Source organism: Podarcis cretensis (genome assembly GCF_951804945.1).
Source record: "Podarcis cretensis genome assembly, chromosome: 3".
Lineage (NCBI taxonomy): Eukaryota > Metazoa > Chordata > Lepidosauria > Squamata > Lacertidae > Podarcis > Podarcis cretensis.
The window spans coordinates 120246247-120527868 of record NC_137172.1 but is presented as its reverse complement, the minus strand read 5'-3'; the positions used below and the strand labels follow the sequence as shown (position 1 = coordinate 120527868).

At 43.7% G+C, this 281622-nt stretch overlaps 3 protein-coding genes and 2 long non-coding RNA genes across 11 annotated transcripts; 2 read left to right on the top strand and 3 right to left on the bottom strand.

Moving 5' to 3' along the window:
- Window positions 1-3354: 3354 nt before the first annotated feature.
- Window positions 3355-44461, top strand: AFTPH (aftiphilin). 3 transcript variants are annotated; one of them, XM_079969769.1, is made up of 10 exons: window positions 3357-3667; window positions 16046-17774; window positions 24301-24449; window positions 24998-25124; window positions 25637-25693; window positions 26507-26629; window positions 30304-30364; window positions 31733-31819; window positions 34796-34919; window positions 43301-44461. In XM_079969769.1, exons 2-10 carry the CDS (start codon window positions 16077-16079, stop codon window positions 43443-43445), a joined length of 2571 nt encoding a protein of 856 aa, XP_079825895.1. In that variant the 5' UTR covers window positions 3357-3667; window positions 16046-16076; the 3' UTR covers window positions 43446-44461. The 3 variants fall into 3 exon arrangements, with proteins under 3 accessions (XP_079825897.1, XP_079825895.1, XP_079825896.1); XM_079969770.1 differs by lacking the exon at window positions 31733-31819 and having other exon boundaries at window positions 3358-3667; XM_079969771.1 differs by lacking the exons at window positions 30304-30364; window positions 31733-31819; window positions 43301-44461 and having other exon boundaries at window positions 3355-3667; window positions 34796-34902.
- A 43725-nt stretch (window positions 44462-88186) lies between these two features.
- Window positions 88187-271807, bottom strand: LOC307212685. Of its 2 annotated transcripts, none has more exons than XR_013837097.1 (2): window positions 271644-271807; window positions 88187-90076 (listed from the first exon to the last, which is right to left on the bottom strand). It is a non-coding gene; the product is annotated as an uncharacterized lncRNA (long non-coding RNA). The 2 variants fall into 2 exon arrangements; XR_013837098.1 differs by lacking the exon at window positions 271644-271807 and adding an exon at window positions 211082-211097 and having other exon boundaries at window positions 88626-90076.
- SERTAD2 (SERTA domain containing 2) lies at window positions 88626-224106 on the bottom strand. Of its 4 annotated transcripts, none has more exons than XM_079970070.1 (2): window positions 224005-224106; window positions 88626-95635 (listed from the first exon to the last, which is right to left on the bottom strand). In XM_079970070.1, the coding sequence occupies exon 2, from the start codon at window positions 95629-95631 to the stop codon at window positions 94672-94674; it is 960 nt and encodes a 319-aa protein (XP_079826196.1). In that variant the 5' UTR covers window positions 95632-95635; window positions 224005-224106; the 3' UTR covers window positions 88626-94671. The 4 variants fall into 4 exon arrangements, with proteins under 4 accessions (XP_079826196.1, XP_079826195.1, XP_079826194.1 ...); XM_079970069.1 differs by lacking the exon at window positions 224005-224106 and adding an exon at window positions 125235-125378; XM_079970068.1 differs by lacking the exon at window positions 224005-224106 and adding an exon at window positions 124758-124813.
- Window positions 199571-199801, top strand: LOC307212734. Its single transcript, XR_013837155.1, has 2 exons — window positions 199571-199698; window positions 199740-199801. It is a non-coding gene; the product is annotated as an uncharacterized lncRNA (long non-coding RNA).
- On the bottom strand, window positions 253392-257977 carry LOC307213412 (histone H3-like centromeric protein A; the record flags this gene model as incomplete). Its single annotated transcript, XM_079971279.1, has 2 exons — window positions 253392-255051; window positions 257651-257977. The coding sequence occupies 2 exons, from the start codon at window positions 257975-257977 to the stop codon at window positions 254917-254919; spliced, it is 462 nt and encodes a 153-aa protein (XP_079827405.1). The 3' UTR covers window positions 253392-254916.
- Window positions 271808-281622: the final 9815 nt, after the last annotated feature.

The following is a 281622-nucleotide window of genomic DNA, read 5'->3' as shown; positions in this document are numbered from 1 at the left end:
TAGTGTTTGCAGTTAGGAGGAGGAGGATATCCCACCTATCCTAACCCGTTCCCTATATAGGGCTGCCTTCAAATGTCTTCAAAATGGTGTATAGTTACTTATCTCCTTGGCTCAGGGGTCAGATAATACAGTCAGAATAACTGTAATACTATACAAATTATAATAATAAGGAGATTTCCTGCCCACTCTTCACCATAAGATTCCATGGTTTAGTAGGAACAATGTTAAAATACAGTATAAAACCAGATAAAACTAAATGAGTAATAGTGCAATGCTATGCATGTATAAGGGATGCAGATGGCGCTGTGGTTTAAACCACTGTGCCGCTTGAACTTGCCAATCAGAAGGTCGGCGGTTCGAGGCCCCGCGACCGGGTTAGCTCCCGTTGTTTGGTCCCAGCTCCTGCCAACCTAGCAGTTCGAAAGCACGCAGTGCAAGTAGATAAACAGGTACCGCTCCCGCGGAAAGGTAAACGGCGTTTCCATGCACTGCTCTGGTTTCGGTGTTCCACTGCGCCAGAAGCGGCTTAGTCATGCTGGCCACATGACCCGGAAACTGTCTGCGGACAAACGCCAGCTCTCTCGGCCTGTAAAGCCTGCAACCCCGGAGTCGTTCTTGACTGGACTTAACTGTCAGGGGTACCTTTACCTTTATGCATGTATACACTGAAGAGAACCTCCCTGTGTTCAGCAGGGCTTACTCACTAGTTAGGTTTGCAGTCTGTGGTCTATGACCTGGGAGAATCTTTGCTCAGCCATGAATCTCCCTGGGTGACTTTGGGTCAGTTACCATCTCTCAGCCTAACCTACTTCACAGGCTTGTTGCGAGGATAAAATGGGGAGAACCATATGCACTGCTTTGAGCTCCCTGGAGGAAAAGTTGGTCTAAAAATGTAATAAATAAAATAAAGTGTAACAAAAGTTCTGCTTCTGTATTGATACGGAAGGGGGGGGGGCATGTCTTCTTCACCTTCTTCTTCGCTACAATATATCAATTTATTTCCAATTGTCAATGTCAAAAGGGACTAAAATCTATAAAATTCATAGAAAATCAATGTGCCAGTTTGCTCAATTTCTCTAGGACTCCATCACACCTCCCCTGTCCAGCATAATCCCCCAAGCAAGGTGTTAAGACCCTAATCCTGTCAAATCGCTCTGATCAGCCTTTCCTCCAGGCAATGTCAGGTAGCAGACTATGCATATTTGGGACCATTGTTTTCTCATCCCCAGGAAGTGTTTATCTGCGCATATCTCCAGCTCTGCATATTCCCCCCTCCCTCCTCCATATGTTAATCTGTGTAACCAAACCTCCCTTTAATATATTCATGATGTAATCTGTGTAACCCAACCTCCCTTTAATATATTCATGATGTAATCTGTGTAACCAAACCTCTCTTTAATGTATTCATGATGTGTTTTGCACTGTATTCTGGGACATGGAGGGAGTTTCAAAAACTCATGTCACCCCTTTCTCACTGTTCAATCTTGCCTTGAACCTGTTGCGCAATAAACTTGGATCTTCTGCAGTTTGCTCCTGTCTCCGGCTGAGCTCATTTTCCTCCGCAGGGACCCACGGACTTAGTCCGATGAGCTGGGTGGCAGAGCAGCCTCGCACCCAGATTTTTGCCGTAACAGTATATAATATGTCAAACTTAAAGAACTGAGGCAGTGTAGGGTACCAGTGTAGGGACGCAGGTGGCGCTGTGGGTAAAACCTCAGTGCCTAGGGCTTGCTGATCGCATGGTCGGCGGTTTGAATCCCCATGACGGGGTGAGCTCCCGTTGCTCGGTCCCAACGCCTGCCAACCTAGCAGTTCGAAAGCACCCCTGGGTGCAAGTAAATAGGGACCGCTTACTAGCGGGAAGGTAAACGGCGTTCCGTGTGCTGCTCTGGTGCCGGTTCGCCGGAGCAGCTTCGTCACGCTGGCCACATGACCCGGAAGTGTCTGCGGACAGCGCTGGCTCCCGGCCTCTAGAGTGAGATGAGCGCACAACCCTAGAGTCTGGCAAGACTGGCCCGTACGGGCAGGGGTACCTTTACCTTTACCTTTACCTTAGGGTACCAGCACCCAGCTTAAGTGATTCTCTGCAATGTCATGTTGTGCTTTCCTATTCTTTAAGTATGGGACGCAGGTGGCGCTGTGGGTTAAAGCCTCAGCGCCTAGGACTTGCCAATTGAAAGGTCGGCGGTTCGAATCCCTGCGATGGGGTGAGCTCCCATTGCTCGGTATCCCTGCTCCTGCCAACCTAGCAGTTCAAAAGCACATCAAAGTGCAAGTAGATAAATAGGTACCGCTCGGGCGGGAAGGTAAACGCCGCTTCCGTGCGCTGCTCTGGTTTGCCAGAAGTGGCTTAGTCATGCTGGCCACATGACCCGGAAGCTGTATGCGGGCTCCCTCAGCCAGTAAAGCAAGATGAGCGCCACAACCCCAGAGTCTGCGACTCGACCTAACGGTCAGTGGTCCCTTTACCTTTACCTATCTTCTAGATCGATGGGACGCAGGTGGCGCTGTGGGTTAAAGCCTCAGCGCCTAGGACTTGCTGATCGAAAGGTCGGCGGTTCGAATCCCTGCGGCGGGGTGGGCTCCCGCTGCTCGGTCCCAGCGCCTGCCAACCTAGCAGTTCGAAAGCACCTCCGGGGGCAAGTAGATAAATAGGGACCGCTTACCAGCGGGAAGGTAAACGGCGTTTCCGTGTGCGACTCTGGCTTGCCAGAGCAGCGATGTCACGCTGGCCACGTGACCCGGAAGTGTCTCCGGACAGCGCTGGCCCCTGGCCTCTTAAGTGAGATGGGCGCACAACCCCAGAGTCTGGCAAGACTGGCCCGTACGGGCAGGGGTACCTTTACCTTTACCTTTAAGTATGGCAATCGTAGCAAAAAGAAATACAGTATGACGATCCAAGCAGTATAGCGATCAAAGGAAAGGAGCAAAACTTTTATAAGATGTTGTAAAATACTATGTTAATGTTTAAATGAAAAGAAAGAAAGAGGTAATTTGACTAAGTAAATTTTATGTGAAATTGGTTTTGGAGAACTGCTACCACGGAGTATATGCAAACTCAGCTAGGGGGATTTGAGGAAGTCACTTAACAATGTTAACAAAAGTGGAATCATTACAGCAAGGATAAATGCTTGTTTGTCTGTTTTTGGTGTCTTTTTTGTTATAAATTGGAAAATTAATAAAAAAAAAAAAATTGGGGAGAAAAGCAAAACAACAACAATGGAAAGCCTCCACTGCCCCTGGCGAGACCATAGCGCCCTCTGACCGCCTGACGGCAAAAGCGTTGGACTTTGAACCGTATACCGGAAAGGCGTCGAGAAGAGCGCGTCGGGCGGAGGCCCTAACCGCCGCCGGAAGTGACGCGAGAAAGAGGATGTGGCGGTTCTGACCGTGGCGGTAGCAGCAGCAGCAGCATCCGACGCCGGGCGAAGAACCTGGGGACGTTTCTGTCGCGCTGCATGCCGGGAGACAATGGACTAAGTGGGAGTTGGGCTGGACCAAGGCGCTTCTTGTCGGCGGGGGGGGGGGGGTGTGTGCATCTCTGGAGTGAAGGAGGCGGGGGGAGTTCCAGATGGGCTCGCCCTGATGGCGGGAGGCCCCGAGTAACCCTCCGAGCCCCGCCTGGCCTGGCCATGCCCGGCCCAGCTGCCCCTGCAGGAGGCCTGAGGTAAGAAATGCCGCCGTCTCGGCTCTCGGGTCACTCCGGGGCTCGGCAGCCGGAAAGGTAAGGCGGAGCCTCGCAGCCCGGCGGCGTCCGCCGACCACCCCGCGCTTTTCTGAGGGCCTCTTTCCGCCTCGCTTCTCTGGTCTCTTCTTAACCCCCCCACCCCACCCCCCTACCCCTTATTTACCAGGCAGGCTTCTCCATGGAAACGGGGCCCCTCCCGTCCTACGAGACGCGGGCCCGTGGGTCTCCCGTCAAAATGAAGGGGCCGCTCGCCGTGAAAAGGAGGCGTCTGCCGGGGGGGGGGGAGAACTTTGTAACTTCTCTGTGGGGATCGTGTCCTATTGACCGTGTGGCTTTGGGGAAAACACGGGAGGAGGAGGAGGAGGAGGCGGGGCTGTGTGGGCTAAGAAAGTAGAGGTAAGGTATTTAAAACACTTATTTACACACATACACACACACACACACCCGCTCTTCAAAGTTAAAAATGTGAGAGAAGGTGGTGGGAGAAAGAGGAGGTAAGATAACGAAACACTTTCCTTTCCCCCCCAGTGAGGGACCATTTCTCTCCTCCTCTTCAGAGTCAGGGGAAAGAAACCACAAGGATATTGTTGGCACTCTTGAGACTCCCAGTTCAAATAACTTTCTTTGTGTATTAGCCCCGTTTTATGTTGTGACTTGAAGAACTTCATTTCAGTATGGTGCTGCCTATTGGCTTTTGTGATACTGAGCCCTGAAGAGCATAATGGAATATTATAAAACTGGAATGACTCTGGGTGTTCCAGTTTTCAGGGTAGTATTGTTTTTAAAGTACAACAACTGTTAGGTTTGAATGGCTTTTATATCTTACTCCAGTCCATTAAATGACATTTATATCTTACACCAGTTCATTGTTCCTTAAGATTTTGATTTAAGTTTCTACGTGGGCTAAAACATGACATTTTAATATTTCTCGCCACTGAAAACAAAGGGAAATAGTTTGTGTCTCTTGGTAGAGAACAACACGGCTGTCTAACGATCAAATTTCCTGTGAAGTACACTTTACAATTTTGTTGACAACAATAATTCATTGTTGGGGTTTTGAAAAGCTGGTCTAGGTTCTTCTTTTCTCACCATCTTGAGGTTTTTTTAACATGCTACTTCTATCTATCACACACACACACACACAGAGAGAGAGAGAGAGAGAAACACAAATATTTAGTTACTGTGGCAGAAAGAATTCACATATGAACTTGATGTAAGAGATTAGGCGTTATTTGTACTGTATTGTTTGTTCTAAAACCTTAATTTGTGACCAAAGTTGGAGTATGGGGAATGTAATAAATATTGCCATAGTGTAGGTGTAACAACCAAATTATGACTATTTTAATATGACAAAACTAATCTCTAATTTAGAGGCTTGTGAAAGTGAAATGGATGCTTCCAGGTGAACAATAGAAAAGTTCCAGCATGAATAATGTGTAAGAAGGCTTTAATATTTAAAATAGGTAAGGACACTCCAGAGCACATGGTATGCCATTGGCCTGTGAGGCTGACATAACACTAATGTGACTTTGTCCTAGGTGGCTTGTTTTCTTTAATGTAATGCCTATTGCTATTTGTTTATATAAACAGCTACTTAATAGTGTGTTTAAGACAGTATTCACTGTCGTAATACTGCAGGGTTTTTGTTTAAAAGAGAAAGGAGAAGCTTTTGAACACACACAACCTCTCTTATTAGGATTAATTTCCACAAATGTTTTTATTTTAGAGATTTTTATTTTAAATGCTTTTCAGGGCAAGGCTTCTTTCAAGATAGCTCACAGTCCATATAATAGAATACAGCAGAATAATTTTATCAATATAAGCATTGAAACCACTTTTGAAGAACAACATAGAATAAAAATAGATACAGTGAGAATCAAGATAAATATTCCCCATAATTGTTTCACATTACCTGAGATAGTGCTTACAATTTGTCCTTGGATACTTCTCTGATGGCTCAAGTGGCATTTTTAATTTCTTGTGCTTAAGTAAATATTAAGCATTTGCAGTTAAGCACATGCCCATATGATGTGAAACTCAGTTTTCCAAGAAGAAAGTTTCTACATGGGACCATTTGGCCCTTATGGCTTGGCCCTCCATCCAGACATAGTGGACTGCTGCACTCTGGACTACACTGGTTCTTTATTCAAAAGGTAGTGAACACTGTGCACTGTTTTCAGTTCCCAATGCCAAACAGGCATTGGAAAGGGAACGTTAAGAGAAGGGAGAAAGCCTACAAAATTCCAAGCTATTTCCTTCTCTTTCATGCTATAGGGCAGAGATAGGTTGAATTTAGTTTTTCCATTCCAGCATTCTGATATTACAAAGAGCCCTTCTAGAGCAGGCCAGCAGGTGCATCAGCTATAGCATCCTGCTACCATAGTGCCCAATCGGGTGCCTGTGGGACAAGCAGGATGTGAGCATAAAAGCACTGTCCCAACTTGTGATTCCCATCATCTAGTCCTGAATGGCACACTGCCTCTGACAGTGGAGATAAATCATAGTCATCCTTATAGTATTGATGGCCTTGTTATCCAAAAATGTGTCTAATCACCTTTTAAAGCCATCCAAGTTGGGAGCCATAACATCTTGGTGGAGTGAATTTCGTAGTTTCATTCTGTGATAGTGAGGGGAAGTTCCATTGTACAGCCCTGTGGAGTACTTGTGCCTGTGGAGCAGTTTAGTTGGGTACTAGGCCTGGGCGATATATCGACATCTCGCCCAGGACTGGTGTGAGGGGCAGACCGTAATGACAGCTTCACTCAGCTGTCAACTGTTGAGCAGGTCGCGCACAGTAACAGAAGCATCTGCGGTTGAAAACTGATAGTTTTTATTGAAAGATAGACGGATTATGTACAAAAACAGAATTATTTCACTTTGTTCTACCCACCACCTTGCTGTTCTCTCACTGCAGATTGCTCTCACTTCAGAGTGCAACTGCCTGCTCCAAACTGAGAGCAAATTGCCTTTATCTCAACTCAACTCCAATGTCCTTGAACCTAGACGTAACAATAGGTGTATTAGCCCTGAGCCAAGTACTACCAATTAACTGTTGCTGAAGGTACGGTATATTGCTGGTGAAGCCATCGCAGCTCCTGAGTCCATCTGCCTCCAGTGCCCAGTGCACTGAGGGAAAAACAAGCTGTAGACGGGCTCTGCAGACAGAGGGACTCAGGAGAGGCAGCGGTTTCACCAGTGATGTACTGCTGAATGAAACCGCCATCGCGGTCTGCCCTCATATTGGCAGAGGGAGAAACAAGTTGCATCTGCGAGACACCGATACAGCTTCTTCCTCAGTTTCTTTAAACTGCTTGGCTGAGGAGCATGCTGCTGCCCTTGCCTTAGCCAAGCAGTTTTATGGAGCCCCCAAACCACCACTGGCTCGCACAAGCCAGCGGTGTGTTGGGGGCTTCGTTAAAGTGCCTCCCCCCGGCCCTGCCCCTGCTTATGTGCAAGCGGGAGCAGGAGCATGGCTGCTCAACTGAAGAGGTGTGGGCTCTGTCACTGTTTTCCACTGCTGCTACCCACTCTCCAGTGGAGAAGTTTAAAGTAACTGCAGGTGAGTAGCAGAGTGGTGAGAGCTGAGGCAGTTTTTCCCTGCACCTCCCAGGCTGGAGCCAGTGCAGCTTGTTCAGTATCATGGTTTATCACCAAACTGTGATGTTTGGCTGATGATAAATCACGATGTTGAAAATCTAACGTCGCCCAGCCCTATTGGATACTGCCCGATACTTTTGTATAGGTAGCTGCCCCATATTTTTTTATATGGTACACTGATTTCTATTCCTTGCAAATAAAATGTGCTTTGTACAAAAATATAAGGGTTTTGTTTTTCTCTTTTTTTGAGCTACACTTACAGTCCGATATTTTTCTATATCGCAGGACAGTGTTGCCTATTAGGATCATTTGCTCACATTCATTGGTAGAAGTTTTCTTCTACAGCAGTTACCTGGGGGGAATAGTTATCATAAAAGCAAAATTGGCTATTGATTCCTGCCAGTTGCATATTGCCATGGGCTCTGCCTGGATGGGGTTTGTGTGGCTATAATTCCACAAGATGTTCCACTTTTAAAATGGAGCATTGTTGAACTGAAGCAGACAACCGCTAAAGAAATGTAATATCCTGTGTTCATGTTTCCATTACAAGTGACTGGAGGACAGTGGTAATGATTTCAACACTTCAAGTTTATACAGTGATGGTTTAGATAGAATCTAGTGATACATTATAGATGAGGTAAGCTTATGCTGGCTAGGCTAAGAACAGCATGACTTGTTTCTTTGTATGTGTATATTACTCATAAATCTAAAACTTAGTAAATTGAGAAGTAAATTTTAAGCCTTGATGTCTTTCTAAGAAAACTGTTTTAAGCCATCAACATGAAGTACCGTATTTACTAACATGCGCCTTTTTTGCGAAAATTAGCCATTGGGAGGACCAGGCTCAAATTTCTCGCCTCTCAATCCCTCAGCAAACCTTGCTTCTCCCCCTTCTCTATTCCCCATCCACTCTCTCCCCTGGAGGACTGGTGAGAATTGTTGTTGTTGGAAAAGACCAAAGTGAACTGCCCTGAGACCTCTGGGAATAATAATAATAATAATAATAATAATAATAATAATAATAGGATTTTGTCTCATGGGTAGTGTAAGGATAAGCAGTTCTGTGGACTGTGATTTTGTGTCTGAGTTCCAGCAAAAGTTTGTACACACTAGAATCCCTTCAATCTATTTCTGATGCCAAGATGCTTCTGCTTTAAAGCTGTTTAGGGCACAGAAATTCTACTGTATAGGAAGTAGCTGTAAGAACTCATATGCATACCTGTCTGTGATTGAGGTGTATTTGCATGGATACATTTGATAAGTATTGCCGTTTGACCTTGGTTGATTATGTTTCCACTAGAGAGGTAATGCAAGAGAATAAATTATGTAAAGCTCATCTGAAAACTAGTGAATGAAACTTTGCAAAAGATAACTTTAAGAATATCAGATTTTAGATTAGGTTACTGATAAGACTTGCAATTTTAATATACCTAAACTGAAATAATTAATGGTTAATATTGAGCATACTTCCCTTTTTCTGCACTATCTCACTCTTCAGCTCCTTGTATCCCATCAGTTGCTCTGGAGGGTTGACAGACCTCCATAGCAGATTTAGAGGGGGGGGGGGCTGACAGTGTTTGAAATTAGCCAGGGGTGTTTTACTACTGGCATGAATCCAGTTGTGAAATTGGAGATTTCTGGGTACCCAGTTGGCAATCACAGTTCAAAAACCTCTGCCTTACTCGATAGTTAATACTATTTCCATTTCCACCGTGTGTGTTTCTCCCTGCATACGGGAACAAGTGAATTATTGTAAGAGCAATATATCTCTATATTTCTATAGTCAAGCAATGTAGCTGAGATCATAGAACATAGAATTGTAATGTTGGAAGGGACCCCAAGAGTTATTTAGTCCTGGCAAATAGACATTCTGATTTGGTGACCACAACCTAGATTCAAGGTGCCATTATGTGCCTAGCTTATATACCTGAGTTTTTAATACAGGGGACTGAAGAGGGGAAGCCCCTTGCACTTGCTCTCATGATCTTGATTGTGGTAGTATTTTATACAAAAATACTAGGATGAGCACAGCAAAATACTTCTATTTAAGTTTTTATGAAATATTTGTGAAATACAATGTTTATCTGGTATAGGGAAATAAAGCAAATTAATGTTTAAATCAAGAAGTAATATGTATTGCATATGGAAAGCGACTTTTAAATCAAGGATACCTTTGTGTTATATGCCTTTGAGCTGTTCTGAATGGATTTGCACAGTGAAATTTCCTTGCAGTAGCTATTTCCATTTATTATTGAGTGTGAAGAAATGAGAGCTGTTCAGAAGAAAAACATTTCAATACTTTAGAGAGATAAGGATTGTTTCTGGTATTTATGTGCAGTTTTCATGTGAAATGGCTAAATAAATAAATATGCCTGAGCAACAATTTAGAGGTTGAATAGTCAAGGACAAATTCCATTACCTTTCATTAGGAAGAAAAATGTGAAGCTGTCAGAAACCTGGTTTAGTTCAACCCTTAAACCATAGCAACAGCTGCTTCTCCTATTCTAACTTCCCGCCCTTCCCCTAAGTAGAAACATTTAATATATTGCCTTTAAAAACACTGAAGATGTAGTTGTGCTCAAATTTATGTTTCTATAGTTGTCCGAACAGGTTCTCATTGGGTCGTGATTTCAAGCCCCATGTTGGGCAAAAGATCATTGCCTGGCAGGGGGCTGGACCAGAAGACCCTTGCAGTCTACAAGCCTATGATTCTATGTCTTTGAGAGTGTGAGCGGCTTTCAGAGTGGAAGCTTGCTGCTCATACACTAAGGTTCTGAACCTGGCAGCTCCCAGTACTTTATAAGTAGAAATATAAAAATATAGTAAGCAAATTAAATTTATAACTTGACCTGTTGATTCAAGTGGGTCATATAAGCAGGCTTATATGTGTGCTAGAAGTGTATTCCAATTCTAAACCACATAATTCAAAAATCACTATATGAGGTGTGGAATAGATATAAGAATTTATTAGAATGCAAAACACCATGGTGGCTGTCCCCGTTAGAGGCTACAACTGTAAAAAAGTTAAATATGGGGGAGGGGAACTGGGCCACTTATGGTGATTTGCTGATTGAAAGAGATAATCAGTGGAAATTAAGACCATATGAGGAAATAAAAAAATTGGTAAATGATTGGTTGCATTATCGTCAAATAAATGAAATGTTTAGAGAGGACAAAAAGAAAAATGGATTTGAATATACAATATCCAGGTTTGAATTAGATTTATTGAGTAATAAAGTAAAAGTATTGTCAAAGATGTATACGCTACCGTATTTTTCGCCCTATAAGGCACACTGGCCCATAGGATGCACCTCGTTTTTTGGGGGGGGGAATGAATTACAAAAATTTATTTTCCCCCCCCCCCAGCCGCAGGGCTGGGGCGGGGGAAGCTCAAGCTTCCCCTGACCCCAGCCCCCAGAACAGGCTGCTGCCCCAAGCCTTGCGCGCCTGGCGGGACATCCCGCCGGGCGTGCAAGGCTTGCGGACACCTACCCGAAGCACGGGGCATCCTCCGGAGGACGCCCTGTGCTGGCTGCAGGCTGCCGCCCCAAGCCTCACGCACCCGGCGGGACCTCCCGCCGGGCGCGCAAGGCTTGCGGATAGCTTCCTGAAGAGTGGAGAGCGAGAGGGGTCGGTGCGCACTGACGCCTCTCGCTCTCCAGGCTTCAGCGAAAGCCTGCATTCGCCCCATAGGACACACACACATTTCCCCTTCATTTTTGGAGAGGAAAAGGTGCGTCCTATAGGGCGAAAAATACAGTACTTCTGGATTGGCATGTAAAAGATGAAGAGGTTAAACCTGTTATGATTCATTGGGCAAAAGATATTGGTTATAATATACAGTTAGGAGATTGGGTAAGATTATGGAAAGAGGGAATGAATTTTACGGCCTGAGTTCGCTTAAAGAAAATGTAATGAAAATGATGTACAGATGGTATATAATGCCAGTAAAATTAGCAAAAATGTATAGAACAAATAATATTGGAAATGTAAAGGAAAAAGAAGGTACCTTTTATCATATGTCGTGGGTTTGTAAGAAAGTAAAGGCGTTTTGGGAAATGATATATAATGAACTTTAAAAAATGTTGAAATATACATTTACAAAAAAAGGAAGCCTTTCTATGAGGTATCATAGGAAGAGAAATTTGTAAGCAGGATAAAACATTGTTTTTATATGCAACAACTGCAGCGAGAATACTATTAGTCCAAGGATGGAAGCAAGAAGAATTACCAACCAAAGAAGAGTGGCAGATTAAATTATTAGACTATGCCAAATTGGCAAAATTGACTGGGAGAATTCAGAACCAGCAGGACCAGACTTTCCTGAAAGACTGGAATAAATTTATGTTGTATTTGAAAGACAGCTGTCAACAATTGACATCGTTAGTAGGGTTACAAGAAGTTTTGTAAGGATAAATTATCATTTATTATTAGGATTGGTTTAATTTTTTAAATAAAAGTAGATTTAATAATAATAAAATACAATTAAATTCAGGATTAGAAAATAAGTTTGAAAACCATTCCCGTGGAGGGGGGAGGGAGTCTCAGGCTTATATAGCCAAATATTTATGGTTTTACATAATGTTGTTGTGTTTGAAAAAATGTAAAAACCAATAAAAATTATTATATAAAAAGAAGTGTATTTCAAAATCCAAGAAGTCTTTTATAGTATTGAGATGAGGGTAGGGATGAAGTGGGATGGGAGAAGAATTTCACTTGTGATCATGTTTAGCTCTTGGCTTTTGAAGGCATATGAGTAAACTTGTTTACAAGTAGCTTTCACTTCAAAGTCAGGCACTTTTGTTGTTATGAGTAATTGTAATGCTTATTACATAACTCCTGTAAGGAAAACATTTGAACAAGTAGAAAAAGATGTGGGGTTTACTTAAGCTGTGAGTTTGCTTTAGCTCTATTATATAGATGCATCTTTTGCTGACTTAGTATATGAAATTTTCTGCAGGTTGAATTATTATTGGATGAAATCATTAATAATAAGAAGCTTTGATTAACATTAATATATTTGGGGCTAGAGAGTCAGGTTAACCATGTTTAAATAGCATAACTCAATGAATTCCAAGAGAACTCAAGGGTTGCAAAGCATTTCTGAGGAGAACACAAAATTATAACATTCAGGAGTCCTGGGTCATTGTGACTTGCAGAACTGGGTAGGGTGGTTTGAATTTTAAACAGTTTTTCTTTGTCCTTTGTATACATTTTATTTGTCAAGGGATTGGCTCTAGTATTGAAAGTACCGTATTTTTCGCTCTATAACACGCACCTGACCATAACACGCACATCGTTTTTAGAGGAGGAAAACAAGGGGAAAAACATTCTGAATGAAACAGTGGATGTATCATTTTTGGGCTTCATGCTGTGGCCACAGACATGTGATCTGATGGTGAATTTGGGGTGACCCAATGCAAAAATCCTGAGAATTCCTGTGGATCCATGCTTTGTAACCACGTTTTTGCACCATTGCAGCCCCAAGCAACAGTGGGTGCATGATTTGGGGGGGGGGCAGGCTGTAGCCATGGACATGCTATGTGATCTGATGGTGAATTTGGGGTGACCCATTGCAAAGATCCTGAGGATCCATGTGGATCCATGCTTTTTAACCACGTTTTTGCACCATTGCAGCCCCAGGCAACAGTGGGTGCGTGATTTTGGGGGGGCAGGCTGTAGCCATGGACATGCTATGTGATCTGATGGTGAATTTGGGGTGACCCAATGCAAAGATCCTGAGGATCCATGTGGATCTATGCTTTGTAACCACATTTTAAGTGGGGAGCGAAGGAAAAACAAAGAAGGGACATGAGAGGGGTGTGCAGAGAAGCAGCTGGCTAAGTAAGAATGCAGGAGAGGGATTTAACGGAGGGAGGAAAGAAAGGCAAAAGTTTCCCCCCCACCCAAGCCAGCCATCTCTCTCTCTCTCTCTCTCTCTCTCTCTCCCTCTCTCCCTCTCCCTCTCCCTCTCTCTCCCCCTCCCCCTCTCTCTCCCTCTCCCCCAGCAGTACCGGAGCACAGAGACGACACTTTCCCCTCTTCTTGCCTGGAGGGGAGGAATGCAGGAGAGGGATTTAACGGGAGGGAGGAAAGAAAGGCAAAAGTTTCCCCCCACCCAAGCCAGCCATCTCTCTCTCTCTCTCCCTCCCCCCCTCTCTCTCCCTCCCTCCCTCTCTCTCTCTCTCTCTCTCTCTCTCTCTCTCTCCTCCCCCCTCTCTCTCCCTCTCCCCCAGCAGTACCGGAGCACAGAGAGGACACTTTCCCCTCTTCTTGCCTGGAGGGGAGGAATGCAGGAGAGGGATTTAACGGGAGGGAGGAAAGAAAGGCAAAAGTTTTCCCCCACCCAAGCCAGCCATCTCTCTCTCTCTCCCTCCCTCTCTCTCTCTCTCCCTCCCCCCTCTCTCTCCCTCTCCCCCAGCAGTACCAGAGCACAGAGACGACACTTTCCCCTCTGCTTGCCTGGAGGGGAGGGGCTTTCCCTGCTCTTTGTTCCGTTTGAGCAAACACAGCAACGAAACAGAGGTGGGTGGGCAGTAAGACCCTGAGGCAGAATGCAGGAAAGCAGCCGCTTCCTCTTTTCAAGTTTCCCTTCTAGGAGACTCGCGATTTGATTTTTGCCTGCTTTTTCGGCTCCAGGGACCACACATTCGCTCTATAACACGCACAGACATTTCCCCTTCCTTTTTAGGAGAAAAAATCTGCGTGTTATAGAGGGAAAAATACGGTATATAAAATGCTTTGAAATGAAATGTGGTGCATACTCACTAGAAATCCTTTGTACAGACAACATATTGCACTAATTGTCATAATTGGCAGGAGAAGGGAGAACTCTTGCTCTACATGTTTTCATTATCTGAATGAGGTATACCAATGATTTTTTACTGCTGTTATAGTAACCTTATTAAGTAAGAAGGACACGGGGAATGAGTTGCTTTTGTTTATACAGTGGTACCTCTAGATACGAACGGGGTCCGTTTTGGAGCCCCGTTCATATCTAGAGGTAAACGCGACGGCACGTCTGCACAAGCGGCGAAACCCAGAAGTTACACGCTCCGTATTCAACCCGAGGTATGACTGTATATAGGGCCTAAACGTTTTAGGCTTCATAGTCAAAACTAACACCACAGATCTATTATTGTCAGTGCACACTTCTAAGGAAGGGCTTCAGCTGTGGTATCCTCCAGAAGGTCTGGCTTATTATTAACTTGCAAACACAGTCATTGACAAGAACCTGGGAGAGGAGGATGGAATGTTAGGAAACAGATATGTGTATACTGTAATATAAAAATTAAGTAACTTCTGCTTTAACAGGTTAGGGCAAAACAATATGGCAGCCTTGTTTACTTTCTTACAAAATTCTCATTTTTAACACCATGTACTTCAACATTATTTCTGTACGAGCCATGTGTGCTGCTCCAGCAATAGTAAAAACAATCTGGGCTTCTGTTACATGTATCTTGACTTTTTCCAGCTTCAGCAGGAGCGTGCCTGCCATTATAGGCAAAGCACTACCACCCATGTGTACAAGGAAGGTAGTGGCAATATATTATTTTTGCACAGTAAAGGTTGAACTGAAGCTAATAGTGGATAACACTTTGGAGCTGCTGTAGCTTTAATTTTATCTGTCGTTGCAGGTTGGGCTGAGATACTAGTATACAACAACTTGCAGTACACTTGATTGTTATACCCCTATTGCAGGATGGAGGGCTGTACTGAGAGATAATAGCTTGTAGTAATAGTAGTTGTTTAGTCGTGTCCGACTCTTCGTGACCCCATGGAACAGAGCACGCCAGACACTCCTGTCTTCCACTGCCTCCCGCAGTTTGGGCAAACTCATGTTAGCTTCGAGAACACTGTCCAACCATCTCGTCCTCTGTTGTCCCCTTCTCCTTGTGCCCTCAATCTTTCCCAACATCAGGGTCTTTTCCAGGGAGTCTTCTCTTCTCATGAGGTGGCCAAAGTATCGGAGCCTCAGCTTCAGGATCTGTCCTTCCAGTGAGCACTCAGGGCTAATTTCCTTACGAATGGGTAGGTTTAATCTTCTTGCAGTCCATGGGACTCTCAAGAGTCTCCTCCAGCACCATAATTCAAAAGCATCAATTCTTTGGCGATCAGTAGTAGTCCACTGTAATACTGCTGGTCAGATGGTGAGGCTACCAAAAATACCCCTTATCTCTTGGGTTGCAGCAAAGATCCTAAATTGTCCCCTTAGGCTTCCTCCCAGATCAAAACAAGCACTCGGTTATAGTTGTATGCAGAAGCCGCAAGTGCCATTAACTTGCATGCAGAACGGTTGCAATTTTTAGTCTTCAAACATTTGGCACATGAAGTAAGACCCAAGTGTGTATTTTTGGGTAACTTATGTTTCTCCCCAACCCTCTCAGCCACGGATTCAGCACACCAGGAATATACTGCAACACTTTGACCCACTTGTAGTATCATAAGTATTTGAATACTGTAAATAAAATAACTGAATGAAACCTATTGTAGATAGCTTATCTGTGAATTGATAAATTATGTCCCATGTAGTTAGGGCAAGTCGCATACCAATGGAATTTGTGGTTCAATAAGAAATTTGGGGCAGAGGCATGTTCTTTTAATAGCATCTTCAGACTGGATGTTAAGATGAACAATTAAAGTGAAGTGTTTATTGCATATTGTAAAATACAGTAAATTGCTTCCAGGTTTCTCTTATGTTATAGTTGACAGTATTTTGAACTCAGCATGTTGAAATAATTTCCCCCTTTTTTCTTGTAGGTGCAAAGTAACCTTCATAAAAGACTGAACCATGGAACCAGATATCATCCGAATGTATTCTTCATCACCACCACCACTAGATAATGGAGCAGAGGAGGAGGATGAAGATGAGTTTGGTGATTTTGGTGGGTTTTCCGATGCTGGAAGTACTGGAGCCTTTGACTTTGCATCAGATTACTCCAGTTCAAAGGAAGAACATAAACCTTCATGTAACTCTGATTACTCAGGCAGTGTAGATGGCATTATAGCTTTTACTACTGTTAAAGAGTTCCCTCTTGATAGTAAAAAAGAAAAATGTGAGTGTAGAAGTTTGGGTACTTCACTTGATGATATTTATGCAGAAGAAGTTAAGAGAACTGGAAAATTAGAGTCGTCATACTCTGAAATTATTAGGACTGATATGAAAGTTCCAAGTCAGGACCACCAAGTAGACAGCTGTAATGGTGAGAAACAGCCATGTCCAGAAGTTCTAACAAATGGGTTTGCAGCACTGGACACGGCAAATTCTCAGGAAGCTGAAGATACAGATGGTATCAGTGACTCAAAGGGATTAAAAATAATTAGCACTAATAGCTCTGAATTAAGTTTGGAGTCTATACCCACCACAGCAGAGGATTTTGCAGACTTTGCCACGTTCTCAAATAAACAAACAAGCCTGGTTGATGAAACAGGAAATAAAATATGCACAAATTCTAGTGAAAAAGAAGTGTTTTGTGTACAGGAAAGCAATATTATAAATGGTGAGGGGGAATCTATGAAGAAAGCAACTTCAGATCGAAGCTGTGAATATGGACAGATTTGCATTTCAAAAATTAATTTAGCGAACAATGAAGACTTCAAGGCTAAAGAGGACTGCACATCACTAGAACACAATGCCTTTATTTCTTCCATACACACAACTGTGAATTCAGTAGGCACAACTGAAAGTATTGGAGGAAGAGAGGAGTGTGACACTGGAAATAGTAAAGAACATACCTTTTTAAGGACCAATGATAATGCAGATACATTAAGCCTTAATGTAGGTGGAGTTCAAAGTCTTGGCTCTCATCCTACAGAAGAGAACATATGTGATTCTGAAATAGTTAAGAATGGTGAAAGTGACATTGAGCATGCGTCATGCAGTGGTTTAAATGAAGATGATTTTGGTGACTTTGGCACAGTCAGCAATGGATCCCTTGCTTTTACTCAAGTTTCTGCCAGCCAAGAACACTTTCAAAGCCCTTCTGAAGACATCAGTAAAAGGAGTAATGCATGTGGTGACTTCACAGATAGAAGTGATGTTCATCAGCGATCATCAAAGGGAACTCCTCAATCAAAAGAGATTTCAAGCAAGGATGAATGTTGCACAGATGATGCTGGTTCTAGCATGGCAGTTCAGCCTCTTGCAGAATTGGAAAATGGAAATGACAGTGAGTTTGGAGACTTTGGCTTAGGGGTAAAAAGGTTTCCAGACTCTGATGAGTTTTCAGCCTTCAGTTCTGCTGGTTGTAACCAAGCTACAGAGTGGAATGCTTTTGAGGCTGAGCAGAAAGAGAGCTGCTTGTGGGCTGCTTTTGAAGATGAGCAGGTGGTGGAACCTCATCCCATAAAAGATGTGTGGCCATCAGATAGGACAGGCACAACTTTTGATGATGAAGATTCAGTGACTCATACACCTAACAGTGTTTCTGTAGCATCTTTGCATGGAACCAGTAGTGGGAAGCTGCAGGACTTGCCGACTTCAGCTCGGGTAACTACCACACTTTGCTACTGATGCTTATGGTTTGCTTTTACAATTCGCTTTATTATGTAAAATGCACACACTTCATTTTACCTCTTACTTTTGCATTCCAATACTATGCATGTTTACTTCCAGCAAAATTCCATTTAAGCTTGAGGCCCTTTGAAATTTCCTCAGCATGCACATGCATTGAGCAGGGGGATGTTGCCCGTTTTCCTTTCCAGCTGCAATTCCTCACAGGGCAACAAATGCCTCTTAAGCAGAAAAGCTATTTTCTGCATTAACTCTGGTGAACCCCACAACCTCAGAAGCAGCTCTAGGGGTGGAGCATAAAGTCCAGCAGAAGGAGAGGGGCTGGTGTGGGAAACCTAGCGGGTCCACTTTGAATCATAACTACTATGTTGAGTTGGTTTACTCTACTGTGATTTTCCAAGAACACTTATTTTAGGTATACTTGGGAACACATGTAGCACAGGTGATAAATCTTTGTGGTCCTGTTGTCTGCATTAAATAATTAGAATTTTGGGTGGCAAAGACAGTTTCAGCCCAGTTGGACTTTCTGTGCTGTTGGTGCAGCACACACATACAAAGCTTCTTGCAGTTCCAACTGCTCTGTAACCAGACAATCCTCCTCATTTGATGGAAGAACATTTGATAATTTGTGATTTACTTTTTTGTCATATACAGATATGGATGCTCTTTCATTTTAAAAACCAGCCAAGTTTTGAAAGCATAGCAGATAGAGGTTATGCAGCTTAAAGTTTAATCAAGCGTCTACATGAGAGCCATTCAAGGTAGAAGCAAGCTATAGAACTGAATCTGAAGAGGAAATTGGATTAAGGTTGTGTTAAACTCAAGGGACGTTGTGAATAGGAAACATGCTGGCTACAAGTGCAAAGTTTTCCACAAAACATTAGGGATTTAGGGTCACTTTTCTCTCAGAAACCAGTAGTAGAAGAGGCTTTCTGCTAGCAGGATGCACCATTTTGGATCCAAGCCGTTTTAATGGGAATTTCAATTTTCATGTGTTCTATTAGCGCACCTTTGTACATAATTTATATAGCTGAAAGTCATGTTTCAGAAATGAAAGACTGTTTAAAACTATTTCTGTCACACACACCCCCTCATGGTAGCTGCAGAAATCACTGAGGTCTCCTTGCTCACCAGTTGAGTATTTCTGCTGCTATATGTAGCATGAAGGTTTTGATATATAAAGCCTTAAACAGCTCAATACCTAAAGGAGTTCATCTCCCCATATGAGCTAACCCAGATCCTGCAATCATCATCTGAAGCCCTTCTTGGTGTGTTCCCTCCCCAAGAGTTCCAGAGGGTGACAACATAAAAATGGGCCTTTTCTGTAATGACTCCCTATTTGCAGAATGCTCTCCCCCAAGGAGGCTCACCAACTTCTTCATTACATACCCTTAGGCTCCATGTGAAAACATTACTTTTCACACAGAGCTTTGGCTAATTAAACAATCTTTGGTGTTTAACTGTTGTGGGGGGCCAGGAGTTACTGTTTTGTTTCTTATTATGCTAAGTTTTTTTAATAAAAATACTGTAAACTGCCCTGTGATCCTTGGATGTAGGGTGGTATATAAATTTAATTAATAATAATAAGCAGAAGTTGCTGGCAATGAGTAGAAAGTTTCATCCAGCTGAATATGACTCTGAATGTTGGCAGGGAGCCAACAGATATACAGTGGTACCTCGCAAGACGAATGCCTCGCAAGACGAAAAACGCGCAAGACGAAAGAGCTTTCCGTTTTTTGAGTCGTTCCGCAAGACGAATTTCCCTATGGTCTTGCTTCGCAAGACGAAACGTCTTGCGAGTTCTTGCGAGTTTGTTTCCTTTTTCTTAAAGCCGCTAAGCCGTTAATAGCCGCTAAGCCGCTAATAGCCGTGCTTCGCAAGACGAAGAAACCGCAAGACGAAGAGACTCGCGGAACGGATTAATTTCGTCTTGCGAGGCACCACTGTACATGATATGATTTCAACCAAATCTGTGAATTGGCATTTGAGACCAGATCATATTTCACTACAGCTGGCTGGCCACCTCTTCATATCATTGGTTTTAAATTCCTCCTTGCAAAGGCATCAGAGCAATTTTAAATTAAAACCTCAGTTTTTGATCAATAGTGTTAAAAATACAGTAGGCCTTCTGTTTGGTTATCCTGACAAATAGGTCAATGGATAGTGGATGCAGGAAGTCTGAAATGTTTACCATTCAATTAGATTTAAATTAATCCAAATGATGAATGTAATTTAGTTTTACTTATTAAAACATCTATATGCTGCTTTCAGAAATATCTGAAGTTGTTTACATAAGAAAAATGACAATTGCTAAGCTGACTGGGGTGATGGGGATTATAGTCCAACAACATCTGGGGATCCAAGTTTGAAGACTTCAGTGCAAGAGAGTTACTTACTTTTAGGCAAAAGATAGATAGCTTCTTTATATTTTTTATATTCACTTATATAAATGGAGTTTTATGCTGGAACCATAATTACAGTGGTGCCCCGCAAGACGGAAAACCCACTAGACAAAAGGGTTTTCCGTTTTGGAGGTGCTTCGCGAAACGAATTTCCTATGGGCTTGCTTCGCAAGACGAAAATGTCTTGCGAGTTCCTGCGGGGTTTTTTCCCTCCCCCCCCCTTTTCTAAGCCGCTTATCTGCTTATCCGCTAAGCCGTCAATGGGCTTGCTTCGCAAGACGAAAAAACCGCTAGACGAAGAGACTCGCAGAACGGATTAATTTCGTCTTGCGAGGCACCACTGTATAATGATTGAGTAATGCTAATCTGAGAGAAATGTTTAACTCTGTATCATAATTATCAGCATCTTTGCTGGTAGCTGTTCCCCTGATCAAAAGCAACCCATGCCAGGAAAACAGTATGTTTTTAGCCAGCGTCATTATGACTAACCAGGAAGTAGAAATACAGAAAAATTCTGTGCTATCACAAAATTCTCAGAGCATTTGATGATAAAAAGAGAAGGAACCCATTCCAACCTTGTGATATAGTCGCCAGTTCATTAATTCTTTTGCAAATGGGCCTTGACTGATTTTTTCCCCTCCAGTTCTGCCGAAAGTAATGCCATTTCTAATATAATCAGGTGTTAATTGAGCTTTAAGAGAAGATCCATAACTTCATACATTTTCATACCTCAGCTAAAGTTTTCATACCTCAGCTATGTTAGCATATAGAGTTCATATGTAGCTGCCAAATTAAACTTTAGTTAAATAAATCTTTGCTTAGAACACAACTTTCATTGGCTTCTTTGCTCTTTGGGGCTGGGGGGGGGGCTTCCCCTGACAGCCCCAGAAGCTCTTAATAAGATTTTTTTTTTCTTGATTTCCCCCCCTAAAAACTAGGTGTGCCTTATTGTCCGGTGCGCCTTAGGAGCGAAAAATATGGTAACTGAGTACTGTGGGTATAGTTCTATGCCATTTAGTACTAATCAATAAAAGAAGTCCCATTTATCATTGTCAGTTTATTTTTATACCACATTTTCCTGAAGTAAATCTGTCCTACAAATAGTTCACACAAAAATTAAAGTCTTAATGCAATAATACAATAATAATAATACATAATAAGATATACAGTATCACTGCAACATAACACTACATAATTAATTACCAACAGTTTACAGTTCATTTAACGCACACAAAAATTTAAAAAGTCCTGTATACAGCTTGCCAGTAAGTCAAGTCAAAGTACCCATTAAGCCAGAGGATCCCAACCTTTTTGGTACAGTGGCCCACATGTCCAAATTTACTCAGTATGATGACCCATTGCTTTATTGTCTCCTGAATTTTGGGCTTCCAGAACTCCTCATATCGTAGTCAATTTTAAAATTGCTCCCCATCCTCCTCCTTCCTGTGCCCCACCCCCCTTGAATTTGCAATTAACTTTTTATTTAAGGGGTTTAATTTTAAAAAGTTAATAAAAATTTAAAATACATAAAAAAATTAAGTGTTTATTTTACAGGTGTTGTTTTATACTTGGAGTTTTTAAGAATTAAAACCAAGGTGGTGAGGCATAAGACAAAATTAGAGAGAGCAGTAATTGCTGCTGCTTCCCCCTTGCTGCAAAAATCCAAACCCACCTCATGCTTACTATGGGAGGTCAACTATGTCCTGCTGTTCCTCATTGTAGAGCTCAAACAATATAAATTTTCTATACAGACACCCACACTTCTTTCTGCTACTTTCTAATAACGGGAAGCGTTCCCTTGTACTAGGAAAATATAAAAGGTGGCCACATTATTCTTGCATGCAAATAGAGCACACACATACACTCCCCATGTGCATACATACCCCCCCCCCACACACACCACACAAACCTCTCCTTCTCTGCCTAAGTGCATCTCTTGTCCCCACCACACTCACATACGTACACATCCCTTTCTTTCACATGCACACACGCACCACCAATATGTATCTCACCAACAATTGTGCATACATACTGTTCTCAATCACAAACACACATTGCTTGAGGGAAAAACCCAACCCTGTCAGAAAAGGGGCAGAGAAAGCTCCTGCCACCAGCTGCGCCTGGCTGGCAGCAACAGCATCCTGAGCATGCAGGGAAAGCCTCCCCACTCCTTTCCGCCCCAGCCTTCCTTTAAAAAAGTAAGTGGCTGGCAGGCAGTAGTGGCACGAACAAAGATGACAGTGCTCCTCACTGGAGCATTCTGACAGGGCAAAAGCACTGAAACCTGCAACCAATTTGCACTTGCAACCCACTTGCAGGCCATGACCCTTCAGCAACCTAAAGCTATTCTCTGCGTTTAGACCCTGAACGGTCAGGTTGATCACTCCCCCACCAACATACCACACCAACATACCACAAAGATGCCTTGGTATGGGCTGGCCTTGCTTAACAGCAACGGGTTGCAGGCATGCTTCTCCCCCGAAGGATATGAGTAGATGCATATCTGCTCATCAGTGAGTCATCACAGCCCTCTTTAATGGTTCTGGTCAGCAATTTGGGGGCAGGGGTGACCCAATTTTAATTCTCTTCTTTCAAAGCAATTGATCAGCTGCTGTCAAATCTGAGAGTCCAACTTCATGTGGCTATCCCATATTGTATTGGGACACTGAAGTTACTGAAGGGCTGCTGAGACATGATGCTTTCAAGCAGTGTGAAATGCTGTTTATACACTACTATAGACAGTAGTGTTCAAATAGGAACTGTGATCATCACTGAGAGAACTGATGAAAGTCAGTGTTGACATGGTGACTGTATGGCATCAATGTTCTGAGCAAAATGCAGTGCCTCATAGAGCACGCCAGCTGCTTTATCTCAGGCATACATAGTTGTTCTTTACCCAATAGTTACTGTAGTGTAAAGCATGCAGAACAGTTAACTTGTGATTGCTTTCTGTTATGCTTATTCAATGCACAGTGTGATCATCTATGAAAATTTGTCCTTTGCACAGTGCATGTTTGAAGTTTGCTGCTTTGACACAAAAGCTAGATGGGATTCTTAAAAGCAAAATAAAAATCTTAATGTGGAATCTTTAAAGGGGTAACTTTGTGGCATTGTATTTCCAATTAAGTGGTTAAAGTTCTAAAGATATTGATATGATTTTTCTCTTTGAAACTCAATGCATTTTCATCTTTAACCTCTCCCCACAGACATAACATGATTTCATGAGCAAAGGATGTTTGTATGTCCCCATATCTGACTAAGAGTTGAGGCCAACAACTCTCCTGAAATCAATTTAAGGCAGAAGTAAAAACAAGAAAGAGGCAAAGCACAAAGGCTGCTGAGATTGTTGTTGTTGTTATTTCTATTATTATTATTTCAATACAGCTTTATATTTTATAGAACAAATCTCAAAGCAGTTTACAACACATTAAAACATCAAATACAGCCATCTAGGAAAAAACCAAATCCAAGCTTCATAAACTAATTTTAGTGCAAGTTGATTCTGTGGAAATGGAAAGTGTAGTTAACACTCACAGGCATCCACAGAACCTGAATGGCCAAAGTCATTGAGCGGAAATTTGTGTTTGGCAGGATCCTGTGTGTCTCCTTGTCCTTGACTTTGCAGTTCATACCTGCGCCAGGTTAGAGGACGGTGCCCTTCTCAACTCCGATTTGGGAGTTGGGAAAGGGGGCAGGGAACTTCTCCAAAGTGTGGGAACTTACTTGCACGACTCTCTAGCTTGAAATGTAGAGGGAGAGGTTGCTTTGGTGCTAGGCTGCCACCCCATCAGGAGTGTCTTCACAGCACCAAAATGGAATCTTCATTCTTCATTCCAGAGATGAGTTGCACCTCCAGACTGGAGAAAGAAACGGGGGTTTGTCTTGTTGCCCTCACCAAAGACCAGTAGGGTACTTGTGAGTGGAATTGAGGCCCACTGATTAGTTATTTCCCAAAGCTATATCCATTTATTTGCTTGCTTGCTGTGTTTGATCTGTGCTTAGGAAATAATATCTAAAGTTGTAATTTCATATTCCCCTGACTTTTAAAAGCAGTAATTTGCATAATTTTCAACAAGTTGGTTTTGTCTGTTCTGATGCAGACAAAGCTGCTAAGTCGTCTAGAACGAATATTTGAAGCCTGTTTTCCTCCTGTAACTGTCTCTGAAATGGAAGAAGAGATTGCTCCTTTAAATCTCTTGTTGGAAATGGGTAATAAACCTGGGAGGACAGAGGAGACCTCGTCACAAAGGTATGGACCATTTTTAAATGTGATACATACACAGAAGCATGCAAGCTTTCAGTGATGTTTTCTGAGGGTGTATAGCAGTAATCTTCTAATGGCTGCAAACATCAATGGATTTTTAGTTACTGCTTGCATTTTGTTTTCTTTTAAAAAGCATAGTTCAATGTGGTTAGTTTTTAGTGACTGCTTTTGCTGCCACAGAATAATCTACTTGGTGGGTTTTTGTTGTACTTTAAGTGATGTGCAAATGAGGTAGTTAAATAGGATGTGGCTTATTACTTACAGTTATATTATTTATTAATATGTTGAATTCCAAGTAGACATCATTCTGTTTGCTACAGACATCGTTTTCTAATTATAAGTTAGAAAAATAATTGTTCTGAGAACCTTATACCACTGTTATCTCCCTAGAGGTTTGGTGTTTGGGCTTGTGTTTAATGGTTATAGTGTTATATGCCAGTCATTTAAAGATGCAGATTGAAGTGGTTAAAGCTGCTGAGTTTTAGCATTTCCTCCTCTTCACTGTTTCATTTGATGTATAACTGACTATGTAGGGAACTGCTAGATGTGTGGACAGAGCTTCAGGATATCCACGATGCATATGGATTGAAATATCAGTGGGGTGGCTCCCTCAGCAACAAAAAACTCCTCTGCTCTCTGGGAATCGACACAAGAAACATCGTGAGTTATCCGCAAAGCCAACTAACCAACAATTTCTTCCATTCTATTGGTACACAAAATAAGTGTGCGATATTATTCCTAAGAATGTTGTTGTTTATATTAAAATGTATTTATTCTATCAGTTGCCCAAAATCTGTTACTCTTGTGTGACATACAAAAATGACAAACAATTTCAAATTGTCCGTGTAATTTTATATAGTAGCAGTTATGCTAAAACAATCATTTCTAAATTTGAGAATATGTCTAAAAATCATGACAAGCAACAATTAATACTAAATGCTGCATCAGATAGTCAGGGACTCTTCAGAGGGGGGTGAGTGGGATTCTGGGGGCAGATGAGGAAGGGATAGTCTCATGTCATGAGTAGAACACAGCTCACATGACATTGACTGCAACCCAAAGATACTGCATGAAAATAGCTAACCATTGACCCAAAAATGAGTCTTGAGGCTAACTGGACTTCACAAATAAAATGTTTCAGTCTAATCAGATGGAAATTTCTTTTGTCTTAGCTCTTTACAGGTAACAAGAAGCAACCTGTTATAGTGCCCATGTATGCAGCAGGATTGGTAAGTTTTTTAACTGTTTTAGGCAGTTTCCTTAGAAAGCCTAGAATTATCTAAACTTTCTTGTCAGAAGTAATTGTAGATTTGGTATAATACCTACATCATGTTTTATAGTCCATAAAAAGAATGATAAGTATTTTGGTTGTTACTTAATATTTTAGCAAACTAGATAGATCTTAATTTTGTTAAACTATATTTAGAGGCACTAATATCACACACTTTGACTGTGGCTGGGCAGAAATGGGTAACAAATTCCTTTATGTTCCCTCCCTTATAGTCACTTTCAACCATTTGTCCTTTTTTTTATCTTTTTAAGTTATGTATGGTATAATCATCTTTTAATTATTAGTTTTTATCCCTTATCTGTTTTAAGTCTTATGTGTTCAGTTTATCTGTTTGTTTTATCTTATGCTGGTCTGTGACCAAAATAAAGTTTGTACTGATGCTAACAAATTTATAAAATCATTGTACGGCACCCCAGTGTTTTCTCTTGGTTTGAAGATCAAATAGTTCTGAACTACAATAAAATCAAAATAGTTCTGTAATACAGTAAATTTGGTTAGAAAATCAAAAAGTTCTATACTACAGTATTTTGTCCCTAAAACAAATTAAGAGTGGCTTTTTGTCATTTCTTTAACGTGAATTATAAAAGTAAACTTTAAATAATAATGCTAAGTAGTCAATCAGGGGAATATACAAAAGTGAATCCAGCATTATCATTGGAAGAATAATTGTTTGTTTCTTTGGGGTTTGACTAATTTTTGTTTTTCCTAAAGGGTGGTATTTGAGCAGATTCTGTGATGTCTTAATTTCTAGGGTATGTTAGAGCCTACAAAGGAACCCCTGAAACCAATATCTGCTGCAGAGAAAATAGCTTCCATAGGACAGACTCCACTTGCATCACCAGAGATGAATATATGTACAACTGATCAGTTCCAGGTAAAAAATAATAATGTTTTGTGGCATTGATGCCACCATCAAAGGGCTCTGGGCATATGCCTGTTGAGAGCTCATTAGTTTGGGGTGGGCGGACTGTTGCTTCTCTTGACAACTTGTATAGTGCACCAACGTCCCCACTCCACCCTGCCTTGAGGTCTTGTCCTCATGCCTGAAGAGTCTCATAGCTAGATCTCTGGCTGACTGCCAACAGAGAGGAGGCTCACACCTGCAAAAGGCTGTAGTGAGTTCTTCTGCCTCAACACTTTCTAATAATCTATAGCGAATGAGCTGTCCTGACCATACAATATACCTAAATAACAGCTTCCAGTAGATTAAAATGGTTATTTTCCTATACCTCTTCTTATGAATTTGCCCTTTTCAGTTTTAAGGCTGTTGTGATACTTATAGAAATCACATGCAAAGATTTTAATCCTTTCCCTATTGGTTTTAACCCTCTTGTGCTTTTGAAAGACGTGCCAGAGTTAAAAAAAAATAACACTTTCTATCCTTGAATGTTTTTCCCTCTCGTGCATTTAGATATAGATTATCTTTCCTAGTCCTGTTAAATTCTAGATGATTGGAAAAAGAACAAGTGATTGGAGGAAGTGATCTATAATCTACTTTAATTGAAATTTTGAACATAACCAAAAAGGATAATTGATACCACTTATTTTGTCGGTTTACATCTCTTGTGTTTAAAACCAAAAAAGGGTATCCAAACAGTAGGATGATCAGACTTGCTTCTTTCTATAGGAGTATGCAAACTACTGAGTTTTGCAGAACATGCCTCTAGAGCAGGCCTGCACAGCGTACATGGGTCACTTGCAACCTTCCAAAGGATTTTGTGCAGCTTGTGAAAAATGCTTTGTCCATGCCCGCTTGGCTCTGATGGGGAGCTGAGCACTCATCTTGCCCAGCTTCCCTGTTGCCCAGCCTACCCCTCTCTCATTGCAGGCAGCTCGCTCACTCCCCTTGAGGCGGAGGCGGCTGTGCCTCACGCACCTCACGCTTTCCCATCAAAAGCAACCTTCAAGTCTCAAACAGGACCTAGAAAAGCCCCCTTGCTGCACAACACCTGCCCTCCTCGTGAATCCTTCCTGAACCCCAATGAGGAAGGAAGGAAGGGGGAAAACTTGTAGGGAAGGCTGCTGAGAGAAAAGCCCTAGATATGTGCTAGCCAACAGGAAAACTCCCTACCCAACTGAGGTCATCCCCTGGGAAACGGCAGCAGTGCTCCCCAAAGGGAGCTTCCTTCTGCCTCCAGCTGAGCCCTCCACGGACCCTCCATAAGCACCCTGACAGATCAGCAGGGTGGGGGAGAAACATGGCACCCAAAGGACCCACCACTGGAAGCTGTGAATGCCATGGTGGCCATGCCAAAGAGGAGGCCACTGAGGGGCACTGAGACATTGAGCCACAAAGAAGGAAAACCTGCAGGCCACTAAACCAACCCGCTGGCAGATTCCCACCTCCCCTCCGCAGTTGAGGTTGCCCCCCCTCCAAGAAACAACAAGAAGTCCAAGTAGACAGTAGGGGCACCAAGAACAAAAAGGGAGGGGAGAGGTAGGTAGGTAGGTAGGTAGGTAGGGAGAGAGAGAGAGAGAGAGAGAGAGAGAGAGAGAGAGAGAGAGAGAGAGAGGAGGCAGAGAAAGCAAGAAAAGTACCAACAGTGATGAGAAAAAATACTTTTATTTTGGCCCATACCTACTGCCAAGTTGTGCAGGTCTGCTCTAGAGGTAGTTCTGATAAAATATTGCTATTTTTAATTCCATTCCCATTTGGAACAAATATTACAACAATTTTTTTCCCATGAAACATTAACATATATATATTTTTGAAGTCTGATAACTAGAATTAGATCTACATAACAAATTGCTTGACTCACCCTACCTGATCCAAAGCATTGTGTTGAAATTATGCATGATGTATGTGTTTTCTTGCCAGTTTTGGATTTGTTCAGAATATCTAGCGCTGGCACATAAATTCTCCTAGTTGTCACCAAATGTTTCAGGAGATGTGTAGATCGCTGAACAGATTAGATGAATTGGGTGAATAGACTGTGTGCCTCTCAGCAGAGGGCATCCATAATAGCAAGTTGGGAAATCTCTTCGTGATTTCTGTGTGTGTATTTCAGTGGCTAGCCCTTTGGTAAGTTAGAGCTCTAGTGTTTTATAAAAGTAAGCTTCAGAACAACTTCACATGCAAGTCTTAGAATCTCTCCTATCATAATTGAAAATTTGTGTAGAATGGTCGGTAAATGTCCTCAGCTGCGCTTTTGTCCATTGCATTTGCATTATTTAGATTGTTCTCTATGCTGTAATCATTATGAGCAGCAACAAGAGATGTAATGAAACAATCTGTTGGCACACTTTGATCCGACCTTGCTTTGATGCCTGTTCAAAAAAAGGTGATTCTGCAGTTCACTATGAATGTATAAAAGTAGAGGTAGCAAAAAGTAGAGGGGCAGCAGAAAATAAAGAGAGGCAAGCCTGTTTATGGTAATAACTAGAAGGCTTATTCTTGTAGATAATAATGAAAACTGCAGATAAAAATTATGAAAATTGTCACTTTATTAGGATTCAAAGATACCACTTCAGAAAGAAATTCCAGTAAGAGTTTTTGCCTTTTTTAAAAAAGATTTAAGTATAAACCAGCTTATGGCTCTCCTTTTGCGTAGAGAAATCGGATAAGAAGTACCTTCAGACAGCCCCCCCCCCCATTCTTGCCACAGCTTCCACACTTCAGTCCCTAAACCAATAGATTTAGTATACGTGTCTGTTGATTATATATGCCTGTTGGTTTAGGTTTGCCCATTGATGTGCAACCAAATAATACTTTTAGTTATTAATAACTTAACAATTATTTTAAGATTAAATAATTATTTAAAGAGGATCCCACTGAGCCAGTTTTATCCGTCTGAAGTTGCATATAACAGTTAAGTTGCGTTGTAAGTGACTTTAAGGGTTTTCAAAGCTGCAAAACTGATGATGCTGTTATAGGCAGAGGGGTTTTCAGATGGAACTCACCAGAACTGAGTTCCAGCAGCTCTTTGTATCATGCTGGTAGCTGTATAGAGGCACGGCGCCCAGAGCTGCGTGTAAGAGGCTTCAACTGCACGGTGCTTGTGGCTTTGTGTTGGAGGCCATGTGGTCGCATCAGAGGTAACATCGTAACGCATCCACAGCGCTGCCCCCCCAAAAGTGTTCTTCTCCCCCTAAAAAAAACTCATCAACTTAGGGTTGTCCGTCAAAAAAATGAGGAGTTCCTGCACTTCTTTTTCTAGGAAAAAAAAGCACTGGTTACAGGTGAGGCTGGTTCTGTTTCTGCTGCCCTGATCTTAAGCATTCCTGTCAGTGTTACCTGCCAGAGTGATAGCTCTGCAATGCTGGCATAGTATAATGGCCTGTTTAATTGTATTTTGGCAATATTTGCAACTCCCCATGAAAATTTCCAGACCAGGCAGTCTAGGAACAATCTGTAAACCATAGTTATTCTTAGGTTACATGAAACACTGTTTTTATGACTTCAGTTTAGTTTAGTTATTACCTCTGGCTCATTGTCCTTTGGCTTTTCAATTGTTGCTTTTTTGCTTGCATGCAAAAGAACTTCATGCGACACGTTTTGTTATGCTATGACCTGACTGTAAAATTTGATTTCTGACTTTTCAACTCTAGGAATCTCTACCACCTGTCCAGTTTGACTGGAGTAGCAGTGGCCTTACTAACCCTTTAGATGGTACGTCTCTCCGTAGAGCCTCTAGCACAAGAGCTAGAGTTAAGAAACCTACAAAGTTCAGACAAACATCTCTCTGCTGATTTATTTTATATATATATCTGTGTTTTTGCGTGTGTGTGTGTGTGTATGTACATACACACACACACACACACACACACACAAACACAGATAGATATATACACACATACACACACAATTTCTTAACTTTGGAAATTCAGGCTTTCTTTCTGTTTAGTTATGCACTATTTAAAGCAGTCTGTAGTGTTTAAGAGCAAGGTAATACACCATTTTGCTGAATTGGTGTTGCATACACGCAACCACATTACATGTTCTAAGAATGGAATAGTTAAATAATTTTTGTTTACTTTATAGCTATCGCCTCAACAAACCCTTGCCTGTTTAGACTTTTGTAAAGTTTGAAATGGCATAGTCAAGTGTGTAATTGGGCTTGCTTTCAAGCACAGTTTTTAACATAACCTGTTTGCAAAAGGAACAGTTTTTAAATTTTTAGTTTTAAAATGTGCATATATTTTATCAAAGCTTCAAAATCTAAAGGCCTCTAAATTTAAACTAGGGCTAGTAGATAGTGACATAGTTTCTTAGCCATTTGTTAATAATGCTGTTGAACTTGTCATAATTACTGGCCATACCAGTGACCTAAAAACACTGCTATACGATGTTTAAAGATGTGACCACATTTCGGTCCATATCAGAGTGCTGAAGGAAAGCCTGGATGGACTCTCTTGCTGTTGTCTGGTGTCTTATTACTGCAGTCAATTCATCTTGCTTTCTTTTAACAGTTTCTTTAAAATATGTATATTTGATTTTTCTGTTTCAGTATTAAAGGGGAACAATGTAGTTTGCCACCAAGGAGCTGGATGTAATGAGAACCATTGTTACCAATATTCATATTTTGTTTTGCTAACCTACTGACAATCTGCTACTTTAAGCTATAGATACAATTTGTCAGTCTCTTTAAATTATGTAGAGAACATATATGATTTTGAATTAGATGAATAGTTTGGAATTTTGAAAAATGTTTCCCTTTAATTAATCCCTTTAATCTGGATCTCTGGTTCTGTCCATTTTTCTAAACAATGTTGGCTACTTTTTAAGTTATTAGTGTTGAATTCCTTGCTGCATTTGTACATTAGAATGTACACTGACTTGTTAACATCTTTAGAACCTACAAACTAATATTGTAAGCACTATTATGTGAATTTTTTTTTTATAAAACAAAACTATGTAATGAGTACTAATTATAACTGGCATGTTCAAGTGTGTGTCTTACCCCCTTTTTACACATAAATCCCTCCCTTGGCTTACCTTCTATATGGCTGCCTACCAACACGGTCACTGAATTTCAAGCTAGTGGAGGTTCCACTCTTCTGAACCTTGATTTCTTTGGGCCCGTGGATGACAGTAGCTCTAGCGCCACCACCACCACCATCCCAGGTCAGCAGAGTGCTACACTGCAAATTTAATCTCTTAACATTCTTACTAAAAGCATGAGCCGCATTATGTGACTTTCCTACAAACAAGAAGAATGTCTATGCTCCACTTTTCTCTTAAGATGCCCACCTTCAATAGTTCCCCCTTCTATCATTTGCCTCCAGTAGTTAGTTAATACTATTTGGTTGGTACTCTAGAATGTTAAGCAAAGAATGGATTTTAAGAAATTTTAAGCACTTGAAATGCTTAAAACAATTTTAATTGTGGGCTAAAATCTTGATGTATCCCACTTGAAAATGCAGTTGGAATAAAATCCTAGTATTCCTGAGAATGTTGCTCAGTTGAAAAAAATCTTAAGACTATGATTAATGCACTTGCTTATGGGTCTCATTAATCTTAGTACTTAACATCTTCTGAAGATAACCAGTAGATGGCTGCAATTTCTTCTTGCAGTAATGAAGTTTACAAACAAGAGCTTGCACCTAGCTATTTTATAGATAAGCTTCGCTGTTGTCATTTAAGGCAATATAAATGTATTGTAGTTCTGCATGACACTTAATGCCTTAAATATTTTAATCGTTGAGTTGAAAAAACTGCAAATTTAGAAGAAAAGTCTGATTAGTTACAGCATATCTTTTTACAGAACAGTCTGTTTAAGTTTAATTCTCTTGAAAGATAAAGCTGTTTCTCACTTTACCTTGAATTATTAATCTGTTGGGAAATCAGAATGCAAAGAGATGTGGTTACTAAAGGAGTGGCATCTATTAAATCCTGCAGCTGCAGGATTATTGAACAAAGGTGGGGGAACCTGTGTTCCTTCTGATGTTGTGGTTCTTTCAACTCCTATCACTCCCAGCCTGCATCACCAATGACCAGGGATGATGAGAGTCATCGTTCAACAACATCTGAAGGACCACAAGTTAGTCATTCTGGAACAGAAGATGTGAACACATTTCCCATACCCTTGTACAGTCCTCTGCTTGGAGTTTATGTTTCTTGATAGAGCAGAGTTTTGCCCATGCACTTAAGGGATGGGGAGAACAGGATTCCATTATGATCTGTAGATATTTTTTTCATGGGTGGAAAAACCACGTCCTTGATTTTTTTTGTGTGTGTGAGGGTTCTTATACGTCATTGTCATGATTAATTTTTCACTTCTAGTGTTTATGTTTCAGAACTACTTGATCATATTTTCTGGAAGTCAAAAGTACAGAAACTTCTTGAGTTTTGTATGGTAGTTTGATATAAAACTTCACACACTACTTTTAAATCCATCTATGCATTCCACAGTATTGATGATTATTAGTAGACATTTTTTGGCATCTAGTAAAATACAGTTTGACTACTTCTGATACATTCATTTGAAGTGATTATAAAGAAGGCACCTTATCATTTATTATGGATTTTCATTAGAATATTGTCAACAAATTTGCAGATGTCATCATTGCTTGTAGGTTTTCTGGCTTGTTTCTTGGAAAGTCATTTGCTTCTAGCCTGCAGCTCTCTGTGTGGGTTATGTATGTAATTTTGTGTGGTGTGTGTGTTTTGCCTAAGCTAGGTGCTTGATCTAAACTTGGTTGCCTAAATTTCCTCAATCTCATTAAGGTTTTTATAAATAAACGCATTTTCTTTAAAAATCCTTTTCTTTTGTTAGCTGCCTTTTAATCATTTTGGTGAAAGGCGGTATATATTTTTTAAAATATATGCATTTAAAATATAGGTATATATTCTTTATGGGTATTAGTAGACACTTTTAGATAATATTGATCTATGGCACTAATTTTTTTAAGCACTTTAGTGAAATGATTGCAGTATCAGAACATGTAGTGGTAGTAGTTATAATAATCATATGCTAAGGTAATAAATTTCACCTAATGAGTGTAGTTGACAAGTGGCTTGAAAATACAAAGTGCTGCAACATGTTACAAATCCTTCTTAGATATTGGAAATTTCAGTTGTGATTTTTAAAATCTTAAATACTGACAGCTTTATTCAGTGGCATACCTTAATGGGATTTCAGAAGCTTTGTTTCTTGTAATGTTATTATTTCTGTATGTAACTCTTCAGAAGCCCTGGGCCTGTTGTATTTAAGGGTTCTGTAAACATCTGACAGTATTTCAAATGTATTCTGTATTTTAATTTGAGATTTGAACATGGGACTGTTTCAGTTGAATTGATCGCAAGGTTGAAGTGGATATGAGACGCAAGTGCTGCTCCATCTTTGCCTTAACCGAAGGATTCTCTACTTGATCATTCTACGTAACAGATAGTGTCACCCTTTAACCTTCATATGAATCATTTCTGATGAAAGTTTTGTTGTGGTATATCTTGGAGTCCTCATCAAAATTCTTTTTTAAAAATGGATGTCTTCCCATTTTTGCCATTTTGAACTCCTAGGTGTCTCAGCTTTAAAAAAAAAAAATATTAAACTGAATTCCATCAGTTTGTCCAATTATATTACATATTTCTAGAAGCTTGCTTTGAGATATTTCACTGAATCCTGAAATCCACTCTTTCCATAATTGTGTCCAAATAAAAGGTGAGAAACAAATAAGAAGGTTGAGAAATTGTTTATACTTTAGTGAAGAGGGGAAAAAATTGCATGAGGACTTCAAATACTCTCTACTTGTATGTTCTACAGAGACAGTGGAATGGAAATGGAAGTTAAAGAATCAATGTGTAGCAATTAAATAATGTTCTAAATAATAATGTAAAGCCTTGGAGGATTTTGGTATAAGAAGAAAATGATTATTCAAATTTGCTTTTCGCTCCTGGCTGTTATCTTTTATGCCAGTTTTATCTGCAACTCCAATTCTCTGAGTAGTGCATGATGAAAACTAGCAAGTTGTATCTCAATCACATATTAGACATTTAAGTAGCTCAGATGTTTACAGAAGATGGAAATACAGTATCCTAAATTGCAATTGAACATGTGACACTTGTTTCCATCTATCACTGATTATAATTTTATGCTATAAGGTGTGGATCCAGAACTGTATGAGTTGACAACTTCCAAGCTGGAAACCTCCAACTCCACCAGTAAAGTGACTGATGCATTCGCAAAGCTAATGTCCACAGTAGAGAAAGCAAGCACATCAGCAAGGTAAATCACTGTGATTAGTGACCCTTATTATTGGAAGTTAAAGCTTGTTCAGTAACTGCAGCCTAAATATCACCTAATGCATGAGTTCAGTTCCTTGATAGATCTCCTTAGATCTCTATTGCTGTACTAGTATATATTTTTCACAGATTCTATTCTGCTTCTAATGTCACAATTAAATCCATTGGATTGAAATGAGTTGTCAGAACTGTTGCTTTTAAAGTTTTCAGCCTATCCACAGTGGTATGCAGCCTTCTAGTGGCTCATCTGCACTGCTGAAAGCTCACTTGTAAGCCATAAAGCTGATGTTTCCCATGTTATAAACTGTTAGTGACAGCAGGAACATAGCTTCTAGCTGAAAGCAGAAATTGTCTTCGATGTGAAATGCCTTAACACTTTTGCGTATATATAAACACACTCTCTCTCACACACACACCCCAGCTACTGCATAATCCCTTTTCTTGTGCAATCCCTTCTTTTGTGCATAGCATAATAAGCAGCCATCACTTATTGACTAACTATTTCTAGGAATCTAGAAACAGAATCTGATTTGTTCCTATGTAGGGAATGGGATGAAAGACTGCGAGCAGGGATCCACTAGTCTGTAATCTGAAAGTAGGATAATGGACTGTGCTCGGGCTATGCTTGTGTGCTGCATCACACAAATCACATCTGATTTGTGTGTTACGCCTATTTGTTAAAACATTTATATCCTGCCTTTCCTTTAAAAAGCAAGTGTGTAATATAGAATAAAAGTACAACATGGACTTTTCAGATTGTGAATATGGTAGCACTGCTTCCCTAGGAATGTGTAGCACTCTTGTGAATTGCACATTATGTAGCTCCATGCACAGATACAACATGTGAGATGACTGTGCTGGTTGACAGGTGCTTGGATACTAAAGTAGTGAGTTGTGGCAACTTGCACGTGCTGTGAATACTCATTTTAGCAAAGATTTGAGGTGATGCAAAACATTGGCTTTCATTCAGTCAGCTCACAAATTCAAAAGTAGCAAGTTGTCATGAGCTAAACTGAAAGTATACAGATAACAGCTGTAGCAGGGAATGCATGAGGCTATTGCAGAAGTTAACAAATGGTACGTGTGTAACTCTTATTGCAAGAGCCCTTTACACATGGAACATTAACTCCTGTAATGGCCTCATTTTCAGAACTATTTCTCTGCTGTGTTACATTCAGCTGTTTGCCACTAGGGGGGAGTGCTAAGCCTTGATGAATCTTTGCTCAGGTCATTTTCAACTTGGCTTTTCATCAGTTCTGATATAAGAAAAGTGAAAATGCAGTGTGTCCTCCTGCTGACACTTTATTTTTTGTTTTATTTTTACTTACACTGTAGCCTTCAAAATAGAAAACTAAAGGCTTCAGTCTTTCATGCCAGAACATTCTTTGCCTCCACTGCTTCTGTACAATGTAGATATTACCCCCCCAAAAAAGCTTAACCTCATAATATTTTTGCCAAGTGCATAGGGAGTTGAAGACCTCTTTACTTATGCTGACTCTTCATAGGTTTGTAATGATTTGCCTGACCTGACTTTTTCAGATCTGGTAGAGATGGACAAGGAGAAAGGGGGTAAAATGTGAGTGAAGTACCAAAGGCAGGAGATGGGCAGTGAGAGATCATCTTGGTACAAAGATATAAAATTAGCATGAATGCTGCTCTTCCAAAGTACAAGAATTATTTGTTGTGAACATAAGTGTGATACACTATCCTGTGAATGTGTCCTTTATGTTATATTGCCTAATCTACTCTTAGGCATGAGTTGCACATAACATAGATGTTGCACGTGGTGGCAGCTGAAGGAGACTGTGGTGTTGAATCTTGTTAGACCCTGTCCTTTGCTCATGCCACTGTTAGAGGAAATTTTCCGGGTGGACAGAAACCTTTTATGTACTGTCCTGCTTAGCTTGTCTGTGTGGGTGGAGTTACTATGGAACAGCTGGGACCACGTACAAGTTTCCAGCATTGGACACATCTCAGTTGCTAAATAAATACTCACTTTGAATTAATGTTTATCCTCTAAACCACAAATGCAGCAGGGAGAGAGACAGGGAAAGAAAAACTATTCACAAGGATGTCTATTTAAGCGGGGGGGGGGTACCTAGAGCAGGAAGAGTTGCCATATTTAAAATTCCATCTCAGATTGGAATTGTGATTAAAGCCTCTGTGTTGCTTGTTGAAATGAAGGAATTTTAATACATTGTCTTTTTCACTTGAGAAAAAAAAAATCACGATGGCTTATTTCATTTCAAGAATAAATGTTAGAACAGTACTAATTTTATTAATAGAATACTATGCATTCCAAAATAAGGCCCTTCAATTCTTGGGAGCAGCTTCTTGGGACACATGAGAGGCTACAATAGGGAAGAGGGCATAGAAGTCCCATTCCACTTACAGTGTTTTGGATCTGAGCTAATGTATCCTAATTTACATATATATCAAAGGAAGTTCAGATCTATGACGTAAGTAGAATATGCTTATTAAAGATGACATCAAGACACCAACTCACTCAAATGAGGTTTATTCAGTCCAACCATAGCAGAATGTGACAAAAAACACTGTATTCCTCTTTTTTTTCCTTTTGGACAGTAGGAATTGTGGATGTTCCATACAGCCTGTTTATTCACACTGTTTGGTTCTTACCCTTCACTTTCTAGTGCTATTATTATTTTCTAACCACAAAAAGTCTAGTAGGAAAGATGATGAAAAATCCACTGGAAAGTGCATGATAATAACCCCTAGTTGACAAGGTCATATCTAGCTTCCACATAATTTGAGATTTCAACAGGGACTAGAACCTCCAGACACTTTTTATGTGATTTGGCATTCCTTCATGACACCTACCATCGTTTTCAAGAGCCTGGCAAATCTTGGAACTGTGTTTGATGATCTGATGAAGTTGATCGTCTTTACATGGACTTTCTTATTTTAACTCATGTAAAACCACTCATTCTACATGCCTGTTTCATAGTTTCGTTTGTCACTTTTTAATTTTTGTTGTTATTATGAAATGAAATAATAATATAATCTCTGCATAAATATATCCAGATGAATACTTAGTAAATAGGCAACATTTTATGGATGAATACTTAGTAAATAGGCAACCCCCTCAGATTTTATGTGAACATAATACACTTAAATTCTCAGTAAATAGCTAGTCTGGAAGCTCGTTGTGTTCACTTTTTCCATGTTGTGCCTCTTTACTATGCTGAAACTTTACCAGTCTGTCTGGGCATATTACATACTATGCAGCTATCTGCAAACAAGGCAGCCTGGATCAAAGATGTCTGCCTGCCTTCGTTAAACCTATTAGCGACAGGTTTTTTTTGGCTTCTCTCTTAAAGGATAACTATCTGGAGTCCCAGGGGCTACATTTCAGCCCCCTACATAGTTTCTAATCCCATTTTGCCCAGAAGAAAAGTAACAGAACAAAAAAGACTCATTCCCTGAATATGTGGCACAACTACTTTATTGTGCACAATCAAGGTACAGGAAAAGGGCTCCCAATACCTCACTGTGAACAGTGAAGGTCTGAGCAGAATTCACCCTTCTTGTTTTACATTCCTGTCAGAAAGTTGGATTTTGGTGTTTGACATCCTCATGGGAAGGGTAAGATTTGGGTTTGTTGGTTGTGGTTTTTTAAAGTACTTTAGAAAGACATAGCCTTTCTAAATATAGCAAACATTTTTATATGTGAACTGTTTCAAATTTCTGTGATGTTCCGTTGACACAAGATACAAATTTTACTTTTCACCCAGTAGCCGATGCAAGAACTGCCATAAATGGTCTGGGTCTTACTCTGTGAGTTTTAGTATTGGGCATATGAGTAGCAACTTTTTTGGAAAAGGTCAGCTCTTTACTAACATAGGAGATGCCCACACTGCACTCTTCTGATCATGAATGTGGCAGAGACCTAAGACATATTTTACAACATATGGGAGATGAGTCACATTTAGACGGTGTTCTCAAATTTCCACTAGGAAAGTATATTATCAAACTGGAGATCTAGAGGTAAGGCTCCCAATCAGTGAGTTTTGCTGTAATGCTATTAAATATTTAATTAGTTAGATTTGTTGTTTTACAGATTCAGTTCAGTCTTCTGGTACAGAGTCACTTTGGCCACATTAACTTTAAATCACAGCCATCTAAAAATAAGTATTAAATGGTGCTTTGGAATTAACAGGTTAATCTCTAACTTGCATGAGACCTATAAATGGTCTTTAAGTCATTTGATTAAATAGTTAAACTGAGTCCCTTGTCTGTGTATACAGGATATTTTACTTTCTGTTCTGAAAATGCAATACAATACTGGCACTTGTGAAGTTTGACTTTGAAACAGTATTTTATTAATTAATATTGTCAGTATACTGTCCTGAAAATTACCAATATTTGTACCAATATTGTTGTCAGTCTGTCGTCTGTCTCTCCCCCCCCCCCCCCATTTTCTAAAGACTGGGTTGAAAGAGATCAGCTCTGCCAGTTCTAGCAGATATTATTATAGAAATATGCTTGTATAGCCTTTCAGATTCACCTTCTTTTGTGGAAAAGTGAATTCTAAGCAGCTAATAAAAATAGTTTCTGCTTTAAGTGCAACACCACAGATGCAGTAGCCCATACACAATAAACGAATGTGGCGGAATCTCATCTACAAAGAGCCTACTCACTACTGATGTCTTCCTTCAGACACCTACCCTACGAAACACATGCAGAGAGCAATTTTGCCCAGGAGAGTGGTAGGCTCTGCCTCACTGGGCATCTTCAAGCAGAGACTTGGTTGCTATCTAGTGGGGTTGAACTACCTCTGGATTTCCTACATTATGACTGAAGTTGGATTATGTGGCTTACAAACCCCCTTATTGCCTTTTAGGGCTCTTTATGTTTAGAGAAAAAGTGGGTGGGGAAAACATTGTAGGTTCATAAAACTATGCATGTTGTGAAGAAAGTGGCTAGAGTTTTCTCCCTCATAATAATAGAACTTGGAGTCATCCAGCAAATTTAATTAGCAGTAGACATAGAAAAAGATAATTAAGTTTTGGAATTCACTACCACAGAATGTGGCTATAACCAATAGCTTAGAAGGCATGAAAAGGGAACTAGACAAATGCCTGGCGATATCAATGGCTCTGGGGCATGATACTGTATTCCTTACTCTGTTTTTTCTGCTAAGATGTACAGTAGGAATTGTGAACCCAGAACCCAGTTTCAGAGGGCAGTTTGCTGCTGAAGACCAGTTGTTGCAGAAAAGGTCTACTACCTTCAAGCTATGCTCATAACCATCCAAATGCCTTTGGGAAACCCACTGTGGGAAACATGGAAGTGAGCTAGATGTTCTTATGTTCATAAACTTAGAAGAAGCTGGTGCTACATAAGCACACATGCTAGAATGGAAAGTAGGTTTTATACATGGTTGGTCAAGGGAGTATGAATTAGGCTTATGTGTGTCCCCTTGCATTTGTGTTCTACTGCACATGGTGCATCTCTATTCATAATCCGACACCAAAGGAATCAATTGTATTACTTGTGATACTTTTCATACAAAGGAGAGAGACTGGCTTTACACCCCACAGTGTGAAGTCCTCTCAGAGCAGTGTAATTATATCCTCCTGAGCAAAGAAAGCAGGGTTAGTATCATTGCTTTGGAGCCATAGCCACAGGTTTATGGTGGTTACAATGCACGAGTTTGCAATGCAAAGCTATAATAAATTTGTTTCCTTATGCAGAGGCACTATGTATTTAGGTATCTTGAAGTGTGCATTGATGGCAATCTGCAGAAATGCAATATTTGTTAGTCTTAACCTGCACTACAGAACAAAGATGAACCCTGAAGATGTCACAAAAATAGAATGAGGGAGGAAAGTTTCTTGATTTGTAGTAGATAGAAATGTATAACAGTTGTATAATAGATTCTTTGGTTTGGCACAGAAATCATAAGAAGCCACTCAGTGAAAAAGTCCCCATAGTTTATCTACTTACTGGGTTGTGCATAATGGGAAATGAAATGAAACAGAATACATTTGGCACATTGCCACCCCCTCTCCCCTTTTCCTCACGAAAACTGGAGGAGTGGGGTGTACTACAACTACCAATGTGATCCTGACTCTGCAAATAAGTGTGAATGAATCTTTATTGATTGCATTTCTACTGTACAGTTGTTTACATGTTTGTAACAAGTAGGCGGTATTGCGTATGCTGGTTGTTGTTGAAAACCAGATAATGTATAGATTTTTTTTAAAAAAAGGCACTCAGACACACACAAATACATATTAATGTGTTTTTACTGCTATGTTAGAAATAATCCCAGTCTTAATTGGCTTGCACTCTGCCATCAAAATCTAATAATCTAGAATCTAGTCCTCATCAGAATCTAGTAAAGGGAAGAGGTAAATGCAAACATTATTAGCTGAGTGGTGCAAGCTTTTGTGTAATACTGCAATAAAGCACACTGGCACTTCAGAAACTCTCATAAAGTTATTCACTGCAATCCCCCACATGACCCATCTGTTCAACAACGTCATAAAAGGGGCCCGCATCCCTAAAACCTGGTCCTCCTCCAAGTTAGTCTCTATTCCAAAGCTACTCAAGGACAGCCGTAAGGTAGAACTAGACACTGGAAGGACCTATCAGAAGTGAACATAGACCACTGGTACCAAAATGCATGGGAAACCGCCCTACTTGAGAAGTTAGCCAACCAACTCTAGCACAGGGACAAACAAAGACACCTTCACCCTGGTGCGGCTCCTCTTCTTCACATACACAGCACAACAGGACAATGACCTATCCCTCCCTCTCAACAGCATATAACAACCTGCACACACACACACACACACACACCCCACAGATACAAACAAGCCACACTGCAATCAACTGAACACAGCCGACCAAACTCGGGACCCCCTGACCTCTCACATTATCAATAAAAAGAAATAAATACATAAACAAAGGACCTAGCCATGGGATGCTGATACAAACCCTCTACACTAATAATAGGCAATAGACCAAAAGAACAAGACCCCATCTCTCTTTCCCCCTTTCCCCCAAATGCAAGATGTCTATGACAAAAGTGTCTCTCACTAAATGTAAACGAACTGTGAAAAAGACTAGGAATTGAAAGTGGAGACAATAGATGCACCTTTCCCTCTTTGTCTGTTCATTTTGTAACACAAAAAACTTTAATAAAAACTAATTTTAAAAATGTATTCAGTATATTCCTTAGATATATATTTTGTGGGTAAACCAAGCTAGTGAAAATGCAGTTCTCTCCTGGCGTTGTTTAGGAATGTGTTCCTACAGGTATATAAGCTAGTATTATACTGTAAAGCAAAACTTATTGTGTTGAAACAATTAGAAGAAAAGAGACATTTCTTCAGTATTGCAACTACACGTAAGAGGGTATTACTTGAAGAAAGTACAGGCTAGATTGGTTCATAGACTGTTTCTGTGTAGCCATGTACAAACAGTAAACTTTTACCTGTGGGGCGGGCAGAGCAAAATGAGCAATTATTTGTGTTATCTTGAAATCAACCTTTCTACAGTCACCTGTGCTGACATTTCGCTTCTGTTCTATGCCATGTCCATTTAAGAATTCCTTTGTGAGTTGTGCTGCAAAAAGTCTGCACTTCTAAAATTGTAAACTAAGCACAAGATTCTAATGAAATAGGGATAACTGGTATCACTTTCGTCATTAGAAGTCTGAACTTTAGGGACTTTGGGGTTAGAGTGGACTGCAAGAAACACCAGGTTCTAGTCACAGTAACATGTTCTCTCTGTTTAGTGTTCATGAATTCCATTTCAAAAGTAGAGATTTGGGGGGGGGGGTTGTCTTATGTAAGGTTTTCTGTGAAAATAAGGGTATGCTCACAACCCTGTTCTGCAGTGGTTGAAAGGTATTTCATACTCTTAAGCTCCTGGATATGCTCAGGTACAAATTCTGTATCTTCTATAGGGAAACATGTTGGCTAAGATGACTTCCTCTATTCAGGTATCTTTCCACAGTGATTTTAACAAACATGATATAAGATTCAAGTGTTCAACAGATTTCAGATTCTATTTCCTTTCAGTTATGGATGCAGTAACTTAAGGGTTTTGATTTCATATTTAGTTAATAGGTAGTGGGATTTCATCCTCTAGCAGTTGTGTTAAGGACCTGTTAACATTTCAGAATGAAGCATTGAATTTACATGAAGTTCTGGATGTGAGGAGAGAACCAGTTTTCTCATTGCCAGGGTTGTAATAAGCCCCATATACTAAATAGCCACGTGAGGCAATATTAGAAGTATATGGCACAACTTTCCTTCAGAGAGGTTGCCTTATCTGAAGACCTTTCTCTAGCAATTCTGAGTAACTTTTCTTTTAACTTTTTTTTAATAGAAAGCCCAAAAAGGAAGAACAACTCAGTGAAGAGGCTGCCAAGGTGATTTCTAGCCTTCCTGACTTATCTTTCATGCATGCCAAGGTGTTGATGTTCCCAGCCACATTAACACCTTCAACAAGTTGCCAAGGCAAGGTAGACTAAGGTGAAGTAAATTGGACAATTTCCATTGATTCTTGCCCTAGCCCCCCTTTCTGGGTCCTATGAAGTGATCTTGCTTCAATTAAAAATAATTCAAGTTCAGATGATTTGTTGGTAAGCAGCACTAGAAAGGTATACATACTTATGTATATTTATTTACATATTGGAGTCCTAAATTTATATTAGACAAATGTAAATAACTGGAGAGGATTGAACCTTTTTTGAAGATTTATTCTTTTTTGTTGTGTTGGGGTGTAACCATTTTGTCTTTGTGGAATACACTGGTAGTGTCCTTCTTACAAAACTTTCTAAACAATTTTTAAAAATTGAAATTTCCAACTTTTGCTCTTCATGAAATTTCCCTTTGCCCCCCACCCCACCCAATTTAATAACTTACCCTTGATGAAAATCCTTCTACTGAAAGCTTTAAAGCTTACGGTCTTTCAGTAGTCTTCTTTTAAGCAGGCTGAACCTTCCCTTATTTTTCATCTCAAGTGGCTTTTTTCTTTTTTGCAGGGGTGGGGTGGGGCTAAGTGGTTGATTTTTTTGATTATTTTTTTTTTAGCTTTTTGACTTCTAACAGTGTGGATTTATCATCATTGCCTTTCAAGAGGTTTGCTATCAATTCTCTTTGGTTAAGTGATCACTGCCTAAGCACTTGATTCTCAAGATCTATGTGTTAATCAATTTGGTTTGGGATGGAAGGACCAAAACTGTCTAAATGTCTTACACTGAAGTATACCTGTTACATTTTTTTTGTTGTTGTACCACTATCCCTATATTTTGATTTTGCACAGTGTAAATTTGACATAATCATAGATTGCTATGGTTTAGGCTGTATGTACAGTAAAACTATGGGTTGTAAATGTTTGGGGAAATTCCTATGGAAAAAAGAGAATGCTATGTAGAACAACCTCTAACAAGGTTTATGTGCATGCCTGAGGTCTTTTTGAAATTTCAGTGTATAAATTTCCTCTTAGCTTACACAAAATAAAAAATAAAGTTATATAGTCTGTTAACGTGTGTAGTAATATTGTTTTTCTTCCTACTTTTACAGTACTGCCAAAGGCAGTAGGAATATCGCTTTTTCAGAGAGAAAAAGTCTACTTGCAGAATATTAACTCTGTACCTTAACAAAAAGCACTGGGTTGGGGGTTTTTAAGAGCCAATGCATTTTTTTGTTAACACATGTGGGAATGTGTTCCTTCTGTTGTACCAAAGTTGTCTGGAAAACCAAAGCATTTGGGCCCATGGCTGGAGTTCACAATGGAAGCTCACAAAAGTCTCTTCCTAGTTGGTAGGGCTAGGTCAAAGAGGTTGGTGGTCACTTGTGGGTTGCTCACCCACTTCAAAACTCTTCACATAAGGGGCACACTCATTGTGACATACAGGATAATCTATAACACTTCTGCCTTGTGCAGAGAAAAAGGTAAGGTTCCCTGCTAACTTTTTCTGTCCAGTACCATTACAAATATCCTTTCATAGAAGAGCAGTGCTTTGTAGTTTCTCATTTTGCCTTGCCCCCTGTGGACGCTTCCTAAAAACCCAGACACATAGTGAAGAGTTACAGTTATGCTTCAAGACAGTTCAGGCAAAAACATTCCTTTTTAAACCAGGCCTTTGACTTTTAACAATCTATGGCCTTTTAGAGTGGGTGGTGTGTTTTAATGTATTTTTTTCTCCTTGTATGTATGCATTTTTAAAAAGTTGTTTTGTAAGTTGTTTTGAGTTGTGGTATAAAAAGAGCTACTGATACATTTAATTTATAATTATAACACTTTGTTCTGTCTTAACACCATCCTCTCTTTAGTGTTGATTGCTTTTCAATACGGAATGAAATTTTTGGTTAATATTTTGCATTAACAATGTCTTGTTAAGATATTAACTCTCTTAAATATACAGGCACAGCCTTCTGAATGCCAATACAGTGGTGCCTCGCAAGACGAAATTAATCCGTTCCGCGAGTCTCTTCGTCCAGCGGTTTTTTCGTCTTGCGAAGCAAGCCCATTGACGGCTTAGCGGATTAGCGCTATTAGTGGCTTTTAGCGGTTTATCGGCTTAGCGGATCAGCTGCTAAGCGGCTTAGCGGCTTAGAAAAAGGGGGGAGGAAAAAAAACCTGCAGGAACTCGCAAGACATTTTCGTCTTGCGAAGCAAGCCCATAGGGAAATTCGTTTTGCGAAGCGCCTCCAAAACGGAAAACCCTTTCTTCTAGCGGGTTTTCTGTCTTGCGAGGCGTTCGTCTTGCGGGGCACCACTGTAACAGTAACATCAGATCATCTTATTTTATTTACAGTATTCTTTCTATTGCATCTCTTTCTTGTGTCCCAAATTGTTTTGCCTCTTCATACTCCCACCAATTGTGAAAATAGCTGCCCATATAAGCCACATTTTCTAATACGTTGTGGCCAGTAGGGCAGTGTTAATACAAAACCACTATGCAGGAAACCCCTGCAATGCTGAACTCATGCTTGTAAAAATCCCACTTGCTTTAACAATTTGTAGAATATATTCTCTATAAAGCTGATAATTCATTAGTAGTAATGTGTTCTAGCCTCAAACATCCTTACAACTATTTTTCTTTCTTCCCACTTCTAACAACCTGTGCTGCATGGTAAAAATAAGTGCTTTTGTTTCCATGCCCTAAAATATTTGGTAAAAAAAGAATTCACCCTAATGGTATAGCTGCAGAAAAGAACTATATAGCTATTGTATCAGGACGGTGGTTGAGAGTTAACTCAAGATTCAAGGCTAGTAGGATCAGCTATTGAAGGCTTTCCAGGAGGGGGATGGAGTAGGAATGCCAGCTGCAAGCTGAGAGCTTCTGTCTTCACACAATTGCCCTTAGTGGCAGCTGCCCATTTGTCTTGATGTGCAAGGGCTGGTGCTCCAACAGAAACAGGAAGGAGACGAGGAGAAGGAGGTTGACTGATCACTAATGTTCAAACACAGACCGTTAGCTTCTAGTTAGCTATCCTCTTTATCTTAAGTTCTCACTCCATCCCTGATAGGACAGACTTGTTACAGGCTTTCTGTTTTCATAGAGAATGGTTTATTCTTACGCAGATTCTCTCTCTGTGTTTAATATGTATAACAGAAAGAGTGAAAGTGGTATAGGACAGTGATGGGCAACTCAGTCCAGCCCAATTCCAGAAACACCTTTGCCATACAGCTCAGGTGCTATTTTGCATTCAAACGGGGTCAAGGCTCTTTACTGTAGATGGGAGCTAAGACCTTCAGAAACCTCCACTTACTATGCCCACAAGCACTAATTTTCTTCTGCAGTAGGAAGTGCTAATATTACATCAAGCTCCATGTGATGTTTCCGTTGGTTGGCAAGGAAAAAATACGTATACGAAAAGAAGAATTCCAGAATGCCAAGATCCAAGTTTGGGGCAATTACTCTTTGGTGAGATAACCCCAGCAGAGATTTAAATTTTCAAAATAAGCAGCAAAGCATGCAAATATAGGCTGTTAGACCTTTAAAATATGCCTTTCTATGTTCCTTCAAAAGTTCTCTCTTCCCCCAGCATGGAAAAAGACCACATGTTTGGTAAGTCAGTCAGTAAAACTTGGCTTAGTTACAGTGGTGAAAGTTCCTAAATTATTGGCATAGGTACTCAAGGAAGGCTTGTTAGAGCCATCAGTCTGAACTTGGAGCAACCATCTCAAACCCTTTTACACATTGCACTTCTCTGGTAGACTGAAGGGGAACAATACGCTTGACTAGCTTCATCTCAAAGTGAGGTGTTATGATTTAGTTATGCCTGTGGTGTTAACCCCTTCATGTATTGATTAGACTTAAGCATGTTGGTTATATGAGGCTAGTTATTCCACAGTTTCCCATGTCTATTCCTCCACGGGGGAGAGAGAGACAACTTTGAGGGATAATTTTGAGTTGAATGGAATCATAAAAAGGAAAAGAGTTGAGCAGGTCCTCTCCCTGCCACTCATTCCCTTCACTCCTAACTGCCAAAACTGCTTTGCCAGGGTGGGATAAAATAAGGAGTGGGAAGGAAAGAAATAATCATTTGAACCTCAAGTATACCTTCCTCCCCTTTAGAACACCCCAGCCGCTCACTTGCATTTCACTTTTCCTTGACACGCTCACAGAAGTGATAATGGGAGGACCCTACTAGTCAGTCCTTGTGCCCTGTGCTATCCAAAACTCCTGGGGTTGCGGTGCTCATCTCACTTTACTGGCCGAGGGAGCCGGCGTACAGCTTCTGGGTCATGTGGCCAGCAGGACTAAGCCGCTTCTGGTGAACCAGAGCAGCACACGGAAACGCCGTTTACCTTCCCGCCGGAGCGGTACCTATTTATCTACTTGCACTTTGATTTGCACAGTGCTTTCAAACTGCTAGGTTGGCAGGAGCAGGGACCGAACAACGGGAGCTCACCCCGTCGCGGGGATTCAAACAGCCGACCTTCTGATCGGCAAGCCCTAGGCTCTGTGGTTTAACCCACAGCGCCACCCGCATTCCTATCCAAAAGTAGCTAAGGGGGAAAGTCCTTGCTGCCAGCACTACTAGTAACTTTTAGGGAACAGTGCCACCTAGAGACTGTATCCGAATATATCGATCTAGCCTGCACTTGATTAACTTTAAGGTTGCCAGTGGAGAGTTCATCAGAGCATACAAATGAATATGCCTTTCCTATGTGCAGTTACCATTCAGTGGAACATGCCCTACATTATTTGCCTTCAAAATCTGATGTTTTAAGGTTTCATGCACATGGAACAGTAGTACACCCTTACTTCTTGGAACACTTATTATGCAAGAAAAGGTATGGCTTTACTTCTTTCTTTGTGTATTATATACATTAACAACATGTGAAGTTGTGTTCTGCCTTAATTCACTTTTTAACATCAGAGTTAAATTTTTAATTTTAATTTAATGCTGATTTTTAATTCCAGCATTAGTACCAAGGAACATGGTGCTGCAGAAACAGAATGTCTGCTCAAATGTGGCTGCTGTACGTACAGTCAGTGTAGTGACTCTTTTGAGGGCTTTCTTTTATATACTTTTATCACTATCAGTATATTGACTATTCTCTATAATAATCAAGCACTTTCAAGCACACTGAGCACTTTCCAAGCACCAAGCACATGGCTTGCAAAGCCCCTTGCACAGAGCTTTCCAATTGCCTGACAACCAGCTGACCGCCAGGCTTTTTGGAAGCACAACACATTGACCCATGTCAATCACCAGATGCCATTATTATGTCAGGTAATTGACTGCTTAGTGCTCCTGATCACTTTTGAAAGTTGGCTTGTAAGGGGTGGCTTGACCCGCTAAGCCAAAAATGTTCCCTACCCCATTTACTGTAGTGAATTATGTGTAGCTAGTTCCTTTTCTGCAATCTGCCTCAAGACATGCAAACAAGATTACATAATTCTGCCAATTATATGGATAATGGAAATATTCCTATATCAAAGAAATATGTCTCATTTTTCTGTATTAAGAAATGGAACAATCAGACCGTTTGCTTGGTTGTTGTTGTTTTTTTTAAAAAAAGCAAATAATTTATGCTTGTTGCCACACAGAACAAAAGAGGGGTGGGAGTGTTCTTAACTAGCAACACATCTTCACTGGGAATTTGCAATCTAATTTTTGCAGATTAATAAAATTAGACATGTGGTTCTATTCAGCTTTATTAGATTCTTCTTACTCTTGTTTGTTCTTCACTTCTGCCTCATTTATTTTAATCCTTCGTGGCTTGCCTACAATAATCTTCCTACTCCCAGTTGGTTTGTGCTTCTGTCACTAAAGTTTGGCCACTGGAACCATTCAGGGGTGGTTTGACCCTGTCTGCAGTTATACTGCCCTTAACGGAAATCTCTTTTATACAAAAGGGCTTGGAACTAGTCAAACATTGCTCTTCTGAATGGGTTGCTGCAAGCCTCTAGACAAAGTGTACAGCTCTCAGTCCTCACCCTTCCTCAAATATTACACGATAATATATTTGGATTAGGCTAGAGATGTATGGTCTCTCCTTGGTGGAGAGTGGCTTAGAAGCAAGATGACCTTTTTACTCCAAAACTGGTAAGTAATTGCCAAACCAATTGGGGCAGCTCCTGAAAACAGCCCACAAGAAAGCAAAGCTGCTTTGAAGAAAACGAGGTGGTTCCCTGTGAGGTTGAGCTACTATCGCTTCCCAGCTTTCATGGGGTATCTTTTCAAAACGGCTCCCTAGCAAAGCGACTGAGTAACATTTTCTTAAGGAGCTGCTTTGAAAAAGGCCATAGGTCAGTGGTAGAGCATCTGCTTTGCTTGCAGAAGGTCCTATGTTTTTTAATGCTCCACATCTTTAGGTAGGGCCAGGAAAGAACCCTGCGTGGAATCCTGGGGAGCTGCTTCAAGTCAGTGAATACAACACTTAGCTAGATGGACTAATGGACTGGCTTGTTCTAAGGCAGCTGCCCATGGAAAACTAAGGCTACATCTGTGCCATACCTTTAAACAACCATTATATCACTTTTGAATTATGGTGCTGGAGGAGACTCTTGAGAGTCCCATGGACTGCAAGAAGATCAAACCTCTCCATTCTGAAGGAAATCTGCCCTGAGTGCTCACTGGAAGGACAGATCGTGAAGCTGAGGCTCCAGTACTTTGGCCACCTCATGAGAAGAGATGGAAAAGACCCTGATGTTGGGAAAGATGGAGGGCACAAGGAGAAGGGGACGACAGAGGACGAGATGGTTGGACAGTGTCCTCAAAGCTACGAACATGAGTTTGACCAAACTGGGGGAGGCAGTGGAAGATAGGAGGGCCTGGCGTGCTCTGGTCCAGGGGGTCACGAAGCATCGGACATGAATAAACAACAACAACATATCACTTTTAAGTCATGGCTTTCCTCAAAGAATCATGGGAACTGTAGTTTGTTAAGGGTGGTGAGAGTTGTTAGGGGACCCCTATTTCACTGAGCTACAATTCTTCAAGTGGCTTAACCATCAGCCTTTATTTCCATGGAATTCTGGAAACTGGTTCTGTAAGGGAAATAGAGATCTCCTAACAACTCTCAGCACACTTAACATAACTGCAGGTCACAGGATTCTTTGGCAGAAGCCATGACTGTTGAAGTAGCATGATAGTGCTTTAAATGCACACTGAGGATGTGGCCTCAGGCTGGGGAGCAAGAGTTGACCTTCACTCCATGTGGTAGTCTGCACAGATGCTCTTTTGTCATCCAGCTCCAACTTTAGCTAATTCTTCAGACAAAGTTTTAATTCAGAGTGGAGGAGAATTCAGGGACTTCTAATGCTGATCTCTTGCCTGGGGTTTAGCATTATCAAATGCCTAAAACTGATATCTGAGCCTTAGCTTAGCACCTCTAGATCGGACTAGGAATCCATCTATTCAAGGACTCGGTCTCTAAAGGTGGCCAGTTAGAGGCCTCTGTATATTCACAAAAGGGGCATCATCATCATAAATTATAATTTGTATGCCGCCCATCTGGCTGGGTTTCCCCAGCCACTCTGGGCAGTTTCCAACAAAGACTAAGAATACATCAAAATGTCACACATTGAAAACTTCCCTAAACAGGTTTGCCTTCAGATGTTTTCTAAATGTCAGGTAGTTGTTTTATCTCTTTGACATCTGATGGGAGGGTGTTCCACAGGGCGGGTGCCACTACCGAGAAGGCCCTCTGCTTGGTTCCCTGTAACTTGGCTTCTCGCAATGAGGGAACTGCCAGAAGGCCCTTGGTGCTGGACCTCAGTGTCCGGGCAGAGCGATGGGGGTGGAGACGCTCCTTCAGGTATACTGGGCCAAGGCCGTTTAGGGCTTTAAAGGTCAACACCAACACTGGTGACTATCATATTTGCAAGCATCTGAGTTTAAACTTGGAAGCAGCACCTCCTGCAGCACCCCTAAAGTAACGATCTGTGTCAAGTGCAAGCTGAGCATAAATGGTCCTGGATATTACCAGTGCCTGCATGTAACAAGGTCAGTAATCCAATTTGTAATCTGCATGTACCTTTCCCCCTCTATCCCATACCAAATGTAGTGGGTGCTCCCTATGGAGGATTGTATGGGATGCGGGTGGCACTGAGGTCTAAACCACTGAGCCTTAGGCTTGCCAATCAAAAGGTCGGTGGTTTGAATCCCTGTGACGGGGTGAGCTCTCGTTGCTCGGTCCTTGCTCCTGCCAACCTAGCAGTTCCAAAGCATGCCGGTGCAAGTAGATAAATAGGTACCGCTCCAGCGGGAAGGTAAACGGCGTTTCCGTGCGCTACTCTGGTGTCAGTGCTCTGTTGTGCCAGAAGCGGCTTGGTCATGCTGGCCACATGACCTGGAAAAACTGTCTGTGGACAAACGCCAGCTCCCTCGGCTTGTAAAGCGAGATGAGCGTTACAATCCCAGAGTCGTTCGCTACTGGACTTAACTGTTTACCTTTATGGAGGATCGTATGCTGAATTCATCTCTCGCCTTCCTTTCTGGAAGAATCAAGCATCTTTTTAAAACAATCCCATTCACTCTCCATGGATGGTGAAGGTGAATCGTGCTTGCCTGTTCCACACGCACAGGGAAGGCAAACAGCCTGAGGCGTGAATGAAAGTGGGCTTTAAGTAAATCACCCTGCAACAGTGACTTTAGCTAGGGTTTTCTTTCTTCCCCCTTTTTCAGCTTGTGATCATGTTACAGGACTGGAAATGGTTGTCTCCATTGTGAATAGCTCGTTAACATGGGCAATAAATTATCCCTTTGCTCAGCCTACACTGAAATAGTTTAAAAGAGAGAGACAGACTGATAATCCAGCTGCTGGTCTAAATGTGCCATCTCAGAACTGCTGTTGTGAAGGTGGCAGGTTTAAAGCCACACTGCGGAGTGAAGACTGGAATTCTGACAAACCCAGCCAGCCATTTCTGTCATCAAACACTTTAGCATTTAACTTTCTCTTCTTTCTCCCCTTCCTGCCCAGCAACTTCCTCCAGCAACACTCTCTCTCTTGTATATATCTGGAGTTGTCCCTCTTGGCTGGAAGAAAGAAAGTGATGGGGAGAGGAGACCAAAGCAGCAGGCTGGCAGTGTGAGCCTGTCTATCAGGAAGGCTGGCTATTTTCATACAAGAAGCTCCTCCTTAGACTCTGAAGCCGTAAGCCCAGTGAGTGTAAGAAAGTTCCATGGACCAGGTGAATGTGATCTGGAAGTTCAACAGGAACTTTCAGTTCAATCTTCTGGTACCTAATAAAAAACTTAAAAATTGAATCCCTGCAACTTGTGGAGGGGGCTCATGTGCCATTATGAGGCAAGCCAAGCTTGTACAATTGACACTCTTCTCTATTATTACTTCCTTGGATACTATTGAAATTATGCAATAGATAGGACTCCTTTCCTTTTCATTAAACGCACTGTTACCCAAGGAAAGGGCTTTTATTTACCTGTAGATAGGATCTCAGTTCAGGAAAATGTTAGGCTTACTTTGTCTTGAAAGTAATGGGAATTTTTAGTTGTGACTTACTGGTAAGTCCCACTGAAATCAATGTAAATTAAGCATATCTAACTTTCTTGGACTAAAATCTATCACATTCCAGTTTTAAAGGACAATGCTTGGCTTTATTTGTCTTCACTGTTCCAATTTACAATTGTGTACTGTTATACTGAAGATGCTCATCATAAGATTAACACTCATTATGTAACAAATGTAAGCTAATAATTAGTATATTCTGCACTGAATACTAAAACACTGAGAAAATCAAAATTTTAACATTTTATTTTATACTTAAACATTATAGGAGTCAATTGTTCATGAAGCTTTCCCCCCTTACTCATTAATTAATTTTCTTATTATTGAAATACAGTCAATAGTGTGTGTGTGAAATACTCAGAGTATACTGAGTGTTTCTCTGCCTTTGCTGAGCCTTGCTGGGTGGCGAGTTTTATCTCTCTGCTACATTATCGTGAATCTGGCTGGCTGGAATTACCGGTATTCCACTTCCTTGCAATCGCCATCCTCTGTTAAACAAGTGATGCATCTATCCACCACTGGCCTGCATCATCCAGCTGGCGAAAGATGACAAAGCTCCACTGCTGCCTTCAGTTGTCAGGCTTGCTTGCATCATTAGAAGATCTGGTCTAACAGGTTTGTCTGTTGTGAAATGGAAGAGTAGACTCTAAACCACATAAGTACAGTACAGCTGCCAGCATTCCCCCCCCCCCCCAATTCTGGCAGGACTCCTGTGCCACATTGGCAGGCAGAAACTTAGCAGGGGGAACTTTTTCTATCACTGCATCACATGTGACCTGCTTTATTTCTGTTAGGCATTATTATTATTATTATTATTATTATTATTATTATTATTACAGGAGCCCAACCAAATGGAAGATGACAATTCTAATAGCAACCATAGAGCCCTTCACTCATAAGACACAAACCAGCTTTTAACATGTAACCAATGGGTTCAAAAACTCAGCATTCAAAGACAGGCTGCCCTGGGGGAGCAGAGCACAAGGAATCTAATATATATATGCTTTGTGTCCACATCTAATCTTGTCCCTTTCTTAAATTTATTTATTGGTGTGTGCTTTTCTTATCTGCCAAATCTCAGGACGGTGGAGGGTGTGTGTGCTGTGTCCTGTTGTTTATCTAGTGGTGGTGGCACTTGACCTCCTTCTGATAGGAAATGCTATGCCGGGGGGGGCACAAAAAATTGGGGGTCAAGGAGGGTCAGTTAGTGGGGAGTGAGAAATGTCTCTGTTTTTATCTGAAGGGTATGCATACAATAAATATTAAAAATATTGCTTTATTTTATTTCACATACATACAATTTATAGGCTGCCCTGTAGCCAAAGTCTGGTCGCAGCTCACAGAGAATAAAACAAACAAAATTAGCAATCAAGCAGCAAATTTTGCAGCAGCGCCTTCATTTAAAGCAGAGGTTTAAAGAGAGCTCTCAACTGTTTATTTTTGTTTGTTGGTTTGTTGAAACAAGCCACTGGAATTGAGCTATTGGCTGAAGGGTGAGGCTTCACACAGTTGGCTTTTTGCACAGTTGTCTTTTTCAAGTGGCTGCGTTGACAGCAAGTCAAGAGAGGGAGAAAGCAGGTCCACGGTCTCCGAATGTGGTTGCCAGTTCTGGTTTGGTATTGCTGTGGGATTACTGTCTCGCGTGGTCCAAATAATTCACCAACAAAAAGGAAAGCGGAATTAGATGGGCAAAGAGGGTCCAACAACCCCTGCGCCAGTGGAAAAGATTCTTCGTAAAGTAATGGAAGCAGTTACCTTGATGAATAGGAAAAGGGGAGGTTGCTCGTCTGCTGCTCTGGGAGAAACCCACCCCACTCTTCTCTCCAAAGAGGACACAGGAGTTCAGAATCTACTTCGAATCCCTAGCCAGATGCCACTTTTATTTGCCAGAACCAGCTCCAAACACCTGCATATATCCCACAAAAGACGAAGCTCCAGGACACATAAAGGACTCATAATGATGGAAATCAGCAAGTGTCCAGAGGAGGGAATGTGTCCAGAGGAGGGCAACCAAAATGGTCAAAGGCCTGGAAATGATGCCTTATGAAGAACGGCTAAGGGAGCTGGGCATGTTTAGCCTGGAGAAGAGGAGGTTAAGGGGTGATATTATAGCCATGTTCAAATATATAAAAGGATGTCACATAGAGGAGGGAGAAAGGTTGTTTTCTGCTGCTCCAGAGAAGCGGACACGGAGCAATGGCTCCAAACTACAAGAAAGAAGATTCCACCTAAACATTAGGAAGAACTTCCTGACAGTAAGAGCTGTTTGACAGTGGAATTTGCTGCCAAGGAGTGTGGTGGAGTCTCCTTCTTTGGAGGTCTTTAAGCAGAGGCTTGACAACAATATGTCAGGAGTGCTCTGATGGTGTTTCCTGCTTGGCAGGGGGTTGGACTCGATGGCCCTTGCGGTCTCTTCCAACTCTATGATTCTATGATTCTATGATTCTAAGTGTAAAAAAGCACATTTTATTCAGTGTCAGCAGTGATAATTGAATCTGTACTACTCATCACCACATTCAGCCAAGTTATTCCATGTTCTCTATCAACAGGTATCTTAATCTTTTTATTATTATTCAAATAAAGAGGAATGATCACTCTGGAGCTTTGGATGATCACTTGCCAGCTTTGTTTGCACCTCTAGCATCCTGCTTTCCCTATGATATATTTCACTTGCCTCACAAAGAGGTCATCTCTTGCATGTATGTCATCTGGGGGGTGGAGGGGTAACTGCAAATGTGTATAAAAACAGCTCGAGGGCAAGAGGCAAAGTTGAGTGTTTCTATCCAAATCCAGTGGTGTGGAATCTTGTCATTTATTTGCAAATCAGATTTCAGCTTTGATTCCTCAGCCACTTCCCTATCAAATGCTCCCCCCCTCTTTTTTTTGACTGAGGATGAATATACAAGCTGTGGCAGTAGAAGACTTGAGGACTGAGTAGGCTTTCAGTCTGTTGCCAAATCATTAAATAAATCTTATTACCTTGACCAAGACTTGTAAGAATCCCATTCAGAGACTGCAGGGCTCTTTTAAAAGTGACTCTCACAAAAGTCAGTGATGGTTTAAAAGAGAATTAGACAAAAAAAAAAAATTCAATTTTTTAAATTTTCCAAAAAATGTTTAAGACAAACAAACAGACATACATACATCCTAATTGTAATTAAACCAATCTTAATAATATTATTAGGTGACTTCCTCAAATCCCCCTGGTTGAATTTCATTGTATATCATTTTAACAGTTTTCCAAAATCAATCTTCTCAAAAAATTAACTTGATCACTTAACATCTTTCATTCTTTCTAACCAACTTTAAACATCTTAATTCCTATCCTTACATATTTAAATCCTAAGCCTATCTAATATTTGCAAGCTTTTCCAATTAAGTTATCTTAAATAGTCTTTAAATTTTATCCATTCTTCCTGGTACTCCTCCTCCTTCTGGTCGCGGACTCTGCCAGTCAGGTCGGTCAGCTCCGAAAAATCCATCATCTTCATCTGCCATTCTTCCACTGTTGGTATTTCTTGTGTTTAAAAGAGAATTAGACAGGTTAACAGAGGAGAGAGGTATGGATGACTACTAGCCGGTTGCTGAATACCAGTTCCTACAAACCACAGCTGAGGAAAGTATTATTGTGCGCAGATCCTGCTTGCACGTTTCCTACCTGTAAAGGCATCTGGTTGGCCACTGTGAGGATAAGGATCCCGCCTAGATGGGCTCATTGGTCTGATACAGTAGACGTCTTATGTCCAACAGCAGTACTAGCCTTCTTGGTAAAAATTATTTCAAAATGCTGTGGGGTCCTGTGAGCAATGTCACTGTTGTTCTACCCACACTCATTTCTTTCTTTTTTTATCTCAAAAAAAATCTCAGCTGTACATTCTTCCCTGGTGTGCTATGGTGCTGCCATAAAGCACCTTTAAAGCCCTTCACGGCCTAGGACCCTCGTACCTACGGGACCGCCTCTCCCGGTATGCCCCACGGAGAGCCTCAAGGTCCATATCTAGCAACACCCTAGTGGTCCCAGGCCCTAAGGAAGTTAGATTGGCTTCAACCAGAGCCAGGGCCTTTTCAGCACTGGCTCCGGTCTGGTGGAACGCTCTGCCTCACGAGACCAGGGCCCTGCAGGATCTGATTTCTTTCCGCAGGGGCTGTAAGACAGAGTTGTTCTGCCTGGCCTTTGGCTTGGAGCCAATTTGATTCCCTCCCTCCCTCTTTTTCTTTTCTTTTCTTTTCCTTCTCCTCCTGCGATGAGGCTACATTTTAATATTTTAATGTTCCATTATTTTAATGTTGTATTTTATTTTTGTTTTTAAGTTGTAATCATTCATCTTGTTTTTATTATTGCTTGTAAGCCGCTCTGAGCCCGGCCTTGGCTGGGGAGGGCGGGGTATAAATAAAAAAATTATTGTTATTATTATTATAATAATGGGATAGACATAACCTAGAATGCTTAAGTGTGACTCCTGGTGTGCAAGATGAGCCTTACAAAGTACTGGCTACGTGGCTTGAGTAAGGTGCTTTTCATTGGTAATTTGATGAGTTGCTTCCTTATAGTTGGGTCAGGGCTTGGCAATATGCGGCCCAGGGGCCAGATGTGGCCCACGAAGACCGTTTTACCGGCCCACGAGCTGCCCCTGAACTGAGCTGCCCGCTCAGCAAGTCCCCCACGCGCTGCACTAAACTGGCACGGCACGGAGACTTGCCGAGCGGCACTGGAAATTGTGTCTGCGCATGTGCAGATACCGGAACTCGCATCTGCGCATTCACGCAGAGGTGTGATTTTCGGCGTCTGGGCATGCACAGACGCGATTTCCAGCTCCACAGATATGCGCAGAAGCGATTTCTGGCATCGCGCTGTATCAGTCATGCCCATGGACGATCTCTGTGGGAGTGCTCTGGCCCATAGCCAGTAAACCTTGCCAACCCCTGGGTTAGGTGAACATAATAAGAAGCTTGCTGGATCAGGCCAATGGCCCATCTAGGCCAACATCCTGTTCTCACAGTGGCCAATCAGAGATGCCCATGGGTAGCCAGTGAGCAGGCCCTGAATGCGGCAGCGGTCTCCTCACTTGTGATTGTGAGCAATTGGTGCCGTATTGGCCCGAATATAAGCTGCACCTTTAAAATTCAAAGGGTGAGGGGAGGGGGGGAAAAGACAATACCCAAATATAAGCCCCTCCCTTAAAATTCCGCAGGCACTCACACCCTTCCATTTTACTGTATGTCTTCTTCAGAAGCAATATCATAAAAGCTAATTTTCGTAAGGTCACGAATTTAAGCTGCACTTTAACTTTTCACCATTGGAATTGGGGGGGGGGGGAGTACGGCTTATATTCGGGCCAGTGCGGTATTCAGAGAAGAAAGAAGCAACTTTATTATGGTTTTTAACCATGTTTTGCAAACTTTTTTCAAATACCAGGTTCGCACTTAATGGTGCCATACGTCCGTATTTTCCAGACACGTCCTCTTTTTCAGAGGTAAAATCACCATCTGGGTGGATTTTTAAAATTTTGTAAAATGCCCAGGTTTTGATTTTTGTACCATTTGTTTGTGACACCGGCAGCCGGCAGAGTGAGTGACGTGGCGCAAACTGGGGCGACCGTCACGTGGCTGCTCTAGACCTCGTGTTGTTTCCAGTGGCCATGAGGCCAGAGGTGGCCTTCCCAGGGCCACTCAGCCTCGCATGGTCTGGAGATACAGCTTCTCGTGAGCAGGAGGTCCAAGATAGCAAAGGGAAGAGAGGGGAGGGGAGGGGAGGAGGGGAATGAGCAAGGCGGGCGAAGAAGGGGTTAGTGACAGGGAGAGGCTGCCCCAAATTTTTCTCACAAAATGTTGGAGGGGAGGGCATTTCATTTCATTTTTAACTGCCGTTATTAAATATTTCAATACACTTTTTCTCTTTTACTGCACACACACTATTACTACTGTTTTTCTTCCTCCCCCCTTCCCCCTGGCCCACCTACAAATGTGTCCTGGCAAATGCATCCTCTTTTTTACTCTTCAAAATATGGCAATCCTGTTTAACCGCTAGGGACCCGGGTGGTGCTGTGGGTTAAACCACAGAGCCTAGGACTTGCCGATCAGAAGGTCAGCGGTTCGAATCCCCGTGACGGGGTGAGCTCCCGTTGCTCGGTCCCTGCTCCTGCCAACCTAGCAGTTCAAAAGCACATCAAAGTGCAAGTAGATAAATAGGTACCGCTCGGGCGGGAAGGTAAACGCCGCTTCCATGCGCTGCTCTGGTTTGCCAGAAGTGGCTTAGTCATGCTGGCCACATGACCCGGAAGCTGTATGCGGGCTCCCTCAGCCAGTAAAGCAAGATGAGCGCCACAACCCCAGAGTCTGCGACTCGACCTAACGGTCAGGGGTCCCTTGACCTTTACCTATCTTCTAGATCAAGAGTAGCCAACGTGGTCCCCTCCAGGTGGTCTCCTCCAGACGCCGTGGGCCACAACTCCCATCAACTTGAGGCAGCATGACCAAAGGCCAGGGATGATTGAGTTGTAGTCCAAAATGTCTGGAGAGGAGCATGCTGGGTAGCCCATTAAAAACAACAATAGTAAAGCCACACTTCAGAAGATTCAAAACCCCTGACTTGAATAGGTGCAGAATACAATGTGCAAAAATGGGAGCTTATATTTCACCATCCTGACCAATTTGGCCGTCAAACCTTGACAAATGACAGCAAAAACACATAGACAGCTATGTGTATCCTGGCTCCCTCGGCCAATAAAGCGAGATGAGCGCCGCAACCCCAGAGTTGTCCACGACTGGACTTAATGGTCAGGGATCCCTTTACCTATTTAACCACTGGTCTTCCTTTGGATTTGCAACCACTAGCACGCATTTGCACACAAAGACAAATCTAGGATTTGTAATGAGATTAAAGGACCAGGAAGAGGCAAAGCAGCTGTGAGCTCCTCCTGGTGAGCCATAGTTTGGCTTACCGTGTCCTGTCAACCAACCCAAAGAAAGAGTGTGGAGGAAGTGGCACAAAATTCAACTTCAATAAACTGATGCAATCTTTTCTAGCTGTGTAAGGTTTTTATTGGTTGCCATATGTATGACATCTAAGAACTAGACACATGGCCAATATGAGAAGGTTTTTCAACATCTCCCTCTGAATCCTGCTGCTTGGGGTGTGGGGTGTGAAGATAGCAGGGATAGGAAATGTCTCCATGGTTTCTTTTCTGTGTCTCCTTAAAAATAATAATAATAGCAATGCCATTTATCTCCCTCACCCCATCCAACGATTCTTAAGCCAGCTCAGTGTAATTATAGTAAATGGTACAGTGGTACCTCGGGTTACATACGCTTCAGGCTACAGACTCCGCTAACCCAGAAATAGTGCTTCAGGTTAAGAACTTTGCTTCAGGATGAGAACAAAAATTGTGCTCTGGTGGCGCGGCAGCAGCAGGAGGCCCTTTAGCTAAAGTGGTGCTTCAGGTTAAGAACAGTTTCAGGTTAAGAACAGACCTCCAGAATGAATTAAGTACTTAACCCGAGGTACCACTATATAAGTGAACAACTCATTTCTCTTACTATAAATGTTCACAATAAATATAAATTATTTCCGCATATTGTAAAGATTAGGGCCTGGATGGTATAGTGACTAGGACAGGGGTCAGCAAACTTTTTCAGCAGGGGGCCGGTCCACTGTCCCCTGGACCTTGTGGGGGGCCATACTAGATTTTGGGGAAAAAATAAATGAATGAATTCCTATGCCCCACAAATAACCCAGTGATGCATTTTAAATAAAAGAACACATTCTACTCATGTAAAAACACGCTGATTCCTCGGATTGAGAAGGCGGTTGGGCCGGATCTGGGCCCCGGCCTTAGTTTGCCTACCCATGGACAAATCCCCACTTAGCCTTGGTGCTCCCTGGCTGCTCTTGCTCTCGTTCAGTTTAATTTACGTCACAGAGTTGTTGTGGGGATGACAGGGTGGACAATCTGTGAGCTCCTCAGATGTAGGGCAAGACAAACATGTAGTTAAATAGGCAAGCCAGGCTTTTAGAATCATAGAATCATAGAATAGAATCATAGAATCATAGAGTTGGAAGAGACCACAAGGCCCATCGAGTCCAACCCCCTGCCAAGCAGGAAACACCATCAGAGCACTCCTGACATATGGTCGTCAAGCCTCTGCTTAAAGACCTCCAAAGAAGGAGACTCCACCACACTCCTTGGCAGCAAATTCCACTGTCAAACAGCTCTTACTGTCAGGAAGTTCTTCCTAATGTTTAGGTGGAATCTTCTTTCTTGTAGTTTGGAGCCATTGCTCCGTGTCCGCTTCTCTGGAGCAGCAGAAAACAACCTTTCTCCCTCCTCTATGTGACATCCTTTTATATATTTGAACATGGCTATCATATCACCCCTTAACCTCCTCTTCTCCAGGCTAAACATGCCCAGCTCCCTTAGCCATTCCTCATAAGGCATCATTTCCAGGCCTTTGACCATTTTGGTTGCCCTCCTCTGGACACGTTCCAGTTTGTCAGTGTCCTGCTTGAACTGTGGTGCCCAGAACTGGACACAGTACTCCAGGTGAGGTCTGACCAGAGCAGAATACAGTGGCACTATTACTTCCCTTGATCTAGATGCTATACTCCTATTGATGCAGCCCAGAATTGCATTGGCTTTTTTAGCTGCCGCGTCACACTGTTGGCTCATGTCAAGTTTGTGGTCAACCAAGACTCCTAGATCCTTTTCACATGTACTGCTCTCAAGCCAGGTGTCACCCATCTTGTATTTGTGCCTCTCATTTTTTTTGCCCAAGTGCAATACTTTACATTTCTCCCTGTTAAAATTCAACTTGTTTGTTTTGGCCCAATTCTCTAATCTGTCAAGGTCGTTTTGAAGTGTGATCCTGTCCTCTGGGGTGTTAGCCACCCCTCCCAGTTTGGTGTCATCTGCAAATTTGATCAGGATGCCCTTGAGTCCATCATCCAAGTCGTTGATAAAGATGTTGAATAAGACCGGGCCCAAGACAGAACCCTGTGGCACCCCACTAGTCACTCTTCTCCAGGATGAAGAGGAACCATTGATGAGCACCCTTTGGGTTCGGTCAGTCAGCCAGTTACAAATCTACTGAGTGGACTATGGTAGCATAGTCAAGTCCGCATTTTACCAGCTTCTTTACAAGAATATCATGGGGCACCTTGTCAAATGCCTTGCTGAAATCAAGGTAGGCTACATCCACTGCGTTCCCTTCATCTACCAGGCTTGTAATTCTGTCAAAAAACGAGATCAGGTTAGTCTGACATGACTTATTTTTCAGAAATCCATGCTGACTATTGGTGATCACAGTATTCCTTTCTAGGTGCTCACAGACTGTTTGCTTAATGATCTGCTCCAGAATCTTCCCTGGTATTGATGTCAGACTGACTGGGCGGTAATTATTTGGGTCCTCTCTTTTCCCCTTTTTGAAAATAGGGACAACATTTGCCCTCCTCCAGTCTGCCGGGACTTCGCCTGTTCTCCAGGAATTCTCAAAGATGACTGCCAGTGGTTCTGAGATCACATCTGCCAGTTCTTTTAATACTCTTGGATGCAGTTCATCTGGCCCTGGAGACTTGGATACATCTAAACTAGCCAAGTATTCTTGTACTATCTCCTTAGTTATTCTGGGCTGTGTTTCCTCTGCTGAATCATTTGCTCCAAATTCTTCAGGTCGGGCATTGTTTTCTTTATCGGAGAAGACTGAGGCAAAGAAGGCATTGAGGAGTTCAGCCCTTTCTGTGTCCCCTGTTTGCATTTCACCATCTTCTCCTCTGAGTGACCCCACTGTTTCTTTGTTCTTCCTTTTGCTACAAACATACCCATAAAAGCCTTTTTTGTTGCTTTTAACCTCTCTAGCAAGCCTGAGTTCATTCTGTGCTTTAGCTTTTCAGACTTTGTGTCTACACGTGCTGGCTATTTGTTTGAATTCCTCTTTGGTGGTTTCCCCCCTTTTCCATTTTTTGTACACATGTAATGTAAATGACATTTTCCCAGTATCTGGAATATTGTTAAATGCAAGGAGCCTGGGTGGGTGGGTTGGATTCCCCTCTGTGCTGATTTCTCTTTCCTGCTACCACAGTAACCACCCCAGGAGAGCCATGTCAGCTCATGCCATGAGATAAAGAACACATGCAAACTGCAATAGTTCAAGCAAAGCCTAGCTTTTTAAATTTACTTCAACATGTTATTTACCATATCCATGACATTTTGCAGCCTACAATGGTTTGGTATAACTAGTAAAAACAAAACAAAAAAATCATTTCCAGCAGGGATCTATTCCATGCAGGATAAGTGGCTATAATATTGTTTCCAGGTTTATGTAAGCTACTGAGACAAAAACAAATTGTTGGCTCTTAATTGTGTGTGCCTATTCCAAAAGCAAGGATATTTCCATTTCAACTGCAAAAGAAAGACAAATGCAATCCATTTATAACTAGGGACGCTTCCACTTCCACATGGCCATCCTCCCTCTCTCCTTGCCCCCACACAACAACTAGTGCTCCTAAATAGATACCCCAACACACCTGAGCCAATTTCTTAATAAACTGGTGTTCCTTCCCTGTTTACTTAGAAGTTTAAACACTACGTTAGCAAAAAAACTATTGTTTTACAAGGTCCTATGATTACACACACACAGTCTGTGCTAAGCAGGCAAGCTTCAATGGGTGGCCTTTTGGGTGTTGTTGGACTACATCTCCCATCATCCTTGACCATTGGCCATGCTGGCCGATGCTGATGCGAGTCGGAATCTAGCAACAACGGGAGGGAAATCAGCGCTATTTTTCTTGGAAAAAGGTGCCGAACTCACAATGAATGCCTCCCTTGTTCTCTTATAATGGCAATGGCACTCCCCTGGGAGGTTCCAGTAAGTCCGGCTGAAAAAACCCTCTGAGGGCAATGCACTGGTTACTCTTGGTTAGGAACATAAGAAAAGGAGCCCTGATTTCTCAGACCAAAGGCTCATCTGGTCCAGCATCCTATTCCCCAAAGCAGCCCATTGAATGCTTCTGATCATGGAGGCAATATTAAGCCATTATGACCATACTCTCAGACTGTCCCTATTTTCCAGGGACAGTACCAGATTTACAGAGTCCGTCCCGGTTTCTGATTTGACCTGAGAATGTCCCACTTTTCCTTAGGACACCCCCATTTTCATCTGAGAAATGTTGGAGGGTATTGAGTTATTCAACCCTCAAGCCAAAAAGTTAAGTAACTATGCAACCTTTACAAGACATCTGAAGACAGCCTTGTATAGTTTTAGTATGTTTTTATATATGTTGGAAGCTGGCCAGAGTGACTGGGGCAACCCAATCAGATGGCTGGAGTATTATTATTATTATTATTATTATTAATAATAATAATAATAGAATAGGACATCCCTATTTTCACTGGAGAAATGTTGGAGGGTATGCACGACTCGTAACCATTGATAATTTTATCATATATGAATTGGTCTTTCAAAGCCATCCAAAGTTGGCGGCCAACACTTGATCTTGTGATACGCTTGTGGTGTACAGCTACTTTGAAATATGCTCTAAGCACAGATATTTCCATTCTTATTCCATTATAAATCTGTAATACAGAGTGCAGAAGTAAAACAACTGCTGCTATCACAAACGATGGACAATTTAGCACAGTGAACTTTTCATTATTATGAAGCCGTCCTGGATTTATTGAGGTCAGGTGGTGTTAAACATTGGAGCTGGTCAAGATCTCCCATTGCTAGACCAGTTGGAGAACTATTGATCAGGTTTCATGCACACCATAGTGCTGTGGGTGGGGAGAGGGGATGTGATAGATGCATCTCAGAATTAATACAACAACACTTACAAAAGCCTTAGAAGTTAGATTAGTATTATTATCCCCATTTCACTGAGAGGGAACTGAGGCTGAGAGAGAGAGGACGTAGTCAAAGCTACGGCATGGGCCCATGGCTGACCTAAGGTTCAAAACCAGGATGTCCTGCTGTAGCTTATGCTTTTAACCACTGTCCCAAGAAACTTTGGGGCTGCTGGAGAAAGGCTGGGTTAAAAATCTCAGCAGGATCCTGCCCCACCCACTTTCCTGCCAGCTGAGATCCACACATCCCTTTCTCGGTCCGCATTTTTGCCTTGCCTGGCCACCCGCACTAGACCTCGCCTCCAGGAAGCAGTTGGAGGGGGAACAGCTGCATATGTCAACACACAGCAAGGGCCTAGGATGGGAGAAAAAGAAATAAGCAAGGAGGGCAGCGCCCCAGAGAGGATAAAGGGGCAAGCGGAAGGCCTTCTTGGGATTTGTGGCTTTGAGCAGCTCTGTCCTGAAGAATCTGCAATAAGATATAGAGCGCGTTGCTTTGAGAAGGTTGGAGGAAAGCACCCTTCTGACCCAGACCAGCTGCATTTCAATTATTTTGACAGATTTAAGTTTCTAGGCCTGGAGAAGTGATCAGAAATGTGAAAAGGTGTCTGCTTTGAGTACTGCTGCTGTGAGTGCTGGAAGGAATACCTGCTCCGCGCTGCAATGCCCATTTCCACTTGGCCCAGGGGGCAGAGCCCAGACTCACCCTGGGAGGCCAGAGGGACGGTGCTGGAACAACTCATGGGTTGGGGCAACTGCCTAAAATGTTTTAAACGGTTTTAATTTTGGTTCCTCTGTTTGGTTTTTGTTGGGTTGTGATTGGTTAAATGTTAAGTTGGGGTTGGCGGAAAAGACACTTTCTCCATGTGGAATGCTTGGAGATTACCGGTACTTGGTGTTTGTAGTTGTATGCTGATCTAGAGGCAGAGTTTTATATATATATATATATATATATATATATATATATATATATATATATAAAATATTTATTGGTGTTTCAAAAAGTTACAAGAATAAAAAAGAAAGAAAAAGAAAAACAGAAAATACAAAATACAGAAAAATAAAAAATAAAAACAATTAAAAACAAATCCATCTTTCCATATCTTATCTATCATTTGCTTGTTTCCTTGACCTCCTCACAACTCCCTTTTTTGTATTCTAGTTCATTAGTTGTTTCAACAAATCCTTTCCTTCTTCGTTTTTATCTTACTAATTTATCTTAATATATTGTAACTTTACATTCTGACCTGTTAACAATCCATTTTTACTTAATCCTTTATAACATTACTGCTAAAACCACATACCGGTAGCTTCATTCCAGCATCCTTCTAACATTCCTTAATTTTACAATGTTTCTGTAGATAGACTTTAAATTTCTTCCAGTCTTCTTCTACCGACTCTTCTCCCTGGTCTCGGATTCTGCCAGTCATTTCCGCCAGTTCCATGTAGTCCATCACCTTCATCTGCCATTCTTCCCGGGTGGGTAGATCTTGTGTCTTCCAAGACTTCGCGATGAGTATTCTTGCTGCTGTTGTTGCATACATAAACAAAGTTCTATCCTTCTTTGGCACCAATTGGCCGACCATGCCCAGGAGAAAGGCCTCTGGTTTCTTTAGAGGCAGAGTTTAAAAGGCAAATATTACTGTTTATTTGACAAGGAGAGTTTGGTAAGGAAGGATTCAGGGTCCACAACTATTACAAGTGGGAATTTGGTGCTCTGTGGATGGATAGATCACCACAACTAAATGTGTTTGTGGAGGGTTATTGGTTTATTTTGTTTTTGTTCTGGTTTTTATTTTTATTTTTTGTGTTTTTATCTCGCACTTTTACGCTGTTGATCGCCTTGAGATCTTTGGACAAACAAACAAAAATGGATAAGCAATGGGATAATAGCAAGAAAGAAAGACCTTCTCTCCATGCTAAAACAAGTGCCACCTCAAACAGGTTAGTGCCACTCCCTGGTGGTGATATGGTTTCCCCAGGGGCGTAGGAAAGTGGGGGGGGGTCACCCCCCAGGTGCCATCATGGAGGGGGGTGACAAATTATCAAGGAACAATTATTGCTCGACTAGGGCAGTTCATAAAAAAATATTTTTTTGAAAATGCCTGCTCCACAGGTCTTATCTTACTACACTAGGGATTATATAGCTATCTCTGAAATTTCATGCGTATCAGTTAATATCTTGACCCTCCTCCACGAAAATAGCTGTTGACCGTTTTCCTATGTCGTGAAGGCTGAAATTTCAACAAAGCACATGTTTTTGCTAGACTCTTTTCGGGCACCTGCTAAAAGCATTCTTCTTTAATCAAGCATACCTAGATGCTTAGGAAGTTGAAGTAATTTTAATCTTAATATTTTAGCTTTTGTATGTTTTAAAGTAGGATTGTTAATTTTTCTTGATTTTACTGATGAGGGTGTTTTTTTGTTTTGGTAAACCACTTTGCAGGTTTTTCAAAACAAATTTTATTAAATAAATAAACAATAAATATAAATAAAACAACACAAGCCAAAACACAATCCATCCTGTAGATTTAAGTATCTGTCCATAGTCATCTGCTTGTTATCAGAGGCTCAGAATCCACATTCCTTTGTAAGAAAATATGAAAGAACGTAAAACCATTTTTGCAGGCAAAAAACATAAATCAAAAAATCGGGGGGGGGGGGATACATTTTCCGCACTGAGTACCACCTGACCTTCCTATGCCTCTGGGTTTCCCCCTCATTTTTAAAAAATTATAACAGACTGCAGCACAAGATTAGTACAGTAGTAAAGTTACTAATGTTCATGTCAACAGATAGTGTAGCCATGTGTCCTACTTTGCAAATGACAATCCTCTATTTGAAGGGCTGTCGGAGGCTAGTCTCTTATTTGAAGGAATATTCCAGGGGCGTTCCTAGGGCGCAGGCCCATAAAGACTGGAGCTTAAAGGTAAAGGTAAAGGTACCCCTGCCCGTACGGGCCAGTCTTGCCAGACTCTGGGGTTGTGTGCCCATCTCACTCAAGAGGCCAGGGGCCAGCGCTGTCCGGAGACACTTCCGGGTCACGTGGCCAGCGTGACATCGCTGCTCTGGCCAGAGCCAGAGCCGCACACGGAAACGCCGTTTACCTTCCCGCTGGTAAGCGGTCCCTATTTATCTACTTGCACCCGGGGGTGCTTTCGAACTGCTAGGTTGGCAGGCGCTGGGACCGAACGACGGGAGCGCACCCCGCCGCAGGGATTCGAACCGCCGACCTTTCAATCGGCAAGCCCTAGGCACTGAGGCTTTTACCCACAGCGCCACCTGCGTCCCCTAAAGACTGGAGCTTAGGTCCCCTTTAATTACACCCCTGGACTCCTCTATTTGAAGGCCTGTCCGGCACAAGCCCGCTTTAAAGATAAAGCTAAAGAGCCATAATAAGAGAAATCAACAATCAGTGGTCAGAACAGCAAACTGAGCCAGCACACAGATCACTTCATTGCAGTCTCCCCCACTACGGTGAGAGGTTTTTCTACTTAAATGGCTGCAATTATTTCTATATTCGTCTCTATACAAATAAATTAGCACATACTAATTTATGCAGATCTATTTATTCCCCCGTCCTTGTTGATTTGTAAGCAGCCATCCTATCAGTAAATATGATAACAGAAAGGAAGGCTGGAAAGCCTTGCCCTCCTTAAGATTCCTGACACTCCGTTAAGTGCAAGCTTACAATGGTAATTCCAGGAAGCATTATATTGGAAGTGGATGCATAGGGTATTTAAAGTTTTTAACATGTTCCAATGGGTTTCCACTGATCTCCCACTTATGAGGCTTCCAAGATCTTAAGAAATCAAGCACTTTAGATTTTGCGTAGTTTCATTCCAGTGCGTTGGCTATACAGTATTCCTGGCAGTGGCCCAAAAGCCGCTTCAAGCCAGTCCTTGTGCGAGAAGATGACTGTGTTGTTGGCATATAGAAAGATGGGAACATGGATGGAACTGAGCTTCAGGCAATGGCCATCCACCCTGCGTAAATGGGGTGCAAGGACGTTTAAGAAAAGGACGTTGAATAAATTGGGGCGAAGACGCAACTCTGTTTTACCCTTTTGTTGGCAATGATTTGGGGGGAGGGTTAGCCTGCCTGGTGGGGAGCATCTCACCTGGCAGCACGTGGAGGTGTGTAGTTTTCTGATGAGAAAGAGTAACCTGTCATCTGTGTCCAATTTGGACAGTTTGTTCCAGAGCAGCTTGTTCAGGATTGAGGCAAAGGTTACGTTTAGGTCCAGAAACACAGTATTTTGATGAGGAGCACCAGAGTATTTATTCACTAGGTGGGAAAGTATGACCCAATGATCCAAGGTGTTTTTTCCCTGGCAAAAGCCCACCTGCTCAGGGCCTGGCAATGCAAAATTGGCACATCCATTGGATAAACTTTCCCAGAAGATGTTTAGCATAGAGTTTCCCCTCTATGGAGAGGAGGCTTATTGGTCTGTAGTTGGATGGTAATCTGTGCTTTCCCTTATTGTATATTGTAACGATGATTGCACTCATCCATGCCTCTGGCATAAGTAGGACTGGAAATTGCCCTGCCTGAGAACCTGGAGAGCCTCTTCTACTTGGTCAATACCGCTACCTCAGACAATACTGAGGTAGATGGACCAGTATAAGGCAGCTTCTTTTGTTCTCATGTCCCTGCCCATAGGCCATGCTGGCTAGGACTGGTGCCAGCTAGAATCCAGCAATATTGGGAGAGACAGAGGTAGCTTCCCCTGTGGATTCATTTTTTAAATCTGCAAATACAGTGGAACCTCAGCTTACGTACGGCTCTGTTGTTGTTGTTTAGTCGTTTAGTCGTGTCCGACTCTTCGTGACCCCCTGGACCAGAGCACGCCAGGCACCCCTGTCTTCCACTGCCTCCTGCAGTTTGGTCAAACTCATGCTGGTAGCTTCAAGAACACTGTCTAACCATCTCGTCCTCTTGTCGTCCCCTTCTCCTTGTGCCCTCCATCTTTCCCAACGTACGGCTCTACTTACGTACGATTCCAGTTACGACCTTCAGTAGGTGCTTCGACTTCTGAACTTTCCTCTAGATATGAACAGAGGCCTTGCCAGCAGCCTGGAGCTTGCCTGGCCGGCTGCGGAGCAGCGCTGAGGCCTCTGCTCCCGGGGAGAGGGCCCCCATCCCACCCGCAAAGCTGTGGAAGAGGCGCTGCCTGCAAGAGGCACAGCAGGGCGCACTGCAGCCCCAAACCCTGCCGAGGAACTAACCTGAGGAAGTCCAGAAAAGAACCGGGCCTGGCAAGGAAAAAAAGTGACCCCGGCCAAAGTGAATCAGCTCTTTACTGACCCTTGCCCTACCCCCAGCTTGTAGCCAGGTAAGCCCGCCCACCCTCAGTGCACGTAAGAAAAAGTGCTTTTTTCTTTTTCATCTACAATACTGTCTTATTTTATAGTACAGTACATTGATTATTGCCTTCATTTTATGGATCTATGGTCTCGTTAGACAGTAAAATCCTTGTTAAATTTGCTGCTTTAGGGGGTGTTTTTCATCATCTAAAGGTAAAAGTAAAGGGACCCCTGACCATTAGGTCTAGTCGTGACCAACTCTGGGGTTGCGATGTTCATCTCGCTTTACTGGCTGTGGGAGCCAGTGTACAGCTTCCGGGTCATGCGGCCAGCATGACTAAGCCGCTTCTGGCAAACCAGAGCAGCGCACGGAAATGCCGTTTACCTTCCCACCGGAGCAGTACCTATTTATCTACTTGCACTTTGATGTGCTTTCGAACTGCTAGGTTGGCAGGAGCTGGGACTGAGCGACAGGAGCTCACCCCGTCGTGGGGATTTGAACCGCCGACCTACTGATCGGCAAGTCCTAGCTTCTGTGGCTTAACTCACAGCGCCACCCGCGTCCCTTCTTTCATCATCTAGAACAGATCAATTCACTTTTCCATTACTTTCTATGGAAAAGTGCCCACTACTTATGTACGTTTCTAGCTATGACCAGATCTCTGGAACGGATTATGGTTGTAAGCAGAGGTCCCACTGTGTAACTAACATAGGCCCCATCTGCACTATACATTCAAAGCAGTATCATGCCACTGTAAACAGGCATGGCTTCTCCCAAATAATTGTGGGAACTGATTTGTTAAGGCGGCTGGGAGTTATCAGGAGACTCCATAGTCCTGTCACAGAGCTACAGTTCCTAAAGTTCCCTGGGAAGAGGGATTGGTTGTTAAACTATTCTGGGAACTGCAGCTTTGTTGGGGAAGTAAGGAGTCACCTAAAATCCTCATTTAAACGAACTACAGTTCCTAGGATGCTTCTTAATATGGTACAACACTGCTTCAGATGCATAGTGCAGATGGGGCCCTAATCACTGTGTACACACTATACCCTTAAAGCACATTTGAAGCACATTCTTTCCCTCAAAGAATTCTGGGCACTGCAGTTTGTCAAGGGTTGCTGGGAACTGTAAACCTGTGGGGGTAAATTACATGTGTTTCGCATGTGCTTTGAAGGCGTTGTGCTTTTGGGACTGCAGGACTTTTGCATCTGTTACAACCTATGCCACCCATGTTGCCACAATAGCATACGACCGTTTTCTTCAAATCAGGAGACTTCTATGTTATGCCTGTTTTGAGAGTGAGGAAGCAGGGCCTGGGAGACATCGGGTGGTATCTTGTTTACATGAACCACCATGGGAGTGAATGCCACTGGAATTTTTGCTGCGTTGAGGTAATTCCCGATTATACTTCCTCCTGCCTACAAAGGTCCTTTCACCACATGGTGAAGGATCCTAGATATCTAACCTGCACCAACAGTGTTTTGATTTTGTTTTGTTGTTATGAGGGCTCATGTGGCTGTAGGGTGGGGTGCAAAGGTGAATAAATGAATGGATGAAGAGGAAGCCTGATGCCACTCCTGAAAAGGGAGGATAGAAAATTAGCTACACTTGTCACTTTAAGATTTCGGTATGTCTAGCAATGTAGCCTGAGAGAAGTGTAGAAGCAAGTCATTCCAGCCTTAGCTCATTTCACTCTCCCCTATTAAACACTAGCAAGCCAGATTTTAATTTTGCCCCTTCAAGATAAAAGTTGCAGACCTTCCAGAACTGAACAAGTATGCTAAAGTTCTCAAGGATTTGTATGTAGATTGAACCCATAGGCAATATAACCACTAGGTAAAGGCAAAGGGACCCCTGACCATTAGGTCCAGTTGTGAACGACTCCGGGGTTGCACACTCATCTCGCCTTACTGGCCGAGGGAACTGGCGTTTGTTCATAGACAGCTCCCAGGTCATGTGGCCAGCATGACTAAGCCGCTTCTGGCCAACCAGAGCAGCGCACGGAAACGCCGTTTACCTTCCCGCCGGAGTGGTACCTATTTATCTACTTGCACTTTGACGTGCTTTCGAACTGCCAGGTTGGCAGGGGCTGGGACCGAGCAACAGGAGCTCACCCCGTTGCAGGGATTCAAACTGCTGACCTTCTGATCGGCAAGTCCTAGGCTCTGTGGTTTAACCCACAGCGCCACCTGCGTCCCAATATAATCACTAGTCATGTTCTATTTTTCATCGCAGAAGGAAAGCAAGAAGGATGAAGTCTTGCAAGATCCCTTTTGGTTAACGAGCTTTGGTTATTTTGATCTCTGATGCTGCCCCTGAGCAAATTATTATTATTATTATTATTATTATTATTATTATTAATAATAATAATAATAATAAATTTATTTATACCCTGCCCATCTGGGGAAACCCAGCCACTAAGAGAATTTTTCCTCTAAAGTATGCTGAGATGTATTCCTCTGCTGTGAAATGTTGGTTATTCTGTTCAGGAAAGAGAGGAGTTGTTTTTGGATATTGTCTTGATCATTATTTTTATATAGGAGAAGATCTTGGTGCTTGGGGAATCACACTAACACCCAGATATTTCTTGAGTAAGTAAACAGACCGTAGCTTTTTAAAACATCAGAAAGTCAAATGGCACCTTAAAGACTAACAAGTTCATTATGGTATAAGCTTCATGGACCAGAGTCTACTTCATCAGATGCATGGGATGTTAATTTAATTTGGCAGATATTACATACACATGTGCATAAAGAAAAAAATGTTTGTAGTAAGGTCCAAAGGAAATGAAAGGGAAGAAATACTGATTGAGTTTATTGCCTTAAACAGTAAATGTATATAAAATAACTACGGTGCCCATTCACAACACTCTGTTGATGACAACAATGACATCCTGCATTGGTGAGCTAATTAACACTTGTAATTAGATGAAACCCCAGAACCTCAATTAAAGCCATAAGCAACAGGCCTAATTTGTAGGCTGCTAACAGTGAAATTCTATACTGTACATGTTTCCCTAGAATTAAGTCCCACTGAGTTCCATGTGTCTTGCTCCTAGGTATGTGGATATAGTAATGCAAACTAAGGCTGCAAACCTAACCCATAGCTGCAGTTTGATGGAGTGATACAGCCAGTAGCAAAACTTGGTACTTGAGCTGCCGGGGACAAAAGGTGGGGAGGGGGGCAGGAAGAAATGCCCACGGTAACACCTTCACTGTGCCAAGATTACAGCAGATCCTGAGCCAGCCAAGCCCCAACCCCATTTGGGTGGTCTTTACTATAGGGCTTTCCTGCTCTTGGTAGAGGCTAGTGGAGCACAACAGGGTTGGGAAGAGGGATCCTCCAGCACAACAGATTGGGGAACTGGACTGCACCAATGCAAACCTAAACCCACATACTAGGGGAAAAGTCCCACTGAAGATGGTAGGAACCCTGGATGGTTAAGTCCAATCAAAGGCAACTATGGGGTGCAGCACTCATCTCGTTTCAGGCTGAGGGAGCCGGTGTTTGTCCGCAGACAGCTTTCCGGGTCATGTGGCCAGCAGGACTAAACTGCCTCTGGCGCAACGGAACACCATGATGGAAACCAGAGTGCATGGAAATGCCATTTACCTTCCAATTGTAGTGGTACCTATTTATCTACTTGCACTGGCATGCTTTCAAACTGCTAGGTTGGCAGGAGCTGGGACCGAGCAATGGGTGCTCACCCCGTTGCGCGGATTCGAACCGACGACCTTCTGATCGGCAAGCCCAAGAGACTCAGTGGTTTAGACCACAACGCCACCCACGTCCCCTAAGTACATAAATTTATAAGTAGAGCACAAGATGAGGAATGCAAATTTGTATTTCTACCAGATAAAATGATCAGCTACCCAATATCAGATTTCCTTTTTTTTTTTTATAATAATTTTTATTAATTTTCCACACAAATAATAAAGAACAGTATAAAACAATACAACTTCAAGCTCATCAATTCATACCCTTCTTTCTTTGACTTCCCCATACCTCCCCATCCCTGCATCCTTGTTTAATAATTCTTTAGCAACCCTTAGGTCCATTGTCTTAATTCCCTTTCATAAAAATTTCTTAAGTTTTTTTTGTTTACTGCTGCAATTCTTTACTTCTTACCCCCTGACATCTTAACACTCCTCAATTTTGCAATTATTTTTAAGATATATTTTGAATTTCTTCCAGTCCTCTTCCATTGTCTCTTTCCCCTGGTCCCGGATTCTGCCCGTCATCTCAGCCAGTCCCATAAAGTCAATCACCTTTGTTTGCCATTCTTCCAGAGTAGGTAGTTCTTGCGTCTTCCAATACTTTGCCAGTAGAATTCTTGCTGCTGTAGTGGCATACATAAAGAAAATCCTATCCTTCCTTGACACCACTTGGCCCACCATGCCCAAAAGGAAAGCCTCTGGTTTCTTAGGAAAAGTCCACTTAAGGACCTTCTTAATTTCATTATAGATCATTTCCCAGAAAGCTTTAACCTTTGGGCAGGTCCACCAAAGGTGGTAGAAAGTGCCTTCAGTCTCATTACATTTCCAACACTTATTACTAGGCAAATGATAAATTTTTGCAAGCTTGACTGGGGTCATGTACCACCGGTAGATCATTTTCATAATATTTTCTTTTAAGGCATTGCATGCAGTAAATTTAATACCGGTGGTCCATAACTGTTCCCAGTCAGCAAACATAATATCATGACCGATATCTTGTGCCCATTTAATCATGGCTGATTTCACCATTTCATCCTGTGTATTCCATTTTAACAGCAAGTTATACATTTTTGATAAGTTCTTAGTATTGGGTTCCAACAGTTCTGTTTCTAATTTTGACTTCTCTTTCTGAAATCCTATTTTCCTGTCCTGTTTAAACGTCTCATTTATCTGATGGTAATGCAACCAGTCTCGAACCTTTGGCTTTAATTTCTCATAACTCTGAAGTTTCACCCTTTCGCCATCATATTCTAAAATCTCATGATATTTTGGCCATTTAGAATCCATATTAAGCTTTTTTACTTCCCTAGCTTCCATTGGTGACACCCACCTAGGGGTTTTACTTTCCAACAAATCTTTATATCTAATCCAAACGTTATACAATGCTTTCCTTACAATATGGTTTTTAAAGCTTTTATACACCTTTACCTTGTCGTACCATAAGTATGCATGCCAACCAAAACTATTATCATACCCTTCCAGATCCAAAATGTCAGTGTTCTCAAGAAGTAGCCAGTGTTTCAACCAGCAGAAAGCTGCTGATTCATAATAAAGTCTTAAGTCCGGCAGGGCAAACCCCCCTCTATCCTTTGCGTCAGTTAAAATCTTAAATTTAATTCTGGGCTTTTTGCCCTGCCAGACAAATTTTGATATGTCTTTCTGCCACTTCTTGAAACAGTCCATCTTGTCCACAATCTGCAACGTCTGGAATAAAAACAGCATTCTAGGCAATACATTCATCTTAATAGTAGCAATTCGGCCTAACAAGGAAAGTTTCAACCTTGACCATATTTCCAGATCCTTTTTAACTTCTGACCAACATTTTTCATAATTATCCTTAAATAAGTTCACATTCTTAGATGTTAAGTTTACCCCCAGGTATTTTACCCTTTTTGTTATTTCCAAGCCTGTTTCATTCTGAAAACTCTCTCTTTCTTCCATTGTTAAATTTTTTTCCAACACTTTCATTTTTTGTTTATTCAATTTAAAACCTGCTACTCGACCAAATATTTCAATTAGTTCTAATACTCTTTTAGTACTAGTATCTGGCTGTTGCAAAGTCAATACTAGATCATCTGCAAATGCTCTTAATTTGTAATGTCTAACTCCGACCTGAACTCCTTTAACCAACTGGTCCTTTCTAATCATGTTTAACAAAACCTCCAGGACTGATATAAAAAGCAAAGGGGATATTGGGCATCCCTGCCGTGTACCTTTTTCTATGGGTATTTCTTCTGTTACCACATTGTTTACAATTAACTTGGCCTTTTGTTGAGAATATATTGCACCTATACCGTTTTCAAAACCTTGGCCTACCCCCATCCCTTGGAGATTCTTTTTCATAAAAGTCCAACAGATATTGTCAAAGGCTTTCTCCGCGTCCACAAAAATCAGAACTGCTTTCCTGTTAATGTCAACGTCCAGCAGCTCCAAAATGTCTATAATGTTCCTCACATTGTCTGACATATGTCTACCTGGGAGAAAGCCTGTTTGGTCCTTATGAATCTCTTCTATCAACACTCTTTTCAATCTTTTTGCCAAAATGTCTGCAAAAATTTTGTAATCCACATTGAGTAAAGATATAGGGCGGTAGTTTTTGACCTGGTTCTTCTCAGTCTCTGTTTTCGGTATAAGTGAGATGAAAGCCTCTTTCCACGATTCAGGTGCCTTTTTCCCCTTCAAAATTTCATTGCAAACTTCCTTCAATGGTTGTATCAGCCATTCTTTCAGCATTTTGTAATATTTGGCCGTCAGGCCATCTGGTCCTGGTGATTTTCCCAATTTCATATTTTGGATGGCACCCTCTATTTCTTGTTCTGTTATTTCCTCATTTAAGATCCTTTTACTTTGTTCTGGAATTTTTGGTAGACCGTATTTTCTGATAAATTCTTCTATTTCTTGTTCGTTGATTGGCCCTTGTGCATACAATTTCTTAAAAAAACTTTGAAAACAATTGTTTATCTCATTGGGTTTGTAGATAATTTTTCCATCCATTTCTAGACTTGTTACAGTGTTCATTTTCTGCCTTTTTTTCAGTTGCCATGACAGAAGTTTCCCGCATTTATCCGCTGATTCAAAAGTTCTTTGTCTCATTTGCTTTATCTTCCATTCTATTTGTTGGTTCATAAGCTCCATGTACTGCATCTGATAAAACTTTATTTCTCTCAAAATCTCATGGGACTTTGGTTTGGATCTCAGCTTCTTCTCTCCTTCTTTTATTTTTTCTAAAATTTTTTCCTTCTTCTCATTTTGTTGCTTCCTCTTTATAGAATTTTGTTGAATTAGAAAACCTCGCATCACGGCTTTGCTTGCGTCCCAAATTATTCTTTTTTCCACATCTGTTTTCCTGTTGATCTCAAAGTAATCTTTTAATGTTTTAAGGGCCTTCTTGTGGATCTCTTCATCCTTAAATAGGGTGTCATTCATTCTCCATCTAAAGGATCCAGTTGTTGTTAGTTTCATCTCCATCTTCACCGCATTATGGTCGGAGCACGTTTTTGGACATATTTCTACTTTTTTTGTTCTTGACGCCAGACTGCTAGAAATCCAAATTTGGTCTATTCTTGTCCATGTCATTTTTGCTTCAGAGAAGAAAGTTCCCTCTCTCTCTAGAGGATTCCTTGTTCTCCAAATATCAATCAAGTCCATTGTTTCAGTCATTTCGAAAAAGGTCTTTGGTAGTCTCCCTTCTTTTGAAATCACTTGTCTCTGTGCTTTATCCATATTTGTTGAGACAACTCCATTCATATCTCCCATCATTAGGATTTTATAATCTAAAAAGTCAACTAATGTCTCATGCAACTTCCTAAAGAATTCGGCCTTCCCCTCATTTGGGGCATATACTCCAACAATCAAAATCTTTTCTCCTTGAATTTGTATTTCAATTGCCAGGTATCTTCCTTGTTCGTCTTTAAATATCAATTTTGGAGCCAATTTTTCCTTTGCATAGATCACCACACCTCTTTTCTTTACTTTGTCTGATGAGATAAATTCTTGACCAAGTCTCTTATTTATCAGTAATTTCCTATGTATCCTGGCAATATGGGTTTCTTGCAAACATATTATATCTAATTGTTCTCTCTTCAAAATGTGAAAAACTTGTCGTCTTTTTCGAGGAAGGTTCAAGCCGTTACAATTCCAACTAAGGAGTTGCAGAGACATTTTGTATTTAAGTAGCTGTTCCTCCAACTGCTCCAAGCTTCTGCTCTTCCTCCGATGGTGGTGGTAAAAGTCCAAATGACAGATTTGCTATATCAGGTGGTTCCCCCTCCTCCACAGTTCCTTTCTGCAAATCCTCCAGGTATCTCTCCAGAAATTGTTCTTTGTCCTGAATTGTTTTTATTTTAATCTTTCTTCCTTTAAAGTTAAAGGACAATCCTTGTGGGAACTCCCATCTGAATGGTATGGTGTTTTTCTTCAGCAGGTCTGCTAGGCTTTTATAATATGTTCTCACCTCTAAAATATATTTGGGAATGTCCTTAAAAATCTGTATTTGACAGTTTTGGATCACCAGTGCCTTTTGATAATGCAAGTTCAATATTTTATCTCTTTCTTCTTTTGATCTCAATGTAATTAGACAATCCCTTGGTTTTTTATCCTGCTTTCTGCCCAGTCGAAAGGCTGTTGTTATCTCAAATTCATCATCTTCCTCCCATTCCTCTTGCCAAAAAGCTATAATGTTCTCTGTAAGGAATTGCACAAGGTTGTCCCCTTCCCCTTCAGGAACCAATCTAAGTTTTAGGTTCTTCTCTTTACGCTGAAGTTCCAATAAGGAGAGGGCTGCATCATGCTCATTCACTTTTTTAATAATAGGCCCAAACTTTTCCCTTGTCTCTTCAGCCGTTGTTTTTGCACTTTCTGCAATCTTTCGTGTTTCTGAATTCTCCTGGATTAATCTATTTATAGAATCTGTGTTAGATTTTACACTGGCTGTATTCACATCCAGTCTTGTTGTCAACTCTGTTAATTTTTTAGAATTCTCTGTCGATAGCTTTGTCAGTGCTTCCAGGGATTGATTTATTTTAAGTAGTGCCTGAGTCATAGGATCCATAGAAGCTGATGTTTTTTCCTGTGCAGCTGATACAGTTCCTGATATAGAGCCCCTTTTCTTGTGGGATTGTTTTGCTTTCTGCCTTGTTACTATCTCTTCTGTAGGGGCACTCATATCCTCAAGGTCGTTTTCACAGAGTTGATTTCCAAGTGGAAAATCCCACTGTTACTTTTCCAAGTGCAACAATTTCACTTAAAACCCTCTAGAGGGAGCATTCAATTGTATCCAAGTGGCAAGGAGAAAGAAAAACAAAGAAGCAAGGAAGTATAACAGTAGCCAGTAGTTTCCAATATCCAAACCGTTGCCAAAATACAACAGGGTAGATCTGAGGTCCAGTAACTTTGTTACGAACAAAACCCCACTTTGCAAGGTTTGACAGTCCACATCCCGGTGTCTTATTTGGGCAGCCCGACCTGGGGGGGTTTGGCAATGGAAGGTCTTAATTTTCCAGTAATTTTCCAGCAGGTTAACAATGTCCCAATCCCTTCCCCCCTTCTCCTGCCAATCTGGGGGGAAGTTTAAGTCCGATGTCAGTTTGACAGCTTAAAAAAAATAGAAAGGTTCCCTTCAAATGCAGCTTGGTTTTCGTTGCTTTGTCTCTCATGCAGCTCCGGGAAGGCAGACTTCCTTAATTTATGCCTTTCCCGTTTTCAGCCAAATTTCTAATTTAATGTCCCGTTACTTTTTCAGTCTTACTCACGGGTGCTGTGGTCAAATTCCAATTGCAGGAAGGAATCGGCGCTCTCCGTTCATGGCGACGCGGCTTCACTCCGCTAGCTGGGTGACGACTCTCAGCACCGCGCTTACCCCGATGCCGCTCAGAAGCCTTTAAAAAGGCTCCTTCACAGTGCCGGGGGGCGCAAAAGGTGCCCACCGAATCTCCTTTGTTCACAGGCTCCGCGCCTGTGATTTTAGGGGTCCCCCGCTTGCCGTAGCGGGTAAGACCCGAACTAGCGAAGCAGTCCTGCCTCGGAGCTCGAGGCTCGGACCGCCATTAAACGCTGGCGCCGACCGGAAGTCCCAATATCAGATTTCCAGAGAGAACTCCCACGATGCTTCAAGCCTTTTAGCTAGTTCTGTGTTTCTGTCTCAAAATGACTTACGGTACCTTTTGTTTTCTTTTTATCTCTATTTTGTATGCAAGTTTTTTGTTTGTTTTTTGCAACATTCACATGCCACTTTTGACATAAAAATGCCAAGCTCTATTTCATAATACTAAATCCTGATTCAGCTTTTCAGTAGAAAATCTCATACGTTAAAAAAACCACTATTACAACATCTTGCCAGCCTGCAATATGTGAACAACTTGTTTGCAAGATAAAGTTCTTGTCCATCTGTCTGTCTCTCGAGCATCCTTTCCACCTGTAGGAGCTTGGAAGTTCCACCTGCCCCAAACTCACATTTCCACTTTCAAACTTTACGCACAGATCTCTGTCTCAAGAAACCATCTTTGAATAAAGAAGCATCAACTGGCCATCTTAGGCCATCAAGAAAAATGAGCATTATTTTATCATATCCAGATTCTCATCAGGTATTGCTTTGAGAGCAGACCATGGTAATAGACCTATTGACAAAGAAAGCAGACAGCAAACATTCAACAATACATTATACAGCGGTATATCTCTGTATGCTACCTTTTGTTCTCATGATGAAGTGTTTGTACTAAGTGGCTTATTGGGCAAGTCTCCCACTGAGGAGCAATGAGGGGATTTTGAACCTGCAGGAATAAGTTAGCATTTGGGTTTTGTTACAGCTTTAAATATATACATCCTGTTATATAGCATTACATCTGGAATACCTAGCAGTTGTTATGAATTGTAAATGAAACCTTTTGTCTTGGCACTGGGCTGTCTTTGCTGGATATTGCAAAACGCTGGTGTATTAGCTCATCCCTTTTTGTTAACCTCAGTCATATTTCTATCTCCTTTTAAAATTATGACCATGCCCCCTTATATTGTGACAAACAAGGAATGCATTCATTCTTGTGGACCCTGATCTGAAGAATCTTCCTTTAAAAGCTTAGTGCCAGGGGAAAAATGATAGACAGCTACAGCCACAAGCTCTTTGATCTTTACATAGCTTTTGATACCATCAACCATGGTATCCTTCTGGAATGGCTCTGTTGGTTGGGACTAAGGAGTGTGACATTGCTGTGGTTGCATTTCTCCTTGTAGGACCGCTACCAGAACATGGCACAAACTGGTGCCTGCTTGACTCCTTGACTTTAAGCTGTGGAGTGCTGCAGGCTTCTCTTCTGTTCCCAATGCTGTTTAACATCTATATATCAAGGTATTGGGAGCGGCCCTTCCAGCTTGGAGCACGGTGCCATGCCGTCAGTTTGCTGTTGAAACCCAGCTCTAGTTCCCTTTACCAGCTGAGTCAGATGAAGCTATGCATGTGTTGGACAGATGCTTGGATGCAGTGGAGGACTGGATGAAGGCCAGTGGGCTGAAACTGAATTGTGACAAGGAGGCCCTGTGGGTAGGGAATTCCCAACTCTGAGAATTGGGGAGCTTGCTTGTGCTCTGAAGGAACAGATTGTAGTCTGGTGGTGCTCCTAGACAATGGACCTAGAGCCATTGCTGTTGCTGGAGGTTCAAGTGACATTTGGGGGCAAGGGGTGCCTTTCACCTGCTATACAGCTGATTCACCAGCTTCTGGTAATCCTGAACAGGGAAAGTCTTACTACCGGGATCTACTGTTGACCTCTAGAGTGGACTATTGCAGTGCACTCTCTGTGGGGCTGTCCTAGAAGCTGGTTCAGAACCTACAGCTACTGCAGAACTTGACAACTAGGCTTCTGTCTGAGGTGGCCTACTGCAAACATATAATACCAGTTGGGGGGACCCTGTATTGGCTGCCTATAAGCTTCTGAATCTGCTTCAAAGTTTGTACTGACTGGGATACCTGAAAGTACACCATTTCCTCTATAGAGTTGCCATGTCTTAAGATCTACTGGGGAAGCTCACTTTGTTGTGCCACCTTTAGGCCCTGCCATATTCCAATGTGCGGAAGAGCCTTCTTGGTCGTGGTTCTTTGGTTTTGGAGCTCCCTCCCCTCTGGAAAATGACTGCTGCCTACTCTAAGTTTTAGATGCTTGCTGAAGACCTGCTTGTTCACCCAGGCTTTTAGTGGAATCTGGTGCTTTTATTGGATGCGTAAAAAATATTTATACAAACCGCAAATAACAAGCTTAACTTCAACAAGGCAAGGCAGGATCTCTGCATGGTGTTTCATGGCATGAGTCAAAGCAGAGACCCTTGAAGTGTTTTGTATGCCTTTGTGTGCCTGCAGACCAATGTCTGTGAAAAGCAAAGTATTGTCTCTAAGCCACGATGTGAGAGGGCAGAGCAGTTTTGCAAAATTAAAAGCTCTCATCTCCAGCTTAAGGAAAACACCAAGAACAGGAGAGGGAGGGAGGGTCCCCTCTGCAACCGATAGGTCTAGTTTGCAATTATAAAGAATTACAAAGTCACTAGTGGGGGGTTGGGGTCTCCTGTGGACTTTGGCTGAGGGAAGAGAGGGCAACCTGCTATACTCCCTCTCCACAACCCCAGCAAAGCTCCTGCTGATGAGACCGGGGGTTCCCTTGGCCATTTGCCCTTGGCCCAGGTACCCTTAACCCAAGTTCAGTGCTTGGGAATGAGCTTTCACCATTGCCCATTGTGTGCTGATCAGACCTCCTCTGTTGGCTGGTTTATACAATTCTTGTTCTGTGTAGTCCCAGTTCTAGTGTGAGGGGCTGTTCTAAGAAAGGCCTTGTGCTACTCTCTCCTTGCTAGTAAAGGAGGCACTGCTATCTGTATACTTGGGAGAGTGGGAAAACGGACATGCCACTCAAAGTGCAGGACAGAGCCCTCTTCTATACTTTAAATTTTAGGATTTTCTATTTAAAGACCGGGAAGGGGAACAGGGGAAAGTATGATGTGTATATGTATATGTATATGCAATAAACGTGTTGGCCTTACATCAGGCACTTGCTCCTCACTGCTCTAGTACTCAGTATGTAAGATGTGAATAAACTGGGCCACTCCAACATCTCAATCTCACTGAGACCAGCAGCCAGGGCAATGAAAATACTGGTTGACAATTCTGGTTGACAATACTGAAAATACTGGTTGACAATTCACCATTTCTTTCTGCCTGTTGCCAAACTCATTTTCCTCCCCCCCCCCCTTCCACTGCTCTTGTGTGTCTTCAAGGCTCACAAGATGATAGAGATCTGTGATGGGATCTCTTCTCCTCTCTTTACATTTTGCTAAATCAAATCTGAACGGTGGTGGTGCTGGAGGGATCGCGATCAGGGCGTGTTAACCGTGTCCCCTCGTGCTGCTTTCCTAAGGAAGTTCCTTCTAATGGGGTAAATAATAGCTTGGGGGTATTTTAATTGGGAGAATGGTGTGGAAGGAAGAGCTATATTCCTCTTCTCAACTGCTGTAGTTCTAGTCCAGACATTGCCACTCCTGCACAGGCTGTTTTGCAAAAATTGTAAATGTTGGGAAATCTGATCATGCCTTCTCCATCATCTTGTCTAAATTTGGCCCTACTTTGGCGGCACCTGTGTTTCATTTTCTGCCATTCTTTGAAGTGTCCTGCATTGCTGGTCAAGGGTATTGATTGAAATAAACATAAAATTCTTGTATAGTTATCCTTAAAAATATTTATGTTCTTAGCTGTTACCCATACTCCTAAATATTTAACTTTCTTCTCAGGCATCAGTTCTGTCACTCATTGTAAGTCTTTTTTATACTGCTCTGTTACATTTTTCACCAGTACTTTCGTTTTACTTTTATTTAGGTTTAAAACCCGCTACTTCTCCAAACTTGAGAATTTGTTCCAAAACCCTTGGTATGCTAGCCATAGGGTCTCAAACAGTTACCACAAGGTCAACTGCAAATGCCTTAAGTTTTTATGCTTTGTAATCTACTGTTATCCCTTTTATTTCTTCATCTGATCATATACTTCTAGCCAGGGTCTCTAAAACTAAAATAAACAATAATGGTGACAGGGGACATCCCTGTCTCGTCCCTTTCGTTGTTTTGCATTTTTCTGTTATTACATTATTTACTATCAGCATAGCCTGTTGGTCAGAATAGATTGCCTTCCTCTTCAAATTTCTCTAAGGAATGACTCTCCAAAATTTATCATCTCTATGGTCTTCTTCATAAAAGCCATGAAATGTTGTCAAAGGCCTTCTCTGCGTCTATAACCATCAGTGCTGCTTGCTTATCATTTCTAACCTCCATATATTCTATTATATCAATTATATTCCTTATACAGTGGTGCCCCGCAAGACGAACGCCTCGCAAGACGGAAAACCCGCTAGACGAAAGGGTTTTCCGTTTTGGAGGTGCTTCGCAAAACGAATTTCCCTATGGGCTTGCTTCGCAGGACGAGAATGTCTTGCGAGTTTTTCCGACTTTTTTTTCCCTCCCCCCCTTTTTCTAAGCCGCTAAGCCGCTTATCTGCTTATCCGCTAAGCTGATAAGCCGCTAAAAGCCGCTAAAAGCCACTAATAGTGCTAATCCGCTAAGCCGTCAATGGGCTTGCTTCGCAAGACGAAAAAACCGCTAGACGAAGAGAATCGCGGAACGGATTCTTTTCGTCTTGCGAGGCACCACTGTATTATCCTTCATCTGGCGGCATGGTAAAAAACTGGCCTGGTCCTGATGTGTGCGGGTTCTATAAAAGCAGCTTCACTTTTGTTGTGCATTGACTCTCCAGGATGGACTCATGGTGGTCTGATGGGACTCAAGGCTGCGGACTGCTGAGATACAAGTGTATGGACTGTGGTCAGGGCTCTGGCTGCTGCTAATGGACTCACTCTTGTAGATAACTGTAATAGTTAAGCATCTTAATTTGCCTGACAGTTGAAAGTCTGTCTGAAGCATGGTTGTCCTGTGAATTATCACTACTCCAACTTGGGTCTCTGCATGCTGGAAGCTGTGTGTCTTTACTGATCTGCTGAATGGAAGTGTGCTGGGCCTGATCAATCAAGTAGCTGTCGTTTTTATGGCAATTGGCACATCATAAAAAAATCCAACAGTCCGCTGGTTCCAGGAACTCTTCTCCTTGTGAGATTTTATGGATGCGTTGGGAGTTTGGACCCTGGGTGAGAACCCAAAGGCTAAGAGGGAGGGTGTGTCAGAAGGAAAACGAATTGATATTGATTTATATATATTAGTATCTTTGTACTGATGTAATTTTTTTATATTTTTGTAGTATTTTGTTTGTCTATTTTTGCTTCAGTTTTTTGTACACTGCTTAGAGTCGTCCGTGACTGGACCTAACGGTCAGGGGTCCCTTTACCTTTACTAGAGATATTTTTAATATATTAAGTGGTATAGAAATTAAATAATCAAAATAATATTTTTACAATATTCTTTTAGAGCTAGGAGAGCATTACAGAACAATCAATTGTACATAGCAGGAATTGTGTACAGAAGGACTATATATATAGTTGTTGATTATGTAGAAGGGATGCTGTAGCCAATGGGACCGGCTACTGATCTGCTTTTTGAAGATTGCAGCCTAAGGTTCCATAGGACATAAAGCACAAATCCCCAACTTCTCAATGAACCTATTACTGTACCTGAAGAAGGTGGCAGCAGCTTTGCTTCCTGATACGGCCCTGGAGTGAGCTGCAGACTTAACCTGTCATAACTTGCAAATTGTTCTGTTGACTTGCACTGTTCAAAAATCTTCCTCCTGAAATTATGCATGTCTGAGGCAGACAAGTTTTACCACTGGGTGGGGGAGGGAATGTAGAGAGTTATATTTCTGCCAACTTATGCTTGCAAACCTTAGGTCACAGTGCCTGCAGTCCGGAGGTTTTGAGTGGAAGCAGCAGCAGCAGTAAACCCCCCTCCTAGTTTTGTACATGAATGTTAATGTACAGTGAGTTGAGCATCTGCCTTAGGAACAGATTATCTGAATGCAGACGTTCCCACCGCCCCCCACTGGCTCAGTTGCCTGCTTTCATGGATAAAATACTCTGCATGAGGAAGCCAGCATGCATGACTGAAACTCTGGCTCTAAGTTTTCTTATCTCAGAATCCAAGTCACCAGTTATAAGTTAACTTCAGGAAGTTCACAGAAGGAAAATTTCCAATCCCTCCTTGCAGTCACTGAAGCTTCTTGAAGATCCTATCCAGAAGTGGGGTGTCAGGGGGCCCTGCTGAACAATGTGAAAAGGCATTGGGGGGGGGGGGGTTGATGAGGGAGGGGGAAGTTGCCAAACCCTGTGCAAGACCCACCCTCTTTGGGGCAATTTCCCCCCTTCCTCCAAGAAGCTATGCTTCCTTAGGCTAACTTATATTAGGATCCAAACTACTGTGTTTAAGCATGCCCATGGCCTGCAAAACCATTATTAGGGTGCAGAACATGATTTCTTGAAAATTTCAGGTTTTATTTGGCAGGGGGTAGGGGAAGAGTATAGTTCTCAGGATTGCAAAGGTGACAAGTCTGTCCTGTAATGTAAGTATATGAATGCGGCAGATCCCTAACACACAAATCAGAACACCGTTGATCCTTTTTAAACTGTTAACTACCATTGCAAAAGAATATGTTGCAAATAATGAACAGTAGTTGATAGTGTTATGAGTTGTGGGTGGGAGTTGAGACCCTTCTAACCCCTGGACCCAGCAAATGTTAAAGTATAAGCCAGGCTAGATTTCTGATGAGGTGAGGAGCCATTAAGAGAACAAAGGAAAGGGGGTCTCTGTGCGAAATGGCAAATGTGAGGGGACCCTCCCTCAAATCAGAGATAGTTAGAAGGACAAAGCCAGAGTTTGAAGTAGTTTTGAGGCTATGGTGTGAACTAGAGGAAAAGCAGCAAGCAGAGAGCCACATCAGATCTCTACTTGAATAGCTGTGGCTATGGGAGAAACAAGATCGATTTTTTGGGTGTTTATGCTGTGAACATCTCCATCACAGGCTTAGGTTGTGTATAAGTATAAATAAGCCATATATCCTAAAGACAACACAGTCTCTGCTGTGCCTCATTCCAAAAGGAAACACTAACCCTGGGTAAGTGCCGGGATCCCCTGGAATCTCACACTGCTTGGAGATTGGGGTGGCATGCAACAATATTTAATGAATGTGAACTGTATGTTAGTTTCTGGGACAATCCCCAGAGCGTTGGCATTCAAATAGTTGATTATTAAGGGCCTTGAGAAAGGAAGAAAAGCAAAATCCTAGCAAAATCCTAGAAACTGGGGGAAACCTCCGTTCATCTGCGTTTCACTTTCTCATGTTGCCAGCTGATAACAGGGCTGAATGGCCTTTTGTAGTCTCATTTTACAGGTCTCTTTTAGGGTTTGCTCTGGTAATATGTATGAAAGGTAAAAGGTAAAGGACCCCTGACAGTTAAGTCCAGTTGCAGACGACTCTGGAGTTGTGGCGCTCATCTCGCTTTACAGGCTGAGGGAGCGGGCGTTTGTCCGCAGACAGTTTGTCCAGGTCATGTGGCCAGCATGACTAAGCCGCTTCTGGCGAACCAGAGCAGTGCACAGAAACGCCGTTTACCTTCCTGCCAGAGCAGTACATATTTATCTACTTGCACTTTTGGCGTGCTTTCAAACTGCTAGGTTGGCAGGAGCTGGGACCGAGCAACAGGCGCTCACCCTGCAGCGGAGATTCGGACCGCCGACCTTCCAATCAGCAAGCCCAAGAGGCTCAGTGGTTTAGACCACAGCGCCACCCGCGTCCCCCATAATATGTATGAAGCATCTGTCTTATTGTGGTGTATGTCTAGAAACTGCTTTGAAAATGTTGGTGCACCTTTATAAACACTTACTAGCCTTTTAAGAGGAAGAACTGCAAGTTAACATTTGAATAGGTCTGAGAACTTAAAATACAGAGCCTTAACTAATTACAGTATTGACATTTCACAAGGACTGGAAACAAATTTTGAGAACTTCTTTCTCTGAGCAAGCTTCTTCTACAAAGTCAACCTGGAGAGCTAGGAATTTTTGAATAAAAATGATGCCGAAACGTCAATTGCTCTGTTTTCCTTTGGGCCACATCCATGTCATCTGGGCAGCCCAGAACCTCCACACACACTGCCCAGGCTTGTGCCAGGCAGAGGTCACTTTGGCATTGTTAAGGCAGCAGTTTGACTTCACCCGTGGAGGTGCACTCCATTGTCAGACAGGTGCCAACAGCTATCCTTGGGTACAGTATCAGCTGTAAATCCTATCTAGTCTCTTTAGTCAGCAGTGAAGTTGCCTTGGCGTATTTGTGGCTGTTCTACCCCCCCATCCACAAATCTCATCCACCCCCCCCCTTTGTTCTTGCACACAGTACGGTACTTTCTTTCCCTTTTGGCTCCTACTATATGAAAATACCGAACACTGAACCAAGGACAGCTGTGTTTCTTTTTAAACTGTTTATTGTATAATATAAAACTACAAAAGTAAGACTGCTCATTTCCATGTAATTTGCCCAACTGTTTTTTGTTTTGTTTATTACAGCTCATACCTACAAGTGAATACAGTAATCTGGTTTCAGATGTATATGTCTGCAATATTGCATAGAAAAGGCACAGCTCTAAGGTCTGTGGTTTGGGGGTGGGGACAGGGGGAAGAGAAAATACAGCCTTTTTGGCAAAAACAAGCCCTGTTTAAATAACCATGCACCAAACATGTTAGACTATTTACATATTTTCTCCCCCTCACCCCTGAATCTCTGCCTTCAGACAGTCTAGTATGGATTACACTGTTAAGCATTTATGAAGTGTTTTTTTTATTTAAAAAAAGCTTTTTAAAAAAACAAAACAAAACCCAGAATTTGCATTAGGATTATTTTTAGCATAACATTGAAAAACAAAAGGCTATAAAATGAGCTAAAATTTCCAAAATAAAATTCAGCCATAATATTATAAGCATTGTAATGTTCAAGAAAAGCAAGATACTGTTTGTGTGGGGGTGTTTCTTGTGGGTTTTTGTTAGAGAGAGACACACACAATTACATTCTAGAGCCAATAAATGATTTTTCAGGGGAGGACATTTACATCTGCTCTCTCTCTCTCTTTAACTGTAAACTTTTCAGTCAGGGTTTGTAAGACATCAGGAAAATCGCACATTGTACAATTTATTCTCACACTGGCCACTTTAGAAAAATTGCAATTGTATTATGCATCTCGCTGTAAAAATGAGCAACCAGTCAGGAAGGGCAATGTGTGAGGTAATCTTCACCCACACAGGAGGCTGGGATGGTCAGAAACACCACCACCATAAAGTCCCTGCATACGTAGGGCCCACTGGTTCCAGTGGTGCCCCGGCACATACAGTAAGGCCAGGCACTCACCTCTTCTTCCAGCAGGCAACCCATTCTGCAGAAGGAATAATGGTGGCAGGGAGATAATTCAGAGAGTACTGGCGCACACTTGTGGTTCTTTGGACCTGAAGCCTGGGAGCAAGGGCACAGCAAATCTACAAACTCTATTTGGTTTTGTAATGGTTTAGCATGACTTCTCTCTGAACTGTAGTTTAGTGAGGGTGCATAGAACTGTTATATTCCTGGATTATCTCTCGGCAACAGGAATGCTGGGGAGTTCTTACTCTCAAACTCAGGGTCTGTAGTGTAAGACAGGCGAAAGGTGATGTGCAAAATCTTCTGGCGTTCAGCTATCTTTTTAAAAGGTGGGGAGGGCAGGGAAAAGTTTTGTTTCACACCAGCACAAAATGCACTTCTGAAGATCTGTTACGTTCCTCAGCACTAATTCAACCTGTCTTGAAGCACACTTTTGCAAACCTTTGGAAAGTGTGTCTGGGATTGTTTTTTTATGTTTGCCCTAACAAGATCTAGTGTCTGCACTTGCATTAGCAAATTCCTTTGATGAGCAGCAAAAACAATATGAAGGCAAATGCTCATACTTTACTAGTGATAATATCCTGAAAACAGCTTTTGTTCAAAAAAACGCCTCCATTTTTGCCCACATAGGTTTCCTCCCTCAGTTTCACATACTGAGGCCAGTTGATCTCTGCAAGCCATGCAGCACTCGCAAGACTACCAAAGTCACTACAAGTTGCATTATCTATTCAGGGGGCAAGCCTCCAAACCACTGTATTCCTCTTCCCCCTGCTTAGTTTTGTCCTAGGAGGTTTTCCATGGCAGTGCCGGGACCCAAGGAAACTCAACTTTGTTGGGTCTGATCCACGGCAGGCTTCTTTCAATAGTGCTCTCTACTCATCAGCACCCTGGCTAGTACAGTGGTACCTCGGGTTAAGTACTTAATTCATTCTGGAGGTCCGTTCTTAACCTGAAGCACTTTTCTTAACTTGAAGCACCACTTTAGCTAATGGGGCCTCCTGCTGCTGCCATGCCGCCGGAGGACAATTTCTGTTCTCATCCTGAAGCAAAGTTCTTAACCCGAAGTACTATTTCTGGGTTAGCGGAGTCTGTAACCTGAAGCGTATGTAACCCGAGGTACCACTGTACTGCACATGCGTTTAAAATGTTTAAAGCCTTTAGAAAGTAAATAATGAATCAAAAATGTCTGAACATGCCTTTTTGCAGCAGATTGTACTACATTAGTCCAAAAAGCAGAGGGAAAGGACTGCCAACTTTTAGGTGCAATGTCAAGGCCAAACTCACTCGGCTCTGTTAATAGATTGTGCTGGTACACCCCACCCAGTTAAACTCCCTGGCCAAAGGAAAAATGAAAAAACCGCCTAACACTTCTAAAACGCTTTAAAAATATTTGAGGGGCAATTTAGCAAAGGTATAATCGACTCCTAATTTTAATGGATCATAATTGGAGACGTACATTGTTTCTTCTTGCGTGGTCAGACTGTTTTATCCTAATGACCAGTTCAGCAGTGCACTTTGAAAGCTGGCCTGAAACCTCCTCTCTCGCTATGCTAGTGCCCTGCTCAACAATAAGCTAGGTGCCAGGTCTTTGTGTGCATGTTTACAGTGATCGGCAAGCATACTCAGGTGCCTCAGATGATGCTGCCCTAACACACCTGTCCGACTCAAGTACCAGTGCGAGAATAAATTGCTTAAGGTCTCTAAAGGGGCAAAGCCTCAGAGAAACCAAGGCCATGCTGGGCTGCTGAAAACAGGATCTGGCCCTTTTAAAAAGTAACCAAGAATACAAAACAGCTCAATTTTTATAACTAAGTCTATAAACCATTTTTTTCTTTTGCATAATTCTATCCAACCAGATCTACTCATAGTAGAAAGGGAGGAGTAGAGAAATGGGGGAAGAATCTTGTGAATGACATGTATCCTGAATAGAACCCAGTTATTCTTCAAACCTAACTTTCATTCCCCTCTCGTATGGATTTACATTCCTACCAGAGAATACATTCCTACCATACATTCTGTACATGTTACAATCCAGATGTTGTTAGCTTCACAATAAAATAAATATATTTACAAAAGGAAAAATAAGAAGGAATAAATAACTTATGGAAAACAAAATGGAAAAAATTACTTCAGATTCAAAAAAGCTCTTTTAAATTCTGCTCTCTTCTTGTAACTACATTGCACATGAGTGTAAATAAAAATCCCCTAGTATTCATGCCTTTGGGGGCGGGGGAGAGAAATCGTAGCCTGTTCAAAGTTGGCCCTTCAAGAAATGTGAGTCACACTGGGGAGAAGGCTATCCAGGAGCAGACATTATTTCAGTTCATATATTCAAGGGCTACAACGCATTATAAGAAACACTTGGTCATTTGGACACAAAATACTATAGAGAAGTTGCTTTTCCTGGTCACATATGCCACCCATTTGCTCCAAATTATGTTCTAAGATAGACTTCAGCTACAAAAGTTATAATGGATTCACTGTGCAGGGTATAAGGGCCAGTTTTTGAAAAACAACTTACTGCTTTGCTCTAAAAACGATGTTCCAACATGTGGAACTTGTTTAAATTCTTAGCTAGTCCAAAGAGGAGGACAGTTGTTTCTAAGTTAGTGTAGAATCAGATTTTAACAATGGTGAAAGCACTTATTTTACATTGCTGTTCTTCTTAACGATGCTTACAACTGTATGGATTTTAGCCTGAACTTAATATTGCACCAGCAGAGAGATGTTTGGAGTAAGTTTAACAATTGCTGAGCCGTGCCTGTAATGCATGTGATTACTCTCCAGTTTTCAATATCTGCACCCAAAGCTGTAACTAGTAACTTGGCTGGTAGCCTGGGGCACAGAAGCATCATCTACAGTTCAATCCCAGAGAGAAGGTTCTATAACTGTGAAGTGAACTGGCTCTTTCAACTTCAGAATACTCTGGTGCTGCACAATTCTAGCGCAGATGTGGATAGGTCGATGGGCCAGTAGAGCGTGCCGTGGGCTAGTAAATTTTTTGGAGTTAATGTTAAGGCTAGACTCCACCAATACACAGTTTTGTGTGACCGGCTAATTTATATTTATGGTTTATATACCACCAGCTGTATACATGGATCTAGATGAGTTATTAGACCCTGTCATTAGGAGTTTTGAATGGCTCACCCTCTGCCATACACACCACTGATGATAAGCAAAAGTATTCTCTCAAAACTTCACTTATTTCACACTGAGTGACACTTTTCAAAATATTAAAAACTAATGGCCGAATTGGGATTTAATCGATGCATTTAGCTCAGACAAGCAATTCTCTATTTGCCAAGTTGGTTGGTAAGGGAAGGAGAAGCCGAGTGTGCATGCCACATAATACATTATATGCATTTTAAATAAATAGAGATGGCCTGTTCTAAAGTGCCAGTTTTATAAAGCTGCCTTCTTAAAGGCAGACAAGACACATTTTTTTAAATCCATGACAAGAAGTGAGCAGAACTGACTGAATATGGCCAAATTACATAAAACATAATTTAAAAATTCTTAAATAAATATAAAAGTTATTCCTAAAGAAGCCATATGCATATCAACAATATAGTTTGTAACCTGCACTCAATTAAGTACCATTTAAAATTAATATGCCATAGCAATTTCAGCAACAGGCATGATAGATAACATTGCAAGTTTTCTTTAAAATAAATGTACATCACAAATGAAAACAGAGGGGGTGGGAATTGCAACAGTAGCTGTAATGAGAAGACTGCAGTTGGAAGGGAGACATGCATAGAGAGCTGCAGTTGTCGAGTCAAAATAAAACAGGTAACACAGTCAGTTCAAGAAACCAACCCTAGAGAAGACACCAAGAGTTCGCCATGGGACAGGCTCCAGTTCTGACAGCAGAGGATATTTGAGTGAGTCCACCCATTGCTGATAAGAGATGATTTCACTGCAGTAATACTGAAGTTTCTTTCTTTTTTTCCCAGCACTTGTTAACACAGTGAGTATGTTCTAAGAAAAGGCGAAAGGTAAGACTAATTCAAAGGAATACAGTATATTCGCGTTACACCATTTCCTCCTCCCAAGACCCCAAAACACATTTCCATGGAAGAAAGCGTCGCTGACTTCAATGTAACTTACTTTCAAAGTAAGCATAGCCAGTTTATGCAGCCAAAAAAAAAAGATTTTTTTTTTTAAAAAAGGCTAGACACATTGTTGTAATATGGTTCCATTTAAAAATAACTGCAATTTACTAAGTCATGACATTCTAAGACTAGATGCAAATACAATGGCTGCAATCCAACAGAGAGTTAAGCACACAGAAGGCCATTAATTTGGATCCTAAATTTTTGCTCCATGACCAGCTCACATAATGGGCCTTTCCCAAGCAAATGAGCTTAAGGATGCTTAATTTTCTGTTAAGAATGTGGTTGAAGTCAGGTTTTAGTATTTTAATTTTTTTTAAATGCTTCATTTCATGATTAAAAAAAGACATTCTTGATCGTTTTAGGGTGGGGCAGGGAGGGAGGAAGAGGGAATTTAATCAGAATGAAGTTTCACAGCTATTTCCTGCCAACTGTTTGACATCAGTGTTGGAATAGACATGGCTCTAAGGTTTTTGTTAAAATCACAGTAGTACGCGGTAGGGAGCAAATATTTGTGAAACTTTAAAAGGGAAGAGCCCTTGGCCTTTTCCTTCAAGCATGTGTGTCTGGATTCGGGGAGGCCAACTTTAGAATGATTTGATCCAAATTTCTCTTTGCACCATTATACACATATAAAACACTACAAGTCTGTATAAAACTACAAGCAGTTCTTATACATCAGAAGGTGTATGCAGGAACTGGGTGAGCAAATCCTACCAAAATAGCTATTTCCTTTTTTTGTGTGTGAGTATAAACAGCTTTTTGTTTTTTGATTTTGTTTTTTGATTTTGTTTTTTTAAGAAAAGACCCCAATATCATAAATTGCAGAATCTGTACAAAAATATAAAATAAATTTGGGTAGCAGGTATTTTTCTTTTAAGAGCCATGTAAATGCAACATTTAAAGAGGAATAGTTAATACCTCTAAAAAGGCTGAATTGCTATGTCAACCTAGACAGGGCTAAAATGCCAAAAAGTTACAGCGATTATCTAAATAATATTTTCACCTCTTGCAGTAAAACTTATAGAAAAAATAGACAAATATGCACATGCAATTTACAGCTTTTCCCCAACATAATCCTTGTGCTTAGCTTTTACAATTCATTTTTTTTGTCAAAATATTAATATTGTTTACAATATGCATCCCCCCATATCAGGATTTCAGGTCTCCCTTGAGGAACCACTTTCAAAAATACATTAAAAGTGGTCATACATGGATGAAGGCACTCCAACTCTGCTTGAAGCAAAAACTAGTGTGATCCTTTTTAGAAAAAGACAAGCAAAGATGCATGCAAAGTGGTGTGTGTGTGTGTGTATGTGTGTGTGTGTGTCTGTCTGTCTGTCTGCGTAGATTTGTAAGAAGGGAGAAGGTTGTGAAAATACTACCAAGTGTTTATACTGGAACATTTTTTGTAAAAAGTTGCTATATTTTAAGACCCAACAAGCACCTCCATTATATGATCCAGTTCTGTTAGGTCCATTTTGAAAGGCTGATTGGGGGTTACTGGCTGGGTGCTGTAGGGAGCCAGAGTTTTTAGGAGGTCATCTGCAGAGACAGGAGCCATTTTTGAGGCAGCCCCCGTAGTAGATGTGCAAGGGTCAAAATCATACATAGAAGTATCAATGTCAGCAAAGAGAATATCATCCAAGGTCAAGTCTGTAAGAAAACCTGTAGATGTTGTGATCTCAAAATTGCCAGGTAAAGAGTCCATTAGTTTAGGTTCATTTATTCTGTTCTCCTGGACTCCCTCGGACTTCTGAATGCTGGATTCACTGGAATTCTCTTTAGAGTTATCAGACGCCGTCATTTCTGTTGCTGTAGCTGCTACTGCCTCAGCGGAGGTAGGTGTTGGACAGAGCTCCTCAATTTCATCCAAGGCTGAGGAGAAACTGTCCTTTACTGGTTGGATAGTTGGAGGTGGTAGTTTTATAGGACCATCTTGTAGGATAGCCTGGGAAGTGCAAAAAGTGTCATCCTCAAGCAGAGAGGCAGGGGTGAGGCAAGACTCCAGTGGCGTAGTAGTGCTTGCTGAGTCAGTGGGGTGTACTGGCGGGGAGGCCAGATGGCTAAAGGCAGGCTGAACCTCCCGGAAGTTTTCTCCAAGAGGGTCTGGAGGCTGTGAAGGGGTGATGAACACAGGCCTTAAGCTGCCTTCCTGTTTGAGTTCCTCCTGGATTCGCCTCAACATGTTGTTAATTAAAACTGTCTTTTGCAAGCTTGGCTCTGTTAATGGCCTGTGGTTATAAAGTTTCATAAGGGAAATGTTGAAGATAGTCTGGCGCTGTAAGGTGTAAGACACCTTCGATGGACCATCGGTAGGAGACACCACTTTGCCTTCCAGCCCATCTTCATGCTCATCAAACTTCCGCTTTCCTCCTTTCCCCAACATATATCTGAAAAAAAAGGGGGAAATGATAACTAAGCAAAAAATAAATACATGCAACATCCATATCTTGCTTTAAGAAAAGTCCTCAGAACTGCACAGAAACTGTGGTCTTGGTCTTTTTGTAATTTATTAGCGTGACAATGCACAAGGCATTTGAAATTTTAGAGAAATTGAAGTGCTTTCGCCCTTGAAAGAAAAGAAAAAAGGACCCAGCTCTCTATCAAAGCAGCTTGCCATGCGCACCTGAACTCTGCCAAGTAGCAAAGCAACAGATTCACACACATTATCAAAAGTTACAGTTTCTGCTCAGGCATGCAGAATAGCGCATACTGAGGAGATCAGTTAGTTTCAGAGACGGAGATGTTGGGTATCATATGCTCTCCTCACCCTGCACCCTGCATGGGGCATAGAGAAGAAAGAGAAGCCAAAACTTTCTCTATCTGGCATGCAGAAGCCACTGAGAACCAGGGAATGACACCCCCCATCCCCCGTCTTCACCAGGTTATCCTTGAGGGAGAAACCAGACAGAATTCCTGGTTATTCTAGGCTCTTTTTCTTGCCTTTAATCTAGCACTTGTCTAATTTAACTTACCCCTAAACACAAACCAAATATGAGTTGGAAATCAAAGTTACTCATGGGGTTTTAACATCAGAATAACTGAATGGTGTAGATATGCATGTATGTGTGTGTGTCATAGTAATTAATTTGGAAAGAGAGAAATCCAATCTGCACTGGTTCTGGGACCCTAATGCAAAGGGCCTTACTCTAAAGTAAGGTCTAAGGTACAGATTCAGAGACATTTCTGCTCAGGTTCTCAAGCCAGAGAACAAACATCCTAGAGAGAACCATCTCTCTCTTTCATGCTGCTAACATTTGATGCCATCACAGTAAGCATCCACCTTGAAATATTAAGGAGTTGCACGTAGGGTAAGCCCCATGCTACAGTTTCTTTGCTACTGACAAAGCTTAGGTGAGAAAGAAACCTTAACAAGTAAAGGGCACTGGAAAAAGAGCTGAAGGCCTCAACATTCAAATGCAAATATGTGGTTTAAGTCACATGAGAGGAAGTAAGAGCAGGAAGTGCCTTTTGTATTGTGGCCACATCTCAGAATCAGATGTACAAGGACATTAGGTTCCTCAAGCAGCTTAGGATCGGGGGACAGAACTGTGGCCTGCTCTGCACCCCCTCAGTCAGCTTGGAGCCTCAGGTGCAGAGGAAGATGCTTCCCCATCACCAGTGTTGATAAAAGTCAAGTGCCTGCCTGGTCAACTTATCTAAATAGAATGGGAAGGGGATGCCATCTTATCCTTTGGCTCAGGCAAGGAAATATCCTGGGCCTGCCCTGCAGAATTAAAACAGTCCTTTAGGCTCACTGGTTAAGCCCATTCCCTGAAAGATAAGGAAAATTTTAGCTATCAGGGCTACAGAAAAATGCGGAAGCTGAAACTGGTTTCTGCTAATTCAGTAAGGGACTCCAAACTGATATAAACTGATAATCACAGGGTGGGACGTCCTCACCTAATACAGGTACAGCCTATGGGCGTAGCCAGTTTTTTTTTTTTTTGGGGGGGGGAGGACTTTTGTTGGGGGCAGAACCAACGTGATCAGTCAGTTAGCTAAATATTTCTATTGTTTTACTTGATCGGGGGGCAGCTGCCCCCCCCTTGGCCACGCCCATGGGAAATCTAAATGTTGTCCCATGATATTGTGCAGTCCATTACTAAACCACTGAAATAACATGAAAACTGGCAGAGATGCCACCTGCAACAAGTGTGCGCCAAAAACAAAACATTGTAATGCGCATCATTTAATCCTAATGTAAAAGTTGGATGTGTTGGTTGCAAAAGTAGGAATTTTGTTACTCTGGGATTTGAGATTTCCTGTATTCTTCTGCTAACAGGACACAGACAGAGGATTTAGCTTATAGCCTCTTAAACCCTTATGGTAGCTAACCTGTGGCCCTCCAGGTGATGTTGGACTCAAACTCCCATCAGTCCTAGTCAGTTTGGCCAAGAGTCAGGAATGATGAGGGTGGTAGTCCAGCAACATCTGGAGGGTCAAAGGTCTGCTACCTCTGCCTTAAGGCATCATGACACATTCCCCTGCAGTTAAAAGGGGTGATCTGTAGTCTATTGCCACTTGTTGGCAGTTGTTTGGAGAGCTGAGCTTATGGAGAACTGCTTACACAGATTCAGGCGCCATGCACAGAGCAGATACTAGGCAATTCCTGGTCTTCTGAATCTATTCAGGCAGGGACCCATGTCTGACTGCTTCTGGAGAATACGAGCTTCCAGCTGAAATAAGAAGTTGCTCACCTCTGCTTCATCTAGAATTTGAAGCCTCAGTCCAAAAGGTCTGTTAACATATAATTGTGTGCCAGTCATTCAAGCTTAACAACCTAGAGGCATACAATCAACATCATTTGGGGTCACTTGCCTGCCCACCTAACCGATCCCTGAATTTCTTCTTCATCTAGAACACAGCTGCACACATCATACGTGCAGGAATTTTTTCTTCGGCTCCGACTGTTGAAGCAACTGCAGTGGCAAGAGCCCCCAGGCTGTAAAGCTTATCCCCCCGCAAAAACCCTCCCTCCTCCTCAAGACCTCAGTGAATAAGGTACACCGTCCTTGGAACTGCAGCTGCAAGAGTTCTCTTTGGAGTTATTCCAAAGCAGAAAATACAAGCACGCACAAAGCATTCCCTCCACAGCACACACCCTAATGTAAATTAGGATGGGAATATTTATCAAAACACTACCCTGGTAGGGGGATGTAAAAATGACACGCAAGCGCCAAAGATATTGATAGGGTTGGCTATTGTCCTTCTATCTCTGGAAGGGAATGCCATTGCTAGTTGTAGGTTTGGGCTGCCTCACCAAACAGAGAAACACAAAGCTACTCAGGAAGGAGGAGGTTATAGGTAAAGAACTAAGTGTTTGCTTTGTAACCTTAAGAAATGCAGCTGAGCTAGAGCAAAGAACACCACTGGGCCTAAGGCTGGTCTACATTCATTGGGAAGGACACCTTGTGAGCTCTTCTGATGGTGGCACAGATGTGCCCCAGGAACTTGCTGCTCATCCCCCACCCTTGACAAATCACAATCTGCAAGGAGAGAGAGGAGGATGTCAGGTGGCATAAAGAAGAGGCTTCATTTACAGCTTCCCTGGGATCTTGGCTGTCCAACAGCTAGATCTTCTGCCTTTCACTTACAGCCTGCAGGAATCTGTCCTATAACTCTGGGTCTGCTTTCCACCCCAGTTGTACAATGCCTCAGGGTTACAAGTGGTGGTAGATTACATTTTTTAAAAGCAAACTAAAGCCTACTAAAAGGTAAAGGTAAAAGTAAAGGACCCCTGGACAGTTAAGTCCAGTCAAAGGCGACTATGGGGTGCGGTGCTCATCTCGCTTCAGGCCAAGGGAGCCGGCATTTGTCCACAGACAGCTTTCCAGGTCATGTGGCCAGCATGACTAAACTGCTTCTGGCGCAATGGAACACCGTAACAGAAACACTGTTTACCTTCCCACCAGAGCGGTACCTATTTATCTACTTGCACTGGTGTGCTTTCGAACTGCTAGGTTGGCAGGAGCTGGGACAGAGCAACGGTAGCCCACCCCGTCACACAGATTCGAACTGCTGACCTGATGTCCAGCAATCTCACCTGTGTCCCGCCCCTCTTGTAAGACATAGGCCTCGGGCACCAAACACTGCAACGGAGTGAAGATGAGCTGTCCTTAACAGATAAAAAATGGGTGTGCATTTATTATGCAGAAATGCTCCTCAGCACTGCAACTCCATGATGGCCACACATACTTGTTCTCAAGCACTAGTGGGCAACCTCAAGTCCAGGGGTTGGGTGTGGCCCTCAAGGACTCTCTGTGTGGCCCTTTAGGACTTTCGCTACACTACACTCTCACCAGGCCTCCTCTGTACACCCTGTAGGTGCGTTTACCAGGCTAGAATATGCCCTCTTGAGTCCCTGAATGAATGGGTGGGGGGGGGGAGAGGAGAGATCTTGCTCCCTGCATGCTTTATATTTGCTAATCAATCACACTGAAGCACCCCCACCCTCCTTTCTCAGTGCTCTTCTGACTCTACAATGGAATCCATTTCAGTTAAAAGCAGTTTATTTTCTGTGCCACAAGTGTGCTGTAAATTCTTTGTATCTGTTTTGCCTTGCATTCGACCATGTAAGCTGCAGCTTAAGAATGTATGTGCAGTTCACTGAATCAAGCCACTGAATGAGCTACACTCAAGAATCGTAGCAATCCTAAAGCACCTTTTAAACAGTGCAACAATATCCCTGGAAGATGCCACCATCTTCACAGTTTTCCAATTAGGACACTCCTTTTCAAACAATTTCTTCACTCGCCAACAGCACACTGAATGCCAATAGTTTTTAAGCTGTCAAATAAATACTCTACAGTGAGGGGCAAGTTCTTTTATCAGGCACAGGAAGAAAAGCTGAGAGAGAACCAAGTCTACAATCTGAAGTATACTGAGCAGGAAGTTTAGCCCCACTGAATTCAGAGTACAGTGGTGCCTCGCAAGACGAAATTAATTCGTTCCGCAAGCTTTTTCGTCTTGCGAAGCACCGTTTCCCATAGGAATGCATTGAAAATCAATTAATGCGTTCCTAGGGAGACCGCCTTCAGACCAGATCCGGGGACAGTCTGTCCCCGGACCTCTTCTGAAGGCTGGCGGGGGGAAGAAAAGCCCTTGTCCCCCCCCCCAGCCTTCAGAAGAGTTCCTGCAGGGCTGCCTAGGCTGCGGATAGCAGCCTGCTGCCCGGTGCGAGGGACGCTCTGAAGCAGAGCGCCCCTCGCGTGGGGCAGACATTCACAGCTTGGGGAGCCCTGCGGGGAACTCTTCTGAAGGCTGGAGGCGGGAGAAGGGCTTTTCTTCCCACCGCCAGCATTCACAACAGCCTTCTGAATGTTGGCGGTGGGGAGGAAAACCTTCCTCCCACCGCAAGCCCCGGGAACAGAGGAGAATCGCTGCGCGCCTTCTCCTCTGTTCCCGGACTTCCCACCGCAAGCCTTCAGGACAGGTGCTGCGCTTCCCCGCTGTCCCCGGAGATTTCCCTATGGGCTTTCGTCTTGCAAAGCAAGCCCATAGGGAAATTCGTCTTGCGAAGCCGCTAAAAAATCGGAAAACCCTTTCGTCTTGCGGGTTTTTCGTTTAGCGAGGCATTCGTCTTGCGGGGCACCACTGTAGTCTACTTCAGAGTAGACATATTTTAAGAGCCAGGCTACAAACTTTTCAGGGACGCGGGTGGCGCTGTGGGTAAAACCTCAGCGCCTAGGACTTGCCGATCACATGGTCAGCGGTTCGAATCCCCGTGGCGGAGTGCGCTCCCGCCGTTCGGTCCCAGCACCTGGCCACTTAGCAGTTCGAAAGCACCCCCGGGTGCAAGTAGATAAATAGGGACCGCTTACCAGCGGGAAGGTAAATGGCGTTCCGTGTGCTGCGCTGGCTCGCCAGATGCAGCTTTGTCACGCTGGCCACATGACCCGGAAGTGTCTGCGGACAGCGCTGGCCCCCGGCCTCTAGAGTGAGATGAGCGCACAACTCTAGAGTCTGTCAAGACTGGCCCGTACGGGCAGGGGTACCTTTACCTTTTTACAAACTTTTCAGTTTAGAGAGAACACAAAAAGTCCAGTGTCTCTGGAGTAATTCTTCACAGAGAAAAAAAAGGGGGGGGGGAGAAAAGAATGCTATAGTAACTCCTAAACATTTTGTGAATCTTTGTACTTTTGTCCATTTACTGTATTTATCCCCCCCCCCCCGATTTGAACTATAAAATGGTGATTTTCTTGAGCCAAAATGAGAGTACCCCTAAACATTTTTTTTTTTAAGAAAAACGCACTGAGTAACACTATTAGGAAACCTGCAAGTTTTTAAAAACTTGAAGCTTCTTATCTGCCTTCCAAGAATCGAAGGTGCATGAGGATGCTGCGATTTAGCACTGGTCCCCAAAAGTGAGATTTAGCTCTACCTCCACAAGAACACCAGCATGGAATGTTCTCTCTCCCCAGGGAGACACTGGGCATGCTGAGAGCCATCAAGCATGCATCTGGAGTGCTGCAGTTAATTCTTTTAAATGGTTCTTATTTTTATATGTAAGCCGCCTAGAGTCCCATCAGAGAGAAAGGTGCATTACAAGCAAGCTGTTGTTTTTAAATCACTTTTGGGTTTTTCTTCTTCTTTTCGATCATAACATAAAGAGACAACATCACAAAGTACTGGATCATTAAAACCTGTCAGGCTGTGCCGATCAATGCTGTGCCATTAGAAAAAACACCAGCTCTATAAAGCAAAGAAACCCACTTTGGTTATTGAAGGTGACAATATGGGTAGCAAATACATTGTGCACTACACTCTACTTTCTACGGTTGCTTTGCCTCAAGTGTTTAAAAGAGCTGATTTCTAAGAACAGGACTTAAAGGTTTATTACGCAAAAAGTTAAAATGCCTTCTCTTTTTTCTTAAAAGAATCAAGCAAATTATAGCAGATTCTCTCAGGATTGCTGTGGGGGTTGCGCTAAGCTTTGTAGTGACTCAGCCAAGCCTTTCCTGTACACAGGACTGTTTACTTTCACATATAATTCATTCTTCACTGATTTAAAAGAAACATGCTCAAAATTGAACCTTTCTCACTTACAACAATGCAAAGCCACTGCTATGGGCGAATAATAGATGGCGATGAACACACCTAAGCAGTTCTGCACCCGCTGAAATGTAGGTAGTGGCCATTTTCAACTTCACATACTATAACAGTGGAAGAGCAATGATCTGCCAGCTTGAATCCACTCTGAACTCTGGAGATCTCTCATCCAACACTCATCCTTCCCGGTGTATAAAGCCTCTCCATGATGTTAGCCAAGGCATGCCTGGGTTACACTTACCCAAAATATGCCTTTTCAATAGCTGGAGCTGGCTGAGCTACTTCAGTCACTCCCAAGTTCTTAGGCCAGCCCAGGGGGAACCTTTTCCAACATAATACCCACGATATATCACAAGCTGTTTTTGAGAGCCCATTTACATTTGTTAAAAGCTTGCCTCGTCAAGTTTGTTTTTATGATTCCTTTTGTCATACTGAAGTATAAGTATTTGCACTCTAAGGGGGAGGAAGATCAAAATTAAATAAGAAAGCCAAAGATTCACGAGAGGCAAGGCAGAAATGAACGTTCCTACAATCAGATTGTAGGGGAGGGAGGAGAGAGACAAGAGACCTTCAAGCACTGAGGGGGCTTCTGCTCCTATGCCTGCTTGCTTCTTCCCACATGTGGAGCAAAGGAGCAAAACCATCCCACCTGTTCAAACCATCGCTGATTTTAAACTATAGTTTAACGTGCGCGCGAAGCAAGCCTCTGTTGCTCTTCTGAACAAATATTCAACATTTCACAGCTGTGTTTCAATAAAACAAGAGATATCAGGAGACTGCTTACAAATCTCATTTGACCTATATTATATCACAAATGTGGATCCAACGGGTGTCTATGAAACCACAGGCCCAACAACTGAAGAGACTCAATATGCAAAGAAGTGTTTGTTTATTTATTTATTTATTTATTTAATTTGGCTGATAAAATACAGCATGCTCTGTTCAGCCAGAGACAGTTTAAATAAACCTTGCCACCCCAACCCCACAAAACACAGATACCAAAGTTTCTTTAAGCTCACAATATATGCCAACTGCACCACCACAAAAACACCCCACCACAAGCTCTCTGAGATACTGGAGTCACTAGTGCCAAAAAAGGCTATAAATTTTGGCACAACCATGTCCTACTAGTATTGGATGTAGCACAGGGGGCAGAAAACTTTTTCAGCAGGGGGCCGGTCCAGCGTCCCTCAGTGTCACCAGTCCAGCTGCTGCATTTTGGATTAATTGTAGTTTCCGAGTCACCTTCAAAGGTAGCCCCACGTAGAACGCATTGCAGTAGTCTAAGCAGGAGATAACTAGAGCATGCACCACTCTGGCCAGTCTGCGGGCACGTAGGGTCTCAGCCTGTGTACCAGATGGAGCTGGTAGAAAGCTTCCATGGACACGGAATTGACCTTTGCCTCCATGGACAGCTGTGAGTCCAAAATGTCTCCCAGGCTGTGAACCTGCTCCTTCAGTGGTACGGTTGCCTCAGGACCAGGGAGTCCCCCACACCTACCCACCTGTCCCCCCAAAACAGTACTTCTGTCTTGTCAAGATTCAGCCTTAATCTGTTAGCCGCTACCCATCCTCCAACCGCTTCCAGACACACACACAGGACCTTCACCGCCCACCACATACTGATGAATACCCAGCCCAAACCCCCTGATGATGTCTCCCAGCGGCTTCATGTAGATGTTAAAAAGCATGGGGGAGAGGACGGAACCCTGAGGCACCTCACAAGTGAGGGCCCAGGGGTCTGAACACTCATCCCCCACCACCATTTTCTGGACACGACCTAGGAGGAAGGAGTGGAATCACTGTAGAACAGTGCCATCTCTCATCTCCTCTAGACGGTCCAGAAGGATGTTATGGTTGATGGAGTCAAAGGCCACTGAGAGATCCAGCAGAACTAGGCAACAGCTTTCACCTTTGTCCCTAGCTCACCGAAGATCATCAACCAGCATGACCAAGGCAGTTTCAGTCCCGTGCTAAGGCCTGAATCCCGACTGGAAGGGATCCAAATGGTCCGCATCCTCCAGGCATGCTTGGAGTTGTTCAACAACCACCTGCTCAATCACCTTGCCTAAGAATGGAAGATTTGAGACTGGGTGATAATTGGCCATATTGGCCGGGTCTAAAGTTGTTGTTTTTTTAAGAAGCGGTTTAATGACTGCCTCTTTCAGTGGGTCTGGGAACGCTCCCTCACAGAGAGAAGCATTCACCACCCCACGAAGCCCATCGCCCAGCCCTTCCCGGCTTACTTTTATTAGCCAGGATGGGCAAGGATCAAGGAAAGAGGTGGTTGGTTTCACTCGTCTGTCCACATCCTCGGAGGTAACAGATTGGAACTGATTCAGATTCCTTCCCAAACGGATTATTTCATTTCTATTTTGCATTCACGTGTGCTCTGAATCAGATTTGGGGTGGGGGGAGCCCTGCTGATCAGCACATGTGTGGCCTTATCACTGCAATGTACTAGAGGTCGCTTTGTAGGGCTTTTTCTGAACAAGTCATTCTTGGTCTTTGACTATTTTTGCTCCTTTAGTCTTTCCCTGATTCTTGGGTATTTTTTATTTTTTTGCCACATCATTTGCAGAGACTACAAATGAGAATATTCTGTTCGTCCTTAAAAAGTGTGACAATTCTTCATCCCGAAAATGAACATTTGTTCAACTATATGCTCCTTTTGAACTTGTGGTATCAAAATATCTGGCCCATATAAGTGCTAAAAAGAGAAGTCTCTGGAAGCATTTTATGCAACATGGAATAAATTTTACAGTGGTAAAGGTAAAGGTAAAGGTACCCCTGCCCATACGGGCCAGTCTTGACAGACTCTGGGGTTGTGCGCCCATCTCACTTAAGAGGCCAGGAGCCAGCGCTGTCTGGAGACACTTGGCCAGCGTGACATCGCTGCTCTGGCGAGCCAGAGCCGCACACGGAAACGCCGTTTACCTTCCCGCTGGTAAGCGGTCCCTATTTATCTACTTGCACCCGGAGGTGCTTTCGAACTGCTAGGTTGGCAGGCGCTGGGACCGAGCAGCGGGAGCGCACCCCGCCGCAGGGATTCGAACCGCCGACCTTTCGATCGGCAAGTCCTAGGCGCTGAAGCTTTAACCCACAGCGCCACCTGCGTCCCTACAGTGGTACCTTGGGTTAAGTACTTAATTTGTTCTGGAGGTCTGTTCTTAACCTGAAACTGTTCTTAACCTGAAGCACCACTTTAGCTAATGGGGCCTCCCTCTGCCGCTGTGCCACCGGAGCACGATTTCTGTTCTCATCCTGAAGCAAAGTTCTTAATCCAAGGTATTATTTCTGGGTTAGCGGAGTCTGTAACCTGAAGCGTATGTAACCCGAGGTACCACTGTATTTTGTTTCCCCTGGAGCATGATTATGCTCCTCCACCAACAAAAATGCAAAGTAGGGCTTTAGGTTAACTGCAGTTTGAAAAACTATATGCTCTTTTTCTGACTGTCCCATGGAATGCGCTCACTATTCCTGAGATGAAAGTCACAAACCCATTATTGCCCTGGGATTTACCCTCTTGAAGGCTCCCTCCAGGCTTTTATGTAGCAAACCTATGCAACGTGTATACACTTGTGATCCTCACAATAAATTTGCAAACTGTGGGCAACAAACCTTGGCTTCCACTCGTGGTTCGTTTGGAGAGAAATAAACCACAAGTTCGGACAACTTGACAAGCCCGACCACAGCTTGTTTCCTGGCAGCTTGAAGAAGGGAAGAAGATGAGCAAAGAACCTACAACTTCAGCAGCACAGCTTGTTCACATTAAACCAGTTTATTTTAGGTATGGCTTAATGTGACTTGCAAACCGGGTCACAAAGTGGGGAGCTTTTGCAAATTTGAAGAATTAACCTTTTGCAAATGTAAAGAATCAGAGGCTTAAAGGCTCCGATTGTTATGATTGTTATCCTCAGATAGCTGAACATGAAAAAGCAGCCCTGGAATATGACCTGCTGAGAATGTTTTTGTCTACTACATGTACAGTGGTGTTACACCAGTATTTCCCCCTGTAGTATACTGCACAAAGTGTGGGCTACATACAGACATGCACATACACCTTGAAAAGCCAATTCTGATACTAGAAGAGATGCTTGTGACTCTCTGTAATATCACGTGTGCAAGTTGGACAGAAGCAGATGCCAAAATGAAGGTCAGTTTCTTCCCCTCCTGCACGGTGACATAATATTAATTATGGTTTTTCCACCTTTCAAGGCTCCTCTCCCCATTTCCATAAATGAAGTCTATATTAGCTATGCTTTCCCTTTCCTCTGCAAGGAAACTATTATTTATTAAGAATATATTTTTTTAGAATTGCATCAAAATTGGCTCCTTTTCAGTTCTGGGAAATAACTATGGAGCCAGAGAACAAAGGCTTGTTTAGTAGTGTTCATCGGTTGTCACTGTAAAGATTTCAGGGCTGCCAAAAACCACACATTGGAGAGATCTGCTGCGTTTAAATTTTTAACACGAACCAGTTCTCCAAATTTACTCAGGTGTGGATGGATAGGTGGAGTCAGGCAGAAATTTATCAATCTGAAGCCATAATGCACGCAAACACACAGGGTAAGTTTCTAATCCCCCATCCTCTATGTTGGCAGAAATCCAATTTGTGTATGTTGCTCTCTGAAGCTCTTTTGATGATTGGCCTGTAAGTGTGACACTTACTGGATCTGGAGAACACCCACCCACCCACCGTTACTTACAGATGCAAAATTGCAACAAAAATCCCTCAAAGCTTCTTGGTGGGGAAAAAGCTAGGTACTTTTTAATTTATGTGCCAAAAAACACTTATTTATGAGATACTGCACACCAAATTTAAAGAGATGGAAAATTGACAGACAGCAAATAAATTAACGATAGTTCATCTTAGAATATTCCACAAGGGTCTCAATATCAATCTGACATGTGTTTTGGGCCACCCTGCGGAAACTACGAGGGTGAACTCTAGATCAGGGGTCAGCAAACTTTTTCAGCAGGGAGCTGGTCCACTGGCCCTCAGACCTTGTGGGGGGCTGGACTCTATATATATTAAAAAATGAACAAATTCCTATGCCCCACAAATAACCCACAAATGCATTTTAAATACAGTGGTACCTCGAGTTACATACGCTTCAGGTTACATATGCTTCAGATTACAGATTCCGCTAACCCAGAAATAGTGCTTCAGGTTAAGAACAGTTTCAGGTTAAGTACGGACCTCCGGAACGAATTAAGTACTTAACCCGGGGTACCACTGTAAAAGGACATGTTCTACTCATGTAAAAACACACTGATTCCCGGACCATCCGTGGGCTGGATTGAGAAGGCAATTGGGCCAGATCCGTCCCCTGGGCCTTACGTTTGCCTACCAATCCTCTAGATCTTCTCCTTCCTCCATAATCATGGGAAAGTATTTCAGAGTAGCTACTTCTGCCTTGAATTCCTCAGACATCGCAGGATTTGCATCCTGATTTCAAATGAGGCTATCGACATATACAAAGCTAAGTTTTTACCCTGAAGACAGATATATAAATATATATCTATACCTGTAGTAAGAAACCTTATTTTAGGAAGGGAAAAGTTTGATTCAGTTCAACTTTATCATGTACGATATAGGCTGAGTAACCTATAAATAAATAAAGTTATTGCAAAATGCTTGCACTTGAGAGTAATTTCGGGGGGGGGGGGAGAAAACAACTCTGGAGAGCTCCGAAGTAGTAACGTCTATTGTAATTGGGTGGAAAAGGGGAAGTCTTTCTTCACACAAATAAGCAATGCAATTACATGGCAAGTCAATAGAATAAGGCAGCTAACACGCTCCTGCGATATTTTGAAACTGTAACCCGATACTACTGTTTCCATCCTCCAGCTTGCTTGCACTCCCTTGTTGCATACTGTACTATTTGAGGCCCAGAGGGCAAAGCGAGTGCTTGCTGTTTATTAATGATCAGAGGCTGCAAGACCGGGGGGGGGGGGGGGCATGGGGCGGGGGAATGTGCACCAACACTGCCATTATTACTACTTTCTCCAGACTTTAAGATCACAGACTACTGAAACTTCAGCAGAAAGCAATCCCTTTGCTCCCAAACAAGATTTTACTGTAGTAACACACACACACACACACACACGAAAATAAACAATTCAAGCAGGCCTGCTCGCTAAGGTTTTTGCAGGAAGCATATGTTTCTATTAAATTAGAAACAGTTTCTACCGTTGTCAGTTTGCTAAAGGAAACCTCTCCTCCTGAAGAAGAGGAGCTTGTTTAATGGTTTTGACAAATTGCGCTTACCTGACAGGGCTATGTCAAATAAAGCTAAGGAGCCCTCTACTAAATATATCCTTTCGAATAAATTACTGCCTCATTTACTAATCCTCTGAAAGAGGAACAGGTCTTGTACACTAAAAGACTCAATTGTTCCTGAGAATGTTTATAATATTAAGGAGTAGTACCAAGTCCTCTTGCACAAAGTGTAATCAGACCCACCTCTTTTAGGTTGCTAAGCTATTGGAAACTACACTGGGAAAAATAGACTGTCCTGCAGGATGGGACTTTGAATACTATGGCTGAAATCAAGAGCAAGTCAATCTGAAAATACTAAACAGCTAATGCATAGAATGTTTCCCCATTGAAATCAGGGCAAACTTGTAAAAGTAGAATACTGGCACATAAAGCAATTATTTTTATGGGGGGGGGGAATGAACTGGGGCAGAGTATTGATTACATATCAACCGAATCTCTCATAGAAGCACTATTGGTGTATGTTCTACCTTGCAGAAGCATAACCGAAGTCCTGAAATGGCAGTTGGAACACAAAACTAACAGAAATGCTATGATAGAAAAATGCAAAGTTGAACCTTGTTTACTTAAGTGGTGTTCTTCATGTGTTCAGAATCTGACTGCTGAACATCAAGACTGGACCACTGCATACTGACACCACAGGATTAGAAAAAAAACAGTCGAGCATATGCAATCTTAAGGCTAGATAACTTCAACTACAGTTTTGTTTACTGTGTCGCTAAATGTATGTGTGTATGTGTGTACCCACAAACTAGGCTGCCCACAGATAATCTGCAAAGCTGTTTTTCTAACAAAATGTTGGGAGTAGTGACTAGAGTAGTGGAGAAACATCTCTCTCTCTCTCTCTCTCTCTCTCTCTCTCTCTCTCACACACACACACACACACACACACACACACACGTCTCCATTTGGCAGTTCAATGGAAGCTGCCAATCACAAATCAGATTATACTACATGTGTTTATGCATGACTATGCTGTACATTTCATGGCACAATGGCTTTACTTCTGGAGTAAAGGACTAGAATACAGGTAACGAAGCAACAGTATCTATATCCTTTGACCATATAGATGCACACACAAATGGCACAGGACCTAAACATATACTATGACTAATTTCATGCCATGATGAAGTTTCTAAGATGCGCCAACACTTTCTGTCTTCCTGTTGCTACAGACCATCATTGTAATTTCTGGAATTTGGACTGCTTCAGGGATAGATAATCCAAATTAAGCAACTCCTCTTAAAGACTCAGTAGGTAAAAGTCTTTAACAAATTACTTTTTGTTCCAAAAGCTAGGTAAGGAACCATTCTGACCAGGCAGGTGGTGGTGGTGGGGAGATTGCCTATTTAAAATCAAGACAGCTTAATGGAGAGGCAGATATGAAAAGATCACAAAATACTCTTTTTAATTATGAATAAACTTTGCTGGAAGAGGCAGTTTGATCACAGATTACACGTGAAATAACGTGGAAAACTTTCAAGGCAGGCAGCAACAGCAAAGCCCCCTAACCTATCAGAGATGTTCTTCCTCTTTTAAAATGGTATGCCTGAAAAAAACACAAGATGCTGGGAAATGCTTTAGCCCTTCTCAGCAATTACTAACCAGTGGGCCATTTGGCTGAATGGAACCATCTTCAGCTTGCTGAACAAAATGTCACTATTGACATGTGTTTCTCTGACTGGTGTAGTCTCTGCATCTTTGGGCTCCATTCTCCCTTGCAGATATCCACTTTACATAAAGATTAATGACAGTTTTGACTTCACAGCAGGGAGACAAGAGCCCACCCCCCACATCCCTTTGCGTTGCAATGGGTGATCCCCTCCCCCTTTCCTGGTATTTATAATCACTTGGCTGGAGCCTTTATTTTTCAACCGTGCTGCAAAATCTTTTCCCTAAAGATACCTTGTTTTCCCCCTCACATTGTAGACCCTTAATAAAATACACTGGGGTGTGTGTGTGCGTGAGCGGGCGGGTGTGTGTGTGTGTGGAGGACTAACTTTAGACAGCAAGAAAGCTCTGCTCAATCAGTATATTACAGCTTGGGGGGGGGTAGTTTGATCAATGATGCAACTCAAGCTAATTACTTCTCACCACCAAAAAAGCTGCAGTGACTGATTTACAAGATTTACTTTTAAGCCAAATGCATTAAGGATCAGAGCACCAAACAAGTGTCACACCAAAAAAGGTAAGTTTTAGGTACACTGTATAAACTGCAAGCATTCTGAATGGTTCTGGCAAACGTTATTGCCTAGTCTCTTGCTACTGCACAGATTACAACAAGGAAAGCGTTTCCATGGGGTTCCTTTTTGCAGGAGTTTGTCCTTGTCACTTCAGAAGCAGTTTTCGGCATTTCTTGCCTTCAGCCACAGTCTGCACACAGCAGCGTTATTAGACAAATGTAGCATTAAAAATAAACAAACAAAAGAAAAACAGCTTTGTGAATCTTCAATCATAATAATTTATGTAGCGCTTTTAGAGCGTTTAAAGCACTTCACTCCTTGCAATCCACACAAACACTTTATAAGAGACTATTTCCCCCATACTGCAGATGGGGGATGAGAGCGAAAGAGTGGACCTCAAGGCCACTGAGATGAGTTCATGTCTGAGGCCAAGAAGAGAACCAGGAAATGTCCCATTTTGTAGTTCAAACTCTTAAGGAGAGAGATCACCGACTGGTTTTTTGTTTTTTTTGTCCTCTTTTAATGTTTGGCCAAATGGAAGGGGCCAAATGTACCACAATAGCTTAATAGGACTCCTCCTGACCAGAGAGTATTTCAAATGATAAATAAGTGTTGCAAGTTTGCACAATGAGAATATTAAAGCCAATGTAGAGAACAACTAAGCAAACAGTTAACAGTGAAAAATACTCCTGGCCCAACTGACCCATTCAGTCGTTTTGCAATGGTTTCTGTTTTCCTTCGTACATGCAGGAATGAGGGAGGCAACTACCAGATTGCTTCTGGAGTGGCACAACCACATGCAAACATCAATTTATTCTACCTGTTCTATTCTGAGAAGTTTCTGGGGAGAGAATGGATCTCAGTTAGCTTAGGATTTCAGGCGTTTGGAAGTTTTGTTTTCTGTTCAATGGGAAGAAATCAGACCCCTAATGGCTTAGCAAGTTAAATGCTTATTATTATTATTATTATTATTATTATTATTATCATCATCATTATTTTAAATGAGAAGGAGCAGGGGAGAGAGATGGACACCTGACAGCTGACCTTCTCGGTGGTGGCACCGCCCTGTGGAACACCCTCCTGCCAGATGTCAAGAAAATTATCTCACTTTTAGAAGACATCTGAAACTTTTTCCTGTTTGATGTCTTAAGGTGTTTTTATTTGTTGGAAGCCTCCTAGAGTGGCTGCGGCAACCCAGTCAGATGGGTGGTAGAAGAAGAAGAAGAAGAAGAAGAAGAAGAAGAAGAAGAAGAAGAAGAAGAAGAAGATGATACATGGAAAAGAAGAAGAAGAAGAAGAAGAAGAAGAAGAAGAAGAAGAAGAAGAAGAAGATACATGGAATATGAAACCAATTTTACACTGTGAATAGGGATGGGCGATGTCAGCTTTTCAACATTGCTATGTATCACCAGCCAAACATCACAATCTGATGATACACCGTGAGGCTGAAATGGAGGCAGGAACAAGCTGCATTGGCCCCAGACCTATGAGGCGCTGGGCTGAAATTGCAGCCGCTCCCAGGTGGTTTAACCCTGGCACCTCAGGGGCCAATGCAGCTTGTTCATCTCACTGGGCGATGGGGGACAGAAAGAGTTCCTCCACCCCAGGGCCTGGTGCGAACAAGGTACAGAGGCCGGCCTCCCTCAAAGGTTTGCTCGAGCGGGTGCTCTGCATCTTTACTCCCGAGGTGACCAACCACCCTGGGAGGAAAGACGCAGCCCACCCTCCTGGGTGAAGGCAGCCAGGTGGCAGCCAAGCACGCAGAGCCTAAAAGGCTCCATTCGCAGGCTGCCTCCACCTTCACTTGGGCAGGCTACCTCTTTCTCCTGGGTGGAAAAGGTGCCCCCCCTGTGAAGGGGCGAGGGCTGAGCCCCCCTCCCCGATACCCACCAGTTCTAAGGCGGCACCGGCTGAGACTGCCACACAAGCACTACAATTGTGCAGTGGCTTCTGGCACCATTGCCACAGGCAGACGGGCTACTTCTTCCTCCCGGGAGAAAGAGGTGGCCCGCCAGCCGGCTGGTGAGTCACAGGCAGAGCCCCGCCCCCCAGTCTGGGGGTGGCTTGATCAGCTGAGAAGCAGGCTTTCTTAAACCACCCACTTCTCAGCTGATCATAGGCAGGGTGGGGGCATCAATAAACTGCGCCACTGAGGCGCAGACAGCAGAACAATTTAAAGAAGCCCCCTGGTGGTATGAGGGCCAGAACGCAATGCCTGCCTCACCTGGCTATATAACGCAGGTGAAACAGCAGCCGCTCCTGAGTCCCTCTGGTGGCAAAGGGATATACTACCGCCGGGCGAAGCAGCCATCGTGGTCTCGCCCTCATACTGGTCCTCAGAGATGTATCAATACATTGCCCAGACCTAACTGTGAATCACCCTGAGATCTATGGATGAAGGGCAGTATACACATTTACATAATAACAGTAATGCTGGACAAATGAGGATGAATGCGGGATTTTTCAATGTATTACGGGCTCTTGCGCTGTTTGAACTATAGTGCACTTGCAAGTTTTGTCTGAGAAGAATTTTGAAAACTCCGATAGGGAACTTAGGCTGATTTATTACAATTCCACACCAGCCAAACAACTGAACTCTAGAAAGTACAGGTACCTGAATGTTAAGCCACAGTGGGCTGTAGGGGAAGTGACCTGCATTAGGATGGGGCATTGTGGCAAGGGTTAAAGGTAAAGGTAAAGGTACCCCTGCCCGTACGGGCCAGTCTTGACAGACTCTGGGGTTGTGCGCCCATCTCACTTAAGAGGCCAGGGGCCAGCGCTGTCCGGAGACACTTCCGGGTCACGTGGCCAGCGTGACATCGCTGCTCTGGCGAGCCAGAGCCGCACACAGAAACGCCGTTTACCTTCCCGCCGGTAAGTGGTCCCTATTTATCTACTTGCACCCGGAGGTGCTTTTGAACTGCTAGGTTGGCAGGCGCTGGGACCGAGCAGCGGGAGCGCACCCCGCCGCAGGGATTCGAACCGCCGACCTTTCGATCGGCAAGTCCTAGGCGCTGAGGCTTTAACCCACAGCGCCACCTGCGTCCCTGCAAGGGTTACTTATCACAATAACTGCCAGCAGACAGTTACCATTTTGTGCTTCGTAAAACATGTTCATTTGTCCCATCTTTGCCCCTCAAAGTCAAGGGGGAGACTGAAGCTGTGTACACCTTTAAAGAGCCTTCAAAACACATTCCTTCCCTCAAAGAATCCTGGGACCCATAGTTTATTTTTCCCCAGAATTGCAATTCCCAACAACACCAAACGAACTACAGTGGTACATCAGGTTACATACGCTTCAGGTTACAGACTCTGCTAACCCAGAAATAGTACCTCGGGTTAAGAACTTTGCTTCAGGATGAAAACAGAAATCGTGCTCCAGAGGCGCGGCGGCAGCAGGAGGCCCCATTATCTAAAGTGGTGCTTCAGGTTAAGAACAGTTTCAGGTTAAGAACAGACCTCCAGAACAAATTAAGTTCTTAACCACTGTACAATGACCAGAAGTCTTTGAGGGAAAGAATGTGCTTTGAATGTGCTTTAAAGGTACAGCGTAGGATGTGCGCAGTTTGGCAAAACATTTTCTGCTTCATTTTGCCGTACAAATCACTGTGACAGAAAGATTTAAGTTAGAGCCACTAACCACTTGCCAGAGCGAGGAACTACATACTGTACTGTAAACTGAACAAGTCCCCAGAGGGAGGAGAACTGGAGGCATTTACAAGGGAGAACTGGCAGGTGCAAGGGGTGGGTTGCTTAACCCTTTGCCCTGACCCTCCCCTGCAAATGACCTCCAATTATTTGATCCCATTTTCCCTCAGCCGGACTCTTACACAGAGGGGAAATGGCCTGTGGGGACGGTTGGTCTTCCCACAGCCCCCACAACTACAACACTTAAGTGACCATGTGTTTGGAAACCCTCCCTCATTGCCTCTTCTCCCTAATAATATTTCTATCAGCATGGGCTCTCCTACCAGCGTCAGCCATTTAAACAACCAAGGCCATCCTGTGAGGACAGCAGCCCCTTAAAAAAAGTGGGGTGGAAGATCCAGATGTAGCCTGGGCTGGGGTTGTTCCTTCCTGTGTCAGCAGTGACAGGTTACCTCCCATAGCCACGAAGAGGTAAGGAAAAACAAGACTATGTGCCGCCACCAACCAGTAGCACCCAATTTTGCAAGCAGCCAGTCCCTCCCACCCCATGGAGGGAACCTGGCTGGGGCTGGAATACCATAGGTCAAGCCTACGCCCGCGTTGGCCTTGTCTATGCCTCCCTCCACAGATGTTTTGACTGACTAGCTCAAAAACATTTGCCGCCTCCTCATTCAGTTGAAGAAAACAGGCACAGTTGCATTTGGTAGAACTGTCAGTTATACACATCACTTAAAGCCACTCTCATCATTGGAGCAGCCAACCCCAGCTCTGCTTTGATCCTCTTGGCTTCCAAAGCTGCTTTGCCTGTTGGTTTTCTTTCTGGCCCTGCTCTGTTAACAGCAGCCTGGCGCAAAGAAATTAAGCAGGCCAAGTTCTTCCTAACAGGAAGATGGCACAGTAAGTGAAGGGCTGCTTGCTTCATTTCTTTGTACCAAGCTCCTGCTAATGAAAGGGGGAGTCGCAATTGCACTTGCTAGCCCATAGCTCACAGACCCTTGTTGTTCTCAAGCTGCTTATAGGGTTGCCCACTTTTTGTGCATGGCAGGGCTTCCAACGCCTCCAAATGCTGAAATGTAATGCATGAAACCCTAGTGGCCTTCCAAGGCCCAAGCCTTCACATGTATTTTTGTACTCTACTGCTTGGCTTTTCCTTCAGTGCCACACCTTTGCCAAGCAAACCCCTTCATGCCAAAATCTCTTGTTCCTTAAGGTGCCACAAGACTTTTTGTTGTTTTTGCCACAACAGAGTACTATGGCTTCCCCTGTGGAAGTTGTTTCCTCAGATCTCCTGATTCTCTCTCTTCCTACTGCTAATTGGTTCTGCTTCCTTCAAGTCTACTGGCACCCAGCCAACATCCTTCGCTGCTCAGTCCTCTTATTTATCTCTCCACCCCTCTTCCTGCCAGCAGTGTGCACCTCATGTAGAAGCCTTCTCTATGTACTCCTCACTGGCCCCTCCTTTCCTCCATTCCTTATCTGCTCAGCCTATTGTTTCCTCAAGCCCTTGCCTGCTCTGGGTATGCTTTGATCTGGTTTCCATTTCTGAGTCCAGTGCTAACTCTGCAACCTTCCTCCCAGCTCCCTTTCCTTCAGCTGTCCCACTTCCAGGGTCTCCTCTTAGTAAACCTATTTAGGCAGCCAACATCTCCTGCCTCTACAGCCAGTATGACATTTTAGTTCTAGTCCAAGTGAGCTCTCACTTCACTCACAGAAGACTATCTATGAACACTCCACAATGCTTCCACCTCTTCTCCAGCGTCATACGCGGCTCCCTTACTCCCAACATAACCAAAAATTCCCTTGGCTAAAAAGTCACTGGGGATCCAAGAGAGAGGAGGCCCAGCAGGGAGGAAATACTCTCAGGGACAGAGTCCACAAGCAGCGGACTGGCAAGCTGGGACCTGAGAAAAGGAAAGTGGGAAAGTGAAGAGGCAGAGGAGCAAAGCAGCCGCAGCAATTATGACCAGAAAACTGATGGGCAAGGAAGCTTTGAAGACTTGGGTAATGAAAGCTAAAGCAACCAGCATGTGTGTAAATGACAGGACCAAATTCCATGTGTTGTTTTCAGTTAACAAGCCAACTCTCTGGTTGTAGGCTCCTACCTTTCACAGCCAGGTAAGAGTGATGACCTGAACTTTCCTTAAAAAACAACTAGGCACATGGCTCTAAGGCAGCCTTGGAAGATCTGTGGGCAACAAGCTGTGTCCTTGTGAGCCTCAGTTCCTCATATGCAGAAACTGGTTACCCTCTCACAAAGAATGGGCTTCCCCTCTCCATGCTGTCACATCCCCTGCAGGCCCCACATGTCAATGCTGTCAGGGACTATGTGGTCAACCGAGACATCTACTGAAGGTATGGATGCTCTGCCATGGTTCCAGCTCACAGCAAGAACTTATGCGGCTTCAGCAGGGACTCCCCATTGCAAAAATGCCCCCAAGTGTGGAGAGCACAGCAGGCTGGAAGGGGGCATGGTGGCAGGAGTAGAGCCCCCAGGGACAGTCCCCCTTTCTCAGTCTCTGCACACTTAAGAACATTTCAGCAAAAATGACTGAAGGATGCTAATGTTTAATCCAAGCACTCTGTTGTGTAACTAATTGAATATACATATTTTTATGCCGTGTTTTATTACTTTTGTACACCACTTTGGAATACACACACATGCACAGAGTACGCAAGTGCCTACATTAAATTTTAAATACTGGATTTCATAATTAAGTCTCTGCTTGACAGAAGTCATTTTCTCCCTGATGGGTTATCTGTGGAACACTGTGTAGTTATGAAGACATCATGGTACGGTTTAGGAGGGTGGCTGTGGTGAGAACAAAAGTTGGAAAAATGGCCATCGGGGAAAGAAAAAGTTGCAAAGACATATGCAAATTCTATAGCAAATTCTCTGTTAAGAGGGAAGCAACATGAGTGACTCATCCCCCTCTCCCGCCCCTTTCCTTTTTTTACCAACCATATGAATCAACTCTTAGTTTTACTGCATAGTTAGGAGGAGGAGGAGGAGAAAAACTAGAGCACACCATGGCAGTGTGCATCATGTATATCATATTACATTAACACTTGGGAACAAGAGCCAGCTACTTACGTTTAAAAAACAAAACCAAAGAATACGCTCTGGCTGAAGGGTTATGTGCAACAAATACAGTAAGAGAAGGAAATCAATCAGAAATTATCTGCTCCCCAAGCAGATGGAGAGGAAAGTGGGACGCAGGCCTGATTTCTGATTCACAGAGGAAGAAGAATTATGGCCCTTGGGGGGAGAGGGGTGAACTAAAGAAACTTTCTGACCACTATACAAAGCAGCAAGTCACTTTTCTGTGATAGAAGGCAAAAGAGATTAAACGCAGCAGCACCCTGCAAATAATATTGCAGGCTGTTGAGACAAAGACGAGTATGAATGGCTCATCGCTGCTTCATGCATGTTCTTAGTGTCCTGCAAGGCCTATCTAACCAACACAGCCAGGCTACATGCTTTGGTATAAAACTGGGGTCAGCAACCTTTTTCAGCCGTGAGCCAGTCCATTGTCCCTCAGACCGTGTGGGGGGCTGGACTATATTTTGGAAAAGAAAAAAATGAACGAATTCCTATGCCCCACAAATAACCCAGAGATGCATTTTAAATAAAAGCACACATTCTACTCATGTAAAAACATGCTGATTCCCGGACTGTCCGCGGGCTAGATTGGGAAGGCGATTGGGCCGTATCCGGCCCACAGGCCTTAGGCTGCCTACGCCTGGTATAAAATATTCAGGCTGCCCATGCTCCTCTGGGCAGAAGTTAAGAATGTCCCCACCATTCCAAGGAATGAATGAATGAATGAATGAATGAATGAATAAATAAATAAATATTATTATTATTATTATTATTATTATTATTATTATTATTATTATACCCCACCCATCTGGCTGGGTTTCCTCAGCCACTCTGGGCGGCCTCCAACAGAATATTAAAATACAATAGTCTATTAAACATTAAAAGCTTCCCTAAACAGGGCTGCCTTTAGATGTCTTCTAAAAGTCTGGTAGTCGTTTTTCTCTTTGACATCTGGTGGGAGGGTGTTCCACAGGGCAGGCGCCACCACTGAGAAGGCCCTCTGCCTGGTTCCCTGTAACTTGGCTTCTCGAAGAAAGGGAACCACCAGAAGGCCCTCGGAGCTGGACCTCAGTGTCCGGGCAGAACGATGGAGGTGGAGACGCTCTTTCAGGTATATAAAGTGCACTAAAAAGAAAAGTGCACTATGACAAGTTCTATATATTTTTGTCTGCTTTATCTGAATTTGAGAAAGTTCTATTTAGCTGCAAAAAACCCAACTCTTTTATGAGGAGATGTTAAGGGGGCACTATGCTGACAAATCTGGATTTAAGAACTTCATTTCACAGCTACCTGCACTTTAGTAAGAGGAACCCGCCCTGGGGCATTCAGAAACTAGTCAGACCTGCTGACTGACAAGCTGTACACTCTTCAAACAGGCCTTCCTTCCAATGCCGCCCCCCCCCCAACACATCCACACACATTTCCCTGCTATCATGGGTGTTTCTCTATTGCTGCTCATTTTATAAAGGCAAAAGAAAATACTTTAAATTCAGTGTAACAGCTGAACATCACCACCAGTAAATGTTACACCAGTGTAACATCACCACCAGTAACTGATTCAGAAGTCCAACTAAAGAAAGTAAAACTAATGATCATGTTGCCTTACAAAACTTTTCGAAGCTTTTCAGCACAGTTACCTCACACTACATAAAAAGTCACACCTAACAGATCTATTAGTTCAAAGAAAAATATTGTGCACACATATTAATTAAAACCTTAAATTACAGAGGAAGTAGTTATACAGCAGCTAAATGGAAAACAACATCTTCAAAAATTAAAAGCAGTGGGTTTAGATTAGGTGTGTGGCTTTTTTAACACATATTTTATTAATTTTGTTTAGAGCAATTATATCTAGTCCACTTCTTTTCATATGAATACTGCCCGATGCAAGAAACTTTAGTTATCTCAAAGCATTGCAAACTGCCCAAGCATTCTTCAAAATGTAAAACTTTTGGAATCAGAACTCATACATTTCCCAAACCTCCAGCAATTAGATGTTCTGCAGCACCACTCTACCTGATACCCAATGCAAACTTCCCTGGGTATAATGCCTGTTGAACAGTGTGTCATAACTCCTGGATAATTTGCAAAGGATTGTACCATAAATGAGTGAGACTGCCTGACATTTCCAGCCATGGTTCTTTCTCTGCCTCAGCATTAAGGAACTGAGCCCTTGTTTAATAATCACGACACACACACACACACACACACACACACAAAAATATGTTAGGACCATGGGAGCAGCAATTATCATCTACACCAGTGAATGTCTAAGTTTATCAGTGCAGATTTCAAGTGTTAGAAAAGGTGTAGACAGTAGTCAATTTGCTATCATAACTACTGTGCTCAGCAAGCAACTTCCACACCATCACAGATGCTCAAAGGTTCCTAGCTTCTCCTCTCTGCAGGGCCCACAAGCTAGCTTTCTGAAATCTAGGGACTCTCTGAACTCCTAAAGAATAAAACAGAAAATTCCCCAGCACACTTCTCATGCGCCCTGGACGTGACAGAATAAGGAATAAGAATTGTGTGACCAAAAATCAGCTCTGGTCATGTGTTCCTATACAATGAAATGGGTACAGTGGTACCTCGGGTTACATACACTTCAGGTTACAGACTCCGCTAACCCAGAAATAGTACCTCGGGTTAAGAACTTTGCTTCAGGATGAGAACAGAAATCACGCGGTGGCGGTGCAGCAGCAGCGGGAGGCCCCAATAGCTAAAGTGGTGCTTCAAGTTAAGAACAGTTTCAGGTTAAGAACGGACTTCCGGAATGAATTAAGTACGTAACCAGAGGTACGACTGTACTCAGTTGCTCCTGCGCACAGTGATCTCATCAACTTTTTAAGCTATGGGAAGATGTGCAGCAAAAAGAAAATCTTACCTCATTATGTACTGAAAATGGATCTGGCTGTGGAAGCTGATGACTACTTTATCACATGGTCAGCAATAATAGCTGAGCTCACCAAACAGCCATGCTGATATTCAGTCACATGACCCAACCGTGGGCTTTCTGAAAGGAAGACACCGGCCCCATAACCTTTAACAAAAGGTATTCCAAATCCACACCAGCGTGACACAAACAAGAAATGCACCCTGTAAGGTTCACTACAAAAGACTTGGGAGAGCAACAGGTTGGTGAAGGCTGAGATGGTGACAGATTACCGTATTTTTCGCTCTATAAGATGCACCAGACCACAAGACGCACCTAGTTTTTGGAGCAGGAAAACAAGAAAAAAAATATTCTGAAAGCAGCAATCCCTCTTGCTGTTCTGGCTTCTGGGATAGCTGCGCAGCCTGCATTCGCTCCATAAGACGCACACACATTTCCCCTTACTTTTTAGGAGGGAAAAAGTGAGTCTTATAGAGCAAAAAATACGGTATTTGTTCCTGCAAGAGCTTTGGGTAGGGCAAAAGTTTGTTAGACTTTCTGCCAACTGATGTGGAGCTGGAGTCCTAAGCCATCCATTTCCTGTAGCACCAGAATTTGAAGAGACAACCCAGCCAATATCTGCTCCCCCTCACGTGAGAGCATTCACCAGATGATCTGAACATTTAAGTAAGTTTGAAAGAGAGATCCTTGTCGGTGGTCTCATTTCAACCTCTGTCAACCTGCTTTCAAACCCCTTAATATCTCCTTTCTCCAGCCATGGTGGAAACCAGAGGCTGCTGGGAAGACACACCGAGTTTCAAGCAGAAGCAACTTAAGCAATTTATTGTCCCAGCCAGGAATTGAAATCTGCTAGTGTACCATGAAAACCACACTTGACTGTTAAACGCCTTTGAGGGCATGGGAGTTTGCATGGAATTGATTTGATGGGTCAGTTGTTTACATAGTGCACCAGATCTGCACAAAGCTACATGTGTCCATGCGCAGCATGTGCTGGTTTCCTGCTACCTGCACTGCAGACCAGGGAGAGGCCATGGGTGAGCACACTGTCCACATAAAGTGATGGCAGAACCTCACACTATGTGGAGTGGCTTTCCCTACCTTCATTCTGCATGCCAATGAATCAATGAATTTTTGTTTCCTGGATGATTAGCTTAACAATTAGCAAAAAGAAAAAAGAAAGGGGAAAATGCTGATTTTACAAGTAGGAGAATCAGCTGTGCCTGTGCCCTAAACCTACTGCCAGCCTGCAGCCATTTAAACTGAACCTTGCACTCTTTTCCCCTTTAGTGCATTAAATGATCTTTGGACTCTGTAATCAGAGCCTGCTGTTTCTGGCACAGTTACTTTCCCCCCCTCTCTCCCCCCCCCCTTTTTGGCCAAGAAGCTGTTGCAACTGGAGCCGTCTCCATTTGTGCTATCTTTTTAGACAGAAACTGTATTTCCAAAGAAGGCACTGAAGAGCCCTTATAAGTGGGTCATAGGAAAATTGCCCACATTTTAAATAACAATATAATCTCCCTTCCGATATACAGCATATGAATATACATACATAACGTCAATGTAAAAATTATTCACTAGTAAATATTGCTGATCACATATCAGCACCAACTGTCCAGCTACTTCCAAAATATGCAAGGTATAAAATGAAACTCTGTAGTGTTTTCCCCACCAATGATTCATACCAAGGGTGAAGAAAGCACAGTAGTCATCAGCAAAGTGGTTCAACTGGCTATTGCATAAGACAGGTTGGAGGTGAAACTTCAAACTTTTTAGTCCCGAGTTTGGAGAAGACTGCTTTGAGTATGTACACCAAATTCAGCCAGGATCCTACAAAACAATGACTTCAGTAAATCTGGTTTTTGGTGGGGTTGCCATGTGTCCAGATTTTGCTGGACATGTCCTTTTTTCCAGAGGCAAAATCACCATCTGGGCGGATTTTTAAAATTTTGCAAAATGTCCGGGTTTTATTTTATTTTTGTACCATTTGTCTGTGACACTGGTAGCCAGCGGAGTGAGCTACATGGCGCAGACTAGGCAACCTTTATGGGGACACTCTAGGACTCATGGCATCTCTGGCGGCTGCCAGGCCTGTCCCGGGGGCCTTCCCAGGGCCACTCAGAGGCCGAAGACAGCAAAGGTAAGAGAGGGGAGGGAAGAAGGGGGCGAGCAGGTGGGCATGGAAGGGATCAGTGGCAGGTACAGGGTGAGTGAAGGGGGTGCAGGCTGGTGGGGGGGGGTGCCCCGAATTTTTCTCACAAAATGTTGGAGGGCATGTCATTTTCATTTGCAATTACTATTATTAAATATTTCAACACACCTTTTATTTTTTACTGCACACACACTAATACTACTACTACAGTATTTTTATTCCTTTCCCCTCCACACCCCAGCCCACCCGCAAATGTGTCCCGGCAAATGCGTCCTCTTTTTTGCTCTTAAAAATACAGCAACCCTATTTTATGGGTGGTACATATTATGCAATTTCCATCACTGCTTGCTACAGCTCCGTAATCTGGGAAATATGGGGTGAGCAAAAAGGAATAAAAGGAAACAAAGCGTGTTTTCTTGTGCAGCCCAAACTTATGCATGTATACTCAGAGGTAAGTTCTACTGCTTTCAGTGGAGTTTGCTCTTAAGTATTCACCAGACTTCACATTAAGTTAGCCTTCATCTCAGGTTTGCCTTAAAAAGTCACATCTAAATGCCAATGTATTTGAACAAGTTTCCTCATTTATTTATGGCAACTTCAAAACGAAGAGAAACAGCACTGGACACACTAAACAAATCATATTTGGATTTTTAATGCACATCATACAAATTTTAACAAGACTGCATTTTTTAATTGCTCCTGATGAAGCCAATCTGCGATTTTTCATTATAGAGCTAAATGAAGTAGTATCAGGCACAAAAAAAGAAAAAAAACTCTTGCAGCTGTTAAGATGCTACAATACTTGTTTGTATCCTAGGGAACACTACCACTGTCCAGACTCATGTACCTGTCTAGAACTATTATTATTCAAGTCACTAGTTTCTGATATATCAATCTGTATATACAGCGCAGCACTTTTTATTTATTTACAGAAAAACATTTTTCAAAATTAACTCTACAACAAACTTGACCATATGAAAAGGCTTGACAATCCAAGAAGAGAAGCCTGCACAATTCTCCTATCTGACAGCTACAACAGTCTAGAGTTTGGGAGCAGTGCTGCCCCCCACCCACTTTTATTCTTTTCCTTCAAGACCACCTTGATACAAAGGTACATGTTTCTGCAGATGAACTTTGAAAATCATTTCCCTGTCATCTCAACCAAAGGAAACCAGAAGAAATTAAGACATACATGACCTGGCTCTGGCACTGGGTCTTCACTCAAAGCATTTACGAGAACTTCACAGAAGCCTAGGAGAGCACCTTTAGTGATAAAATTGACAGCATTCGGTTTGATTTTTGAAGAGCAACTGAGTTGCTTATCTTGATTCAGAATCTTGAATGCTAGATGGGAAAATAAAGAACTTCCAGGGAGGGCCCTTGCTAGGTGAACCTGCAGCCACCTGAGCTATCCATTTCATTTTGCGCTGCTAATTTGCAAGAGAAGTCCCTGCCACAAAACATCTTGTATCAAGAAAAACAAGTGTGTATTCCATGAGAAGGGTAGGAAACCAACCAAGATACTAACATGCATTCAGTATTTATGTGCTGTCAATGACTGGAGAAGCTAGAATCTACTAGAAAGTGCAAAACAAATCTTAGGAACAATAATGCTTACTAGTTTCCATGTCAAAGACCAGCTTTGGCAGCTAGCACTGCTTTTAAGATGCAGAATATCTCCATGAAAAGACACCCACATACAGACATCACCATCACAATGTCATGCTGAGACGCCAAAGCATGGAATACCATAATCTAGCTCTTTTAGTAACCTACCAGAACATGTAGGCTTACAACCTGTCTCACTTTAAAGAATTTTAGTTCCACCTACAAAAACCTTCTGCGTTGAGCCTCTTTTCCCCAGTTCAAAGTGTCCTCACCAACACAGAATCACCCTCACTTGGGGTCTGCCAGTTTGTTTCGAAATAAGACCCTCAACTTTCCCAGCTCGAGGTTCTGAAACGCCCACCCTACTTCTTCCTTTCCTCCAGGACCAGAAAGCAAAATTACAGGGTACAGTTTCCAGCGAATGTTGGTCTGCAGCACATACTGAAACTTATCGGAGAGCAAAAGCAAGTTGCACTGTAAACATGGCTCGGAGAAACTCTTAAATGCGCCACTCATACACCGACGAGGAGGGAGAGAACAGGAGAAATTCGGAATAGGCGCGCGCACACGCACACACACACACACACACACACACACCTGCTCAAAGCAACACGGGAACCTCCGATCCGTCTGCACATTTGGACCCTCAACCGTTTCCAAGGAAGAAAAGTAACTCAGCCGACCTCTTTTCCCTGCACATCTCTCTGAAGGCGGGCGGGCGGGGGGGGAGAGAGAGAAAGGTAGTTCTCCGGAAGGTTACAAGGGGGAGCAAACCATGCAACCGAAAGGCAGCGCTTCCTCGGCCCCCTCCTGCCCCTCTCCCCGCCACCCGGGTCCCCTTCTGCCTTCCTTGCCTCACCAACCGACTGGGGAGGGGCTGCAGCCTCCGGCTTCGCCTTCTTCCATCGCCACCTCACCCTCATTTCCCGAGACAACACAGTTTGCTGGCCGAGTTCTCAGCATCTCCTCGATCCAGTGGATCCCCGGGCTGGGCAAAGCGAGACCCCCCCCTTCCTCCTCCTCCTCCTCCTCTCCGGTTCCAATCTTTCCTTCCGAGCCGCGAGTTGCACTTACCACATGCAGTTCCTCCTGAGAGCGGAGAAGCATCAGGGGCTGCTCCGGCGCGCTCCTCCTAATCTTCCCCCAGCTCCATATGTCGCTCTCCTGGCCCGCAGGGGGGGGGGGCTGGGGCTGGCGGGGGGCAGGAGGAGGAGGAGGAGGAGGAGGAGAGGCGTGGGGGCGGGGAGCCAATGCAGCTCGGGAAGGATTTAAGCCTCCGCTTTGCTCGGGCTGCGGCGGTCACGAAGCATTATACAATGGAGGAGGAGGAGGAGGAGGAGGAGAGGCGGGGAGGGAGCAGAGGCGGCGAGGGGGAGGAGAGGCGGCAGGCGCTGCGAGAACAGCAGCAGCCGCAGCCCCGGCCAGGCAGAGCGAGCGAAAGGAGGAGAGCCTCCCCGAGCTCCTTGCCCTTTGGCTCGCTTGGGAAGCCCCGCCTCTGTCCCCGGGCGAGGCGGGCGCGTTCAGCCGCTGGCTGGGCTCTCCATCCCGCGACAGCAGGCCGAGCTGCACCCGCGGCCCCCCTGGCGGGGCCAGCAGGCAGGAGGCGGAGCCGCCCAGCTCCAGGCAGCGCTCGCTTCCCTGCGCCTTTCGTGGCGGGGGCCAGGCGGGGCCGGAGCAGCCGGGCTCACGCCAAAGCTGCCGGAGAGGCCGAGCCGGTGAGCGCCAGGAGGAAGGGCGGCGGCGGCGGCAGCGAGCGTCTCCGTCTCCTCCCCCGAGCCCACCCGGCCTCTCGTCCGAGGGAGGCAGCAGGCGTCCTCGCCGCCGCCGCCGCCGGGCGATCTCAGTGCCGGTGGGTGAGCTGCACTCTGCGTATGCCCAGTGGCCCTGCGCCGGCTTCCTTCCTCGCCTGGGCCAGCTCTGGAAGCAGCCACGGAGGCTGCGAAGGAGCCTACCTGCCTCTAGATCCACTTGTGAATGCTCGGAATGAATGGAGGGGCGCGCACGGTCTCCTACGGAGTCCGGCTGCTCCAGGCGACACAAGGGCTTTCTCTAAGACGAAGCCAGGCCAAGGCCAGTGGTGGGGAGCGGGGGGGGGGGGCTTGTAGCCTGACTCCATCCCACTGGAGATGTGGGGCGGGGGCGAACTTGGAAGCTGAGCTGCCTTCCGCAAGAAAACACAAGACGCGCAAACAGGCGCCTTGCAGCAGCAGAGCCTCTTTCCAAAGGCAAGCAAAGCAAGCGAGCCAGGTGACTTTCGTTTCCGGGGCGAAGAGCGGGGGGTGGGGTGGGGTGGGGTGGGATCCAGACAGCTGGAGAAAGACAAGGAAACCGGCATCGAGGCAGCGGTGTCTACACGCACGTGGCCCGTGACAGCTTCACGTGCACACGTTAAAGTTGCAAGCTTGGTGGCGAGGAAGGGCGCTCGCTCCATTGACAAACGCGCTAACTCACACGCACGCACATACAAAGCAGTTCCTAAATTGGGCGCGCGCGCGCACACACACACACAAACACACACACACCAGCCTGCCTGCTTGCTTGCTTGCTTGCTGAGCAGAGAAAACCACAACTATGCTAAGCACGCGAGCTATTCAATAACTTGAAACTGGTCAACAAGTCAAAAGTGGAGCAAGACTGCGAGTGCGCCTGGAAGCGGCGGCAGCAGGAACTCTGCAGAAGGAACAACAGCTGGGCTCCCCCTGCAAGCCAGGGCAGCGATCAGGGGAAAGGGGGGGGGGGCGCCGGCCTGGCTGCTGCTGCTGCTGGCGAAAGGAGGAGAGGGCCTCCCTCGGGGGCATGTGTGCGAATAGACGGAGGAAGCCTTGTTTTTGCCGCTCAACCCGGGCCGGACCGATCCACTATGTTCTCTCTTTCTCCCCAGCCGTAGGTGAGCGAAGTGGACCCTCCCAGCCATTGCATAACCCGGCAATGCCCGCAGCCGCGTAAAAGGCCGGCGGGGAGCGGCGGCGCTGCTGGCGAAGCGGCTGGCTGGCCTCTCTCGCTTGCCAATCCAGCCAGCCCGCTGCCCTGACAAGGGAAGCTTCCCCGGTTGAACTTCGGCTCGCCTGGGGTAGATCCCAGCACTAAGGAGCCAAACCCAAAGCCAGTCGCCTTCCGCCAGTTACACCTACAGGGAGAAATCATGAGAGGCACCCCCTAAGTACGGTTATACCAATGGCAGAGCGGTGGGGTGCGCTGCGTTTTGGCAACATTTCGTATCTTCCCCCCCCCCCCCCCCTGTCTAGGCAATCCAGGAGATAACGGCTTTATGGGATGGTGTTGAATACAAACAAGTCTGGGGGGGCAGCTTATTTACCCCTTTGGGCAGCAGTTTGGCAAGCTGGTTTAAGCACCCTGGCCCTGTTCATAGCTGCTCATAATTTCTCCCAGTTCCCACCACTCAAAATGCCTATTGGTTATTCCCCCGCCGCCGCCGCCGCCGCCCAAGTACGGTAGAAGGAGTAGGCGGCAGCTGCGTCACGAAATCAGTAGGAAGAAACCGGTGACCGATCTTCCTTCATCTTGGAAGTTTGTTCTTAAACCTGGGAAACTAAATCCAAGAGTTTTTATCTCCCCCCCCCACCAAAAAAAATCTCAAAGCCTTTCTCCTTGCAATTCCGCGCGCGCACGGAAGTTTTAAAGAGGTTTGTAATAGGTAATGTAGTGAGACTTTAGAGTTATATAAGTTGTTTTAAAATAGGATGATAAAAGGCAATTCGTGCACCTTGAAATGTTGGCTGTGACCCTGAAATCATGCCATCATGCTTTGCCTTCGCACAAGGTATAGCTAGACTGTGGTGTGTCCCCCCACAAGAGGCAGAAATGGCCAACCTCAGTTTGCTATGTATTTTTATTTATGGGGGGGGGCAGCTGCCCCCCCGCTTGGCTACTCCCATGTGGCTATAAAAGAGGACTGTGCAAATTCATGGAGGATTAATAACCACGATAGCTATTTGCAGCCTCTGCTGTCAGAAGCAGTTTGCATTTACATTTTGTTTTAGCTTTATATCTCTTTCGATTTTTATATGGTAAGTTTGCTTTGAACTTAAAAGGTAGAGGGACCCCTGACCATTAGGCCCAGTCGTGGCCGACTCTGGGGTTGCGCCACTCATCTCGCTTTATTGGCCAAGGGAGCCAACATACAGCTTCCGGGTCATGTGGCCAGCATGACTAAGCCACTTCTGGCGAACCAGAGAAGCGTACGGAAACGCCGTTTACCTTCCCGCTGGAGCGGTACCTATTTATCTACTTGCACTTTGACGTGCTTTCGAACTGCTAGGTTGGCAGGAGCAGGGACCGAGCAAGGGGAGCTCACCCCGTTGTGGGGATTCAAACCGCCGACCTTCTGATCGGCAAGTCCTAGGCTCTGTGGTTTAACCCACAGCGCCACCCACGTCCCTTGCTTTGAACTTAAAAAAAGGTAAAGGTACCCCTGCCCATACGGGCCAGTCTTGACAGACTCTGGGGTTGTGCGCCCATCTCACTTAAGAGGCCAGGGGCCAGCGCTGTCCGGAGACACTTCCGGGTCACGTGGCCAGCGTGACAAAGCTGCATCTGGCGAGCCAGAGCCGCACACGGAAACACCGTTTACCTTCCCGCTGGTAAGCGGTCCCTATTTATCTACTTGCACCCGGAGGTGCTTTCGAACTGCTAGGTTGGCAGGCGCTGGGACCGAGCAGCAGGAGCGCACCCCGCCGCAGGGATTCGAACCGCCGACCTTTCAATCGGCAAGTCCTAGGCGCTGAGGCTTTAACCCACAGCGCCACCTGCTTTGAACTTACATTTCATTAAACAAAAAAAGTGACTATATGTGTCTAATGACTGATAAATAAATAACACCCATTGCTGGGAACCGCAGGTGGGGGAGATGCTGTTGTGCTCAGGCCCTGTTTTTTTTGCGCTTCCCACTGAGACACTTGGTTGGCCACTAGGATGACTAGGATGCTGGGCCGTTTGGTTGCTGGCCTGCTCCAGCCATGCTCTTCTGCTATGCTGCAGCTGAAATAATTTCATTGGTTGTCAATTAGCTAGCAGACCAAGTTCAAGGTGCTGGTCCCGATGTGTGATGCTAGAGTCTCTATTATATTTTTAGTGCCTAATGAAAACCTTCCTTTTCTAACAAGCCTTTGTATTAGTCTAACAATATTTGTATTAGTCTTGAAACTGTTTTGATACATGTTTTCATTGTTAAAGTCTCCCCTGTTTAATGAAGCTTGAGGATGTTTTATAAGAAGCAATTCATAAATTAAATAAATATCCAAATGCACACATGCCAGCCACATTGGAGAAGTACAAATTAAATAAGATTTCCTCTTGCTGCAATAATCTGCAAACTGATTTTTGATAAATGGTTCAAGAACTGAATAGTTTTGACAAACTGATATGAAAATTAACTAGTAAGCTGGATAATACAAGGCAGAAGAAGCTGGCTTCTCTACCTGCTTTTTTGAAAACAGCTTTTCCTCTTGATTTTTTTTAAAATCTTCAGTTTATTTTTCCATTATAGTGATATAATCAAACATTGAAAGCTCATAAAAACAAGTGCATTTTCATGAATTTGAGTAATTTATTATCAGTGTTGAGAATAAAGATTTGTTTGTTGTTGTTGTTGTTGTTGTTGTTGTTGAATTCAGACTTTATTGGGAGCAGAATTAGGACATTCTGGAGGGAGGCAGCAGATATGAGCATCCCTGGTTGAATTTAAGCAAACATAAAATGAGCTATATGTTCCATATATTATACATGTACTCTCTCACACACATATGCAGACAAGTAAGTCTGCATCACCAAATTTAGAAGCAAAATGACTGCCAGAAATCATCAGGAGAATGTCAGACGTAGCCTGAACTCCCACTTCCATTTTGTTCCATTACAAGCAAGTGCAAGGCCAGTTTCAATGAACTAATTAACACATCAAACATTCTTTACACTTCCATACCCACCCTGTCTCTCATTCCATTTCAAAATACTTACAATTTAAAAAAACCATGAATGAAATACAGGCAATTTCCCATTTACACGGAGGTTGTGTTCTGAGGCACCATGTACATCAGTGGGACATGCTTAAGCCTGCCCTGTTCTGGCCCTACTCCCTTGTGCCCCAAACAGTGCAGGTGTCAGCAGTCGCATGCATGCCGGTCGCATGCAAATGGGGAGTTGCCTATACAGTGCTACCTCGGGATACTCACACCTCTAGTTGCGCATCCTTCAGGATGTGAACGCGGCCAACCCGGAAGTATTTTTCCAGGTTTCGCCGCATGCGCAGAAGCGCTCTACCGCACCTTGTGCATGCGCAAAAGTGGCACCTTCAGTGGTTAATTCCTCAGGATCCAACTGGAGCTCCAGAACAGATGCCACGTACAACCAGAGGTACCACTGTATATCAAATTCTTGTAGGATGTATAGAGTTGTCAAAACAGCTCACCTAGTCTCATTCAAACTGCCTCTCTCCACGAAGAGCCCTCCTCCATTGATGCAGCCATGAGTTTCTAGAAATTGTTATTGTTGTTGTTGTTGTTATTTCATCATCTATGAATGCCTTCCCATACAACATCCCAAAGTGATTGTCAAGGAACTGCCATCGGAGCCAGAGGCGGAGGGAAGGCTCCAGAGGGATGCCGGAGAGGGTCCCAGTAGGGAGAGAGGCAGCCCATCCGCTGGGGAAGGAAATCAGCGTAGCACCAGTGGAGGAGGGGGGCAGATGGGGGAATCGGAGAGAAGGCTCCAGGACTCCTCACCGGAGACCAGCGGGGAGAGCACGGGTCCTCCACTGCCCACACCCTCCCTGCGCAGACTTCCGCGCAGGGAAAGTAGGAGGAGACTGGGCGTCAAAGAACTTCTATGCTGGAAGAAGTTCAAGAAACGCCCACTGACGGATTCTGCCAGCGATTGAGACAGCCACGGATGGGTGGCTGTCCGGACAGAAAGGGTTCACCCAGGTAACCCAGCCAGGTGTGGCGCCAACTTACGCACAAGCAACCCCCTAGAACCATTACAGTGATTTAACAATAAAACATATGTAAATGCAATATAAAGATAGTGGTTGCCAACAGTTCAGGTCAGAGTCCACACCTAAGTGCCAGGGGAGAAGGGGCCATGCATGTATTCCTGGGGTTTGCCAGGGTATGGCTGCTTGTACTAGAGCAGTGTTGCACTGTGGTAAATAACCAGGGCCTCAAGTGTTCTTTAAACAAATAAATAATAATAATGTGGTTTTATTTATTTTATTTTGTACTAGAAGTAAAGTATTTAACATTAACTCTGGAAGTGTTCCAGAGTTGGTTGCCAGATGTGAAATATATTGGCATTATTTTCAGCTCTCCTACCTCATTAGAGGAGGGAGGTGGGCAGAGAGATGAATGGATGGATGCAGGCAGGCAGGTCCTGGCAAGGCAGAAGGAAAAGTCTGAAGTGGAGCTTCAGCCCAGCACATATACCGTATTTTTCGCTCTATAACACGCACCCGACCATAACACGCACATAGTTTTTAGAGGAAAACAAGAAAAAAAATATTCTAAACAAAACAGTGGATGTATGATTTTTGTGGTTCATGCTGTGGCCACAGACATGTGATCTGGCGGTGAGTTTGGGGTAGCCCAATGCAAAAATCCTGAGGATCCATGTGGATCCGTGCTTTGTAACCACGTTTTTGCACCACTGCGGCCCCAGGCAACAGTGGGTGCATGATTTTTTTGGTGCAAGCTGTAGCCATGGACATGCTATGTGATCTGATGCTGAATTTGGTGTGACCCAGTGCAAAAATCCTGAGGATCCATGTGAATCCGTGCTTTGTAACCGCGTTTTAATTTGGGAGGGAAGGAAAAGCATTCAAGGGACAAGGAGCACGCGTGGGGTGGGTGGAGAAGGATACTGCTAATAATGAAGAAGAGGGGTATAAGGGGAGAAGGCTCCTCTCCTCTCCCGCTTTGCTCCTTTAAAGCAAGCAGGCTCTCTGTCCCTCTCTCCTCCCCAGTCAGCAGCTCTTCTCCCACTTTGCTGTTTCAAAGCGAAGGAAGGGGAACCATGGATCCTCTGCTCACGACTGCAGCAGATCCCCCCCCCCCGCTATCCGTACGCATTCGCTCCATAACACGCACAGACATTTCCCCTTACTTTCTAGGAGGAAAAAAGTGAGTGTTATGGAGCAAAAAATACGGTAGTTGAATTTGTGTAAGTTTGATGTGCGTAACATGCGGCATGACTGTATTCTGCTTCAGACCCCAGCAGCGAAAAGCACGCTAGAGCCAGAGGAAGTGGTATGTCAGGGACTGACAGGACTCTGGTGAGTCTGCCCTGGGGGGAGAGGATCTGGAGCCTGACTTGGGAGAGGGGGGCAATGGTCTGTGGGCACCTGTACCAGCCAGCAGGCAAGAACTGGAGGCAGGGGGAGCTTCTGGGCTGGAGGAAGAGGCAGGCCAGGCAAGTGAAGGGCCGGGTGCTTTCCCACCCTTTCCTTGCACTACCGTCTCACAGAATCAGGAGGGAATGTAAGCAGGAAGAAAGGGCTTCCACAGAGGCAGAGTCTCTGTCTTAAGTGTGCATAGCCTGTTAGGGGAAGGTACTGATGGAGGGGGGCTTCTTCCTGGTTGCTGCAACTGCTCCATAGAGTACAGACCTGGGAATAGCTGCCTAGATACTAGATTGGGGTGTGGAGGTCTCCAGAGCCTTAGAAGTGACTGTAAGTGTAAAAATTGGGAAAGATGGAAAGGATTTGCTGAAATAGCTAATCGAACTAGAATACAAAAAAAAGGGAGGTGCGAGGAGGTCAAGGAAACAAGTAAATGAAAGATAAGTTATGGGAAGGTTCGTTGTGTTTTTTAATTGTCTCTATTTTTCTGTTTTTCTGTTTTTTATAATATTTTTTTTCTATTCTCTTATTTCTTTATTGTGATGTGTTGTTAAGTTTTTGTTTAACTTGGAACTATCTCTTTCTCCTTTTGTAACATTTAAAACTTTAATAAATATTATTTTTTTTAAAAAAAAGAAGTGATTGTAAGTGTTATATTTGACAATAAAGAGTTAACTCTGCCTGGTGCATTCCTTTGACATGGTAATGCATATACTGCCCCAGGCTTGCAGGCTGCCCCTTCCAACTCTGAAGTTTTTGGATGTGGAAGGATGAGACAGAGGTCTTTCTCAACTGTACTAACCAAAGTTCCCCATTAGAACAAACCACAGTTCCCTATGTTGGGGCACATACTAGGATTGAACTGTGGTTTGACATGCTACTGTATTAAGTAGCCAAAATTCCCCAAGAGCAGAATGTAACAGGGAACTGCGGTTAGTTCAAAAGTGAAAGCTTTTTTTATCCTCTCTTCACATGTATTAAGGGAGGAAATGTGAGCACAAGTCCTACCTCAAAACCATGGTTTCCTGTTACGTGCGAAACAGGCCAATCTGTATCATATCCCTTAAAACTGTCTTTGTTGTTGGGATAGCCCTCAATATTCCCTTCCAGATAGCACATTTAATTGCTATTCAGGTTGCTACATGGAATGTGCTTACACAAATGTTCCAGGTAAAACTTGGTATTTTTAGTGCTGTTAATTAATCTTGAGCCTTACTGCTTCCCCTCCCCTATGCTGGCACCATTTTATGAAAATGCTTGGTTGGTTAAAAATATAGATCTTTGTGGATGTTTTGCTGCCTTGCTGTACAATTCCACACCTGGGAATTCTCATCCTGCCATGCTCAAACATGCATTTTCTTTAGAAAAGGGACTTGCAGGAAGGCAAGGCAACAGCTAAGCACATTTTTGGCACGATTGTTGTGCAAAAAAAGACCCTGTGGACGCAATCCACTGATGTTTCCTAGCACAGGCCCCACCAAACTGTAGCACTTATAGCTATATAATGTGGAAGTATATGCTGCGTAATGGTTGCGATCCAAATGAAGTTGGCTGGTGCACAGTTGAGTAAGCAGCTCTTTCCCTGAATAACACTGCAAGAGCTCACTTGCTTGTTTATCATGTGTTTAATAAAGGCCTTCACAGACCTAATGCCACAGACAGAACTTTCCAATCGCCCCACGTCCCCTGAAAAACACACAAAACTTTTCAACATACTCATTTAGTCCAGTTCTGAGGCATGACCTGACATGCCAGCCCAATGGATTTAAAATTGGTGGTTGCAAAATCATAATGGAACCATGACTGCCTAAGTGTAAGCTACAGTGACAGTGTGGCATAGTGGTTAGGGTGCTGGGATAAGACCTGGAAGCCCAGGGCTGAAATCCCCACACAGATAAGAAGCTCGCTCGGTGACCTTCAGCCAGTCACTCACTCCTAGTCTAATTTGCCTCACAGGGTTTTTGTAAAGATAAAACATAGAGGAGCCTTGAGCTCCTTGGAGGAAATAATAATTTGTCGTTGTTATGTCTCTACCATACAATAACAACAAATAATTATTACAGTTGTTACAAGCCACAGGGCATGCAATGCAACTAGTCTCATAGTTTTGGTAAGTGTGCGTGCTCTTTCAGACACCCTGGTCAACAGTTGGAAAGCGCTCTCTTTGCTGGCAGCCACTGCAGGGGAAAAAAACCTCTTTCTGCTACTTGGAGACTGAAAATGCTGTAGTATTTGTAGCATAAGAAACCATGGTGTCAGCTGAAAAGAGACTGCCTCCACAATAACAGAATACAGTGGTACCTCGGGTTCCATACGCTTCAGGTTCCATACGCTTCAGGTTACAGACTCTGCTAACCCATAAATAGTGCTTCAGGTTAAGAACTTTGCTTCAGGATAAGAACAGAAATTGTGCTCCAGCGGCGCGGCAGCAGCAGGAGGCCCCATTAGCTAAAGTGGTGCTTCAGGTTAAGAACAGTTTCAGGTTAAGAACGGACCTCCGGAACGAATTAAGTACTTAACCTGAGGTCCCACTGTACATGTATTGATAGCCTCTTTCTTTTTCTATACAACGTATTTATAACTTTTATAGGGTGTTGAGTTTGTTGGTGTTGAAGTGAGCAGGCACTCATTTAAAAGAAAGTGAACACACCCCGCTTGCCTTTATTTATTCGTTTTTGCTAGGTGCTTCTGAGCATTGATGGTGTCAACAGACAAAAAATGGTGTGTCCAATGCAAATCATTTCTCTCCCCGTTAAATTACCAAGTCAAGCTTCTCCTTTCTCAATGAAGCTACAGCAAGGATACATCTGTTTGAAAGGAGCCTTTAGAAGTTGTAATCACGCTGTTCCTCTCTCCACCCCCACCCCAACTAGCAGTTGCTGAGTAGCTAAGGTGGTTCTAAATAAAGAACTGGAGTCAACAACAGGAAATAACTCCCACAGAAAAAAAGAGGCACACACAGAGAGAGAGTGAGAGAGAGCGCAGAATACAAACTCTCACAAACCCTTGCACACAGCTGGTAATGACCTTTTTGTTCTACACATGCTGCATCTAAAACCATTGCTTTTCAGAGCATGCCTTTTCATCAAAACAAGTAAACCTGTCACTGGCAGCAAGGTCTCTCAAGCTCCGCCCACCCAACCCTGCCCATTTGTCCTGCCTCTTCCACCATGTCAGCTGCACACATGACAATGGTCGGGTGTGCTCTCTGAAAATAAGACATGCTTCTTTTTAAACTTGTGCTTTTCTTTCCAACATGTTCTCAAAAGGTGAAGTAGGGGCGGAGGTGGGGCGAGGCAGCGGCATAGCGTTGGTTGCTGGTGCCCGGGGTGGGTGCGCAGGTGTTGGGGATGGCAGCCCTCGTGGCCAATGGAGTGACCCCAACCCCACCGGAGCAAAGTGGGGCCACACTGAGCTGCCTGCTGGCCTGGCTGGCCGACGTGGCCTTGGGGTCACTGAATGCAAAAAGAGGCAGGGTTACCAGCTTCCACAAGAATGCAAGAAGAGCTTGCTGGAGCAGACCAGTAGGGCTGGGCAATATCTGGGTTTCAACATCATGATATACAAATATACAGTGGTGCCTCGCAAGACGAAATTAATCCGTTCCGTGAGGCTCTTCGTATAGCGGTTTTTTCGTCTTGCGAAGCAAGCCGATTGACAGCTTAGCGGATTAGCACTATTAGCGGTTTAGCGGCTTTTAGCGATCAGCTGTAAAGCGGCTTATCAGCGGATCAGCTGATAAGCGGCTTAGCGGCTTAGGAAAAGGGGGGGGAAAGGGGAAAAAACCCGCAGGAACTCGCAAGACATTTTCGTCTTGCGAAGCAAGCCCATAGGGAAATTCGTTTTGCGATGCGCCTCCAAAACGGAAAACCCTTTCGTCTAGCGGGTTTTCCGTCTTGCGAGGCGTTCGTCTTGCGGGGCATCACTGTATCAGGATGTCTGAAACTAGTATGGAGCTATGTGGAGGCATTGGCTGGCTTCACGGTTTCCCCCACATTGTTATTTTTGCATAGCCTGCGTGCGTGCGTGCGCGTGCGCGCACACACACACACACTTCATGATATATTGCCAGGTCAAAAATTATGAAATATGGACTTCAAATTGGTTTGGGACAATATATTGATATGTTGCCCAGCGCCACAGAACAGTGGCCTATTTAGTTCAGCAATTCTGTTCTCACAGTGTCCAATCAAAGCCCACGGACAGTACACGAAGAGCAAGAGCACTCTCCCCTCCTGTGGTTTCTAGCAACTAGAATTCAGAGGCATAGCACCTCCAACAGTGGCGGCAGAACACATCCAACAGGGTGAGTCGTGTCCATCGCTTTAAATTCAAAAGCTATTCTGCCTCCCCCAGCTTGGTGCCATTCCAGATGTTGGATTCCAGTGTCCTTCAGTTTCATCCAACATCGAAAATGGTCTGGGATGATGGAAATTGTAGTGCAGGAACATCTGGAGGTCACTGGGTCAGGTGCCCTCCAGACTGAAACAGAGGAAATCTGGAAACATCCAGCAACATCACCTATAACAATTTTCTAGGGATATTTGGTAGAACCCTCCACAACTCGGCAAGAAAAAAATGCAGTGAGTTTTTGAAGCAGCATAAAATCTCCAGGGTTTTTGTGTTTATGAAAGGGGAAGGATCAAACTCCTGCATATACCTTGGAATAAGAGACAATGAGCTGTCCATGTAACGAAGAGACAATTTACTTATTACAGAATGCTAGTTAGGGTTCTCCAAAGGCAAATCCAGCACTTACGAGAGACTGCAAAGCCTACCACTTTCTCAGAAAATCTTGAGATCTCTTCTGCTGAATGTTCTTTGGGAGCACCTAAAGTCATATTAATAATGCACTTCTAAGTGCCTAATGCTTTTTTACTTTCTGTACCATTTACACTGATGCAGGTCTTTCTCCCCTAGATTTATAGCAAAATGGTTGCCATCTTCACAAAAGATCCATGCTGTTCTGGATCTCCTGGGGAAAGCCAATATTATTTGGCCCCCAGTTTACCTGGTATGTAAAGCAGAACCTTAAGTGCTATTGAGATAGATCCAGTGAGGACAATACTATCAGGAGTAATGAGCTATACTCTCTGGCTAACTGTGAATGATCCACAGGCCTGGAGTTCCATTTCCAAATTTAACTGCAGCCTAATTGTTCTGTGGAGTCAGTAATCAGCCTCTTGACACACCCTACTGAATTGCCCGAAGTTAGCAAGCTGTTTAATACTGCACTGCCACGAAGCTCCTAGTGCAAAAGGGACTGAGCTATTAATGAATGGGAAGTGAACCCTCAGTCTTATGAGGAAGCGCTAGCAAAAGAAAGCTAGTTCACTCTGCAGGTAGGAAATTTCTGCCCATCAGAAATGACTGATGAGCTGTTTACAATGGGATGCAAAAAAACTGAGAAACATACAAAGATAATCATAATCTCTCGAAACACCATAAAGTCTACAGCAGCCCTATGTTTTCAGAGCGGTGTTCATTTACAACAGAACCGCAATCACCATTTGAGCCAACATACCAGAGTAAAAAAATGAACATATTTAAGACTTTTGTCTTCTGGGTTTCTGGGGGTTTTCCTGTTGTTATTCTTTCTCTCACAGCTACAATAAACCTACTATTAAAATTAAAATTATGGACTGGTCATTTCTTCGTCAGAGGGCAAATTTAACAGGGGATCAAATACTCCCCCCCCCCAACTGTATATATTTCACAACATTTGAAAAAATGCACCACCCATGGTGGATTGTTCTAACCAAATCACAGTACTCTTTTGTAGGCACAGATGCATTCTGCCCCAAGATCAAGAAGGGCCGGAATACGCAGGAAAGATGGTCTTAATGCTACCCAATCTGCAGCTGGGAGATGACCTGGAATCTGATAGAAGGGAAGAAGCAGGAGTTTGAGAAGTTGGCTCAGAAGAGGCAGAAAACGAGAGGATCGGATGGGTAGCTAGATGGGTCAAGAAGAGGACTCTTTGGGTTGTTGAAGTTTTTTGGGCTGAGATGGTGATGAAACTTGGGTCAAGAAGATGGTATTTACCGGTAGGTATGCCTTTGCACAAGTCTTTTGATGAGGCCCTCCAGATGTGATGAGCTTCCAGCCCCTATCAACCCTGGCCATCGGTCATGTAATAGGAATTTTATGGTCTTAGATATATGGTAATGTTCATAAGTGTACCAACCAAGCACATACATAGATGAGCACAGGAAGGCCAACCTGGAACCATTTTGATTCCTAAATTGTTCCAATGTTTTCTCTACAAGGTCAAAATGGGAAACCTCCCCATTGTCTCTTTCCTCACAAATCCTGCCTTACGGACACATTTAAGATATGAATAGGGTGTGAGCCTTTGACCTGGCCCAGGAACTAAGTATTTATCATTACAAAAGACTGGCCAGGCTACCCAGGAAATCCAATCAAGTAACCTGCCAGACAGGAGATAAACAACATTTAAATTTCTGTTTAGACCGCCTTTTCTGTGATGTAGGTATGATGTATCTGAGGGGTGGTCTTAGGTTACACCCCTTCTGTGATGTATGTATGATGTTTCTGGGGGTGGTCTTGATCTACAGGGTGGCAATTTCAAAAGTCTTTATAAGGCCTTGCACACCATTTTTCTGGGTCCTCCTCCTTTCCTGCGTGTGAGGGGAGCACCCTGTTGCAACAGATCAATAAAGATCAAGCTTACTAGCTGCTTTGCTTCTCAATATTCTCTGGTTGGCCTCTGTTATTCTCTCCTACCAATAGGGAACCTATGTAAGGACTCTATATGGGCTCTTGGATACCCCATAAGGGAAAAGGGCAATTTTTGTTTACAACAGTCATGCTGGCTGGTGCTGGCAGGACCTAAAGTCCAACAACACCTGGAGACTCCCAGGTTCCCCACCTAGATAAAGCCTACCTCTTTGAAAAATGTAGTTCAGATAAAAGTTATTCTAGCACAGCTGACCACTGCCCTCTTGCCCATTTCTGTCACTTTGCACAGTTGTCAGGTCTAGCTACTAAATGTGGCAAGTGCTGCGTTCAAGCCTGAAGGCATTTTGACAGCTGGACATGTGCCTTGCAGCTTCCAAGAAGGTGTCAGCCCAAGTATCAAGAGTGTGCAAGCAGTGGAAGAATGCCCACTAGGAGGGAAGATGCAGGCAGCTTCCGAGTACAAATAAGAGAAACAGGACATTCATTTAAGGTCTCTTTTATGGTATCTGGGAAGCCCAAATGGCAAGATTTCTCTTAAGTGAGTAAGTAAAACAAATATTCCTCTAGGCTGCCTTGCTTGCCTACTGTAGTCATAACAATGTTTATCTTTATATTTCTCTTTACGTTAGTTCCAAGGCTGTATGATTATTTGTCTGTCCAAGGCTTATTTGTCTGTTTTATAAAGGGATTGGTAAGGAAATAGCTTTATTGTATTATTAGTATTTTGTACTGTGCTTGATTTTTATTCGTTATATAAGGGGTTTAAAATTCTGTTTTGAGAATTATTTATTGTCTTTGAAATCTCTTTAATACACTGCTTGATTTCTTTTGTGTTGTATTTGACCTTCACTTTGCATATTCTCTATATAGTCATACCTCAGAAGCTGAACAGAATCCATTTCGGAAGTCCATTCAACTTCCAAAATGTTCGGAAATCAAGGTGCAGATTCTGATTGGTTTCCGATTGTGCACGCATGCTGAAAACAATAGCAGAAGCCACACCGGACGTTTGGCTTCCAAAAAAAGTTTGAAAACCGGAAGACTCACTTCTGGTTTTCAGTCATTTGGGAACCAGAACGTTCAACTCCCAAGGTGTTCAGGAGCCAAGGTATGACTGTATTCGATTTTTAAATTCTACATTGGACTTTTTGTTTGATACTTGAACACTATTTTGTAAGTGGTTTGATATTCTTCTGGACCTCTGCTTTGTATAATGTTCTGCAATTCTGTTAGATTCTTATTTTCTGTAAATTGCTTTTGAATATAAAGCAATTAAGACATTTTATAATATATTGCAAGCACAAAAGTCGAGGAAACTAAGCATGTTCATTAAGCAAGCATGCTATTGATAGCAAACTACTGAATGCTGCATCAACTGGCAAAGCCTTTCAGTGCAGAGTACCGTATTTTTCGCTCTATAAGACGCACCAGACCACAAGACGCACCTAGTTTTTGGAGGAGGAAAACAAGAAAAAAAATATTCTGAATCTCAGAAGCCAGAACAGCAAGGGGGATCGCTACACAGTGAAAGCAGCAATCCCTATTGCTGTTCTGGCTTCTGGGATAGCTGCGCAGTCTGCATTCACTCCATAAGACGCACACACATTTCCCTTTACTTTTTAGGAGGGAAAATGTGAGTCTTATAGAGCAAAAAATACGGTATTTACCAAATAATCTTCACCAGCCTTTTTGCATGACTGGTCATAAGCAACCAACATACAATTCCTACCCTTCCTTGGGAAGACAAGTTCCTTCACATTCTTAAAATGAAAGTATGAATGTTAATCTGTTTGTTTGTTTGTTTGTTTGTTTGTTTTAAAAAAGGTTAACCATCAGAACCCATTTCCCCACCACATACTTGCAATACATAGTAACTTAAACCCCTGACAAAAATGCATTTGGAAACCAAAGTCTGCTTTGAACCATTCTAGCCAATCTGACTAAACTTGAAACATGCAGGCTTGGGAAATTTGTAAGAGAGAGAAAGTCAGCTTTATTTGGCAAGCAGGGAACTGGCTGCCAGGAGAACATCAAAACAACAATGAAAACAAAATACAAACTCGGGAGTGACACTTGGTAGCTGTTCTAGCAAATCTCTTCGGAAAACTTTGGGTTTACAAACCAAAACACTGCTTCAGTCTTTTGTTGCAGTTGTAAAACATAGATACCTACTGCTATCAGCCGCTGCTGAGAGCTACGGTGTTATCACTGAAAGCAGATTTTTAAAGGTATTAAGCTTTTTTCCTCCTTTCTCAGCAACTAAAAATCTAGGAGGAGGTGGCAGTAAGTTGCTTCTACGTTGCAGGCCTTGATGGCTGTCCTTTCAAAATGTGACACAAAAAAAGAATCAGTCATGTTTATAAGCTTGCAGATTCTTAGCAGAAATTCTGTTAACATTTTTTTAAAATGCTGTGTTCCTGCCCACTTGCGCTGACACACACAAAGCCTTAACAACAGCAGTGATTCACGGTCGGTTCCAGTCATGCTCACAAGTGATGTGGCACATTTTCGGTGCCTCTGGTATTTGCGTAATTGAGCTTCATTTGCTCTGCCCCCAGCCTGCGAGGAGTGCCAAAAAAGCAGCAGTGTCATCTGCCCACAACTCATCCTCCTACCTGCCTGATGGATGATGCACGCAGCACGACACAGGATGAGGAAGGGAGAAAAATAAGGATGACAAAAGCTGCATTTGCTGATCAGAGAAAGCTTCCTGAATCAGAGCGGGGGAATAAGAATGAAAGGCTGATAACTATGGATTAGAGTCTCTATTAGACACACAAACTTGCAACTTGTGTGTTTAACATATGCCATTTTCAACTTTACACAGTTAAAGTCTGGCTGGTGGAAAAACACACAAATTAAATGCACAGAAGGCGGAGAGCTTAAAAGCTCATTTTGTGCTGGGTTTTTCTGGGAGGCTCTTGCAAGATCTCAGATGGCCCTGCAAGATCTCACAAGAACCTCACAAAGCCTAGTAAGTAAGGCAGAACACTTAAAAGCAGTTCCAATGAGTTTTTCGTATCCCCGGAACAAAACCCTCACTCAAGTTGTGAGTTCCCTGTATTGTAGCAAAATTACCTGTTTTGAACAAATTAAATCTGTATGCATATTGTGGCACAACTCGGACTTATTTACTCCATAGTAAGTCCCATGGAATTCAGTAGAACCTACTTCATGATAGGTGTGCATATCATCTTTAAACTTTGTGATTTTGGAAAGAAAATTCAGAGAATCTTTGGAAGTCACTTGCATCAGTTCCACAAATATTTATTGGTGATGTGTTTCACTTCATAGCAGGGCTTTAGGAAGTGACTTGGTCAATAAATCCATCAGGGCAATGGGTGGAGAAGGGTGGATCATGGACTCTCTCTCTCTCTCTCTCTCTCTCTGGTGTGACCTTGTGCATCCCCCAAACATTCACCAGCTCCTCCAGAGAACTCTGTGACCCCACATGCCACCTCCCATTAGGTGCCTAGAAGATGGGAACCAGCATGAGTCTGCTTCTCAGGAAGAGCCCCTTTCCGTGGGAGAATCCCCTAGCCAGAGTCCCCAGGGAAAGGGGAGGAAGGCAAAACGGACTCACGGCATGTCCAGACTTCCAGCATGAAACTTGAATGGCAGAACAAGATGTCAGCATGAACTTCTGGGCACTTGGCTTTTGCCCCGTTCTACCAACCAATGGGCACAGTGGCAATTTTCCTTAACATAAAAAGGTAAAGGTAAAGGACCCCTGACAGTTAAGTCCAGTTGCAAATGACTCTGGGGTTGCGGCGCTCATCTTGCCTTACTGGCCGAAGGAGCCGATGTTTGTCTGCAGACAGTTTTTCTGGGTCATGTGGCCAGCAGGACTAAGCCGCTTCTGGAGAACCAGAGCAGCACATGAAAAAGCTGTTTACCTTCCCACTGGAGCGGTAACTATTTATCTACTTGCACTTTGATGTGATTTCGAACTGCTAGGTTGGCAGGAGCTGGGACTGAGCAACGGGAGCTCACCCCGTCGCGGGGATTCGAACCGTTGACCTTCTGATCAGCAAGCCCTAGCCTCAGTGGTTTAGACCACACCACCACCCGCGTCCTTAACATAGTTACCATTAATACACTTTTCTCTGATAAAAAGCCTAGGGTGTTATATCGATCTGGGGAGGAAAGACTCTCAACTTCTATGCAACATGGTATCCTTTTATTGACTTCATTAACACAATCGAACATGGTTTCACCCTCCATCAACTCATGGAGATACTTTAATTTGATTGCCTTTCTTGGAATGTCTAAAACTATCAGCTGCTATTTTTCTTTCTTTCCTGTACTAAGCTCTGTTTTCCTTGTATGGGTATGTTTTGTTGCTTGAAATTAAAAAATAAATTTTAAATCTTATTTTTTAAAAAGCCTAGGGTGTTAATTTTTATTTATTTATACATTTTCCATAATTTGATACATCCACTAAACAGTTATTATAATTTATCCTACATTCTTGGGCTGCCCACACACTCCTCAATTCTTGTTACCTGCATTTCCTTAATCGCCACCTCTTCTCTGGCTGCTTTTAACTGCAACCTACTAGTTATTATATTTCCTTATATAGTCTCCAAAGTATTCCCACTACTCTCTTGTGTCCGATTCATCCTGATTCCTCAACTTTACAGTCAGCATTGCTAATTCCACATATTCTATTAGTTTATTCTGCCAGTCCTCTTTTGTAGGACTATTTTTATCCTTCCACCTTTGGGCATACATTATTCTGGCCGCTGCTGTTGCATAATGGAAGGGATTAGGTACTTCCTTAGGTATTTCACCCTCTGTTATACTCAGCAAGAATATCTCTGTTTTGGGGGGAAATGACAGTCTTAACATCTTTTTAAATTCTGAATATATCTCCTCCCAATATACTTTGGTTTTCTTACACCCCCACCACATGTGTAAGAAGGTCCCCTCACTCTCTTCACACTTCCAACATAGTTTAGTTCCTTTTTCAGTACATTTTTACAAGTTTACTCGGGGTGAGATACCATCTGTAGATCATTTTTTGTAGGTTCTCTTTTAGAGTACAGCATGCTGAGAAGTTTATCGTTGTTTTCCATAGCCTCTCACAGGATACCATATCTATGTTGGGTCCTAAATCAATTGCCCATTGAATCATGGATGTTTTTGTTGTTTCTTCCTTGGTCTCCTATAAGATTTCGTAAATTTTGGAGACTAATTGTTCTTTATTTCCCATTAGTACTTTTTCAAGTTCTGAGCCTTGCTCAGAAAATCCTCTTCCTTTGTCTTTCTTAAAAATCTCATTTAACTGGTGATATTGGAACCAGTATTTAATCCAATTTTGTATGTCTTTTCTCTTTTTAAATTTTTATTCTCCTTCTTTAAATTCTATGATATCTTTGTAGGTACCCCGTTCTCCCTTTGTATTTGTCCTTTTTATTGATAGTGCTTCCACAGGCGATAGCCAGCATGGCGTTTTCCTTTCTAAAGTGCCCTTATACCTTAACCAAACTGAATAAAGGCTCCTTTTTATTATATGGTTAAAGAACCCTACAGTGTTAATTCTACAGGTACAAAATAGGCAAGTTGAGAGAATGCTAGCATCATATAAGGAGGCCACCTACGCTTGAGAATAGCACTCAGCTTTTATTATTTTTAACATACATGTTTCTAGCCCTCAATGAATGAAGGTAGGCTTGTAAAATGTATGCATGAACAATGCCTGATGAAATCAGTGCTTTTGCTGAAAAGAGACATCAGTAGAAGTCGTAGTTCTGCTTCCAAGCCAGCAGTAGCAGAAATAAAGAAACTGTACACACATTTGTTTAGTTTGCATGCTTTAGAATTTTTTTTGTTGTTGTTATACATTGGGTACGAAGCCTGAATTATGAGGAGCAGAAACACATCCTAAATAAAAGCCACATGCAAATGTTTCAAGTTTGTTCAGATTCAACAATATAGTGCTTCATGTAGTTGCTAAACAGTCCTCTTTATAAATATCTGAAACTTGCTGTCATCCTTTCGGTTCAGTCAAATTTAGGTTTATTTATCTTTTTGAATATTTATAATCTGCACTTTCATAAAATATATCAAGGCAGCTTACAACATGCAAAATACAATAAAGTTAGTCTGAAATATGAACACTACTGTAGAAAAAAGAGTAATTTGGGACGCAAGCAAAGCGGTTATGAGAGGATTTTTGATACAACAGAATACGATTCAAAAGAGAGTTCAAAATGAGAAAAAAGGTAAGATCTTGGAGAAAATAAAGAAAGGAGAGAAGAAATTGAGAGCGAAACCAAAGTCGCAAGATGTAGCCTACCTTTATTTCAAGCAAGGCATTTGACAAGGTGCCCCCTGATATTCTTGTAAAGAAGCTGGTAAAATGCGGTCTTGACTATGCTACCACTCAGTGGATTTGTAACTGGCTGACTGACTGAACCCAAAGGGTGCTCATCAATGGTTCCTCTTCATCCTGGAGAAGAGTGACTAGTGGGGTGCCACAGGGTTCTGTCTTGGGCCCGGTCTTATTCAACATCTTTATCAACGACTTGGATGATGGACTCAAGGGCATCCTGATCAAATTTGCAGATGACACCAAACTGGGAGGGGTGGCTAACACCCCAGAGGACAGGATCACACTTCAAAACGACCTTGACAGATTAGAGAACTGGGCCAAAACAAACAAGATGAATTTTAACAGGGAGAAATGTAAAGTATTGCACTTGGGCAAAAAAAATGAGAGGCACAAATACAAGATGGGTGACACCTGGCTTGAGAGCAGTACTTGTGAAAAGGATCTAGGAGTCTTGGTTGACCACAAACTTGACATGAGCCAACAGTGTGACGCGGCAGCTAAAAAAGCCAATGCAATTCTGGGCTGCATCAATAGAAGTATAGCATCTAGATCAAGGGAATTAATAGTGCCACTGTATTCTGCTCTGGTCAGACCTCACCTGGAGTACTGTGTCCAGTTCTGGGCAGCACAGTTCAAGAAGGACACTGACAAACTGGAACGTGTCCAGAGGAGGACAACCAAAATGGTCAAATGCCTGGAACCGATGCCTTACGAGGAACGGCTAAGGGAGCTGGGCATGTTTAGCCTGGAGAAGAGGAGGTTAAGGGGTGATATGATAGCCATGTTCAAATATATAAAAGGATGTCACATAGAGGAGGGAGAAAGGTTGTTTTCTGCTGCTCCAGAGAAGCGGACACGGAGCAATGGATCCAAACTACAAGAAAGAAGATTCCACCTAAACATTAGGAAGAACTTCCTGACAGTAAGAGCTGTTCGACAGTGGAATTTGCTGCCAAGGAGTGTGGTGGAGTCTCCTTCTTTGGAGGTCTTTAAGCAGAGCTTGACAACCATATGTCAGGAGTGCTCTGATGGTGTTTCCTGCTTGGCAGGGGGTTGGACTCAATGGCCCTTGTGGTCTCTTCCAACTCTATGATTCTATGATTCCTGGTGAAGGCCAACTAACCCTCAGGGGCCTGGGGAACCACCAGAAGTGTCCCATCAGAGGAAGTGAGAATATATAGGGTCATGCTTTGGAACTGACTATGGGACCAAGTTGGGTACAGCTTTGTTAATTAGCACAAAAACTTTGAACCTGGCCCAGTAGCAAGTTTCTCAGCAGCAGAGTAACCTGTTGGCCAGGATCTGTTCCTGTGAGAAGTCTGGCCGCTGCATCGTGCACGAGTTGCAGCTTCCCAACCAGATACAGTGGTACCTCAGGTTAAGTACTTAATTCGTTCTGGAGGTCTGTTCTTAACCTGAAACTGTTCTTAACCTGAAGCACCACTGTGGCTAATGGAGCCTCCCACTGCCGCTGCACAATTTCTGTTCTCATCCTGAAGCAAAATTCTTAACCCGAGGTACTATTTCTGGGTTGGCGGAAACCTGAAGCGTCTGTAACCTGAAGCGTATGTAACCCGAGGTACCATTGGACTGTACAAGGGCACCCTTCACAAAGCTAAAAGTGGCCATCTCCTTCAGCCTTACCCCCACATCCCAAACCTACTCCCAAAATTTACGAAGGCATTACACTAAGTGGCAATTTCTGCATGATGGGTTAGGCCGCAACTCACAAACACATTTCATTGGTAGATCACATTTTCGGATTTGCTGTGTTTCTGTAAGCCAGAGAACCTTTCGTGGCTTTTTCCATGTGGGCGTGCTAGAAATCAGATTGGCATTAACTTCCTTCATGATAAAGGCACACAGTTCTTCAAACTTATGCACCATTGCACCTGTAATTAACCCTCAACACACACACACCCCAACCATAGCTTTTATTCTTCCATGACGGAAAGGCAACTACTTTTTCTTTGTTTTGTTTTCTCTACACTTCCTGCATTGGATAATGGAACCAAAACAGACAGTAGCAAGGACAAGAACAAACTTCCAGGCTAAGAGGTGTTTAATAAGATATACTTCACAAGTAACAATACTAACACACATCTCATAGAACTCAGAATATAGAGCTGGAAGGGACCCGGAGGTCATCTAGTGTTCAACCCCTTGCTGTTTTCAGCCGCAAGGACAAAGGTCTTCCAGCCCCATATTATAGGTTACAGGAGTCTCTTCTCTGCCTGCCATACTTCATACCCATTTATTCTGCATGTTTCTGCCCAGCATTGGATTCTGAAATGGGATGTTGCTCAACCAACTACAACAGTTTCCTAAGAATATTTTATCTCACCGTGCATCTGGCTCTACTTGTTATCAAACAGCTGCAACTGAAACACATTCAGCTACATCCACCAGCTGGACAGGGAGCTGGGGGAGGGAGGGAAGAAATGCAGGGCACATTTTGTTTGGTGCCTGTGCAAATGTAATTAGCAATGTTACATATATGTGCACTATAAAGAACAAAACAAAAAACAAATTAGTCTAAGCCCCTCCCTCAGATAGTTAACTCTGAGTGACCAAAAGGAGAGTGCTGACACCAGATGAGTTTTCCCAAAAGGTAAAATATGGGAAAGGGTTTCACCAGGAAGAGATTGTGAAACAGGTTATGTACGAAGCAGAGGGGGAAACATGGTGGAATCTCATAGCAGAAAAGCAGAGGTATCGTGCTAATGGTTAAATTCTAAGGTAGCAAACCAGAAAAGTCCACATCAAGGTCCCAGTTTGGGCAGAAAGAAGCACACATGCAATCCTCCAATGCAAGCATACTCCTGGGCACCCATGTTTTAATCCCAACTCCTGCAGAACTCAAACCATCTAACCAGCAAACAGTCTTTCTGGAATTGGCAAATGGCAAGATTGTGTGTGTGTGGTGTGTGTGCGTGCAGGGGACAAATACAGGCCACATCTTTCATGTGATCCATTGGGCTGTTAGATCTCTAGATCACTTGGGATTTATTTACTGATTTGTATCAAGGTGGTTATGGTGGGAGATGAAGGATTTCCAACACCGAGGGGAACAGAGCTGAGGAGCTCTGCTCCATCTGGTTGGCATGCAACACGGCTGCTCCAGCTGCTCAGACACAAACCATTCCTTGTGCTGTCACAATTGTGCTGCAGCAGCATAAAATCAACACAATATACACACAAAAAAGCCGACCAAGGGGACCAAGTGAGAGCAGGGAAGGAGAGTTTTAGTGTTAAACACCTAGGTTAAGAGAAGATACAGATGACTCATTTCAAGGTCAAATAGCTCCACAGGGCTGCTTAAAATCACAGGTATTAAAAGGCTGCGTTTAATTCAAGGAAGGAAGGAAGGAAGGAAGGAAGGAAGGAAGGAAGGAAGGAAGGAAGGAAGGAAGGAAGGGAAAAGTTATGAGGCTCATTAAACTTACAGACAAACAGGAGACCCAACCAATTTATAACCCCTTTTTGTAGTGTTCTTCAGGGTGAGTCAACTGAACTAAAAATGCTGCTGGTCCAGTGGAAGTCCAAGGACATCGTCTTAGACTTCAAAAACGAGGACAGCTGATGAGCTAACAAAAAGAAATGAAGAATAACAATGTGCTATACTTCTGTGGCTGCACCTTTGATGCAAGGAGGGGGAGATCACAAATCAATACAGTGGTACCTCGGGTTACAGACGCTTCAGGTTACAGATGCTTCAGGTTACAGACTCCGCTAAACCAGAAATAGTACCTCGGGTTAAGAACTTTGCTTCAGGATGAGAACAGAAATCGTGCTCCAGAAGCACAGCGGCAACAGGAGGCTCCATTAGGTAAAGTGGTACCTCAGGTTAAGAACAATTTCAGGTTAAGAACAGACCTCCAGGACGAATTAAGTCCTTAACCCAAGGTACCACTGTACTCCCCTCATCAAAAACTGCTGCCAGGAAGAAGGGTTCTAGTATAGCACTGCTATGTGCAGGGAAGTTTTAAGGCAGGGAAGCATTTGATCAGGGGATTTCCCCCATCTCTATCTTGTAGTGGCATTGTCTCATGACAGCTGCATCACATGCTTTTCTGGAATAACTTCTGCATCTTCCTGTACATGCCATATTCTTAACCTGGCACCACATTAAAACACACTGGAACAAATGTTCTCTGTTATGCAGAGGCATGGCAATGTAGTGTTTACAAAAAGCAGCCGTAGTGTCAATGTTCTTGCCCAACAAGTGTTCCTAGTTACATGATTCAACACACAGGTCAGACCGCCTTTCAAAGTGAAAGCACCGTTTCAAAGCTAGTTGTGTTACAGAGCTCTTGCCACTAGCCATTAAGAGAGCTCGCACATGGCGGTGGCTTTCTGTGACATGCATTATAATAAAAAGACTGAGCTGAACTCCATTTTAGAGTAACAGACCAAGCTTGGGCAGAGGTCAAAAGCAAGACTACTGTTTGATAAATCTTGTTAACTTTCTGGCATTGAAGAAACACTTCAGATGGAGGAGCATGTTATGGTAAACAGAAAAAGCAGTGTTAGAAACGGGGATAGAAAATGGCTTCTGGGACCTGGGTTGTGGGCGTCAAAACAGAATGTCTAGTCACCATTTTATTTGGGGGGGGGGTGTCAACAACATTTATTATTTATTATTTTGATAAGCATGAATACGCAATTCACATAAGTGACACATTGTTAATATCGCATTTTTAGCAGAAATTGTTAATACATGTTCAATTTGGTGTTGACAATAAAAATGCTGGTATCATACTTCAGTTTTCAAAAAACTGTGTTCTTTATTGTTCAAACTCCTTAACATATTGTATATCCTTAACCTATACTTTGAGGCTTCAAAGCACATACATTTCATTAATCCTTGAGCGTCAGCCAGGCACACACACACACAAAAAAAATGGCACCCAGACCTTTTGAGGAGCTCGCAAATGGAGAACCTTTAGGCACAAAATGTGCCCTGCTAATTTTGAACCCTGCGAAAAAGGGCAGGTAGATTTCTTAGGGGCAAAAGGTACTAGTTATGGCTGCAATCCTAAGCCCAGTTACTAGGAAGTAAGAGCCATTGAATAGGGTAATATTTAGTTCCAAGTACACAGAAACATAAGAAACTACTTTACACTGATTCAGATCATTGGTTTATCTAGTTCAGAATTTCGACACACTGACTGGCAGCAAAATTCCAGGATTTCATCCAGGCTCTTTTCCATCTTGACCTGGCAACGCCAGGGACTGAACCTGTGAGACTTGCGTACCATGGCTCCTGCCCATTAGTATGCTAAGGTTAAGGATTTGTCGTCATGTGGCAATTTCATTTTTCATTTATATGGCTCTTCCAAAGAACTTCACAGCCTTGATCTTGCTCACTCAGTAGTTCTGTGAGGCAGACACTGTGGTTGTTACCATTTTACAGATGGAAAAACCATGCTAATAGAGAAGCGCTCGATGCCACCCAATAAGTCTAGGTGCAGTAATCTAAGATTTCCAAAGGTTTATACTGTATGTCAGTTATATTCTCCCTGGAAACACCTCTTATTTAAAGGGAACCTTGTTGTTTCACTCATGTGACAAGAAGAAGGTGGAGGCTGAGACACATGGATAAATAAAAAGCAAAATATTTTCTACAAGCACATAAACGTAGTCTGCCAAAGCCAGGCAAGCAGTCCGTCCAGCTCAGTTGCGAGCCATGTTGGGGTATTGCAGGGTAACTGGTCTCTTGGAACCAACTCTACAGCTCTGTGACTCTATCTTCCGCAATCTATCTATCTAAAACTTGCCTTTCCAATATGTGTGCACTACAATATGCTTTGAGGTTTTTATTAAAAATATAAAGCGGCATAGAAATTAAAAAATAAAATAAATGAAAATGGTTGCTTGCAACAAATAAGAACCGCGTTTCACAATAAAATCCAATATCACGACAAAATAGGATTGAGACAAGCGGAACAGATAACCACCAGTAAGTCTTTGCCAACTGGCACAAAAAAAGAGGGGTGCCTCCCAGCACTGGGGGGGCAGAGTGCTCCACAATCTGGGTGCAGCCACTGAGCATGCCCTGACTCTTGTGCCAGTCAGACAAGCCTTCACACAGCCCCACAGATGGGACCCAGAGAAGGGCCTCTCCCAGTGGGCAAGCCAGCATGGCAGATGTTTTGAACATGGCAATACTGTGGAACAGGACTTGTTTCTTAGGCATCAGGCCTTTTCATTAAAAAAGCAATAACCCACTAACCGTATTTTTGTTGCATGTCCACAGGAGTTTTAGTCACTTGCTCTACAGCCTATGGATCTAGTTAATTTCTTAGTGAAAACATTAAACAACCGTGTTTTTTTAAATGTTGTTGGGTGGTGGTCTTTGTTTTTTGAGACTAAAAATGAGTATGTTAAATACATTTCAATAGTTATCTTAGGTGTCACTGGGAGTGCTGGGGAGAAGGGCTGGTGGGATATTCTCTTTACCTTTTCTGGAGGCCTTACTACACTTTTATTTGGATTTCCAGAGGGGGAGCCATGTTGGTCCATTGCAGGAGACTTTTCAAGTCACCCTGTGGAGACCTTCCTCACACACAAGAGGCCTGGGCTCTCTGAAGTCCAGAGACTTCAAACTGGGACGTCGAATTGTCCAATAAGCTGACATCATTGTGACATCTGGAGACTGACAGATCAGCAGCTCCATCCACCTGTCAAATTTGGCCTAGGTCTGGCCCATGGAGGTGGGGAAGTTTTTTGTGCTTAGGCCTAAAGCGCACCCCCCCACACACACCTTGTTCCATACATGAACCATCCACCTCAGAATCTAGCAGTGAAAGCCAAGCATTTGAGCACTAATTGGCACACTTTCAAAAACTGATTCTAATTAGCCAGTTCATTCATGAAAAATCTGCTAGTTGATTTCCCCCCACTTCAGTTTGCTGTTTACAAAATGGCTCTCATGTCTAGATGATTAGATCACAACCCACTTGTGTACAAAGTGATGCAAAAGAGATATGTTTAACTTGCTAAATAAAGCCATTGCCTTCTGAATAGAGAATGCAACTTCACTGAAATATTGTAAGAGGGCTAAAAGGTGCCTAACTGAAATCTACAGACCTGGAAGTCCACATATGAAGAATTCTGAAATTAAATATTGGCAGACAATACTCATTCAGCATCCATACTTACTGTGTTTTGAATGTGTCTTACGTGACATAGGATGGACATGAAGCAGTGGCCGTTACTATTTTTACTGACAGGTACTGAAAGCTGCTGAGGAAGGCATAATCTTCTGCCACCATTGCATCTTCAGAAATGTGCAGTGGAATTTAGGCTTCTAATTGCTTTTTTGGCTGATAGGTTTATCTTTCTTTTCAAATGCTCTGCCATTATGTTCTTTAGTTGCTGTATATAAAACTTTGAGATTGTATCTTTAAAGGAAGAAGCACATGTGAGCCTCAGTCTGCGCACTTCTCATCCTCTCTGGCATGGCTGCAAGGAGACCAGAATATTTCACTTCCCATTTTTTGTTAAACACAGTTCAGTGTTAGGTCTGAGCCATAAACTTTACTATGGTTTATTGATTAAAAAAACAGCTTAATCCAAGGTCTGAGACTGGCTGTGTGTGTGTGTAAACTATAGTTAATTCTAGCCACAGTTTGTCCAGGTGGAAAACACTTAACTAAGGTTACTCAAGAACAAAAGTGAGACAATAAACCATAGCATGTCACTGCATAACAGAAACAATAAACCACAACATACCTTTCCATCAAAATACAACCTGCATTGCTAAAGGAAGATCCAAATTTGAACCACACCACTTATTAGATTACCAAAGGCAAGCTACTCTATCTTAGCTTCAACATCTCCCTCCCTCCCCAAGCTCTACAGCAAAGAAACTATATGGTTCTGCTGTAGGTAAAAGGTAAAGGTAAAGGACCTCTGGACAGATAAGTCCAGTCAAAGCTGACTATGGGATGCGGTGCTCATCTCGCTTCCGGCCGAGGGAGCCGGCGTTTGTCTGCAGACAGTTTTCAGGGCCATGTGGCCAGCATGACTAAACTGCTTCTGGTGCAATGGGACACTGTGATGGAAGGCAGAGTGCACAGAAACACTGTTTATCTTCCCATTGCAGTGGTACCTATTTATCTACTTGCACTGGTGTGCTTTCGAACTGCTAGGTTGACAGGAGCTGGGACAGAGCAACAGGAGCTCACCCCATCGCATGGATTCGAACCACCGACCTTCTGATCAAGAGGCTCAGTGGTTTAGACCACAGCAAAATAAATATTAGCATGCTGGCCTAATTTAGAAGGCAGTTTAAAATGATCATATTTGATTGCTTTAAAACTCTATAAATGTTCTAAAACTCTATAAATGCTCATGATTAATTAGCAGATAAGAAGAATACAGACTAAAGAAGCTGGGTACGCAGGGAAGGGGACTAAATGGGAGAAATACACACATAGTTTGCAATTGCCCACCATATTTGAGAAGGATTGAATGCAAGGGTTGGAGGAAACGGTTACTAACCTCAAAGTCCATTCTGCAATGGAATAGCAAGGGAAGCTGTGGGCAATCAACTTCCTTGCAAATTTTCAAGGCTGGACCAGTGATCACAGAAATGCTTTAGGTATGAGCTTCAGGAAAGGCTTTTTAATTAGATATTGCTAGACTGAGATATTTTGACACCTGCCCTTTTGTTGGAACTGGGGAAAACTTAAAAATGCAACTTTAACATATGGGCCTTAGAACGAGAGACGTGCGTACGAAGTCAAAACACTGCGGCCTGCTGCAGTTAAGTGAAGAGCAGAATGGAGAGATGCAGCCAGGAAACTCTCTGCACCTCTGAAAATGAAGTCAAGAACACAAAGCCATGCATTGCCTCTTGTCTCAGACTGCAGTTACCCTCTGCACGCAGCAGGCAAACATTTCAAGGACCTGGGCTACGATTTATTGTTGCTAACAAGAGAGCACCCTTGTGGTCATGCTTTTACAATGGCAAAACAAAGAACCAGCTGGGATCCAGAATTTATTCCCCCTCCTCAGCTGACAAAAGTACAAGAGCTGTTCTTCAAAACACACACAAAGCCAAAGAAGTTTGTTGAATTTAGCTCCTTTATCAACTTTAATTATGTTGATTTGCAGCATCTAAAATGTCTGACTAGGTGTCGCTTAATCTGCTAGACAGACTAAAATCACATAGCCAAAGCTGTTTCTTTTCCACCGTCCTCTCTGCTCCATCCATTTCTGCATTTGAAAGTCTCACTACAGTTCTCCTGCTTGCCAGCTTGCAAGCTGATGAAACACCAGGCCTAGAAACAGCTGCTTGAATCTATGTCAAACTGCATCTGGCACCCATCTATCTTCCAACCAACCAGCTATATTCACTTCTGAAATCATACCAGAGCAGATCACATAGTCCCACCCCTCGCCCCCTTGAGCCACAGAAACATACCAGGCCTTTGTCTTGTCGCTAGACCTATTGAAGCAATTTATTTGCTGATTTGCCTTGTGTTTTGCAGGCAGAGATCTACAACGGAAGGGATGAACTGAAATATATACCTGGCAGGATGTGTAGGGTAAACGGGAATAACCCACTTACAAATAAAAGTCCCACCAAGTTCTCCCAAGCTCTCATTAAATCCAGTTTTTGGCTTAAACAGAATGTTTAGGGGTTTTCCAATGGAGACTTTCTGGTGCCTGCAACTCTCAGGCAAGGAGGGGAGTCTCCTGTACAATTCTCAAATTGTTGTCATGGCCATTAACTATACTGTGGTAGAAAATACCCAGCAGGGCTGCTGAAGGTTTGCTATGTGCTGGCTCCAGAGAGGTATTAACAAAAAGCCCCCAAAGGCCTCACACTAAATAAATAATTTACTATTGTCCAAATATGAAACTTAAAAGATTAAGTCAACGGCATTAAAATCTACACTCTAGGCACACATTTTTATTTAAAATTAAATCCATTTAACATTTAATCCATCACATTAAACAGGCCAGATCCTTCCAAAAGCATTTGGGAAAGCTAAATTCCATCTCCCCTAAAAAAAAAGTGAACAGCAGCACAGTTAGACTCTGTGTTTTGCTACTGTTTTCACACAAGGGCAGTGGTACATGAGTCAGTAGTATAACAAAACCTTTTGGGAAGGAACAGCAGCACATGGATAATGTGCTCATTATCTGGGAACTGGAAGTGCATAGAGGAACCTAGTGTTCCAACTTTCTCAGGGAATTGTGGTTTCTCTGCGTTAAGGCAGAACAAGTCAGCCACAATAAATCCCTCAAATCAGTATTTCCCAGTTTTCTCATCACTGAGGTATACTTTTTTTGCCCGCATTAAAACTGGAGGCACTCTCCATCCAGACAATCCATAAGTTTAAGAGCGTATGCAAGAGTAAGAGGCCAAAAGGAACTCTGGTTCTTGTGTTTTGGTGTAAGCTACTGTTCTGAGCATGCTGCTTCAAGGGAATGCCCCACTCAAGCAGAGACTCAGCAGTTGCCCCCTGGGCCAGTTTTGCCTCCTGCCAACACTATCTAGGCTTGGCTGAAAAGATGCCATTTCTCCCCAAATCACAGACAGTGGCCTTTGTTTGCTAAAGGTGAACAACCCAGCCTTTTGTTTCTCATCAGAGGTCTGTAAGGAAGATGCCAATAGTCTGGGCAGTGAGTGGGCAGATAGATGCTTAGGAGGAACTGGGCTGGGACCACAGTGTGCAAAGGCCAGAAAGCTGATCCAAGCTGATTTTCAGCTAGCCAGCATGCTATTATCAAAGCGAACCATTCACAGTGGGATCAGGTGTTAAACAGGGTTGTGTCATTGCCCCAACTCTATTCATTATTTTCATTGCCCTGATCCTACACTTTGTCAAAGGGAAACTTCCCTCCAGAGTAGAAATCACATATCAAACAGATGGAAACCTCTTTAATCTGAGTAGGCTGAAAGCAAAGAGTAACTTCCGTCATAGAGTATGCTGATGACAACGTAGTCTGTGCTCACTCAGAGGATGACCTCCAAACCATCCTAAATATATTTGCAGAAGCTTACGAAAAGCTTGGCCTATCGCTCAACTTCCAGAAAACCAAAGTGCTGCACCAACAAGCACAAAACAACCCCTCTGCAGTGCCACAAAACCAACTCAATGGTGTAATGTTGGGAAATGTTGATCACTTCTCCTACCTGGACAGTTATCTTTCCACAAGGGCTGACATTGATGCCAAAATCCAGCATCACCTGAGCTCTTCAAGTGCAGCTTTCTCCTGATTGAAGTGCAGAGTGTTTGAGGACTGGGGCATTTGCAGGCCCTACACCTGTGCAAATCTGGTTAAGATATGTCTTCCCATTCTTCTGGATTTCCTTAGAGCAGTATCTATGGATCTCCGTTGGTTCCTTCTTTCTAGAGTGCTTACTAGATATGTCTTAGGTCCAGGCTACATAAATCATGGATCATGTGCTATTATTGTGTCTGGACTGTACCACTTTAGACCGTTGAGAGTCGTGGCGGCATATCTGCCCATCCCACAACCCAACATATAGAAAATTGGCACGTTAGAGAGAGTAGAATTGTTCTCCCCGATATATGACTTTTGTGTGCAAGGAGAAGTTTTATTTGGGAGAGCATATACACGGCTGATATGCCTATTTTCATCATACAAATGCTGGAGGGTATGATGCAGTCATGTGACTGTAAATGCAAGATCACATGACAAGTACAGTGCAGGAACAGTTTTAATACGAAGTCTGCAATAATGTCTGTTATTTCAGAGCATCCTGGCTCCATAGAGGAAATGTTCCTGCTTATGTAAAGCTCTATAGATCCTATAATCTCTGAAGCTCCTACCAACTTCTGTTTCTTCTGAAGTTGATCAGACAATCTCATGCATGACCTGAGCATTCTCCGTACTGTGTCTTTGTTTTGCCATTTTATATTGACGTGTGAATTGTCTGTCTATCTCCTATTTGGACAGGGCTTTTACCCACCTCTTCTCTTGTGGCACAAAGCCCCATGTGCAGTGGAGGGGAGGCATGTGCAAAGAGTATGCCAAACTAGGTGGCATTAAAAGGCAGGAATGGCCTGCCTAATTTGATGTGTAAGGAAAGGGATTTGGAGGAGAGGAGAGGAGCTATGTGCAAACACACAAGCAGGACTTCGTGATGATTTGTGCAGCAGCTCTTTGGGAGGATTAAACAGCAGCAGAGGGGAAAGGTCAGGAGGCCCACGGTAGGGAATGTGAGAGATAACCGAGGCTCAAGCAAGGACTGTCAGCAGAAGGCACAGTGGAGAAAAGAAGGGCACAGAATATCAGGGCTACAACCCAAGATGAGGCAAGACATGCTTGAACTTTCTTTGCCAGTGCTTCCAACTTCTGAACTCTGGGCTCTATTCTCTTACCTGTCCTAGCTCCCAGGTCCTCGGTCTACCCCATGACCATCCCAACTCCAGGTATATTCACATTAGTGGCTTGAAACGCAGTAAGGCCATTTCACGCCACGTGGCCTTCTTGGCTTCCTTGCCCATGCAACCCCCCTAGAAATCCAACTCATTTACTGGTCATGCATTCTGCATGTGAGGTGGCTGTTAGGGTATGTTCAGATTGCTACTTACTCCTCATCCAAGTTTCTAATTAGACTGAAACCAGTTTGAGAGGAAAAAATGCGCCAAACAACAATACAGTGGTAGCTTGGTTTAAGAACAGCTTAGTTTATGAACAACTTGGATTAAGAATGCTGCAAACCCGGAAGTAGGTGTTTTGGTTTGTGAACTTTGCCTTGGAAGCAGAACATGTTTCGCTTCCTGTTGACTGTGTTCCATTTGTAAATTGAGTCCCCATCTGCTATGGGAAAGCATGCCTTGGTTTAAGAATGCTTTGGTTTAAGAACGGACTTCCGGAACAGATTAAATTTAATAAATTCATAAATCAAGGTACCAGTGTACTTGCCAAGAAATGACAGAATCGCTATAATAATAATAATAATAATAATAATAATAATAATAATTTATTATTTATACCCCGCCCATCTGGCTGGGTTTCCCCAGCCACTCTGGGGGCTTCCAGCAAAAGTTTAATTAATCAAATATTAAAAATTTCCCTAAATAGGTCTGCCTTCAGATGTCTTCTAAAAATCAGATAGTTGTTTATTTCTTTGACATCTGATGGGAGGGCGTACCACAGGACGGGTGCCACTACCAGAAGGCCCTCTGCCTGGTTCCCTGTAACTTCGCTTCTCACAATGAGGGAACTGCCAGAAGGCCCTCAGCGCTGGACCTCAGTGTCCGGGCAAAACAATGGGGGTGGAGACGCTCCTTCAGGTATACTGGATTGTATGGATTGTGGCATATAAGAAGCATGGAGAACAACCAAAGACAGAGTGAAAGACAAGCCAAGGAACACACACACACACACACACACACACACACACACACACACACACCATGCAGGCAAAAGTTACAGCACAAACTGCCACGGAAGATGTTTCCTTTTGCTGTGTCTCATCGAAATACTTCAGTGCCCCCGAAAGGGTGTGTTTCAATCTCTCTCTCTCTCTCTCTCTCTGCAATGCACTATTTGGTGCATTTAACTGAACACACTGCTGGAGAATCGAGACAAGCCGTTTTAAAGCCAAACCTGCATGTCCTTACAAAGTACTTAACCAACAATGTGATCCTAATGCATGCTTACTCAGAAGTAAGTCCTACTGTGTACAACTGAGCATATTCCTTGGCAAATGTGCTCAAGACTAGAGCCCAAGTTTCTCTGTCCCGAGGGCAAACATGATGAATGGCGTCCTGTGAAAAATAAAATCTAGCCTGCCTCAGTTCTAATGGCTGCTGAAGTCTGGAGTCAGCCATGCTCTGGCAGGCTTTCCAGGTCTCCTATGAAACTGAAAGGCTGGCATGTATGGAAAATATTATGTTTGCATAGATGGGCTTTTCCAGACTGCTAACTGAAGGAGAGGAACCAAAAAAGATGAAACCCCTTGTTATTAAAAATCCTGGCATAAATAGATGAAGCAATGACTCCAAACTGGCAATAATAATAATTATGAATGTGTATCTTATGTATGTGGGACATGGGTGGCGCTGTGGGTTAAACCACAGAGCCTAGGGCTTGCTAATCAGAAGGTCGGCGGTTCGAATCCCCACGACGGGGCGAGCTCCCGTTGCTCAGTCCCTGCTCCTGCCAACCTAGCAGTTCGAAAGCACATCAAAGCGCAAGTAGATAAATAGGTACCACTCCGGAGGGAAGGTAAACGGCGTTTCCGTGCGCTGCTCTGGTTTCACCAGAAGTGGCTTAGTCATGCTGGCCACATGACCCAGAAGCTGTATGCGGGCTCCCTCAGCCAGTAAAGCAAGATGAGCGCCACAACCCTAGAGTCTGAGACTGGACCTAACGGTTAGGGGTCCCTTGACCTTTACCTATCTTCTAGATCAAGAGTAGCCAACGTGGTCCCCTCCAGGTGGTCCCCTCCAGACGCCGTGGGCCACAACTCCCATCAACCTGAGGCAGCATGACCAAAGGCCAGGGATGATTGAGTTGCAGTCGAAAATGTCTGGAGGGGAGCATGCTGGGCAGCCCATTCTAGATAATTAAAAACAACAATAGTAAAGCCACACTTCAGAAGATTCAAAACCCCTGACTTGAATAGGTGCAGAATACAATGTGCAAAAATGGGAGCTTATATTTCACCATCTTGACCAATCTGGCCGTCAAACCTTAACAAAAGACAGCAAAAACCCATTCACATTCTCTAATGTGGAATTTCTGCTTAAATGCATTTATCCATATTATTTCAAAATCTAGGTTTCTTTGAAAGCATTCAATGTGTTCCTCCTTTTTAATTTCTTTAGATTACCCTGCAGACAAACAGGCAAGGAAAAACAGAGAAGTCTGTCAAGACCTTAATCTAAAAGTGACACACTATATGTTGTTCAGCTGCTATAGAACTACTCTCTCTAATGCAATGTTCACTGTCAAACTGAGAACACCGTCAGAAGCTTATGTTGAGTGTTTACACTCACTAAATTATCCTATCTTAGATTTTGAGGCTGCAAACTGCTGCCCCCCCTTTTAGGTAGCACACTAAATAATAAATACCATTGAACGCTATGATGTTTCAGTGTCATCAATGTAGGACAGAAATCAGAAGGGAGTCATATTTAATTGGCACCATGTGGCCGGTTTCTAGGTATTATGTTTGAATTCGAAATGTGGAAAAATGGAAGACTCATACGCATCATACATGGTTTATAGCATCTTATGTGAAAACAGCCCGTGAGATTTTCCTTCTGTGTAACTTGCCTATATTGTGGGGGATAGCTGGAAGGGAAGATACAGTAGAGCTGCTGTTGAAACAGGTCCTTTGCACACAACATGCAAAGAAAGGAATAAAAAGGTAAAGGTAAAGGACCCCTTACAATTAAGTTCAGTTGCGGACGACTCTGGGGTTGCGGTGCTCATCTTGCTTTACTGGCTGAGGGAGCCGATGTTTGTCCTCAGACAGTTTTTCCAGGTCAAATTGTTATTTAAATGTGGCTGTCCCTCGAGGGACGTTAAAGACATAATTATACTAAATAATTGCGTGGTCAACCTTTTCCAACATTACACCATTAGGTTGGATTTGTGGCACTACAGAGGGGTTGTTTAGTGCTTGTTGGTGCAACACTTCAGATTTTTTGATGTTGACCGATAGGCCAAGCTTTTCATAAACTTCTGCAAAGATATTTAGGATGGTTTGGAGGTCATCCTCTGAGTGTGTGTGTTTCCCTTTGACAATGTGCAGGATCATGGCGATGAAGATAATAAACAGAGTTGGGGGCGATAATACTACATCCCTGTTTAACACCTAATCCCACTGTGAATGGTTCACTTTGAGAGCCATTGTTATCCATGATCTGCTGTCATATTATTGTGGAGGAGCCAAAGGATGTTCACAAATTTATTTGGGCGGCCAATTTTCAGAGTGTCAGACTAGGACTATCTCACCTCTTAACCTACTTCGGGTTGAGGACAAAAGGAGGTGTCCATTGCCCTGAGCTCCTTTCAATGAGAGCCCAATATAAGTGAAATAATAAATGTATCGCAGGACCAACTGTTCACCCAGTGAACTTCATGGCCGGGTGGGACTTTGAACCCTGGTCCCCCAGGTCCTACTCCAACACTTTAACTGCTACACCACACTGGATGAACCTTAACATCCCCTTCCAACAATAACATTCCATCACATTGTGCACCCCTCTCCACCCCAACCTTTATTCATATCCTTAAAAAAAAAGTCTCTGCTTTAAACCCTTAAAAAACAGAACACCTCTCTGCAGACTCTGTGACCCCTTCTCACCAGCAATTGGACAGGAACCAGATCAGTGGCTCTCAGACTTTTTTCTCTGGGCCACACTCTCAGAATAAAGATATGCTTGCACCACACCACAATTTTTATTGATAAGCAATACACTGGAAAACACAACTAAGATTAAACAAAATAAAAAAATTCCTTCCAGTAGCACCTTAAAGACCAACTAAGTTAGTTCTTGGTATGAGCTTTCGTGTGCATGCACACAAAAGCTCATACCAAGAACTAACTTGGTTGGTCTTTAAGGTGCTACTGGAAGGAATTTTTTTATTTTGTTTTGACTATGGCAGACCAACACGGCTACCTATCTGTAACTACAACTAAGATTGTCCTCAGTATCACTTGATTCCCTTGCTTTCATTTTGAAAAGCTATCTACCCATACTCTGCAAATAATTTATATATATATATATATATATACAATACTACACTGAAATGTTTAAATGACCTTGAATCTTCCCACCACCCTTGCCATCCTCTCCTGCCACACACTTTGAGAATCATTGAACCAGATGGCACACCCCGGGCAGAACTTGGATTCGTTACTTTACAGTTGAAAGTAAAATCCAGGTTTGGGGATGGGGTGTGCGTGGAGGCTGCTGAACAAAAATGACTAGAAGGACATCACATAAGCAAAGCAAGAGTGTGAGTAGTCCTCTTCCTCCCTCCCCATACCATATTTCACAATGCAACTGCCACTGAAATCCATGCCTTAAAAACCAAGCCCACAATGTAATAAGATACAGATGTGGAACTCTTGTTTTGTTAAGATCTTGTACTGCTGTGCCTTCTGTCACCCCAGCAGCACATCTCAGAATACACATACTAGCGTCTGTGAAGAACACGGAACTATTCTAGCAATTTAACAGTTGATGGCACAAAGCAGAGATCAGCTTGAATATTCCCACTTTCTGCTGAACAATACAGCCAAAACGATTTCAAGTGCTGCAGGTATTATGCTCCTCTTAGCACTTTCCACCCTCCCTCCACCTCTAGGTTAGAAACAGTATTGGGAAACTAGACAAAAATCCTCACCCACCTTCTTCTTAGGCAGGAAGAACCATATGCACAAATATAGGATGGGGGACACCTGGCTTACTAGCAGTACATGTGAAAAGGATCTAGGGGTTTTGGTGGACCACAAGTTTAACATGAGTCAACAGTGTGATGCAGCAGCAAAAAAAAGCTAATGCTATTCTAGGCTGCATCAACTGAAATAATAGTGTTCAGATCAAGGGAAGTAATAGTATTGCTCTATTCTGCCTTGGTCAGAGCACACCTGGAATACTGTGTCCAATTCTGGGCACCACAGTTTAAGAAGGATGTTGACAAGCTGGAACGTGTGCAGAGGAGGGCAACAAGATGATCAAGGGGCTGGAAACTAAGCCTTATGAGGAGCGCTTGAAGGAGCCGGGTATGTTTAGCCTGGAAAAGAGGAAATTGAGAGGAGGTATGATAGGCATCTTCAAATATCTTAAGGGATATCATATGGAGGAGGGAACATGCTGGTTTTCTCCTGCTCTAGAGGGTAGGACTTGAACCAATGGCTTCAAATTGCAAGAAAGGAGATTCCGACTAAACATTTGGGAAAACTTTCTGACAGTAAGAGGTGTTCAGCAGTGGAACAGACTCCCACGAGAGGTGGTGGATTCTCCTTCCCTGGAGGCTTTTAAGCAGAGATTGGAGGGCCAACTGTCATGGATGCTTTAGCTGAGATTCCTGCACTGCAGGGGGCTGGTCGAGGTCCCTTCCAACTCAAAGATTCTATGATTCTTCAAATATATGACATTGCGCTTCTCCTCCGAATGCCAAGCGGATTGTGTGTGCTTTCTTGTTTGTTTCTAGTACAGTCAAACCTTGGTTGTCAAACATAATCTGTTCCGGAAGTCTGTTTGGCTTCCGAAATATTTGACAACCAAGGTACAGTTTCTGATTGGCTGCAGGAGCTTCCTGCACTCAAGCGGAAGCTGTGTATTTTTTTGCTTGATACACCACCATGTCACACAAAAATTTACATGGTGGGAAAAAACTGCATGCCAGGGTTATGCCCGCCCCCAGATTTTGACACACAAGCAGTAATGGAGTGATCATGAAAACTGTCAAAAGATTACAGTGCACAGAAGTACCGCTCCTCCGCCCCCCGTGAATTTTTGAGGCTGCAAATGGATATTTTCTGGAAACAACATGAAAACTAGTGTTAAACTTCTGCTAGATTCCACTTCTGCTTTACTTCAGGAGATGATTACCATTTTTGCCCTGCTGAAGGTAGGAGGAGTTGGCAGGTAACACGAGGACATACAATGACACGCAAAGAGCCCAAGATAGGAGGGATGTGTGATTGACACAAGGCGAAGTTTGGATAAATAGGGGCTGCTTTCTCAGGGCAACAACATTAGTAATATCTGAAAGGTTAATTGTGTGAATGATAACGGAGCAGGCAACAAATCCCGGGCTAGGCAAATGATACACTTGATCTCCACAAGGATTGGTTCCATGGCAGGCCTGGGTCCTGGGCTAAGGATCTTTACTATGAAGCAAATGGCTGCTTATACATATAATGTCTCCTGTTATCAACTACACCAGAGCATTCCAAACTTTTCATGTTGGTGACACACTTTTTAGACATGCATCATTTTGCAACACAATAATTCAGTTTCACTAGCAAACCAGAGGTTAAACTAACTCCTTTCCAGTGCCAGGAGGCGTGCAAGGAGTGTCCACGTGACACCTACACACAGCAGCCAACAGACTAATGTGTCGCGACACACCGTTGGGAAAGCTCTGCCCTACACCTTCCATTGATAGTTCATTTGCTCTGGCAAATTATGTACCTCATTTGCATGCTTGCAAAGAAAACTTTACTTGCCAAGTGTTGTGGTTGGGCAGCTTTAATAAAGCTATTATAGGCTTTACGTAGTTTGCTGACAGCTGTTTTGCATCATGTAACACACCGCCACAAAACTCTTAGGGCAACATGATTTGGAGGCACCCACCCAAGGGCCCATCTAGACACTGAGAGCCAGTGTGGTGTAGTGGTTAAGAGCGGTAGTCACGTAATCTGGGGAACCGGGTTCGCGTCCCCGCTCCTCCACATGCAGCTGCTGGGTGACCTTGGGCCAGTCACACTTCTCTGAAGTCTCTCAGCCCCACTCACCTCACAGAGTGTTTGTTGTGGGGGAGGAAGGGAAAGGAGATTGTTAGCCGCTTTGAGACTCCTGAAGGGGAGTGAAAGGCGGGATATCAAATCCAAATCCAAACCACAAAATCCAATGCACACCCTTCCTTTAACTAATGATTACACACAGAGAGAAAGAGACAGACAGACAGACAGACAGACACACACACACACACAGAGAGAGAGAGAGAGAGAGAGAGAGAGAGAGAGAGAGAGAGAGAGAGAAGCTAAAAAAGCCAATGCAATTCTGGGCTGCATCAATAGGAGTATAGCATCTAGATCAAGGGAAGTAATAGTGCCACTGTATTCTGCTCTGGTCAGACCTCACCTGGAGTACTGTGTCCAGTTCTGGGCACCACAGTTCAAGAAGGACACTGACAAACTGGAACGTGTCCAGAGGAGGGCAACCAAAATGGTCAAAGGCCTGGAAACGATGCCTTATGAGGAACGGCTAAAGGAGCTGGGCATGTTTAGCCTGGAGAAGAGGAGGTTAAGGGGTGATATGATAGCCATGTTCAAATATATAAAAGGATGTCACATAGAGGGAGAAAGGTTGTTTTCTGCTGCTCCAGAGAAGCGGACACGGAGCAATGGCTCCAAACTACAAGAAAGAAGATTCCACCTAAACATTAGGAAGAACTTCCTGACAGTAAGAGCTGTTCGACAGTGGAATTTGCTGCCAAGGAGTGTGGTGGAGTCTCCTTCTTTGGAGGTCTTTAAGCAGAGGCTTGACAACCATATGTCAGGAGTGCTCTGATGGTGTTTCCTGCTTGGCAGGGGGTTGGACTCGATGGCCCTTGGGGTCTCTTCCAACTCTATGATTCTATGATTCTATGATTCTAGAATGAATCAGTATGATTCTCTTGAGTAGAAAAGTCCTGCTTGTACAGTGGACCCTCAGGTTATGTTACCTTCGAGTCACGTAACTTCCGGGTTGCGAACGCAGTTTCAGCGCACGCGCATGTGCAGATTCACTCTGCGCGCCGCACGCATGCACAGAAGTGCTCTATCATGCTGTGCAAGTGCGCAGAAGCGGTGCCTCATGTTGCAGACTTTTTGGTGTATGTACGGACCCCCAGAACGAATTAAGTTCGTGGCCGGAAGGTCCACTATACAAGGCTTTGCTTTGAGATTCAAGGTAGGATTGCCATACGTCTGGATTTTTCTGGACATTACCGGGATTTCAAAGGTGGGGGAATTTCTGAAAGGCAGCACTTTTTCTTGGATCTTAGGCAAGTAAATCCAAAAAATGCATTTTTTTGGCATTTTTGTAAAAAAGAAGTGGTTTTCCCTTTTTGAAATATGGCAACCCTAATTCAAGGCAGAATGGTAGAATCACCCTAATGAAACACGAAGATGAAAATGAGAATGACAGTTAATTTTTCTCATACATTTTTATCCTGCCCTTCCTTCACAGAAATGAAGGAAGCATACTGTACAATCTTCTTCCCACCATCATTTCTTCCTCACAACAGCCCTGCGACGTAGATTTGATCAAAATATAGTGACTGGCCAAATGTCACCTAGTGAACTACATGGCAGAGTGAGGATTAGAAGCCAGGGCTACATGGCCCATCCAACAGCCTAGCTCAGCCTTTCTCAATCTTGGGTTCCTAGATGTTGCTGGACTACAACTCCCATCATGTCTAGCTAGCAGTGATCTAGGCTAGTGCTCAGGGATGATGGGAGCTGTAGTCCAGCATCTGGGCACACAAGGTTGAGAAAGGCTGAGCTAGACCATTGGATATTCACAGTGGATCAGGATTATATTATGGAAAGCAATCAGCACAGTTGGGCACAGAAGCCAGGATGCACAGTCTCTAAGTAGCATAAACTGAAAGCACACCCAACTCTGCTCTACATGCTGCTCTCGTCCAAGACTCTTAACTCAGGAAACTTTGGAAGATGGCCCTATGCAGAATACTAGGGAAAGACACATTTGTTCAGTTCATGGCAAGCCAGTATTAGATGAGAAACTCACAAATGCCACAGGCGTTTTTAGAACGTGTACACCAGTTTAATACAACAAGCATCAGCCTTCAAGGATTTCCCCTGTGTTCAGTTTAAAGAGCCAGGCTCAACATTTCAGATATAGTTTCATGGAATTATAGAATCGCAGAGTTGGAAGGAACCATGATGGTCATCTAGTCCAGTGTTTCCCAACCTTGGGCCTCCAGCTGTTTTTGAACTACAATTCCCATCATCCCTGACCACTGGTCTTGCTAGCTAGGGATGATGGGAGTTGTAGTCCAAAAACAGCTGGAGGCCCAAGGTTGGGAAACACTGATCTAGTCCAATCTCCTGCTGATTAGAGCACAAATTTCATGCAACAATTGTGGTAACTGGCCAAATTAGTACCAAAACCACAAATGCTTTGCATATTGAAGTTCATCTGGAAAGGGCAAAAAGCTCTCTCTCTTTTTACATTTGTCAAAAGAGTGGGAAATAAGATGTTCACAGATGCACAACAAGAAGAAGAAGACCACCCATTAAGATGAGGTTATCCTAGTCCACTTGTCTTCTAAGGGGACACACTGTTGGCTCCCCTTTACATCCAGCTGCTTCTACAGATGTCAAACAAAGCTCTTTCATTAATATAGTCTGCAGCCAAAAAAGCAAGGAGGGAAGAAATGCCCAAACTGGAGTCTCCAATAGGAAAAATGTAAGAAGAAGAGTTGGCACAAGACCTTTCAGCACTATGCACAGCCATCAAGAAAGCAGAAAAACTTTCCAACTATCAGCTCAGTTGGTTAGAGTGTGGTGCTGATAATGCCAAGGTTGCAAGTTTGATCTCTGTATGGGACAGTTGAATATTCCTCGGGATCCCTTCCAATTCTACAATTCTATCATTCTATGATCACCAAGACCGCACATGAGAAAGAGAGACGGGGGGGATGTCTGAGGAGCTGAGGTCCAATTGACCCCAAACACCTCAGTAACAGTAGGAGTTTCATATGGATCCCCCTGTTTTACTCGCTCTTTCATGAACCAATATCACATAAAGCCCCAAACATCTCAGGACCAAGTTACTTAAAAGACCTCCTGCCCCTGTATAGACCTGTCAGGTCATTTAGATTGCCCCAGGAAATTTTACTCATGCTACCACACCCGACAGAATGCCATAGGGTGGTGACCTGGAAATGGGCATTTTCTGCAGTCACCCCCATTATACTGTGGAAGGCCCTTCCCTCTGCCTTCTACATGAAGCAGCAACCAATCATTGCTCCACACATCATACAAATCTGTATCTTTTCGCCGAGGTTTTCCCTGACCGACGAAAATCAAATTCAGAATTCTCTGGATACCTCTTTTTATATGCTGTTTTACTGTTTTTGCGTTGTGTTTTTGTTTTAATTCTTTACTGCTTTATGTTGTGGGATTTTTTTTTAAAAAAAATGTTAAGTGGTTTATTAATGTAAATAAATAAATAAAACATACTTATTTTGACTGCTGTGGATGCAGAAGGTTCCCCATTGCCACCAATGTGTCCATCCCAACATGTTCAGGCACAGAACTGAATTTAGAAGCCACCACTGCCAGCATCTAAGAAGGGCAATTTCTAATACCTTTGGATTTGTTTTAATACACATTCTAGATTGCCCATTAGTTGTCAAGTCAGTCATCCTGTCAGTTATTACCTGGGCTAGACAGTCCAGAGTTTTGCAGGTGCCAACTGTGTAATACAAAACCACTTTGAATTCCATCCAGAATGATACTGGCTAGTAGCCAAGGGCATATGTAGAAGCATAGTGTGCAAAACACCCCACTTGCCTCTCTGTCCAACAAACAGCTACATAAAAAGTGTTGTTTTGCATTATACTTGAAATAAGCTGCCATCGTATTTCACCTCTGTAGAAAGGAAATAGCTTCACCTTATCCGGGCTGAGACACAGGCACGACTTGCATTCATAATGAAGTCTCACATGGGAAAAGGCTCACCCCAATGCCTGTTGTGGTTATACTTCCTGTACAGGCAGCTGTGCCTTGAGATCCCCTTCCAGCAATTTCTCTGTACTTTAGGCAAGGAAAGAAGTGCTGCCACAATCACTCACACTTAGGACAGAGGGGTGTCCCATTGCCTCTCGCTGGACCTGCAGCAAGAACTCAGAAAGTCACTGCACTGCTGCGACAATGACATACCTGGATTATACTGGTGCCACTGGAGTAATTGCAGAAGCAAAAATGCAGAAGCACATGATCAGGGCGTTTTCTTTTTGTTACCAAAATGCTTTTGTTTCTGTTTTGCTGAGAGGCGTAAAGTTGTAAATGCTGTGAGTATTTTTCATAGTCCATGAAAGCTTATGCTGTACAGTAATGAATTTGGTAAGTCTTTTTCAGGTACTACAATACTTAATTCTGTTGTACCTTATTTCATGTGTTCCTTTTTGGGGTAAGGAGGGTTGTTTTAGGAATTGCACCAGGGCTCCGAAGAAGAAGAAGAGGAGGAGGAGGAGGAGGAGTTTGGACTTGATATCCCGCCTTTCTCTCCCCTTAAGGAGTCTCAAAGCGGTTCACAATCTCCTTTCCCTTCCTCCCCCACAACAAACACTCTGTGAGGTGAGTGAGTGAGACTTCAGAGAAGTGTGACTAGCCCAAGGTCACCCAGCAGCTGCATGTGGAGGAGCGGGGAAGCGAACCCAGTTCACCAGATTATGAGTCCACAGCTCTTAACCACTACACCACACCGGCTCCCAACCATCTTAATCTGAACTTGAGCCCTGGTAACAACATGGGGCAAGGAAAAGGCTGGAAAAAGGGGGGCCTTCTCAGCCTCTAGTTGCCATTAATGCTGCCAGAAAGCATTATTCAACACATTGCCTTGTGAGACCAAAGAGGGGAGGAGGGCTGTGACATTCATGCCCTATAATTTGACATTGAACAGGCATCAGCCTGGCCATTACTGGAAAGAGAACGCTGGATTAGATGGGACTTGGGCCTGATCTAGAAAGGCAGTTCAGGTGGGTAACTCTTGAAACTTAAAGGAATTTGTTTTACCAACTTTGTTTCTTCCACGCTATCTGGAATACTTTGCCACTCATGGGATAACATATCAAAATACCCCCCTCTGCAAAATGTCAATTTGCAGAGTTGGATAACACAGGAAAAACAAGGTTCAAACAACAAGTTTAGTAAGAAAAAGATGGTCCTCTTTACTACTGGAATTATGTTTGGAGAACTTTGCAGCTACATGTGGACTACAACCATCAAATGCATCCGGAAGAATAATTACAGGGTGGAGTGCACTAGCAGACATTTACGGCTGCTATGAGGGATTTAATTTTTTTTTAACGCAATGATGATGCCGCCAGGAAATGGGTTGGGGTAAGGATGGGGAGACTGGTGAACGACACGGCAACTGTCAGGAAACTCACTTGGCCAGAACTGTGGAAAACAAGAGTAGAGAATGAAATACCATGAAGTATAGCAGAAAATACTAGAAGCCCAGTATTGGAGCTCACAACACTGGACAAACATGAGGTCTGGCTGTCTAGGGGTCCACGGGCTCTCCATCCTTGAAGAACACTTTCTGCAAGGGAGAGGAGAACTTGAAGTATTTCTTATTAAAAGCTATAAGTCAGACTTTTTATTCCCTTTTCTAACTGATCCAACCATAAGAACCAGTCCATTCATTAGCTCTGTAAAAGGAAGCATGGAGAGTCCATTCTTGGCTGGTGATGTTTTTCAATGTTCTTATGCACAATTCAGTGCCATTCCAAACTAACCATCCTTTCTATGCACACTTTTTATCTCAAAATGTGCGTTTCAATGTTTTTAGACGTTCAAACTGCTATGAACTGCACATTAAGAAAGGTGCAAAAAATAACTGGATCGCTGTTTTGATTCCCACATTAGTCCAAGAGGAGTAAGCCATTTTCTTTAGGAATGCACAAAGCTCGGTGGAAAGCAAGCGCTTTTTGTACCAGAAGGGAAGGTGACGGCACAGAAATATGCACTCTATGAACAGCAAGACCAAAAGCATATTCTGTAGGGTAAAGGAAAACTCATCAAGATATTGCAACTCTAGATGTTTGCTAATAATATTGTGCTGCAGTTTTTCAGGTGAAGATTTTCCCTAGGCTTAGTGTTTCAAGCTATAAAAAGGTAAAGGTAAAGGTACCCCTGCCCGTACGGGCCAGTCTTGACAGACTCTAGGGTTGTGCGCTCATCTCACTCTAGAGGCCGGGAGCCAGCGCTGTCCGCAGACACTTCTGGGTCACGTGGCCAGCGTGACGAAGCTGCTCTGGTGAACCGGAACAAGAGCAGCACACGGAATGCCGTTTACCTTCCCACTGGTAAGCGGTCCCTATTTATCTACTTGCACCCAGGGGTGCTTTCGAACTGCTAGGTTGGCAGGCGCTGGGACCGAACGACAGGAGCGCACCCTGCCGCGGGGATTCGAACCGCCGACCTTTCGATCGGCAAGTCCTAGGCGCTAATGTTTTACCCACAGCGCCACCCACGTCCCTCGTTTCAAGCTATACCCACTGCTATTTGCTTAAGATTCAGGAAGGCAAAATGCAGCACATTAAGAATTCTCCAGAACAAGCAGATCATTTTAATTTGGGCAGTGGTGGTAGTGGCAGATAAGGCTGTACAGAAGTTAGCTTGCAGGACAATAAAATGCAGGTTTGCAACAGGCTAGCTTTTACAAAGCAATCTTTTTGTCCCAGATTATATTTTGTGACCAGGAGCAGAAAGCGACTGCTTCAGATTAGAACAGGAGCTCTCACAGCACACATCACACACACACACGACACACACACACACACACACACACACACACACACACACACACGAGACACACACACACACACACACACACACACACACATTTGTGCTACAAATAAATATAAAGAAGGTAAAGAGACCCCTGACCATTAGGTCCAGTCGTGGCCGACTCTGGCGTTGCGGTGCTCATCTCGCTTTATTGGCCGAGGGAGCTGGCATACAGCTTCCGGGTCATGTGGCCAGCATGACTAAGCCGCTTCTGGTGAACCAGAGCAGCGCACGGAAACGCCATTTACCTTCCCGCCAGAGCAGTACCTATTTATCTACTTGCACTTTGTGCTTTCGAACTGCTAGGTTGGCAGGAGCAGGGACTGAGCAATGGGAGCTTACCCTGTTTTGGGGATTTGAACTGCTGATCTGTTTGAACTGCTGATCTGGTTTAACCCACAGCGCCACCCACAGCACAAAAAGTTTTGCATTTGAAGCAGTGCTCCAAGCCCCACTTACTTGGGAGTAAGCACCATTGAAGTCAACTGATGTTCCTTCTGAATAGTTAGGACTGCACCGTTAATCAGTTTCTCGTTTGACTAGTTTTTTGGAACTGTGGCTATAGGCAGGAGGCTCCTGTGTCCAGGAGGTCTGACTTGACAGACGTTAATGCTTTAACATGCCTATACAACAACTCAGCCAACAGGAAAGAGAAAATGCTTTTCATAAGATACCTGCTGCAAAGCTCCCCTAAAACAGTTTCACACTACAAAAGTTTGGAGTGGAGAATCACTTCTGATATGTGTGACCCATTCACTAGCAAATATACACAGTAACAGAACATGAGGGAGGGTGAAGGCAAAAAGGGCTGGTTTCTTTAACAGCATCAGTTCTGAAAAATAAACAAAGCCACACACTTGGAGAAGCAAGGTTCCTCCTTCAAGCCAGCAGCAAAATTGCAAAACTCTTCCACTAGCTACCCTGCTGATTCCCAAGTGTTTCTCCATCCCCCAAGCTCCTGAGTTGTTTAGGTCAGGAGGAGCCTATTCCCATCTATGCTCTACAGAAGAAACATATTCTCTCCATCAAAAGCCATCCAGGAAGTATCTTCGCTTAGCTCTAGAAACAGGCAACTGACCACCTGCAAACAAGTGAGTTAAAGATCAGCATGTTCTCTTTATCAAAAAAGGCACGATAGTGTTTCCACTACAATATTATGCATCATTATAATTATTTTCATGAACTCAAAATTTCCCCCCTTGGCTAAAAATGTTGCTGTTTCCTGAGTCATGGCCGTGGGCAGTGGCACTACCACACACAGGAATCCACCCAGATTCACAGTCGGGAAGTGGAAACTGGACTAGGACTCAGCATGCATACAGTATATGGCTTTTAGCTTTGTCTATAGCAGCTGTAAAACAGCCAAGTGGGTGTCACTATGACATCACTGCTGCTTATTTACATGGTAATTTACAGGAGACAGCTTACATGAGACAAGCTGGTTTTGAAGAAGGGTCTGATCTGGTGTGGAAACTAAACAAGGTTGTGTATGGTCTTAAACAGAGTGCAAGGTGCTGGAATGACTGTTTAAACCAGAATCTTGTAGAACTTGGGTTCAACAGTAGTACTGATGATCCCTGTCTGTATACTAAAGGGTCAGGTGATGCTTATATGATGGTGGTGGCATGTTTTGATGATTTGCTAGTGGCAGGGAGTTCCACACACAAGCCACAGGAGTTAGCAAATCAGCTACATAAATGGTTCAAACTGAAAGCCTTAGGGCAGGTCAGTAATTACTTAGGAGTGGTACAAAAAAATGCCTGATGGAAGTTTTCTATTAAGTCAAAAACAGAAAATTATTCATTTGCTGGAGCAGTTTGGAAAGCAAGACTACAATGGTGTTCGAGCTCCTAAGACAATAGATTTCCAGAAAACAGAGTGCAACGTGCTATTTGAACATTCAGATCTCTGGGATCCCACAGCTGGTTCTCCCCTGGTCTCCTCGCTGGCCCAAGTGGGACTAATTTAGCCAGCTAGCCCTCGTGATCATCTAATGTTTATTGGATGGATTTTCCCCCTAAATTGATTTTTAGTTCTTGATTTTATTGTTATTTATGCTTTATACCGTATTTTATGCTGGGGGGGGGGTTGTAGCATCAATTAAGTGTTTTAAATTTGTTGTTAGCCGCCCTGAGCCCGGTTTCCTGAACCAGGAAGGGTGGGGTATAAATAAAAATATATTATTATTATTATTATTATTATTATTATTATTATTATTCAGCCATTGGTTCTCTGCTTTACCTAAGCCAGTGGTCCGACCAGTGGTCCAGGCCTGACATTGCCTGTGTTGTAGGTATTCAGAGTTGAAAAGTGGCTAAGCCTAGTTCAGCTGACTGGAATGCTGTAAAAAGAGTACTTATGTATCTGAAAGGTATTCAAGACATGTGTTTAAAATTGTCTTCACCAGAGTCTGAAATGACACAGGTATATTGACAGTGATTGGGGATTGTATAACAACCTGGAAATCAACAAGTAGGGTAGTAATAACTTTTGCTGGTTCGCTGGTTGGGTGGAAGTCCAGAAAATAAGGATGTGTTGCAACTCCTTCATGTGAAGCTGAATTTTATGCTTTATCCAAAGCTTGAAGTGAATAAACTTGGCTCATTCAGGTTCTGAAAGACCTGGGGTGCATAATAAATTTGCCAGTCAAAAATTCGTGAAGATAATCAAGCTTGTATAGTGATGGCAAATTCAGAACTCATGACATCAAAGACAAAACATGTGGCAATTAAATTTTGTAAATGTGAGGGATCGTGTGAACTGGGGAGTCGTCAAATTAATTTACTGTGAATCACAGGAGAATCTGGCAGATTTGTTTACTAAACCATTATCTGCACCACGTCACATGGATTTAGTAGCGAAACAGAGAAGTGTAAATAAAAATACTCTTTGTAACTGTGTGCATTCTACACCCAGAAAATTTGAAGGGGTGTCAAGGATTGTGAGTTTTATGGGTGCAGAACTTTCTCAAAACATGCTTGCAGCTGTTGTTTATCTGGTTAGTCTGTGAGTCTGTAGGGCTCAAGGTCACCGCTCAGAGGTGAGGAACATATCTCCTGCCTGCAGAGCAGTTCTGAGTCTCTCTTTTATGTTCCCAATCTCTCCTGTCTGTTCTTTGCTGCTTTTACTGGATGTGCTCTTATTAGCTGAAGTTTTTGAACCTTACTGGGGATCCAGTAACATACTGGACTTTATGACCATTTTTACGCTTTTAAACTTCAGCAAACTATCGCTGAAGAATTCTGCTGCCTGTGTGTGTGTTTTACTTTGAACTATATGCATGGGAGTTGCAGTTCCAGCTCCTGTTAGGTAAAGGCTAAAGGGACCCCTGACCATTAGGTCCAGTCGTGGCCGACTCTGGGGTTGCGGCGCTCATCTCGCTTTATTGGCCAAGGGAGCCGGCATACAGCTTCCGGGTCATGTGGCCAGCATGACTAAGCCGCTTCTGGCGAACCAGAGCAGTGCACGGAAATGCCATTTACCTTCCTGCCAGAGTGGTACCTATTTATCTACTTGCACTTTGAGGTGCTTTTGAACTGCTAGGTGGGCAGGAGCAGGGACCGAGCTATGGGAGCTCACCCTGTCGTGGGGATTCGAACTGCCGACCTTCTGATCGGCACATCCTAGGCTCTGTGGTTTAACCCACAGCACCACCTGCGTCCCTTCCAGCTCCTGTTACTCTGCTGCTTTCTGTCCATGCCCTGGAGTTGCTGTGCTCAGGCATGGAGATGGGTGTGTGTGTGTGTGACTGACCAGTCCTGTCAACACAGGGTACCTCAACAGTTGAGTTGAGCCTGGATATTCAGAAGTAGCAGGAAGTATGTGAACTGGCCACTCAAAAAGGAATAGGGACCTAGAGAGAAGACAGAATGACTTAAAGAGGACGTACCCTGGCAGGGCAGATCTGTGTCACGTTAATATTTTGACAGCGGTGTTGTAAATTGCTCGGGGACCATAATTAAAGACGGGCAGTTCAGAAATTGAGTTAATAAAACAAAACAAAACAAAAGAGGAGTAGCAAAAGTAGCAATAATGTACAAGTTCTGTGCCAGTGCTAATATTACATTCCACAAGGATGTATGTGTTCTGAGATTATTGATTTAATAATAATAATAATAACAATTCAATTTATATACTGTCCTTTATCAAAAGATTCCAGGGCGGTGTACATTAAGAACATATTTTATATTATGTTCTTAATAATAATAGAAACATAATACAAAGCATAATAATAGACAGCATAATAAAATAATCATAATAACAGTGTGGTCCCCCCACCTTTAACAGGCCATAGATTATTTGATGGCTGGGTAAAGAGGAATGTTTTTGCCTGGTGCCAAAAGACATGTAATGATAGTGCCAGGTGAGCCTCTTTGGGAGACCATTCCACAGTCAGTCAGGGAGCCACCAAAGAAAAAGCCCGTTCTCGTGTTGCCACCCTCCTGACCTCTCGAGAAGGGGTGACATAGAAAAGGGCCTTAGATGACAAGGTAAAAGATTTACATGATCTGAAGAGAAACCAGAGCGCAAGGTCTGGGTCAGTTCATATGGGGATAGGCAGTCCTTAAGGTATTGAGGTGCTGAGCCATGTTCCTCAAGTGGCCCTTCTTCTTAGATTATTCCCTTGACTGCAGTCAAAAAGTCCCTTGTGCATTTAGAGCTGGTGGATCATTACAGTGGTACCTCAGGATGCGAACGGGATCCGTTCCGGAGCCCCGTTCACATCCTGAATAGAACGTAAGATGTGACGGTGCATCTGTGCGTGCGCGGGTCATGTTTTGCCACTTCCGCGCATGCGTGTGACGTCATTTTGAGCGTCTGCGCATGCGTGAGCGGCAAAACCTGGAAGTAATGTGCTCCGTTACTTCCAGATTGCCGTGGAGCGCAACTCAAACACGCTCAACCCGAAGTACATTCAACCCGAGGTATGACTGTACTTATTCCAAGTTTAACCATGAGATTTGGAACTAAGCTTAGGATATTACTCCCCAGCCTTTAAAAAAAGAAAATCCCCAAAATTGAATCAAACAAACTCACTCCATTATGTTTGCGAAGCATGAACTTATCCTCATCTCTAGGATGTGGTCATTCCAGCTCAAGTTTGGAACAGGTCAGTGATGGAAAGGGTGGAAGGTCTCACACCATTCTTCAGAGAAACAGAGATCTTCAGTTTCCACAGCATCCAGTCTATTTGGCTCCTCTCTTAGTCACTTAAAAACCACCCATTGCCAAAATAAATGCTTTACTACTAATAGATGGAAAGCACTGCAGAATTTATTGAGTGCATACCTCTCCTTGCCTACTGGAAAAGGATCAAAACATCAGCCCTTTTGTCTTTATGGTAATCAGCCATGCCATCTTGAGCTGGGAGCTAGCTGGTTCCTGCAAGCAGAGATGGGTCAAACTCGACCAGCGAAGATTGGCACCCACTGCAGCTGGTGAGGCAGAGGGAAGGGCAACTCATGGTTGGTGGGGCCAGGGGTCACAGTAGGTGGAGGGCCAGATTTAGGTCTGATGAGGCCCTAAGCTACTGAAGGTAATGGGGCCCTTTATATGTCTAGCTGTCCCTTGTCAACAACAAATTGTCACTATTTTTTGTGTTGAGTACAGTCATACCTCAGGATGAATACGCTTCAGGCTGAGCGTTTTCGGGTTGAGCTCTGCAGCGACCCGGAAGTAACAGAACGCGTTACTTCCGGGTTTCGCAGCTCACGCATGCGCAGACGCTCAAAATGATGTCACACACATGTGCAGAAGCGGTGAAACGCGACCCGTGCAGACGCGTGTTACATTCGTTTCAGGATGCGAACGGAGCTCCGGAACGGATCCAGTTCGTATCCAGAGGTACCACTGTATATGCTATATGGTAATTTATGGACCTAATAGGTATTGAAAGCCATTTGCACATAACAAAATATGTATTTTATCAAAGGAATTGTTGAACTGAAATACAATTAAGAAGAAGTATATTAATAGTGAAATACAATTAAGAAGAAGTATATTAACAGTGAAATAATTATTAAGCTCTAACTGTATGTAGGCTTTATTTTATTTGTTTTTTATCTTATATTTTGGAAATGTACATCCAGTTTTTTTTTTCATTTTAAATTTTTTTGGGCCCCCAAGAGAGTGCTATAACTTGTTTAGCTTATACGTAAATCCGGCACTGCCCTCCTGCCCCATTCAAAGGCACTAAGAGTTCAAGGCTGCAATCCTCTGCATACTTAAATGGCAGCGAGTCCCATTGAACTCAGTTGAAGGTATTTCTAAGTAGGTTACACTGGATTGCTTTGCCTATACAGTCATACCTCATGTTACGTTTGCTTCAGGTTGCACGTTTTTAGGTTAGCGACCCGGAAGTAACGGAACAGGTTATTTTCAGGTTTCATCGCTCGCGCATGCGTGCAATATGACATCATGCCATGCGCAGAAGCGGCAAATTGTGACCCACATGTGTGCAGACACGGGTTGCGTTCTTTTCAGGTTGCGAATGGGCCTCCAGAACGGATCCCGTTCGCAACCAGAGGTACCACCGTACCAAGAGTTGTCAACCTGGTCCCTACCACCCACTAGTGGGCGTTTTAGAATTCTAGGTGGGCGGCAGGGGCTTCTATGGCACAAGCTGAATCCTCCTTCCATCGAGCACTGGGGGGTGATAAAGAAATTTTACCATTCAGAAAGATGCATTAGTGGGCGGTAGGTATAAAAAGGTTGACTACTCCTGCCCTATACATCCAACTCTCTCTTATGCACAAACACACAATGAAGGAAGGCCACAGAACTGGGTTTCCAAGCAAGCAGACAGTGTGTGCAGATAGTGAGTTATTATAGTGTGGGGAAAGAAGCTAGGAAGAGTGGGCTGAAGTTCTGGGTTCTGAGGAGCCCTGGGGTGAACACTTCTAGGAGCTCATAGCAAACAACTTATCCTGGAGCAGCCCCTGCAGAAGAAACCACCATGGAAAAAATAAGCCATTCTGCTAGTGAAGCCAGCAATTGCATGATTGTATAGCTCTCTCCAGAGAAGATATAACAGGTGAAGTATGGATATTGATTTATGAGTATTAGATTATGTTAGTAACCATTTACTAGAATGGGCATTATGGCTTATCCAACGTACATTATGGGTGGTTTACATTTTTGGGCAGTGGCCATTTTCACAATCTCAGCCAAGCTGTTAGTACTGGCATGGGCCACGGCCAACATTACATAAACACACACACACAGGCCACACAACTGGCAATGTATAAGCAAAAATTTGGTAGGTGTTCCTTGATATAAAACCTGAAATCTTATTTTTCAGCTACAGAGCAGGTTAAGGTAACAGTAAAGGGACCCCTGACCATTAGGTCCAGTCGTGGCCGACTCTGGGGTTGCGGCGCTCATCTTGCTTTACTGGCCGAGGGAGCCGGCGTTTGTTCATAGACAGCTTCCAGGTCATGTGGCCAGCATGACTAAGCCGCTTCTGGCGAACTAGAGCAGCACACGAAAACACTGTTTACCTTCCCGCCGGAGCAGTACCTATTTATCTACTTGCACTTTGGCGTGCTTTCAAACTGCTAGGTTGGCAGGAGCAGGGACCGAGCAACAGGAGCTCACCCCGTCACGGGGATTCGAACCGCCGATCTTCTGATCGGCAAGTCCTAGGCTCTGTGGTTTAACCCACAGCGCCACCCGCGTCCTTTACAGAGCAGGATACTTAATAGTAAAATCAGCAGCCATGGTATAATGTGCTTTCAAAGGAGAAAGGGCTTTCAAATGAGAAACAAAACCAAGTATGGCAAGATGCTTTTTGAAACCTAGGCAAGTTTCTGAAGTATTTTGAGACTGTGTGTGGGTCCATACAAGCTCCTGTTTGTGTCTAAAATAGCTTCTTGGTTTGTAGCCAGTCTTTCATGAAATGTAGTCACCTAAGGAGCCAGTAACTCTCAATAGCGGAACACGAAAAAGTTAGATATAAATATAACTAAGGAAACATCTGAGCAAATAATGATAAGGCACAGAATTCCCCAAAAGGAAATCAGTTTCAGATATTTATCATCAGGTGATCTAGAAGCTGTTGCCACATAATCTCAAAGATTGAAGGCAGATGGGCAGGATGCTTCTCAAAAGTCAAACATTAAGATCTTTCCCCAAACCAGGTAAATTCTCCATTCTGCATTCCCCCATCAATAGCACAATATCCGCCCAACCTTTTTAAATACACTTACGCACCCAGATCTAGTGTGTAAATTACAAGTGGATTAGAGACTTCGGTTCCACAGCAGAGATAGTCCCATATCCTACAATGGAAGTAGTTCCATGTGAAAATATATACCTACAGGCAATGACCATTTTACACTTATTCAGTGTGCACACGATTATGCATGTGCGCATTGCTGCAACCTGGAAGTGGGCAAAAAAGGGGGCAGGGTGGGACGTCAAAGGCAGGCTTATACACAGTTGGGGTCAGGAATGCAACCCCCACACAAGTGGGGGGCTTGCCTGTACACATAAGCCTAGTTCAGACGTCATAGTAAACCACACTTAATGGTTTACTGTGAACGCACCCATCAGGGCTGTTTTGGTCCTCATAGGGATCGTACTTCATTTTGCTCAAACCAGCCATGATGAGTAAGCCTGAGACAAGCCTTAGGTACAGATTTTATTTTCTTGGGAAGAAAGCAAACCACAATCCCTAGTTCGGACATAATGCTGAGCAAGAAGTCATTGTGTATTTCCTTTGTGCAGTAGAAGGGAAGAGCAAAGCAGTAGAGATCAGTGCATTAACAGTAAATCATTAACTACCATGATAAGCAAATTGGGCCATAGTGAATAATGCAAGTTAAGATACAGATCTCTGATTCTCACCTGCAAGAGGGAATGCCTCTTCTGAGGTGGTGCTTGCTCTGACACACATACATGTACCAGCTAAACTTAAATAATGTCCTTTTCCTTCAGAACTAGTGTTTCATTCATATGTAAATCTAAACAAGCTTTGCGCAGTGGCAGTATCGTAGCCAATGAGGTTAATCCGAGGCGCGATTATTGCTAATTGAAACATATGTAAATCTAAACAGGTTTGGTTAATTAAAACTCACCAAGTGACAATCCTAATTAAAATTAGTTTGAAGAAGGAGTCTAGATTTCTGCCAAAAGAAAAGAATACTAAGTTTCATGGTACAGCTACATGTCCATATGGACTACTGCAATGCGCTCTACGTGGGACTACCTTTGAAGGTGACCCAGAAACTGCAATTAATCCAGAATGTGGCAGCTAGACTGGGAGTGGCCGCCAGGACCATATAACACCAGTCCTGAGAGATCTGCATTGGCTCCCAGTACGTTTCCGAGCACAATTCAAAGTGTTGGTGCTGAGCTATAAAGCCCTAAATGGCCTCGGTCCTGTATACCTGAAGGAGCGTCTCCACCCCCATCGTTCAGCCCAGACACTGAGATGCAGCACCGAAGGCCTTCTGGCAGTTCCCTCATTGTGAACACTGAGGTTACAGGGAACCAGACAGAGGGCCTTTTCGGTAGTGGCGCCCGCCCTGTGGAATGCCCTCCCATCAGATGTCAAGGAAATAAGCAGCTATCCTATTTTTAAAAGACATCTGAAGGCAGCTCTGTTTAGGGAAGTTTTTAATATTTAATGCTGTATCGTTTTTAACATTCGATTGGGAGCCGCCCAGAGTGGCTGGGGAAACTCGGCCAGTTGGGCAGGGCATAAATAAATTAATAAATAATATTATTATTAATACAAAGTTCAGATAAGCTATTAAGGCTGAAGTGGAAGGAGATATTGCCAGTGTGGAATCTGGTCAGCTTTGCAGAAACCACAACCCATACTGGATGTGTGTTTACAACTCAAAAGCCCCAATTTACCATTTTGCTTTTTAAAAAAGCCTTTGGTGTTCTCTCAGACCAGGGATGGGGAACCTGTGACCTTGCAGGTGTTGCTGGACTATGACTCAAATCATCCCTGACTGGGGCCGGGGGCTGATGGGAGTTATAATCCAACAGCAACTAGGGGCCCTTTTATAAGAGTCACAAACAACCTGATCAAGGTCAATAGGAAAAAGAATTGAAGGAACAGTGCTGTCTGAAGTAAGAAAGCCTGTGGAGTTTCTTGTCCTTGGTCTTTCCCCTCATTTGTAGGTAATGACATCTGCAATAATAGTTTTGAATCAAATGTGTGCCCTTGCATTCCACCTCTTCCAAACAAGGATGAGGGGGAAAGGTAGAAAAAGCGAGCTGCTATCTCGGTCTGTTGCACTTATCACAGGCCTGCGGTCGCTGAAGGTCTGCAGCTGGCAAGGCACTGCAGAAAGTTTAAGAAACTGGCTTTGGCCGGCAGCTGTTACAGCTCCTTACCCCCTGCCACTCATAGAAAAGGGAGAAGGAAATAAGCCTTGAAGAGAAATGAGAAACATCTTTTCTTTGTCAAGGTAGGATTCCCTCCACATCCACCCCACACCCTTTGGCCTCAAATCTGTTCTTTCATTTACACAGGCCACATAGAGGGGCAGCTTCTTAAAAATCCCTCCATGCCTTTATCTTGATTTGCAATTATGATTTTTCAGAGAGAGATCCAAAACACACACACACACACACATTTTTAAAAAATGTAAAATCCTGACAGTTAAGTCCAGTCGCGAACAACGCTGGGGTTGCGGCGCTCATCTCGCTTTACTGGCCGAGGGAGCCGGCGTTTGTCCGTAGACAGTTTTTCCAGGTCATGTGGCCAGCATGACTAAGCCGCTTCTGGCGAACCAGAGCAGTGCACGGAAATGCTGTTTACCTTCCCGCCAGAGCGGTACCTATTTATCTACTTGCACTTTTTGGCGTGCTTTTGAACTGCTAGGTTGGCAGGAGCAGGGACCGAGCAACGGGAGCTCACCCAGTCGTGGGGATTCGAACCGCCGACCTTCCGATTGGCAAGACCTAGGCTCAGTGGTTCAGACTTTAGGCACATCCAAGTGACATGCGACCACCAATGCACAGGTTCCTTGGGACCCAGAAGGCGTCAGAATGGGGGTGGAACGAGGGGGTATATGCTTATATGCACTCCACTGACGGGCACAGGGGCCGGGAACAGAGCCCCTGTGAGAAATGGTAGCTGCTAAAAATCAGCTGCTTTGTTGATACATATTGTGCCTCCCCCTCTCTCTGCTGAACAGTAGCAAAAGCCCATGAGGTTGCCAGCACTCAGCCAGGGTCTGTGGTCCATTGGAGAACAGAGACACGGTGGAGTTTTTAAGCAATTGCAGCTTTAAGAAATATGGTTTATTAACTTATTTACACCTTCAGTCTGCATAGAGGGAGTCCAGATCTTACAGCTTGGTCATTTCAAGAAGGATGCCTTCCCCCACAGCAGTGCAGCCGGCCTTCAGCCAGCCTGCCCAAAATGGATCCCAGTCTGTTCCTCCTTCTTCCTCCCAGCAACCCTTGCTCAAAACTCATACGCAGTTACCCTGGCAAACTTCCAAGCCCGTTCTCTATTCACACCTCAGATGAGGTAGGTGGGGTGAGAATAATTCTTCTGCATTGCCAATGGCCCTCAATGGTCCTCAATGGTTCCTTAATGGCCCTAGCTTAGCCAGGTTGCTTTGCATAGGCTAGCCTTTGGTTTAAGTGGACTGCCTCATTCACACAGATTAATGTGTGCATTTTCTGTGCCTGGATCATGTTTCCCCACCGGGTTACCTCCAGATGTTGTTAAAACTAGAACACCCATCATCCTTGCCCACTGGCCATTTTGGCTGGGGCTGATGGGAATTGGAGTCCAACACTGGGTTGAAGAAGACTGGTCTGGCCAGGCCACTATACCTAAGAGGATGATAGGCAGGGGAAATGCTACTGCCAGCAGAGTTGCAACCGCCTTTCTTAGGAGCTGGACTAAGATCCTTGATAGTCTTTATGGACAACCTTAGTAGGAACAGTGCAGGCTTCTGCACTGTCTGGACCTGTAGAGCAAAAGATCATGCAACTGGACAAAACGAAAAGGAACAACGCCCCCCCCCCCGCGCGCCCCAAAAGAGGACAAATAGAGTAGACATTACTAGTTCATGGGGGAGTGAAAGTTGCTCATTGAGGAAAGCTGGCACTCTCTGCAGAGCAGTTATATGGTTCAACTATTTACTTTGCATAATTGCCTGGAGACTTCAGACATCCTACAGGTGGATGCGGACACAGCTGAGACAAAAGTGTCGGTATAGATAGCATTACAAGCTTTGTCCAATGTACAAGAAACTCCAGCAATGAGACTGGGCTATTGCTGCAAAAATGACATTTTGGATCTTTGCAACTGACATCGTTAAGCCACTTCACGCAATAATACTTTTGAGATGGGAAACGTGCTTAGTTGCACTGTGTGGGGAGGCCATGCACACCTGTTCCCCAACATCCAACCCTCATATTCTGTAAACCTAATCTTGGAAGATGGATATCCAAATATGAATATGACAGTCCAGGAGACAAGTTCTGCATAGGCTTCCTACATTACGTGAAAACACATCTCCTGAGTACCCTTGCTTCAGGGAAAATTACTGTGGTGTATGACGTAGCGTCCCATGGACTGCAATGAGATCAAACCTCTCCATTCTTAAGGAAATCAGCCCTGAGTGCTCACTGAAAGGACAGTTCGTGAAGCTGAGGCTCCAATACTTTGGCCACCTCATGAGAAGAGAAGACTCCCTGGAAAAGACCCTGATGCTGGGAAAGATGGAGGGCACAAGAAGAAGGGGACGACAGAGGACGAGATGGTTGGACAGTGTTCTCGAAGCTACCAGCATGAGTCTGACCAAACTGTGGGAGGCAGTGGAAGACAGGAGTGCCTGGCGTGCTCTGGTCCAGGGGGTCACGAAGAGTCGGTCACCACTGAACGACTAAACAACAACAACAAATGATGTAGCCCATTGGGTTGCAAACATCTGACAAGGCACAGGAGATGTGTGAGACCCAATATCCAAAGGCATTTATATTGGGAAGCAGGTATGAACTGTTCTTCAATTGGGATTTGTAACCAAACTTTGTCTGTTGCCAGTGGTTACTTTGCAAGAGGCTCAGTTGACTCCCTCCCTCCACGAATTAAGGAGGCTGATCAAAATCTTCCTTTTAAGGAAGGCTTTTATACTTGTTTTTCTTGCCTTATGGTATTGTTTTACTTTTGTTGTTTCTGTATTTATTGAACCATTTTATTGTTTGGGAAGCAAACTTAAGCTGTTCTTAGCTTTTCTTATTTTATCTATAAGCTGCCTTGAGTCCCTATCAGGGGAAAAAATATTATAATTATCTAATCATATATTTATATAATAATATTCTGCAGGATCTATTTTTTTGCCAGGAAGCAGGATAGATGCACACACACACACACACACACACACACACACACACAGAGGATAGCACCCACCATCACATCTGAAGCAGCAAGCCAGCTTAGAAATGCTGGAGAGGCTGCCTGGCAAAAAAGAGGAATGGCTGGCGGGCTCTGGAGGAATGGCTGGGGATGCTGCTTTCTGGCCTCTGCTACTTGAGGTGGGTTGTCTGTCTAATGGTAGGGCCGGCCCCGGCACCCAAATATTAAATGTTTTATGAACTGCATAAGCAAGAGGAGTTGATTCAACCTGTGGAGCATTTATGAACCTCCAGTTTCAGGCAGGCAAGTAGATGACACTTTTACACACAATTTTCTGGCCTCTGTTATCTTAACTCCATATGTATGTTACAACTCAGAAAAATATCTGAATGATGTAGGTTGTTTGGTCATATCTAAAAGACAAGTGGGGACAATGTAGGCTTAGTTCTCATGTCTAGTCACAAGCGGTCACTAGCCAGGAGCAAAATGTGACTGACACCTGGCTAATTTTGAACACTGGTTTGGAACGCAAGCCAAACAACTGAAAACAGCCATACTCACTGGCTGGCTAGAAGGAGAACCAGTTAGAACAGTAATTAAGTCTTAAGAATGAGTTTATAAGGAGCAATGAGGTATTTCTCAATCCAAACATTATTTTCATTGTTACATGTTATGGTATCTATTGACTGCTCTCAGTTTTCTTACAGTGCGCACTGCTAACGCATATCTCCCACCCATCTTTATTTTCTGGATACATTTTCACATTTTGCATGATAACATACAGTGTTATTATGCCAACCTAGCAGTTCGAAAGCACGCCAAAAAGTGCAAGTAGATAAATAGGTACCACTCCGGCAGGAAGGTAAATGGTGTTTCCGTGCGCTGCTCTGGTTTCGCAAGAAGCGGCTTAGTCATGCTGGCCACATGACCCGGAAAAACTGGCTGTGGACAAACATTGGCTCCCTCGGCCAGTAAAGTGAGATGAGCACCGCAACCCCAGTCGTTTGTGACTGGACTTAACTGTCAGGGGTCCTTTACCTTTATATACAGTGGCACCTCTGGTTACGAACTTCCAGGTAAGAGGAGCTCATTACCCAAAGCGTCTGTAAGGAAGACGGTACGTAACCCAAGTTTCCACTGTACTTGGGAATTAAACTTTCCAATAAAACATATAAATTCTGCAAGGAGTATTTTTGGCACAATATGTTGAACAATAAGAAACAATAAGAAAATCTGTGTGTACATTCACGTTTTAGGCTGCAGGACACCATACAGTATTTGCAAATTTAATGCTTCTAAACTTCTTCAGCAGAGTAATTTCCAATAGTCTCCAGCAGGGTGTAGCCGGGGGGGGGGGAAGCTCCCCCCCCCACTTAAATCAAGTAAATAAATAAACATACTTAACTAACTGACTAACTGTGTTACAGATAACTCAGTTCTGCCCCCCCCCAACATAGTGCCCGCCCCCCTAAAATACATCCTGGTTATGCCCACGATTCCCAGTGGCTTGCCTTACCCATTTTTTCCTTTTTGCTTATGGCGCGCTGTGAACCACATGTTCAATTAACATGAAACAAGCTAATATTGTCAAATACTGGAGGGCATTGCTGATCACTCATAATTAGACTGTAATCACTGCTTGTGTACTCTGCTTAAAAGAAAAAGCCCGCTTCTTCAGCCAGTTTAAAATTATACAAATTAAATAAAATGGTGCATGTTCTTCATTTGCATAATTTATCCTGCTGCTGTTGCTAATCAGGGCAGGAATAAAGAGCTATGAAAGATGCTAAAACCGTATCCCAAACAACTGGAGGTCTCATTCCTTAGTCCCTCTGGCTTTAGAGATTTCGGGGTTCAATATCCAAACACTTCCTATCCTATCATCACAGCTGTAAGAGCAGTAAAAGAAAGAAAACTGAGTTTCGCAGAGATCTGAATAATGTCCCTACTATTACATTATGCGGGACATGGGTGGTGCTGTGGGTTAAACCACAGAACCTAGGACTTGCCGATCAGAAGGTCGGCGGTTCAAATCCCCGCAACAGGGTGAGCTCCCATTGCTCAGTCCCTGCTCCTGCCAACCTAGCAGTTCGAAAGCACGTCAAAGTGCAAGTAGATAAATAGGTACCGCTCCGGCGGGAAGGTAAACGCCATTTCTGTGTGCTGCTCTGGTTTGCCAGAAGCAGCTTAATCATGCTGGCCACATGACCTGGAAGCTGTACGCCGGCTCCCTCGGTCAGTAAAGCAAGATGAGCACCGCAACCCCAGAGTTGGTCACAACTGGACCTAATGGTCAGGAGTCCCTTTACCTATTACATTATGCACATTTTCTTTACTCATGTGGATGTCATAGAATACACACACATCTGTATGTAAAGCAGATTTACAATGGAAAACATTCCAAATAACACAGCTCATTTCCCAACACTAAAGGCAACATGAATACGGGAACTTCCAGATGGGAACCTAAAAGTGGGCGCAAGTCAGTATCTTTGCAGGTGTTCATGAAAACAGCAAAGCCAAAGATTCTCCAGACCACTGAAGGTCTCTCAGTCCTTTTAAGGTGGTCTTTCTCCTCATATCCCATCATATCCCCCTCCACATGGAGGTAGTGGAGCTTAGAAGTGCCCTTTCCCCCTCACTTGTCAGATTTCCACAGCAGCGAATAAAGCAGCTCATAGGGAAGTTTTTAATGACTGATGTTTTATTTTAAATTTTTTGTTGGAAGCTGCCCAGAGTGGCTAGGGAAACCCAGTTGGATGGGTGGGACATAAATAATAAAATTATTATTATTATTATTATTATTATTATTATTATTACATAGTGGTTCAACCTGGAGCAGGAGGAATCCCAGGGTCATGGCAAAAACAGGCCATCCTCATCTGAACACCTCAAGAAAATTGAATAAACAGGACAGGCTGCTTATGCAGTAAAATACAGACCTGGAAGTGCTCCAAGTTCACCAGTTACCTTGTCTACCTCATATATCAGATAAAGCAATTTCTCATTGACCTATATGGGTAACAGTGTACGGTATAATACAGTGTTTACCAGTGTGAGGTGCCTGGGGTACTGCAAGGCACAGGGGAATGTTTGCTGGGGAAGGGAGGGGAAACTACAGCTGACTGGTCTTTTAATTAGTGATGCTGGTGCTTGTGACTATAACACACTACGACAGCTCTTAAAAAAACTTTTTAAAAGCCCTAACTGAATGGCAAAGCACCCCCCCAAAAAAAAAGGTAGAGATAGCTTTTTGCCTTATATTTGTGAGAGCAGATTCTCTGAAATCTTCTTTGGTGGAGAGGGGAGGGGTACCCTAACAGCACTAAGTACAGTAGAGGATTTTCTCGCAATGCAAACACCAGCTTCAGAAGACACTCTCATGCTACAGTTAGGGAGGAAATGATTAAATTTATCCTTTGCCACAGCAAGCATGCCTGTTAATTATCAGCCCTCCTAAAGCAATTTCCATTTTGAAAAATCTGAATAGTAAATGCAAAGGTGCATTTAAATGCACACCTATTTTGGCTCTTGAGTGCAGAAAACATGCACAGGGATGCGCTGCCAGAGGACTATCAAAGTGCTTGGTTATGTTTTTTTCATCCCAAGGCTGCAATTGGATCCGCATTTACTTTGGAATAATTCCCATTGACCTCACTGGAGCTTAGCATCAGGTAAACATGCATAGGTTTGTGATGTAGAGAGGGTCACCATTCCAAGTATTAAAATTATTTGGTCATTCAAGAAAGGAGAAGAATCAGTACCATCCACCCCAACTTTAGACTATCACATTCAGTTTTGGTTATGAAACAAAATAAAAAAAATCCTTCTAGTAGCACCTGAGAGACCAACTAAGTTTGTTACTGGTATGAGCTTTCGTGTGCATGCACACTTCTTTAGATACTTCTTTAGCATGCACAAGAAAGCTCATACCAATAACAAACTTAGTTGGTCTCTAAGGTGCTACTGGAAGGAATTTTTTTATTTTGTTTCAACTACGGCAGACCAACACGGCTACCTACCTGTAACTAGAGTTTTGGTTATGGAACAGGTAACATGGCAGAAAAAAAGAATAGGGCCAGTTCTGAATTAATGTAAAGTTAATTGCTTTAACTTATTAACATTTGAAGTGCTGCATATGAAGACAATGTGAAAGTAAAAAAATTAATAAGTACAACGAAACTGATTAATTCATCAGTGCCAAAAATTCAAATTGCAGTATTGCAAACTCTATTTCTGCCTCTGGAAAAGTGAATTAAGTAATACAGAACAGCAGAAATAGACCACAAAACAACTGTTACACAGCAGAAACCAGAATTTTAAAAATAACATAACCCACATTCACTAAAACAAAAAACAAACAAAATCACTATGATAGACAATATAATCAGAAATTGGCCTATTATTTCTGTCATTAGCCAATCCATTTTTTATCCTGGGTCCTCTAAAGCACAGCCAAAGATTATCAATCCCAATGATAGGCTTTCAGCAGCTTGTCCAGCTGAAAATCTCTCAAGTTGTGCTGCTATCAGCCTTGCATGAACTGACGTCAGTCGGTTGTTTACAAGAGGTGGGACGCTGCCAATTTCCGCTGAACTGAAGACAGCAGTCTCCTGCCTCTCTCAGTTGTTCAGAAGCAAAGAACAAGTTCCTTTTGTGTGTGATGCCCATGAGAGGCTGAATATGTGCAGAGATACAAACACACAGCAAAATCTTGTGCCTTCAACCACCATCTAATCAAAACAAACACAACTCTGTATACAACGAAAGTATAATATGCACTGAATTTCCCAGTGCAATTGGTATTGTGACTCAAAATAAGATCTACACAAGGTATATATGTATAGTCACCAAGAACTTGAATATATATATATGCAGTCTTGCAAATTGCTATTCAATATAACTGAGAACAAGAGTTCAATAGTTCAACTATGGAGTAAATCTTCTAGATAAGACTGTGTACACGAAGGACCCTGGTCGACGAGACGTCCAGGTACAGTCTTCACTTCATATGTATTCTTCAGGACAGTTGAGATATATTGATAAACATCAAGTTCATGCTCATTTTTGGGTCAGCTTTTGATTTGCATGGGTGCTCAGCTCCTAGAATAATGCCACCATCTAAGCAAGTTCTTCCAATGTCAAATTTAACTTGCCAAACTAGATGTTCTGCTGCTAAAAAACAACATCCCCATTACCCAAACATTTTCAGAAATTAAAACAGCAGCAGCAACACCCCTTCATATATACACACCACAGCAAGATTCACAAAAAACCCTGTTGGCTGGAACACCCAACATGAAGGTGTTAGATGTTTCAGATTTCTGTTTTAAAAGTCTCAGACTCCCCACCGCCACCACCAGTAATCTAATCACAAAAGTAGTAGCAGGATAAAAATAAGATTGCTAGCATTCTGCCCTAACAAACATAAGATTTACAGGAATTCCTTTAAATAGCAAAAGTTTGTTCCTACATTAGCAGCAATATGGCATGCAGATTCTACAGGAGGAGGTTAGTCTAAGAATACTGTATAATAACCTAAGAAGGTTTCTCATTTCCCTCCCCGTTACCCTGTAAACAAGATGATTTCCCAGTTGGGCTTACTTAAAGAAACTGGGACTCTATTTTCCTCCATTTTTTTAAAGCTAGCTTTTCCTATCATGACTGGAACCACTATTATCCAAATGGGACCATTTCACTGTTATCTTACACTGAAAGGCTGAACTGGGCAGGGAGCAGACCCTTCAGATCTGAAGGAGGTACGTGATGTATCAATGCCATTTAATATACTGTATTTTATATAGTATAATATTCCACAATAATATGTCCTTAAAAAGCCAAGAGTAACCTTCAGCATTTTGATCTTCACTCTGGCATAACAGCTTTTTGTTGTTTTTTTTTTAAAAAAAAAAATATTTATTACTTTTACAAGAAAAAAAGACAGAAGAGAAAAAACAAAAGAGAAAAAAAAGACAATATAATACAATATATAAACAATACAAAACACAACCTAAACCCATTAAACTAAACCCATTAAACTAAACTAAACCAAACCCACTCCCTAACCCTAACCCTAAATGAAGCAAAACAAAAACTATTAAAAAAATAAAATAAAATAAAATACATCCCCCCTTTTCGATACTCTTTCTTTCATTCCCTTGTTTCCTTGACCTCCTCTCACCTCCCTTTTTGTATTCCACTTCTACTAGTTATTTCAGCAGATCCTTTCCATCTTTCTCTATTCTCTATCATATTATAAATAACATATTTTTTTAACCTTATTTTAACATTAAAACTAAAATACTTATATATGCTTAACTCCTTATAACATTTCTGCTAAATCCATAAAATATCAATCCACCATTTTTCTATCATTCATTAATTTTTCGATATTTCTATATATAAACTTTAAATTTTCCAATCTTCTTCCATCAACTCCTCTCCCTGGTTTCAGATTCTGCCAGTCCTTTCCGTCAATTCCATATAGTCCATCAACCTGGAGATCTTATGTCTGAGGCTCTTAACTCTTTTCCAGGTCCCTTCTGCAGATCTTCATATTCTTTAATGCTAGAGAGCAAATCTCGAGAGAACTCCATCTTAACATTACTTTTATTCCTTCTGGACAGTTCAGCCAAATTTCCATAGTTGAAGCTAGGGTCTATACAGTGTTTCAGGACGTATTTCAAGATTCCTCCAAATGCAAAGGCCCCCAAAACTTCAATCTCCTCCAAATCCAAGTCCATGTCCCAAAAGTCAATTAATCCCTGGATAGAGGGATCTTTCCAACTTTCCTTCTTCAGTCCAAGCCGGGATCCAATCCTCAAAATCTGGCTTTTTCTAGATTCAATCATAAAAGGCCTCAATTTATAGTCCTCAATTTGCTTCTGTAGAACTAAGGATCCCGCTTGTGTTATTTTAGGTTCAAAAACAACGACTTTCTCCTTTTCCTCCACCATTTGTTCTGCCAAAGTAGGTTCCTGTGCCAGGTCCTGAATTATTTCTGTGTTGGTGCTCGCTTTTTGTCTCAAATTAGTCACTTTCTGTTCCAAATTATCAATTTTAAAAGTCATGTCATCCGTCTTTTTATGAAGCTCTTCCAGCAAATAGTTTATCTTACATAATGCAGTCACAATAACTTCTTCTATCAACATTTTGAATGGTACAAGGTCAATCTCTGGTTCTCAGAATCCTTATCTTGCAGTTGTAGAGCTCCCAGTTACACTCCTATAACAATTTCAAAGGCTCCCTCTAGAGGGAAACAGTCTCCACTTGTATCAGTTCTTTCAAGCACAACTCAAGCAATAAACATAGTTTCGATTTTCAGTTACTTTTCCCTCCATTTTAAATGCAGAAGAGGACAATGGAAACAGTATCTTACTCTTATTTCAGCTAGCTGTCAAATCCGTTCTGTCAATAAACCCGTTCCCAAGTTCAGAGCTGTGGTAATTTGATTTTCCCCTCATTCCTGCAGGCTTACTAAGTTAAAAATTTCCCCCCTCTTCACCTGCTTCCAAGGGAGGGTTTGTATTTTTAACCGATGGAGATTTAATCCTTTGTCAAAAGCTTTCAAAGACTTTAGCTTGTAACATCTTTGCTTCAGTCTGTTTACAAAAGCGGAAGGCGGACTTCCTGTTTATGACCTTCCCGCTTCGGCGCCAAATTAAGGTACTTAAAGATCCAATTCTCTGTTCTACTCACGGATAGTTGTTTAAAATCCAATTGTCCACAGGAAAAAGTCAGCGCTCTCCGGCAACAGCAATGTGGCTTCACTCCGTGAAAGAAGCAGTCGATTCAAAGCACCACGCCACTCACCCCACGTCGCTCCGGATCCCCGAAACAGGGTTTCCCCGCGAGGAGGGGAGGCGCAAAGGGTGCCAGCCGAATCCCAGGTTCACAAGCTTCTCCCGCTTGTGATTTCAATGGGTCTCCGCCTTCGCCGTGGCGGTCAGACCCTGTTTTTCATGGAGTAAGTTCCTCCCGATCGGAGGAGCTCAGCCATTGCCGGAGGCGCCAACCCGGAAGTCCTGACATAACAGCTTTGAGGATTTTTAATAGGCAGCATGTGGACAATGTCCATGAGGTCACTAAGAGCAAGTAGCACTCTCACCCTCAGCAATTTATTATAATTCATATCTATTCCGTTCTTCCTGTAAAAATCTCAGAGAACCTTACACAGGCTCACAGATGTTTTCCACTAAGGAACTGTTCACATCTCTTCTGCTTTCCCACTTTTAGAATTAGGTACTCCCAGATAAAACTCTGCAGTTTTCTTCAGCACATTCATATTTCCCTTAGGTACAGTGGTGCCTCTGGTTAAGAACTTAATTCGTTCTGGAGGTACGTTCTTAACCTGAAACTGTTCTTAACCTGAGGTACCACTTTAGCTAATGGGGCCTCCCGCTGCCGCCGCACCGCTGCCACATGATTTCTGTTCTCATCCTGAAGCAAAGTTCTTAACCCGAGGTACTATTTCTGGGTTAGCGGAGTCTGTAACCTGAAGCATCTGTAACCTGAAGTGTCTGCAACCCGATATACTACTGTATTAAGATGAACAGGGCAGAAACTGACAGCAACCAGGTCTGATAAGTTTAGTAGTGAAACGAGGCCTGGTCCACATGATGTGGTCGAGTGCATGAACCACTTCAGACATAGGAATGTAAAAAGCTGCCTTATAATTGAACTACAGTGTAACCTCGTGTTACGTACTGCCCTCCTTACAAATGCTTTGGGTTATGAGCTCCACTAACCCGGAAGTATATGCCCCTTGTTGCGAACTTTGCCCCGGGATGCCAGCGGAAGTTGCGCACCAGCGGCGTGGCAGCAGTGGGAGGCGCCATTAGCGAAAGCATGCCTCATGTTAAGAACAGTTTCGGGTTACAAATGAACCTCCGGAATGGATTAAGTTCATAACCGGAGGTACCACTGTACTGAATGTGATGATAATGTCCAACACCACGATGAAGGTCAACTAGGCTTGCCTGTTGAGCACACTGCTTTATGGAAGTCAGTCTGAGTAAGTTACAACTGCCAGGAGTGACACCCCAATGCCTTCCATAATGCGCTGCAACCAGAAGATTTCGGGCATCACATAGCAGGTCAGTCTCAAACAAAGACGTGTTCTCCCAAGTCCACATTCCCAGCATGTCTGCCCTCCTGTCTTAGTGACGTCTGTGCTGACTTAGTCATGTCCACAGAAAAGAAGATGGAAGGATCCCCAAGGACATGCTCTATGGGGAGCTGGCTTGAGGCACCAGGCCCCTTGTCTGACCCTCTATGCATTACAAAGATGTCTGCAGACGTGACCAAAAGGCTGGCAACGTCAACCCTGCCGTGTGGGAATCTCTTGCAGGTGACTGCAGTGTTTGGAGACAGACAGACAGGTCAGGTATCCACAGCAATGACCAGAGGAGGAATGACCACTGGGAGGAGCACAGAGATAAGAAACGCCATGGCGCATCTGCAGCAGCACAACTGGACGCTTTCATCTGCCCCGGCTACAACAAAACATGCATCTCCTGCATCGGTCTCTACAGCCACAGCAGGCACTGTAACCTTCCAACTGTTAGACATCAGCCCCAAAGGCATACTCGTCCACTGTCTCCTGAGATATGCCAACAATGACTGAACAATGATTGAGCTCAGGACTGTCTGCCTTGCCTGCCAGTAACTCTCCAGGTGTCAGACAGGGGTCTGGCGTTTTGGAGTACATTGTCAGGAATATGCTGGTAACACACACCTCTGCTTACCTCCTTTATCCACTGCAGCTGAAGCAGTGGATGTACTGGAGCTTTGCCTTGCCTCAATAATGGACTGGATGAGAGCCAACAAACTGAAGCTCAGTCCAAATAAGACTGAGGCATGGCTAGTGGGTGGTTCCTCACACCAAATGGGGTTGCACGTTCTCTGAAGGAGCAGGTATGCAGCTTGCCGGTACTTCTTGATCCATGGCTGTTGCTTGAGGCTCAAGTGGCTCTTGTGGTGCTGAGTGTCTTCCATTAGCTTTGGCTGGTGTCCCAGCTGTACGCCTATCTGGACAGAAACAGCCTAGCTTCTGTCATCTATGTTCTAGTAACTTCTAGGTTAGATTACTGCAATGCACTAAACAAGGGGCTGCCTCTGAAGGTGGTTCAGAAGCTTCAGCTGGTGAAGAATTTGGCCGACAGGTTGCTCACCAGGGCAAGAAAGGTTTGAGCATTGTACGCCAATCCTGGCCTGACTGCACTGGCTGGCAATTAGTTTCCAGACCCATTTCAAATGGATGGTTTTCATTTATAAAGCCTTAAAATGCTCAGGACCACAATACCTCAAGGACCGCCTCTCCCCATATGAACCAACCCAGACCCTGAGATCATCATCTGCAGCTCTTCTTTGTGTGCCTCCTTTATGAGACGAGAAGGGCCTTTTCCGCAGTGGCTCCCCCTTGTGGAATGCTCTCCCCAGGAGGCTCACCTGGCAGCTTTGTGACATATCTTTAGGCACCAGGCAAAAACATTCCTCTAATCCCAGGCCTTTGGCTAATTAAACTGTGTGTGGGGTTATTGTTTTTGCTTGTTACTATGTTGCGTATTTCTGTATTTTCATGTTGTAAACTGCCCTGTGATCTTTAGATGAAGGGCAGTATAGAAATTTAACAAAACAAACAAATAAAATAAAATCATGAGGACAGGGACTTGTTTGTAGTAAACTGTAAGCCGCTCCGGGAGCCTCTCTGGGGGAAGGATAAAAATATATCTATTGTATTCTCCTTTCTAGCATGCCTTCACTAGTGATACATTCTAGTCCAAAAAGCCCTTCATATAATCATACTTGTGACAACACCCAGATTCTCTTGCCAGAGAAAAAAGCAGCAGGGGGTGGTGAGAATCGTGTCAAGTCAGGGGCAGAATATCTTCATTCCTATTGGATTGTTCTGACTAAGCTAGAAAGACTGGAAATTTAATTAGCCGAAATTAATAGGTATGTTGAGTGAGTGATATTTAGCCAAGATACAGCCGATGTATTTTCGCTAAAGCTACAGCTATTTCAGAGAACAGCTTACACTGCATGAAATTATCTGGCCAGTTTGTACACACATACAAACACAAAAACACACATTTTAACCCATAGCATTCTAATAAGTTAGCTCTACATTATCCGGCCTGCATATTGGTAATGTTTTTCAGCTTCTGAAAAGTCTGAGTAAACTGAGGTTGAAAATAGTTGAACACAAGGCTGGCAGGGGGAGTGTATGTGCCAGAAAAAAGGCAGGCCTTCACCATTTACATTAACTGTAAGCTTGCAGTGAAATACCCGCATCAAAAAATAGTTAAGTAATCTTACAATGTCTGGAGAGTGGGTGTCTGAGCTGGTGGCTGGAGACATTAGGTTCAGGCAGATTCTAGAAGGTCTTACGAGCTGTTCAATCTGCACAACAGGGACTGTTACAAACCCAGTTTGGGGCAGAACCAGATAGTGAACTTAATAATAATAATAATAATTTTTATTTATACCCCGCCCTCCCCAGCCAAGGCCGGGCTCAGAGCGGCTTACAAGCAATAATAAAAACAAGTTGAATGATTACAACTTAAAAACAAAATTAAAATACAACATTAAAATATTGAAACATTAAAATATTAAAATGTAGCCTCATCGCAGGAGGAGAAGGAAAGGAAAAAAGAAAGAGAGGGAGGGAGGGAATCAAATTGGCTCCAAGCCAAAGGCCAGGCAGAACAACTCTGTCTTACAGGCCCTGCGGAAAGAAATCGGATCCTGCAGGGCCCTGGTCTCATGAGGCAGAGCGTTCCACCAGGCTGGAGCCAGTGTTGAAAAGGCCCTGGCTCTGGTTGAAGCCAATCTAACTTCCTTAGGGCCCGGGACCACTAGGGTGTTGCTATTTATGGACCTTGAGGCTCTCTGTGGGGCATACCGGGAGAGGCGGTCCCATAGGTACGGGGGTCCTAGGCCGTGAAGGGCTTTAAAGGTCAAAAGCAGCACCTTAAATCTGACCCTGTACTCCACCGGGAGCCAGTGCAGCTTGAAAAGCACTGAGTGAATATGCTCCCATGGCAGAGACCCCGTGAGGAGCCTCGCTGCAGCATTCTGCACCCTCTGGAGTTTCTGGGACAGCTTCAAGGGCAGCCCTGCGTAGAGTGAATTACAGTAGTCAAGCCTGGAGATGACTGTCACATGGATCACTGTGGCCAGGTCGGGGCGGGAAAGGTAAGGGACCAACTGCTTGATGCGGCGAAGGTGGAAAAATGTCGCCTTGGCTGTTGTTGTAACCTGCGCCTCCATGGAAAGGGAGGCGTCAAGGATTACACCCAAACTCTTAACGGAAGGCAATGGCACTAATTGGGCCCCCGCAAGAGAAGGGAGTTGGTCCCTCATCCCCATGCCATCCTGACCCAGCCATAGGACCTCTGTCTTTGAAGGATTTAGTTTCAATCGGCTCCCTCGAAACCATCCAGCCACAGCTTCCAAGCATCTGGTCAGTGTGTTCGGGGCCGAGTCGGTGTGGCCATCCATCAGCAGATAGAGCTGAGTGTCATCAGCATACTTTAAACAACTTTTTAGTTTTTTCTGTTGCAAAGAAAGGATCCCGGGTTATGTGTGCCAAAATCTGAGCAAGGCTGTTGTTTAAAATTCCTATACAGTTCCACCCCCAAACTGGGTCTGTAGCAGGAGGAGTCACTCAAATGACAGGAGGTCCCAGGTTCAGTTCTCCTTTTGGGACTGGAGATCCTGCCTGAAATCTTGCGTATCTGCTTCCAGTCAACATGGACCAGTGGTTCTCAAACTTTGGTCTCTGGGTCGCACTTTAAGAATAAAAATTTCCTTGCCCACACCAAATTTTTTTGGTAAGGAATACACTGGGAAACAGGAACAACTCCAAGCAGTGCTTGATTTATAACACAGAACACAACTACTTTATAGTATGATCATGGGACATCCAGAAGGTATCAAACAATGCAGCTGCATAAGAACATGAATCATTCCCAAAATAAAATTATAAATGAGCCTCTTGCAAATGTACCTTAAGTATGCATAACAAACTCAATGAGAGGTGTGAGCTTGCTTTTGCTGGATAATCTCATTTACAGTGGTACCTCGGGTTAAGAACTTAATTCGTTTTGGAGGTCCGTTCTTAAACTGAAATTGTTCTTAACCTGAGGCACCACTTTAGCTAATGGGGTTGCTGCTGCATGATTTTTGTTCTCACCCTGAAGCAAAGTTCTTAACCCGAGGTACTATTTCTGGGTTAGCGGAGTCTGTAACCTGAAGCGTCTGTAACCCGAGGTACCACTGTATATTAGGTCTAATTTGAGGCAAATAAGATCTCATCTCCTCATCAACACAAAGAAGCCTTTCTCTTTTCTGAGCTTTCATATTTGTCAGAGTTAAAAATCTCCGTTCACAACAATATGTCCTGGAGAACTGTACAGGAGAATAGCCAATTCTGTGGAGGAGAGGCATGGATACCATCTCCAGTATTATATACAAAAAGAGTTCAGTGGCACACAGTTTTTTGATGCTATATTATACTATAGTACACTGCAATGTTTAAATGTTTCTTTGATTGTCCTTGAACCTTCTCCTGCCGCACCACCAGTATGGCACACCCTTTGAGAACCCTTTGAGAAGCACTGATGCAAACAATGTGAAGCTACATGCAGTAACAGCCTGACTGGCAGTGAGCCCATGTTCCATGTTATAGACAGGAATCACAAGGTCTCTTCGCGTCTCTGGAGCATGCTGGGCTGCAGTATACCTGTTGACCACCTGTCAACAGCTTTCTTAGTGCCATATTGAATAAAGCATCTCCACCCTAATGCAGCAGCCCAGGAAAAGCGGGGAATGTGGGCAGCAATTCCTGGGGCTTCAAGAAGAAAGGATGTCTCTATCCTTTCAGTTTCTGTATCTGGAGCAAAAATGCTTTTTCTTTAGTTTAGTTTATTTATATATATATTCACACATTCTGAAGTGTCCTGAAGCCATTTATAGTTAAGAAAATGTGAGATAGGAAATGCCGAAGATAGGCCATAAAACATAAGGTATCCAATAGAACAGCACAAAATATAATTCATTTCAAGCAGTAAATGAATTATAGGGTAGTTGTGAATTCAGTACAACAAGTCAGAAACATGTAGCCTTTGGCTGATTGAACTATCTATGGCCTTTTAAATGTGTTATGGAGGGCTTTTCCTTTTTGTTATTGCATTGTGTATTTTGTGTTTTTTTATGTTTTGATCTGCCCTGTGATCTTTGGATGAAGGGGTATATAAATTTAATAAGTAATCACAATTGCCATAGCCTTTGAAAAAATGCACCAGAACCCCTTCATCAACAAGCAGCGATGGTGTGAGCATCGTCCAAGTTGGCTATTCTACTCCCCCTCCCCCCAAAAAACTGAGACTTAACATTCTATGAAGACAAGAACGAGCCGTCTCAAGAACAGCTTCTTCTCCAGAGCGATCTCGACCCTGAATGGGAAACCTGGACTTTGAAAGTCATCTAATCTTCCTTGCTGTATTATACTGTATTGTTTTAATTAGTGTTTTTATAGTTGTTCTGATTTTAAGTGGAGTGCCCTACCTGGGTGGATGGAGCAGCCAAGTAATTTCGTTGTCCCCGAGAGGGGGCAATGACAATAAAGATATTATTATTATTATTATTATTATTATTATTATTATTATTATTATTATTATTACTGTTCAGTCCTTACTGAACTCTTGGGCAGGAAAGTCTGCCAAAATCATATATAGTCAAAACACATTGGGTGCAATGGTGGGTGGGATTGCCAAAGTCTTTTCCCCCCAGATGCCCGATTCCTTTTATTTATTTTTTAAAATTGCCAAGTGCATAAAGCTGAATGTGCACAAGTTGTGTGTTTACTGTACTCTCTCTCTCTCTCTCTCTCTCTCTCTCTGTCGTTCCTTCCCCTAAAAAGAGGCTGGGCTGCATACAGCAGTCATAGCACTCCTGGATTTCTCCAGTCAGGAAATATTAGCTGCTGGTTCTGCAAGCATATAAGCTGCAAGCCTGTTTTGGAAGATGTTCTTCCTGGCATAAGCCCCATTTGGCACAACCCCATTTATTTTCTTCAAAAAACTTATATATACTGTCTTTCACACGGGTACATTTCAGCATAAGACTAAGTGCACTAAAATTGCATTTTAGGTAAAGATAAAGGGACCCCTGAACGTTAGGTCCAGTAGCAGACAACTCTGGGGTTGTGGCGCTCATCTCACTTTACTGGCCAAGGGAGCCGGTGTACAGCTTGCAGGTCATGTGACCAGCATGACTAAGCCGCTTCTGGCGAACTAGAGCAGCGCACGGAAACACCGTTTACCTTCCCGCAGGAGCGGTACCTATTTATCTACTTGCACTTTTTGGCGTGCTTTCGAACTGCTAGGTTGGCAGGAGCAGGGACCAAGCAACGGGAGCTCACCCCGTCACGGGGATTCGAATCGCTGACCTTCTGATCGGCAAGCCCTAGGCTCTGTGGTTTAACCCACAGTGCCACCCGTGTTCCTAAAAAATTAAATTGCATTTTAAGATACATTAAAAACAAAAAAGCAAACAGGGAATCACCGAGCAAAAAAAGAAATTAAAATCCAATAAGTGTTCAGGTGAACAAAAATGTGGGTGGGTAGGTAGAAATTGGGTGCGTCTTGCAGAGAATTCTCCCCCCTCTCCTTATCCTGAAATGCCCTCCTACCCATTTAATCCACTTGCATATTTTTTTTTCTTTTTTAAAAAAGCCCAGTACTTCAGCTCTTAATACTAAGCTTTACAGACACAATGTCCCTTTCTTTAATGAAATTACCATTTATTTCAAAGCCACTATCTCCCATCTCCTCGTGGTGCCCCATGATAGCTCATCATTCACTGGACTTCACTTTTGTGATGAATGAGAACCAGCAACACATGCTTTCTAACAGCTCTATTTAAACGAGCTCCACAGTTGAAACAAATCATTCCAACAGCACTTCTGAATTATGCATGGAACCATTCAGAAGCTAAAGGCAGAATATTCTTCAACGTTCACAGGGTTTAAGATCTTCAGACAGAAATTACTCAAGGCGATGTAAGCTCTCATTATTGCCAAGTCAAAGTTCTACCAAGGCATGGTGCTTGTGTGCTCTGCAAGAAATGTTAAGAACTATAGATGGCTAGGGATCACTGAAACACTCAAATCTTTGTGGTGGGGTACAGTGCTCAGAGATCATTGCTATTCCTTAACTTTTCATAAGCAGCACATACGGGGACACACAAATGAAGTTCTGTTTGTCTTCAATACAGTCATACCTCGTGTTGCGTTAGGTTCATGTTGCGTCTTTTCAGCTTGCGAACGCGGCAAACCTGGAAGTGTATACTTCTGGGTTTCGCCGCATGTGCGTGCACAGAAGCATTCTGCAGCGTTTGGTGCGCTTTGCACATGCGCAGAAGCGCTCTATCGCGCTGCACACATGGTTAGAAGCAGCACTTTAGTTACAGAATTTTCGGGGTGCGAATGGCACCCTGGAACGGATCAAGTCCGTAACTAGAGGTACCACTATACTGGTCCACACCTCACCTGCTCCTGAACCCAAACTCCATTTTCTCTATCTATCTATCTATCTATCTATCTATCTATCTATCTATCTTTCTCTATCTCTTTTGCACAGAACCTGTAGTTTTATTATAAATCTTTTACAACAGGATTGATTCCCTAGAATGCATTACAGGATCTACTGTCTGTCACTCCTAGCTTGGTGGTTTTCCAAATTTTTACCTTGAAGTGCACTTGATTTTTACACTGATTCAGATGCTGTAGAACCCACCCACCCATTACAAAAATGCTGCACACTGCAGGGAGGGGAACACAGGTGTGTGGGAACACGGGAGAACCACAACTAGTCAGCTGATTTAATGACCTGGCAGCACGATGGGAAGAAGAAAGATGATCTCAACAAGGGGTGTAGCTGGGACTGGGACATGCTGGGGCAAGATGGGGATGGGGAAGGAGAGGTTGGTTTAGGAAGTATGGGATGATGGAGGATGGCGAGGGGATGGGGGTCAGTGCACAGGAACCAGAGCAGCAGAACCCATCACCAGAGTCAGATGGGCCTCTGTCTCCATGAACACAGTGGGCTCTGAGGAAGGGAGCAGTGGGAGGTACACTCTAGGAGACTGAGGCAGGCAATGGCCAACAACCTAGCTCACTGGCTGGCCAGATGGGGCTTGCTAATTCTGGGAGGAGATATGTGATTCTTCAGATGGAGTACCACCACAGGTGGTACTGAGGTGGCCCACAGGTTAGAGCAGCCTTTCTCAACCTGTGGGTCCCCAGAAGTTGTTGAACTACAACTCCCATCAGCCCTAGCTAGCAAGGCCAGAGCTCAGGGATGATGGGAGTTGTGGTCCAACAACATCTGGGGACCCACAGGTTGAGAACCAGGTTAAAGGCTTGCAGTTCTAAAATAAGAGCTTCTCTCAAGGTTGCCTCCTTTGGAAGAAATCACAACTGGCAGAGGTCCTAGTGCAGACAGAAAGAATGGGAGAAGCGGTTTTCCTCCCTTCAAAAGACAAAGCAGCAGATGGGTCCCTATCCCCAGGAGCAAGAAAGTACACAGGGGGCAAAATAGTGACCAGAGGGATAGGGAGGGTGAGGAAGAGGCTCAGACTCCTCACTCTGCAAGTAAACTGTGCCCAAACATGGGACCAATTCCACCAGCCAACAAAATCAGGCAGGATTAACCCTCCTCACTCTAAGTGGACAAACACTGTGTTAATGGACAGAAAGCCAAATGCATTGGAATAAAACAAGCCCAGATTCAGTATTTTCCCCCTAGAAACCGGGGGCTGTATTTAATCTTGAGTGCAAAATTGCACTTGTATTTCACAGGCAAGATATTTGCTGGAGTAGAAGCATTCAGAAAGTGCAAAGAGAAGCCTCTCTCGATGGCCAGGATCCAGCTTGCTTGTTCAAAGCTCCAGCATATGATGGGAGGCCCAGAGGGGTGGAAATAGACAGCAGACACAGCGCAGCCAAGGATGTGAATATTCCGATATTACAAAAATAAGTCTTAACATTTTTTATATGTTGGCAGCTTTATAATCCAGCCTTTTCTCTCTCAGACACTCAAAGCAGATAACAACACAGAAGGTGAAAATGCAAAGCATGGGGAAGGGACAGTGTGTGAATATTGTGCAAAGCTCTTGATTTGCGTACACACACAAAAATTATAATAGGAAATAATTTTAAGTATTAATAGAAAAAATGTGGAAATAACAAACATTACAGAACAATGTTTTTACAAAACATGAGCACTGACAGGGTCAAGCAGAGTTGTTGGCTCATTTGACAATGAGCAGACCTATAGGAGTAATTTAGATGTTAGTATTATGTGGTTTTGTACATTACCATTACATTTCACATAACTTCAGAGGGGTACCCGGCGGTAGTTGTGTGGTGAAAAGTAACTTACTTAAATGTTATCCAGCAACAGCCATTCCATCAGGCTGGCGCAGAAGGCAAAAAGGGAAGCAGGTCCAGGAGCTGAGAGATCAGCAATGATCAGCTCCTCCTCTCCTTGAGCAGTTTCCATTCCAGCTGGTCGATTCAAGAACCCTGTTACAAAGCTCTAGTGTCCAAATTTGCTTTTCTCCTTCTCCCTGCCCCAATCCCTTTTTCCTGTTTTGTTGAGCAGCACCAATAATATCTTTCTGTTTCTCCAGTCTTTACTAGCTCCAGTCTATTTACTCACTTATTTACCGTATTTTTCGCTCTATAAGACGCACCAGACCACAAGACGCACCTAGTTTTTGGAGGAGGAAAACAAGAAAAAAAAAATTTTGAATTTCAGAAGCCAAAACAGCAAGAGGGATCGCCACGCAGTGAAAGCAGCAATCCCTCTTGCTGTTCTGGCTTCTGGGATAGCTGCGCAGCCTGCATTCGCTCCATAAGACGCACACACATTTCCCCTTACTTTTTAGGAGGGAAAAAGTGAGTCTTTAGAGCAAAAAATACGATATATTTTTATATACACATTTCTATGTCACCCTTCTAGTGCCTATGCAGTACACAGAGTGGCTTGCAACTATTTAAAATCACAATTGCATTAAAAAAAGTGCAGTAATAAAATACCATGCTGAAGTATTGTATGTGTCACCCTCCAGCATGCTATGTCTTTGTTAATTTTGTTATGCATATCCTATTCAAATTCAGGCCTTGCACTTCCGCAATTAAGGATAGAATACATTTTCTGCATGTCTTCATTTACTGACTGGATTGCTTTAGTGTTCTGGGCTAGTAGACACAAAAGTGCATTTTAACCATTCCCTTGGTGTATGAGGGGACAGTACTGTAATCCCTTCCCAAAAAATGTTATTTATTTATTGTACTCATAAGCAGCAAGAGAAAAAGTTGTGGAAAGGACTGTTTCCCTTCCTAGCTTTCCAAGCTGGTTCTTCCCCGTTCACACTACTAGAAGAAACACCCAGTACCAAGCATGTAGTTAGTCCCCACATGTCATTGTAGATTTGGCGTATACTGTAACAAACAAAACAAATAGTCTGATACAGGTCTCAGCAGATGTCATAAGGAAGAAGAAAAGTAGAAAAGTAGATCTAGCCATTTTTCTCTTCATAGCTATCCTTAGATTCCACTATTGGAATCCATATGCAAATCATCATCATCTCCCTTCTCAACAGCTGTGTTAACACATAATGCTAAGCTAGATCACAGCTTTGTGCAAGTTACCAAGGAGGTGAAGGGGCTTTCTCCTTCTTTTGCAGCCAAGGCTACAAATCATGGTTTAGTAGAAGAGACCATAACCACAATCCCTGGTTTGGATAACATGCTAAGCCAGACTTTGGTTCAGCTACCAGGCCAAGTTGAGCTAAAAGGATCAAGGAGGAGCAAAGTGAGTGTGAGCTGCTCTCCGGGAGCCAACACATTTCACGAACCTGTTAAGCCAGCGTTTCTCAAACTTCGGTCCCCAGCTGTTGTTGGACTACAACTTCCATCATCCCTGACCACTGGGATGTTTGAGAAACACTGGTTTAAGCCATAGTTTGGCTTATTGAGTCATGTCAGCCAGGCAACAATCATGAAAGACATACGAGTTGTCCCTTTGCAGACTTCATTTCACAGATCTTCATTTTTCAAGAGGCAGCTGGTAGAATATAAAATCACTACAGAAACTACGAAGTTAGTGGGGGTGAGGGGAATCAAATATGTGTTTCTCTCACCTCTTTTCATACATAGTTTGTGTGCTATGGTGCTTCTAATTCACAAAAAGAGAAGGAGCGTGGAAGGGAAGTGTGCAGAAGGGGGGAGGGGCAGGAATGCCAAAAGATCCATTAAGCCACAATAAAAAGGTGTGATTGTGCATGCATGCCCCTAGACGAAGTACAGAGCTTCATATTCCCAAATAAAAGTCAGGATAATAAATATCCACCATCCCACAGAGTATGCACATGTGTGTAGTAACAGAAGCATTATGGATGAATTAGGTTTATGATTTTCAATTACGTATAGTAGCAACACCCAGACACCCTAGAGGACTGTGAAAACGTAAAATGAAGCAAATACTTGCCTCCAAGGACCACACCGTCCGCTTTTTGGAGACTGGAAATTCCTGAAACAGCTACTGTTTCATCTGGCATATATACTAGTTACCAGCTAAAAAGGCCACTTTTTCAAATATAGCACATAAGCAAAATTCTGCTTCCAGACTCTGTGGGACGCAAAGGAGAGCATAACAGCAGCAGGAAAGTCTTGCTCATTCTTCTTTACTCCTTGCAAAAAATATTCAAAGCAGCAGAAACTTTTTATTAAGAAATGCCACAAAAGGATTGCTTAAAAGTAAGGAATAAGAACCTAGAGAAGAGCACATATGGCGTCTTTGCAATAGGGATCCCCTTCATATAGATCCACTTATAAAGTCCTACCCTATTAAGCCACCAAGACATACACAAAATCAAAGGGGAGCTTTTGCAAAACACCTCAGGCGATGCTCAAGAATGCTAAAGAGAACACTTCCAAGTCTCCCCCACATGTACTCAAAACATCTGAACCACACTTGTGGCTTTCATCATCGCTTCAAGAAGCACTACGTGAAAAGCTCCAATCACAGCAGAGAAATTGTGTATTAGAAAATAGCCCTGTAATTCACAGCTCAGGTGAAGAACAATATAGCCAAGGATTGTACGATATAGTCAACATTGCACTAAACTGTTTTAGTGTAGGCTACAATTTCCACATCAATTTGTCTACCCCAACCCCAAGTATCAGCCACAAACCCTCCGTGAAGAGTATTAGGGGGCATGTTCTAGGATGTGCTTTTTATGAAGGGAAGGCGTGACTGTGAGCAGAGCCATGCTGCACAGCCCCATATCATGTAGATCAGCCCTCCCCCCACGGCACCCACATTTACAGCACAAAAGTCTGTGTGGAAGTCTACACAGATGTACATATAAATGCTTCCACGGGAATTCCAGCAACTCCCTCTCACATTGCCCAGCATACTCCATGCTCCAGTCTCCTTCTTCCTCCTGCACTAAGTAGCTTACAGCCAGCGAGTTTTCCTACACCGTAAGGTTTGAATCCCGTTTCTACTTGCAGGATGGTTCGTGGGCTTAGGTTAGCATAGAGGAAGAGATCAGCCTTGACGGTTCCTTGCAGCTCCCCCGGGGCTAACAGCAGGGCAGCAGGGGCAATTCTTGCCAGGACCATGGCAGAAGTGTAAAACCTCTTTCCCATTCACACACCTATCATTAATCAAGGGGTGTGTGGAACTTAATATGGTTCCTAAATGTCGCCTTTAGCTTAATGTATAGTTTGGCTCGCAGTAGATTGTAAAGACTTACATATTTTGTTTTGCCTGAAAAGATTTACATGCAAAGTGCACATTGAATATGTTTATTTCCAATGAACTGAACACATGCATTTTAAATACTCACATTGAGCGCACATGGCAGTGTTGCAAGTGTGGAAGGTCCTCAAACTCTGATTTTATGCAATGTCTCGATGGTTGGGTCTGCCAGCTTCCTTCAGTATGCTAGCAAATTGAAGTTGTTTTTAACAGCTCTAGCTCTTGTGTATAAGAACCAAAATGCACAATTGTAGCCCCCCCCCCTTGGGTAATATAGTTTGGCCTCACTATATACTGGTCATCACCCTGAATGTTAAAATAAAACCTTTAAAAAGTTGATTCTACATGAAACCAGCAAGTCAATGTGTAACCCCTAAAATCAGCAAAGCAGTTCAGAAAACTTGTATGAATGAAGTCTGAGATTCAGGCACAAGGTTGCTTAACCGAGTCGTTCCCAAACTGTGCATCTTTCAAACACAAAGTATTTATGCAATATTTCTATTGATAGGTGGGCAGCCATTTTTAAAATGAACAAAAAAGTGCTACTCCCTCAAAAAGAGGCTGAGAACTGCAACTTTACACGATTTATTGTTGAGGCCTTGACTCCTTCAACACAGCCGTTTTCAGTTTAGTACAATCTGCTGCATCAGTACTTCAAGTACAATTGGATCATTATTTCTCAGAACGGCAGAACCATCTGCCCTCAAGAGCAGGTTGGCCTGTTGTGCTGCTTTGCGGACCAGTGTTGTGATCTTGTCTCCTTCCAGTGAAGAGGCAGGCCCAGCTCAGCCAACTGATGCAGAACTAAGGGTGGGATAGACATGCTTTTCCAAGAGTGTGCCTCAGCTATCATAAGTTTTGAACTGCTGGCTCAACTGGGCAAAAAACACCACATACACCAGCTTCCACATTTGTTAAACACAATGGTTTGTATTCAGCACAGTGCTAAGCCTCCCATCCGCACAAAGATTTATTGGGCGATATCCAACTCCCTCATCTTGCCAACAAAAGATTTACACTCCTCCTTCTGCTCCTCTCCCCTTAAATTTGATCTGGGGTTCTCCCCAAGACTCTGGATAATTTTGGGGGAGGGACCAGGGCATATCTGGTTGGGGAGAGGAGGGGCTATGTGTTAGATAAACCAGCCATGTTTGTTTGGTCACAATGCCTGCCCCAGTCACATATTCTTCTACTTCTTCTTCTTTGGCGATCACTCGTAGCCATGTAAGATTGTCTTCCATAAACACGGTTTTAACAATGAGTTTGTAAATGACTGTGGAGGCCAATTCAGGACCCACACGTCCTTCTACATTGGTTCCCAGGCAGGAGTTGATCACGGTGTGAATTTGCCAAGCGTGCCTTCCTCCTAGCACGTTTCTCCCTTGCGTCCTGATTTCGAGTGTCTTCAAAGTCCATGACACCTTTGGTAAAGGTTGTTCTCCAACTGGAGCACTCGCAGGCCAGTGTATCCCAGTCATCGGTGTTCATACTACATTTTTTAAGATTTGCCTTGAGACAGTCTTTAAACCTTTTTTGTTGACCACCAGCATTACGCTTTCCATTTTTAAGTTCGGAATAGAGTAGTTGCTTTGGAAGACGATCAACAGGCACTTGCACAACATGACCAGTCTAACAAAGTTGATGTTGAAGAATCATTGCTTCAACACTGGTGATCTTTGCTTCATCCAGTACACTGATATTAGTTCGTCTGTCTTCCCAAGTGATGTGTTAAGATTTTTCGGAGTCACATATAAAGCATGCAGGAAGAAGAGTGGTATTTTTTTTTTTTTTACCATAAAAGGTGTGCGTCGCTGAGGGAGAATTGAACCCTCCCCACAACCAAGCCAGCTCCAATGCTGCAGCCATTTTCCTCCCAACCTGGATGCAATACTAGCAGTGTGCTGAGCATTGACATCTCAGTCAGCAGCCACTGACTGGCCAAAGGTCAGGTGGACAGTGCAACCCCACCATGCTGTCTGCACGTGCCCCCATCCAATACACAAGCCGAGGCAAGGCTGCTGGCTGGCAGAGGAGTTGAACCATCTCAACAAAATAACAGTTCAACATTTTGACAGCCCCATTGCCTAAAGTTAAGTTGCCTTCCTTCAAGAATGTGCCTATCCTGTAACTGGCTAGCCCCGGTAGCCTGCTATCACTCAGAGCTACCTGGGCACAGAAGACCAAAAATAATGGCATTACCCCCGTATCCCTTTGTCCCTCAACCAACTCCAGAGGTGCCATTCAACTACGTTTTACACAGCTCACGCCCACTGAAAGTGACAATGACTAAGTTAGGTCCATTAACTTCAACAGGTCTACTTTGAGTAAAACTTTGTTGAATACCAAACCAGAAGAATAAGTTTTGCCATGCTGATTTGCACAGTATAGGATTAAACAGAACAAACTTCTGGTTTAGGGTTTTATTTTCTTTTTGACCGTGCATACTTACTGCTTCTCCCCCTCCCTTGTTTATACAGTGGTACCTTGGGTTACAGACGCTTCAGGTTACAGACTCCACTAACCCAGCAATAGTACCTCGGGTTAAGAACTTTGCTTCAGGATGAGAACAGAAATCGCGCGACGGTGGCACAGCGGCAGTGGGAGGCCCCATTAGCTAAAGTGGTGCTTCAGGTTAAGAACAGTTTCAGGTTAAGAACAGACCTCCAGAACGAATTAAGTTCTTAGCCTGAGGTACCACTGTACTCCTTTTAAATTAGCCTAGGCTGCAGTCATGAAATTAAAAGACACCTGCTTCTTGGGAGAAGATCAATGACAAACTTAGACAGCACCTTAAAAAACAGAGACATCACCTTGCGGACAAAGGCCCACATAGTTAAAGCTACGGTTTCCCTAGTAGTGATGTATGGAAGTGAGAGCTGGACCATAAAGAAGGGTGGTCGCCAAAGAATTGATGCTTTTGAATTATGGTGCTGGAGGAGACTCTTGAGAGTCCCATGGATTGCAAGAATGTCAAACCTATCCATTCTTAAGGAAGCTGAGGCTCCAATACTTTGGCCACCTCATGAGAAGAGAAGACTCCCTGGAAAAGACCCTGATGTTGGGAAAGATGGAGGGCACAAGGAGAAGGGGACGACAGAGGACGAGATGGTTGGACAGTGTTCCCGAAGCTAGCATGAGTTTGACCAAACTGTGGGAGGCAGTGGAAGACAGGAGTGCCTGGCGTGCTCTGGTCCTTGAGGTCACAAAGAGTCGGACATGACTAAACGACTAAACAACAACAAAAGGCTGCATTGATTTCTGAAGACATTCTTGGGCCATTTGCTTTCCCCTCCCCAGTGTTGCTTAGACCATTTGGGCTATGGTTCTGTTTCAGAGTGCCTGGGAGATTAGCAGGGGTGATGCCAAGCAACAGACTTTGAATCCAGCAGGTAGTCCCTCTACATTAAAGTAGACCACTGAAACCTTCTCATCTTGCCCTTTATGACAAACCAACTGGTGATGGCAAGAGGAAGAGAAATTGGATGGCTGTCTTACCTTACTGGGATTACACTGCCCTTCATAGTCAGTGGATCTAAAAAAGAGTGGCCAGATATCTCAAAAACGTACTGATGGTGACCAAACAACACCCCTCATTTTATCTACAGCATAAGAAACCAAATAAGACTTGCCTTCCTGCAGGCCATTAACCGAGTCTATAAAATAGCCCCCACTGCCCCTGTTTCATTATCATTATTCTAATCATGCTTGTGGTGTGGCACAAATCCAGCAAAATCATTAGAAAAGCCAACCAGACAAGCACCAGGGAGTGTGGGATACATGCGTGTGTGCGTACAGGCACACATATACCACATCACACAAGGAGCTAGCTTTCTTCTAAGAAAATGTCTTCCAAAATAATAATAATAATAATAATAATAATAATAATAATAATAATAATAAACACTTCTTATAATTCTCCAGCGCAGTACAGTAGTCTTATTAGTTTCAGCTACTACCAGATCCTTTGAGAAGGCAGGGAGCATCATCCAGATCTCCAGAGTCATAGAAAACTGATTCCCACAAACATTTTTGAGTACAGTGGTACCTCGGGTTAAGAACTTAATTCATTCTGGAGGTCCGTTCTTAACCTGAAACTGTTCTTAACCTGAGGTACCACTTTAGCTAATAGGGCTTCCCACTGCTGCCGCCACACAATTTCTGTTCTCATCCTGAAGCAAAGTTCTTAACCAGAGGTACTATTTCTGGGTTAGCAGAGTCTGTAACCTGAAGCGTCTGTAACCTGAAGCATGTGTAACCCGAGGTACCACTGTATCAGAGCAAGTAGACTCTTTGGAGAGCCACATTTTATTGTGAACACCACCAGAACGGTCTTGTTTTCAGAGAGGTCTCCACAGCCCCCTAACCTCCTCGTCTTTGCAGACTTCACATGGCATCAAACACACTCAGAGTCTGATTGGAAATAGGTAGAAATGCCCTTAAAAAGGAAATAACTTTTTGACAGCTCTAGCCTCAGGCAATTAAAGAAGGTGCCATTGAAAGGAGAATGCCATGCTATTTAATAAATTATGCTCAACACACACACACAAGCTTTCCTCATCACAACCTGAACAGCAACATGCACTCCTTGTCCACAGCAGGTACTACAGTAATCAGTTTGGCATCCAGAGATGAACCCTTAAAGGAAGCAACAACAGAGGCCAACAGAAGCAAACAAGCAATCCATGAGGAATGACTGGCTAAACTAGAAATGTGAGGATTCCAGCACACATGTGCAAGTGATTCATCATTTGAGATGGGAGTAAGTACAATTTTGGTGCCTGTATAAAATTTACAATATGTAATTCTAACTAGCAGGTATAACCCACCACACACAACACAATTACTATGGCAACCAGAACTTTTTGTGCTCCTGTGCCACGACCACAATGCATTGCCTGAAGTCCTTACAGCAACCTAATTTTGAATTGCAGTTAGTCATATTTTGACAGCACTGCTCTTCCTGCAAATACGATTCCTTGCCTACTGTCAGCACATAGTTTTGCAGATGTTCAGGGAATAGAAAAAGGCAAGAACCTCTGAAGAGGGGCTTAGCTTCACAATCCCAACCGCTTCCAAAAGCAAAAGTTTGGGATTTCCTTGATTACAAGGAGAAGCCATGGCAATCTGGCTTTTACTTCTTAAGAGTTATGTGCTGCTGGAGATATATAGAGGGATTTGGGCAGTGCTAGGGAGAAGTGCCAGGCAATATTGTGGATAATGTGGAATTTATTTGTTTACCTCTAAAAACCCTATCTGCCTTTCAGGGATTGTTTCTAAAGAGCACTCAAGCCTTTCTTAGCGTTATACTGGAGCCGCAAACATGATAGCAAACTTTTGCTCTAATTCAAATCAGTCTCACTTAATAAGTAGGAAAACCACAAGATTTTGATTTTTTTAAAAAAATCCTTTTCTTAGCATGGTAAGCTAAGAATGGTTAAGTTGGGGAGGAGAAACTGGGAACTCTTCCTCCTCCTGAACTGAAAGCACGAAATAAAAGAGGACACATCCACTACAAAACGTACACACTGGACTGGGCCACACCCCACCCAGCGCTCCCTCTGAAATGTCAGCAGGGACGATACTATTAATTTTCCAACTTGGTGAACTTTACTTCTGCATGCATCACCAGTCCAGTAATAGGAAGATTTTCTCTTTTCTGCAAGTTTTCTAGGCCCCGTCCAGAGCCAGAGCTCACTTTAAACAAGCACCATGAACTTCCACAGCAAACCTCTTTGTGAACCCGGCCTGATCCGGACCACAAACCCCAGCCCATCTCCTCCCTTCCCCTCTGCACCCACCTTTGCAGCACTGCCCGCCCCCCCTCCCCCGGCCAAGTCCTCTTCACCAGCACTGCCCACCAACGAGATGGATTGGATTTAAATCAAATCAATTTAAATCACGATTTAAATCACTAGTCAGTAACACTTGATTTACCGTATTTTTTGCGCCATAACACTCACTTTTTTCCTCCTAGAAAGTAAGGGGAAATGTCTGTGCGTGTTATGGAGGGAATGCCTACGGGTGGCATGCCTACGGATTTTCCTCCTCTAAAAACTACGTGCGTGTTATGGTCAGGTGCGTGTTATAGAGCGAAAAATACGGTAAATCTTTATTCTTCTTCTTTTACAGAAAGGCATTCCTGCTGGTATAATCTTAATATGTACAACCAGATGAAGGTTTCGGTTTTTTTGCATAATAAATTTCCAGAGCAGTTTTTACAGTTATAACAAAAATTGCTGATTTGGTTATACTATTAGAAATACATAGACAGATAATTATGAAATTATTGTGAGGTTTAGTAAGTTAACAGTTTACATTTGGACAACTTTTCTGCTGCACTTTATTGGAAGGAGAAAAATAATCATTTTCTTAATAACAATTTAAACAATTTATTTAACTAAAGCAATGCTTTTAAAGGCTGCATTTTGCTAAAGCTTGAATTCTACTTTGGTCACCTCACCTGTGCTGAAACTAGTTCCTCACCAACAAAGTTAAGCTTCCCTAGAATCCTAAAACATAAGATTTTTGTTTACTGCATAAACTATTTGGCAGTATCATGAGCCAGAGAGCCCCTAAAGGCAACCAAGTCTGTTTAATTAATGTTAATTACTAAAACATCCCCATCAGTGACACAAAGCATAGCTATGAACACTCAGTCACACAAGCCAGCGGAAACATGATGAAACAAACAGAACAATCGCTCGTCATTCCAAAAGCTTCAGATATGAGTTTCAGGAGATTTCATTTAAAAGATGTAAATACACGGTAGTAGAGCTCAAACCCACTTAGCAAGACAGGTCGCCTTCTTGATAATCTGTTAGAGGCACAGCTTTCTGCCTAGACAAGAAGCAGCTCAGTAGTGTGAACATTTTGGATAATACTGTCTTCTAACAACATCAGACCAAAGCTTGATCTATCAACCTTGCTTAGATGCTTGCTTAGTTGTTTGATTCAATTTACACAAAAATCAGCGATAAAAATCTGTGCAAATAACAGGCTTAAAGGTAAAGGTAAAGGTACCCCTGCCCGTACGGGCCAGTCTTGACAGACTCTGGGGTTGTGCGCCCATCTCACTTAAGAGGCCAGGGGCCAGCGCTGTCCGGAGACACTTCCGGGTCACGTGGCCAGCGTGACATCGCTGCTCTGACCAGAGCCAGAGCCGCACACGGAAACGCCGTTTACCTTCCCGCTGGTAAGCGGTCCCTATTTATCTACTTGCACCCGGAGGTGCTTTCGAGCTGCTAGGTTGGCAGGCGCTGGGACCGAGCAGCGGGAGCGCACCCCGCCGCAGGGATTCGAACCGCCGACCTTTCGATCGGCAAGCCCTAGGTGCTGAGGCTTTAACCCACAGCGCCACCTGCGTCCCATAAATAACAGGCTTACAGGAATATAATTAATCAAAATTCCTTCAAGCTAATTTCAATGTGATATATATATATATATATATATATATATATATATATATATATATATGTACACGCGAAAGAAAGACAAAATGATACACAATTAACATTCCTCTAGACCTAGAAAGGGAAACAAAACTTATTGCATCACCACATAAATATCTTCCAGCACTATTGTACTGAGTCATACCACTGGTTCATCTACCTTAGTAACAGATGAACGAAAAACCAAGACAGAACCAGGGTTGAGATCAAAGTAAGTGATCAGGAAAATAAACAAAATGTACGTTACAAAATATAGCATAAATAGATGCAATCTCTTCATTATGCAAGAAAAACAACAACATTAGGATAAAATAAACCAACTTCAGTATATGTATCGAAGCTTCAATATGTCCAATGAGGCTGGAAAAAGAAATTGGTACAGATTTTCATTATTAATATAAGAGACAAAGTCCCACCCCACTCCCAAGGAAGAGTCCGGTTTAGCTTTTCTAGATAAGAATCTAACATGCCAGGTAATTGTTTTTCGTAAGACAATGTTCCTTACGTTGTGCCACCATGTTGAGCTACCAACATTTGTCAATTACCTAGCTCAGTTTTGCCTAAACCAGGAATGGGAAAGAGGATCTTTCCAGTGGGCTGGATCCTGAGCTCCCCCCCCCCCCCGGGCCATTTTGAAAGGTAAGTGAGGCAGCCCAATATTCAATCACCACCTGATTTTTTTTTTCAAAAAAAGTGAATCAGGACCACACTAAGCGCACTCCTAATTCTTTCCTTCCTTCCCTCGCAACCTGATTTGAACACAAGCCTCGCTGCAAAGGCCTGCCAAAGTGGGGTTCCCAAGAGCAGCCATTCCCAGCTGGGTTGGCAAACACTGCCATCAGCTGAACCTGCAAATCCCACTCTGGCGGAACTAGTGGAACTGGTAAGCTCCAGAATGCAGTCCATCCCATCCCGCTTACTACATTTTGAAGTAAGTGAATTCATAGAATCCTAGAATCCTAGAGTTGGAAGAGACCACAAGGGCCATCGAGTCCAACCCCCTGCCAAGCAGGAAACACCATCAGAGCACTCCTGACATATGGTTGTCAAGCCTCTGCTTAAAGACCTCCAAAGAAGGAGACTCCACCACACTCCTTGGCAGCAAATTCCACTGTCAAACAGCTCTTACTGTCAGGAAGTTCTTCCTAATGTTTAGGTGGAATCTTTTTTCTTGTAGTTTGGAGCCATTGCTCCGTGTCTGCTTCTCTGGAGCAGCAGAAAACAACCTTTCTCCCTCCTCTATGTGACATCCTTTTATATATTTGAACATGGCTATCATATCACCCCTTAACCTCCTCTTCTCCAGGCTAAACATGCCCAGCTCCCTTAGCCGTTCCTCATAAGGCATCGTTTCCAGGCCTTTGACCATTTTGGTTGCCCTCCTCTGGACACGTTCCAGTTTGTCAGTGTCCTTCTTGAACTGTGGTGCCCAGAACTGGACACAGTACTCCAGGTGAGGTCTGACCAGAGCAGAATACAGTGGCACTATTACTTCCCTTGATCTAGATGCTATACTCCTATTGATGCAGCCCAGAATTGCATTGGCTTTTTTAGCTGCCGCGTCACACTGAATTAATACATATTACCATCCAAAAATGGGAAAGCAGGTGCTACGGTCTTTAAACCTGGAGTCTAAAATTATGTAACTATACCACTGGCTGGGAGGGGAACAGGAACTAGCAGAAGTTGGCAACACCCCTCCCACTTGCACAAGGGGGGGGGATGTATTATGCAAGGGGCTTCGAGACTAGAGCCATTGATTCTTATCTGATCCATCACACAAAAAAATAAAAGGATCTAGTCACAACTCTGGTGAGCAAGATGGAGATTGGGCAAGTGGGGGGGGGCAGCCTAGGCTGCTGAGCTTTTTTTAGGGGATCTTCCCAAAGTTTTTAAGCTTTTTTAAGGGGCATTACAGACATTACTGGGCTTCTGCTTTTCAAGAATTTTTCTGGATCCCTTAGCTACGCCCATGCTTTACACTTACCTACATTGCATCACAATTCCCATTTTGTTAACCATTTGAAAAGATCCTTTTGGAATAACTTATAGTTATTTATTATTTCAATTTATATCCCCAACATGCTTCAGCAACAATTAAAAGTGTGAAATCCAAACCATGCTATTAAGTTATTTAAAACTTGGTTTTTCAAACCACAAATTCAGTTCTTTAAAAAACTGCAAAATCACAACAACAGCAACAGACTCCAACAAAACATTGTGTTGAGTCCAGAGGGGGCGGGAATCATATCTCCTTCAAATGTGGTTTTAATGGACATTCTCAGTCTAAACTGAGGAGGCCTGATGAACTTCCCAAGGAAATAATTCTATCAATTCTGTACCACCAAGAGTATATTCCAAGCTTCTTCAACCTCGGCCCTCCAGATGTTTTGAGACTACAATTCCCATCATCCCTGACCACTGGTCCTCCTAGCTAGGGATCATGGGAGATGTAGGCCAAAAACATCTGGTGGACCGAGGTTGAGGAATCCTGGTATATTCTGTCTATGCTGGTCACCCTAAGCCAGGGGTTGTCAACCTGGTCCCTACCACCCAATAGTGGGCACTTCAGGATTCTAGGTGGGCGGTAGGGGGTTCTACAGCACAAGCTGAATCCTTCCATCAGTACTGGGGGGCGGTAAGGAAATTTTACCATCCAGAAACATGCATTAGTGGGCAGTAGGTATAAAAAGGTTGACTACCCCTGCCCTAAGCTAACAAACTCAGAGCAGGATGCCATGCATTGCTCTTCAAACGTTCATGTGGAAGAAGATGCCACAATTCTTTAAAAGTCAAAAACAGCTATTCAACTTGTGCCTAGAAATTAATCAGCCAGTGTATATATAATTTAAACACAAATGTTACATGCTCTTATGCCCTATCCTGCACTATGAAGTGATTTGATGAATTTTCTGGATAGCCTTAGGTGACATCACCCTAAAGAAGAAGAAGAAGAAGAGGAAGAGGAAGAGGAAGAGGAAGAGGAAGAAGAAGAGGAGGAGGAGGAGGAGGAGGAGGAGGAGGAGGAGTTTGGATTTGATATCCCGCTTTATCACTACCCTAGGGAGTCTCAAAGCGGCTAACAATCTCCTTTCCCTTCCTCCCCCACAACAAACACGCTGTGAGGTGAGTGAGGCTGAGAGACTTCAGAGAAGTGTGACTAGCCCAAGGTCACCCAGCAGCTGCATGTGGAGGAGCAGGGAAGCGAACCCGGTTCACCAGATTACGAGTCCACTGCTCTTAACCATCACACCACACTGGCCATGTGGTATAATGCCCATGCCATTTAAAATAGGTTGCCAAGGTATTTATGACAGCAGCTACATCCCCTTTCTCCAGGAATGTCCACAGCTTGATATATCATCTGAACCTGACAAAAAGTGATCTTGGCCACAGACACCATGCAGGAATTCAAAAGATTTCCAGATCCTGCAGAACAGGCAACACTGTGCAGGTACACTTTAAGGGGTAATTGCAACCCCCTCCAGAACGCAATACACCAACAACTAACTCATTCAAACCGTCCACTGTTAACATTTGCATCATGCCTGAACAGAGTTTCTGTTGCTGACTCCAGATAGCCATGTGTCAGGGAACTGCCTTCGGAGCCAGAGGCGGAAGGAAGGCTCCAGAGGGATGCCGGAGAGGGTCCCAGTAGGGAGAGAGGCAGCCCATCTGCTGGGGAAGGAAATCAGCGTAGCACCAGTGGAGAAGGGGGGCAGATGGGGGAATCGGAGAGAAGGCTCCACGACTCCTCACCGGAGACCAGCGGGGAGAGCACGGGTCCTCCGCTGCCCACACCCTCCCTGCGCAGAAGACTTCCGCGCAGGGAGAGTAGGAGGAGACTGGGCGTCAAAGAACTTCTTTGCTGGAAGAAGTTCAAGAAACGCCCACTGATGGATTCTGCCAGCGATTGAGGCAGCCACGGATGGGTGGCTGTCCAGACAGAAAGGGTTCACCCAGGTAACCCAGCCAGGTGTGGCGACAACTTACGCTTGAGCAACCCCTAGAACCATTACACAATGCAAGGTTTTCAATGCTTCATCCAGTTCAGATAAAAGGAGAAAGTAGTGCTGAATGTCAAAGGAATATTGACATCGCCACAGTCCAAACCTCTAGGAAACCTTCCCCAAGCAATTTCACCTGAACGTTGGTGAACATGGGAGACAAGCAAAATCTAGTGGCACAAACAGGACATATTTAATGGGATGCATCAGCAGCCGTCCTCAAGGAACACTGATCTAAACCAAGGTAATTTACATCGTTCTTTTAAATGACAAAGAAAAAGGGATTGTTTTAGAATAACTGTATCAAAATCGAATTTCCATCTTTCATGTATGCCCAGAAAAGCATGCATACTAATTGGTTGCTCATAAAACATATCTGTTTGCAACTAAACAGAGCCTTCATACTATCCAGAAAAAGAATATTCCAGTCATGTAGCTCACATGACATTTTACTAAGAATTTTATGTATGCCCTGGTGAGCAATTGTGAAATTAAGGAATGCTGTCTGGCTCACCTTCCAGGATCTGTCCAAAGGGAGCACAATTCCCTTCAAAGAGCCTAGAAATGAATCAGCGAGGGTGGTATATATTATTGAACACACGTGTGTTTGGATGATGATATGGAGGGAAAGAGTATCTATGTGACTGCATGAACCTGGGTGACAGAAAGAGTAGGGGAAGGGAATTGATTGAGAACTAATTTAACAATATGTTATTTGGGTATGATTTTTGGGGGGACTGATTTTGGGGGGGACTGATTTTGGGGGGGAATGTTTCTATTATATAATAATAGATCTGCTATTACATTATATTTTTTCTTGTGTGTGAGCAGGTATGTTATAGCATCATGTAATATGCACAACTCACTGGATATGAGTGCTCACTGGAAGGACAGATCCTGAAGCTGAAGCTCCAATACTTTAGCCACCTCATGAGAAGAGAAGACTCTCTGGAAAAAACCTCAGATGTTGGGAAAGATGGAGGGCACAAGGAGAAGGGGATGACAGAGGACGAGGTGGTTGAACAGCGTTATAGAAGCGACCAACATGAATTTGATGACATTCCAGGAGGCAGTAGAAGACAGGAGTGCCTGGCGTGCTCTGGTAAATGGGGTCATGAAGAGTCGGACATGACTAATCGACTAAACAACAACAATATGCACAAACAAAATTCTACACACACAGTTATTTCAGGGGCCCCAATAGTACAAAATTCCTGGATATAGCCCTGCCTCTGGGGCAATCACAGCAAGCCGAAAAAGGTTTCCCAGCTCTGAAGTTTTCCCACATTCCTTCATGGACAACATGCTTCATTGACAGGAATTCCCTGAAAAACTGCATGTGAGAAAAAGTGCAGGGGGAGGTAGCATCTACAACTTGCCCATTCCCTGTTTCAATGATCAACAGGGTAGTTAGTTGTGTTAGCCAAACATTCTCTGACGGTCATCTGGGAATCATCTATAACAGTGGTTCCCAAATAGCTAATTACTGAGGACCCCCTATTTTTCAAAAGCTAAGCCACCGATCCCCTACTTTTGAAAAGTTTGACAACTCTATGGCAGTTACCTCTGCAAAGCAATTTTTTGAACAAAATACGGGGTAGCCCCTAATAAGTGAAGGATTTTAGGTATAATAAAAAAAACAACAGACCAGGGCTGAGAGATACAGTGGTACCTTGGGTTACATACGCTTCAGGTTACAGACTCCGCTTACCCAGAAATAGTACCTCGGGTTAAGAACTTTGCTTCAGGATGAGAACAGAAATCGTGCTCTGGCGGTACGGCAGCAGCCGGAGGCCCCATTAGCTAAAGTGGTGCTTCAGGTTAAGAACAGTTTCAGGTTAAGAACGGACCTCCAGAATGAATTAACCCGAGGTACCACTGTATCTGGTTTTCAATATTGTGATATATCAGCAGCAAAGCATCGCAATATTCCGATATATCACGATGGCTGAAATTGGAGATCAGGCGTGGGGATGAGGGAAGGAGAAGCCACACAAATCTGGTGGGTGGGGAGAGGAGAGGAAGTGGAGTCTCCTCCACTGCGTGATTTGAGTGGGAGGTAATGGGGATGGGGGGTGCATTAGGCTGCCATCAGTGGGGCTTCCAGCAAAGATGCACATTAGGGGCTCCAACCTGTCCCCCACATTGGGATGGGGGACCCCCTGGGTGCATTCCGTGGATCCTGGGGTCCCCATACCCCCTAATTTGGAACCACTGATCCATATCCATCAGTGAGTGGAGAAAGGTAATTCTAAGAGGCGCACCAACTTGCAAGGGCAGCAACAACCCACCTTCACTGGACTGTGTCTGTGATTTATTTGTAGGCGAGCTGACAACACCCACCCAACCAAAGAGCACAATTCTCCTAACCAGTGCATAACAAGAAATCCAAAGCAAGTCTTTTTTTTATATAAAGAAAATATTTTAGAGGATTTGCTTAAAAGCCCGGGCAGACCTACATATTTAGTTTCATGACCGAAGAGCCAAAATCATCCATTTCAAAATAGAACAAGTGGAGTTTGCAACAAAATGTCGCAGTGTAGAATGCTCTTCCTCAGGGTACTTCATTTCCCATTTCTCCTGGTTTTTCCATTTCACTCTTGACCTCTTTCAATCAACCACCATTTTTAGTTCACTGAGCATGCTCAGTTCTCAATGGGCTGTTCTCTCCCCCACCCCTGCTTTTAAGGTCTTTTAAAATGTATTTCTGCAAGCTGTGGAGTTCCCCCAAGCCAGCTGATACCTGCTTCTTATGCATGGATGGTGTTGTTTTGGCTACATAATCAATGACACTTGCTTCTAAAGATCATAAATAGGAGGAATATGCTGTAAAAATTGGCAGCACTGAATATTAGGGTTGCCACCTGTGCTCTGGCAAAATACAGGATAGGACAGGGGCCGTTGGTGGACGATTTCTTTTTTTCACCTGGTGCTGAAGTGACTTCAAAGCAACCCACCACAATCTATTGCTGCCTAACAGGATGGCCCCTCTGGAATTTGTGACACATGCACGTCCGCGCGCACAGACACAAATTTGTAAACATCTCTGTGCTTGGGTACCCAGAGCTTAAATACAAGACTTTTCATACACCCTTTTCAAGCACATGTACTTGGCAGAGAGAGAGAAGACCTGAAATACAGGACAAAACTGTATCAATACAGGAGAGGTTGCATTTTACACTGGAATACGGAACAATCCCGTATTATACAGGACAGGTGGCACCTCTACGTGAACATGAAGGAAATCATACATTATGCGGGGATGGGGGAAGCATAGCAAAACTGTGACTGGTTAAAACAGGGGCAAAGCATTTTCACTCTTACTCAGCTCCTGAGAGACATCTGATCACACAATACTTGCAATTAAGGCTAAATTCACAGGAACATTAGGTACTTTCTGCAAGGGCTATGCAAGAAGGAGAAGCATATATCTGTGATGTGCACACAGTTGATAAATACAACTGCATAGCGTTCCTCCTCACTCAGAATGATCACAATGAGTGAACTCATGATGTAGAGATACCCCAGTTCTTCTTGGCTTTGACTCCTGCTGAGCAAACAGCCAACGCATTGCTTCCTCTGGCAACATGTCCATAACATTCACATTAACTCTTTTATAAGGAGGACTACAGACTCCTGTTCCTTCTGTACTATGCTCTCAGGATCATTAATGAAATAGTTTTCAACGTTCTCAGATCTGGGACACACTTTTAGCCTAAACATGCATTTGGAGATCCATTTCTTTCTCTTTTTTTAACCATATATTTGCAGGGTGGACCAACGAGCTAAACCATATTAAGGATCAAAGGTGCATTCCCTAAACAGAAGTCACTGCTTACCTGTAACTGGTTTAAATCAAAAGACTGATAGCATTGGGTGGGTAAGTGAAACTGAAGGTTCATGGCATAATGACAGAGGCATTGTGAAAGTAATACAGTGACCCGAAAAAGGCAAGGGATGCTCAATAGCTTTTATATAAAGACTGAATAATAATACTAAAATAATATTTAAAACTGGTGATGCAGAGGCACAGACACACATTTGGAGAATGTCTCCAAAAATGAGCTAAGTTAGCAAAGCATCACTGAAGTTACTAAATAGTATACCACTAAGCCCGACCTTACACGAACTATTTATGCACACACCACACAGGCCACCACAGTGCAAACGCAGCTTCACACCACAACTTGCTCAATGGAAAATGACCATAGTGTCATTGTTAATACCACTGCTTCTGACATGCCAGAAGAACAGTCATGTATGTTGCTCTAGCCAACATCCTTAGCTTTAGGGCATTAGTGAAACATTCTGAATCTTTTGATTGTAAAGAGTAAAGGAGTTGAGGATAGTAGTTTAGTAAATGCAGCACAAAGGAGACGCTTGCAGCAGCAGACCGAAGGGCCCATGAAGTCCAACATCCTGCTTCCTCCAGCCGCCAGCCAGATGTCTTTTGGAAGGCTGCAAGCAGGCAATAGCCTCCCCCCCCCCTCGGACCCAGTGCTCCTTAGCAACTGGTGTTCATGAGCATAACTGCTTCTGAAACTGGAGTTTCCATATACCTGTCATGGCAAATATCCACCCAAGAAAATGCACAACAAAACAGCTCTAAAGATGCATTCACCTAGGGAAGAAATTTAGTGCATAACCTCTTTTCTGCCAACTGAAAGCTATCCGTTTTCATTCTGGAGTGATCAGAAGCATTTTACACAGTCAAAAGAATGCACTATGATTGTAAACTTTGCTCAAGCATCTGAACGCAAGAACAATCCCAGCACATCTACATTTTGAATCTGAATGGAACACAAAAAAGTACATTAAAACCAAAGAGGGTTGAAAAGGGCCTAGCAAACAAAACAAAGTATATGTGGTATAGCGTGTGTTTTTTTTATTTAAATCAGGACCTATGAGCCTCAGAAATAAAGGGGACAGGCAATGAGGAATGTCTTTATTTTTAAAAAAAAACAATTCCATGATGCTCTCAGTCCATGCTGCTTTGTTGATAAAAATTGTATACAGGTGCAAAGTTTCACTTTTTAAACAATTATTTTCTACAATGTCAAAATAATAATACCAACACTCCTCTTTCCCTACCCACCAAATGATGGTGATAGATGCTTACTAAATGTTGGTTACATATTGCTATTTGTTGACTTTATTTCATATACATTCCTAAGAATTTGGATTGGGGGTCAATGACACCTTTCTAAGCTCAGAAGTCTGAGGAGGAGCCCTGATTTAGGTGCATATCTACCATTTCACACCACCAGACAGTTATCAATTTCTAGTATTATATAATGTATAATAGAAGGTAGAGGGATAGGAGAAGTCTTGTTAGTCAAAAGAAAGAAGGAAAAAACCAGGTTTAACTTTTAGAGCAGTTGGCACAAACCCAGAATAAAGTTGGCCATTAAAATGCACAAAAACTGCTTAATTCCTGCCATCCAGCCTGTCATTTCCCTCCCCCTTTCCATTTTACACAGTGCAACGAACAAATCGAGAACATTGTGCTCTTGAGCAAACGCGTTTTAAAAAACACACAAAACATTTCGTACTCACCCTTTCCAGAGGAATTCAGCAATCCAGGCTCATAAGGGAGGGAGAAAAAGAGGGGGATCAACTAAAAAAGGGGGGGACTGGGGGAGGGGGGACAAACACGAAAAAAGACACAAGGAAGACAAACAAGAGTCTTTCCAAGGAAGGGGAGAGGGGGGTATGATCCCAAGAGTGGGAAGGGGCGACCCAGGCTGGCCAGGGGCGAAAGGCATGCGCCCCCTCCCCCCCCAAAGGTGCTGAAGGGGCCCTTTTATTTGGATTTCCTTGGTCTATCCCATCACTTTGCAGCGGCGCCTCTGCCAAGGACCTCCTAGCCAGGGAGGGAAGTTGGCCCTGCAGCGGCAGAGGAGGATGTGACACTGTAGCGAGTGCAAGCAGCTAGCCATGTATCAGCAGCGAGGGAGAGAGGGAGGAGGAGGGAGGAGGAAGAGGAAAGAGGAGGAGGAGGAGGAGGAGGAGGCGAGAACGGGAGGAGGGCTGGCCGGACCCGGAGCAGGAGGAGCCCCGTCGCCGCCGCCGCCTGTCTGGGGAGGCGGCGAGGAGGAGGCGGGCGAAGAGAGACCTCCGGGGCCAGGCACCCAGGCGGCGGGGGGGGAGCCTATGCCCAGCGCCAGGGCCGGGCAAGCCAGCAAGCCTCGGGCGCCTGCTTCCTCCGCAGAGTCTCCTGGGCGCTGAGGGGAGAGAAGGGGCGTGAGAGACAGAGAGAGACGGTGAGGGAGAGCAGGCAGCCTTGCCCCCCCCCCACCACCTCCGCTCTGTTTCTTCCCCAGTCCGTACAAAGTGGGCCAATGCCGTGTGGGGAATTGCATGATAGGCAAGGAGAGACCGGCCAATCAGGGGGGGGTGAGGAGGGGAGGCCGAGGAGGGAGGCTGGTCAGGCTTTGCCCCGCCCTCTAAGAGAGGCGTCGTGGAACCAGGCGATGGGGTGCAGTTGGGGGGCACCCGGGGTCATCTAGTCCACCCCCTGGGGGAGTCGACGCTAGATCGTGGAATTGTAGGGCTGGAAGGCACCCAGGGGCTCCTCCAATTTAGCCCCCCCCCCGCAATGCAGGAGTCTCAACGAACATCTCCATTGGCAAATAGTCCCCCAACTTTGGTTTCAAATCCTTGCGGGGAAGTAGAGTCCGGCGCTTCTCACGGGAGTCCGTTCCACTGCCGAGCAGCTCTGACTGCCAGATGGTTGCATTGGTGCTACTGGGTGAAGCAGAAGGGAGATGCACTGTGTTGAAATGGTCCTCCCCCTCCTGAGGGGGTGGGCACAGGAAAAGAGGGGCAAGGGGCACCTGAGGGCTGAGCCAGCCCCATGCATGCCCACTTTTTTGTTTTGTTTAGTTATTTAGTCATGTCCGACTCTTCGTGACACCATGAGGCCAGGTGATGTGACGTCAGGGTCCACAAGGACAGCACATCCTGGTGTAGAGCTTTATTCAGAGCCAGCTCACCCATGAAGCCAGGTGAGACGACCATCTCAGGTGGCAGCAACTGCCAGGGTAGCCCACCCCAATGTCAGTTTCCCCACTACATCCCCTTGTTCCCGACAGAGATCTTCTTTCACTCCTTTCCTCCCTGGTTGGCATTTGGGAGCAGAGGGGCTCCATCTTGGGGTCCTGCTAGCTAGGGGACAATGGGAGTTGTAGTCCAACAACATCTGGGGACCCAAAGTCTAAGAAAGGTTAGAGTGTTGGACTAGAACCTGTGCGCCAAGGGTTCAAATCCCCACTCAGCCATGAAGCTTGCTCTGCCAGTCTTGGACCAGTCACCATTTTCCAGCCTAACCTAGAGGAAGGGGGTGGGGGCCATGTAGATGCCACCTTGAGCTCCTTGGAGGAAACAAAAGGTGGGCTACTAAAACAAGAAATAAATAAACTGTCTTTGATTTGTTTCCAGTTTTGAAGGTACCATAGAATGGCTACCTGAGGCATTGGATCACACCCCTTGTACCCAGGGTTCATTAGTACTACTGCTCTTGTGCAAGGCAGCTTTTTAAAAAAGAATAATACTGCTTATGGAACTTCTGATGAGAAGGGCAGTAGCAATTGAAAGGACAGGACAACCACACATAGTGTGAATACATCCTATGAAGCACTGCCCACTAGTGTGGATGGGAAGAACAGATTTCAGCTGAAAACGCTCATCTGTAACAAAAGTGCACAAAAGCATACATGAAACAATCAGGTCTGTCCAGCCCATGTGCACATTAATGCCCAGGTGTGTACACAGCCCATAAACCATTTTGTTTGTGCTTGAGTCCCTCCTGCAAAATAGTCACTGGCTAGGGGCACCCTCTGTGACTGAAGGATTAGAAGAAGTATGGTTAGCAGGGCTTTTTTCCAGCCGGAACTTGCCAGAACTGTTTCCGCATTTTTCAGGTGGGCGCCACCGCCATTCCAAGAGAACGAGAGAGGTGTTCGTATGATGAGTTCTGGCACCTCTTTTTCTAGAAAAATAGCACTGACTGTTAGGATAAGGTAAAGGTAAACCTGACTATTAGGTCCGGTTGTGGACGACTTTGGGGTTGCGGCACTCATCTCGCTTTACTGGCCGAGGCAGCCGGCGTACAGCTTTCGGATCATGTGGCCAGCATGACTAAGTCGCTTCTGGCGAACCAGAGCAGCGCACGGAAACACGTTTACCTTCCCACCGGAGCGGTACCTATTTATCTACTTGTGCTTTGATGCGCTTTCGAACTGCTAGGTTGGCAGGAGCAGGGACTGAGCAACGGGAGCTCACCCCGTCATGGGGATTCGAACCGCCGACCTTCTGATCGGCAAGTCCTAGGCTCTGTGGTTTAGGATAGATGGAGCTTATTTGTTTGTTCGCTTGCTCTGAAATCTTGGTATCCGTCTTTTGGCAAGTTAAGCACTGAGGATGCAGAAAAAGATTTACTAGGTGGGAAAGGAGACGCAAAAAAGAAAAAGCACATGCCCGTTTTTGAAAAGCAAAACGGAATAAGAAAGCAGGTCGCCTGCACTGAAGTCAGAAAACAAGCACTTCCAGGGAACAAGAGAGGATTGCCAGAAGGGGACGGAAGTGGTCTGCCTTGGAAATGGAGAGGGCCCACAGGGGGACCAAATCGCCTGTCATGAAGAGAAAGTGGGCTGTCTCCAAGCCTGCAGTAGCTTGGGAGGCCTGAGGGAAGGGAGCGCTAGTAAAGTGTGCTTCAGAGAGCAGGGAGTGGGGGTGGGGGGAGTGTGTGGTTTTTCAGAGAGGGAACATTGGCAGGAAGGCTGCTCTTCCCAGCCAGAGCTCCCTGCTGCTTTCAGAGGAGGGGGGGCCACACAGACCCTTCCTTGGCCTGTGAATTGCGAAGATATGTGGGATTTGTCATGGGCGTGCAGCAAGCGGCTTCCTAATTACTGGGATTGCACATTCTGGTAACGGATCTTGAAACGCTCGTAATTTATTGCACATCTGTTCTATCTGATATATGTGGGCTGATTGCAACTAAGCTTAGAATGCCTAATTCTCCACACCCCTATCAATATTCTCAATTTGTCGTCTTCTTCTTTTTATTAAAAACAACAAAACCAGGATTGCTACAGGTCCATATACAGGTCCATATACATTGTTATTAGCATGCATTACAGAAATGGCAGCACAAGCCAATAATACTGGAACTACAGAAAGCTCAAGTTGATGCAAGTGTGAAATTGTAGCTTCGAAAGACAAAGTCATGGACAAGTTCCATTTATTGCTGATTTAGACATAAGCAATTACAACACAGCAAAAAAGTATCAGACTTTGTACAGACCCTCTGGGGGAAAAGGAGTGTAACTATACAAACACACAATAGAGAAAGGCCATTAATTAATAAGGCTAAAACATTGACTTACCTAATGCAGTTTAAAACAAAGGGCTTAACAAATTCAGCTCTTGTCTTCCAAATGACCATAGCTAAGAGGGCTGCTCAATTAATAACACAGCTTTCTTTACCATCCATTGGATAAACACATTTCTTTCAGAGTGCTGATCTTAAACAAGTTTGCACACACACTGAACTTAATCGAATTGCACATCTTTATTTTTCCAGATTTTGCACCGCAACAGTGAAAACTTTGCTGATAGAGGGGAAAACTGCTTGTTGGTGATATTTATTGTCTCTGGACTTAAAGAGTTTTTATAGACCTTCAGTTCCTCATCATTTGATATCTCAACATTCTCACCTGGCTCTTGTCGCCCCCCCCCCCATCATATATATGTTCATAGGTATTACGCACACGCACACACACACACACAAACACACTCGATTACTTCAGCTATGTTAATGGCAGGGGTGCCAACTTAAATGAAATACGGGGGGATACTGTATAATCAATCACAAGATGCAGCACACACACACCATTTGAATGGCAATGCCCATAAACTTGGTGGGGGGCGGCCCCTTCAATATATTATTGTGGGAGGGGGAGTGAAGAGATCTCAACCCCTAGGAGTCGGCTTCTATGGTTAATGGGCCTTCACAGGTCTAACTCACCTCAGTGAACGTGGGGCTACAGATCTCACAGCAAACGTCACCTCAGACCCAGTTTTTTCCTGTGGAGTCAGCTCACACATTTGCAGTAGTCTAGTGACCTTATGTGCTTGAATGTGTGAACTGCCTCTGCTGGAAAGTGCTTTACTGATGTTAGGCAATATGACTGCTCACTGTGGTGTTTTACACTGACTTCAAGTGATGAGCGGGGTCTCTGTGAACATACCTGTCTTCATAATACCCAAACAATAAGATTTTGAAGTTGACAAATATTTTTAAGAATGGTGTTAAAATAATTGTCAAACGGTATCTTACTCCTGAAGATCATTCTCTCCAAAGGTTTGCACCCTCTGTTTCCTTAAAGGCATCAAGTTCAGGTATTTGCCAGGGTCCCATGACTGGTAAAGGATTCATGTTTTCTTCCTCCCTGTTGCCTAAATTGGGAGCGGTTGTTACCTTTATGGGTATGTTCACATTTGCTGTTGCATTTACAGTGTTCTTTGTGTCAAAGAGTGTGTGCGTGTCTTCACCTAGCAGGCATAACCTTTTAGGTTTCTCCACCCTGGAACACCTATTTATAAAGCTGTTGTTGTGCATGCACACTCATCTGTGCATGTGAGATGGCTGTCTCAAATGTTTGCACTATGCTAAAGTAAAGAAGTAAATGCAGCTTAAGTTTTCTAGTCAGATTGAAGCTGGCTTGAGGAGGAAAAAACGCATCAAACAGCAGTATTTAGCAATAAACTATAGGATCAGTATGGATTGTGACTAATGTGGTGTGAACACAAGTTTCAAAAGCCAACATTAGGAGCACACTGGATGCAGAGTAAGTGGTAATGTGGACATACCCTGAAACATTTTCCAAATTGCATCCTCTCTTTGTTATAGTTTTATAGAATTTGATAAATTACCATCTTTTAATAGTACGCAAGCAAGTGCTGAGGTGAGGTGTAGACTTCTGCATTGTAAAGGTAAAGAGACCCCTGACCGTTAGGTCCAGTTGCAGACGACTCTGGGGTTGCGGCGCTCATCTCGCTTTATTGGCCGAGGGAGCTGGTGTACAGCTTCTAGGTCATGTGGCCAGCATGACTAAGCCGCTTCTGGCAAACCAGAGCAGCGCACAGAAATGCCGTTTACCTTCCCACCGGAGCGGTACCTATTTATCTACTTGTACTTTGACGTGCTTTTGAACTGCTAGGTTGGCAGGAGCAGGGACCAAGCAACGGGAGCTCACCCTGTTGCGGGGATTCGAACCACCGACCTTCTGATCGACAAGCTCTAGGCCAGGGGTCTGCAACCTTTAAGACAAAAAGAGCCACTTGGACCCGTTTCCAAAGAAAAAAAACTGGGAGCCGCAAAACTCGTCATTATAAAAATAACTTTTTTGTCACTTTTTTATTATTTCTTTGTTTGACCCCTCAGAATTACTCCTCCTCATAGAAATAAACGTTAAATTAACAAGTTACCTTTTTGTGTGTGTCTGTTCTTCACTCCCCTTCAAAACAGTGACCAGCGTACATGCCCCCTTTCAATGCAGTGACCAGCGTACATGCCCCTTACAATGTAGCGGGTGGGCGGGCGGGAAGGTGACGTCGGGACGGTGTGTGACCAACGCACGCACCGCCCCCATGTGACGTCACAGCCAGTACAGCGCCCGCCACAGTGGGGAGTGTCGGGGCGCACAATGCGCCTTCTCCCCTCGCTAGTATCCGCCCCGGAGCCGCGGCAAAGGTGTAAAAGAGCCGCATGCGGCTCCGGAGCCGCGGGTTGCAGACCCCTGCTCTAGGCTCTGTGGTTTAGACCACAGTGCCACCCACATCCCTAGAGACTTCTGCGTTAAACAAATACAAATTCTATAAACATGGAGGAGAAAAACAGGAGAAAGTGACTTGACAAAGATTGAAGCACCAATAGTGAGTTTTCTAGATAGACCCTTCAACAAATCTTGGGCAGAAGCCTTAACTGCAGATTTCTTAAGGGCTGTATTCCAACAATAGCAATCAAACCCCCTTTACATTTAGCTCCAGTGATTCTGGACGGGCCTGTAAAGTAGATGTTTAGTGAGTGGCATGAGATGTTCCCTTTTTTGCTCTTCACTCTGTGAAGCATTTGAGGGCTGGCCACAATCTCAGCGGGAAGAAAAAAGGGCAGGCGGGGGGACATTGTGGGGACCTTTGCCAGCTGAGAAAGAAACAGTGAGCAGCACCCAGCTGCCAAGTGGCCTCACAGTGCCGCAGCTGCTTGTCTCTGCTAAATATAAAGCTCTAGCTATCAGGGGCAGGGGGACTGGCTGGGGAAAGTTTGGCATGAAATGGCAAAAGGTTTTGAATCCTGCACCAAATCCTCTTGGCTGGGCCAGGGGTTTGGGGAGCCATGCTCAGAAGGGAACAGCAACATTTTCTAGAGGTTGAGAGAAGGACTGCCAAATTTTGGGTTTCCCAAATTCTGGCGCTAAGGTGGAGCCAAGGAATGGAGAATGGATGGAGCCCATCAGAAAGAGAACAAAGAACAGGTGCTTTCTCTGTATGCCTATGGCTGGCAGGTACACTGGACAGAAGTGGGCTCCTGCCATCACTAAATGTTCATCACCCTTAAAATTCACATCCTCTGCACTGGAGTGGGAAACCTTTTCAACCTAAGTGGGCTGGATCCGGAGGCCACCCACCCATTATGTAAATCCCTTTAGGGCCTACAACTATCCCCATAATTCACGAAACTTTGCACAAATTACTCTCATGGTTTTTAATCAGCATAAAGAAATAACTGTTTATTCTGTTTATCATTTTGACATTCAGTGCACTGAAGATTTACAGTACACACATAATGCAACTTGCCTTGCTAACTATCACCTGTCACTTTTTATTTACATTTATCACTGCCTGACTGCAGACAAAATAGAGCCTCTTTGTAAAGCTAACCATAGCTTTTGATATCTCCTAATGATGAGTTTCTAACTAATTACCCATTTCTAGCAATTTTATATGTGTATGTGCTGGAAGAATGAAACCTTTGAACAGGTCATTCTGTTGTGCTTTGCCAAATGATGAAGGGCTCTCACATTCTGGGCTCCTGCAAAAAGCTCCCAGCATCCCTGTCTATTGGCTGTGCAGCTTCTGAAAGTCCACAAGATCCTAATTCCTGCTGTATTCCCTACACCAGAGTGGTCCAACGTGCAGCCCAACGGCTTTTTTTGGTAGCCCTCCGCAACACTGGACGCCGCTCCGCAGCCCTTGCGCTTCCTTCCCAAAGCCTAGTAAGGGAGATGCTGGGCTTTGGGAAGGAGATGTGAGACTCTGACAGGGTCAACGCTTTCACAGCTCTGGGAAGGGGGTGGGGAGGGTTCTACCAGCCTGCCAAAGCCTCATGCCTCCTTCCCAAAACCTGGTGCCTCTTCTGAGCTGTCTTCTGTCTTCACACAGCTACAGCTCCCAGGATAGTTTAATAATCCATCTCTCTTCCAAGGAAACTCAGATTTAGATGAATGGCTTCAGAGCTATATCTAAACATTAAATTTAGGCTATGTAGATATTAGTTGAAGGGACGCGGGTGGCGCTGTGGGTAAAAGCCTCAGCGCCTAGGGCTTGCCGATCGAAAGGTCGGCGGTTCGAATCCCCGCGGCGGGGTGCGCTCCCGCTGCTCGGTCCTAGCGCCTGCCAACCTAGCAGTTCGAAAGCACCTCCGGGTGCAAGTAGATAAATAGGGACCGCTTACCAGCGGGAAGGTAAACGGCGTTTCCGTGTGCGGCTCTGGCTCGCCAGAACAGCAATGTCACGCTGGCCACGTGACCCGGAAGTGTCTCCGGACAGCGCTGGCCCCTGGCCTCTTAAGTGAGATGGGCGCACAACCCCAGAGTCTGTCAAGACTGGCCCGTACGGGCAGGGGTACCTTTACCTTTACCCTTTAGATATTAGTGATTAAAAACACAGCAAAGTTGTTTGAAATCACTTTTTTATGTTGCCGTGCAAACTAGCGATGGGGCAGTTAATTTTTTTTTTTTAATAATATTTATTAAAAATTTTCCAGAATAAAAAGGAAAGATAGCAAGAAAGAAAGAAAAAACAAATATGATTTACACTTGGTTTCAGTGGCATCTTTCCCGGACTCGCCCCTCCTCCCCCTCTTGTATTCCATTTCCCTTAAATTGATTCCACAGATTCTTACCCCAAATTTTAAAACCTTATTTGTAATTTTAAATAACCCATTTATTCCAAATTAATTAATCTTATTTATCTTAATGAACCATTTCTCCTTATATTTTATATAATTCCCTAAGATCGACCCCATTTCCCTTCCACGAATTCCCCTATTTTCAAACAACAAACATGAAAAAAGAAAAGAAAGAAATAATATATAATTTTACAGCCTTTGGATTCCAAATCTCTCCCCCCCCCCCATTCCCCGGTTCCAATCCCCAAAGTTCATCCATTGTCTACTGCCAGCCTGGTGTATCCACGTCTATATCTCAACTCCACTTTGCCATCTTTTGATAGCTTTTAATTTCAGAAAGTCAAATCTCGAAAAAACTCTCAGAAAAAGTCATTGTTCTTCCATCCAGACCTCTATGTTTAAGAGTCTAACTTAAATTCTATTTCTTGGTCCTTTTAAAGTCTGGATGTTCCAAATACTCCGGCTTCAAATTTGGTCCAGCTCTTATTCCTCAGGTTGCTTTTTCCTGTTCTGCTGCAGAAACCTTCTAATTCAGAAACTTCTTGTTCTCCACAGAGGCTTTTGTTATTCAGGAACATAACTTGCGTCAAGTCCCTTCCTTTCTTCAATAGATAAATCCATTGTCTCCTTTAGTATAGAAACCTCTGTAGACAAAATAATGCTTCGTTTTTGCAGCTTTCCCAAGAGATAACAGATCCTGCTCAAATTCATAGTATTTTTCCACTTGCTGCTACTGTTGCAATGTCCCAGCCTCCCTCTAGAGGGAATATGGTAACTTAATTTCTTTCAAAATCAGACCCAAAAGTCAAATAACTTGTTGCCTTTATTTCCAATAATTTATGTCCAAATTGTAACAAATCTAACCAGCAAAGCCATCATAACAAAGTTCTCTTTTATTTTCCTGCTTTGACAGCTACTTTGACAGCTGTCAAAGTTTCTGTGTCTCTTCACCAGTCTCTCATAGCGGATCGTTCCCGGTTCCCGGGGGGTTGCATTTTAGTTCCCACAAATCAGTCTTCTCCTCCAGCACAATTATTGTAATTTCCCTTCGTGAAGTTAAAATTTTTTCTCAGGTAAACAAGTTCATCTCTCGATCTTAGTTGTCAAATCCTTGCGTTGAGCCATCTACAACAGGGGGGGGGCGGACTTCCTTTTTGCACTCCACCCGCTCGCTCCAAATTCAAAGATCAAATTTCCCTTTTAAGTCCAATCAATTTACTCACGGGTTGTTCCTTTTAATCCAAATCCGAAATTTTCAAAGAAGAAGTCGTTGCTCTCCGCCGAATGGCATGCGGCTTCACTGGGCAGGGGAAGCATTGGACTCACAGCACCCCCCCGTCACCCGCTCCGCAGCCTTTAAAAAGGCTCCTTCGCGGGTTGAGGGGGCGCAAACGGTGCCCGCCGAGTCACCAAGTCCATGGGCATCTCCGCCCATGGTTTTTGAGGGTCCCCGCGTCGCCGGCACGGCAGTACCCGACCCCTACCCAGCCGACTCCCTCCGGAGCTCGGAGGGAGTCCGCCATTCGGCGATGGCGCCGACCCGGAAGCCCCGCGATGGGGCAGTTAAGCTGCCATCCAACATACATTACCTGATTTGTGTCTATTCACTGAATCCACCTGTCCATATGCAACAGCTGCCTCAAATGTACACACCTCAGCTTAACCATGGCTTTCATTTTCAAATCAGATGGAAGCTGGTTTGAGGGAAAACATGCCAATTAGCTGTATTTCTCAAGAAACTACAGAATACAGTGGTACCTTGGGTTACATACGCTTCAGGTTACATACGCTTCAGGTTACAGACTCCACTAACCCAGAAATAGTGTTTCAGGTTAAGAACTTTGCTTCAGGATGAGAACAGAAATCGTGCTCTGGCGGCAGCAGGAGGCCCCATTAGCTAAAGTGGTGCTTCAGGTTAAGAACAGTTTCAGGTTAAGAACGGACCTCCGGAATGAACTAAGTACGGTACTTAACCCGAGGTACCACTGTACAGCTGGGTTGTGCCTAATGTCACTCTGCTTCAGACATCAGCAGTGTGAGCACATTGGACCCAGAATAAACGGAAATATTCACACAGCGTCCAAACTCAGACATTGTGTGCAGAGCTTGCTTTTCTCCTCACAACACCATTTATTCTGAGAGTTAAAAGGGGAGTGTCTTTTCCCTTTTATGACAATTCGAATTCTACTGTGTTTTGCTTTTTGAATTTAAAAACAAAGGACCACACTGCTGTTTGAACTGGAGAAGGCATTTTAAGGGCAAAGAGAGATAGGAGCCTCCAAGACGCCAAACGCTTCCTGACGACACCACCTGGGCAGCCAGTGGTTTACCTCCAGTATTCTCCTCTCTCTCCCTGGGCCGCGACCTTCAACAGGAAGGAGTTATGAAAAGACTACCTGTGCCCCAAGGCTCTTCAGCTATCTGCCCAGAGTCTCATAATCCCATCAGTCTTGCTGCTCCATAGCAGTCGACTCAGTTCTATCAAGAAACTCTGCACGTTGTCCTGCTGGTCGAGCTGTGGGCCACAAACTGCTGCGCCTTCTCTTTCAGCAAAACAACCAGCTTGCACTTGCTACAAGTGTACTGTTGCATGTTCTCTGGCAGAAGGACCAAAATGGCACAGGTGTCTTGGTCCTATGCACACCGAGAGACAGTGCTCTGGGCCTCCCCTTTAAACTCCCCTGCTAAATGCCCGTACAAAAGCCCCTGTTTGCAGGCTCTGTTCGTGAGCTCACAGAAGCTGCAATGGTCTCAGTTTGACTACTGCTGAGTTGCTGTACCTTTTTGTTAAACTCTTGTAGCCCTGGGGAAAGAAAGGGGTCTAACAAAACTTCGCTGAGGAGAGGGTCTTTATCTGATGTAAGGCAGATGTTTAACCAGCATAGAAGATATCTCGCCCAGGCAACAGTCTCTACCTTGTGTTGACCTCCCTCTAGACACAAGGCCACATACGGTACATAGCGTGGGACAGTAAAAATCTTGAAGAGGAAAGCTGCCTGCACCCATTCTACCAACTGGGTAAACCCTGGCGGCCAGACTGGAATACCATAGAGCAATTGAGCTATAATTTTGGCGTTGAAGACCTTAAGGGCAGAAGGGATATGTGAATTACCTCTTGTTATGAAAAAATGCATTAGATATCTTACTGGCATTCACCGCCGTTGCACGGTGCGTGGACCAGAGAAGCCTATGATGGAATTTAATTCCCAGATAGTTGAATTCAAATACCTGCTGATGGGTTTTCCACCAAATACCTAGCTATAGCTCTTGCGTGAATTCCCCAAAAACCATTATTTTGCTTTTGTCAAAGTTCATGCACAATTTCATGATTGGTTTTGGATCTTTGTATGTGATGCCAATAAAAGATTTGATGGTGATGATGACTACTGCTGGCTGTTAACTTTTCCCTCTGTTCACTTCAGTTCACTTTAGTGTTTTGAGATGAAAACACAAAATACATAAAATAAACAAACCAATGACAAACACCATCCCCTCCCCCACAACAAACACAGTTAAAAGGCCCTGTCCATGTGAATCAAACAACACCAGAGAAGGCTCAGGATAGATCAATCTAATAATAATAATAATAATAATAATAATAATAATAATAATAATTTATTATTTATACCCCGCCCATATGGCTGAGTTTCCCCAGCCAATCAAGTGTTAAAAACAATACAGCATTAAATATTAAAAACTTCCCTAAACAGGGCTGCCTTCAGATGTCTTTTAAAGAGAAGATAGCTGCTTATTTCCTTCACATCTGAAGGGAGGGTGTTCCACAGGGTGGGCGCCACTACTGAGAAGGCCCTCTGTCTGGTTCCCTGTAACCTCACTTCTTGCAATGAGGGAACTGCCAGAAGGCCCTCGGTGCTGGAGCTCAGTCTCCGGGCTGAACGATGGGGGTGGAGACGCTCCTTCAGGTATACAGGACCGAGGCTCACAGCTCATACACATTCTGATCACCTTTTCGGTTTTTAGTCTTGTGGTCCAGTACTTCCTGGGGGCTTGCTAGGGAGCAGCACCAGGTCGCTCAAACCTGAGTCTTTTGTGTTGCATTCTAAATCTCTCTCTATTTTCTACTTTCCTCCTTGGTTTCAAACTTAAAAAATAAATAAAAATAATTACCTGGCTGCTTAGTGTGTTGCAAGGCACAGTGCTGATGAAACCCCACCCAATATTTTAATTTGCTCAGACACTCAAAAGTGCATATAAATTAGCATATGTGAATTGTATGCAAATTCGTGCCAACTTGGGCATGTGCCCTGAGTCTCCTACTTATCTAGCAATGCTCCTGAGTCCAGTGTTGCTGCAGTCTTCCTGGTGACAAGAGACAGTTGCTCCTAGCGTTTGCCCTTCTTGGAGATTGAAACATAGAGGTAGGACAACAGTTCAGGCAAACAATTCAGACATCCTTCCTAGCTTTGCACAGTATGGTCTGACCACTGTAACACCACTGCTGCAGCTTCTCCTTTGGTTTTATCTTGCCCCTGCTGCCACTTCTCAACTCTCAGATCCATACCTGCAGAATCCTGCCACCCACCTCACAGCAGGTAGAAGGGGCTCAAGAACTGCCCATCCGTTCTGGAAGCGGAGATGGCCTGCTGTCCACTTGGGATACGTTTGATTCCCCTTAGATGGTTTATCATGAGGGATGGAGAGAAGGGGGCAGATTATTTAGAGCAGGGGTCAGCAACCTTTTTCAGCCTTGGGCTGGTCCACTGTCCCTCAGACCATTTTGGGGGGAAATTTAAATGAATTCCTATGCCCCACAAATAACCGAGAAGTGCATTTTAAATAAAAGGACACTTTCTACTCATGTAAAAACACTCTGATTCCCGGACCGTCTGCAGGCCGGACTGAGAAGGCGATTGGGCCGCTTCTGGCCCACGGGCCTCAGGTTGCCTACCCCTGATTTAGAGCATGAACCTTCAGGATTCATTGTGCACATCCCAGTCTTCCCTGGCCAGGATTTCCCCAACATCTCTAGTTACAACTAATTGACAGCAGAGGGAGCACAAGTGTAGTTAAGGCTTTCACAGCTGCTTTCTCCTCCTGTACAAGCATCCTCCTCTGGCGATTAAGACCTTTGGGTGGGATTCTGATCCAAGCTCTATCTCATGCGGAGCCTGGAAGGGCCATGATGGACCTAATCCAGCACCTCTCTTTCCTCAGTGACCAACCAGATGACACTGCAAAGCCCAAAGCAGTAGGACCTCAGTGCAGCAGTACTTTTCCTGCTTCTTTTCCCCTGCGACTGGTATCCAGAGGCATGGAGGGAATATATATCCTTACAAAAGTTGGGTGCCTGCCCCTTTCTCTGTTGAGCAGTGGAAAAAGCCAGGTGGGGTCTGTGCTCCATGGAGAATTGAAGACGTGGCAGAGACTGCTGTGACTTTAAGAAATATGGTTTGTTCGCCCATTTGCACCTTCAGTCTGCATGGAGGGAGTCCAGATCTTGCAGCATAGTCGTTTCAAGGGGTGCTTGTACCCCACAGAGTCCAAGGCATCTCTGCCGTTAGCCCTGCAGCCAGCTTATCCCAAAGATGGATCTAGGCTCTTCTTCCTCCTTCTTCCTCCCAGCACCCCTTGCCCCCTGTGCAGCAGTTAACCATGGCAACCTTCCAAATCCCCATCTCTGTTAACACCTGGGGCAAGGGGGAAGGAGTTCTCTTGTATTGTTAAAGGTAAAGGGACCCCTGACTGTTAAGTCCAGTTGTGAACGACTCCGGGGTTGCACACTCATCTCGCCTTACTGGCCGAGGGAGCTGGCGTTTGTTCATAGACAGCTCCCAGGTCATGTGGCCAGCATGACTAAGCCGCTTCTGGCGAAACCAGAGCAGCGCACGGAAACACTGTTTACCTTCCCGCCGGAGTGGTACCTATTTATCTACTTGCACTTTGACGTGCTTTCGAACTGCTAGGTTGGCAGGAGCAGGGACCGAGCAACGGGAGCTCACCCCGTATGGCAGCCATATTTAAAGCACATTCAACACCATGCTAATACTTATGTCCAATGTGTCTCCCCCCACCCACAAGAGCCCATATGGGGGGCAGGAGGAGAGGAACTTTCTGCTGTGGCTCCCACTACTGCAACTCTTTAGTTGAATCTGGCCCATAATGTGTATAGCAGTCTAATATGAATTGGCCGACTTTCTCCCCTGCAGCTGCGTGCTTTCTTTCTTTGTTTGTTTCTTTGGCCAGCCTGACTCCCAGCTTTTCTCCGGATTCCCAGAGCTGATGCTTCTGAATCGCTCCTCTTTCATTCCCCCATTGAAAGGCTGCCACCAGCCCTGATCGTTGTTTTCCAGAACTGCATCATTTGCTCCAGCCCCATGGTTTTATAGCTCAATCAATATTTTGGTTGCTTCAAGCAAGACAGTGACTGTAAATTTTGCCTCAAGTGGTTTCAGGAGATACACACACAGACATTTAGTTAGCATCAGCTAACTAGCATCAGCTAATGGAAGGATTTGTTGAGCACTTTTAATCCAGAAGGGTCTTTGGCTTGTAAGATGCTTATTTTACCTCAGAGCAGTCAACCACCAGAACACAATAGCTACAAATATCATTTACACATGATTAATTCACTTTCTCTCCAACAGCAGCTAAAGTAAATGTCCTGAGCCCAATTCCTCTCCATTGTCCATCCCATAGAGAAGTTGTTTTCACCTACACAAAGCTATCATGAAATGCTATCACATCTATGCCCTCGGACAGTGCTGTGCAGGTACACAAGCAGACCACACAAGGACAGAGGAATGGAACAGGAAGCAGTTTCGGCTGAAATATTGGGAAATTTTGGAGCAAGAAGGAGACAGATTAAAACTGCAGAGTTTTGACAAACTAAAAAACAAAGTACGAGATTGGCTTCATTATTATCAAATAATGGAGGTTTATAATTTGGACAAGAAAATTGGCTTTCAGGTGGAAAAATCAAAATTGGAAACAGAATTGTTAGATCTTAAAACTAAGAATTTGTCAAGAATGTATAACTTGCTGCTTAAATGGAATACTCAGGATGAAACGGTGAAATCTGCTATGATTAAATGGGCACAAGATCTTGGACATAACATTATGATGGCTGACTGGGAACAGTTATGGACCACAGGTATGAAGTTCACGGCATGTAATGCCTTAAGAGAGAATATAATGAAAATGATGTACAGGTGGTACATGACACCAGTCAAGCTTGCAAAAATTTATCATTTGCCCGATAATAAATGTTGGAAATGTAAAGAGATTGAAGGTACACTCTTTCACCTTTGGTGGACGTGCCCAAAGATTAAGACCTTCTGGGAGATGATCTATAACAAAATGAAAAAGGTATTTAAATATACCTTACAGAAGAAACCAGAGGCCTTTCTCTTGGGCATGGTCGGCCAATTGGTGTGAAAGGAGGATAGAATTTTTTTAATGTAGGCCACAACAGCAGCAAGAATACTCATCGCAAAGTATTGGAAGACACAAGATCTACCTACCCGGGAAGAATGGCAGATGAAGGTGATGGAGTACATGGAACTGGCGGAAATGACTGGCAGAATCCGAGACCAGGGAGAAGAGTCGGTAGAAGAAGATTGGAAAATATTTAAAGTTTATCTTCAAAAATATTGCAAAATTAAGGATTGTTAGAAAGATGTTGGGAAAAGGAAATTATGTGGTTTTAGTAGAAATGACATAAAGGATTAAGTAAAAATGAGTTGGTGAAAGAGAGAATGTAAAATTATAGTATATTAAGAGAAATTATTAAGATAAAAATAAGGTTGGAAGGATTTGCTGAAATAACAAATTGAATTAGAATACAAAAATGGGAGGCGTGAGGAGGTCAAGGAAATAATTGAATGTAAGCAAGTGATGTATAGGTTTGACTTGGTTTTTTTAATCTTTTTTCTTCTGTTTTCTGGTTTTTGATGATTTTTTTTTATTATTGATTGTTATTATTTTCTTTTTTTCTGTAATCTTTAAAACCTTAATAAAAATTTATTTTTTTAAAAAAGGAACAGGAAGCAGTTTCTTCACCCACATATAAACACCAAAATGCATATTTCATTGTGCTGTAGCAGAACGGATTCAAAAGCAGTGCTGTGCGCTGACACCAGAGTACTTTGGACTTCTGCCATATCACTTAATAAAACCTCTTCAGGGCTATGGGCATTTATGTTGAGAAACAACAACACAAAACCCTCCTTAAAATAATATTTTGCATCAGATAACCAAAATTCAGCACCTGCAAAACAAATGTTTCCTCTGTCTCTGAATGAACTGAATGCCTATCTATTTCCTTAGTTTGCACACTTGTTTCTGCTTGTGATGGCCAAAGGTGTGAGCACAGCTAGTGTGTTCCTTTTGGTACCTCTGGAGCAGGCTTCCTCAACCTTGACCCTCCAGATGTTTTTGGCCTACAACTCCCATGATCCCTAGCTAGCAGGACCAATGGTCAGGGATGCTGGGAATTGTAGTCTCAAAACATCTGGAGGGCCGAGGTTGAGGAAGCCTGCTCTAGATCTGCTCTAGATCTTACTAGACAAATGACAGCAAATCTACATCTGCTCTAGATCTTACTATGCACCGAATGAAGAGAAGGCAGAATTTATTAAGAAGTTGCATGAGACTCTAATGGATTATTTGGATTATAATGTAATTATGATGGGAGATATGAATGGCGTGGTTTCTACAAATATGGATAAAGCACAAAGACAGGTGGTCTCTAAAGATGGGAGACTACCAAAGACTTTCTTCGAAATGACTGAAAATATGGACTTGATTGATATCTGGAGAACAAGGAACCCTCTTGAGAGAGAGGGAACCTTCTTCTCCGAAGCAAAAATGACATGGACAAGAATTGATCAAATATGGGTTACTAGTGGGATGGCTCCAAAGATAAAAAAAAAGTAGAAATCTGCTCAAAGACTTGCTCCGACCATAATGCTCTAAAGATGGAGATGAAATTGACAACAGCTGGTTCCTTCAGATGGAGAATGAATGACACCCTATTTAGAGACGATGAGATCTTTAAAAAGGCCAAAAAAACTCTGAAAGACTACTTTGAGATAAATCTGAAGACAGAGGTGGAGAAAAGAGTAATTTGGGACGCAAGTAAGGCCGTGATGCGAGGTTTCCTAATACAACAGAATTCCTTAAAGAGGAAAAAACAAAATGAGAAGAAAGATAAGATTTTGGAAAAGATAAAAGAAGGTGAAAAGAAACTGAGGTCAAAACCAAAGTCTCATGAGATTTTGAGAGAAATTAAATTTTACCAGTTGCAGTATATGGAATTGATGAATCAAGAGATAGAATGGAAAATTAAACAAATGAGACAAAAGACATTTGAATCAGCAGACAAATGTGGGAAACTTCTAGCATGGCAATTGAAGAAGAGACAAAAATTGAACCCAGTCACAAATTTGGAGGTGGAAGGAAAGAACATCTATAAACCAAATGAGATTAGTAATTGTTTTCAGAGTTATTTCAGGAGACTGTATGCACGAGGGCCGGAGAAAGAAGGAGAAATAGATGATTTTCTTAAGAAATATGGATTACAAAAAATTTCACAACAAAGTACAATGGTCTTGAATGAGAAAATAACAGAACAAGAAATAGAGGGTGCCATTCAAAATATGCAATTGGGGAAATCTCCAGGACCAGATGGATTGACTTCCAGATATTACAAAGCTCTGAAGGAATGGTTAGTACAACCACTGAAGGAGGTCTGTAACAAAATTTTAGAGGGGAAAAAGGCACCTGAATCGTGGAAAGAAGCATTTATTACGCTTATACCAAAAACTGAGACTGAAAAGAACCAGATTAAGAACTACCGCCCTATATCATTACTTAATGTGGATTACAAAATATTTGCTGACATTTTAGCAAAAAGACTGAAGAAGGTGTTGGTGGAAGAGATTCATAAGGACCAGGCTGGCTTTCTCCCAGGGAGACATTTGTCAAACAATGTGAGAAATATAATAGACATTATGGAATTGCTAGAAGTTAACATTAATACGAAGGCAGTATTAATATTTGTGGACGCGGAGAAAGCCTTTGACAATATTTCTTGGAGTTTTATGAAGAAGAATCTCCACGGGATGGGGGTAGGTCAAGGTTTTGAAAATGGTATAGGTGCAATATATTCTGAACAAAAAGCAAAGTTAATTGTAAATAATGTGGTTACTGAAGAACTTTCTATAGAAAAAGGGACACGACAGGGGTGCCCAATATCCCCACTACTTTTTATATCTGTCTTGGAGGTTTTGTTAAATATGATCAGGGGGGACCAGCTGGTTAAAGGAATTCAGGTCGGAGCTAAACAATATAAATTGAGGGCTTTTGCAGATGATTTAGTATTGACTTTACAAGAGCCAGACACTAGTACGAAAAGAGTTTTAGAATTAATTCAAATCTTTGGTCAGGTAGCAGGATTCAAGCTGAACAAGCAAAAAACTAAAGTCTTGGAGAAAAATTTAACAACAGTAGAAAAAGAGAGGTTCCAAAATGAGACAGGATTAATGGTGGCTAAGAAAGTGAAATATTTAGGGATCAACATGACATCTAAGAATGTGAATCTATTTAAAGACAACTATGATAAATGTTGGACAGAAGTAAAGAAAGATCTAGAGATATGGTCAAATTTGAAACTTTCCTTGTTAGGCCGAATTGCTGTTATTAAGATGAATGTATTGCCTAGAATGCTATTTTTGTTTCAGACTTTACAGGTTGTGGACAGAATGGACTGTTTCAAGAAGTGGCAGAAAGACATATCTAAATTTGTCTGGCAGGGCAAAAAGCCCAGAATAAAATTTAAGATATTAACTGATGCAAAAGACAGAGGGGGGTTTGCCCTGCCGGACTTAAGACTTTACTATGAATCGGCAGCTTTCTGCTGGTTGAAAGATTGGCTAGTTCTTGAGAATACGGACATTTTGGATTTGGAAGGGTTTGATAATAGATTCGGTTGGCATGCATATATATGGTATGACAAGGTTAAAATTCATAAAGGATTTAAAAACCATATCGTTAGGAAAGCATTGTATAATGTTTGGATTCGATATAAGGATTTGTTGGAAAATAAAACCCCTAGGTGGCTGTCACCAATGGAAGCTAAGGAGGTGAAAAAACTTAATATGGAATCTAAATGGCCAAGATATGGTGAAATTTTAGAGCAAGATAGTGGGAAAATTAAATTACAGAGTTTCGAGAAATTGAAGTCTAAAGTAAGAGATTGGCTTCACTATTATCAAATAATGGAGGAGTTTAAACAAGACAGGAAAATTGGCTTCCATTTGGAGAGATCAAAACTAGAAACAGAACTGTTAGAACCCAATACTAAGAATCTATCAAGAATGTATAACTTGCTGTTGAAGTGGAATACATTAGATGAGACAGTTAAATCAGCTATGATATAAGTGGGCACAAGACTTTGGTTATGACATTATGTTTGCTGACTGGGAACAGTTATGGACCACCGGTATAAAATTCACGGCATGCAATGCCTTAAGAGAAAATATTATGAAAATGATTTACAGGTGGTACATGACCCCGGTCAAGCTTGCAAAAATTTATCATTTGCCCAACAACAAATGCTGGAAATGTAATACGACTGAAGGTACCTTCTACCACCTTTGGTGGACTTGCCCGAGGATTAAGGCCTTCTGGGAAATGATTTATAATGAAATTAAGAAGGTACTTAAATGTACTTTTCATAAGAAACCAGAGGCATTTCTCCTGGGCATGGTCGGCCAATTGGTGTCAAGGAAGGATAGAACGTTTTTTATGTACGCTACTACAGCAGCAAGGATTCTCTTAGCAAAGTATTGGAAGACACAAGAACTACCCACGCTGGAAGAATGGCAAGCGAAGGTGATTGACTATATGGGATTGGCGGAGATGACTGGCAGAATCCGTGACCAAGAAAAAGAGACAGTGGAAGAAGATTGGAAGAAATTTAAAGTATATCTTAAGAACTGCTGCAAAATTAATGAGGGCTAAAATGTCAAGAGAAAGGAAAATATAGAATTACAGCTGTAACCGATTAAGTATGAGAATGAAATTAAAATAAGAAAATGCTATTATTTGATTGACGTGAGGAGTTGTTGGAAAAAAAGTCTAAAACAGGATGCAGAAAAGGGGAGGTAAGGGGAAGCCCGGGAAGCAAGGTTAATGAAAAAGAGGGTTTGAAATTATACATGTTTATATGTTTTTGTATGTTTTCCTGTGTGTGTTGTTTTGTTTATAATTTGTGTTGGAAAATCAATAAAAAATTATCATAAAAAAATATATATATATAAAAGTCAAAGCCCCATCCTTTCCCAGAATCCCTGGTCAAATCCTGAGGTCAGTGATGGACAGGATGAGGGTGAATAAACCAGAGTGCTGTTGGCTGGTGTGGGATTGCTTCTTCTAGATAAACACTTCCCCATATGTGAATGGATTGGTTACTCAGGGATTATGGAAATTACTCTGCACATCCTCAGCAGCATTCAGCCTCACCTATTATTATTTTGTATGCTCCAGATTTGAGCCTTGCACTGAATGAAAGTTGAAATAGATTTGAGTTAGTCTCCAATAAACTCAGGGCTCATCCACCCATGAGGCAAGGCCACCTCTGGTGGCAGAATCCACTGGGGCAGCTGATGTTGATCTTTCCCCCCACTTATTCCTGATGCAGATCTTGTCTCACCCATCTCTCACTCTGGTGGGGAGGGAGACACGATTTTGGGGGCCTGATACAATAGTGGTCTCCTATAGATGTTAGTGTCTAAGGACCATTTCACACATGTATACTCATCAGTGCACGACTTCAATCTCAGGAGATGACTTGTTGTATCTCTATCAGGGATATATTATTACAGATAAAACTATCTGCTCACATCACCTCATGTGAAATGCTTTCAAGGGAGCCAAGTCACACATTAAAGGTAAAGGGACCCCTGACCATTAGGTCCAGTCGAGAGAGCTGGCATACAGCTTCCGGGTCATGTGGCCAGCATGACTAAGCCGCTTCTGGTGAACCAGAGCAGCACACAGAAATGCTGTTTACCTTCCCGCTGGAGCGGCACCTATTTATCTACTTGCACTTTGACGTGCTTTCAAACTGCTAGGTTGGCAGGAGCAGGGACCAAGCAACGGGAGCTCTTCCTGTCAAGGGGATTCAAACCGCCGACCTTCTGATCAGCAAGTCCTAGTCTCTGTGGTTTAACCCACAGCACCACGCGTGTCCCTCAAATAAAAAATAAGTCACACATTAGAGGGCAGTAAACAGTGTTTCTGTGCGCTGCTCTGGTTCGCCAGAAGCAGCTTCGTCATGCTGGCCACATGACCCGGAAAAACTGTCTGCGTACAAACACCGGCTCCCTCGGCCAGTAAAGCGAGATGAGCGCCACAACATCAGAGTCGTTCATGACTGGACCTAACGGTCAGGGGTCCCTTTACCTTTTTAAAGACCTGAACTGTAGAGAAATCATGGGACACACATGCATGTGTGAACCAAACTTAAGAATATGCATCAGTATTTATTAGGCTTTAATCATTCAATCATATACATACTTACTTGGAAGTAAGTTGGATCTAGTTATGCGCAGGCATGCATAGTCTGAGGATACCTGTACATCTGGGTTGCAGATGGCTAAAAAGCTGTACATTTAACCAAAATAAACAAGCGTAAAAATGTATTTGAGCCAATAAAATCATTTTTGTGACATGAACAATCCCAAGCTTTTCTCTTTAATACAAATTATCACTCAAAAAAAGCAGCTATTTCCACACGCCCATGTTACAAGCTAAAATATTTTGAATATCAAAATGGGATGTTTAGCACAGGTTTAAAGAAAGTTGTGGGGGTTTGAGGTGGTTGCTTTTTTAAAAGCTTCCTTGTCCCCATTTTTCTGCTGGACCAGAACAGTGCCTAACTGTTTAACTTGTGGTTAAGGATTATTTGTGTAGGGCACTTCTGTAGGTAAAGTGTCATGTATTTGGCAAGGCGCCCACAGAACACTGTGCAGGATCTCTGGTTACAAATTGCAGCTGTATAACATAACAGGAAATGTCGGGCTTGAAGTTATTCCACTGGAAAGATTAATTATTTGGAAAAATAGCTGTGCAGCAGCCTGATGTATTTCTGGAGCAAAGGCAAGTGACACCATTTTATAAATGCATAAGACAATAGAACCATTTTGGAAAGCACACTTTAAACGCTACCGACTTTTCTCTTCTGTGACAATGTGCGTCGGGTTAGAGCTGTCTGTGTGCGTCTTTCTTATTCTCAGAATTTAATTGGAGGCAGAACTCACCCAGACTCAACCCAGAAGTTATTTTCCATGAGAGAGCTCAGTCCTGGAACACGTGAAGTAGCAATTAAGAAGATGGTGCATCTGTGAATGGGCAGTGCCACTCCCCATGGAGGAACTACTGCCAGCTACCATTCTTCTGAGCCCTGGGAGCAGGAATATCATTTCAGAATATATACCAAGCTACCAATTTCGATGCTAACATTGCTTTTATGAATTTAAGGACTGATAACGCCAGCATCATGCCCAAATACATAACTGCCCTGCCTGGGAAGTGAATTGGATACAGCATGGACTGCACTAGTCAGATAATTCATCCCCAAAGACATAGGGACACCAAGCTTTGATCAGTGGCTGTTCTTCTTGTATATACTGTCTGCAGTGAGGTAGGGAAACAAATTGCAAGTGTCTGTAACCTTTTACCTTTTATTCAACATTCTACAGGTTGTTTGAGTGCTAACTACAAAAAACAACAACCCTTCCTTCAATTAGTTTTAAAGAGGGAAAATGGTATATTGACATGTAAGATGACACTGAATCTCAACATGTCACATAATTGTGACATAACAGGACCTCTCCCTGGACACAAATTAGTAAGCATTTTACATAGTTTTGCATGAAACAGAATAGTTCGGTTTAGAGATCTTCCCTTCCCTGAATCATGCCCATTTTATTTCACAGGAGACAACACCTTATTGCTCTGACAAGAATCATCCAGAGCTGTGAAGTAAAAGTTCAATGTGAAGCAAGTTCATCTGCATCCATTTTAGAGCTGTTTAAGAGGAGGCCGTTGTGGGGCAGTGTCGAAAGCATGCCTGCGATCAAGATTCCTTTTGCGTTTGTGTGTGCTCCCAAAGGGAATGTGGTTTGGATGAGGTAGGGGGAGGCAGAGCTATTTTAAAACCAGCACAACATGCCACTTAATAAAACTTTTCCACCCAGAAGTCACTGAACTGAAATCCACTTTAGGAGCAAAACGTTACTGTACCATTAATGCATTTGCTAGCAGGATTTTGCCCGAGGCTCTGATCAACAGCTGCCAGCCAAGGTGTTCTTGAGCTACTGTTCCTGCTAATTTGAAATCCCTACTAGAGAAACATCTGCAACCATCTATTTTGGGTGGATTTTGGATGTACTCAGGAGAAGTTTGGCATTAAAATCTACCAAAAGAAAAGAAAAAAGAGAGAATAGATGTTTTCCTTTTCCATTGTGGAAAGCTTAGCTGGTTTTCCTTAAACAACAACAACAACAACAAGAATAATAATAATAATAATAATACAGTGGTACCTCGGGTTAAGTACTTAATTTGTTCCGGAGGTCCATTCTTAACCTGAAACTGTTCTTAACCTGAAGCACCACTTTAGCTAATGGGGCCTCCTGCTGCTGCCGCGCCGCCAGAGCACGATTTCTGTTCTTATCCTGAAGCAAATTTCTTAACCTGAAGCACTATTTCTGGGTTAGTGGAGTCTGTACCCTGAAGCGTATGTAACCCGAGGTACCACTGTAATAATAATAATAATTCAAATGTCCCTTTTCCTTGCTTTTCCTATGCAGTTCATCAAATAAAGGGCCTGTTTTTTCCTTACTTGCTGAGCCATCGGTTAAATATCTTAGGCTATTATGCCTTTTTCTAGAGGAAAATGAACACAGTAGGTGAATGGTTTCTTGGTCTGGGAAGGAAGAATTCTCAATCTTTTGGATAGGGTTGCACTAATCCTGAAATGATTGAGAGGACTCCTTAATCTAGCACTGTCACTTATGGTACAGGTATCTCCAGGGATGAAAAATGCTCACCCCACCCTCCCCAGTTTAGGATGACACATCAGCTGCAACCTCTTCTGGGCAGGAAAGGGTCTTGGTTAATGATATATTCTTCTCTTGGCCAGCACTCTGCCAAATGTGCTGCACTGCCTCTCTAAAGAATTAACAACCACAAATTCACAATGAAACTACAGATTAGAAATGGGCATTCCATTATATAAATGGGACTGCAGCAGATCATCTCTAAATAAATAAATAAGCTTTCATGCTTGAGGCAGAAAATCCATGTAGCACCAACTCACAGCAAAAACAATAATTAATTAAATATCCTTTATTAGTTTTCATAAATCAAGTAACTAACAATTTGTTGCCTCAAGATTCTTATATAAGCAAATCTTAAAAATAAAACCGGTATAAGGTATGTGCAAACACATCAATTCCCCCTCCCCCAGATGCAAATCTGTAGGATGTGAGTACTCGAGCTAGCTTCTCTCAGACTCCAGGAAGGCATTCACAATTATGAAGAAACATTAATGTGCTTTTAACGAAGTGATCAAGAGAGTCAAGCTTGCAACTATATGACGATGGTGCTTGGAATCTTGCCCCAAAGATGGCAGATGTGACTCAGATCTTCCGGGTTAACACTGAAACCAAAAGCAAACAGGTGTTCTGAAGGTCAAGTCCTGTCCTTCTGCCTGTGCTAACAGAGTATGGCTCCCAGGCCGCTAGGACATTGATTTTCAGGCTATGCCAAAGTGCCATGTGTTGACTGCAACAGGAAATTATTTTCTGTAATTTATTGTCTATATCCAGGGTGCCAATCAAAGGCCAAGACTGGAAAAGCTACATGGTTGAACAGGTGGCATATGTCTTGATGGATGGAGTATGCATGCACATTCAACTGCCTAATGGCGTCCACATCACCCAGAAGATTGTAGCCACAGGAATATTAAAAGTTGTTCCGTTATCTAGAAAGGTCACTTCCTGGTTCACATGGAGAAGCCATTTTCAACAGAGCCCAGGGACGGAAGCGCACAGCTACATTGAGGCAGCACCGGGTGTTTAAATTTCGCTCCCATAACAATTTTGCACCCAGGGTAACCACCCCTGTGGCTCCGCCATGCTATGCTGATGGGAAATTTTGCTTCTGCACATGACTCTGGAAAAACCATTTTAAGCTGAGACATTCCTTCATCACCCTAGAATGTTCAGTTCACCATGAGTTCATGAGACATTGCATCCTGACCTGTTCTTAGTGCTTGATTGACCACATCTACAGATGAATGCTATATATTAATCATTAGTAATTGTTTAAGTTTTGCTATACAGTGGTGCCCCGCAAGACGAATGCCTCGCAAGACGAAAAACCCGCTAGACGAAAGGGTTTTCCGTTTTTCAGGCGCTTTGCAAGACGAATTCCCCTATGGGCTTGCTTCGCAAGACAAAAACGTCTTGCGAGTCTTGCGAGTTTTTTCCCTTCCCCTCCTTTTTCTAAGCCGCTAATAGCACTAATCCACTAAGCCGCTAATAGGGATGCTTCGCAAGACAAAAAAACCGCTAGACGAAGAGACTCGCGGAATGGATTATTTTTGTCTTGCGAGGCACCACTGTATCAATCACTAGTTACAATTTAATAAGGAGGTTTTCACGCCTGTCCAATTCTGTGTTCCCTTTCCCAACCTTTAATCTATTGATGATTGATGCCTATATGCAACCTTTTCTTTGTACTTGTGTTGACCAATCAGCAACAAGCACATATGTGGCAATGCTGTAATATTCAATAAAAGAGACTCCCCGAGACATGCTCGGGAGATGCCTCCCATATGACACCCACCACTCGTCTGTCGTTTATTTCAGCCCAACACTATGCTACTCTATTGGAGTAACTGAAATTAGCTTTTATCAACCCAATTCTTCCACTTGCACGGAAGGTACCAAGAGTGAAAGATAACCTGGCAGTCATGGTTCTTTTCCCTGCTATGTTCATTGGCTGTACGCGTCCAAGGGAAGCAGCAAGCTAGACGGTTTGTGGTGCATAGAGTACTAATGAACAACAAGCTATTGCCATAAAAATTCAAGCTTCCTTCAAGAGCACGAGGGACTTCCAGATGGGTGATTATTTTAAGGCTGGTAACGCATGGAAGCTCTGCCCCCAGCACCCACATGACATCACTGGCGCAAGTCCATACTTCCAGTGGCAGATTTAGGGCTCTGCAAGAGGTGAGCACACACTGGGCTCTGAGCAGAGGAGGTGCAGTCTCAAAAACCTAGGAAGCAAGGTGGTGGGCATTGGGAAGGTGGAGGCAGTGACAGGTTCCTAGAGTCCTCCCACCTAGTTACTGCCTTCCCACCTTTGGGCAGGCAGTGAGGGCTCGGGGGGGGGCACCAAATTCTGACGTTGCACAGGGCGCCATAGTACCCTTGTCTGACACTGATACTTCCCCCTCTATTTAATCCAAGCTTGTGTTTTCCAGAGAAAATTCAGTAACTTGAAAAACTACCACCACCAGTTCTTGAGGACTTGTTTGTGATAGCTGAATGACCCCTCTGGAAACACCCAGTGAAGAATGAAGGAACTTTAAAACTGCAAGAACAGCCCTCCATCCTTCTTTGGCCTGCCTTCTCTGCATTTGCCGCTCTGCTAAGGCAGCGCAGTGCATTTCCACAACACACTGTCAACACAATCTTTCATGCACAGCTCCTTCTGGGTTCTGCTTTGAAGAACTGGGCTCCTCCAAGAATTGTCCCTCCAGTAGTTATTCGACTGTAGGCAAGGCAACTGTGCAGAACCAAGCTGTGGCGCTGCTCAGTACGTCAACGGGTGATATCCAACAATGACTGTCTGCTGGCAGAAGGAAAGCTCTTGGTGGTCTTCTCTCCCCTAGCAGGACGCCATGCTCCAGTGGGACCCACTAATCCTCTGGAGTAGATTTAAAGGGTGGGGTGACATTGCCAGGTGCTTCCCTCCCCGTTATGTTGGCATATTCCCTTCAGTCAGCAGACTGAATATTGTCAGGTGTAGCTTCTCATGCAGGAATTAAAAAAGCAGCACCTGCCTAAACTCTCAGTTCTGACCGGTGATTAGGCTAGACTAAATGGCCTTCGCGTTCTTTTATAGTGGAGATGCTAAACAGAAAATCAAAAACCTGGCTTTGGTCTTTCCGCTGAACTGCTGTACAGTGAGACTGAAGTCACATCCACACCACATATTTAAAGCAAATCCAATACGCATTTAAAGAACATGACTTCCCACAAAGTAGAATACACAATGTGACACTAGATGGCAATGGTATTTTTTCAATGTATTTTTTAAAATGCTTTTTTAAAAGAAGTATTTTCAGAAGGCGTTTTGTATGTGTGTAGATTCCACCCCAGTATCAGAGAAATCATTCAAAGAAACCCAAACAGTGATGGCCTAATGATGCCAGCAACTCTTCCAGGTAGGTCTTGCTCGGGGTCAGCAAGGTTTACCTTGCCTGGGCCGGTTCACTCCAGCGGAGATCACGTGCGCGCGCCGTGATTTTCGGCGTCTGCGCAGACGCGGTTTTCGGTGCTGCGGAAGCGAGTCCCCGTGCTGCAGCGGTTTGGCGCAGCACGCGGGGACTCACTGAGTGGGCGGTTCGTGAGCCAGTTAAACGACCCCTGTAGGCCACTTGTGGCCCATGTGCCTTAGGTTGCTGACTGCTGGTGCGGTTGCTTGTGAGGCCGTTGTAAGGACTGAAGATCCCTGCCTTTCCACCACTATCTAAGACTGCTTCATCTTCTCTATCTTTGCTCCACCCTCTTCATTTCTCTGCATGTTCTGGGAGACCAGGGTGGAGAGGAGCTGGTCACAGCAGAAGGGGGAGACTCCCTGGATTCTTCAGCAGCCTACCCCCACTCCTTTCCTACCCCCACTTCAGCCTCTAATTCCGGGCTGCTCTCTGCCACAGCCTCTTCCTGTTAAACCCTGTTATGTCTTCTGCTTCCGAAACCCCTTCCTCCCAGTCTTCTCTTCTCCCTCTGACCACTCATTGTTGTCCCACCACCAAACCCCTGGCTCTGAGTCTTCTTCCCCTGGGGGTTCCCATTTGGTGCCCCCTGCCACTGTTCTGCATCCAGCCAATCCACGACAGAATGCAGCAGGACGTGCTTAGACTCCACCCACACAGGGTGTAGCAACGCTATCTCCGCCCAGCAAGACTTAGCTCAGAGATAGGATGAAACTGAAGATACTAACAGATGCATTTTGGAGAGTTAAATAGTCAGTGATTAGGTAGATGTTCCTGCATTGATATCTAGAACCTGGAATTTCCTAGGTCCTTGAAAAGCTAAGCTCAGCTCTGTGCTCCATGCACCCTGCATTACCCCTCCCCCAGCCTGCATCAATTAGAATGAAGTTCTGTCAGCATCAGAGCTGAATCTCATAAGATCGCAGAGATCACTTCTCGGCTGGACATGAAAATTCATTGCACAGTTTATCCAGAAATGGCAACAACCAGTTTGATGAAGAGTCACAACAGCTTCCTGAACGAAGTAGAATGAAATGGCTTAGCAATCAGACATGACTGTTCACATCCCAGCACCAGTGTCATTTGTATTTGCCAAAGCATTCTATAGTTCTTTGGCAACCAAACAGCTGAATGCATGTAGAAAATCTATCACTAAGCTGATAGCAGTCAAGCGCTCTGCACTGGTGAATATGCATCCCATGCAGCAGTCAACTCATCTAGTTTTGTGAGCAAGATTTCAATTTATTTATTAACAAGCGTTCAAACTCGCTTTATTCAAACTTTGACGGAAAACATCTTGCAGCGTTTAAAAAGAAAAAGAGGTTCACTCTTTCTGCATTTCACCCTCCATCCCTGCTCTGCTGCCCTGGAATTCACTGTTGGTTTAGAAAAGGACCTGTGTGTATTCGCTCTGGTTTCTGACAGGACTTTTCATTCCCTAGTTTTGGGCAGGGATCAGGCCTGAGGTGAACTTGCTTTCCCTCCATGTCCGGCTGGAGATAAAGCGTTTTTTCCTCCCCTCCAATAATGTTCGCGTTTCTGATGCGAAATGAGAGAATAAGGCGGGAAGAGATAAAATAGACGGCAGAATATCAGCAGGACACGGAATGCGCTGGCCTGAGGCCCTTCAGAGGTTTTGGGTGCATGGGAGCTGCAGTCCAAATGTCTGGAGGGGCCCATCTTGACAAGAGCCATGCTAGAGCATCCACTGGGGGGGGGGGGCAAGCATGGCAGGGAGTAGAAGGGACATCCACTGGCAACAAGAACAGTTAAGATAAAACTTCATGTTTAAAAACACCAAAGCAGCGTTTCCCAAACTTTGGGTCTCCAGTTGCCCTTGGACCACAACTCCCATCATCCCTAGCTAGCAAGACCAGCGGTCAGGGATGATGGGAGTTGTAGTCTGAAAACAGCTGGATGCCCAAGCCTGGGAAACACCAAGCTCCAAAGCCACATCTGCGTTATGCATTTAAAGCAGTATCGTAACCACTCTAAGCACTCGTAGTTTCCCCTCAAAGAATCAAAGAACTGTAGCTTGTTAGGGATGCTGAGAACTGGTAGGAGCGCCCCCCCCCTTACTTCTTAAGAGAGAGGTTTAGCAATCCATCCCTCTTCACAAGGAACTCTGGGAATTGTCGCTCTGTGCACCCCTAAACTACAGCTCCTGGGTCTCTTGGAGGGGGGCTAGTTAAAAAGCGGCATGATACTGCTTTAAACACACAGTGCTGGTGAGGCCTAAGTAAAAAAATTGTGAGAGCAACTTCGGCAAAGCTCCACTGACTTTCCATGAGAAAGATTTTAAAAGCAACGGGGGGGGGGGGAGGGGGAGAGACTCGTGGCTGCCCACAACCATCAGCTCCAGCCAGCATCACCAATGGTCAGGGCCGACAGCAGCTGTGGTGCAACATCCGGAGGGGTCACAGGTCAAGCGTCTCCCTCGCTGGAGTCAAAACAGGGCTTTAAAAGCAATTCACTTGGAGCTGAACAGGACCCCTTTCTTATTCTGCCCCCTTCCGCATATGACAACCCAACACTCCCACCCCGGATCCCACCCCATCATGCCCCACATGGGGCAGGAAGCAGGCGGAAAAAAGGAGGGAGCCAAAGAGCTGAGGCCGCACTGCCACCCTGACACGGGCTTTTAGGTCCAAGCCAGGCGCTCCCAGCCTGAAGGAGGTCCCTGAGCACGTTGCAGTTTCTGGGATGCTGCCGGTTGCCTTTTCGCTGCTCCCTCGGAGGCAGGATGCTAGCCCAAGCCGCCCTGAATGCCCCGGATCCGCCGAGCCAGCTGTATGTCCTTGGGGTGGAGGGTGACCCGCTTGGCATGGATGGTACAGAGGTAAGCATCCTCCAACAGGAAGACAAGAAACGCTTCGGCGGCCTGGAGGGGAGAGCAAAGGAGGATGGGGAGAGAAGAGAGAGCAAGTGGGAAGGGTGCAGGCAGTTGGCGGAGCCCCCATTCCCCCCCCCCATGCTGTTTAACATCTACGTGAAACTGACGAGATTAATAATATTAATCTAACAACCAATAATAAAATCAGCTAACAACCAATAATAAAAACAGGTTGATTAAAATACAATTTAAAAGATTAAGATACAACATTAAAACATTAGGATGCAGCCTCTACACAGGAGGAGAAAGGAAAAAGAAAGAGGGGGAGGGAATCAAACTGATTCTAAGCCAAGGGCCAGGCGGAACAACTCTGTCTTACAGGCCCTGCGGAAAGAAATCAGATCCTGCAGGGCCCTGGTCTCATGAGGCAGAGCGTTCCACCAGACCGGAGCCAGTGTTGAAAAGGCCCTGGCTCTGGTTGAAGCCAATCTAACTTCCTTAGGGCCCGGGACCACTAGGGTGTTGCTATTTATGGACCTTGAGGTCCTCCGCGGGGCATACCGGGAGAGGCGGTCCCGTAGGTACGAGGGTCCTAGGCCGTGAAGGGCTTTAAAGGTCAAAAGCAGCACCTTAAATCTGACCCTGTACTCCACCGGGAGCCAGTGCAGCTTGAAAAGCACTGGGTGAATATGCTCCCATGGCAGAGACCCCGTGAGGAGCCTCGCTGCAGCATTCTGCACCCGCTGGAGTTTCTGGGACAGCTTCAAGGGCAGCCCCGCGTAGAGCGAATTACAGTAGTCAAGCCTGGAGGTGACCATCGCATGGATCACTGTGGCCAGGTCGGGGCGGGAAAGGGACCAACTGCTTGATGGTGCTTTTTTTGGAGCACGTTGTCAGCAATAGGCTGACGGCACATGCCTCTCCTCCACATCTACAGTGGATGGCTGGACCACCGTCTTGCCCCAGTAATGCAGTGAATGAGAGCCAACAAACTGAAGCCCAATCCAGATTAAGACTAAACGGGCAGTTCCCTAGACCAGATGGATGAGGGGTTGCCTGCCCTTGATGGCGTTACACAGCTCACTGGGCATGGTTGGGTTTGGGGCCATTTACTTGTGACCCCGGTTTGAGTGATAATTACTCAGGGTTTTTTACGGGGCAGCACAAAACGCAGCACCAAACTTTGGCATCAGTTTGGGGAGGGATCCTTTGCTATCGCTTTAGGCTCAGATGTCCTCAGTGCTATAGTGCTTTCTTTACATATTTTTAGGCACCAGGCGAAAACGTTCCCCTTCAACCAGGCCTTTGGCTGATTAACCAATCCATGTTAGGTGATGGTGGGTTAATCCTTTTCTATTATGTCATGTCTTTTGTGTTTTTATGTTGCTAACCACCTTGTGATCTTCACCTGAAGGGTGGCATATCAGTTTAATGATGCTGGCTGAGGTTGATGGCAGTGGGGCTCTTTGGGGTCATAGGTTACCCCACCCTGGTTTAGCAAATCCACTCCCATCAGCTTGACCCTTCCGGCTGTTCTCACCCCCAATTCCATGGGGGAACGAGACGGGGCTCATGCCCTCAGGTTACTGCAGGCAGCCCCACAACTCTGCCCCCCCCAACAAAACAGCTGCCAAATGTCTGCAGGGGGGAGGGGCCCTGCCCTAAATTGTTTCCAGAGTTTAAAAATCCTGGACACGTAGTGAGAGATTTTACTTTCTTGTGCTTCCTGATCTCTGCAGATGGTGACAGCAGCCACAAAATTAAAAGACGCCTGCTCCTTGGGAGAAAAGCAATGACAAACCTAGACAGCATCTTAAAAAGCAGAGACATCACCTTGCCGACAAAGGTCCATATAGCTATAGCTATGGTTTTCCCAATAGTGATGTATGGAAGTGAGAGCTGGACCATAAAGAAGGCTGATCACCCGAAGAATTGATGCTTTTGAATTCTGGTGCTGGAGGAGACTCTTGAGAGTCCCATGGACTGCAAGAAGATCAAACCTCTCCATTCTGAAGGAAATCAGCCCTGAGTGCTCACTGGAAGGACAGATTGTGAAGCTGAGGCTCCAATACTTTGGCCACCTCATGAGAAGAGAAGACTCCCTGGAAAAGACCCTGATGCTGGGAAAGATGGAGGGCACAAGGAGAAGGGGACGACAGAGGACAAGATGGTGGGACAGTGTTCTCGAAGCTACCAGCATGAGTTTGACCAAACTGCGGGAGGCAGTGGAAGACAGGAGTGCCTGGCATGCTCTGGTCCAGGGGGTCACGAAGAGGTGGACACGCAGTGTTTCCCAACCTTGTGCCTCCAGCTGTTTTTGAACTACAACTCCCATCATCCCTGACTAGCAAGACCAGTGGCAAGGGATGATGGGAATTGTAGTCCAAAAACAGCTGGAGGCACAAGGTTGGGAAACACTGGACTAAACAACAACAAGGGCCAGCTCCCTTTGCCCCCAGTCCGTAGGGAGGGTCTGCTGTGGGGCTGCAGCGGCAAGAGGCAAGGGAGCCTTCTGTTCTCATGCAAATGGCATCGTTTCACGGCAGGCTCGCAGCCTGCAGGAAGGAGATCCGAGACGCCGGCCAAGAGGCAGCCAGCCAGCCGGCCCCTCCCTCCCTCCCTGCGCACCCCAGATCTCCGCCCTTACCTCCTGCAGGGCGAGCAAGGCCATGGCCTGCCATTGCATGTCGACCCCCCGCGTGTAATCCAGGCAGATCTCCCGCACCACGCGGGCGAAGGGCAGCTTCCGGATCAGCAGGTTGGTGGACTTTTGGTACTTGCGGATCTCCAGCAGGGCTCGCTGGCCCGGGCGGAACCTGCGCCGGCGGGGGCGCGGGGGCTGTGGCGCGGCTGGGGGCGCCCGCTGCCGGCGGGGCGAGGCTGGGGGCGCCCGCTGCCGGCGCGGAGAGGCTCCGGGGCGCCTCCCCCTCCGGGAGGAGGGCGGGGTGGGGGGGCTTCTCCCCGCGCGCCTCATGGCACCTCCGGCAGCGGCGGCTCGGGACACCCTCCTCGCCTCCCCCGTTTGAATTCTCGCTCTCCAGCTCCCGGGAAAGCCGCCCGCCAATCCGCTGCTCGAACGCCGCCGTTCGAATCATCACAGCCAATCGGATGGAGCGGGGGGAGGCGCCTGGGGCGGGAAGTAGGATCCCGAAGAAAATAGTCAATGGGGGTCCGGGAGCGGGGGCGGGGCAAGTGGGCGGGAGGTTTTGCTACGTCCCGGCAAGCGATTGGTTAATGTTGGAGAGAAAGGCAGGAGGTTAGTCCAATAGAAGCTGAGAAAACAAACAAACAAACAAACCGACAAACAAAGATTTCGAGTTAAAAGGCAGGTTTTCAGTGGCATCTCAAGGCATTTGCGGAGCTCTTCTGCAATAAATGTACATTTATTGAATTTAAGCCACTTGATGCTGCTCTTTTATTGATTGATTGATTGATTGATTGACAGATGAAAGATAGAAAGGGCTGTGACTCATATCCCAGAGAAATTTAGGGGAGTCAGGTTACCTCAGAGTTTCAAAAAGCCTTTTCATTTTTTTAAAAAATAGTATTTATTCAAAGGGACGCAGGTGGCGCTGTGGGTTAAAGCCTCAGCGCCTAGGACTTGCCGATCGAAAGGTTGGCGGTTCGAATCCCTGCGGCGGGGTGCGCTCCCGCTGCTCGGTCCCAGCGCCTGCCAACCTAGCAGTTCGAAAGCACCTCCGGGTGCAAGTAGATAAATAGGGACCGCTTACCAGCGGGAAGGTAAACGGCGTTTCCGTGTGCGGCTCTGGCTCGCCAGAGCAGCGATGTCACACTGGCCACGTGACCCGGAAGTGTCTCCGGACAGCGCTGGCCCCTGGCCTCTTAAGTGAGATGGGCGCACAACCCCAGAGTCTGTCAAGACTGGCCCGTACGGGCAGGGGTACCTTTACCTTTTTATTTATTCAAATTTTAAAAATTACAAAGATAAAGAATAAAAGAACAAAAAAAAAAGAAAAGAAAAATGACAGAAAAAACACAAACAATTGACAAAAAAAGAAAAACAAGTCAAACCTTTACATAACTTTCTTTCTTTTGCTTATTTCCTTGACCTCCTCACACCTCCCTTTTTTGTATTCTAGTTCAATTAGATGTTTCAGCAAATCCTTTCCAATTTTGTTTTTATCCTAATAATTTATCTTAATATACTGTAATTCTCGTCTTTCACCAATTAAAAAATAAATTTTAACCTAATCCTTTATATCATTTCTGCTAAAACCAATTACTTCATTCCAACAACCTTCTAACATTCCTTAATTTTGCAAAGTTTCTGTAGATAGACTTTAAATTTTTTCTAATCTTCTTCCACCAACTCTTCAACTTGGTCTCAGATTCTGCCAGTCATTTCCGCCAATTCCATATAGTCCATCACTTTCATCTGCCATTCTTCCCGGTCGAAAAAGCCTTTTCAGGTATTGATACAGAGCTGGCCCGAGACATTTTGGCTCCTGGGATGAATCACACAATGGCACACAGGCCTTCCAGAGAAGATCAAGGAGTCGGGAACAAGGAGTGGAATAAAGAGCTGCATCAGGAATGCGGGGGGGGGGGGGAGAAGGAGTGAAGATCTACACCAGGAACAAGGGCTGGGGTGTCAAATCAACCTTACCTGAAGTTTGAAGTGGGCCCCCACTCCAAATCACACTGGGTGGGTGCAGATGCCAGGATAGCGCCCCGACCTGGCCACAGTGATCCATGCGATGCTCATCTCCAGGCTTGACTACTGTAATTTGCTCTACGTGGGGCTGCCCTTGAAGCTGTCCCAGAAACTCCAGCGGGTGCAGAATGCTGCAGCGAGGCTCCTCATGGGGTCTTTGCCATGGGAGCATATTCATCCAGTGCTTTTCAAGCTGCACTGGCTCCCGGTGGAGTATAGGGTCAGATTTAAGGTGCTGCTTTTGACCTTTAAAGCCCTTCACGGCCTAGGACCCTCGTACCTACGGGACCGCCTCTCCCGGTATGCTCCACGGAAGACCTTAAGGTCCATAAATAGCAACACCCTAGTGGTCCTGGGCCCTAAGGAAGTTAGATTGGCTTCAACCAGAGCCAGGGCCTTTTCAACACTGGCTCCAGCCTGGTGGAACGCTCTGCCTCATGAGACCAGGGCCCTGCAGGATCTGATTTCTTTCCGCAGGGCCTGTAAGACAGAGTTGTTCCGCCTGGCCTTTGGCTTGGAGCCAATTTGATTCCCTCCCTCCCTCTCTTTTTTCTTTTCTTTTCCTTCTCCTCCTGCGATGAGGCTACATTTTAATATTTTAATGTTTCAATATTTTAATGTTGTATTTTAATTTTGTTTTTGAGTTGTAATCATTCAACTTGTTTTTATTATTGCTTGTAAGCCGCTCTGAGCCCGGCCTTGGCTGGGGAGGGCGGGGTATAAATAAAAATTATTATTATTATTATTATTATTATTATTATTATTATTACTATATTTCTGGGGTCAGCAAATGTTTTCAGCAGGGGGCCGGTCCACTGTCCCTCAGACCTTGTGGGGGGCCGGACTATATTTTTTGGGGGGGGCAAAATGAACAAATTCCTACGCCCCACAAATAACTCAGAGATGCATTTTAAATAAAAGCACACGTTCTATTCATGTAAAAACAAGCTGATTCCTGGACCATCCACAGGCCAGATTTAGAAGGCGATTGAGCTGGATCCGGCCCCAGGGCCTTAGTTTGCCTAAAGGTAAAGGTAAAGGTACCCCTGCCCGTACGGGCCAGTCTTGACAGACTCTGGGGTTGTGCGCCCATCTCACTTAAGAGGCCAGGGGCCAGCGCTGTCCGGAGACACTTCCGGGTCACGTGGCCAGCGTGACATCGCTGCTCTGGCCAGAGCCAGAGCCAGAGCCAGAGCCGCACACGGAAACGCCGTTTACCTTCCCGCTGGTAAGCGGTCCCTATTTATCTACTTGCACCCGGAGGTGCTTTCGAACTGCTAGGTTGGCAGGCGCTGGGACCGAGCAGCGGGAGCGCACCCCGCCGCAGGGATTCGAACCGCCGACCTTTCGATCGGCAAGTCCTAGGCGCTGAGGCTTTAACCCACAGCGCCACCTGCGTCCCTCTTAGTTTGCCTACCCATGCACTATTTCTTCCTGGCTGGGAGACCAGCATCGCCTCCTGTTCACTAAGAGGCTGGTGTAGAGGCAGAAGATCCAGCCTCCGAGGCGTGTGCCATAGCAGTTGCTGCTGCCACAGAAGACACTGATTCATTCCTTGAAGGCCAAATCTGCTGCCCCTGTGGATCCTGCTGCTAATCTTGCCTCATAGGCCGGACATTTCTTGATAGTTGCTGGGTATGTCTCCCAAATCTGCAAAGCCTTAGTGAGCCTGCTTGAACTCTTTTTTGTCAAACCAAAGCCTTAATACTTAGCAGCAATGGTTTACGATAGATCAATATGATGTGTAGCCTATTATTCTCAGGCTTGACAGGAACATTTGCCTGGTCCATTAAGAAGGCTTGCAAACACGGGGGACCTGCAGCCTGGCGTGTCTGGCTTCTTGATTTCCCCTTTAAAGCCCTGATTCAGAAAATAACTGTGGATGTTGAAAAAAGGGAACAGGTTGAGAGTTGGGGCTACTTAAAGAATTAACCCTGGTATTAATTACAAAGATAGTCTGTCAAACGTTTGAAACTGCAAAACACAGCACCTGCCCCAGGCCCTGATCTCTTGGGCAGCAGGAGACAGACGGTTTAGTTTTGTAAAGTAAAAAGCCCCAAGCATGTCCTGATTTCAAGGCTGCACAAAAACCCATTGCTCCTTGGGCCTTTCTTTACAAAAGGAGGGAGCAATCAGGTGACACCCTGAGGGGTGAAGTAGGGAAATCCAGCTGATCCTCAGGAGTTATGAGATGGTTGGAGATTTTCTTATTTTCTCCCAACCCCATTTTTTCAAAGTGTTTTTGTTTAAAGATAAGACCCATTCCAAGTGGCCTTTAAATAAAATTCTTTTAAAAAACATTTCAATCCCCCCCTTGAAATTCCATCCCCTGGAGCTTCAACCACCCCTTTCTGACCTTTGAACTATAGTATGTGTTTGTGGGAGGGGTTATTGGTATGCTTTTGTTTATTACCGTATTTTTTGCTCTATAAGACTCACTTTTTCCCTCCTAAAAAGTAAGGGGAAATGTGTGTGCATCTTATGGAGCGAATGCAGGCTGCGCAGCTATCCCAGAAGCCAGAACAGCAAGAGGGATTGCTGCTTTCACTGCGCAGCGATCCCTCTTGCTGTTTTGGCTTCTGAGATTCAGAATATATTTTTTTCTTGTTTTCCTCCTCCAAAAACTAGGTGCGTCTTCTGGTCTGATGCATCTTATAGAGTGAAAAATACGGTATGTATTTTGTGTTCTCATTTTGAAATGAAGTCGCTCCAGCTCTTTGGTGATTCTGATAATTTTCTGCACCTTTTCCAGCTCAGCAATATCCAAACCACGCAAGACCCCATGCGGACCTCATAATCCTTCTTTCAGCATCAGTAAGGGGAGGGCAGAGAGAGGGCCGGGCGGGTCTTCCACCTGGGCTAGTAGTAAGGAAGGAGGCAGACAGGTGGGGGTTGGCTGAGGGCAGGTGGATGTCAGTGGGGCAGTGCCCCATTTCCCCTAATGGACCAGCCACTTGACACATTCCCCCTCTACAGGGAAAGCAATCTTTAGGCGTCCTGCGTATTGTCCGAAGAGCTGGTCAAGCGAAGAGTACACCGATGGGGCAGTGAAGACTGCCATTCATGAATTGCTCGGCCAGTGTCCTTGCAGGAAAAAGGGCACCTGCATGCCTGTTTTCAACCATATGAATGACCAGGCAGTGGTGAAGTACCGTATTTTTCGCCCTATAGGACGCACTTTTCCCCCTCCAAAAATGAAGGGTAAATGTGTGTGCGTCCTATGGGGCGAATGCAGGCTTTCGCTGAAGCCTGGAGAACGAGAGGGGTCGGTGTGCACTGACCCCTCTCGCTCTCCAGGCTTCAGGAAGCTCTCCGCAAGCCTTGGGAGCCCGTCGAAACTTCCCGCCGGGCTCCCAAGGCTTGCAGACAGCAGCCTGTTCTGGGGGCTGGGGTCAGGGGAAGGTCAGGCTTCCCCCGCCCCGTGCCTGGGGGGGGAAATAATTTTTTTTTCTTTATTTCTCTCCCCCCAAACTAGGTGCGCCCTATGGGCCGGTGCGCCCTATACGGCGAAAAATACGGTATATGCACTAGCCTCCCAGGGTGGGCGCATGGGGCATGCCCCCATGGGTGTGGAGTGTGGAGGGAGCCCGCTGATCCCAGCCTGGTTGGGTGGGCTAGAACACTGCCTGGCCAATGCTGTTGTTGCCTCTCCTCTCGCCTCCCCCCCTGCCAATCACGCTTGACCCAGGAGTAGAGCCCCTGGGTGCGGCTCAGCTGCTCATCGGGGTCAAGGGCTGGGCGAGCAGAGGGTGTAGAGCACCAGTGCGCCTTGCCGCCAATGGGTGGGTGTCAGCATCCTGGGTGGGAGGAGGGGGCTCTTCAACACTTCCGGCACAGGTTGCCATACACCGGGGGTTTTCCGGACAATTTGCCAATTTTAGAAAATTCCACCTGGATGCTATTTTTGACAGATGAATCGAGGCTATGTCTGGGAAATTCCAGGCATAAGGCAGACCTGCAATTACTGAATATAGATCGCTGGTATAATATAGTCTGGCAAAGAGCCACAATGGAAAAATTGTCAAAAATTGAAGGTGGCAGAAAAAACATACCTGTGTGGTATGAACTTATTACTTATACAAATGAAACAAGACAGGGATGGAAAACAGCTACAAGTTATACTGCAATATGGCGGAGATAAGCAGGCAATATTCTTTAGTTATCTCCTACTATTCTGTGTTTTCCAAACTGATTGACTGAATACTCCATTGAACTGCTTTAGTGTCATCACTTCATTATTTTATACTGTAAAATAAAATGTTTTGCATTAACCCACTAGTGACCCGTTGTTTTTGTTAGTCTTGGCATGTTTTATGTTTGCACAAAGAAGTGATAATTAAAAAAACACACACCTTAAAATCAACAACAACTCCCATTATTCCTGACTGTCGGCCATGCAGGCTGGGACTGATGGGACTTGGAGTCCAACAACATCTAGAAGACACCTTACTTTGGCTAATTCCAGGATAGTGTTGCTGAGCCACTGATGGCAATGAGTGCTACAGCTCTTTCAGCCCTGCCTGGTAGGAATCTCAGCAGCAGTGCCTTAAGTGCACAAAGAGCAGAGCTGAAAATGAATATTCTGGAGAAGTGTCTCACTCTCATGATTCCACGAATTTTCATTATACAGTGGTACCTCTGGTTACATACGCTTCAGGTTACATACACTTCAGGTTACAGGCTTCGCTAACCCAGAAATATTGCTTCAGGTTAAGAACTTTGCTTCAGGATGAGAACAGAAATTGTGCTCCGGCGGCGCGGCAGCAGCAGGAGGCCCCATTAGCTAAAGTGGTGCTTCAGGTTAAGAACAGTTTCAGGTTAAGTACGGACCTCCGGAATGAATTAAGTACTTAACCCGAGGTACCACTGTACAAGGAACTAAGGGGAATGCATTGCAATTCTTCTGTCTTCAGTATATACAAAAATTCCATATTCTGTACATTAGAGAAAGAAAACAAGATGGAAACAAAGCAATTCCCATGATGGGGCCTAACAGGGAGGGGGAAGGTCAAGATTAAAGACTGAGTGGCATAGCATCTGACAAGTTGTGACACAGCAACAATGGCTCTGGGGATGCTTGTGTTGCATAGCCAGCCCTATACTTTCTGAACTGTACTGCTCTTCCATCTCAGAATGGGCCAATGACAAAGACACTCTATACAGAGAAATCCAAATCAGGAATAGAAAAGGTTGGGGTTTTTTACGGCGTCGTACAGCTGCTCTCTGCCTTGGAGATGACTGGGAAGTTTTTAATCAATAATCCTCTGTGAGTGCTATAGTCTGACAGAGGAGACATAATCCAGAGTCCCTGAACAAATCTCGTGGAGATTCGCTCTTAAAGAGAAAATGAATGAGGTTAAGCAGGGATTAGTGAGGCTACAGCGAACATCAGGTCTAAGCACGGTCACAATAGTGTTTATATGTTTATTTATAATAGCCATTTTTTAGTATAAAAATCAACTCATCACACACCCCACCCATGGTGATCGTCAAGGACAATTGATAAAAGGGCATTGACAGATCAGCAGAGTAGGCATAACTCTGGCACATACAAAGAAGAGGGTGGAGACTAAAATATTTGGTTCAGATTATGTCTTGTTAATGGAGAAGTCTGAGGGCTCCCTTGGACAAAAAACAAGGACACCAGCCAGGAATACCAGAGCAAAACAGCAGCCAGTAGGCTTGGTCTTTATTGAAGACTGTTGCGACAGGACTCCCACCCGCCACAAGGTGGAAAAAGATGGAAGCCTCAAACAAAAGAGCCCCCAAACTTTTATTAGCTGCTAATCCCCATGTTACACACACCCCAACTACATCACGGTTACATCATGAAAGGGGAGGTCTGGTGGCAGTAATCTGAGCATCCTGGACCCTGCCCCATGGTTCTCCCTGCCCTCCATCAAGTGTGACAAGTGTTTAGTGGAGACAAATCACAAAAGTGATTGTGCTGGTTTTGGTAGTGGGCTGTATGTGTTGATTAGCAGTTTCCAAGTGCACAGCGGAATGATGAGGAATACGTGCCAACATGCTCTATTATTGCTTTATTTACATTTCAAAGCTGGTAGATTACAGAAATGCATCTTTACTCTGCCGAAGCAGAAAAGGCATCCTCTCTCCTCTGAAGCACGGAGAGAATCACACTGAACTGCAAAGAACAGTGAAAAACAGGAAACCAGTGTACGCCACATCCAGCCTCCCCTTTCCCGTGGGAAACATAACAGCAATGCTGTCTGTGGAATGTAAACATTGTCTTGTGACAAGCCTTTCGCTGCACAGTGAAGAGAGCAGAAACCAACATCCTCCCCCTTTCTGTGAACACCACTGGGCAGCGTGTTCGTACAATATCAGTACAAACCCAACTTCTGCACATAGGTACAGTGTTGATCCTTTGATACAATCTTGGACAATACATCAGCAGGAATTTCATTACCTGGCATATAGGACACCGTTACGAGTCCCTTTTGAATACGTTCCCTAGCATGTTGCAACTTCAATTGCAAGTGCTTCGTGCTTTGCTTACAACCTTCAGAATTCAGCAAAGCCAAACATGCTTTGTTGTCCTGGTAAACCTGGATTGGACATTTGACAGGAATTTTCATGTCTTTGCACAATTGTAACAACCATTCACAATCTTTGAGTGAATAAGACAGTGCATTCAGTTCAGCTTCACAAGTACTTAAGCTAACTGTTGTTTGCTTCTTGCATGACCAATCAAATAGACCCTGATTGTACATGTAGCAAACTCCAGACATGCTTTTCCTGTCTGTAGTGTCACTTCCAAAACTTGCATCTGCAAATATCTCAAGACCACCAGACTTCTGATTGTTAAATCTCAGTCTGTAATGCATAGTGCCTTTCAAATACCGCGCTATGCGTTTCAGAGCTTTCCAATCCTTAACAGTAGGATTGTTGACTTGTCTGCTTAGCAAATTACAGCTAACAGCAATGTCTGGTCTTGAACATCTGGCAATAAAGTTTAGCTTGCCTAGCACACTTCTGTACAGTGTAGTGTCAGAAAATGCTTCTTCAGTGTCATCTACCTGATAACCTGTTGTCATCGGTGTGTCTACAGGGTTAGCATCCATCAGGTTTAGTTTGCCTAACACATCAGCAATTTTCCGTGACTGGTGTACTAGAATGTTACCATCTTGATCTCTCTCTATTTCCAGAGATAGGTAGTTGTTTACCTCACCAAGATCTTTCATGTCAAAGCGTTCCTTCAGTTGAGCTAGGGCGTTATTGTACATTGTGACATCATCCCAAAAGAATAATAAATCATCAACATAAAACAAACAATACAGTTTCTTTTGCCCCTCCTCTTTGACAAATACACATGGATCAGCTTTCCCTTGTTTAAAACCTAGAGAAAACAATACTTCAGTGAGTTTTGTGTGCCAACACCGTGCACTTTGTTTGAGACCATAAAGGGACTTTTTCAGAGCACAAACAAATCCCTGTTTTACCTGTACGCCATCAGGTGGAAGCATATAAAGAGATTCACCTAGAGATCCGTACAGAAAAGCTGTATTCACATCATGGTGACTAATGTGTAGATTCTTCTCGGCAGCTAGCTTGAGCATAAGCCTAATGCTCTCATACCTCACTGTGGGTGAATAGGTCTCGTGATAGTCTTCACCTGGTACTTGTGCAAAACCTCTGGCTACCAATCTGGCTTTGTGTCTGACTATCTTGCCATTTTGATCAGTCTTCGCTTTGAAGACCCATTTGCTTCCAAGCAGTTTCATTCCTGGAACTACTGGAACAAGTTCCCATGTTTTGTTCCTTTCCAAGGAATCAAGCTCAGCCTTCATGGCATTTAACCATGGCTCAGCTTCCTTTGAATCCAAATCCTGGATCTCTTGGAAACTTGAAGGTTCAAATACCTTCTTGGAGCTTTTAACAGCTGTTACTGCTATCTTAGCAAACTCATCAGCAAATCTCTTTGGAGGTCTGCCTTTTGTTGCTCTTTGTGACCTGCGAATTAGCCTTAAGTCTTCAACACTTTCCTCTTCCTTCTTAGGAGAAAAGCGACCTATTGTGAACAATGGTTCCTCCAATTCTTGATCAGAGCTTTCAGAGGGTCGCATAGAGGCTTTCGCACTCTTGAAATCCTCTGAATCACCCGATTCAGTTTCAGACTCAGAATCAGTTTCAGTCTCAGAATCAGAACTTTCATCAGTGGGTGTGGGTGGTTGTGGTTGCTTTTGACTATCCTCAGTCTCATCACTGTCATCAGGATAACATTGGAAAATTCCCACATTCTCCCCCCACTTGGCATTGTACTCAACACTTCTTGTGAGCTTAATAGTCTTAGAGTCAGTCATCCTTATTCTGTAAGAACCTTTCTCATAACCTAGAAAGATACCATGCAAACCACGCTTGTCTAACTTGGAGTTTTGTGGTGAGTGAACCCACATGTCAGAACCAAAAATTCTCATGTGTTTGATGTATGGCTTTTTGCCAAACATCTTCTCATAGGGAGTACAACCAATCGCTGAAGATAACCTGCGATTATAACTGTAAGTGAAACATGAGAGAGCTTCGGCCCAATAACTCTCTGGAAGATTGGCATCATGCAGCAAGGTTTTTAACCCTTGAAGCAATGTCTGATTTGCTCGTTCCGCAAGTCCATTCTGCCATGGCGAGCGAGGACTAGACAAATCGTGTTGAATTCCTTTCTCAGTCAGAAAAGCTTCAAACTGCTGAGAAGTGAATTCCCCCCCGCGATCAGTGAAAAGAGTCTTTACCTTCTTACCTTGCACATTTTCCAACCAAGCACAGAATTCCTTGAACCTAGGAAAAGCCTCTGATTTCTGCTTGAGATTGTACACATGAATATACCTGGAAAATGCATCAATGAGAACCATGAAGTACCTATTTCCACCCAAAGAGGGCGCTAGTGGTCCAACCAAATCAGCATGAACAATTTGGTATGGTTCTGTAGCTTGCCTACTAGACACCTTACCTTTTGCAGCCATTTTCACCTTGTTTGCTGCGCATGCCTTGCACTTCATGTGGTACCTGCAGGGTTTAATAGTCATACCTTCAACCAAGGCAGGCATTTTCGATACTGCCTCAAAACCCAAATGACCAAATTTTCGATGAAAATCATGAATACATTCTGCATGCAAACATTTGTTAGAACCTGCAATGCAACAAGTGTCATCCTGCACAACATCATCATAATACAAAACATATAAACGATCAACATATTCAGCATACAATACATAATCATTTTTCTTTGTGATGATGCACCTTTTGTTCTTAAAGGAAACGTCAATGTTCCGCTCATTCAGCTGTCCAACGCTGAGCAAATTATGTTTGGCATCTGGCACATAAAGTACATTCTGTATCGATAAGTCCAAACTGTGAAGAACAACAGTTCCGTAGCCTTTACTGGGAATTGTGTGGTCATCCGCCTGGTGAATCGCACCTTCCTGCGGTGTAAAAGACACGAACAGTCGCTTATCGTTGCACATGTGATGGGTTGCCGCTGAATCAACAACGAAGAAAGATCTGGATGTCTTCTGGACCTCTGCAACTTTTGGAGTGAAGCGTGAGACCATTGCTTTGGGCTGCGTTGTCCTGGACACCGGACCTTTGCCTCTGCTTTGGCCTTTTCCACGCGATGAGCTTTCGCTGCGCTGCTCTGTCTTGGCCCTGGGATATCTGCATTCCCTCTTCATATGGCCTAGACGTCCACAGGAGTAGCATTTCACTGCCTTCAAAGCTTTGGCGCCATCTGGTGGTTCCACTGCACTATGGGATGACGTCTGTGAAGACTCCCCCTTTCCCATGCAGCTATCACCCTGGCAATCTGCTTCATTCTGAATCATGGCAGTATCACAGGCTACTCTGAGCTGAGCATGTGGCTGATTGGCATCAGATTCCCCACGTGCATCAGCCAGCCTTCTGCAGCTAGCCATCTTATGCAGCTTGTTAAAATAAAACATAGTAGATTCAGCTTCTGTCCTCATGTATGCCTCCCTCAAAGCGTCCCAAATTTCTCTGGCTGAGGTCTTATCACGCAATAGACAGAGCTCTTCTGGGGATACTATCAATGTAAGAGTTCCCCTTGCTTTGGAATCTTTAGCTTCCCATGCATCTGTAACTGGAGCTGGGGGGGTGTCTGTAATAACCTCAAACAGACCCTCTTTCCGCAGAATAGCCTCTGCATAGATAACCCAGTCCGTATAATTTTTCTTATTGAGCTTGGGAATCCCACAAGCATCCTGAAGGGCCATCATGACTCTGGCATTAGCCTTCTGCATCATCTCTGCTGCTTTAAAGCAAGCTGCTTTATACAAGCTGCGTCTGTGCTGCTTCAAGCCTCATTCCAAAGGCAAGTTCAAAAGTGCCTCCCTCTGCTTCCCTAAAATCATGCTGCGTCACTGTTATCAGCAGCTGCTTCAGCCCAAAAGTTACTTTCGATTTCGCCAGCATAGCCATAGCCGCTGCCTGGTCCCGGCAAACGGACATAAAAGTTCAAAGTCCAGCCATAAAGCCATTAAATAGATGCTGGCAGGCTGCCCGGAGCAGTAGCACATACCTCATCAATCATCTTGACGCGCAGATACCGTCCGATCCGTCCCTTTGCATTCCGATCCTTTTGCCGGCATCAGATGACTGCGTCTTTGCTCCTTTGCCAGGAGCCCGATTCGACTTCTGGAGTCCATAACCAAAATGTTGATTAGCAGTTTCCAAGTGCACAGCGGAATGATGAGGAATACGTGCCAACATGCTCTATTATTGCTTTATTTACATTTCAAAGCTGGTAGATTACAGAAATGCATCTTTACTCTGCCGAAGCAGAAAAGGCATCCTCTCTCCTCTGAAGCACGGAGAGAATCACACTGAACTGCAAAGAACAGTGAAAAACAGGAAACCAGTGTACGCCACATCCAGCCTCCCCTTTCCCGTGGGAAACATAACAGCAATGCTGTCTGTGGAATGTAAACATTGTCTTGTGACAAGCCTTTCGCTGCACAGTGAAGAGAGCAGAAACCAACAGTATGTGCATGATATCTGCTGGAGGGGCACCCCCCCCCCCGCAACCTATACATAAATTCCTGCAACAGTTTAAAAAGTTCCGTTTCATTCTGCTTCAAAAGTTTTTGCATTTTGTAATAGAAAGATGCCTTAAACCATTCAACAATCTTTTTTAAAAGGTAAAGGCTGTTTCTTATGTATTGAAATTACCTTCAGACAGTTCAAATAAGAATCTGGGGAAAGAATTAATGTGAATGAATGGAGTTTCTTTTACAATTCTGGGGAAGCTGGAAAAATATTGCTGACTGGATTTTCCAGTGCTGATGTCTCGCAGTGAACGAGTTTAATGTAAAGTGGGATGTTGATGGAACTTAACATAAAATGAAAGTTGGGGAAACAAATAGTTATATTGCACTTCCCAAACAGGAAATCGTGGGCTGTACCCAATGGTTGCATGAATGGAAGGCTGTTTTGTGTAACTTTGCTTTCCAATGCTCACTACAAGTTTCCAGTTTTCAGGTCCATTCTTGCATTCTTGCTTCCAGTTGATAGTGGATGAGGACTTGGGAACTTCATAATTGAGTCTTGAATAACTGCTCCAAGGTCAGTTTCAGTTCCTGCACTGGAAATAGGCTTTAATCACTATATCTTGCATTAACTTTCCCCTCTTTTCTATAGTGAAATAGCACTATTCTTCTATTATAATTTTTTTTTAAAACCCTATGGGAGAAAAAGCACAACAGAATTTGTTTACTCAACAGAAATTGACATTGGAGCAATTAAGTTATTCAACAGGCAAGTATGAAGCTGTTGTTGTAAACAAAATCTGCCCTTATTCCTTTATGGGATACACAAGAGCCCTTATAAAGTCCTTTGTAGGTTCTCCATCGGTAGGAGAAAATAACTGAGGCCAACCAGAGAATACAGTGGTACCTCTGCTTACATACTTAATTCGTACCGGAGGTCCGTTCTTAACCTGAAACTGTTCTTAACCTGAAGCACCACTTTAGCTAATGGGGCCTCGCGCTCCTGCTGCGTCACCGCCGCGTGATTTGTGTTCTCATTGTGAAGCAAAGTTCTTAACCCGAGGTACTATTTCTGGGTTAGCGGAGTCTGTAACCTGAAGCGTATGTAACCTGAAGCGTATGGTACCCGAGGTACCATTCTACTGAGAAGCAAAGCAGCTAGTAAGCATGATCTCCGCACGCAGGAGAGAGGAGGAGGACCCTGAACAATGGCAAGGCCTTATATATCCATTTTGAAATTCCCTGCCATGGAGCTCCTGTTGTTCGGTCCCAGCTCCTGCCAGCCTAGCAGTTCAAAAGCACGTCAAAGTGCAAGTAGATAAATAGGTACCACTCCAGCGGGAAGGTAAACGGCGTTTCCATGCACTCTGGTTCTCCAGAAGTGGCTTAGTCATGCTGGCCACATGACCCAGAAGCTGTACACCGGCTCCTTCGGCCAATAAAGCGAGATGAGCGCCACAACCCCAGAGTTGGTCACGACTTGACCTAATGGTCAGGGGTCCCTTTACCTTTACCTTTTGCTTGGTACATTTATGAATATATATATATATATATATATATATATATATATGAATGACCTTAAAAAATTATTACACTATTCCTCACTAATGTCCCAGCAAAAGACAACAGGAACAAATAAAAGGTGTAGGAACAACAAACTGGAAACCTTCATTTAAAGGTACAAGAGCCCTGAGAAGTCTCAATAGTGCTCTGGCAGAGACTACATTAGGCTGGTGCTGAAATTGCATTTAAAAATTAGGCCAGTGAAAATCAAGAAAATACTGGGATATGGTATAATGTGGCCAGATACAAAAAGAAAGAAAGACAGCAAAGGAAATGACTTCTGCACCTTTAACAGTTGTGTAGAGCAGGGAGTTTCAGCAGAGCTCCATCTTCTGACATTTCCTCTCTTCAGTGACATGACCTTGTTAAGGAAAATTCTGGGTTGAAAGACTACTCAACAGCCCAGCTCATCGGGGTGCAAGTCCCCCGTGGGTCCATGCGGTCAGTAAAAGAAGAAAATTCCACTCCAAGCAATTTGGAGCAAAACAGCAGTCAGTAGACTTAGATCCTTTATTGTTGCGCAACAGGTTCAACAGCAGCGAGGGAACCCAGAGCATGGGGTGAAATTGATTTTTAAAACTTTCCCTCCATATCCCAGAGTACAGTTCGCACAAGATCATCAATACATCATTGCTACATCACTAACATGTCACAAAAGGGGAGGGTTACACAAGATTAGCATAGGCAGCTATGTCAGGGCAACACCCAAGTATAAGATTAGCATAGGCAAACATGTCTTAAGTACCCACCACCCAAAGTACAATAGAACTTCCTTTGCATGTCTGGAGCCGGAGGCAAGTCTGGTGATGAGATCTGGCTTCCCTTGGAGACCAATGAGCCCAGCAATTGTCACCTCTGGGCATTTCCTGGGGTAGGAGGTGTGTATACATGTCTTCAAGCTTGGGGAGGTGGAAGGGGAAAGAGTCATTTTTCCAAGGGCAAAATGGTGTCGGAATGGAGGAACTTGGCAAAGGGGTTGATTTTATATGATTCATAAAGCTAGGTATATTCCTTGAGCTGTCAAGTCGAAAGCATACATTCAGGCATAGTATTTGTAACATTTAACAACTTTAAAGATGTGCGCCCTCCCCCCCCCCCCGTTAATTTCCGTCACAACCTCTTCAATGACACTACATCATCAGGATGCTCTGAAAAATGTGAATGAAATAAGAATAGTAATTGCAGTGAAAAAGACAATCTTAAACCTGAAAATATTCTCTCCTACAACTGTAGCACATACATATGGACATATGCTATCTTAAGTCAAACTTCTTCAATATTTTTCCTTGGTTGAGTCAAGCCATGCAAACAGCAGAATCACATGCAGTATCTCTTTCCAAACTGTACCATTTCAGGCTGCAAGCGGATTGTCAGATGTCTGAATGTCTCCTTAAGTTGAACAAAAAGAGATGAATCTCTGTGCTGTACATAAAAACAAGCATGCTAGGAAGAAGATATATGCCTGTCTCTGCCACTAGGTGTCACTGCACACTTGTCAACAAGCTGTGAGAAGTGGCTCATTGGTTTTCACATCCCCACCCGGAAAATGGAATGTTTTGCTGGTGCAAGGCATTGTGCAGGGGGACGCACACCCCTAAACATCTTGTGAATCTAAGTTTGACCTCATTGAGAGGCAGTATTTCAATATGAGTAGGAAAATGAGAGTACCCCTAAACCTTTTTTTTTTAGAAAAAAAGCAATGGTGCAAAGGTATACAGTTCAGACTGTTTGCGTAGGCCGGTCCTTTTTCTTCTTCCATAAACACGGTTTTAACAGTGAGTCCGTAAGTGACTGTGGAGGCCAGTTCTGGATCCACACATCCTTCCACAGTGGGGACATTGGTTTCCGGGCAGGAGTTGATCACGGTGTGGATTTGCCAAGCGTGCCTTCCTCTTAGCACGTTTCTCCCTTGCGTCCTGAGTTCGAGTGTCTTCAAAGCCCATGACACCTTTGGTAAAGGCTGTTCTCCAGCTGGAGCGCTCGCAGGCCAGTGTTTCCCAGTTGCCAGTGTGGTGTAGTGGTTAAGAGTGATAGACTCGTAATCTGGGGAACCGGGTTCGCGTCTCCGCTCCTCCACATGCAGCTGCTGGGTGACCTTGGGCCAGTCACACTTCTCTGAAGTCTCTCAGCCTCACTCACCTCACAGAGTGTTTGTCATGGAGAAGGAAGGGAAAGGAGAATGTTAGCCGCCTTGAGACTCCTTTGGGTAGTGATAAAGTGGGATATCAAATCGAAACTCTTCTTATACTACATTTTTAAAGATTTTCCTTGAGACAGTCTTTAAACCTCTTTTGTTGACCACCAGCATTACGCTTTCCATTTTTAAGTTCGGAATAGAGTAGTTGTTTTGGAAGACGATCATCAGGTATCCTCACAACATGACCAGTCCAACGAAGTTGATGTTGAAGAATCATTACTTCAACACTGGTGATCTTTGCTTCTTCCATTACACTGATATTAGTTTGCCTGTCTTCTGCTCCTGAGACAAGCGGGTACAGCTGTAAGATAGTGAAGGAGGAGCTGGCAAAGCAAAGACAGGGAGAAGCAGAAGCAAAGGCAGACTATGGCGCCAGGGAATGTCGCTGAATCCAAAACATCCCTCCACAGGGGCTAGGACCTCTTCCTCCCATCTTTGGCTTCTCCCAAATTGACAGCTGCTGGGACAAACGGATGACAGACGAGAAGGAGAAAGTTGGCGACTGTATGCAAAAAGTCCAGCCTTTAACAACTCATTTGGGAAATAATTCGGTTTTACACCTTTCAAATGTTTTTAGATGTTTTTAACTTTTACAAATATTTTATTAGTTTTTAAACATTTAAAATACATTCCTATTTTATTTTTTATTGTATTGTTTTTAAAGATTTTGGTGTCTGCCATCCTGGGCTCCATTGGAGGGAAGGGGGGAATAGAATTTTAATAACAAACAAATAAACGAAATCAAGCCTGATTTTCAACGAAGTCCAAAGCAGCAAAGGGTCTGAAAGAGAATGAGGCCATTTGGAGCAGGGGATCCTGGGGCTCTCAAGAGAGCTTTCTCTCTCTTTTCATCTTGCACAAGGGACAATGAGCACCGCCTGCGGCTCCTACAAAGTGTGCAGCAACGTGACACGAATGAAAATGGAGCACATGGCTGGAGCCATTTCCCACTCCCCATAAGGGTGAGCCAAGGAATGACCATGGAATAATAAGCTCAAGGGAGCCGGCGAAAAGTTACATGGAGAAAACAAAAAGGCCATAAGAAAAAAGAAACCTTCGGAAATCCACAGTTGGACAATACCTTTATTAGGACCAACTAAAATGCGGCAAAATAGTGCACAAGCCTTTGAGTTATCCAGAGCTTTACATTGGGCTAGATGTTACCCTGCTTTTTTAATATCTACCCTGGGGAACTGAAAGCTTTCTGGTTATTTTGCAGCATTCAGGTTGATCCTAATACATTGGTATCTCTAGTTACGGACTCAATTCGTTCCAGGGTGCCGTTTGCACCCTGAAAAGTCCACAACTAGAGCGCCGTTTTCTTCGCATGCACGTGGCGCGATAGAGCGCTTCTGCGCATGCGCGTGTGGCGAAACCCAGAAGTATACACTTCCGGGTTTGCCGCGTTCATATCCTGAAAAAAAGCAACCAGAGACTGACGCAACAAGAGCCACGGCTGTAAAGGTATTGTCCAACTGTAGACTTCAGAGTGAAAAATTAGTAACCTCTCAGGTTCTAAATAGAAAGGAAGGAGGACAGGAGTGTTTTTCTGAGGGTGAAAAATACAAGCAAGGTGTTTAGCAAATCTGCACCAGAATACTTGAACCCAAGACACTGAGGAAAATAATTTCCACTTGAGAGGAGGACACCTAACAGAAAAGTGAGGAAGAGGCACAGAAACAAGCAATGGCCAGGTGCTGCTCAGCCTCTCTTTTGTAGTAGTAGTAGTAGTAATAATAATAATAATAATAATAATTTATTGTTTATACGCTGACCATTTGACTGGGTTTGCCCAGCCACTCTGGGTGGCTCCCAACAGAATATTAAAAACACGATAAAACATCGAACATTAAAAACTTCCCTAAACAGGGTTGCCTTCAGATATCTCCTAAAAGTCAGATAGTTGTTTATTTCCTGGACATCTGATGGGAGGGTGTTCCACAGGGTGGGCGCCACTACCGAGAAGGCCCTGTAACCTCACTTCTCGCAGTGAGGGAACTGTCAGAAGGCCCTCGGAGCTGGACCTCAGTGTCTGGGCAGAATGATGGGGGTGGAGATATACTTCAGGTATACTGGGCCGAGGCCGTTTGGGGGTTTAAAGGTCAGCACCAAGACTTTGCATTGTTTTCGGAAACGTACTGGGAGCCAATGTAGGTTTTTCAGGATCGGTGTTATGTGGTCTCAGCAGCCACTCCCAGTCACCAGTCTAGCTGCCGCATTCTGGATTAATTGCAGTTTCCGGGTCACCTTCAAAGGTAGCCCCACGTAGAGCGCATTGCAGGAGTCCAAGCGGGAGATAACTAGAGCAGGCACCACTCTGGCGAGACAGTCCGCGGGCAGGTAGGGTCTCATCCTGCGTACCTGGTGGAGCTGGTAGACAGCTGCCCTGTACCGCAGGCCAGGGGGTCTGGTGGGCCAGAAGGTGGGGAGACCCCCCAGGAGGTGGAGCGAGAGCCACTGAAGGGCAAAGTCAACTAATTCCAGGTTTATCTCCATCCTTTTCCTGCTTTGTTCTACAAGGGCAACAGTGCGACAAAGGCAGAGGAAGCTGCCATCTGGTTGTAAGAACACAGGCAGCTGCGGGGTCCAGATCTGCAGTCCCAAGCCCTTTCAAGCACTGCGGACCAAAAGACAATGCTGTTGTTTTTGTTGGTCATATTCTAGCCCTGCTTTATAGTCATGACTTTTCAGACGTGTTTGTGACCATGTCTCCTGTGTATTATGTCAGCCAGGAAAGGACCAAGTGTGCTTGGCAGCTGTTATAAAGCAATCTGCATTCTTTATTTTTTAAAAAAACAACAACATAATTTTAACTTGATAATTATGGCACACTGTTTTAATTTATGTATAGCTGGTTGCTGTGCTATTTTTCTAGAAAAAGAGGTGCCAGAACTCACCCTGAACACCTTCTTTGTTGTCTTAGAATGGCAATGGTGCCCACCTAGAGGTGCTGGAACTGAGTTCCAGTGAATAGAAGCCCTGCCTGGCTGCTGCCTTGAATATTATGACAGAAGAAATTAAGTGTTAGATTCTTAGTTTTTACATTATTTTGTGATGGGTTTTAGCTTTTGTAATGAATACATATTTTAATTCTGGTTGCAAGCTGCCCTGGAGATATCTTTATGTGTCTGTCTGTCTGTCTGTCTCTATAATTACGACAGGATGTAAATCTTGCTAAGAAAAGAAATAACAACAAATAAATGTTGTTATGTACTAAGCTTGGATCCTAGAACTATAGGCAAGTAGGATCCTAGAATGCGACAACTGATTGGCTTGCAGGAAAAGACCAATCAGGCTCCAGGAGGGAAGCAGAATCAGCCAATCAGACGGGACTCATTGTGCAAATCCTTCTTGAACCACAGTTCAAGAAGGACACTGACAAACTGGAACGTGTCCAGAGGAGGGCAACCAAAATGGTCAAAGGCCTGGAAACGATGCCTTATGAGGAACGGCTAAGGGAGCTGGGCATGTTTAGCCTGGAGAAGAGGAGGTTAAGGGGTGATATGATAGCCATGTTCAAATATATAAAAGGATGTCACATAGAGAAGGGAGAAAGGTTGTTTTCTGCTGCTCCAGAGAAGTGGACACGGAGCAATGGATCCAAACTACAAGAAAGAAGATTCCACCTAAACATTAGGAAGAACTTCCTGACAGTGAGAGCTGTTCGACAGTGGAATTTGCTGCCAAGGAGTGTGGTGGAGTCTCCTTCTTTGGAGGTCTTTAAGCAGAGGCTTGACAACCATATGTCAGGAGTGCTCTGGTGGTGTTTCCTGCTTGGACTCGATGGCCCTTGTGGTCTCTTCCAACTCTATGATTCTATGATTCTATGAAATAATACATGTAAGAGCCTGAGATTTGGGGGGCAATTCAATCACTGTTTTACAAGCTGCAATAAAGAGCATGAAATAACTACAGGACTCTGAGTATATTACAAATGTGCTTGGTGTAGTTTTGAGTTTTGAGAACAGGAATGAGTAGGAGCAGGATTGACCAGAGAAGCTCTTTAATGAAGTGGGCTTTTGAAGAGAAATATGCAGAGTGTAACCTATCGGCTCTTGATGTTCTAGCGATAAGGGGGAAACGGGGAAAATGATGTATTCAGCAACGTGAATCTGGGGCAACTGAGGACAGTCATGCCTTATTAGACAGAAAGAAACTCTGTGAGACAGGCTAAGGCCGAGCCAAGGAAAGCAGTGAGATGAAAGCAGAGAATTTGGACTGGATATGAAAAGAGACAAGAACAAGCGGGAGGGCGAGGGGCGGGGATTTGATGCCTAAGTACACTGAGGACTGTTTCACACCAAGGAGTGGCGAGGCTTTCTTGGGGAATCTGGGACACTGGATATACCCTGCCTTATTGCAAGATTAGACAGGCAGTCAGGGGAGCCAATTTGAATAAAATATTGGGGTGGAGGGAGAAGGAACCTCAGCCGTTGGCTCCTATGCAGGCAGACGTAGGTAGTCTATTTTGTCCTTTCCAGTTCTATGATTCCAACAGGAAAGGAAGAAGGACCTAAGTTTTGGCACTGTCAACTCCAGGCTGCCCATTTGTGTTTTGCTCCAAACCAAGGCTGCCAGTCTGTGCAGGAGAGATAACAGGATGATGTTGCAAGGAAGAAACAGATTAAAGTGTGAAGGACTCATATAAGTAAGATACAACGTGTTTGGAAAGCACAGGAGGAGGGACGGAGGAGGGAAAGGAGCACGACTCCTTCATAAGTGTAGTAGAAGCATCAGTATGACTGAAAGGAAACACCAAAAGCTCTTGAGCTAGAAGGATGTAATAATGCAGGGCTTCTGGGTGACAAAAGACAGGGTATTATGGAGAGGGGTGTGAATTGTACTTTTAAAACAAAGTTTGGTGGTCAAATCAAATACACATTGTGTAGGAGAAAATGTCCTCCTCAGCTTTTGAAATATAAAGCCTTCAATGGCACAGGACTGCCATACTTGACGGACTGCCTCTCCTCATATAAACCGTGCTGGACTCTGTGTTCATCATCTGAGGCCCTTCTTCATGTGCCTCCTCCAAAGGGTGGCAACATGAGAACGGGGCCTTCTCTGCAGTGGCTCCGTTTGTGGAATGCTCTCGCCAGGGAGGTTTGCCTGATGCCTTCATTACAGTGGTACCTCGGGTTAAGAACTTAATTCGTTCCGGAGGTCTGTTTTTAACCTGAAACTTTTCTTAACCTGAAGCACCACTTTAGCTAATGGGGCCTCCTGCTGCTGCTGCGCCGCCGGAGCACGATTCCTGTTCTCATCCTGAAGCAAAGTTCTTAAACCATGGTACTATTTCTGGGTTAGCGGAGTCTGAAACCTGAAGTGTCTGTAACCTGAAGCGTCTGTAACCCGAGGTACCACCGTATATATTTTTAGGCACCAGGCAAAAACTTTCCTCTTCAGCCAGGCCTTTGGCTGATTAATATTCTACAGTCTTTTAAATGTGTCTGTGGGAAAGGGGGTTATTGTTTTGCTGTTTTGTTTTTAATTATTTACTTTTTTAATCCTGTACTTCATTCTATGAACCGCCCTGAGATCTTATGATGAAGAGCAGTATATAAATCTAATAAATAAATAAAATAAAGTTATGGTATTTTTGTTTTAAAGGGGGACGCAAAACAGTTGTTAACTCTTCAATTGCAAGATAATTTGTCACTTTTTCAAAATGTATTTATTGGAGTCTGCCTCTCTGTCACACGACACAAAAAAGATACTGAGGCCGGAAGCAAATGCTGGAATGGGAGGACGATTCAGTGGGCAAAGCATGAAAGGCTTAATCTCAGGGTTGTGGGTTCAAATCCCACGTGGGGCAAAAGATTCCTGCATAATAGGGGAGTTGGATTCGATGTCTCCCATGGTACCTTCCAACTCTACAATTCTATGATTTAAGCCTGACATTAAGGGAGGTAGCTACAGCCAGCTCTTTCTCCCCCCCCCCAAATAATCTTTATTAGTTTTTCAGTTAGATACTCCACATACACATACTGTATTACATTTTACATTTATACTTGCTCTTCAGAGCTGACTTCCCTCCTTCCTTCTTCTGGTTTTTTATATCACATATAATTTTATTGCATTATTTTCTTCCATTTTATATATTGTTATTCATTTTCCATATTTGTCCAAAAACAACTAAGTCCTCACATTTATACAATTCTTGTTGTCTGCCTGTATTCATTTACCACGGCTGTTAGTTATATTAGTTTCCTTAAACATTTTGCTTCTTATTATTTTCATTATCCATCACTTTTCTTAATCTTTCCCGTTATGAGGTTTGTTTCCAATTCTGCTGGTTTTACTGTTTCATCTTATCTTTCCTATATACAACATCATTTCCCCCATTCTTTTTGAAATGTTTCCTCGCCCTGTTGTCGAATTTCCCCTCTTAGTTTGGCTATTTCTGCATATTCCATTACCTTCTGTCGCCATTCTTCTACTGTCGGTAATTGCTGCTGTTTCCAAACCTACAGCCAGCTCTTTCATGGGGCTCCCAGTGGCAGGGCCAGCCCAAGACTTGTTGGTGCCTGAGGTGAACCACAAAATGGTGCCCCCCTCCCCATCAGGGAGGAAGAAGAGAGTGAATACCTACTGCAGGAACAAGGGGCATAGCTGTCAATTTTCAGATTTGAAAATAAGGGATCAGCAGCCTCACCTGTCCCGGGGACAGTCTACGGGATATCTAACAATCTGGGATAGCAGCAGGAAGCAGCAGGAAACGGTGCTGGAATAAGGGAATTTCCCACAAAAAAAAAGGAAGGTTGACAGCTATCACAAGGGCTGAATAAAGAGCTACATTGGGAGCCTGAGGCAGCGGTCTTAACTTGACTTATTTCCAAGTCAGTAATAAGTATGTGACCTGGCATGTAGCACTCTTTGCAACTGCTGCTAGGAAAATTAGAGCAAATTATATAGCCAAGGTAGCCACCAACTGTAAAGGAGATGAATTTATTTGACCCTATCTAAAGGTAAAGGTACCCCTGCCCGTACGGGCCAGTCTTGACAGACTCTGGGGTGGTGCGCCCATCTCACTTAAGAGGCCAGGGGCCAGCGCTGTCCGGAGACACTTCCGGGTCACGTGGCCAGCGTGACATCGCTGCTCTGGCGAGCCAGAGCCGCACACGGAAACGCCGTTTACCTTCCCGCTGGTAAGCGGTCCCTATTTATCTACT

Bases quoted from the DNA above. Each gene is read 5' to 3' on its own strand.
- AFTPH (XM_079969769.1), top strand. From the start codon at position 16,077: ATGGAACCAGATATCATCCGAATGTATTCTTCATCACCACCACCACTA. The intron at 24,450-24,997 runs GTATGGACCATT...CTGACTATGTAG, and splicing joins GAGGAGACCTCGTCACAAAG to GGAACTGCTAGATGTGTGGA. The intron at 25,125-25,636 runs GTGAGTTATCCG...CTTTTGTCTTAG, and splicing joins GAATCGACACAAGAAACATC to CTCTTTACAGGTAACAAGAA.
- SERTAD2 (XM_079970068.1), bottom strand. From the start codon at position 124,798: ATGTGCAGACGGATCGGAGGTTCCCGTGTTGCTTTGAGCAG. The intron at 95,636-124,757 runs GTGTGTGTGTGT...CTTTTTTTTCAG, and splicing joins TCCCGTGTTGCTTTGAGCAG to ATATATGTTGGGGAAAGGAG.